Source organism: Dermacentor albipictus, chromosome 4 (genome assembly GCF_038994185.2).
Source record: "Dermacentor albipictus isolate Rhodes 1998 colony chromosome 4, USDA_Dalb.pri_finalv2, whole genome shotgun sequence".
NCBI classification, from domain to species: Eukaryota; Metazoa; Arthropoda; class Arachnida; order Ixodida; family Ixodidae; genus Dermacentor; species Dermacentor albipictus.
In genome coordinates, this window is record NC_091824.1 from 33,323,903 (window position 1) to 33,534,397 (window position 210,495).

At 47.0% G+C, this 210,495-nt stretch overlaps 2 protein-coding genes across 7 annotated transcripts; one reads left to right on the plus strand and one right to left on the minus strand.

Annotated features, from left to right (window-relative positions):
* The first annotated feature begins 9,980 nt into the window (after positions 1 to 9,980).
* LOC135900130 (sodium-dependent phosphate transport protein 2B-like) lies at positions 9,981 to 159,113 on the plus strand. 6 transcript variants are annotated; one of them, XM_065429566.1, is made up of 8 exons: positions 9,981 to 9,999; positions 98,900 to 99,142; positions 134,529 to 134,652; positions 150,895 to 151,167; positions 152,496 to 152,687; positions 154,701 to 154,819; positions 155,311 to 155,419; positions 156,132 to 159,113. In XM_065429566.1, the coding sequence occupies exons 2-8, from the start codon at positions 99,089 to 99,091 to the stop codon at positions 157,139 to 157,141; spliced, it is 1,881 nt and encodes a 626-aa protein (XP_065285638.1). In that variant the 5' UTR covers positions 9,981 to 9,999; positions 98,900 to 99,088; the 3' UTR covers positions 157,142 to 159,113. The 6 variants fall into 6 exon arrangements, with proteins under 6 accessions (XP_065285638.1, XP_065285637.1, XP_070392985.1 ...); XM_065429565.2 differs by lacking the exon at positions 9,981 to 9,999 and adding an exon at positions 51,106 to 51,292; XM_065429564.2 differs by lacking the exon at positions 9,981 to 9,999 and adding an exon at positions 77,111 to 77,404.
* Positions 56,170 to 77,041, minus strand: LOC139059053 (uncharacterized). Its single transcript, XM_070536885.1, has 3 exons — positions 76,266 to 77,041; positions 59,012 to 59,048; positions 56,170 to 56,205 (listed from the first exon to the last, which is right to left on the minus strand). The coding sequence occupies exons 1-3, from the start codon at positions 76,971 to 76,973 to the stop codon at positions 56,192 to 56,194; spliced, it is 759 nt and encodes a 252-aa protein (XP_070392986.1). The 5' UTR covers positions 76,974 to 77,041; the 3' UTR covers positions 56,170 to 56,191.
* Positions 159,114 to 210,495: the final 51,382 nt, after the last annotated feature.

Below are 210,495 nucleotides of genomic sequence, written 5' to 3' on the forward strand. Positions count from 1 at the left end.
TAGATGTTGAATCGTTCTAGATTCCAAGTGAGCAAGAATCATTCTTTCCATCACTTTGCCGACGCAGCTCGAAAGCGCAATCGGACGTAGATATCGTAATTGATTAGATTTCGTAATTGTAGAAGGCACCTCCTGTTCAATCATGCACAATTTTTATTATGGCTGTAAATCTCCGTGCCTCATTGTTTCTTGGTGTAAGGCTGGCGTGTGTGCGCGGCCAACGTTTTCGGCACCAGCAGCAACAGCGGGATGATGGCAAATTCTTGTCGCGGACATCTGATCGTGGGTGGGACGCGGCTGGGCAGCTTCGGTGACGAGTGCGGCAGTAACAATTTCTTTGGTCCAGTAATTCCTTCAGAAATCATATCGCCTCACTAGATGCACACGGTTAATAGAAAAACTGAAGGCTTAAATACAACGACGACATTCGTGCATTTATACTCGCAACTTGTGCGTGTTCTACACCTCTTGAGCAAAAGGAATTAGATTTTCGCTTGCACTTTACCATTCCACCCATCAAGGATTTCACTGGTAGGTGCGTTTATTCAACAGATAAGCTGAAGAAAATTGACCGCGATGTCAAAATTAGCAGTAACACGCTTCTTGAAATGAAGGCGACCAATAATGGTGATACTCATGTTCAAGCGTATTTCCCCCCATAAATTTCTCCGTAGATCATAATTATTTACTTATTCATTTATTTACTTTTTTATTTATTTATTTATTCAGTTATTTGGTTATATACCTCATTAATTATTAATGAACTATTTATTAGGGTTAGGCGAATATAATTTTTTTCGATTACGACTTGAATGCGAATACTAGGTATGGAATATCGTATAGTAAGATGCAGAGGCATATACTTACAGAATTGATAATTAGTTCTACATAATTTAGTACCAGGCCCGTACTGAGTAGTGCAAGAAAAGCTGGCAAATGTCAGATAAAAAGGATCAGCTTCAAGCACACGATCGATTATTTTCAATGAAACAACGGCGCAAATAGCCTCTCAACAACTTTAGATCCGAGTTGGAAACAAGCTTTTCAATGGCTGCTATGCGACTCGCGTTCCAACTTCCTCCCCCCTCCCCTCATCAATTAACTCTTTTGCCAAAATATAAGATAAAAGGTTGGGGGGGGGGGTGGGAGGGGGTAATGCTGCGGAAGCTAGGACATCTGCTGTACAGACACGTACAAGGACCCGATGCAATAAAAACATCACTGGTTAATTTTAGCGTAAAACGTAAAACTGTTACATAATTTCGAATAACATAGGCTTCTGGCCAGTCTTGCCAAATTCCCAACATCAGATTCCTTCACAGATGCCCTAAAAGAGTATTCATAGAACTGTATTGCCTCTGTTATTATTGTCGTCACCATTCTAACAACTTCTGCTGTCATTTGTTGTTCTCTCTTCTTTTCATGTTGTTCCGTTTAAATTTTTACAATTATTGTTCTTCTGTTCCCTTAATTATGCTCGCATTGTCATGCATTTAATATTCTTGATGACTTTTATGATGTCCTAATTTGACTTCCATTTCCTGCTTAGAGCCTAAAAGAGGCTAGCAGAAGTGTAGGAATAATTAGGATACACTTGACTGCCAAAAGCACTAAATTACAGACTACAAACAAACACGTTCTTGTGTAGGCTTCCCCTTCGAAACCGAATACAAAGCTTGAATTGCGCAATTTGTTGGTGCATCGCTTCGAAAGATTTTGTTGTCTCAATTGTGGTAATTTGCGAAACTTCGTTTATTAGACGAAAGAAAGAAAGGAGGCTTTAACAGTCGATTGTTGCGAAATATATGGTTCGTTGCGAATATTCAAAAATACTGAATAGTCCCTTTTCGAACCCGAATACGATTAGTTACTGCTTACTACTCAATTCTCATGCTAAACTTCAAATATTCGCCCAAGCTATAGTATTTATTTACTACTTCGTATAGTCTCAAGGACCGAAGTCATTGCAAGGAAGTCTGGTGGAGGGGTGAAAATGCATATTCACTGACCTTAACAAAAAGGCCGGTAAACAAGAGATTTGAAGTTGCTATAGTCTGTGATGAGAACGATGGAAGCAAGGAGGCGTTTCCGACCGATGCTTGACCTAGGAATGAAAGATTCATATGGCAAGCAAGCACTCCTCTCACAAAGTTGTGATCTGCATCAAGTTGCCTGCGGAGCCTTACTACTTTGTCTGTCGCACTCTCTATCATTCCTGTTTTATTCAGGTACAGTTCCGGCGTCTCAGGAGCAACGTTCTTTTACTAAACTGGAGATTGGATGGTTTTGCCACCATGGCTTCGATAGCGGCATTTCAATGGAAACGAGATGCAAACGTCCTCGTGAATGAGATCAAGATGATGAAGAACCCAGCTGGTCAAATTTATTCAAGAGTCCCTACCATTGCGTCCCTCACAGAGGAGGAGGAGGAAAGACATTTTTTTTGAAAGAAAAGAAAGGACAAGCAGGTGTCTTTCTGCTTGTGCGGGAGGCGCCCTTAGTCCAGGACTCCTGCGGCTCTGGCTGTCTCCCGGGCCCACCGCAATGGAGAAAACATCCAGATTCGAGACATTAATGCCCTTCGGCATTTCTTTCGTGGAATTCTCGCAATGACTGTATAAAGAAGGAATAACGTTATTTCATCCTTGTGTGAAGTCACCGCTGTCAAACTTAGTGAAATCGAAAAACCTAAACAAGAGGGATGACGTAAAGAACGACCGACATTGTGTTGAAATACACGGCGATGTAAATTAGAGAGCATATGCAAAGCTATGATTCACATTCTCTTGATCAGATTAGAGAACGGTGCTGTGCATGTTATATAAAGATTAGATTTGTAATCTGTGGTTACGATAACAGAATGGGTGCCAAGAGAAAGCAAATGCTGTTGACGTATCCATAAAATGCGCTACAAGTATGATATTAGGAAATTTGAGGATGTGCAATGCGTCCAGTGGAACCTCGGCAGCGTTGTTGGGAGAAGACTTCTGAAGCAAGCTTTGTTCCTTAGCAAGACCTAAATAAAGTTATAGCGTGGTGGTGATGATAATTACACTCACTCAGCGTAGCAGGCGAGTTGCTAATATTATGACGCTGCGTCTCTACAGCCTAGTGCTCGTCCAGCATGTCAGGGGCACGCGAAGTTGTGGCCTTACGGAGGTGTACAGGGCTAGCGGATCGTGGATAACTCACTAAAGCAACGCCCCAGGTGAGTCCTGTACGAGTACGAGGTGCTTGAGGAGCAGTGCGTCTCTGGCCCAAACCCTATCAGCCCGAAGCTCTCAACCCGAGAGCATGGCGGTACTGTTTTACAGGGATCAACTCTTAATGCTTCCTGGCCAGAATTTGGTGTTTGGAGTCGGAAAGCTTTAGTGTATGCACGTGAACAGGAAAGAACGAAGAAAAAAACTAAGGACCCAGTGCATACTGTGTTCAAGAAAGGCCCATGTTCTGCGCTACCTATTCTAAATAAATTGTCTAATCGGATATGCAGGAACTGCGATGTTTTACGCTATCTTTCGCGTGGGCTTTTCTGTCAGTCAGATAGGTGCCTTTAGTGAGGCGTTATGATTCCTGCAGGAATTATCTGACGCGAAAGTGCTACTGCCACGCCCTTCACCAAAGCTCCCCAGCCATGTCCCGTCCATGACCAGACGTCCGCGGCAAGAAATGGTCATCATCATGTCGCTACGACGACAAAAAATATTCCTGGAAAGACTGCAACCAGTATGGAACCTCGAGTCCACACCTCCAAACGCCGAATTTCTAGCCAAAAAAGAGAGAGATGTAGAGACAGAGAGAAATAGAAGTGCTCGACAATGGCACCACGCCATATCGAACGCTAAAAGTGCTCTAGCGGGGCATACGTTGCGAATTAACGCCAAACCTTAGAGAGTATAAAGTCAGCAGTGATATGGCAGAAAGTAAGCGAAATAATCGCACTGTAGCAGTCGATGGTCGCCTGTTCCAAGTTTAAAAAAAAGCGTCTTCTGGAAGTTTTGTTTCGTTATCATGGACTGAGTTCGTGTTTGCTTTGCCTAGGAGCCGATGTACTGGATTTCAGCCATAGGAACGTTTTCTGAACCATGTGCAATTACCTCTGCAAAACAAAGACATCGAGTAGGTTGTATCGGGCGCACAGCCGCAGTGGATTACGCGAAAAGTTCCTGTGCGTGCTGCAGAGGGTGTATGGACACTGTAGGGTAGAGAAATGACGTAACGAAATACACAACTTAACTATATTCACGCATTACAGCTTACGTATGCTTATGTTAAAATTAGTGCGGAGGGTGGGGGGCGGGGGCTCTTACTGTCTAAATTTGCAATCGTACGCGGCGCATATTCGTAGCGTGCCCGCTTGTTTTGCAGGGGGTGTTCGGGCGCAATTGGGTTCAGAAATGACACCCCTACGGATGGTGACCTAGACTGCACGGCGCCGCTATAGAGAGCGCCCCCGCACTCGTAGGTGATTGGGGCTCTTGTTGTTGCTTCAATCCCCTGCGCTTGCGCTCCCTGTGGTGAGCTAGACGTTTCGATGAAGTTCAGAGGCGTTGGATACCCCTCTTTCTTGCTGCTCGAGTCTCTTGATGTCGTCTCTGCAACTTAACGTGTCGAACGCAGGGGGCGCCATGGATGGCCGAGCAAGCGCGAAATTTCTGCGATACATCGCACACTTGTGGACATCATAAATCCCGATGAGCACAGGTTTGAGTTCGATGGTCCACCCACCGCGGTTGCTTAGTGTCTATGCTGTTGGGTTGCTAAGCACGTGGTCGCGGGATGGAATCCTGAACACGACGGTCGAATTTCGATGGGGACGAAATGCGAAAAGCACCCGTGCATTTATACTTAGGTGCACGTTAAAGAACCCCAGGTGGTCCAAATTTCCGGAGTCCCCCACCACGACGTGCGTAATAATCAAATAGTGGTTTTGGCACGTAAAACGTCGTAGGTCAAGTTAGTTACTTCGATGGATTATACGTACTACGACTGAGCGCACTGTTTCGAACGCTACCGCTCCCATCCACAAAACGCACTGCTGGCGCACGCTTCTGTGAACACCGTGCGTGACGGTAACTTCAGCTCCAATTGCATGGATGCGAGGCGCGCCAACGGCACCATACCAGTGCACGTGACACGTGCATCATCGAGGAATCGCTTCTTTCCTCAACTCAACGACCCCAAAGTAAGTCGCGTGGGCAGTACGGTTGCCAAAATTTGAACGATAGTATTATAACGCGTTTTCGTTAGCGTAGCGACCTCCTATGCTGACCGAAATGAAGGACGTTTAACGTCAAAAAACACACTCTCTCTCTCGCTCTCTCTCGCTCTCTCTTGTTTTTTTTCCGAAATAACGTAAACTTTGTTACTGAAAAGACGTGTGCCCTTCTCATTAACCACGGCCGCACACCTCCTTTACACTAAGCATTGAATTACACTCAGCATATCATTGAATTCCTGTACAAAGTGTGTGATATTCTGTGGTTTTTCACATTCGCTCTTTGATATTTTTCTCGGAATATTTTCTTTTTGTCTAACGGCGTCGACTACTCTTTTACATATTCTTTTTTCACTGCTGATTCATTCAATTCGTAATTCCATTTAGCTTCACTGTTCTTCAGCAGCTACCCGATGATAGGCCCACCCCGCCATATCAATACGCGATTTTTTTAATGTCATCACCGTCGTCATCATCATTCCTAAGTGATATGAACTTTAGGAAACTTGAATAACCGCGTCTCATGTTACGGGTACAGGATTGCGCTACTCCTGACCAGGCACAACCGAGGCGTGAATTTTTGCAGCAAGTTAAAGCAATTTAACTGAGTGAATATATATATATATATATATATATATATATATATATATATATATATATATATATATATATAAAGAAAGGGGTTAGGGATTGAACAGCTAAAGAAGAGAAGAAAGAAGGTGCAAAAAAGACCTAACAAAAAAAAAGAAAATGCAGTGACAAAACTGAGGATTGCACTTAACTATTTAATTCGATTACCTACATGCAAAACAACGGCACGAAGTTTCGTCATTCTATCGTATAAAGTCAATATTGGAGAAATACGCAAAGAAAGTTTAAAGCTTTATATTCCCTAGAAGGACAAGAAATGAAACCTAATGTCTGACAGTGTTTGTGGTGCCTGATAAACTTGGTCCATTCGACAAGGTATTGGTTACGATACGTTCTGTAGGGAAGGAATTAGATTGTGTTTAATGATAATCTGATATACCACTCTCTGTCCTAACACGGTGTATGCTATTGCGAATGACCTTAGAAAACAATGACACACGAGAAGAAAAATCCCTTTACGTTAACAATACTAACAAGGAAAGAGAGGAAAATATTTAAGAAAGAACCACAAACATGCACACTCATCAAAAATTCCGAGGACACCAAGGCACTTGAGTATTGGGAATGGGACAGCATTTATTTCCACTTGAACACCGTTGAACGGTCCTTCGAGTTCTGCGCTGCGAGTAATGTATAACAGTGGTACGTTCTGCCCAGCCAGCAAGTAGCGGCAGCCTGCCATGCCAACGCCGCATGCCGCCGACGTCCTGCGCGACCAGAGACCGAGGAAGCAGCAGCGACCACCAAGGCCGGCAGGCGCGAGCAGCAGCTAAACCCAGAGGGGGTGAGAGCGAGAGAGGGAGTGAGATAGGGAGGGACCGCGTGCTGGCTTCCGAGAGTGACACGGCGGCACCCGCGCACGCGCGTCACGTGACTGCCTCTCCGACGACAACCCGTCTCGCGCCGAGGCGTCGCGTCGTCGCATCTGCTCCCTCGAGGCCCGCTGGTGACGCGGCGTCGCAGCGATGCCCTCTACCCTCACGCAATACCGTTTCACCCGCTCTGCTCCATCGACGCACGCTCGTGACGTGTGTCGCTATTAAAATGCAGATACCCGAGCTATATAAGCTTTACAATACGTGGCTAAAGCCTGTGCCACGTAACAAAAATTTATAATAAAGTCAAAAGCACTTTTGTGACAAACAAAGCACCCCGCAACGCTGTCACAACAGTCTAAAATTACTTCTGTAGGTTGTTTCACTTTGACATCTGTAATTATGATTTCGGTGTAAACCTCTAAAAAGTGTACTCACTGCAATGAACAAATTCATTTTGTTAACATGACGTCTACTTTTTGGCGAAGTCATTTATGAGGATGATCCCTCCCAAACGATAAGAAATGCGACGAGAAATGTCGCACCAGAGGACTCCTGATTAATTTTGACCACCTGCGGTTGTTAAACACGCTCGCGTAGCTCTCTGAACTGACGTTTTCACTTTCCACCTCTTTCTGAACGCAGCCGCCACACCGGTAGTCAAACGTGCTGCATCTGTTTCCGTGGTCGGGCGCCATAGTCACTAAGCCATCACATTCTTTAGCTGCCATCTACGGCTATTAATCAACTGCAAGCAATTTCAGGACGACTAATGTGCTAAGGTACTGTTTAGATATGTATTTCTTACTTGTATCTGAAACAATAGAGATTATTGCGACTCGGGGTCCAAGGACGACAGACGGACTCTTGGAGCAGACGAAGAGGAGACGAAAAGCTTTATACCATATGTACATAGCAGGTAATAGCTTACAAGTAGCGGTGCCGAAAAGCGCACCAGAACGACGGGGCCCCGGCCCCGGCTCTCTTTCCTAAAAATGGACCGCTTCTGCCTTAAACCTCTTCGAGCGTCCAATCGTCGGCAGGAACGAGGCAGGTCCGGTGCTGACGTCAACCGCGTCGCCTTCCTCTTTCGTCGAGGGAGAAGGCCGAGCTGTATACCACCGATCTTTGCGGCAAGGGGTCAGCAGTTCTGGGGAATTTTGAAGGCTGTCAGTGGATTCGTTGTGATGTTCTCAGCCCCCAGACTTCTCAGTTCGACCCACAGAGGAGGTTCGGCAGTTTTCTGGACCTTTGGAGGTTGGCCGTCACGAGGGCAACCACTTGAGAAGAACAAGGGGGGGGGGGGGGGGGGGAGGCGGTTGCCTCGATGACAGGAACGCAGTTTGGCACAAGATGTAATCTTTCGTTCGCGTTCCATTGCTCTTGTCGTTTATTACCCTCTAACAAACGGAAGCGTAGGCAGGCGGTTATCCCAAGACAGCGCTAAGAAATTGACAGTACCCCTTTTTTATATATAACAAGCTATATAATACCAAAAACATAAACACATTCGGTACAAAAAAATTGAAGTATAAACAAAACAAAAGTAAAGCTCACCAGATGATGCGTCCCGTATGCACCCATGCAAGGTAACAGCAGATGAACTCACAATTTTTTTTTTTTGTTCGTAAGTTGGTCTGCGTCATTCGCAAGCGATTAATTCTTTAGTAATATTTCCAGCATCAGGACTGGCTGCCATCTGCTATGAACAGTGTTTCGCGTAAGCGATTTTTTCTGAATGCGGGCCCAGAAACTCACGTCCACTGTGCTGTGAAAACGTTATCATACATGCACACACAAATGTTATCGCTCGCGTAGACCTGAAAGCAGGCAGTCAATATAAGTAGGAGGTAGTTGTCGAGATTAACCATCTCCAGCAAAGCCTACATAAAAAAATTAAATTACGGAGTTTTACGTGCCGAAGCCACGATCTGGCTATCAGGCACGCTGTAATCGGGGACTCGGGAAATTTGGACCTCCTGGAGTTCTTTAACGTGTACCTAAATTTAAGTACACGGGTGTTTTTTGCATTTCGCCCACATCTATATGCAGCCGCCAGGACCGGAAAGCTTGTATTTCTCGCTATATTAGTACAGTTCTAAAAAATATACAATTAAAATAAAATAATTAGCTTGTCGTCTACTAAAAACTTGTCGTCGAGCTTTCAAAGCACACATCTGTTCACTTTCAGTTATCGCTTAGACTTTGTGCTTATTGAGTCCCTAACTTGCGTGCCGTTAAGTGCCTGGCACCGGTAAATTAATGTTCCTCAGTTTCAAAGCAACTTCGAAAGATGTGAGAGTTCCAGGAGTAAGTTCGCCGGCAGACGGCTTTTGCAATCACGTTTGACGCCACCGCTGGTGATGGATCACTTCTAGAAGCTTCAGTTAGACATTGCCTAATACACGGTACGAAAAGTAACCAAAACAGCAGTAGTTTCTGTTTCTCGGAGTTCTTTTTTTTTCTGCTTTTCAGTTCAGGGCTGCCTCCAGAAACATCTGCCCATGGCGCTGCGTGTGGGCTGAAAACCCTCCACTTGGTCGCTCGTTTCTCTTTGTGCATCTGTGGCTGAAGCCACAAAGCTTCTCGCTTACAAGTGCTTTCAGCCATCGGCTGACCGCGTTCGCAAATAATATGTGCAGCATCAGGACTGGCTTCACTTTTCTCTTACAAACAAACATCGCGTAATAGATTTTTTGGCAAACACGGGCCCTGAAGCCAAGTCGATGATTTCGCACCTGCTGCCTCCGCCAGAGCGAGCTGCTTTCCGTCGGTTTCGACCACGGAGCGCTATGCCAGCGCTCGTTCCCTAAGGCACTCCCGGATGAAGGCAACGCTTGGCCAAGTTCCACGAGCGTATTCAATAATCCAACGCGGCATCAAATCCTTCGTCTGCGGCACGCGAGTTGCCTGGAGAGACAGATGCCGCCGGAGTTTCTTTTTTTTTCTTTTTGCTCACACCGCGTCAGGTGTTAAAGGCAAAACAGTTGCCCGACGGCGGCGACGTAGAGGGAGAGGAGGACGAAGAAGGCAAGGAGGCCATTTTTTTTACGCGGATGAGGAGTTTGCCGCAAGGTCGCACGCGCTGGCACGTTCGTGAAGCATTCGCCCTACGGTGATTGCGGCACACTCTCGTTTTTTTTCTTGCGCGTTCTGTATGTGCAACGGCGACGTCTGTGTACAACAGCGAGGGCAAAGGGCCGAGTACAGAGGCGTTCGCAGTGACGAGCAAGCGCCACTGTCAGTCCACGCGGTGTTGCCCGCAGTTCGCGCACGGAGAGGTTCGGAGAGCTCCGGCAGCGGGTGACTCACCGAGTAAGTACATCTACGCGTCGTTCTTTGCGCTAATATAGGATTGACGTAGGGGTTTCGTCGCATTGCTTGCACCCGGGTATTCACGCGTGTGTACTGTCATGCGTGTTGTGCGGTCGTAGCCTACGGATATGTTCGAGGAAACGCCCGTCATAGCCTCGCGAGCCGCTGGCACCCCCTCGACACGCCGTTCATATATACACACATGTCTAATCGATAAAAGGGCTCAATCGGACTAGTGTTCCACAGGAAAAGAAGCTTGTCAGATTATAAATAACACATCAGCAATTATTGTCGCTTAAACGTGAATCCAGCGTTACATTCGCCACGACTGCGTACGCGGACGCTCGTAACAGTGTGGCGAGCTCTCGGAACGAAACAACTACTGAGCGTTCAAATCAAGATCGGCCCTTATTGAATCACGTAGCACAACGGTGCTAGATGCTACCATTTAAAGCAGCCTGGGTATAATTTAACACTTCAAAATCACATTAGGCACTTAGTGCCACTTTGTTGTCGGCGACATTTCGCGCATAAATATACATTTTTCTCCACAACATTTGATAAAACATATAGCGTCGTTGCTCTCGATTTGCCCAGAATAATTATGATAAGCCTGGGTCCCACCTTCTCATCAACTTGCTCCAGCAATGGCGATGGGTTTTTACATCGGTGGTTTTTCGTTTCTTCCGGAAGAATAAAAGAATCAATATTGACGCGCCTTTCAATGAGCAATGCGTACTAAAAGATGCAAGCCTGTAAAATAATTTGAGCAAAAACAAACCCCCAGTAACCGCTTTAAATGTGGCTACATTAGCAACGCAGGTCTTCGTGTTGTTAGGCACCATAAACAAACACGCTGTGATTAAACGTAAAATTTTAACTTTGTTCTCCGGCGAAGAATTAAATGAATGAAAATGAAATGAGCCACACTGTACATGAAACTGATCCGCTCTTGTAGTGGATATAGCGAAAGAAACGAGGACAGACACATATCACGATCTCTTCCAGTCAACTGGCGGTTTATTAGACGATCGGAAATATATCCAAAAAGAAAGGCGTGAGCCAGGAAGGTAGCCAACGGCAAAAGAACAACTGCTCCGCTTTCATTACTCCGCCCTTCGGGAGACAAGAGGCCAATTTTCTCGGTGTGTTAACACGTAAAGCATTGATGAATTGGCACGCCATCTACAACCAGCAGTCGCAAGTTTCTCTGACTGCGCTTGAGAATTGTGAAGACACCTATTCCCTGTTCTTTATTCAAGTGTTCTATGGCTCTCTTTTTATACAGGCTGTGCAAGCTAACATAGGCCGCACTGTTAAAGAAAGGGTTCAATATACTACGATTACAGGAGGAATATGAGGGGGGGGGGGGTATAGAGGGAGGGAGCTCTTCTTGTCTTCATTTGTCTTGTCAAGTTTCTACTTTTCGTTCACTCATTCTGAGTTGCGATAATTACAACTTAAGGCCAACTTGCCCAAACTGTCACCTTTGTTAATTTCGAATCACTTTACCGTGCCATAAGAACCAAGCACCCTTCCTTAGCACTCCTTGGCCAGTGCCCGCGCCGAGCAAACTGAAACTTGCTCGTCGCTTAGTTGCTCCTTATTACACACTGTCGCAGCGCATGCGAGAAGCGGTCGTGCTCATACAATCGCACATTTAAACGTAACTTTCGTACTTATTTCGTGGAAGTCGTTGCAATCCACAATTTAGGTTTCGGTGTTCAATGTTGAGAGAGACATTCGTATAACATAAAAGTTAGAACAAAGTCGTTTCAGAAAATGAACTTGTATTTAGGGCTGTCAGTACACTGAACTATTTCATAACAATCTTCAACGCATTAATTCGGAATGTCTTGAACGCAAAGCAGTGTGTGCTTATTTAGAAAAAAACATTAAATGTAACGTCGTCACTAAATATGAGCGAAAGCATTCACTGTTTAGCACGATGACGGGATCCATCGCCGGCTAGACGCATGGTATGCCTCCGTCGGAGCTTGAGCTTGCGTTGTTCCTGACAGCGATGTGGTGGTTTTGGTGGAAACAATGTTTGGAATAGATTTCCAAAACAAAATCGTTGGCGAACGCTGCAGCTGAACAAGAACTTCTTTGCAATGTTCCAATAGCCATCATTATCACAGTTTCGTTGTGCTCTATTGCATTCGTTGCGTTCATAAATTCAGCAAGTTTCCAGGCACTCCATTTACTGTCAAATTATTTGGGCCGGTTTCGGGCCACAACGGACAGCTAATAAAAAGGTCAAATCGCTCGGTCAAATTTATTCTCAAGTAGACACTACTACTGCTGAAATTGGCTTGCACTCTACTGCGCCTAGCAAATTTTTTCTTTAGCTTATAATTCTGCACGTCATCACAACACCTTATATTGATATTCAATACACTTTGCCATAAATAATACAGCGGTGTTGCACTTTCCAGTTAAAAATTCGCTCCATGCTCGAAAGTTTCGAACGACAGCGCAACGACGCCTCCAGAGAGGACCTAAGAGTACTCAGTTCTCCCTTCTGTCCCCTCTGGTATCCTTGCGCGCTTGATCAAAACTTTAAAACAAGTTTCGCTAATAAGCCCAATCTCACATCCTTCTTAATTTCATTCCTCACCATGAAATGTCGAAATGCGTTGAAGAACCCTAAGTGGTTAATATTAATTCGTAGCCCTCACTACGGCGTCCCCCAAACCGAAACTGTGACTTTGGAATGGGAAGAAGAATTAGTTCGTTTCCTTTATATTTGTCCTAGTTAGGTTTATGCATTTCTGTCCTTCCTTGCCATTCCTTTACGAATACCGCTTATGGTGTCATCATTCTCATCTTAGTATGTTTTCGTCTGCTAGCTCGCACGCCAATACTTGGCGTATCCCGCATGGTGAGTATGCGCCGTCAGCCTTGGAATAACAACAATTGCTAGGCTGGCTCAAGGCAACGGATGATAAATTGGTACGTGTCCAATAAACAGCCGCTATGAGAGTGTACATACTTCCTTATATTTATCTGGTTTTTCACATTCAAGGATTATGTGGGAATAAGGGAAGCTTCGTTACAGATTCCAACAAGACAATGTTTCTGAAAGACGTTCTGTAAAGCATCTTTCTTATTTAAAATTTGTTGCGCCATTTAATCGAATCTGAGGTGGAGAACAGCGATCAATTAACTCAACCACTTGGGAGATCGGTGGTATCCTTCGGAAGAACTAGTATTTACAGTTAGCTTCCAATCTCCCGACGTAGCCTCAGTGAGCGGCGTTATTTCGCAGTTATTTTCCGAGAGACATAAAGTGCTTGTTGGAATGAAAAAGTATGGAGTGGGATCTATCTGAACTGACAATGAACTGGCCGAGCTGCTTCGGCGTTCACCTACTAAGCACGACGTCGTTTGTTCGATTACCTGCCAAGGCGGTAACAGTCCGATAAGGGAAACAAGAGAAAGCTCCGTGCTTATAAACTTAAAGAGACATCCACTATAGCATATCTATCTGACTCACACACACATATACACAGTAGAGTGTAAACTCTAGTATGCATTATACTCATAGCACAGATGCTGCTTCCGGTCATTATGCCTCATAACCAATCCTAGTTACGATGAAGGGATATTGTTTGTTTAAAAACGCATTTATCGTGTTCTTCTAAAAAAAATGGAGGACGTGCGCTTAAGCTTCGCCTGTAAGAATGGAAAGTTGTAGCATTCAAATATCCCAGACTGCTTCTCACGCTTCCCTGCAACTGCAGCTTATCTAGACGTCATGTCTACCGGAAAACGCTGGCGCCGAACGCTATGCACGAAGGCTAGCTTTCTGGTAGAAACGCGGCCTCTTGCGTGGCCACGATGATGATGATGATTTGTAGACATCTATTTTGAAACGGTGTGGTGAAATATAGTCATCTAGCCTGCTTGATTTAATTAGGTGCGCTATACACATTTTATCTACCATTTCGGTGTGCATCTTTTTAATCTATTTATTTTTAAAGCTATCTTGTACCACTAGCCATGACTGTAAGAGATCCGGTTGTATCAATCACTTCCCTGCCTTTTTTTCCACCAGTACTCTCAACTTCTATTGCTTATACCGACTGCGGACCGGTTGATTCTTCCGTTCATTTCAAAGCCAGGTGTTCGTTACCTGCGATTCTGACTGGGTAAAGACCTTCGCATCCGATTAGGATGTGCTGAGTTGCCTCCCGATTTTCGCTGCAGCATACACATGCCTCATTTATTTCTGAATATTTGCTCCGGTATGTCTTTGTCTTTGAGAAACCGGCTCGATCCTCAAATAGCAAGGCACTGCCCTTTGTGTTATCGTACAGGCTTTCCCTTCTAATTTGTTTCTTCTCACTCTTTTAAATCGCCGTGGTCGTTTCTATTCCTGTTCTTTGCATCCAGATAACTGTCTCCAGTTGTCTCACTTTCTTTCTGATGACTCCTGGTTGTCTATTTACAGTTTCAGGTATATTGTACTTGGTTGCCAACTTCCTTCACCTTTTCCTTCATTCTGTGTCGACGATTTTCAAGTACAGATACTTCTGCACTTTAGCTGCCTATTTATTTTAATCCATGCCCCTGAATCTTTCTTCCAAAGTAATTTTGCTCTGTGCACTCTGACTTCAGAAGAGGCCCAACCACTGTCACCCCGCACCACCTCCTTTGTGCTTTTACCGTGGGTTCCCAAAACCAACGGGCCTACCGAGCTTCGGTTAACTTCCAACCCCGACAAGATATTCAATTTTAGGCATAAAATGGCAATTGAAAACGTTAACGCTGGCACCTTTACTGCTTTGAGAATTAAACGCACTACCTCACACTTACTGTGGCCCCAAGAGTGCTCTGTGTTTCCCTATTTCAGAATTCCACTTCCCCTTTGTTTTAATCTTTTTTTGGTGGGTGCTTGAGTAAGTCTATTCCCTCGGTTAAGTATACGCCGAGGTGTTTATATTGCTTGATTACGGGTATGACTTGCTGTTGAGTTGGCACCATCTCATTATTCGTCTCTTTAATAAAGTTGATAATTTCCGATTTCTCTGTGCTAAACAAGACGACTAGATTTCTCGCTGCATTGCCATGGATATTCGCAAGTGTCTGTAAATATCTTTTATTGTCCGCTAGTAGCACTACCTCGTGCGCATACGTGACTCCAGTGAGTTTCTGTTGTACCATTTGTCCATTACCCGTGTAAGATAAATCAAACCAAAACGTGCTGTTTTCCAGTCATCTTTTTATACCCTTAAAATAAAGCGCGAACAACAACGGCGACAGAAGACATCCTTGCTTCAGTGCTTGGTGAATTCCCACCCCTTCATTACCTTTTCGACCTTCCCATACAACTTGTGCTCGGTTGCCTCTGTTTATCTCCCTCAGCAGCTCCACGGAATTTTCCTCTGCGCCTTCGTGCTCATAAATATCCCATAACCATACCTTGTCCACGTTATCATAGGCTCCTTTACTATATGGAAATGCTATCAATAAAGGTCTATACGGAGCTACTGAAATTTATATACACTTAGTTAGTACAAAGCTATTATACTCTAAGCGTCTGCCTATCCTGAACCTATTCTGCAGTTCTACCAGACCATCATTTTTCTGCACTCATTTTGACAGTTCCAGTTTTGTGGCTTGCATTTCCAATGTATATATCACTAACGTTACTGTAACCGACATGTACGAGCTCGTCTTATCCTTATCACCTTTGCCCTTGTAGATGAGCTTCATCTTGATTTCACGCCATCCAACCAGAACCTTCATCGTTCTAATCACTTGCTCTAAGGCATTAATCAGCAGTGCCTTGCTCTTCGGACCCGGTTTTTGATTAGCTGCTTTGGAATTTGACCTGGTCCTGCTGCCAAAGTATTAGGGACATTTCCTTCAGCGTTTTCCCAATGAAAACCTTCTATCCTGAATTTTAATCTATCGGGCGTCTCTGTTGTTGCTGGATCTCTTTGAGTCTGAACTATGCTTTCTTTCATGCCGAACCTATCCCTAATAACGTCTGTGATGTACCGCAACGCATCCTCTCCTTTGTAGATGTTACCATCTACTTCCCTTATAGCCGTTTGAGAATATTTAGTTGGATCTGCGAGTGCTCTTCAAGTGTTTCAGAATCTTTTTGCAGCACCTTTGTCTCTTCTGCGAATGTTATGCACTCAACCTTCTCTTGCGCCTTTAATTTTATCTTGCACGAGCTCACTAGCCACCGTTTTCTTTTCTCGGTATTTTTTCCGTCTAAGGAGAGCCTCTTCTTTGTGTAATCACAACTTTTTGGCTTTTACATGATCCCTAGACGCCTGCTTACACTCTTCCATAGCTTTCTTTATTTCCTTGATCCACCACTTACGTGGTTTCCGCTTTCCAATGCAACACATTTCTTTCCTTGTCTGTCTTATCTCCTTCTGTATAACGTCTACCAGTTCCTTATATTCCCAGACTGTTGTAGGAGAGGTCTCGATTTTCTTCTCTGTTTCCTTTTTTTTCTTTTTGCGATCTCTGTCATTTGCTCGTCATTCATTTTTAGAAGTCCGCATGCTACTGGTTCGTGTTTTGCAGTAGTATCTCTCTCAAACGTTAACGCTAAACGTCTGTGATCGCTACCCAGGCTGTTTCCTTTATGTTCGTCTATTATCATTTGGTCTAGTTGTTCGTAGACCGTTTCTGAGACTAAGGCGTAGTATATGCATGACTGCCTGTTTCCACATTGCCACGTTACCTGTCCATTACACTTATTCTCCCTGCTAACGCCTATAATGTTCTGTTCATCACACGGATCCAGAACAAGAGAATCATTGTATATCTTCGTTCATATCTCCCACTATCATCACTGGCCCTATTTCTTGAAGTCATTGATATTGCTTCTAATGCAATCGATCAATTCCTTATTTTTATCTCTGCTACCACTACCCGTCCATAGGTAAGCTATTCCTAGCCACGTCTTTTTGCCTTGCCATGTGCCGCTAATCCGTAAATGCACCTGTCTCTTTTACCCTTTGCCACTTCAAACCTCGCCTAATTAGTTTGCCTACGCATCCGCCTTTAATTGACCCAGTCATTATGTTGCAACTTTCCCGTACAAAATTGTCAATAACAAGCGGTTCCTCCAAATCTTGAAGATGCGTTTCGGTCAACGCGTACACGCTAATCGCTTCGTCATTCAGCTGCGTTTGAATTTCCAGCCATTTTTCTTGCTTGTGATGTTTCTTGCTTGCATGTTTAATGTAAGAAATTTTACCCTCTCTATTCTTATTCTTTGTGCATATTTTCCTAACTCTTTGTGGTCTAATTCTTCCCTTTACTGGTGTATCGCTACATTGAATGCTTAACCTTCCTTCCTGAATGGAATGGAATGCCTGGGGTGCGCCCAGAAAAGCTACAGCCCGCGCCGCAAATCGACGTCCAACCGTTGTTGCAACACGTTCAGTAAAATGCATCCCGTCTCGCACAAAAGCGCCTTCGCGGCCTGCTCGGTGCACTTTTCGGTTGATGTCAATGACCGTAAAATTCATTGCCTTAGCTAGCGTCCAAAGTTCGGTTTACTGCAAGCACTACCTGCCTACCGCTGCCTTTCAACTTCTGGCACCGTGCAAACAGCGATTTGTAATTCCTTTGAAACATTGCGGATGTCGGTGACCCATTTGGCTATTTGCTTCGCGATCCCTGCCCTTCGTCCTCGCAGTACGTGAATCACTCCGCCCAATATCACGACTAGGTGCCCCTCCTCCATTGGGCTCCATATGCGTTCCTTGACTTTCGCTATCAGCTCCCTAATCGGTTTTCCCGGAAGCGCGCTAACCCGGACTCGTTCGCATATGCCTACCTTCTCTGTTATCGCCGGTGCTACTTTGCGCATGTTGGAATCCCCAACAGTGACAACTCGACGCTTTTCCTCTTCCTGGCCGCCGAAAGCTGCACCGGAGGCCGCGATGCCCTCCCTTCATGTTTTACCCTAGCCCTCTGTCTTGCTGGCTTCCTCCGCGGCCGGCACATTACTTTTAGCCCCCTTCGTTACCCTCACTGGCGTGTACGTCACTGCTTTCCAGCGCGGTGGTTTCGGCTCTCTTACCTGCTGCCCCTTCGTTGCCAGCCCCGTTCGCGGTGCCTGCATCGAAGCGTTCACCGTTTATTTGCGGAATGGTAGCCCTCAGCTTAATTTCGACGTCGGCTAGCTTTTCTTCTGCTTTCTTCCTCTGCTTCTTTTCGCTCTTAAGTTCCTTTTCTAGCTTTCCAGCTCGGTTCGCTAGCCTATCTTTCTCCAGCTCTAGGAGGTCTAGCTGCGACCCTAGCACACACATCCTACAGCTAAACGCTGCACCGTTCACTTCGCGTACTTACTCAAACCGCTTTTCTTCTAACGCGTAAGAGCACTTGCGCTAAGAAAAACGCGCGCTTGGGTTCCCCTTAGTACCAACCATCATCGCATACTAACAAGGCGCCCTACCATGTCACCCGACTTGTGGAAGAAATTACAGTTATTTGTTAGCTACTTAAATCTAACCAAAAAGTCTTAGAAACTGAAAAGCATGCAAAACAACGTAATTACTGCTCCCCTAATCCGATCCCTCCAAAGAAACAAATAAGCGAAACATTAAATAATAATCTTATCGCTTTGGCAGGCACGCTGCTCCTGCTGCGCTGAGAAGGCTCCTCCACTAGGCACGTCTGTATGCGGCGGAGGCGAGCTCCACCTGGAGGTGTGTCAAGAAACCGGGTGTGCCTCTTTACGGCTTTTCAGATTTGCGAATTACGTTTTCTTGTACATTCAAATTACATTCCAACGCTACCATGTCGGTAGGTTGCGCGTAAGTCGTACTTTACAATTTTTCTGATGTATTTTACTTTCAGAAATTCGACTACTTCAATAACTTCTTTGCGTTAAATGGAGGGCCTGCGTGGCTGGATACGCGTGGTTTGGAATAATTTTTGCCATAACGACGGTCGGCAATGTACGCGGGACGCCGTCGGCGGATTTCCTGCGACACGGGGCGCTTAATGCCATCGCGTTTACAACAACTTTTTCTTGAGCCCGCTTTCATTGTGGTTGAGGGTCTAGCTTTCGTCTCCGATATGGACCCTCGCACAACCCAGTTGCGAAGAGCGGTCTTCGCCGAACGCCAACATTGAGACGCCCGTGCTGCCGTGGGAAAACTGTGGGGCGTCTAACCCCCATATTCAGAAATGCGTCGGCAATAAATTTAGTCCGTAATATCCTTTTAAGGCTTACTCCATATGCAAAAACAAAAAAGGGGGGGGGAGGAAGCAGGACGTTGTCGGCAATGGCTTGCTAACATTAAATTTTTTTGTGATAGGGCAGTATTGCAGTGTCCGAGCGATGTCTAGAATGATGGGGCGAACTAATTATTTGCATTCGTGGGTTGAAAGGTTTTCTGCACCTGTTCAAATGTCATTTTCACATGCGATTAAGGAACACCAAAGATGAGAAGTAAGCCACAACCCATGTGTTCCTTTTTAAGAACTCCAACGAGGAAGCTTTGAATCCTGCTGAACTCGATAGTAGATCTGGCAGCGACCTTTTTCCTGTTGTTTCTTCTGTGAGGCTCTCAGCTCAAATTTCTTCGGAACATAAAACTCTTAAAAGAGCAACTATCGTTAACAAATAACTCGGGCATATCAATATAGAAATCCCAAAATTAGTATTTCTTGTATTCTCTTCAACTTCATTTTATAGGAAGAACAGCTGTCGAGTTCCTGTAACCAAGCATTTGTGGTTGCCTACATTTATTACTTTTATTTTTGTAGCTTCCGGAATAAGGCAGCAATGACATCAGAGCTTCAGTGTGACTTATTACATTAACTTTATCACTTTATCACTCAACACGTTAACTTTATCACTTATATACAGGATGAATAGCACGGTGTGTGCTGCAAACCGTTTTGGTATACTTCATATCTAATATCTTGCGTATTACTGTGGCCATGGTGTTTTGATAATTAGCGTAACCGGTCTGTCAGTATCCGCGGGAGGCTCTGGGTATGGGCAAATCAGGACAATTGCATTTTTTAGCTTATGAAGTTGAATTATAATGGTTAGGCACGCACGCACTTTAAGAAAATCACGATAATTATCCTAGGTAATTAACTTTGTTACGTTTCTAGCAATTGTATCCTTAAATCAAAGCGTCCTTGCAATACCTGACGGTTTCTCCTGGTCGAATTCGCAGCGTTTTTTTTTTTTAAGTCATGCATTTCTATGTAATCTCATAAGCGAGACGCTCTCTGTCATTGTCGAAGGAAGATGCCTAGGAAAGATTGGTCTATAAGAGAAATAAATAATGACAGTCTGTTTCGTTTTTGAGACCCCGAGATGCTAGTCATTTCTTTCATATCTTTTTCTTGTCAAGGCAATAGAAACCGGCATTCAATGCCGGACACGCGACACCTGCCCTGATGTGTCAAAAGCGGCTGCCTCAACTGACTCCAATTCGTTCGCAACGACGTCGCATAGCCCGATCACGCTTGTTTTCCTTGTGACCGTCAGCCACAGCATCCGACCTAGCTGCTTTCCCTTGCAACGTATACTTTCCGCTAAGGAAGCACGCGTGCTCCGGTTATTCAATACCAATAGGAGCCAGCGGGATCAGTTTGGACAGACTGAACAAAGCGAGGATATCCGAGAGGGGGCAAGCGTTGACTCTGCGAGCATGTGAGGCGTGTGTGGACCCGAATAAGGGCACGTGCACGCCATCTTAGCTAAGTTCATCACGTGCCTGCGCACGTGCGACGCAATTACGAGCTGAGGTGCGACAGACAAACAAGAAACAGAGATAAAGAGCCACGGAAAAATCGGGGCCAGCGCATGTTTACACCGGTTTTCCCCGAGACAATGAATGGTGACGAAGCGTGCCTTTGCGCAGACCATGTTTTTCCATCTTTTTGTTTTGCCCTATAATGCTGTCACGTGGACAAAGAGGCTTCGACAACATATCTGACGGGTCGTTTTCGATTAGCCTGGAGTGTTCTCACCAGGCGTTTTCTATTCGCTCGCGATCTCCTAACGGGGAACTGATAATACTTTGTTTGGCTATTTTTGAATTCTCGCTCCGGGTGTTATCGAGCGCTTTCATATAGCGTAAAGAAGCGGATCGCGGAACGGATGCGGTCAACTTCCGCTCACGAGCCTGCCTACACCATCTCATTATCTTTTTTTTTTCTTTTAGCACCTATCTCTTGTCTTTCACACCATGGCTTCACTTCACCGCAATCCGTGCCACTTTCTTTATTGAAATGAACATTCAAGAAGCAGATTTAGTTATCTTGTATTGGAGACAGCTACTTCCTTTGATGCAAGAACCATTCTAAGAAGAAACATATCGTAAGACCAATGTAAGCGTCACAGATTCGGGAAATATAGAGCGCAGTTAACCAAATAAAGATAGAACAATAATTAATTAATTATGGGGTTTTACGTGCCAAGACCACTTTCTGATTATGAGGCGCGTCGTAGTGGACCACTCGGGAAATTTCGACCCCCTGGGGTTCTTTAACGTGCACATAAGTCTAAGTACACGGGTGTTTTCGCATTTCGCCCCCATCGAAAGGCGGCCACCCTGGCCGGGATTCGATCCCGCGACCTCGTGCTCTGCATCCCAACACCATCGCTCCTGAGCAATCACGGTGGGGTAAAGATGAAATAATGTCCGCAAACAGTCCTATATATGCACTGGAGCACATCAAGACAAAAAGCGAACGCAAAAGGCGAACACCGAGTTCCAAACGAGCACGTGATCAGGAGCCTTCGAACGCACGAGGGGGCGTGCGAACGAGGGCTGCCTCGTACTCGACGTCGCGGTGTGGTCCCGCGGGCACAGATGAGAAAACTGCGCATATAAGATAACGCACGAACAGAGGCACAGCAATCAAACGCGGCCTTCATCACAGAAGGTGCGTACAATGATGTGTATGGCAAACACGCAAGACAGCAGGCGCACATAAGTATCAGTAATTCAGGCGGGTTGCGAAAATATACTTAGTGTGGCACCAAATACACGTTTGGCATGCGTGTGTCTTAAAAAAAATATGTTCAAGTCACACAACTTGCCCTAGGTGCCAGACATGTCCGAAAAAAAAAAGAACCCCTGTTTGAGCGCGTTCGCGTCGTTTGAGCGCATTCCGTAACGCAGCCAACCTTGGCAAGCCGACTCTCCGTGAAGCCATTCTCTCCAGTTTTCCTCGAAATGTCGGCCCAACGCATGGCCTCAGAGACTCGTTGTATTGGCCCAGTATGTTTAGGTTGTAGTAGTCTTTAATCGATGCGCGCTTGTTCGGCTGCCCTGCCAGAGCCTTCTGCCTCCAGTGGGGGGTGCGATAAAACCTACCGCATGTTGTGACGTGGCGAATCACGTGCTGGGCCGACTCGTTTGGCTTCAATCGTGTTGCGCGACGCTATGTGATATCCTCGCTTCCGTTGTTTCACTACCCGCTTTAGCCAGAGGCTGAAGCGGCAGCTTTCGTTGCTTTCTTGCGCCAGTGGCGCGAGCGGCGGCACAGATCGCGAGAGCCGCGGTCATCTCGTGCCGGCGCCCATCACTGCGGCGCCAACAAACGTGAGCAGCACTTGCTTCTCCTCTATAAAATGCACTTCAGAAGCACGCATCATTAAATATTTTTCGAATCGCAGCGGAAAACAACAAGGCACAAGACATATCTCGCAACAACCCCTTCCTGCTTCCCTCGTTTGTTTACTCCAAAACTGCGGAGGCGTTCCGCTTGAGTGAGGGTCTTTTCAAGCATTTCCGAGCCCGTCAGCAAGCCTAAAAGGGTTGAATGCCCGGAAGTGTCAACGCCGGGATATCAGGTTTCGAATAGCAATAACAACGTCGTCCAAAAAAGGATAAATGCGCTTAAATTTAGCACCTGCGCTCGCTATTTCAACAATACATCCTCACTATAAACAGCAGGACAAGTCTGTTTGAACTCTACGTTTCCATGTGCGGCGTACGAACTGTAAGCGTTCGCCAAACAAGCCTGCTATCGTATACTGCCGTCTCCTTATCGAGGCTTCCAAGAATGAATCTGAGTGAGTATGCGATCGACGATATTATCACGACATAGCTGAACACCTCCTCCCGATTACTGTTACTGGGCCATTACGGTGTTGCGTACGCCGGCAACAAGCGTCGGCTTAAGGGGTCGCCAAAGTCCCACCATTGTCTTGTAAGCACGTCCCGTAAAGGCCGTATGTTTCGTTTTGGCCTGATGTTGTTTTTACACATACAGCGATGGGCTTAGCGGTTATGTCGTGGCGCTGCTAAGCAAATAGACGCGGGTTCGATTCCCAGTTGCAGTGGCAGCATTCCGATTGTGATTAAATGCGAAAGAAAAAATCACTCGTGTACTTCCGTTTAGGTGGGCTTTATAGAACCACAGGGGGCCGAAATGAACCTGGAGTCCTTCTCTACCACATGTCTGATAACTGTATCGTAATTTTGCCACGTAATACTCCAGAATTTATTTTAAAATTATCCATCAAATATTTTTTTTTCATCCTCTTAAGCATGCAGCGTGTTTCATGCTTTTTTACTTGAACAAATTACGTGAAGGGCCGAACAGTAAATGCTTGACAAATCACGGCGTAGCATTATGTAAATTAACGAATTTTGACTAATTGACTTCATAATTCTTCACTAAAGGAGACATGTACCAGTTGTGAGGTGGAGACCGAATAGTATCTGGAAATACGTCCTCAGCACCGGTGGCGTAATGCATCGAAGTTTAAGTTCATGATTTCCCCATAGCCTGCGTCTAGAAATTCGCAACGACATCAACCGCTACGCAAATGAATTCTTTAGCTGGCTTGAGTTGGATATATTGAAATTGATGCTATAGTCACGGAATCTGTGCTTAGCGGGTACAGCTGCAACGTTAGACGGTTTTACTTCCGCAATCCTAGCACGTGTTCTTACAGTGGACAATTAAAAACTTAATCAGTTAACACTTTATTAGCTACCATAACATGGCCAACTTATCACGCAGGTGATTTTATTTATTTATTTATTTATTTTTATTTACATATACTGCCATCTTGCATACATATGTCAATCAGTTGAAGAATACATGTGAGTGGCAAAAAGAAAACAAACAATTGAAAAAATTCTTCCAAATACCTCTTGAAAACGCGTAACGGTCTTATCTTTTACAGGCACTCTTTAAACAATCAGTTTGAAATAAAGAAAAAAATAATGTCGCATTGTCCACCACTTCCTCTACACCTGCGACAATGCTATCAGCCAAAGTGTCATGCCATATTCGAAAAACAGCCGCGATTAGGTGGCGTGGCGTACTGCCACTATGTTTGTGTAGATACCAATGTCTTCTCCTTTGTGTGTGTGCATTTTTTATAGGACTTCATAAGTTTAATTTTACCGTTACGGAAACCTGTGCTTTTCACCTAAGGAACAAATGCTAACTTTAATTCATTTCCTTGTGTGCGTGTGTTCTTTTCTTTTTCAATTTCTTTCGCTGTATATCCTATTCGCAGCACAAATGGCGGGCTGGCAACTTCCTTAGCTTGTGTATTATGCTTGTCCGACATTAGACAACTTTTGAGTTATTTATTTATTGGATTATTTAATTTAACGTAATCAATTAGCACGATTGAATTATTGGTTAATTGACATCTTTAATTAGATTGGAAACGTCAGCAGTTGTCCACGCCGGCTTTATCACAAATCAGATTATCCTTTGAGCAGGTAGAAACGACATGAGACAGAGCAAAACAAAACACACTCCCACACGATAACAAGAATTGAGAACTATGAGAATCTATGAAAACTTTTGGGGAAACGTTAAGCCGCGCCCTCACTAAGATCTTCGCGCACGCGTATAGCCGAAGAAGCATAAGCAAATGAAGAAAACTGTGGGAAAAAAAGTTAATACAGGGGCGTTGAGGCGCTTGCAGGATGAAGAATAAAATCTAGGTTGCGCACACTTCAAAACGTAAACAAATCAGACTTCTTGCACTGCACGGTGGAATCCGTTCCCTTTCCTCGGGAACAGGCAATGTGTACCAACAACCAACGTGGTGGCTTACTGGCAATAGCGTTGCGATGCTAAGCACGATGCCATCGTTGTAAACCCCGGGTGCCAGCCGCATCTATATGGGGCCCAAACCACAAAAAAAAACACACCCGTGTATCGTGCATTAGTATAGTAGCGCGTTAAGGAATCTCAGGTGGTTCAAATAATTTGGACTCCCATACTACGGCGCGCCTCATGACCAGATTGTGGTTTTGGCACGTCAGACCCCACAGTATAATTTTGGACGTTTCACTGCGTACCCACTCGTCGAAAATGGCAGCCGCCCGTTGAGCAGCGCTATATGCACGTGTAACTTGGAGCAGCGCTGGTAGTGCTTTGCGTGCAACAACAAAGGCGCGCTTATCTTTTCTCAGAGAGCGTGGCACTGACAGCACCACTTTATTTACTTGCCATCGGGTGTGCTTGTGTGCGATGTGTGCTTACTATGAAAGAATGCGTCATTTCATGTTATGTTGTGGTGTTGTTATGATCATGTTGTCACGGCTTGTTATGTTGCTATGAAGCACGCCTTATCGTGCAAGAGCGCAACTGCTCAAGCTTATAAGGCTGGCTGTGTGAACGTGCGCGAACGTTTGTACAGACGAGGACGTGTGGCCAGTCCATCGTGTACGACTTGCGGTTGCTGCGAGCCACTTCAGCCCCTGACATTCGAGTGCCTTGCGCAGGGCATGTCGCTATTGAGGGGCTGTCATGCCCTTGGCCTGCGGTGTATTAAGCAACTTAGGTTAAGGTTTCTAGCCTAAACACTATTTCTTCTATTTAACATTCTGTAGTAGCGTGACCTTCATTGACCGGCCCTACCGTGTGTGGCCTGTACTGTGTGTTCACTTTATTCTTTAGAGATTTGTTATATTGCTCTTTCATTCCTCTTTCCTCATCTCCTTCCTACCTTCCGTTTCTATGTGTTTGTCCCCTCCTCTTTAAAGAGTAGGCAGGCATTGTGCCCTTTTCGGTGGCAGTTTCCAGCCTGCTCCTCGCTTTCCCTTTCCTGTCAAATGTATACACGTTTTTGGAAAAAATAATAATACTTATGTTGAGCTGCACGGTTGGCGTGTGGCAGAGCCAACATCTCTAGCATCCATCACAGAATGTACCTCTCTCTCTCATCAGAAAGGACAAAAACACTCGCGAATAGAGTGAAATGGTAGGCAATCGTGATGCTTCCGCAGAAGTAGTAGCCAACGACTCCGTATATTTCATAGGACATGAAGTCTTTGGCTGAAGCTTGTTTTGTATTTTCAAAAACCGTATTTTTTGCTTTAGCGAAAACAGCGGCTCCGTCGCCTGCGCGCCGTTCTGCACGTTCCTATACGTGCAAGCAAGGAGTAAACGAAGCAGTCAATTTAACGAACTAACGAAAGTTGTTGCTTTTTGATTGCTCACTGAAACACAATGGAAAGTGTAGACTTATCGCTGTGACTCACTAAATGCCCCAAACCTTAAGCGATACCTTACCACTAGTGCAGAGGAAAAGAACATCACTCCGCGTCTCCGCGGCCAGCTCAATAAATGAGCGAATGTTTGTCTCAACTGGCCCGATCCTGCCCATAATTTTCTATGGTTGACTATAAGGAAGCAATACAACGCACGCGTCAAATTCACTAAATTGGTACACTAGCTCGAGCAGTGGTCGTGTAACATTTTCAGAAGCCTTTATCATTCATTATAAACATTTGGCACCACTCGTTTCCATCGGTTTAAGTGACTAATAAAACCAGTGACTCTTGGTGCCAAGGAATTACCAAGCATTTCATTTTGTACGATCGCCTGTGACAGACTGATCTTTATGCATTCCGGTTTCTACGTGCCATACCGACGACTTTCCTTTCTGCGTGCACTCGTCTGACGGCCGCTTCGCATTTCCATGCAGTTGTGCACTTCGCTCTATGAAAAGCGAAACATTTGCTTTCGCAAAAGACCGCGCGCGCCCTGCCAGCGGGTGGGAGGCCGGAGTCACGGTGCCGTACCGTCGTTACTACATGATTACACCGAACAGCGGGAACTTGAGGAGTGGCGAGGAGCTGCATATGCCTAAAACCAGAAGGGGCGTAGCAGACGACGCGCCGTTTCGCTATACAACTGCGTCGAATACATACAGTGTGTTTTCGTAAACGCACATTAGACGAAGGAAAAGCGCAACAACTTTGCATATGCGTGCAATACTGCGGACATTCTTCTTTCCCATGAAAGCTACAAGGAAATGACAGAGTCAAATGCAATCACCACTCTAATCCGATTCAACAACAATATATCTGCGTTTGCGAGTTCTTTCAACACGTAGCCGCTGCTCCTGGCTGAGATCTTCATTTGCCGAAAGCCTGCCTCGGAGCCGCAAGACGGCAGTCGTGGTTCTGGTAAAGACTGGCTTTTCATGATTCATTACTCGCGCCGTCACACACCAGACGCGGTCATGCAGCGGCCGTGGCGTCCGGTATGTCGATATTTATATTTTTTTTTGCAATTACCTCAATTTGTCATTGATAATAAAAAGAAAAATGAGAGGTTAGTCACAAGAAGAAAGGGTAGCCCGATTCTGAAGGCACGTCTTTGGGAGCAATGATGCGGTTGCACTTGGTAAAAGGCCAATACGGTGAAGACAGTAATTACACTCTGTTTGATGATCTCGACACAGCAAGGGTCTCCGAGAAGGTTAATTCAACGTGCTGCTGGCCCAGCTCGTTCGTGCTTCTAGGTTTAACAAGCACCCAGTACAGACGGGACAAACGAAGGTAAACACAGGCGCATAAACTATAAACTATATAGGTGCAGCGGTGGCGTAGAGGTAGAACACCCGCCTCGCGTGCAAGAGGTCCGTGGTTCGAATCCCGGTGCCGGCAATTTTCCACCGGACTTAAAAAAAAAATCCGCGTGTTGATAAAATTGCATAAACAGGCCTGGAGTGTGGCCTGATCCCGGTGACCAGAACCGGTAACGCACTCCCTCACCAGGGCAGGATTGGCCACCCTGGTGCAGCACTTGGCCACAACCTCCTATATGAACAACACAATCAAACCCCGGCCCTCAGTCCCCAGCAGCTGCGAAGCAACTGACCACGGCGGCGGTCAGACCTGCGACGCTGCAGAGGGTGCTAAGAATCACTGGCTCCGGACAGGCCGCTATTGGAATATGAACCTGGCAACGTTTAATGCTAGAACGTTATCTAGTGAGGCGAGTCTAGCAGTGCTATTGGAGGAATTAGAGGGCAGTAAATGGGATATAATAGGGCTCAGTGAAGTTAGGAGGCCAAAAGAAGCATATACAGTCCTAAAAAGCGGGCACGTCCTGTGCTACCGGGGCTTAGCAGAGAGAAGGGAACTAGGCGTCGGATTCCTGATTAATAAGAATATAGCTGGTAACATACAGGAACTCTATAGCATTAACGAGAGGGTGGCAGGTCTTGTTGTCACACTTCATAAGAGGTACAAAATGAAGATTGTACAGGCCTACGCCCCTACATCCAGTCATGATGACCAGGAAGTCGAAAGCTTCTATGAAGACGTGGAATCGGCGATGGGTAGAGTGAAAACTAAATAGACTATACTAATGGGTGACTTTAATGCCAAGGTAGGCAAAAAGCAGGCTGGAGACAAGGCAGTGGGGGAATATGGCATAGGCACTAGGAATATCAGGGGGGAGTTATTAGTAGAGTTTGCGGAACGGAATAATATGAGGATAATGAATACCTTCTTCCGCAAGCGGGATAGCCGAATGTGGACGTGGAGGGGCCCGAACGGCGAGACTAGAAATGAAATAGACTTCATACTCTGCGCTAACCCTGGCATCATACAAGATGTGGACGTGCTCGGCAAGGTGCGCTGCAGTGACCACAGTATGGTAAGAAATCGAATTAGCCTAGACCTGAGAAGGGAACGGAAGAAACTGGTACATAAGAAGCCGATCAATGAGTTAGCAGTAAGAGGGAAAATAGAGGAATTCCAGATCAAGCTACAGAACAGGTATTCAGCTTTAACTCAGGAAGAGGACCTTAGTGTTGAAGCAATGAACGGCAATCTTGTGGACATCATTAAGGAGTGTGCAATGGAAGTCGGTGGTAACTCCGTTAGGCAGGATACCAGCAAACTATCGCAGGAGACGAAAGAGCTGATCAAGAAACGTCAATGTATGAAAGCCTCTAACCCTACAGCTAGAATAGAACTGGCAGAACTTTCGAAGTTAATCAACAAGCGCAAGACAGCTGACATAAGGAAGTATAATATGGATAGAATTGAACATGCTCTCAGGAACGGAGGAAGCCTAAAAACAGTGAAGAAGAAACTAGGAATTGGCAAGAATCAGCTGTATGCGTTAAGAGACAAAGCCAGCAATATCATTACTAATATGGATGAGATAGTACAAGTGGCTGAGGAGTTCTAGAGATATTTATACAGTACCAGTGCCACCCACGACGATAATGGAAGAGAAAATAGTCTAGAGGAATTCGAAATCCCAAACGTAACGCCGGAGGAAGTAAAGAAAGCCTTGGGAGATATGCAAAGGGGGAAGGCAGCTGGGGAGGATCAGGTAACAGCAGATTTATTGAAAGATGGTGGGCAGATTGCTCTAGAGAAACTGGCCACCCTGTATACGCAATGCCTCATAACGTCGAGCGTACCGGAATCTTGGAAAAACGCTCACATAATCCTAATCCATAAGAAAGGGGACGCCAAAGACTTGAAAAATTATAGACCGATCAGCTTACTGTCCGTTGCCTACAAAGTATTTACTAAGGTAATCGCAAATAGAATCAGCAACACCTTAGACTTCTGTCAAGCAAAGGACCAGGCAGGATTCCGTAAAGGCTACACAACAATAGATCATATTCACACTATTAATCAGGTGATAGAGAAATGTGCGGAATATAACCAGCCCTATATATAGCTTTCATTGATTACGAGAAAGCATTTGATTCTGTCGAAACCTCAGCAGTCATGGAGGCATTACGGAATCAGGGTGTAGACGAGCCATATGTAAAAATACTGAAAATATCTATAGCGGCTCCACAGCCACCATAGTCCTCCATAATGAAAGCAACAAAATCCCAATAAAGAAAGGCGTCAGGCAGGGAGATACGATCTCTCCAATGCTATTCACAGCGTGTTTACAGGAGGTATTCAGAGACCTGGATTGGGAAGAAATGGGGATAAAAGTTAATGGAGAATACCTTAGTAACTTGCGATTCGCTGATGAAATTGCCTTGCTTAGTAACTCAGGGGACCAACTGCAATGCATGCTCACTGACCTGGAGAAGCAAAGCAGAAGAGTGGGTCTAAAAATTAATCTGCAGAAAACTAAAGTAATGTTTAACAGTCTCGGAAGAGAACAGCAGTTTACAATAGGCCGCGAGGCACGGGAAGTCGTAAGGGAATACATCTACTTAGGGCAGGTAGTGACTGCGGATCCGGATCATGAGACAGAAATAATCAGAAGAATAAGAATGGGCTGGGGTGCGTTTGGCAGGCATTCTCAGATCATGAACAGCATGTTGCCATTATCCCTCAAGAGAAAAGTGTATAATAGCTGTGTCTTACCTGTACTCACCTACGGGGCAGAAACCTGGAGGCTTACGAAAAGGGTTCTACTCAAATTGAGGACGACGCAACGAGCTATGGAAAGAAGAATGATAGGTGTAACGTTAAGAGATAAGAAAAGAGCAGATTGGGTGAGGGAACAAACGCGAGTTAATGACATCTTAGTTGAAATCAAGAAAAAGAAATGGGCATGGGCAGGACATGTAATGAGGAGGGAAGATAACCGATGGTCATTAAGGGTTACGGACTGGATTCCAAGGGAAGGGAAGCGTAGCAGGGGACGGCAGAAAGTTAGGTGGGCGGATGAGATTAAGAAATTTGCAGGGACGGCATGGCCACAATTAGTACATGACCGGGGTTGTTGGAGAAATATGGGAGAGGCCTTTGCCCTGCAGTGGGCGTAACCAGGCTGATGATGATGATGATGATGATGATAAACTATAAAGCGCTTGTCAAACCTGCAAGTGACGAAGGTTTGCGTCGGCAAGCTGGGCACAACAGAACGACCAGCGCTTAGCGTCCTTACCTAACCTAACCTAGCGCGAACGCCCGCATATTCTCTAGAAGAAAAGAATATTGAGTTAATTGGTCTCACATTGTAAATGAGGAGAATTAGCGCAAGGAAGAGACAACTTATAACAGGAAGGGCCGCTCCTCTTTCGCTTTTCTTCCTGTTGTGCGTTGTCTTCTTGTTGCGCTAATATTCCTCCTCCTGCAAAGCCGGCGTGGACATAAATGCGCATTTACTAGAGTTATGTAAGGAGCGCTAAATTTTCGCGGACGTGGTCATCTAACAAGTCGGAACGTTGCGTATGGTATGATTGAATATTTATCCTTTCGTATAGCTGAAGAGTCTGCAACCGGAAGATGTAAGACAGGGCGAGGATATGCGACCATCGCTGGAAGCCATGCTCTGTCCACTTCGACAAGTGCAGGCATGCTAGATTTGGTAGTTCCAGCATGCTCCCTTCTGAGTGGCACGGACACACCAGCGGTGAAACTCTGCCGCGACGCTGAACGGGTTGCAAACAAGGCGCCTTGTGATTGATTGATTGATTGATTGATTGATTGATTGATTGATTGATTGATTGATTGATTGATTGATTGATTGATTGATTGATTGATTGATTGATTGACTTGAGTGTAACTTCTCAAAGCAACACGACGGCTTTAAGAGGAGACACCGTAGAGTAAAGGACGGTGTCGTAAGTTCGACCACCTGAAGGGTTCTTCGTCGTGCACCCAAAGGGCGGCACACAAAGTTTTTCACGGCGAATTACAGCAAAGCTGTTAGCTTCTCGGTGGTCGGCATTTTTCGTGTCCGTCCGAGAGCAAACATTATCATCATGAGCAATGGCTCATTCCCCCTCGTGATGCAGAGGCGATAGGCACTCAGCAAAGTGAAGCAGCGGCAATAAGGCACAATGAATTTTCGCGAACAGCCTAAGACCATTCACTCGTCGCCTTCGTCACGCCTTTCTGTTGAGGTGTGCCCACCAGATCTCGGAGGCTACGGTTCGCAGTCTTTAGTTTGTGGACCCCACAAGAGATGGGACTACCAGCTGCGCCGTATTCCTCCTGACCACCTGTGGGAACCAGTGCGTCGGAACACAGGCAGCGTATTATCGACGCAAGAATAACAGATTCACTGCTGACACGAACTGCATCAGGATGTCGCCTCTTTTCTGGGGTTCGAGAGCAAATGAAGGCACGCTCATACCGTTCTCGCGTTCTTTTAAGAATTCGGAGTGCTGCAAATAGTTGAGTCTCTATCTACACATTTATATTTCTGAACCGCAAGAATTGACAATCACTTAAGTATCCTTACGTGATTTGAATGCGAAAGCATTATGACTTCTTTAATTAATTGGTCACGTCCGTGATACCCGACGGCATACATTGTCACGTGTACTTAACAACTCCCCCTTAATCCACATTATTCTAAGTTGTACAAACCTTAATTCCACTTAATTAACTTTAATCCACCTTGCTCTAATTTGCACCAACCTTAACCCACCGTTATTCACCTTATTCCACGTTAATTCACCTTCATTTTCTTTACTTCACCTTAATTCACTTTGCTACACCTCAAGTCACCTTACTCTAAGTTTTTCGCTATTAATACTGACATCATACAAGACGCTGGTAACGTGACTGATGACGATTTTTGTTACCAGTCCTTGTGGACAACACCGGCTTTTCTACCTCATGGAACACACAATTCTTTCGCATTGGCATATGCTCTGAAAAATTTGTGTCCCCTGTCACCTTTTTTCTGTTATTATGTAGATGCCTGATGCGACGATGAGACGAAGTGTGCATGAAGGACATCGCGATATATACATGGCTTCCTCAAATTCACCGCGTGATTGCAGCGCAAAGCAGCGAAGTGCCAAAAGGCAAAGTTGAGGTTAGCAGAAAGAAGAACGAACGCAGGCGCTGAACGTAGGTGCCATGAAGTCATGCGAACTCGCGCAAACCACCATTCTAGTTCCTTGATTTCCAGCAGGCGGTGTAGTTGGTGTCATTCCGCAAATTCATATGAAATTGTGTTGTTTAACATTCCTAAACTTTCCAATGTGTTATGATGGACACAGTTTGGAGGTTCTCTAGGATAACTTTGTTAACGTGGCGTTTTTGAATTCAAGAAACCGCGAAATAGAAGACGCCCGACTTCCGATGGTTGCACGGGGGCAGTCTGGGGCAGTGGCAGTCACACAATAAATATTTCGTCTCAGTGTATGTTTCGGCCGTGCTCGCATTTATATAGATCTACATAAGATACGCTTACACTAACTCTAGGCGTTCGCAGGCATCGTTGTCTTTGGTGCATTTGAGCATTGAAGTGTCTCACTTTCAGCTGCGAGAGCAGTCGTGCTTGCAACGGGGATTTAGAAGCTATAGCTTCCTCTATATCTTTTCCATGAATTCTTCGGTGGTTTGCGTTATTGTGATAGCAGTTATAGGAATGCTCGAAGCGTCATCGCGCCGTCGGCGCCGCCACCGTCGTGCTGTCCAAGTATCGACGCCACACGAGCGGAACGCGCATGGAGCTCCAGATTCGCGCCCCGTGTTTAACTGCAAAAAACCACGAAGCCAAGCAAACGCACTCTTCTCTCAATTGGCTCTGCCGGAGCCAGTGCAGCCTTCCGCCGTCCGCTGCTCGCACGAACCTTGTGCTCGCACATATCAGCATGCCTGCCAAATACCTCACTTTGGGGCATGCAGTGGTCATGAACTAACGGACAATGGGCGAAGGTCAAGCTAAACCTAACTGAGGCTTTCCCTGGGCATTGATAACGTTTTCCCTTCGATATCGAGTCATGCACCGACGCGGGGCGACGTCTGTAGCGCCGCTTCCGGCGTTCATCATTGCGCCAGCGTTGCCGCAGGCCTGGTGTATATGTGGCCAAGCCGAGGTTTCTGCAGCGCAGCAGCAGCTGTCTCACGTGCTGAGACGCGGCCGTGTCACCTCCGTATACTGAGAGAACACCACGTGAGAAGCTGCAGTGAAACGCACGCTAAACCTTGCTATTAATTTCGAAACTTCACCTTTGGGCGAAACTGCCATTTCCTCGTAAGTCTTCTGATTGAATAGCAGTACGTGCTTCACAAGTCGCTTTATACGAGTAACTGTACCGCTCCTACACGTTTGCCTGTGTCTGGGGTCAGTTCTATAGAGAATGACAAAATTAAACAGAAAATTGCAGCGAAATATCCTCACTGCAAAAAATATACGCCTTTGAGAGCGTAACACCTTAATTAAGCCGAAGCTTTCTTTGCTTTTCCCCCCGGGGGTTTGCCGTTTCGATTCGGTGGGTTTCTCGCCGGTTAAAAGTGGGCCGATCCCGTAGACTGTGTAATGAAAAGTGGCCCGATCGCCGAGACGATGCAAACAAACCTGGCCCGATAGCCGACAGTGTAATCGGGTGTAGCGTTGATCACGTGGGTCGCCTGAAGGATAGGTCTCGGTGTTTTGTCGCCTTGCCGGGGAGGCGCGGATTCGCTATGGTGCAAAACGGTGCAGAACACGCGTGCGTTCTCGCGAAGCCAAACGACACAATCTTTCTACGAATGTAGGAGAACGGGGAACAGTTCTTCGAGGCGTAGTTGGAAATACAACATTATTGCAGGCATCGCGTGTCTCTTCGCATAACATTAATTTGAAACGTTTCGAGAAAGCTTCGCTGAACATCGATTCCAACTGGCGCTTTAGATGTGTCGTTTTTTCTTCCCATCCATTTCGTCACACTGCAGCATACACCGTGATGTCGTTGTCGTGTAGTCATTGTAAACGCGGTCTAGCCACTGTCGCCATTGTTGTGCCGTCCTTGCCATCTTTGATGGTGTCCTGTTGACGTCACTGTTGTCGCCCAGTTTTCTTCGCCGTATGAAATTGTCGATGCTTGCACTAAATCGTAAGTGTTTTTGCACAATATTGAACGTGTTTAGAGTAGTTGAGAAATAATTCACTGTCACAGTGAGTTCATAGCCCAAGGAATTGCTGTGTCCGTCACCAAACAAAACGTGACAACTTCAGTATGTCTCCAAATTTTCAAATCGAGCTTGTACTGTCAAGAAAAATTTACTGATGACGTCTAAATATGGTCTTAGAGTTTCGTCTAGAAAATGTGCTACATATGACGGTTTCCTGAAGCCATTTGCAAATTTATTTGCTCGTCTTCGTGTTTTGTTTTTAAGAGTGTTCCCTTTGGTCACAGGTTTTAACTAGCTGTGAACGTTCCGCGTCATTGCCCCTAAATGTCATCAGGGCCTTAACTTCTTTTTAACCATTGTATATCCGGCAGCCTTGTAAATCCGGATGTTGTGCAAGCAGCGGCTGACAGGAAAAAGTACACAATGATTCAACGGCCGTCAAAAATTCCGCTCTTGTCTGCTTCCTGCCTCTCTTTTTATGATGTTTGCACCCGTGTGGACAAAGGACCGTGAGCTAGGGAGTGGCTTTCAAATTCTTTCAACGTTACGTGTCCGGAAACCCGCGTTCCCTTCATTTCGTTTGTTTTATGGAAATCCTTGAGCACCCGTGTCCATACGTTGCGCAAGACAATAGCAATGCGGCACTTACAAAGCTGCGATGGATGTCTGGCAGGACTTGAACCAAACTCATAGTCGCCTTGAGTTGCTCGTGCTAGTCCCATACGTGCAATTTATTAGCTCGTTAGTACAAATTGTACAATATTATGAAATTGTTTGACCTCTTGGCGCGTCACCTCTATTGGAAACGTCCTGGAGAACATGACCAGAAACTCCTAATTAAGCTGTTTTCATGACGTTATTTTATCGACTGGCTTTTTTCTCCGGGCTCTGAATAAAGCTGCCCATATAAGAAAAAAGAAGCACAATTTTACCAAGAAATGACGGGCCAACATTGCACCTCTTAATTGAGGGAAAATAGTAAATACCACGAAATGAGCCCTAAGCTATTGTGGAACACCCCAGTAATGATTGCTCTATTCGGTTCTGCGAATATGATCAGATGAAATTACATATCCTCAATTTTCGTGCGACAAGAACAATGTCACTTAGCAGCTGTAGAAACACATTTCAAAGACTACTGAAGTCGAAATAAGCCGCCAAGTGACTTCAAGCAAACAATACGTTCTTTTTTTCCTACAAGGCGTCTTTTTTTAAAATAATCTTGGCTTTCTGTGTTCCACGTATTACATGGCATTCATCACTTGCACGAAAAACGAAAAGATGAGAGGCCAAGTGTCAAGGTCTCGGCCTTCGATATTTTCACTCCATTTTTCTAGCGCTTAAAGCATGAAAACAGAAAAACTAAAACAATAAAAACATCGATAATCATGTGATGGTTGGCAGATTGGTCTAAAAAAACTGGCCCCCCTGTATACTCACTGCCTCATTATCTCGAGCGTACCAGAATCTCGAATGAACGCTAACATAATTCTAATGCATAAGACAGGGGATGCCAAAGACTTGAAAAATTATACACCGATCAGCTTACTGTCCGTTGCCTACAAAGTATTTACTAAGGTAATCGCAAATAGAATAAGGAACACCTTAGACTTCTGTCAACCAAAGGACCAGGCAGGATTCCGTAAAGGCTACTCAGAATAGGCCATATTCACACTATCAATCAGGTGATAGAGAAATGTGCCCAATATAACCAACCCTTATATATAGCTTTCATTGATTACGAGAAAGCGTTCGATTCTCTCGAAACTTCAGCAGTCATGGAGGCATTACGGAATCAGGGTGTAGACGAGCCATATGTAAAAATACTGAAAGATATCTATAACGGCTCCACAGCCACCGTACTCCTCCGCAAAGAAAGCAACAAAATGCCAATAAAGAAAGGCGTCAGGCAGGGAGATACGATCTCTCCAATGCTATGCACAGCGTGTTTACAGTAGACATTCAGAGAACTTGATTGGGAAGAATTGGGTATAAGAGTTAATGGAGAATACCTTAGTAACTTGCGATTCGCTGATGACATTGCCTTGCTTAGTAACTCAGGGGACGAAGTGCAATGCATGCTCACTGACCTGGAGAGGCAAAGCAGAAGAGTGGGTCTAAAAATTAATCTGCAGAAAACTAAAGTAATGTTTAACAGTCTCGGAAGAGAACAGCAGTTTACAATAGGCAGCCAGGCACTGGAAGTCGTAAGGGAATACATCTACTTAGGACAGGTAGTGACTGCGGATCCGGATCATGAGACTGAAATAATCAGAATAGGAATGGGCTGGCGTGGGTTTGGCAGGCATTCTCATATCATGAACAGCAGCTTGCCATTATCCCCCAAGAGAAGTATATAACAGCTGTGTCTTACCAGTACTCACGTACGGCACAGAAACCTGGAGGCTTATGAAACGGGTTCTACTTAAATTGAGGACGACGCAACCATCTATGGAAAGAAGAGTGATGGGTGTAACGTTAAGGGATAAGAAAAGAGCAGAATGGCTGAGGGAACAAACGCGAGTTAATGACATCTTAGTTGAAATCAACCAAAAGAAATGGGCATGGGCAGGGCATGTAATGAGGAGGGAAGATAACCGATGGCCATTAAGGGTCACGGACTGGATTCCAAGGGAAGGGAAGCGTAGCAGAGGGCGGCAGAAAGTTAGGTGGGCGGATGAGATTAAGAAGTTTGCAGGGACAACATGGTCACAATTAGTACATGATTGGGGTAGTTGGAGAAGCATGGGAGAGACCTCTGCCATGCAGTGGGCGTAACCATGATGATGATGATGATGATGATGAATGTGAAACGAATGAAAGTACACACGAGAACTGTTATCAATCGGCGGTGAGTTGCAGTTCGCCAAATGCGAACCATGTTTATTTTTAACTGCTGGAAGGCAGCGCGGAGTGGCAGCAGTGAAACCAGATCAATTTCTTCAGCCAACAAAGGAAACATCTGTTCCCTATTCCTTTTAATGGCGGGTTATTTGCGCAGAATTACCGTGTAACCAGTCCAACGTAATACGCTTCCTGCTGCGCCTTCCTCAGGCTCTGCCCGCAATATGTCAAACGTAAAATTCACAGACTTATCGAGTGTTGAATGACAGTCTCGTGCCCTTAGCAGAAATTAAGAGCAAGAATCAGAGTTACACCACGTAATGTCAAGGGTAGAACGGATGGTGCTGCAGCCACGATACTGTAGCCACGGTACTCTAGCCATGGTACTGTAGCCACGGTACTGTAGCCACGGTACTGTAGCCACGATACCACAGCCATGGTACAGTAGCCATTGTTCTGTAACCACGGTACTGTAGCCGTGGTACTGTAGCCACGATACTGTAGCCACGATACTGTAGCTATTGCACTGTAGCCATAATATGTAGCCATGGTACTGTAGCCATGCTACTGTAGCAATAATGTGCCATAACGGAAGGGAAAATTATGTTGAGAACGTTAGAGGATACCTATATCTGGTTAGACACTTTGCAGAATAGTATGGTAAACACGCGCGCTATAGGGACCATTTGGGCAGGTGTTCGTCTTGCGGGTGACGTGCGCTGATGATGATAGCGTATTGATGACATCGAGCTAGAAACTGCCGCAGAATACTTTATGCATTGACATTTCTGCTCGTTATGTATTTATTTTAGCAAAATTAGCATATATACGTAATGAAGCTATTCCAGGCCTTAAGATGTTTGGCTGTCTGTGTATTACTTGGAAATATACACTAATGGTCGTTAGGATTCACATTGTGAGATAATGGTAGATTGACAACGTGACAATTCATGCTGGCTGCGCCAGGGTAAGCTGCCTCTCTTACGCCTAGAAGGCCCGTCTGAGAGTTAGTTAACGTATGGTTACTCAGGAGTTGGAACATGTTTCCTACGTATTGTTACGGGGTTAAATACAGTCAGACGTATATTTGCAGGATATTTACAATAATCGTAGCGGCTGACAAGATGGTAGGCAGCGCGCGTCCCACGTCACGTCCTGGATGTACGTGAGGTAGGATTCAGTGCACGTCTGGACACGCAAAACGAGGTCTTTTGGGGCGGTGCGCTGACGTCCAACAGGCTTGCCAAACAAATCTTTCAGGTTCTGTTTACAAATGTCGCAGTTGGTAAGTTCCTCTTCGTGGGTCTGAAACCATACGCGTGCCGTGCCCGCGAGGTAAAATATCACATTAGCGAGCATGATGGTCTGATCCCAGTGGTTGCTGGAGCTCACCCGCTCATATAGTTGAAGCCAGTCTTCAACATCAGCGTCGTTGGTGCCAGAAAAGGTTCCTGGGTCTCGAGGTAGTTCTAGAATGACGGTGGGCGTGGGTGCCGACGGGCCCGAAGCATCCTCGCCTTGTGCTGGCATTGTAGATGGAGCCAAGGAGCGCCCGCTGCCTAAATCCGTCTTGATAATGATCCCACACCTCCACCAAAAATGTTACGGGGTTAAAAACAGTCAGACGTATATTTACAGGATATTTACAATAATCGTAGTGGCTGACAAGATGGTTTGGTTTGGTGCCTGTAGTTATAGCACAGCCCACTACGGGGGATTGGCCATGAATCGGGCGGCAGTGGGTCGAAAAAGAATGGTAGACAGCGCGCGAAGTCCAGAGCGTCGTCTTCTTCCGACCAAGCTTGCAACTTCTTCGTCAGCGTGTCACAACATTATGTATCAGCTACATATCATCGGGTCTCCGGGTACATACTATGTACCCGGTGACTGTTTCTTTCATAGCCGATACTTCCAGGATGTTTCACCCCCGTGCAAAATTCATGAACTTTGATCGTGCCGAAAAAAGGTTCTCATTATTATATTTACTTTCTTCTTCTTCCCCGGAACTTGATGCAAAGTTCCGCGCGCAGATGGTGTTCAATAATGTCTTTTCTTTTTCGGAAAGAATAAATGCGTACGTGTACAACCACACATGCAGGAGGGAATGCGGGTATGCCTCTTTGACTTTCTATATTACATACATACATACATACATACATACATACATACATACATACATACATACATACATACATACATACATACATACATACATACATACATACATACATACATACATACATACATACATACATACATACATACATACATACATACATACATACATACATACATACATACATACATACATACATACATACATACATACATACATACATACATACATACATACATACATACATACATGAAATGATCATGCTTGCATGTACTAGCTGAAGAGGTTCACCCTGTATATATACAGAAACTTCAACCTTGAATTCCTTCAACCTTTAACCTTCCTGGAATGGAGTCTACCTCAGCCATCTGAATTCGTTCATGCACTTTCTTTCTTGTTAAAGTGACAAGTCACTTAGCATAAATATTAGGACATAAATGGTAAATATAGTACCTGCCCTGTCTAGAGCTGCCAAAGGTTTGCGCTCGGTCTTTCAAGGGCAGCGGGACCAAGAACAGCAGTTTTCTCGTTGATCCCTCCCCTACGTTCTCTCTGGCTCGCTCTCTCCACGAAAAAAAAAGCGCTAATGCTAAGAGAGGGAAACTTTCATTCTGGCAACAAGGAAAATAAAATGGCCCATTCTCGCGCACGCAGGTGAGCCATCGTCGGAGTACAAAGAGCAGTTTGCGCGGCATCCCCAATCCAGAAACAACGCGCCACTGCTGCCCCTCCCCCTCCCCCCCGAGCACAAGACCAGGTCGCCGCAGAATGCCGTGCCCACCGGGACGGTCCGCTTTCTAATTGACGCGCCGCACACGAGGCATGCATTCCGCGCTTTCCGCGGGCGTAGCCTTCTCCGCGAGGGCCGCCGCGGCTGTGCAAGCATCCCATTTTTTCGCGGCCGGTGTGTGCAGAGCGCTCTCTTCGTATACAGGGCGACCTAGAAACGGGGCGGCATTCCCGGCCGACCGAGAGGGGACACGTCGCGTAGACGAAGCGAAATCGGGGCCGACCGCCGATACGCGACGAAACCGGCGGCGACGGCGCGCGTGAGCGAGCGCTCGCGCCGACGACGCACACGATACGCCCGTCACCTGGGTGCAGCTCAGCTTTCTTGGCGCCTCGATCTCCGCGACGGAGCTCCACGACGCCGGACTCGCGTGGACCCCCGGGACGACCGAGTGAGTCCGGCGGCGCTCGTACTCGTTATCGGACGTTTCGGCGTTATCGATCTGCGACGACGGACGAAAAGATTCCGATCAGAGACCGCACGAGGGGTCTCGGTGCACGAATTAAGCGTGCTCCGTATTTGGGAAGCGCCCGAACGGAATACCCTCGGCGTAGTAATTTTTTTTTTTTCACGTGGCATCGCGGGTGCAGCTTCTCACCGTGGTAGCACTTCCCGAAAATAGGCGTCCACGTGATGATGTTAGTGCACCGTGTTATCGCGCCCGCATTGTTTTGCTTTTGTGACGGCGACTGCTATTCATCGGAATACCACTGCGATGGATTTGTCGCTCCGCGCCAGGCGTGCCTGTTCTGCTGTCCCGTTTCTTGTTTACGCAGCCTCTCGACGGGCTGATACACCGTGACGGTAGCCACAACGACTTCAAAGCAAGCAGTCTATAAGTAATTACGCGTGCTGGAACATGTCGGGATGCAGCAGCTTCAATGCCAGATTTGTTCTCTAGTCTTTATGCAGTATATTGGCTATGCCGCACCCTTTTTTTTGTCTCTTTCTTTTCCTAATCTCCTTCAGTTTAGGGCAGCCAACCTTGATTCAGTCGTAGTTAACTGCCCCTACCCCCTTTTGCTTTCTCTATCTCTTTCTGTTTCATTGCTGCGCGCAAATTCCAAGCACCAGTTAAGCATCACAGCTCCAAGGAAACAAAACACAAGTGGTGAAGATGTCAGCTTTATGTTTGATCAGCCTTGCAGGTATCAATAAAATCCACGTCCTGTTCCTTTTTGTTTTTCTCGAAATTTGTGGCTTTTAGTTCAATGCGAGCAGTAACCATACTCGTCTAAATTGGGTCGTTTCTACGCTTCTCCTAAAATACCGGTATTCTTGAGTATTGGCTGATCCTCATGTGATTGTGTGCGTCTGATTCGTGCGCTTTCGTGCGCCATATTCTCGTCACTGTGACTTTTTGCTAATAGTCCTTCTGTCAATTCATTTTATTTTATTTTCTTCTTCTGGTTTTCTTTGTTTTTGACATTTACAACGACGTATATAAAGATTCAATGTTATATTTTTTCATTCATATAGTAACTAAGAGTAATGAAGTAGCGGTCCCAAGCATGAGGCGACGTAGGCATCCTTACTTATATTCATCCCATCATAAAGACCTTAAGGAGGTGAAACTTACGCCCCTAATTAGTTATCCTCCATTCCGCATTCAACTGGGACGTCTATTACCCTCCAATGAACCCTACTATACGCACGGTCAACAGAAGTCAGCCCTACCTTCTGGCCTGCTGAACCTGTTTAATACGCAGAACCGGCTAAGCTACGAACCTGTAGGTGTTATTCCTAATATTTTGTCACGCAACGCGGATTGCTTCCTTTCCCGTTTACATCTACAAACGTTCGACATACTGCACTGTGTTTCCTTGCGGTCTTCTCTATTCGCAGTAGGTTCGTAGCGTTGAGATCTGTATATAACGTGAGCCTTGCGGCAAAACCCTTGTAACGCTCTTCACTCACTTTTCCTAGTGCCTGGGAGAAAAATAGCAATAGATAAAAATGCTTTTTAAACCGTCCCAAGTGAATACAAAGAACGCGAAGAAAATGTTCGTATTTGCATTTAACAGGAAGGAAAGCAGCTTGCTACAGCCACCGTATGTGCTTGCCCTTATGGAAAAAAACAAAGCAAAAGCAAACCTTTTTTGGGTCAACAGGTTCCCGAATACCTGTCGCGATTTCTTAAACATAGAGTGCAAAAATAAAAGTTGAATCGAATTGACTACCTGGTACGGTAGGCAAAAACACGTACCGAGCTGTATCTCGGGCGACGGCTTGTTTTGCATCGATTCAGAGCTTCGTGACCTCGCAGTGGGGCAGAGATGAAGCGAACGAAAAGCGTTGCTTCATTTTCTTTCCTGGTGCGTCTGTCTTACGTATGAGGTACGTTAACGTTTATGAATGGACGTTTTGATGAAGATCCAGTGGAACCGAAAGAGTGTGTCTCTAGCCTGATCAATGTGCGCCTTCCTGCGCGCATTGCTGCCATTGTAAACCACGATCATTTCAAGAATTCTTTTGCTGATTTTCTACAACGCAGCCACTTGTACTGTATGCCACTTGAACTATTCGTGTTTCTTTGTTATTTTGTGAATTATCTGTCTACGCATACGTATATACGTATTAGCTAACATTTTTATAATGATGATGGTGATTTTTGGGGTTTTACGTGCCAGAACCACGATTGTTATGCTGAGATAATTTTACTATACGTTGCTTTACTACTCCTTTGTTTGTTGTTTTTCTTTTTACTAGTTTAACCACATCCCTCTGTGATGAATCAGGCCCTGAGAGTATACTAAATAAATGAATAAATAAATAAACAAATAAATAAATAAATAAATAAATAAATAAATAAATAAATAAAAGCGATAATGTGAGATATAAATAGCAAGTCACGATGCAACAGTACAGTGAAGTGTACAGTACGGCGTCCATTCAACGTCATGTGCGCTATGCATGCACTACTTGCCGGAGTAATGCGTGTTCATTGACACGTAATTGTGATAACGGTATTCTCTCTGGACGCACGTATTTAGAAAAGCACAAAATAACGTACAAAATCACAAAGTATTTAGGAGTAATTCACGTTTACGGAAGAAAACACAGGAAATTTCCCAACGCCATGCGGTCATGCGACATTGGGTATATGAAACTGCGTTTTCTGCCGCCAAAATCACGTGGCTCACTTTTAATGTTTCTTTTGACAATACAGCGGCATGTTTTGACTACAGCGCACAGGGCATGTTCAAGCTTGAGCAGTGTGCGGACGAAGGCTTTATTCATTGTAAAAATGCGACGTATGGTAAAACCTCGCGTCTGTTGGATATTCCACAGCTATGTGAATTGGACCCTTAATTTCTCGTTCCTTTGATGCACTGTAGTTATGGGTGTGCGAATATTCGAAATTTTGAACACATACCGAATTGTCCGTGCTATTTGATTCGTATGAGATCCCATGATTCACCATTCGAGGTTGTCAAATAGTGATTTCTTTCACATACATGAGGGGATAGGAACACTTGATGGAGTCTCTAGGCACATAGAATGGTAGCAGCGAAGAATGTCCCGGATGACTCTGTTGCAAGGGAGCTGTGGTTGCTGCGCGCGTGCACCACCTCTCGAGCAACAGCACGTGGCCGATGACTTCTGCTCGATGGTTTCCAGATGTTCAATAGTAATTACGGCTCACTTTTAGGCAGATTACATAGGAATTTGTTGCCTCGATTTGTTATGCTGCCAGTCCTACCATGTACGCATTCCTTTAAAACGATCTGCTATGCTGCCTTATCACACTTCTCTACTTTAACGAGCACAATGCCTTTGTTCAGATACTCGCCATGCTGCCTTATCACACTTCTCTACTTTAACGAGCACAATGGCTTTGTTCAGATACTCGCCATAAAGGGATAAATAGACAGGTAAACGGGCAGCAGCCACCTGAACTAACGCTCCAATTCTACGAAGCCGGCAAAAGAAACAGCATTGCGAAGACAGCATCGAAGCCAAAAACTATGCAGGCTACTATGTTTTTCAAACAAATGGCAAATTAGCAGGAGGCTTCGAGCTTGGAAAGTCGACCGGGAAGTCGTCTGCTGACAGGAAAACGTAGTCGCGCTTCCTTGCGCCCTTACTGTAAGCGATGTTTTGCGTTTCATAGGCTCGCGCAAGAAAATGCTAAAATACGGCGACAGTATGTGCGTGTCTTACAGCTTTTCTTGTCGACACGAGGTGGCGTCACGTCGCGCAGACGTCTTCCAGACGATTCTAGACACGTTCAATCACTTGGGCTCGAAGCTGTCTTCTTAGTTGTCAACGTGTAGACTGTCTACGACGCTGTCCAGAATGAGAACACTCTCAGCATTCTACGTGCATCTATCCGGTAACTTGACGTCCATTTGCATCATTACTGACAGCGACGTAGAGCTTCCGATTACCAAAAGCAGTCGTTCGTTTCTCGTTTACAAAAGCTCCTAGATTGTCCGGACTATTGTCCAACTAAGGATACTATTACATACGTGTGTCAAATGTTGTTTACAAGGCTTACATTTCTTTGTTCAAAAGCATGCCACGCGAGCTTCGTATTTGACTTTGGTTACAAATGAGAAACTATTCGATATTCAATTCGATGTTCGTACGATGCTGTCCTCTAATATTTGTATTAAATTCTAATGGGAAATCTCCCAATTCGAATATTCCTAGCGGTAGTAGCTTTGCATGCTCAACTCTCGAAATAATAACTCGAAATTGGGCGAAAGACATAGAACAGTGGAAAACATACCACTCTGACAAACTTGCAAATGGAGGATCACCTCAATACTTCTTGATTTCCACACATGCCTTTTGTCCGCACGCTAGAACTGAGCTGGAGCAATCTGTTCTGCCGCTCTTTCGTTATCTTCTGTCTTCCCTGTTGAGTATCAGGGAATCGTTAGCTCAGTGATATATGCCAAAGCTCACACTCCTAATTTCACACGAACCGGTGCGGCAAGACAATACAATACTCACTACGTATGTCACCGTGCCTGCCACAGCGCAACGGGGCGACCTCAACTAGACCTATCTTTAAGCGCTTTCTACTTTGACCTCAAGCAACGTTTTATCGAAACACAGACGCAGAAACAGTGACAAAAAAAAATTTACGAAGTGTCAAACCTTTTATTTGTGCGTATCAAGAGTTAATAGTTACCTTTTGTGCTTCCTTCTTAGTCTAAAAAACAGTGTGTGCCCTTACACGCTGTCCCGGCCTCAAAATCCGATTTTCGGCCGCGAGCGTGACATTCCGTCACCACTGCCCTTTTGCGGGAAGGATAAGTCGCGTTTCTCGCAGCCGGGGTCCACACCCGCAAGCGTTTGAATCGTTAATAGGAGGGTGAGCGTTAATGTAAGGGTGAGGAGAGTATAAAATGCCACCACTGCCCGGAGGTACGATAGGCGGCAGGCTCTCTTAAGATTGCCATTCAGCCAGTGCTCTGTCCGTCCGGTATACGAATAGTCTCGGGTCATTCGAACGCAGTACGGAAGACTCCGGTCGTACACAAGGCACGAACCACCCGGCGCGCAAGGTTGTACACTGTAGATTCCTGTTGTTGCGTCAACTGGTTCTGACTGCGTGAAATGTACAGTTTGCAAAGTGGGTACAGCGGAGCACACGCACCGTGCATGTAATCCAGTGTGGTGGAGTGCCCTGTCTACGCACTCCACCGGCCCTGCATATCGTACCAGCAACGTTTTGCGGTTAGGCGCGAGGTAGCCCGCTTCAGACACTAATTAATTCTGCCCACTGAAAACTCAGTTTGACGACACTTCTCTCACCTCCGGAACGATGAAAGGTGTATGGCGTATGCAGTTATACAGAACGCACTCGTAATTTCCGACTGAACAATGAGTTTTTTTTTTTATCGAGTTTGCAGATTGCGGACTACACGCGAGGACAGTACGTGCAAGAATGTCAGATGCGAGAACATCAACTGTTTTTGTATATCTAGCGTATTTGAAAACACATCTATCCAGACACTTGGCGAAAAAGATGTGTCTGATTGTGAAAAAAGAAACAATTAAAACGAGGGAACCGAGAAGGGGAGAGTATAATGACAGCTTGTGAAAACAAGCAGCTGCCGATTTTGAGACTCATTGTTATTCAAACACATCGTGAATAATTATTCAACGTTGCAGCACCGCTCCAATCAGAAGTGTTTCACTATTAGGCGACACGTCTTAAATATCATTGCATTCATGAGTGCATTTCATGAAATATCTCGGCGTCTACCGTCGTGCATACCATGTAAAGGCGGGTAGGACTACATCTCCGACTTATTCGATGCACTCCACACCCTCATCTGTTGAAAGAATCCCTTTTTTCGTAAAGGTATACTAAAGACGAACATTTAATTGATTCATAATGCTAGAGTAATAATTCAGATCTCTCATTATTTCATTTATTGAGAGCGCGCGTGTGTGTGCGTGTGTGTGTGTTAGTGGGAGGTTCATGTACTTGTTCTAATGTTCTAATTTGATAATTAAACATACACACCATTATCTTTGACAGGTCTAATCAAGTTAAAACTTCACTCGAGGCGGTGCAGATGTACCTTCAAACAAGTACGTCACCACTCTAGTCGTCAGAGTCGACCGTACAGTTCTCATTCGGGCTCGTGCTAAGGTGGCAAAACCATCGTCGCTGTCCCCTTCGCTTCGTACGCTGTTCGACCGAGTCAGTGTTTGGTGAATTGCGGACCGTACAGACGCTTCAACTATTGGAACACCTCATTCTTCCTCTATGGCTGTATTACCTACTTTTTTTATTATGTAAATGAAGACCTAGTGAGCACCGTTGGTAATGTGGCTGGAACGAGCACCTCTGTTGCATCTACTTCTGTGGCACACGTGCCCCTTCAAGTATATTACCTTTCATGCTCTTCCTCCCACCTTTCGAAACAAATTTCCCCCACCCCCGTACATCGTTGCAAAACCGGACACTCGCATTTGGTTACCCTCCGTGCCCACCGTACACTCTTTCTCTCGCAAGTTACCGTCGTGCGCGTTCTTGCACGTGTCGTGCAATACGCCCTCCCCGCTGCCGCTTTGTGCAGCGCTAAGCGGATGACCATTCAAGCGGTTGACCAGGAAATTTGAAACAAATTGACCGCCTTTATTTTTGGCTATGCGAAGAAAGCTTGCACAAGAAAAACGGAATATTGTGTTATTAAAGTGTTATTCGGTGTAGGAAATAATTATTTAGTAATTGATTTGCTGAGTTATCTCAGCATATCTCAGCAAATAGACACTGCAACATCTCAAAAGATTTTGCAGTGTCGCCCCCCCCCCCCCCATCCGTCCATTTTCATTTTCGCAATCCATTCGACCTGGAACATTCTGCACGAAGATGATTTAAGGTATCCTAAAACACAGGTCTGGAAGTATTGTTCTTCTTTTTTTTTGGTAGTGTTAACGAGATTTTAAAAGATCACTCGTCGTATGTAAAACAATTGTACTTATTGAGCTGGATTACTCTCAGAGGTGAACAACATTTGCAGGAGCAATCAAAAGAACACGTTTGATAATATGAAGGTTGCTCTAATTTACTTTTTAAACTAATTACTTTATGGCACATATCGCAATTTAAGAATTGTAGCCGGTGACTTCGAAGGTACCATCCACTTGGAACCAATTCTGAGGATGAGACAAGCATACTGATATGCGTTTCCAAAGGTTACAGTAAAAAGCTTAGTGTATTAGTACTTTTTAGCTTCAACGCACAGTAAGGCATCTTGTTAGAAAGTGAGTAGAACAACAGTCTATTTTTACCGCAGGTTTGAGAAGACTTGTCTGAGAAACTGGTGTTAGTCTCAAAATTATTTCCAGGATGTTCCTTTTCAGATTATTGGCTTCAACTCGTATATTTCAATGTGTGCGCTAACGTAATTAGTTAAAAACCTACTCGTGCTTTTTATTTAATTGGCGAATTATGAAGTTTGATTTCTAGTGCTTGTAATGTCCAACTCCTTGAGTAATCAAGATCAATGAGTAGGTATCGGCTCTGGGCCACAGGCGAGTATTGAAAATGCGGTCAAGACTAAAAAAAGCAGCTAGCATAATGTTTGCAATTTATATTATAATTGCTTATTGCACTTCTACATTGTAATACTCAAACCGCATGTTGTAGAATGCGCATTTTGTCCACCACTTACATTACTGCCATTATCAGACGCCGACAACCATCTCAGTAATTCTTCTCTGTGACCAAGGTCCTGCTTGTTCAAGGCGTTTCGGGTAAACAGCACGACATCATGATCTTGCGCGAGGAGAAGCAAGACGAGCAGACAGTGAAAAATTGGACAAAAGGAGAGTATCGTATCAGTGACGCAGCAGACGTATGCAGCTTCCAAAAATGTTCGAGGGCTACACACCAAACTGAACCAGCTTTTTATTCAAATATTGTTTCCTCGGCTGAATGTGTAACAGTTTTAAGCGAAACCTGGTGTTTACCTGAAATAGCATCTGCTGTGTACTTTCCTGCGCACTGTAACGTATTTCGTAGAGGTCGACATCATTACTCGTGGATGCAGAAACGTGGTGGCCCCCTCGTCGTTGCTGATAGCTCGATATAGTGTGTCCGTCGCTTAGGTTTTGAGCGCCATCATGAAGCCGTTTGGATAGACGTCCGCTGTTAAGGTTCCGAACGGTTGTTGCTTGCTGCATTCTATGTAGCACCTGACGTAACTCCTGCGCGGTTTGGTTTTATCCTTGCGTAAATTGAAACCGTCATAATTTCTCGTAAGAAGCACAAAATATAAATTACTGGTAACATTAGTGTACTCGGAATTTCATGGATTAATAATACTGCCTGGCAGAATTTCTGTTTCGTTTCTTAGAAATGCAACTCCTTACTTGACTTTATCTCATTTAATTCCATGCCGCAACTAAGCTTCACTGAAAACTGCTGTGACAACCTTCTAGCTCTCTCTCGCTTGCAAACCTTACTACCGCTCACTTTTGACGCCGACTGTAGTTCGATCTGTTCCACCAGATGTTCGCGCGTCGCTCGTTGTCTGTGTCCGTGGCCACCGATTCGTCTTTCTTGTTATTCTCCCGTTGTCACCTCGTGTCACGGTGAAGAATGAGAGGGCGGCACAGCCGCGAGTCGCAAAACTAGCTCCTTATTGAGCGAACTCGTCCCCAGCTAATCACTAAGGATGGCGGCGAGCACACTCGTCGGTCGTCCAAATCTGATCTACGGGTCAAACGCGTCGACTACTGTTCGTGCATTCTGTTCTAGAAGTACAGTGTTCTAGAAGTGTTCTAGAAGGTACAGTACTGTTCCCTTCAAGCACACAGCTTGATTAGACATAGGCTCTTCGGGTGTAAAAATTTGCGACGGCGTTCGAGAAAGTTCCGATGGAAAAACGCCCGTCTTGTTCCAAGCGCAAAACTTGTAACCGCGGCTAGCCGGTGAAAAGCAGTCACCGGTAAAAACCAACAATTTGTATGCGTGTCGATGTGTTACAAAGTGTACATCCGCTAGGGATAGCGTTCTTCTCGATGATAGTCCGTGAACTTCAGGCTGGTTTCATATCGTATACGAGTGCGCGTACAAGCAGGGGACCGCAACGAGGGGCGCTACTTCCTTCAAGCAAGCATTCGCCGATATCGGTGCCACCAGTCCAGTCGCGCTTCCGATACAGAGCAGTAAGTGTTGATGAACGAGGAACTACATGTGTACATCGCAGGAGGAACTACGTGTGAGCGTCGAACGTGGAGCCATTGTGTCAGCTAACCGAAGAGAGAATACGTGACTGTCGTCACCCCGGGAGAAATTCTCGCGCGCTGGCCGAGTTGCGACTGTGTGTAGTGTAAGCCTCATTCACAGCGCGTCGTGACCAGCCGAAGCTGACGTAGACACCAGGCTTTCTCGGGAGTGCGTAGCAGCGCGCACTATAGGATCGAAAAGGGCGAGCGAACTGCGCACCCGGAAAGCGACACACCTACCGCGCGAAAGCGGAGGTGTGCGCAACAAAAAATAAAAATAACGACGATATCTTTGCCGGCGACCGAGCGGCCAATTCTGAGTCAACACACCACTCCAGCTCGGACCGAAAACAGCAAGTAGGCATCGCGAGCTCGTCTAAGAAGCAATAAATAAGCAAATAAAAACAACCGGTATACACGTGTTCGGCGTGCATAGGCTCGGTTCCATATTTCTTTTCCTTTACGGCGTAGCGCGAGAGTGGTTCGTCCGCGGGGAAAACCCATTCGGAGGGGTCGGGGGACCGCGTGTGTTGCGCGCACCGTTGCAAGGCCTGGGTAAAATGCCACCCCGCCCCCCCCAGAACGGCAACGGCCTTCGCCCCGTATAGTATAGTCGCAAACTGCGGGGGCGTGTGTACACCTCGCGGGAGAGGAGGCCGCGCTTCGACAACGCTGGCGCGTCCGCGTGTGCGTCAGGTGGTGTCCGATTGTAGCGAGTGGCCGACGTCGCGCGTCCTGCCTCCGTCGGATCACATCTGCGCTCCGCATCTCGAAAGCGCCGGCTGCGATCGTCGGACTCTCTGCATCGCCGCGACTGGAACCGTAAGTGTGAACGCGTTACGATTCCGCATAGAATCGACCGTGACAGGCCGCTCTGGCCAAAGTGTACCCTGCGGTGACGCGAACATATGCGCACAGTGGCATCGCGCTCTATTTTTTTTTTTTTCTGTGCAATTCGCGTTGCCTATTCGATGGTGAGAAATCACGGAGTCAGCTGCGATTCGTCTAGCTTGAGCCAAAAAGCCCTTGGGAGACCGATTCTTACGGTGCCTATGAGAAAGACGGTGCGCATATTGTTTGCTCAGGTTGTCTGAATGACGTTTTAAGAAGCGGTATCTACACTCGCGTGGAGACCGTTCAACTTGAAATGCGCTGCGGCAGTAGTAACTGTACCTTCTCCACTCTCGCCGACTACGGCAACCGTCAAAGCAAGCTCAGTTCGGTTTGGAAAAGGCGTGAAACGAGCATGGCGGATTCACGCTGCGTCAGGCGGGTAGCACAACGAGCGGGACACCTCATTCCTTTGCAATTCGTGGCAGCAGCATTACCTTTCTCTCTCAATTTTCATTTTCTTTTACAATATGCATTGCTGGCAGCCCCGTTACACTTTGACGCCCTCAATAACGTCTCGAAGCACGATACATTCCTAGCATTTGTCACCGATCGCTCAAAAAAGAAAAAGCGATATATTGCAAAGAACATAGCTGTGGAGAGGATGTATAAGCAGCCCTCGTTGTTCGAACGGCTTAGCGGAGGCGATTACCCCTACGGTAGAGGCTTCTCCGAGTGACGCCCGTTCTGCGAATGCTTCGCTTGAAACGACGCGTCCAAAGCTTTCGTGTGTACGCTGGCGGCGCGCGCTGCCTTTGTTCTGGTCTGCCGGGTTCAATGCACTCACCGCAAGCCGCCGAGATACAGCTTGCGGCTTCTCTGTCATTTTTTTTTTCCCCTTTGTTTTCTCTGCATCGTCGATGCGTCTCTCACCGTGAGCGCAGCACGCACAGATGTTCCCTGCGCTCTGTATAAGGCGTACACAAATGTCGGGAGCGCAAAGCACGCATAGCGCGCTGATCGCCGCGCGCAGAAAGTGCGACGGGAGCAGCCACTGCACAGCAACAACCGCCTGCTGTGCGTTCGATCGAAATCACGCCTTCGCTGGCGCGGTCGGACGTCCTGCAATAGATGTCCTGCAAAGTTGAATGCCTCGATCTACTCTGAAAATTTCGGCCAGACGGCTATGGGAGCCTGGACTGTACGTATGCCCTGTCATCTTCAAATGACGTGCCGGAGCCGATTTTCTTGCTAGTTCATTTATCTTGTTGAGACATAGCATGAGGCCGTGGGCGGTTTTAATTAGATTGACTTATGGGGTTTTGTGTGCTAAAACCACGATCTGATTATGGGGCACGCCGTAGTGGGGGACTCCGGAATAATTTGGACCATCTGCGTTTGTTTGACGTGCACCTCAGTCTAAGTACACGGGTGTTTTTGCGTTTCGCCCTCTTCGAAATGCGGCCGCCGTGGCCGGGATTCGGTCCCAACACCGCAGCCCAACACATTCGCAGCCCAACACCACAGCCACTCAGCAATCGTGGCGGGTGGAGTAAGCGGCTAATGGGAAACGAAGATAATACAAGTCACAATGGAATGTTTTCCATGAGCCGCTTGGATGGCAGTGGGTCGATTACAGCGGCAACTTCGGTGAGCGGGCCATTCTAGTCTTACGCTGTGTGCAGGAAAAATGACCGATGAAAAGTCACGGTATCTGCTTGTGGTTGATATACTGTGTTGAAATGACTGGTGCTGGCGATGCGGTGGGCTCTTTTTATGTACGGGTTATCAAAAGACAAAGAATGGAAAAAATGTATTTAAAAAAAAAAGGTCAACACGTCCTATTCTACGGCGCGATACTAGAGCGCGCGCAAGATTCTTTCAGATTTTAGTGTGGAGATGCTTGAATTGTACGAATAATTAGACAGAATAAATCGTGTCGCGCGGTTCTGAATCGACTCGAGGGCGTTAGTGAGTTTGTCAGAAATGTGTGCCTGGTTAAAGGAAAAATGAAAACAATCCTAGAGGCCTGCGCAGCTTCGAGCCACTAGGGTCCGCTGACAGTTGACAACTGCCAAGAAGCGGCAAGACTGACAACTTGGTGAAAGAAAATAGGGAAACGACAAAAAAAAAACGGAGACGTACAAAAGCAAAGTTCGCAATAGGGGATCAGAAAATTTGGTTGTGGGAGTTCCTAGGGCTTTTTTTTTCTTTTTTAACCTAGGTAGGACATTAGGCAGTGTAATAGCAAGAGCTTGGTGGTGCAACCCACCACCCCGTTCCAAAGGGGACGCTCATAACATCCCTCCATGCCAGTATTCCTTTGCTTCTTTCAGCTCGTCGCTGGTTTACCACTGCATCGTCCGACGTTGCGCTGCCAGTGAGACGCGCATGACTGCATCTTTTTTTCCGCTCTTTCTATTATTTTTACGCCCATTATGTTGGTAATAGGACGCCTCGGCTTCAACATCCTTCAGATTTTATTCCCTAAAATAGGCTACAATCTTGTATTGCAGCATGACACACCTTACCGTTACCATTAATTTGTCTAACTAATGGCTTTCACTCTTTTTATCTCTTGCGCATCTCGACACCCCTGTTTAAGTAGTTAGTTTGAAGACGAAAAGGGATCCTGCTGGCCAGCCTAAGCGTGACGCGGCTTGTTACTCGTAATGTTAACATTGAATAATTCTGCAGCTAACCTAAATTTCCAGAGCAACTTGCTTTTCGACTTGACATGGGCAAGAGATTGTGTAGCGGACATTCGTCCATATACAATCAGTGTTTTAGCCGTCGAGTAAACACACAGCATAGTTCTCCGTTCGTTTCTGTTACGATCATTGCTAAAGTCTGTCTTTTCTGAACGCTATAGGCACGCGTCAAGGTCCTCCGTTTTGTCGTCAGACAGTGCCACCAATTATTATTCAAGTATGACTGTATAGTAACAAGAGCTTTGTCGCGCAACCCACCACCCCGTTTCAAAGGGGACGCTCGTAGCATCTATCTATTCATCCATCCTGTGTCAGATTATCTGCACTAGCGGTGACTCTCGCCAAAACAGAGGGGGGGGAGGGGTTCAATGGTAACGGAGAGGAGGGAATAGCAACGGGGTGTCTGCTCATGACATACACTTGTCATATCATTTCAAGTGACTCACAAAGCACAAGTCGTCGCAGGCTGTGGTAAAGTGTGCAGTTCACAGAGTCACATTTGATTTCTGTTTGTCACGTGACCTCCCGTAACTTCCACAGAGGTGCCGTCTTGTCACCATCAAATTAGCGGATGCTTCCATTCAGAGGCTTATGGCGTTTCTTACTGACATTAATACGAGGAAGTATGGCTCTGCCGTCTTTCAGCCACTGTGGGAACCATGCGTCGCTCAGAGATATTTCCCAGGCAACCCACTCCTCATGTCCTTGGGATGTCCTGCTTAGGAAGTGTGAGATGCCCGTGGGATGCCCCATACAAATCCCCAATACTCTCAAGTGAGACAAAACCCGCATCCACAGGACGTCCAGTAAATATCCCCCACCCCCACCTGGAACATACTGGGCCCATATTTAGATGTTACATATTCCGCTGTTTCCATAAATTACCAGTGCATGCGGCATTTGAAGGCACATAGCCATGAATAGAATGAACTGCATTTTTCAAATTTGTGCATTTCTTCAAACGTTTGCGAACTTTAATCACCCCAACGTACGTATTCACTTGCCTTCCTGCTTTGTCCTGACTGCAGCCTCGCGGCCTTCAGTGCTTCTGTTGTTTTCCTCTATATACGTGTATTTACGAAGCCTTCTTAGCACCGCTTCCGGTGCTGTGAAGGCGGGAGCACACACACCTGCCTACACAGTACTGAGTGTGCGGCAGTTTCTAACATACGTAAAATGGGACAACAATGCATCTTGCTATTCGTGATTCAATTGCAAGCCTGGAACAAAAACTTGAAAATGCTTTCAGGACGGGAAACAGGTAAAGAAGCAGATGACAAAAGCACAAGTCATCCTGTAATATCATCATACCTTGCTGGTGAAGCAGCGCACTGACACGGACACAGTGAAGACAAACAGGAAAAGACGACAGTGTCTCCACTGTGTCCGTGTCAGTGCGCTGCTTCACCAGCAAGGTATGATGATCACTCACCAACTAGCCCAACTTTCCACTTTACTGATCATCCTGTAATAGTTTTATACCAGAAATGAGTAATAAAAAGAACAACGAGACAAGGGCAGTGCATATCAGGGACTTTTCTCAAGGTGCCGAATGTTGAAAGAAAGAATTGTTTTTTAAAGGATGCTTGGTGTTTTTCCATTTCTGAACGTAAGTGCAGGACACCAATTTCACGTTGAAGAATGCACTATAAATTAGAGAATAGTTCACAACAGCTAAACTTTCGAGATGTAATCTTTAATGCATGTACACTTCCCATAGACAATGAACACATTAAAATTAGGACACATTATTTTGACAGGTACTCTTAAAGCTACTTTAGAAAGCAGCATGCTGTATGTACAAGTACGAAAGCTAAATGATCATGACAAAATCATGAGCCATTGCACTCTGTCGAGGTGGATGGCCAGCGAAGCTGTGTAGCACACGACAAAAAGGTGACACAGAAGTTTGAACAAAGATGGGAAGACATTTACTGTCTCTACAAGTGGCCATCGTGGCGAAAGGTACGCACACACATTAGCTTTTTTATATCCCTGTTCATTCGTGTTTACATTCGTTACATACATTCGTGTTTTCATTCAGCAATACCCTGAGGCAAAGAATCCCTGTATATTCCACTTCCTCTTACCCCAGTGACAAGTAGCAGGCTAGAGACACGCTCTCCAGGCCGACCTCTCCTCCTTTCTCTTCATTAAAATCTCATCCTCCTCCTCCTTTTCAACACGTGCTGTCTGGAAATAAGCAATGATCCTATGACATAAAGTCAGCAGAAACACGCAAAATACAGTTCTAAACTATGATTCAGTGTATCTAAGTAATATCACTCTCCATGCATGATTTTCAGGTCACATGGTCGAGCTTACAGTTTGGTTTACACTGTTTCATGGGGTTTGTTGCATTTAAAACAAAAATTTAAAATCTACTGACTGTATAGGAAGCGGAATTCAATGCCATCCTTGCCGTAAGGGTTACACACCATACAAAACTTGGAACAGAGTCATACTCTACTAAAGAAGGGAACTAACTACCAGTGAATAGTAGGTGTATAGCCACACGTTCTTACAACGTTCTGCATCAAATATATTTTACCTTAGAAAATCTATCTAACTATGCAATAAAGGGTGCATCTGTCAAAGCAGCCTAGGTACAGTGAGTATAACACTGAAATTATTAATACTAGATTCAAAAAGAACTAAGTGATATTAAGCTTGCTACACTTCAACTCAGCAGACATTGGCTTGCACAAATGCAGCTTACATTTTTTCCCCCTCAGTACTGAACCACCTGAATTTGATTGTGCCATTCCAGCTCAGGAGGGACAGAAGTATTTATGTTGTTCGTTGTGTAGTTGAATCCCCTCCTTGGAGAACCACGCGATTGTTCTGTTAAAAAGAAACAAGGAAAAATATAGCTCTAAAGATAAATTAGGACCCAATTAGCATTCGAAGTTTCACGACCTGAACGAAGTCTTGGTAATAGAGAAGTGCGAATAGACTTGTAGTTTTATTCAAATCTATAATCTATAATTCTATAATCTATAATCTATAATTCTTTAATCAGTTAGTGTATGTAAAATTCTACAGCAAGTCATGAATCAAACTTCGGGCCACCAAAAAGTGCTAAAATTATCAAAAACTTATATTAGCACAAATTTCACAACACTATTACTATACAGGCAACTTCACACTAAGGCTAGGGAGTATAGCACTAATTAAAGCATGTTTGCAGTCATAAAATGTGCAAAATAAGAATAATCGATGGAGGAGCGCAATTTACATTTGATGTCCAGCTTCTTCGTCCGCATCAAGTTTCTTGTTCTAGTCCAGAACGTCTGTCCCATTAAATGAAGGCAAATCTAGAAGGTCACAAGGTTGCGAAGGAGCACTGTCTGCATTATTGAGCAGCTGGTTAAAGTATACTGTGAACGGGTCTGTTTAATACCAATCAGTACGTGCAAGATCATTTCCATAAATAGATTCTCTTGCAGCCTTAAGGCTGTACGAAAATTATCAAAATAAAGCATTACGTAAATTTTTTTACTTTAGCACTATTTGCAAGAAGGAAAACTACTTCATATAGCATCGTTTGAAAAAAAAATGGCTGTGGCTTAGGTAAGGTTAAGCCCAGGATGCGAAGCATACTAGCCTTTATTTTAGTTGTTGAACCACTGTTTAGCCTGGTGAACTGCTGTTGCTTGGCTATATTTGGTTCGGCTAGACGAAGAAACAACTCATGCATTACTTCTTCGCCTTCAAGAGTGGAACGCGACAGCGTTCCCGTCGACCCGCCAAGGGGTGTAAGACAATGGGCTACAGGGCAGCGACTACGCGCCCCGCATTGGACGCGGTGAGCGTCGAGCAAAGCAGCGTTCGGCGCGGCAACGAAATGTGCGCCTGAGCAAGAGACGCACGCCTTAGAAACAGCGCGTTTCTAAGGCAACACCGCATTCACTAGAGGCGCTTTTGTACCGCTTTGTAGCGTTGTACTCGTGGCTCAGTGGTAGCGTCTCCGTCCCACACTCCGGAGACCCTGGTTCGACTCCCACCCAGCCCGTCTTGCAAGAGTTGAGCCAAAGCCACTTCTCCTCTGTCGTGACGTCACGGTGTCACGTGATTTCATGGTCACCGCCGCGCCTGAGGAGCTGGGTTGAGCCCTCGTAATATGCTTCGCATAAAAAGAGTCCTAAGCATAACTAAACGCACTAACAGCCTTATAAAATTGAAACAAGAACGGAGCACGTGGCTTCTTTACACTTTTTCATAACCTAGCATTGGCCTCGTGATAACCGTGGGAAAAAGGATTCGTGATTCGTCCAACGCTACAGTCGCGCCACGTACCACAAATTGCGTGCGCGCTAGCGACCCTCGTTGCTCGATTGATGGAGAGCGCTCCTACATAAGGAAACAATAACCTGCGCCACTGACTCATGGAAGTGTCAGTCCGTCACGGTGACTTTGAGACAGGACAGCGCGCCGGCGGCAACTGCGAAAAAGCTTTCTCACACGCTGCACGGTCCCAATACGGGGGTCGGTATAGAATCCTCGCGCTCATGTCATTACAGTGTTATAGCTTAGCGAGCCAGCGTAGACGCCGCTGCGCATGTTGTACCGCGCATGTTGTACTGCGCCTGCGCACTGGCGTCTACGCAGGCCCGCTGAGCTATAAACTCTGTTATCGTGAAGGCAGAGCTAGGTGAGGCATTTGTGGAGAAGCCATGCACTCCGTTGCTTGCGTTTCAATTTATGCCGATACAGAGCACAAGTGAAAGGAAGGTGGCGTCAAATTGCCCAAGCTTAAGAGACGGAGCTTACTCCGAACTCGCTGCTTATCATTTGCACTATACAACATTCAACCAAGAACGTTGGAAATTATGGCTTCTAGCGCGTGTTCTCCTAATTTTTTTTTTTCCATCTCCCAACAGCCAGTAAATTGACTTGTAACATTGTCGTGACACTGAAAGTGCACCGCCCGACTGCACTTCAAGAATACGAGTAACTCTACAAACACCGAGGAATGAAAAAGGCAGAGATAACTTACGTTTGTATTCGCTTTCCATGGCGCACGCGCTTCCAACCTAGCGCAAACCACAAGGAAGATGAAAAACAGCGTCATCACACGTATGTGCACAGACCGGACTGGTTAGAAAGAATTATAGAAAATGACAACACTTCGATTCAAGCGCAGATCGGATACGCTAACGAACTTTGAAAACACTCGCCGAGGGAGCACGCAATACTATTGTGTACTAGAGTGAACTAGTAACACTACACGCAAAACCGTGCGACCATGGAGGACGACACGAAACCATGAAAACAGATACGACGGCATATGCGGTGGCAGTCACGGCTCCATGTCTGTACACAATGAACATATGGTAAAATCGATAGTAATAACGATGCTTTTGCTTTTTGTTGCTTTTTGTCTGCCTATTTAGAATTTGTCATGTGTTTAAAAATAGATGAGACTGAAATATAAACTGTTCATCGCTTCTTGGAGAACTTGGCATGTCGGTCTGCCACACGGACGGTTTCAATCCTCATAAATTTTCATTTAGAATGAACCTTTCGGGCGCGATTGAAGCGCTAAGTACGTTGAACCAGCACAATGCGCAAGATTGAGGTACCTGTACATAAGTGTGGGAAATGACCAACGTTAGCATATCGTGCGATTTTGTTACACGTATGGCGCAATTGCTAAAGCCCATACGCCAGAAGAATTAATATGCAAAATTATAGTTAATAATTGACATTCTGCGTTTTTTCTTCCGTAAGGCATGCAATTTGGGAGGGTTACACAGGTTTAACTTTAACGTGATTGAAGAAGGCGCGTATACCGGGATGGCTAATAAAATATTCGCTTTAAACAATGACGCTAGAAACTTTGCGTGATTTCATAAAGGAGAACTGAAATACGCATACATGCCTGTGTCTATTGCATGCAGGTACCCGTTCAAGTACTATTCTGGGATGTTTATTGGATATCCTTTCGCTAAAGTCAATGGGGTATCCCTGTGACTTCCTTTTTTGTATATGGGACTTCAGTACTTAATTGGTATGTCCTGAGGAAATATGGTGTTTTCTGGGTAGAGGAAGCGCTAGCTGAGATTCTTTTAGGTATTTGCGGTTAAACTGTGCAGATTTCTAGCCTCATAGCGCTCATTGTGATCAGTTAACTGTTTTGCATTCACAACCAGTCCTTTTCCTTATGTATTATCGGGGTGGAGACATGAAAATTTTCGTTCATGCGTTCGTTGATTCAAACGTTCCGTACTGCTTCAGGAAACACGATACACACCGCGGGACTCATATACACCCGATAAAACTAGATAATGTACTCTAATTAGAATTCACCGCATATAATTAAAAGTTTGATTCTCAATGACTATCTTTCCTTATAGTATCGAGGAAATCATGCAGCCAGCAAAATTATTCCTGACATGGCTCATTTTTGCCACATAGACATCTCACGCAGAGTCAGCTTCATGAACGTTAAAACAGGGGTACACACAATCGTTGGAAGTCCGTAAAGACGAGGCGTAGGCAACTCCATGTCGCGTCCTAATGCTTTCTGAACATGCCAACTCGCGGCACAGGTATACAGATTTTCATCGAGTATTCTTAAGGTGCAACTCTACACCCTTGCCTCCGAGTTCACCATCGCCTTCTCAAAGGTGCGCCGCAGCAATCTCGGAGGCGACGCTGTGTGCAGCCCGAGTTTGGTTCCTGTTGCCCGAAGCAGCGACGTTTCGCGCCGTTCGTCACTGCGCCTACATTACGCTTGCTCTGGTTCGCATTTTTCTTGCTGCGCATTGTGGTCATAATTTGTTGTGTTTCACTTGAAAGCGATTTATTAGAGCGTCTGGTAAAATTAAACTGACAGTTCACCACTTGTGGCAGCCCAAAAAATTGATAAATTAGCTGTTTGTCTGCGTCGGAATCTTGAAACATTTGTATACGCGATAATAGTGGGTCCTTAGATAGTGTCACCTTTCCCACGAGGAAAGAGCAGCTTATGGCCGAATTCAACACAGACGTAATAGGTACAGAGGGTGTCTGCGCCTCTTTCTGCGTCTAGTACTGATACACGTGCATAGGAGTAGATGCCTTAGAATGGCAAGTCGATATAAATATCGTACCATATCCGCAGTTCATGTGTAGTAATTATGTTTGCAATGCTATTTATTTATTTATTTATTTATTTATTTATTTATTTATTTATTTATTTATTTATTTATTTATTTATTTGTGATATACCCTCAAGGTACATAATTGTATATTGCAGAGGGGAGGGACGAGAATACATTCCAAGACTATTAATACAGGATTAGTTCTAGGAATTCACTGTGCAGGGAACAAAAGTGATATAAAAGAACTAGTAATGCATTCATAAAAACGAAAAGAGAGACTTACATAATATGAAAGTACAGAAAGAGTACACTTTGGCAAGTAGACAACGTGTTCACGAATAAGTACGTGATTGTGCCATTTGCCACCATACATTATTTTACGTTGATTAGTGCATTCTTAAAAAGCGTGGGGTCACTGATGCTTACTAATGATGTAGGTAGATTATTCCAGTCGACTGAAGTCCTAGGAAGGAATGATTGTGAGCACGCGATGGTGTTATGACGGGGTACGTTAACTTTATGTAAGTGGTTACGACGAGCCGAATAATAAGGCGCAGGTTGGATCCAAACAGGGCGAAGAGATGCGTTGGGGTGGTAGATTTTATGAAAAAAAGGAAATGCGTGATTCTTTTCTGCGAAGAGATAATAATGGAATTTGAAGGGTACTGTTCATTATTGTAACACTAGCAGTGCGATGGTAGTTAGCTAAGATGAAACGAACAGAGCGATTTTGCACTGATTCAATTTCGTTAATTAATGTTATCTGATGATGATCTGAAACGAATGAGGCATATTCTAATCGGGGGCGGACGTATGTTGTGTACAACAGCCGTTTTAATAAAACAGGCGCAAGCTAAACATTTCTCTTCAAGCATCCTAAGGAGCGGTTAACTTTGGATATTACATATTGTACGTGCTGCTTCCAAGAAAGATCCCTAGTTATTTGAATGCCAAGATAACGGTAGCATGTAACGGATTGAAGGGGGCAGTCATTGAGAGCGTAGGTAGTGTTATAACGAGAAATCCGCATAGATTTGCATTTATTAATGTTAAGTTCCATGCAGCATGTGAGGCACCAATTAGATATGTTATTTAAATCAGATTGAAGGGTAGTTATAGCACAGGCATTAATTATTTTTCGATATGTAACACAGTTGTCTGCGAATAAACAAATTTGTGAGGAAACGTTATCAGGTAAATCGTTAATATATATTAAAAATAAAAGAGGCTCAAGATAAGACCCTTGTGGAACGCCGGATTCAACTGGAGTCGCGGTAGATGTGGAGTCATTAGTTACTACAAATTGGGAACCACACGAAAGGAACGATTGGATCTAGCTAAGTACTCCCGGGTCAATGTTGAGTGCGCTTAGCTTGTGTAGTAGCAATAGATGTTCTTTCTAGGTACGCAATGGTGTAGGCGGGAAATTTTTAACACAGCAGGCCCCCGGCTTATGACGCGTCTCACATGCACTGAACTCTAGTCCAACAGCTAAATTAGCTAAATTACAGGTTTATCGCATTGTATCTGTTACGTTTTCAACAGTATGCAAAGGAAAGCGAACACGAGGGCGTGCAGGAAAGTGCTTTTATCTCTCGGCCACTTCACGCCGGCTCCTATTGCTTCTTTTGTCGCTGTAGTGTTTCCTTGGCAGACTTTCTCGCCGTCGGCGTTTTTTCCTTTCTTCCTACACTTGCCGTTATGCTCACGTTATGCGAATTACCGCGGTCGACGCTACAGGCAAGTGCCTGTCTGTTGACCTCGAGGGGAAAGATTCGATTTCCGGCTGCAGCCAGCCGTATTTAGATCGGGTGGTAAGAGAGAGAGAGAAAGAGAGAGAGAGGGAGAGCGATCTAAAGGCTAATTGAATAAAAATGCGCACAACGGAGGATGTTTGACGAGATTCTGCTCGCCTTGCGCCGCAGCGTCAATCTCTGGCGTATTTCCAGCTCATTCCCACGATGTTCCTAGATGGCAGCACCACAGTCGATGACCCTTTTCGCTGCCACCCATATAGCCTTTGTGCTCGTAGTCGGAGAAGAAGGCGCTGACAATTTCATTTGTTGTTGTTTATGATGATGATGCCTCAAAACATTCCATATTCGAATTGTGCGTGCCGCTGTAACGTCATCGTCGTCATTGTGGCATCAACGTTGTGGTTGATGGCTCTGTCGTCGTATTAGCATGGACAACTGTCGCCGTTTTGCTTTACACTCGTGCTTTACACGAATGATTATGCATGATTGCCTTGTCAGGCATTTCGTGCCTTCATCACACTTCCAGTTTTACTCTCTTCATTCCCTCAATTAATCTGTTCACCCTGTCCTGAGCCCTTTCGTTCTAAAAGAATTAAATTATGGGGTTTTACGTGCCAAAACCACTTTCTGATTACGAGGCACGCCGTAGGGGGGGACTCCGGAAATTTCGACCACCTGGCGTTCGTTAACGCGCACGTAAATCTAAGCACACGGGTGTTTTCGCATTTCGCCCCCAGCGAAATGCGGCCGCCGTGGCCGGAATTCGATCCCGCGACCTCGTGCTCAGCAGCCCAACACCATAGCCACTGAACAACCACGACAGGTGCCCTTTCGTTCTCACGCGGCAGATGGGGAAACCACTATTATTATTATTATTATTATTATTATTATTATTATTATTATTATTAACCTGTATTGTGCATTCCGAAGTTATACTGGATACATACAATTTTTCAGAGATCAGAAGCTTCCACTGTTCTAGATTTCTTATGGACTAAAAGTTGAACCAACACAAGCGTATGAGAGTCGAACCTTTTCAAGGAGCACATGTTGGAATAAACAAATGCCTCACTAGGCGACATTCTGAGCGGGCATTTGCGTTCGCACCGAAGCTCCACGAAAACCGCCTCCGAGATTGGCGATACCGATGCAGTTTCCTCCGCGCGGTCAATTTTTGGCGCGTCTCCAACGCTTCCTCGCGACGTTCCTAGATGGCAGCACGACAGTCGCATGTGCCCCTGCTTAAAAGCGGCGCCTTTTATTTCGCCGTCCTTAAAGGCGCGCATTTCAAATTTATCAAGCTGTTCTTTGCTGACGCAACCAAAATTTACGGATCGAACACAGCGTATGCACACAATCTGTTTTGTGCATTGTGTTTCTTTTTCTTGAACAACGCAGCTCATAGACGACTCAGACAAGAGCAAGAAAATAAAAAGAAAAAGAAGCAATGGGCCTTCTTTCGCTCATGCTAGTGTGATTTCCGGTGTGGCGTTGCGTTACTTACCACAACGCCACTCCAAGTTGCCCATGGGCGAGTACTATTAGAGTATATTTTATTTATTTTTGCCTTGATGAATCAGACGCGCGCGCGCTTACAGCCGTGGCAAACGCGGAGCGCCTCAGGCAAAGCAGCTGCTGCGGTGCGCCGAAGACGTCTGGCAGTGGAACGCTTCGCCAAACTCGGGCGTCAGGTCCAACGCGGAGTTCATCTCGGTCCACTCCACCGTCCTGAGCGCGCTGTGGTCCCGGTCGCACCACGATCTCTCCACCATGCGCATAAAGAAGAACTGTCCGTGCGAAAGCCTCCAACGGGCGTCCAGCGTTCTCGGCACGTACAGGCTCGTCTGGTCCAGGCTGTTCAGCAAGGACCTCAGCGCCAACACTACGCCGACGCTTCGGGGCGAGACGGTGGCGGGCCTCACGTGTGATCGGCGCAGACACTGGCGCATGTCGGCGAGATTGTTCGAGGTTGCCTTGGACCACGAAATCTCATCGACCAGGAGGTCCCACACGAAATTGGCGATGTTCGTTCCGAGCCACGGCAGGTTGTGCATCACCGATGACTCCGAAAGGTGGCCGAGGTCGTGGTAGAACGACGTGGGTACGAGGATTTTGTTCCCGGCGGACAGCGTCAGGTGGTGGACGCGAGACGCCGGCGACCCGAATACGCGCAACTTCGTCTTCTTCCGCATAAGCCGCTCTTCGTATTCGAGCATATTGAAGTGGTATTCCAGATAGACTTGAGTCATGTTTGGCGGATGGTTGTCCGCCACCGCGTACTCGTGAGGAAGCAGCAGCGTAAGGCTCCTGAGGAAGGCCTTGGCCGTCAGGTGGTCGCCGGCGGCGAAGAGGCTGCTGTTCATGACCATTTGGGAGATGGCCTTGATGACCGCGTCGAAGATCACGTGAATCTCCCAGCTTTTGCCAATATTGGAAGACATGTCGGATCGAAGCTGTTCCCAGGTGTGAGACAGCCCGTGGACACTGCGGTTGCAGAACGCCTCCTGATTGCCGCCGGCGTCGTGCGAAAGCTCGGTCTCGAAGTGGCTGAACGAGGACAAGACGCTGTACGCGACCATCAAGGCGACCGAGGTCGGTTGATTGGACGGACTCGAGAGTCTGCTCATGAAGCTCCGGAGCTGCGACTTGCCTTCCACGTCGACCCGGTCAATTTCGCGCAGGTCGACGTAGGCCGCCGACAGGGCGTTCTTCCACTCGACCAGAGACACAGATTCGAAGAGGTCGGCGAGTTCGCCGAAGTCTCCGGTTTCGTTCGCAGCGGGTCCGCTTTTCTCTGCCGCCACTTCGCTACCGAAGCGCAGAAGGTCAACCTCCGACAAGTTGCATCCGATCTTGCTGTTGAACTGCTTCAGTACGAAGGCGATGCAGTCGTTGCAGCGTGGGCACAGCTCCGTTATAGCGTACTCCGCTTTTGAGATGGCTATATGCGCCGACGCGTTGTTGAGGGCGTTGAGCGTGAACTTCTGCTCGATGTTGACTGCAGCAGGGAGCCGGTACTGGAGCGACATCTTGAGAAAGAAGTCGAGGATCTCCCTCACCGTCATCGCTGCGTGAACGTGACCTCTGTCGATAACGATTGACGTCAGGTTGCGCAGAATGCCTTCCTTCGACCAGGGCATCATCAGGCAGGACCTATAGAAAGCTGCCAGCGTCCTTGCCGCCGGGCTGGTCCAGCTGGTCGTGGCCGTGGCCCCGGTTCTCAGCATGTTCTCAAGGAGCCGTTGATGAAGATCCGTTACGGTGCTGTGATTTCGGCTGGCGTTGTAGCAGACGTAGCTCGTGAAGTTGACGCACGGGTCGATGCTGCTATTTATGAACTGCGTCAGTTGGCGGGCGCCCTCGACGCAGCAGAAGGACGTCATCTTGTGGCGTCCGCTGGAAACCAGCAACGCGCCGGACACGTACCAAATGACCAGGCCGAGCACGAGCGGCGTGAAGATGGCCAGGAAGATGCTGAGTGCCGGCGGCAGCTGTTTCACGCCGGGCTCGTCGATCGGCCGGAAGGATTCAGTAGGGACGTCGGTGTCCGACACGCTCGCAACTCCTAACCGCGGTGGAGCGGTGACTACGCGTATACCGGTGCCACTTAGGACGGCTGTCATCGCAGTGGTTGAGGTTGCGGAACCGGGGCGGGAGATTTTAGTCGGTAAGCGCTGTGGCACAGCACCGGAAGCCGGAACAGCCCAGGAATGGGTGCGCGAGAGTCTCGCGAATGATTACGATGTTCATAATGATGACCTCAACCCACAGCGCGTACCCACTGATGAGGGATTGGCAAAGAATTCAGTGCCACTCATGACATCTTTAATGGAGAGCGGGCTGCGCATTATGACGCGGTTGAAATACGTGGGCAGAATTGGTATGTGTATCGCATGTGGACGTTTAGTTTCACTGCACATTATCATCGTCATCCTCAGTCCCCTTCTCTCTCTTCTTGCTTCCCCTTCTCTCTTTCTTCTGCACAGAGTATCAGGCCAGAGACAAAGCTCATCCGGCGGACCTTTCCGCATGCCTCGCATTAAGATGGTCCCGCTCTGAGTGGCGCAGGGAAAAATATATTAACTGAACAGGCGGCTATAATTCATCGATCCTCTTTTTTTTTCTCTTTCTCATATAGTGCGGTGACGGCGAATGCGAAGAGGTTAATTGGGACCACTAGTAATGTTAATGGTAATTAAGATAATTGTACGAAAGAGGCGGCTATTATGAGACTGAACTGTAAGTGTGTGATTTCTTTTTTACCCAGCTCCTCACTCACACGCTACGGAGTGAGGCAAATTTGTCGTTACTGATCAAGAGGCCTTGGACGCTCTTGATCAATGAACGTGCCAGAGCGAGGTAAAACGTAACTATGTTGCCAGGCTAAGACCGACGCAGGAGACCCTGTAAAAAACTAAGAAGGTAATTGCATACACTATTCCGTTCTTGTCGCCTTCTGTCCTGGTATGTGTAGGTCATGTTTCAGGTTCAATAACAACAGCAACTACGCGCGAACTTTGAGTTCCTACATTTAGGCTGCTCGATTATCCGCCGCAGTAGGCGTGTACCAGCACTACCACGTAAACCAACAAAATGTCTTACGGTCAATCGTGTAATCAGAGAACGAGTGTTTCCGCAGTGTTCAGTAACGTTCAGCAGTTTCTCTGGTGTTAACGACTCAGCTGTGCTGACGGATTTCTGGCACGCAGAGGGCATAAAATAAAAGCAATGGAGCTTGAGTGATCATTCCGCCAAATGAAAGCACACTTGTACGTGATAATTGGTGGCTGCGTTGCGCACGGTTCACGATGACACTAATAGAAATGGGAGACTTCTTAGCTCATTTTCATTCAGTTACGTGCGTGTTCTAAAGCCGCTGAATGAGTGAAAAATCGAAGCTAATGATTCCGTTGGTAGCCGCAGGCACCAAGACCCGCTTATACTACATCGACTATCGAGTGCGTATAACTGCATTTATATTACTACGAAGATTAAAGAAAGGAAAGTGGTACGCTGGTTTGTCCGAGGCGTTGCAAACATGAAGTAATTATAACATCCAGATAATAATGAGGGATTTGCCTAGACTTGGAACTACTTTGTGGCTTTTGCAAACTGACCATTTTCAATAAACTATTTGCGTTATAAATGCAACCATTCGTAATGAATAGGCCTTTGCATACCCTTATCGTTTCACGCGTTAGGAAATATTATTTCTTAGAAATTATAAAGGTAAAGCGTCGCAAGTACAAGAAGAACGTCTCAGATAAAAAAAAGCATGGATGGATGGATGGATGGATGCCAAGGTCTTATGCGCTGCCAAGGTCTTATGTTGCCTAACGTCCTACCTATGTTAAAGAAAGAAAAAAAAGTTAAGGAGAAAAATCGCGAAGAATTCCCGTAACGAAACTTTATGAACCCCTAGTGGGAACTCTGGTTTCGTGCGCCTCCGTTGTTTGTCATTTCCCTCCTTTTCTTCCACCAATCTTCCAACCGCCTCTTGCTAATCTCTATTGCCAACATGTTTACTTTCCCCTGCTCTCGATCAACCCAAGGGCTTCAAGAAGGCCAGCGGTGCCTAAATCGACCACCGGGCAGATATCTTCACATTCTAATAAAACGTGCTCCATCGCTTCCCTAGCTTTACCGCTGCGAGTACATGCTTCTATATCGTAGCACTAGAGTGCTCTCTAGTATCGTTCGTAGGAAACGTTATTGCATTGCTGGATCGGCTCTCGCGTCGAAAGATGAGCTGCGCCCGAGGTGCCACCTCCTCTCCGTGACGGTAAAAACACGAGCTCAAGTCGGTGGCAGAGCTTCCAGGAATGGAGACAGCTGTCTCGCCTTTCTACCAGTGAATAGGATTGCGTCTTCCGGCCATGTCTGGACGATTGTCCCCGAGGGAGTAGGTGTATCGTGTTCTCCCTCTTTTTCTATGTTTTCTTTCTTTCTTTCTTTCTTTCTTTCTTTCTTTCTTTCTTTCTTTCTTTCTTTCTTTCTTTCTTCCTTTCTTTCTTTCTGAGCAGCGATACGTGCAGTGGTCTACCTCAGCCGCGCGGTTACATCGTATATTGGTAAGAATACATGTAAAGGATTACCCTTTCGGGCCAGTTGGTGAGGCGTATGTGACAACGATGAAGCCTTCAGACAAAGTCCCAAAGAAAGGCGAGACGGGCCGTACAAGTGCTTAGCTTCGAAGGAAATAGCCATACGCCCTCTGCTCCAGAGTGCTGCGGGAAGAGCCTGATGCATTCCACATTGAATGCTGAACAAGTAGTTACGCATAAAAGAGTTGAGCGAAAGAGACACTAACTTTAAAAGAGTATTTTTGGCTGGCCAGTTAGTGAAGCACATTTTACAACGATGGGACGCAACGCACTCGACCATGGGAAGGCGAGAGAGACGGGACAATTGCTTGCTCCGCCCGTCTCACACCTTTGTTCCCGCGTTTTGCTCTGAATAGTTGTCAAACACTCTTGTCAGTAGTAGTTTTTTCTTGCAGATTTTTTTCTTTTATTTCTTGCCATTGAACAAGAGGAAAGGACTCCAGACGAAAAGCTACTAATCAGTAACTTGAGTGTCTGAGGCCTCAAAAGCAAATCAAAGGAGGAGGAGGAGGAGGAGAAACATTTATTTAAGAAATAAAAGAAAGGACAAGCAGGTGTCTTTCTGCTTGTGCGGGAGGCGCCCTTAGTCCAGGGCTCCTGCGGCTCTTGCTGTCTCCCGGGCCCGCCGCACCAGTTGCTGCTGGTTACGAGGGTCCGAACTAGTCAGCACGGCCTCCCACTGCTCGGGTGTGGGGTTGGGTATTTGCGGGGCCGCCTTCACGTTGGGGCACGCCCATGTGGTGTGATATAGGGAGGCGTAATCATTACAAAAAGGACATTTGTATGAATATAGTGTAGGGTGGATTGCGTGTAGTCTGCTTAAATGTGGGTATGTATTGGTTTGTAGTTGTCTCCATGTTACGGCGTCTTCACGTGAGAGGGTCTTGTGTGGAGGTGGGTATTGTCGTCTGTTGAATCTGTGGTGTTGTAGTATGGCGTTGTATTGTAAAGGTACGGGCTCCATGGATGCGTCCGTATCCCTCTCTTGTGGCGCCCGGGTGGCATGAGCTCGGGCTACAGCGTGCGCACGCTGATTTCCACGGAGGGACTCGTGTCCTGGAGTCCACACTATTTCAACGTCCGGGAATGCGGAGGCCTGTTTGAGGAGTCGGTGGGCGATTGAAGATATTCGACCTCTCGCGTAGCTACGGCAAGCTGCCTGGGAGTCGGTAATAATTGTGATGTACTCGTTGGTCAGACTAGAGGTGATGGCCAAGGCGATGGCTGTCTCCTCCGCTACGAGGGCGCTGGCAGTGCGGACAGTCATCGAGACCACCTCTTGTAGGTTATAGTCGACAACGCTGGCCGTCATGGCTGCTTTTTCGGTGTACTGCGCGGCATCTGTGTATAGTGTGGTGGGGAGACTGCCATATCTTGTCTGTAGAGCTTTTGCGCGAGCTTGGCGACGATCGGCATGATGTTCCGGGTGCATGCTTCTGGGGATAGGGGCTACCTTAATGTGCTCTCGCAAGTTGGGGGCCAGATGGATTGCTTGTTCGTGGCCTTTGCTGTGTGTGGGGTAGCCTAGGCGCGCTAGGACTGGTCTTCCTGTTGGTGTGAGGGCTAGTCGTTCTCGTTGGCTTGTGAGGGGGGCGTCTATAATTTCTCTTATAGTATTATGCACTCCTAGGGCTTCAAGCTTGAGTGTCGCTGTTCCCGGGGGTAGGCCGAGCGCTTGCTTGTAGGCTTTCCGAAGAAGTACGTCTAATTGATCTATCTCCTTGGCAGTGAGGGGCAAGTACGGGGCAGCGTAGGCAATGCGGCTGATTATCAGGGCCTGGACGAGCTGTATTATGTCGTCTTCTTTCAGTCCGTATTGTTTGGTGGTGATACGGCTGACCATTCGCATGATCTGGAAGGTGGTCTGCTTGAGACGTTGGATGGTGTATGCGCCTCCGCCGTCCTGTTGTATGTGGAGTCCGAGAATGCGGACGCGGTTTACTGTGGGTATTTCTTTGTCGTCGAGGATGAGTGTGATGTTTGGTAGTTCATTGAGTTTTCTTCGGGATTTCTGTCGAACGACTAATAGTTCTGACTTCTCGGGGGAGCACCGGAGACCACTTGATTCTGCATATTGCTGGACGACGTCGGTCGCTTGTTGAAGGGCGTCTTGTTTCTCTCCTTCGGAACCAGCGGTGGTCCAGATAGTGATGTCATCGGCGTATATTGCATGCCTGATTCCTGGTATTGCGTTGAGTATGTCAGGTAATTTCATCATAGCAATATTGAAAAGGGTGGGTGATAGAACAGCACCTTGTGGGGTTCCTGTGTTGCGGGTAGGTAACGTCGGGGTTCTGAGTGAGCCAATGCCTATTGTGGCCGCGCGGTTGCTTAGAAAGGCGCGTATATAATTGTAAGTATTACGGCCACAGTTCGTGAGGCTTAGGTTTGTAAGGATGGTATGGTGAGCCACATTGTCGAAAGCGCCTTTGAGATCGAGTGCTAAAATCACTCCGGTGTTGTGCGGTGAGACGTGTTCAAGGACTTGTTCCTTCAGCTGAAGAAGTATGTCGTGGGTAGAAAGGTGGGGCCGGAATCCGAACATTGTTTCGGGAAAGAGGTCGCTGGATTCTAGGTAAGGTTGAAGGCGATTGAGAATGACATGTTCCAGAAGCTTGCCTAGGCATGAAGTCAGTGAAATTGGTCTCATATTTTCTAAGCTGGAGAGTTTGCCTGGCTTCGGAATGAGTATGATGTCCGCGTGCTTCCAGTCTGCTGGCAGTGTACCCGCTTCCCAGTGATGATTGAAGAGGTCAGTAAGAGATTGAATGGTGCCATCATCCAGATTGCGCAGGAGCTTGTTATTAATTTTATCCTTGCCTGGGGTGGTGTTTCGTGTGAGTGCATGGAGTGCTTGTTGTACCTCAGTGATAGTGATCGGCTTGTCGAGGTCGTAATTGTCGCTCCCGCTGTAGGTTGGAGGTAGTCCTTGTGCGGGTTCGAAATCGCCTATGTACCGCGCCCGCAACTCCTCCAGGATTTCGTCATCAGAACCCGGATGGTTGTGGAGGATACGTTGGATTGTTTGCTGGCTAATTGCCTTGTTTGTGTGGGGTCAAGAAGATGGCGTAGCAGCGACCATGTTTTGGCCGTGCTAAGATTACCCTGCAACTTGTTGCATAGTTGTCGCCAGTTGTGACGGGTGAGCTCCCCAGCATAAAATTCCGCGGTTGCCGTGAGTTTCGCTATACGTAGTTTCAATTTACGATTATGTTTTTGGCACTTATTTATTTATTTACTTACATACCTACAGCGCCCAATGTTGGGCATTAGAGTAGGGGGAAGGAGTATACAAATGATGGAAATACAGATGATTGATGTTACAAAAGGATAGATCTAATACACAATACAACAAAATATTGATATTGAAAACACAGTACTTAACACAACATTACACTAGAGGTTATGAAATACAATATAAATACACTTTAGTACATAATACGACGCAATGATAATATTAATAATAATTATAATTAGAATAATGTAATGAAAAAAAAGAACAGCGAGTAAGGCAAAAAGCCGCGGACAGGAAAGGTTAATCTCCTATTCTGTCCGAAGCGAAACACATTTTAGAACTAAAGATATAAATGTTTCGACAACAAAGTTACGAACACAGATGGCGTTGCTGTAACAATTTCGAGCGGCAGTTTATTCCAATCATGTACAGTTTTTGGAAAGAAGGAATGCTTATACAGGTTGATACGGCATTTGTACTCTTGCACCTTTAGCGAATGATCTGTTCTAGGCGATATGTAGCTTGGGTTCTTTATGTATGTGTCCCTGCACAAACCAGTCTTGCCTGTGTAAATATTGAAGAAAAGTTTAAGCCGCAAATATTTCCGTCGGTTCTCGAGAAGTGGCCATCCCAAGTTAACACGTATTTGTGATGAGCTCTGAGTGAAATCATAGTTGGCAGCAACGAACCGGGCGGCGCGTTTTTGTATTCGTTCCAGTTGGTTAATGGCTGTGTTTGTCTCTGGGTCCCAGGCAGAGCTGCCGTACTCTAACATCGGACGAACGTTTGTTAAATAAAGCGTTTCCTTTACCTTATGGGGGGCTCTCCAGAAATTACGTTTTAGAAAATGTAACATACGACTAGCCTTTAACGCCACGCTCTCTATATGGTCATTCCAAGAAAGATTATATTTAAAGACAACGCCTAAGTACTTGTAACTATTTACCTCGATCAATGGTTCACTGTTTAGAAAGTAATCTTTAGCAAGTGGTACCCTCTTGTTAGTGAAGCGAATGACATTGCACTTGGCAGAGTTTAATTTCATGCTCCAGCTGTCGCACCACGTGGACACTGTTAGAAGGTCATTTTGTAAGATACATGAATCGGCAGGGGACGTAATGGTGCGATATATGCAACAATCATCAGCATACAGGCGTATGTGACTGGAAAGATGCGTTCCTATGTCATTTATAAATATTAGAAATAACAGTGGGCCCAAGACGGACCCCTGTGGAACGCCCGATAAGACTTCAGTCTCTGATGAGGTCAGTCCTTCAAGCACAACACGCTGCTTTCTACCAGTAAGATACGCCTCAAGCCATTTCATCAGTGATGCTGGAATTTTGATGGCAGACAATTTTATGAGTAGAAGGTTATGTGCAACAGAATCAAAAGCTTTCTGAAAATCCAGAAATACGCAGTCGACCTGGTGTCCGTTATTTATTGATGATGCGATATCATGGGTGAACTCGATTAGCTGAGTGTCACATGAGAATCCCCGGCGAAACCCATGTTGCGTGGGGCAAAAGAATCCGTTGCTCTGTAAGTGACTCATTAAGTTGGTATAAATTATATGCTCTAGTAGCTTACATGAGACGCTAATTAGTGAAATAGGTCTGTAATTTTTTGTCTTTGTCTTGTCGCCGCCTTTGAATACAGGTACTACGTTACCACTTTTCCAATCTTTAGGCAGGGACCCCTCTTCGATAGATGCCTGAAAAAGAATTACTAAAAATGGGGTGACAGATGCAGCACAGTTCTTTAAGACATAGTTTGGAATGTGGTCAGGACCAGATGCGGAGCTAACTTTAACGTTCTTGAGCAGTGAAGCAACTCCCTGTTCTGTTATTTCTATGTTTTCCATTTGTTCGAAGTCGGTAGGAATTGGTAAGTCTTTCACAATAGCAGCAGTGCCGGAAAATATTGATTGGAAGTAGTGATTGAAGTGCTCAGTTTTGCTGGTTACGTCATCACCGTAATTTACGTCATCTATAGTATCAGGCACAGTTACTTTGTTGTTCCCTTTACTTTTGACATACTTCCAGAGATCTTTCGGATTAGATTTTATTTTATCACCTAATGTGCGCAGGTATGTAGCCTCAGCGTTCCTCATCTCTTTGTTGATAGTCTTGCTTAGGTCTTTCATCTTAAGATACGTGTCGGAATCCGGGCATGTGCAATATTTGCGATATAATCGGTGCCTCCTGTTAATAATTGATCGAAGGTTGCGGTTCATCCATGGCTTATCAGATTGCCGTCGGGACGATACAATGCGTGATGGGACGTAAACTTGAACTAATGACAATAGCTTAGCTTTAAACAAACACCAGGCAGAATTAACGTCGATGTTTGAGGTGTGTCGACGAAATTCAGGTAGAAAGCCGTCAAGTTCCAGAGATAGCGATGAGTAATCTGCTTTATTATAAAAGAACACCTTCCGTGGCGGTGGGCTTTTTCGGCGCATAGCAGTACACGTTAGTTTTGCAGTAACGACTTCGTGGTCGCTTATACCGGGAATTACGGTGACGCTGGATACAAGATCTCGATCGTTACAGAGGAACAGATCAATTATGCTTTCATTAGCTGATCCTAACCTTGTTGAGCGCTCAACAAACTGGAACAGAGAGTTGGCTTTTATCAGCTCGCAAAATGCTGTGGAAATAAGAGACGAGGAATTGTTTTGCGGTTGAAAGTTTTCCCATTTAATATGGGGAAAGTTAAAGTCGCCACCAAGAATAATATATGTCGTGTTTAACGAGAGCATGATGTGATTAATTTGAAACAAAGGCTTCGGTGACCTGCAGTTTGGGGGCCTGTAGAACGATCCGATTGCTACAGAGTGGCCGTTTGCGAGCATCACCCTACACCAGACCGTTTCGCAAAGGCAGCTTTCTATGTTGATGGGAGTGCTGCTGAGACTGCTGTGGATCAAAACAAAAACGCCACCACCGTGGCAGTTGCGGTCTTTTCTGTAAACAGTGTAGTCTGACGGAAATAGTTCGCTGTTGTAGACTGAACTATCTAGCCATGACTCTGTGCCAATGACTACATGTGGTTTTGTCGATTCCAAAAGAGATTCAAACTCATGTTTTTTGTTTTTTAGACTTCGACAATTCACGACAATGAAATTCAGGTTGTGAGCCGTCTTCTGAGATGTAGCGAACTGTGATGGCTATCCGTCTAACTCGATTACGTTATCGGAATCAGCATTGTACTTGTATGTCTTTTTACCTATTTTGAGCTTATTGAAGATAAGCTTGAAATCACTGCCACGTGATTTAGCAAACTGAAGCAACTTCTTGCGCTCAAAGCAAACCTTCTTAGAGTAGTCTTCACTAATGCCAAATCCTGTTCCCTTTAGTCTTGAGGCGGCCTCAAGGACGCGTTGTCTTTCTTTAAATGATATGAATTTTACTATTAATGGTCTTTTCTTGTGCTCAGAGTACCGCCCTATTCTATGTGCTCTCTCCATAGATTGTAGTTCAAGTGACACATTTAATTTCTCTGCACAAAAGGACGTAATCTTTTCTTCTGATTCAGCCCATGTTTCCTTCGCGGTGTCGGGAAGGCCGAAAAAAATCAAGTTATTCCGTCGAGACCTATTTTCTAGGTCGTCTTGGCTATCACGCATTGAGGCAAGTGCAGAAGTGGCCGAGTCAACACGACATGAAATCCTTTCTATCGTGGCATGCAGTGATGTGACGCGTGATGCGGTTTCCTCAGCGAGTTGAACTTTGACACTCAAATCGTTTATCTTTTGTTCCATTGCTTGCTGATTAGCTCGAAGGCAGCGGATCTCATCTAGTATCTCGGACTGCCCTTGCATCATCAATGGAATTTTCATAATAGCTTGAAACATTTGCTGTTCTTGTTCAGTAGAAAGGGGTCCTGGATTTTGTTCTACATCTCCAGAGAGCAGTAAGTAAATCTTAGACAGACAACCAGGGCTAAAAATGCAACTTAACCCAAAATAACACAGTTTGCTTGCAGCGAACAGTAAGCATGCAATGGGATCTGACGCCGATTTTTTAAATGGCTTGCCATTCACGAAACGGTAGGAGTAACTAACCTGCATAAACAGTAGGCGTAAGTTTCTGGTGGCCATGTCGGCGCCAGATCCCAGAGTGGCATAGCGAGGCAGCTGCTTATGTAGTTTTCTGTCCGGGGCTGACCCCTGTTGCCAGCAGACGAGTTGTTCAACCATAGGTGTCGCTGTGGTGTCCAGTGTGCCTTGTGGATCCGAGAAGCGAAGAGTCGGGCAGGTGCCGTCAAAGTCGAAAGGTGTCGTGATCAGCGCTCCGCGTCCATCCGGAAAGCGAAGGGCCGTACTGCTGTCGGTCAATCCGGCGCTCTCGGCGCTCAGGGGACACGTCAAGTTGGCGAACACATAAGCAGCGTACGTCATCTGCATAAACAGTAGGCGTAAGTTTCTGGTGGCCATGTCGGCGCCAGATCCCAGAGTGGCATAGCGAGGCAGCTGCTTATGTAGTTTTCTGTCCGGGGCTGACCCCTGTTGCCAGCAGACGAGTTGTTCAACCATAGGTGTCGCTGTGGTGTCCAGTGTGCCTTGTGGATCCGAGAAGCGAAGAGTCGGGCAGGTGCCGTCAAAGTCGAAAGGTGTCGTGATCAGCGCTCCGCGTCCATCCGGAAAGCGAAGGGCCGTACTGCTGTCGGTCAATCCGGCGCTCTCGGCGCTCAGGGGACACGTCAAGTTGGCGAACACGTAAGCAGCGTACGTCATCTGCATAAACAGTAGGCGTAAGTTTCTGGTGGCCATGTTGGCGCCAGATCCCAGAGTGGCATAGCGAGGCAGCTGCTTATGTAGTTTTCTGTCCGGGGCTGACCCCTGTTGCCAGCAGACGAGTTGTTCAACCATAGGTGTCGCTGTGGTGTCCAGTGTGCCTTGTGGATCCGAGAAGCGAAGAGTCGGGCAGGTGCCGTCAAAGTCGAAAGGTGTCGTGATCAGCGCTCCGCGTCCATCCGGAAAGCGAAGGGCCGTACTGCTGTCGGTCAATCCGGCGCTCTCGGCGCTCAGGGGACACGTCAAGTTGGCGAACACGTAAGCAGCGTACGTCATCTGCATAAACAGTAGGCGTAAGTTTCTGGTGGCCATGTCGGCGCCAGATCCCAGAGTTCCATCTCCTAACAAGGCCTCGACGTGCTTCCCAGAGGTGAAGAAGGTGTGGGTCTACGGCCGGTATGTCTGTGGTGAGTGTGATCTGTTTTGAATGTCTGGCTACGTCTTGATGGAGCTCTCGTACCCACTGCTCGAGATCCGTAATACCCGTTGAGGAGTCATCCGCTCGCTCTTTGCGAAAAGCTGTCCAATCTGTGAGTGTTGTCTTTTTTATCGGGTGGCGTGCATGCGTAACGTTTAATGTGGTGGCAAGTATGCAGTGGTCACTGCCCAGAGTTTCCTCCATGTTGTGCCAGGCTGCTTGCTGTATCCCTTTAGTGAGGGTGAGGTCAGGGCATGTATCTCGGGAGACGCTGTTTCCTAGACGTGTGGGGTATGCGGGGTCTGTGAGGATGGTGAGACGGTGCTGCTGTATCGTGCACTGGAGTGCAGTGCCCTTTGATGTGGCTGTCGTGTAGCCCCGTGCCTGGTGAGCAGCGTTGAAGTCGCCTACAATCAGCAGACTATTATTTTTGGCTAAGCCAATCACTTTAGTGATCAAGTAGTCGAACTTGGCCTGCTTCTGCTTGGGTGGGCTGTGTATATTCAGTATGAAAAGGCTCTTTCGGGCCCGTTGGAGCGGCAGGATCTCAATTAGGTTATGGTCGACGTCACTGCCGTCTATTGTGTGTTGTGTGGTTGTGAGCGTTTTAGCTGTAAGTGTGGCCACGCGGCTTTCAGGCGTGGTGGTATGTGTGTTGTAGCCAGCTTGAGTTGGGTGTGTGCCTGTTTCCTGTAGTGCGATTACGCTTGGTGTCGTTTTGGAGTTACTTATGTACTGTCTCAATGATCCTTGCTTGCGTTTGTAGCTGCGGCAATTCCATTGCCAGATTATGAGTGGATTTTCGTTCCTGTGGTTGGTTTTGCTATTCGTCCTGGCTGACGGGTGGATCGGCAGGGTGTCCCTGCTCTGCTTCCTGTTGTACTAGTGTTCTGACTTTCTTGCGTCGCTGATCTTTTGCGAGCCGCGTTTCTTCAATAACACTTGCCAATTGCTGGATGCTTTGTTGCATTGCTAGAAGCTGCCGTTGCAGTACATCAACTTTCTCCTCGACTTGTGCGATTTCTGTCGGTTTTGCTGATTCCGCGAGAATCATGGGTTCAGAATGCTCCGAAGATGATGGCATTGAGGGTGCGGTTATTGGTGTGGAATGCTGAGTGTCAGTACGAGTCGCGTATAGTTCTGCAATCTGCGTGCGAAGTTTGTTGTTTTCTTCATGAAGGCGTTTGTTTTCTTCTCTGATTGCCTTTAGTTCAGCTAGAATTTGCAGTTGAACATCAGTATTGTGTATGGATGAAGAATTATGTGGGGTGGGTGCTGTGTGTAGACGTGATGAGAGGGTGTTGTCTTGGTGGACTGTGTGAGAGGGGAAAAGCCGTGCTGACCAGCTCACCGCTTGTGATCCCGATACAGCAGGTCCGCTGAGGTTCCGGGTCGCTCCTTGTTGGTTCCGCGAGCAGGAGCGAGACCTGGAGTGGGAACGCTTCCGTTGCTGGTCTGTGCGTGACCGAGACTTCGACCGTGAGTAGTCCCAGCGGCTGGTCCTTTGGGATGCCGAAGATGCCTTCTTCAGTCGATCAGGGCAATCCTTGGAAGCCGTAGGATGAGGCCCCTGGCATAAGACGCACCGGGGGTGACAGGGGTGGTCCTGAGTGGGGTTCCGTGTACCACACTGGGGGCATAGGTTTGCTTCTGGAGTTGGGCATACATCGGTCCGGTGGCCGACTTGGTGGCAGATGCGGCAGAAATGCGTGGTTGTTCGGTATGGTTTGCATCGTACTTCACCGCTGTAGTATCGCACGTAGAAGGGTACAGCCTTGCCAGTGAATGTGATCACTGCCGCAGCGGTTTGTCCGAGCATGCGGGCATGTAAGATTTCTCGGCCAGGTGCATAGAGCCCGTTAAGGAGTACTTCTGTGGGAGTTCCTGGGGGAATGCCGTGAATGACCCCTTTGACGGAGCTGTCGGGTGCCGCCACGTATGCCGTGACTGCAAATTCTCGACCGCCCAGGTGAATTGTAGTGATGTGACGGATGCTCATAGCTAGCTCTTCGTTTGGTGTGCTAGCAATAGCGATGTTTTGTACTGGGTCAATTCTTGCAGTAAGGGTCCGTACGTGCTCAGTAGTGGGGTGCTGACATGCCAGCTTGATGCCTTCAGCGACCTGTGGCGTGGTCCAGGTGGCAAGGTTGAGTCCCTCTCGGGGACGGATGATTACCTTGAGGTCGTTTCGAGGCAGCGGTGGGAGTCGGGGTTGTCGGTGAAACGATGGGTGTCGGGGTTGGAGGGGTGGATTGGTGGGAGTCGATGTTTTCTTCCGACCGTACTTAACAGTGAGCCAGTCTCCGCCGGCAGGTTCATCAGGAAGTGGGATTTGCGCGTGCTCAAGATGCATCTCGGTGCCATCACTGGTGGCCATTGGTGCACCGAACTGGGTCAAGGTCTTCGGCTAGACCGTACCCGTCGTTAGGCTTAGCTGGGCGGGCGCCTCTTCCAATGTTCAGAGTCCGGTAATTCGTGGAGCAAGCGACTCACAGTATAGCCTTGGGTGTCCACGTGTTCCGCTCGACGTAAGGAGTCGATTAAGGCTGGTTGTGGCGGCGCTGACGTCAATTATCGAGGGTTTAGCGATGTAAAGGCGGAACCCATGTGCGGTGCAACCGTGCGCAACCACTTCTTCTTCTTCTTCTTCAAATCAAAAGGCTGAATTCTTATGTAGCATCAACACCACATAATTTTTTAATACGTAGGTGAAATATTACGCAGGTTCAGAAAAGCGTTTGCAACCAAATATAAGCGCATTACGTAGGTAAAAAAATTGCGTTGTACTCACTGCGCAAGCTCCGATGGTTATTAGGTTTCCATGGCTTATGGGCGCAATGATAAAGTACGCTATTTGGCGAATTTAACATTCGTAATGTTGACTCACGCTAAGAAATACCGTTGTCGAACGTGGTGGCACCCATGGCTCCGGCTTCAGCGTGAACTGTCGTGATGGCTACGCTATCACTCTCCTTGATCGCCAGTAACTATTTAAATGAAATTTCGCTTCTACTAAACTAACCTGAAACGTTATATACGAGCGCATAACATATCCAATTTCTGAGATTGTTTGGCGATGCCGGCGTCCGTAAGCCTAACCAGACACGTCTGCATAGCAACAGGATGATTGCTAATGGGTTGTCTTGTCTTAGATACGTTTGGCTTGAGGCGCCAGACGGCGTTCTGCTTTATACCATCTTCTTAACGTTTTCGTTCCCGTACGACAAAATAAAATTATTGAAGGGACGCGTACCGTAACGAACCGTCAAGGTGCTTGCGTTTAACGTGCGTAAGGCGACAAACGCTATTCTAAAATGTCTATTATCATGCTGTAGTGACGGAATGTCAAAACTGTGTTAGGAGTTTAACTCTTTATTGAGCGAACGTGTGCCCACCAAAACAAGTAACACGTAGAACAATGGCCGCGGCGAGCACACTCTTCGATCATCGAAAAATCTGACCTGCGGTTCAAGCGGCGTCGGCTGTTCCGATGTCTTGTTTCTGTATCTTCGTTAAACATAATTGGCACTTCACACAAGACAATGAAAGCTCCCATGTGAAAAGTTGCACTGCAGCTTCCATTCGTTTGATATAGAAAAGCAGACGCATCTTTTGCAGTTTGTATAGTGAGGCGTAGGAAGCATTCGTTTTTTTTTTTCTCTCAGAAAAATGAAGAAGGGAAAGGGGGTCAAGGTAAGGATTGACAGGTCTATACTCCGCCATCGTAGACCTCGTACTTGACGCATCTCTGGCAGCCCGAGAGTCTGGATATGGCACGACACCTATGTATATAATCGCAAGAAGTCGAAATTTTGAAGTTGGACCATCGCTCGCCAAGTTTGAAGATGCTCTTTAAATACGTTATTGATTTCCTTCAATCTTCAATAATTTTTTTTATTCCCCGTACTTATCTCTCAAAACAAATTCCTTGTTCCTTAGCTTTGAATACAAAAATGTGAATAGTTTTTAAACATGAAACATGAAGCCTGTGGTCTGGCTTGAACCTCTACTCGTACTATCGTCCGATGCAGCTTATCTTGCGCGCCTCTTTGCTCTTAAATCGAAGGAGAAAGTGATATAAGGAGAGCGAGGCCTGCGACTCGGGGGATAAAAGAGAAAGTGCTGCATATGCAATATTGCTCTGATAACGCCATATCAGGCGTTATCAGGCGTTCGCTTTCGACCATGAATTGTCCCATTGCAGCGAACTCCTCTACTGCTCGGTTTTATCACTGGTAGGTGCGCTTTCGCAACCGTACCCTTCGAGGAGGCTCTTGGCTCTTGCATTGCTCCCATTCCTAGCGACTTGCTTTTATCCTGTTTAGACCGTGAGATATCACTACAAGTGCAAGGCACTGCAGTTTTTAAGATATTTAGATACCTTGATGACTTTTTAATTTTCATTGACTGCTCCTCTGATGCCTTCATTCTGGAAACAAAGAAAGCGATAGAAACGTTTCAAAAGTGCTCATTTCCCATTCAAACCACTCGTGAGTTGCCGCTAGAGAGGTTTCTTCACTTTCTTGGTCTTCGCCTGAGCTTGCAGGACAGCCACACGTGTTGGTCGTGTGAGACGCGAGCCAACAAGCCACTTCTGACATATACGTTCCTACATTCTAAGCTTGTTGAGCGGGTCATTATCAGTTTGTGCTTCAAGAATGCCCTTAGCAAGTCTTGCTGCCATGTAGTGGACGTAAGTTTTGACAAGCAAACTCGACGTTTGTCCTTGGGTGGATATCCTTAGGAGTTGCAAGTGTCTGTCGCGGTACGCATTTTACGAGAAGCGCGATCCAGCTCGCAGAAGTCAGTTGCCGATGGCCCTCCAGGCAAACGCCCTAAAGTAAGTGTAGTACCTAGTACCTTACGTGAAGGGTAAGGGTTGGAGGCATATCCCATAACTTGAAAAAGACGGCCCAAAGGGCGAACGTAAGAGTTGTTTTTTCTGCTCCCAACAAGCTCGGCAAGCTTTGCAGGTTGACGGATCCAAATGCCATCCCGTCCGATAAGTGCAGAAAGCATCACCGCAAAAAGTTCGTCGAGTGTGTCCACCGGGTGGCTTACAACCTCCAGCTTTCATGTGGGAAGCAATATATCGGACAAACCGGGCGTTGCCTCAATGATCGGCTCCGCGAACACAGCAGCAATGTAAAAAATGGCACCGGTGGGTTCTTGGCAATTCATTGTCGCGATCATTGCTGCATACCTATCGAGGACGAATGCACGATTGTGTCACGTGGCAGCACACAGCCCATCCGTGAAATAACTGAAGCGCAGATGATTGCGAAATTGGGTAATAAGTGTGTTAGTGTCCCTCCAGTGGCTCACACAGAAAAAGAACTAAGTTTCTTGGAGGCGGCATCACATGACTCGTAACTATGTTAGACGAATGCGCAGGTAATTTTCATGCAAGCGCATGCGCAGTTTACCATGCGTCACATGTATAAAACCGATTCAGTGGTACTTAGTTGAAAGTCTGCGCTTGGGGCGTCTTCTTCTTTTACGTTCATGTCGTTTTTTTTTGTTGTTGCGCAATATTACTTGAGTAATGGATTACCTACTTGCCCCGAATGCTGCTCTCAGCAAGTGCGATAATGTTCCTTGAAAGAAGAGACTGGCTTATCATTCAACGAGGTTTCCTTTCGTACAAAGCAAGTCTTGTTACCACCCGCCGTGGTTTCTGAGTAGCTATGGTGTTGGGCTGCTGAGCACGAGGTCGCGCGATCGAATCCCGGCCACGGCGGCAACATTTCGAAGGGGGCGAAATGCGAAAACACCCGTGCACTTAGATTTAGGTGCACGTTAAAAAACCCCAGGTGGTCGAAATTTCCGGAGTCCTCCACTACGGCGTGCCTCATAATCAGAAAGTGGTTTTGGCACGTAAAACCCCATAATTTAAGTCTTCTTACTTTTGCGTGAAGCCTCCGAGCTGTTCGTAGAATGAGCTCTTCTCAAACTTTAGGTCAGTGTTAGCTAGAAAGCTGCCTGGCGAGGAATTAACATAAGGGAAAGGAAACACGTGCTTCCGAAACAAAAAAATTCGTTCCACAATTCACGTCTGGTGACTGTCTATGGCAATGCATTAATGCATTCTTGCGTTACTGCGCTTTCTGACGTGATTAATAAATCTTATTTTTAAATTTTTGCTACTGCATAAACTGCGCTTAGGGTGATTTTAGTGTTCTGTTTCGATGATTCACTACACCACAGGTTCTTGCGATGGGAATTTGAGCTAAGCTTCAGTTACCATAACGAAATAATGGATTTACGTTTTGTGACTGCACCTTTATGAGTCCCGAGAAACTATTTTGTAAACTGTGAGAATAATTTCAAGTAGTAACTTAGCCGCGAATAACAGCACGGAAACAAGAATGACGGACATGGACAGGCGCTAGACTCACAACTGTTTAATGGAAGGATTGGTAATATATATATATATATGCTCTTGTCACGCATGCGCCTATCAAGCAGAAGAGAAGCCGGTACATGCCCATGAAAGGCGGTTGCGCAAGAAGTTCAATTCGGCATCTAGTAATGTGATAGAAGGCTCACTTACACATCTATCTCTATCCTTCTTGATAAAGAAGGCCTCAAGAGCGAGCCTGGAAAAAGCGTTGCCGCTCCTGCCCCGAATAGTAGTCGCAGAATAAGGTTACTCGTCGCTGTGAGCGCTTATCACACTGGCACACAGTAAATTTGCCCATGGATGCACGGATGGAGTTGCCGGAAAGTTTATTGGCGAGTGTTGCCTTCAGGCAACATACAAGAAAAAAATATATTTTTTTTTGCTCAGTTTCGGTATTGCGCACGAAGTTTCTGTGTAAATGTCTTCGGCTAACGCTGAATGATGGGCAGCCAGAGTTATTTGCTGGTTTAGAGAAGGGACACTGGCCGATGGAGGATAGGTTTGGCACGCGACTCACTTTCTATTGAAAGCATGGTCAGAGGGGACAGACCGATGCTAGGTTTGCCTCTGCAGTCATGTCACACATGTGATCTAAAGCAAATGAAATGCAAACCTATTGTTCACATATGACGAGAGCTGTTGGCACAATTTCCATACGAAACCATAGGTGGCTTTAGGTGACGCCTACTTGCAGTTTTCTTCCTGGTGTCTCCCTCATATTGCTGGAAAAGTTTCCGCAAGTTATTTTTTCTTTCCCTTGATTACGCTTGTTCTGAAGACATTTTGCGGATTTGTATATAAATTAACCATTTTCTTTGCGGGCACTTATATGTGCTGTCGTTAAACTGTCAAGTCAACTGGAGATCTTGGAACGCAAGGCATGCTACATGTACTGCGCGGATGAAGGTGTCGTGTATTAGGCGTAAAGATGGCCACGTCAAAAGTGAGGTTGCAATGTAGAGGAATGGACGTTGCCATATGTCACCTTCGTAGAGGGCGTGGAGCTTGGTCTGGCTTAGTGAACGACGATCTAGCCACGTCTAGTTAGCATTTCAATCTAAAAAATGAGGCTAACTGTGTGACTCAGTCTTGTACACAATTAATAAACGAAAATGTCGTTGTCGGCCCTTACCTTTGCAAGACTGTCGTGCCTCCCTCAGAGATTCATCTAGTAATGTAATGGTTTGTTCCTCCTGTACTTCCAGCCAACATACGTACTCTTGACTGCGAAAGTCGCCAAATACAGTGCAGTATATTTCTTCTTTTTTTGTGTGTGATTGCATGACGTCAGAACCGTGGTAACGGTGAGTGCAACTTATGCTCGGAACAGGGCTCGCTATAAGTTTCTTTGTACCACCGGGTCTTGGCAGGCTTAAGTGATGACGACACCAGAAAGAGTGATGCTGATAATGACGGTAAAAGTAACAGGTTTCCTGGCATTATAAGGTCGATTTTTTTTTTCTATCTAGAGGTATTAAGGGACGACGTCGCGTCTATTAGATTCCACCACCGTATAAAAACAACCACCTTGTGTATGCTTATGCTACGCAGAATTTAAGATATATAGATTTATTTTCCAAGCTCATAAATTACAGGAAAAGCGCGAGCTTTCACACCTCGGTAACCTGAGCGCCAACGCACCTCGTCATAAACATTTTTTTTTCGTTGTAGGCCGGTTTGGGATGCTAATGAAAACAATAAAAAAAAGCGCGCGTTATGCTTTGCTTAGCTGACATAGCTGACCTCAGCGGCCCCCTTTCACTTACGTAAGCCTTGACTTCGAAGTGGCCATGATGAAGTATACAAGCAATTTGTCGAATGGACGCGCTCACAGCCAGCGTCGCCACGACATCCCGTTCGCTAACCGCCGTTCTTCATTCGTTGCGTCTGTTCTCGTTGACAGTAGCGGAACCGCGCACAGAGCTTATGATGAGGATGAGGTGGGCGAGCGGTGAGGGCGAAGCGAAAGCTTTGAGGAACGTGACGGAACGCAAAGAGGACGCAGTACACGTGCCCTTAGACAGGAAAACAGCGGTGGGGATTAGCGAGCAGACACTGATGGGCTCGTCGGTAATCGATGAGTCGGTTAAGCGGCGTGCCTGAAAAACAGACGTTCACACAAATCTGAATGATGGGAACGTAAACAGACGCCGACGCATGCCCTCATCATTAACGTATGTGGGAACGTGTGTTTTTATCATTATTATTTTAAAGTGCATTGCCTAACCAAATCAGAGATCAGAAAGCGAATGGGAGTAGCCGATAATAAGTTGATGTTAAAGCGAAGAAATGGAGTCGGGCAGACCATGCAATCCACTGAGATTATAATTAAATTAAACAGAAACGTCTTGGTTAGCATTCAATACAGCATCAGCATCTAACCAACGCGAGGACAAGAACAAGAAGTTGCTATGTGGCAGCTTAACAAAGGTTCTTGCCCTTATATCCTTGGTATCGGAACACATGCATACGGATAAATTGCATAAATTCATAATTATGTTGTGTATACATAGCACTTTGGGCGTATCTTATGCAAATAAGAGGAACAAAAACCATGGAGGAAAACAAAGAACGAAATGAAAAACTGGACAGATAGCATAGAAAATGCAGCTAATGAAATGCACCGACAACATTTATTAACTAATGAATATATATGTTTATTACATACAGCGTTACCTCCTATGGAGATATAAAACAATGGAATAATTATTGCACCCCCCCACCTACGCGCGCGCACACACACACACACACCCACACAAAAGAAAAAAAAGACGTCGTCGATGGGAGTAAAGAATGTGTTCTAAGGGCATTCGAGCAAAACGCTAGCTTCTGCGGTGAAATTGGAAAGTTTGCGGGCATATGCCGAGCAAGCCGGTGAAAAAACAGGGTGGTTGGCGATCGCTTTGAGAAGCCTTCGTGAAATAGGCTTACCTATAATGATGATCATCATCACGACGACGACGTCAATGGCGTGACCTTCGCTGACCACTTCATAATAATAAACAAGAAACGTTTGCTGGCCTCATCACGAAATAATTGAGGCACAGTTCACAATTGAGGAACGTGGTCTGTAATAAAAATAAAGGAAACGAAAAAAAGGGAACAAAAACTACACGGCCAGATTCTGTGAGGTACAACGGGCAAATGCAGCGATTCTTTATGCTACAGCGGGAAAAAGCAAGAAGGGAGCACAAAAGAAACACAAGCCACGGGCACTGTGTTCCTTTCTCAGTGGTCTGTACCCGTATTAATGTGACAGCGTTAAGGGTCCCGTGTCGCAGAGATTACGGCGCCTAAGTAGGCGTCCCGCGCCCGGCGTCGGACGTCACTTCGGCAAAATGAATTTCGCACCTGGCTTCGAACCACGCATACCCAACTACTCTTCTATCACTAATGGAGCTCCTACCTTGTCTTTCATTCTTTACAATGCTATTCCTCGGAATTTTAAGAACGGTAGCCCAAAAATAAACGTAATAGAAAAAAAAACGACAGCGCGTATCTTTTACGCCTGCTCTTCTCAGACTGAAATATTAAAAGTGCGAAACGATAACAGGAGAGCGACCCACGCGCGAGGCCGCGTTTCTACCGGAAAGCTTTCCTTCGTGAATAGCGTTCGCTGACAGGGGTTCCCGTTAAACGTTACGATTGCCTAAGCTGCAGTTGCCGGGAAGCATGAAAAGCAGTCAGGGGTCTTTGAATGCTAGCGCGTGGCGCTCTTAAAGGCCAGACTTAAGCTTCCTCCAATTTTATTATTTGTGCGCGTAGTTCGCGGTGCAGCTCGAAACATGTTGAAACATACTCTTTCACCAACTTGGGCCTAATGAATGGTGGTAGAAAACCAGCCAGTGTTGCTTTTCGCGCTATCATCCGCCGGCCCCCCCCCCTCCCCCCCTTTGTGTGTGCGTGTGCTTTCATTCCATGGCCTCAACGGGGTCTAAATATATAGCGGGCTTCAGAGTAACTTTCTGTGTGGCACACAATCCATAAAAGGTAGGTTAACCTTGGAGCTCCGATCTAAGCACACAGGAACTGAGGTATGGCTTCGCTAACCTCTCACTGCGTCGATGTTGATTAGGTTTGTGGCATTTGAAGGAAAAGAATTCGCATCGAAACCTATTCCAGGGATACTATATTGTCTTGGTGTCGTCCATTTCTTATAAAAGCTTGCTGAAAAAAAAAAGGGGAAATCGAGCGAAATGGTGAGGCATCGGGTTTCAATTTATCTCAGCAACATTAATTTTATCACGGTGTGTGAGTTGATCTTAGTATAGGACATCTAAAGCGGACAAAATTGATATAATATATATTACAGGAAGGTATTCTGAAAATTTGTCGATAGAACTCGTGCAGTGACGCGACAGGGATTTCACCTAAGCATTAAGCCATGTACACCAGTAATTGTGCTGTTTGTATGATAAAACAGATACAGATTACGAAATTCTGAAATTTGTCAAAGTTATCGCTTCGAACTTCGCAATTGTTTGTTTTATTTGGACTTGGCGCTTCTTGGCGACTGCAATATATATATATATATATATATATATATATATATATATATATATATATATATATATATATATATATATATATATATATATTACGCCTCAAATCGAGATTGTGCTTCCCAAAATCAGCAGAAATTAAATTAAACACACTGTCAGTATTTGTTATGGGAAAAACAATTCATTAATTTAACGAAGCAATTAACAGTCGCACGGAAATTTTCTGGTGAGCAATAAGCTCTTCAAGTTCCAAAAGCGCAAGGCACTCGAAGACAAAAGAATAAAGTTTAGGCAAGGCCGCTATTCACTATTCCTATCTTCGACGAGTTATCACGCTGGCCATACCTTTGTCGTGAACTTTATGAGAAGCCTCACGTAGAGATAAAATTTACCTCGCAGCTAGCTATGACGATCAAACCGGTCCTATGCGCAGCTGAATAATTTATACGGTAACCGTTGCGTTATCATGCATGTGTTATCGCCGATATGTCGTGCGCGCTGACGAAAGGTGTCGTGCACAAATGTACCTGCGAATCTGTGTGGCCAGATAAATACTGCTCAACCTGCAAAAAAACCTTTCAAAGCACCCCTTAGGAGTAGGCCCAGCTTGTCTAAAAAACACTTTTCTGCATTAAAGTGCGCCTAATAATATTAGGAATTACACTTTGCACACGACATTTTCTCGAATGAATGTGTGAGACCGGGCTAATTGGTAATCTATTCTAAAAACAGCACTTGTTCTCGCTCCTCATCTGCCTCGCTTTCTCACAAATGAACGAGGAGTGGTTGTGGTTGATTTTAGTTTCTGTTCTTTCTCGTTTTAGCTGTGTTAGCAACTTCGCAACGTTAAAGTTCGATTGCGATCGCGTGTTCGAGTATGCGTGTGTATGTGAGAGAGAGAGAGAGAAAGATAAATCTAGGTTGATCTCGGCGATTTCGATTGCGTCAGCGCCTGCAACGTATTGCACAACTTCACACAGCCCGCTAAACTGATCGTGTCGAACGAATCATGCAGTCGAATTTGCCATCTGCCTGCCACCTCTCCTACCCGCCTCCCCTCCTGCAAAATTTACAGGCGTTTGCTTTTAAGTAGCAGAGCAAGAATCACAAACATCAACAAACTACCGAAACATTTTACAAGCCACAAGGCGAAAGCAAGAAGCCCAATGACATGACAAGAAGCCTATGACATGAAAGTTCAGCCACCCCGGCTGAATTTAGCCGTAAAGTAAGCCTCAAAAATTAACAGCGCACCTTTCTCACTCACGTGGCAATTGAAAGTTATGGGTCCTGTGATAAAACGGAACAAATAGACATCGCTCAAGTGCAACTCGCGTTGGCCCCGCATTATGCGAAGCGTTGGGCCTCGCGTCTCATTGCTTTAGTACCCATGGCTGGAACGCTCTCTCGCTCCGCTCATGGCATCGTGAAATACCTGCAGGACGCTTGCTATTTTATTTCCACATCACTCTATTTCATCGATATTTCTTTCGACAGACAAAGCCTGAACACGTAACGCTGAAGGAGAAGCTGAAGGCTACATTATCCCGGCAGCGCCTTTTCCGCCTCGCGTCGGAGCCACGGGCCTAAACACTGGCGGGGCCGCAGCTTCTCTGCCTGTGGCGAAAGTAGCTCGCTGTAGCACGATTACAACGAAGGCGCCAAATAAAACAACGGACGAAGGAAGCAGACACGAGACAACCCCGTAGCAAGTATACCATCGCGTGGCAACAATAATTTGCTTGGGCTACGTACTCTAAACAAATTCTTGCTATACGATGTAATGCCCTCGCGAATCGCATCGAAGGGTTAGCCGGTGCTATAGAGTAATCGAAGGGTGCTGTTCACACTTGTTTCGCTAGCTATGCCTATACGTCGGTTACCTATTTGTCCAGGGCGTCGTGTTGCGGTTAATTTATATTTCGCGTTCACCCGAACCTCATTATGCACCAGCTCAATTGCACGCCACGCCCACTGGAACGTGGTTGTCCGGCGCCAGAGGAACACGAAACTATGCGACGGCGTGTGATCGACCCGCGCAAGCGTTTTTCCGACCTCTGTCAGATCTCATTACGGCTGCCGACGACGCCCGCTGAGCGCCGTGCGTGTGGTGATTACCTTCCGGGAAGCGTGTGCGCTGCTGGACCCTCGGCTGCTTTCTTAATAACCCCCAAAACAGCGCGCTCATTCTGACGTGCGCCACTATATTGGGCCACTGAGGGGCCGAGATTGGGCCGCGATTGCAAAGGGGGGCTCGAGAAAAGACACGCAAGCTGAATCTATTCCAGTAATATGGTGACACAAATGCGCGGAGGAAGGCGCTTTGTCACGCAGTTGGTGCGATTGAGTTCATGCAGCGCGAAACAGAGCACGCTTCTAGTATCAATACAACTAGTGTATAGCAAGCCCCTGCACGACGAGTCCTAGAGGGAATCGCGCGGCTTTCGGTAGTCCTTTAGATCACCCACTGATCGAATAGACTGCTTGAAGCCCGCGATCTCATCCCACCGGTGTCTTCTTCTGTGACCCATATTGCAGGCTTCCCAGTCACATGCGAGTTTTTTTTTTCCTTCTTTTTTTCTTTTTTTTTTCTTGTACATGTATGACTGGCTTTTTGCTGTCAAGGCATATGTGGCAGTTTCACAGGTCTCCCGGTGTTCAGTCTCCAGCTTTTTTTGTGTGTGTGTACATCGTGCTGGTGTTGCTGCTGGCGTCAAGCAGAATTTCAAGTCTGCACCTCGCAACGAATGCACGCCTAGGCAGGTCCTTTCTTTTCCATCGTTGAGTGAATGCGAAGTGTGATTCTAAGCGCTAAGCAACCAACGCGGTAAAGCACACCGAGTCCCACGGATACAAGTGACGCATAAGTACGGCGAAGTCACCATAATCAATCATGCTTACCTCATCAGCACCATCAAAATGAATTGATTGATTGATTGATTGATTGATTGATTGATTGATTGATTGATTGATTGATTGATTGATTGATTGATTGATTGATTGATTGATTGATTGATTGATTGATTGATTGATTGTGATAACAATAGCGCAAAAAGGACTGCTTTGTAGCACCGCCCTAACTGTTGTCACGACGAGGTTGAAGTGTGCCTGGCTTGTGAGGAGAATGCACTAGGCGCCCGACTGGACAGTCGCCATCTTAGCTGCTCCTCAGCCATTGACCATCATGTCCATGTCTACGTCCATACCTGCTCGCGCAATAGACCTGGCGGCTGATCGCCACTTGGCCGACACAGCTTAACAGTACATGTAGAGAGGTACCTCGACTCAAGTACGCTGCCTGGAGTACTGCCGTCGTAGCCTTTGGAGTCTAAGAACCACAGCTCACCATACCGTATTCCCAGGAGAACTGTATCAAACAACACTTAAGTTAAACTGAGCGAAAGCTATGCCAGTTATTGCGGCTCTGTCCTGCAGCCCCCTGGTAAACAAACTGGGCATAATGTGGCACGCAAACGAGTTATGCGGGAACCCGAAAGCTAGAGGAAGCTTCATAGAATGGGAAAATTGTGGTCCATCTTATAGTAGCACGTAGCTACGAAGCAATATCTGAAAGTCGTATCTCAGAAAACTGAGAAAAAATGAAATTCTGGGATTTTAAGTGCACAGGCACGATATGATAATGAGGTCCACGACGTGAGGCGGAGGCGGCGCGGGTTGGTCTCTGCAGCAATTTCGACCCCTTGTGGGTTCTTTAACGTGCACCCATTGCACGGTGCGCGAGCGTTTTGGCATTTCACCCCCCCCCCCCCCTTGAAATGCGTTCGCCGCAGCCGGTATCAAATTCGCGACCACAGGCAGCGCAACTCCACGGACGCTAAGCGGCCGAAGCGGGTCTCGCAAAACTTCACAGGGGAACAGATATTCTTCCGGTTCTGGGGATCGAACCAGAGACTAAAGTCTTTCCGGGGTAGTCACTCTACCAAATATCATTCAACTGTGAGTGGCACGAAGCTACGGAGTATCCGGCAAAGTACACTCATTGTACGTCCACATTTTTCTGCGCGAACCTTGACATGTGCGTAACGGTAATACGGTGGGCGAGTGCCAGCAACTTTCGCCCCATCCCCTTGATGGTGTAGTCTGCAAGGACACTTCAGTCACACGCCTGTGCTGGCTCATCCGTGTGCGAAAAGTAGCAGTACTTTCGCACATTGAGTTATGAGCTGGAGTATTAGCTACTGGTCTGTATCATAGGATACATGATTTTCTGATGGAGCAGACGAAATAGTACACGATAGTGTAAAAAAAAAACTAGGACGCCCAATGTGAACCAATAGGGAACAGAAAATAAGTAGATTTAGGTGCACGTTCAAATATCCGAGTTGGTCAAACTATTTCGGCGTGCCTTATAGTCCGACAGCGATCTTTGCACAAAGAGCTCTATAATTTATTTCACTCAATTAAGAAATTTTTAAATATCCATACAAATTTAGAAACTCACTACATTGGACAGTGGCTGCGCTAACAAATTATTTTGATGCGTGAAACTTTTCACAGAAAAAGTGAGTTACTCGCACTGATTAGAGTGCTGTTACGGTGTACAATATTATAAAACACGCTGAAGACGTTGGCCAAGAAAAGCAAAAGTAATCTAGACAGTTTTAAAGATGCGCTACCCTTACGCGTAAGTTCAGCCTCACGTTTAGATGGATTGCCAGTCTCTTTCGAGCTTTCACTTTCAACTTAAAGGGAATCTGAATATGTCGTACCCTGTGTTTCCGTAACCGATCGCACACGTTTAGACATCGCCCGGCTAGCAACGCTCACCGGCCTCCACACCCTGCCTCCTCTATCACATGCACACACGCACGACCGGCTGACATCCGCCACTGCTAGTGTATAGTATGGCGGAAGTTGTAGACGCTTCCGAGAAGAAGCGAGAACGCCGGAGGTTGCTCTCAAGTTGAGCAACTGTCTTTAGGCAGAACCGGCGTCCCGATGGAAACGTCACCGCGTCCGCGTATACTATGCATCGCGCCTTTTCTGCACGACCTGCCTTTCGGTCTCGAGTTTTCGCGTCCGAAAGGAACTTAGCCCCGCCTGTCAGTCGGGAGCTTGAAAAACATTATTCACCGAGAAATGTTCCACGAATTCATGGTTTATTTTTGTAAATGAATGACGCTACCCTTCCCGTTAAGGAACGCGTGCAGCCGTTTTGCAAGTGAGGTGATCGGCGGTCTTCTTATTGTGCGCCAGCGCATTGTGTGCGCGTGACTGAGCGAGCTGTGTATGTCTTCGCGCCTGTTCTTGCGTGTGTGTGCGTCGATGTGTGTCGATAAACACGCCTCAGCGCAAAGCTGGGGCATATCAGGACACGCGCGTGATATTGCTCTTGAAGTGCAGCATACATCTTCATACATCAGCTATGATCTTCATAACTCAACTAGAAGCGGCAAGCGAAAAAACAAGAAGTGCACGCCCTTGCAAATTTTTTAATAATACCACGCAAGCATCGGCCGCACGGCTTGTCAGCATCCTTGTAACGGCGAGAGGCAGCGGTGAAGAAGAAAGAAAACACTTATTGTAAAGCGAACAGGGAAGCAAAGCATATATTATAACTGGATTGCGCGCCCGCGTATACTGTCGCCGATCCACGCCACCTCGCCGCTACAAGGCCACTGACATGTGCCGTCAACGATCGCGCTGTATTATTCAAGAAACGTAAGGCTTGCAATGGCTTGTTTAGCTTGATCCCCCATGTTCTTGAGGCCGCTGCGGTCGCTTCGTGCGAGGCCGCTGTTCCATTACCGTCGAAAAAGAAACGCCCCTGTGGTATACATTTCAAATCACATCAAGTCCAGCTGCAGTCCACGAAGAATGGACGCAATAAACCACTGCACAATTCCGTACCATTTTTATAACGTCGAAGTAAAGAAAAGGACAGATTGGTGCCTAATTATCCCCTGACAAACGGTCGGCTTGTGCTCGTACGTGGCTATGCTAAACTCCGCTAATACACGAGAGAGAGAGAGAGAGAGAGAGATAAACAAGCTTTAATGGTATGCTGTAGGTGTTAGCCTGGCTGTTCGCCTGACATGCTACTACATGTGCTGAGTGATGATTATGATATATGCAGTGGTAAAACCTTTACAACACGCACACACGCACGCACGAGAATGTGCTGTAATGCCAAGCTCGAGTCCCGTTGAAGGTGTAGTGCCGCCTTCAGAGAGCCTCTCTCTGACGCGTATAGCGGCAACAGTGTCACAGAACATGTCGCAGGTCTTCGGGGAGGTTACATTCGGAGCACATTGGCGAGTCCGTGAGTTGAACCTTACGCCTGAAGTCGCGCTTTTCTTAAGACGAAGCGTTAACTCGGGAGCTCCTGTCCAGGGGAAGGGAGAAATAATTTTTCTCGGCAGCCACTGCAGCGAATTTGATTCGCTTCTAATTTTCCCCACATGGGAGCGGCCCGCGGTATCGCCCTGAGGGTCGGCGCTTCTCAGCATCCTTTTAATAAAGTTATTCGTGTCCGTATTAAATCCAGTTACTCCTACAAGCACATTTCTTATTAAGGTTCGTCATTTCTTTTATGGGGAACTTGCTGAATGCTGAACTATTTGAAAAATAAAATTTCAAGTACCAGGTTTTCGACTCTTTAACGCAGTAATAAATGTTGATAATGCAATTCTGTAAATTGCACCTATTAGAAGATCTAGATTTGACAAAGCTTGTGCATGATAAGCCTCACTCATACATATCGCTACATAGTGTGTAGGACGTTTGCGAAACCTTCACAAGCATTGCGACAAATTCAAGTTCTTTTGTGAACCTTGTCCACTTCAGACACTACAAGAGGTGCACTTTACAGAACCGCGATATTTGTTTTGGCATGCAGTGACGAATTTGTAAAGTTCTTTTTCTTTTTATCATAGCAATATTCGACAGTTTTGGTAAAATGCACGGTGTTCTAAATCACAATTCTGCCGTATGCAGGTAGTGGAATTTTACGTTCTCTCTCTAGTGCAGCAGATTTCACTCAGATCGGCCCAGCGAGGTATTTATTTATTTATTTATTTATTTATTTATTTATTTATTTATTTATTTATTTACTTTATTTATTTGAGTACCCTAAGGGCCCGTTAGGGCATTACATAGGGGGGGGGGGGGGGGGGGGAGGACGAAAAAGTTCAAGCATGAGTGAAATGTGTACAATGCAAATATATGAAGGCATTAGTAACTACAACAAATGATCTAAACATCTAGCAGAAGCAAACAAAAAATAAGAAAAGAAAGCAAGAAAAGGAAAACGGAGTTTATACAATGTTTAGTAGCGTGAAGGACGCATAAGGACCTAAAATGCGATGCAAACAATCAGTACCCATCAGAACACGAGTTTAAGGATACAATCGAAAGATGATTTAGGTAAGGAGCCTGCACAGATACATATCAGATGAAACGGAATGAATTTTACGCAATGCCAAGCACTTGAAAACACTGTTTAAGTAAATATTCAAGGAAATGTGGGTTCGGGCAGGTTGATACAATCTAAAAAGGTTAGCAGTGCTGCATGAAATGATGATGATTCCGTAAGCGAGACAATGTTTGCAGGTAGCGAGTTCCACTCGTCACTAGATAAAACTACAGGCGAATATTGATAAGCGTTAGTCCTGGCAAATATAGGTTTTACTTTATGAACATGGTCGGTGCGGGTCGAGATGTGGGGAGCGGGAAGAATATGGGCTCGGGCGAATACAATGTTGCTGGCTGTGGTAAAGGCTATGGAAGAAGGACAACCGTGATAATTCCTTGCGCATGTCAAGTGAAGGGTGATTAAGTAATTTATTTAAGGCGGACACACTATGAGAGCATTCCCGCTTCTCACATATTTTGAATAGGGAAATAGGCGGCACGGCCTAGCCAGGCAAATGTTTACCGTTAGCCGTGTACCCTAAGACAGTTTCAATATTGTCTTAAATAAATCAATAAAGAAAGAAAGGAAGGAAGGAAGGAAGGAAGCAAGGAACGAACGAAATGGGAGTTGGCCGCGAGATAAAGCTTCTTCTTCAGCTAGCTTTTATTAAGACTGTTAAGGCCATACCAATATTGTGAGTTTGACGAGATGGCTTACCTTCACCGTTGAAACACAGTGAGAAACATGTAAAATTTAAACAGCCCGAGTGGACGCGCGTTGGCTGTCGATTGGAAGTCTGCAGAAGCAGCGCGAACATAGAGCCAAATTAAACTTTAGGCGCGCGCACCTGCCTCCAACCAACCACAGGAACGTCACGCAAATTTATTATGATCGATAAAAATTACTTCATAGTCAAGCTGACACATAGATGTCAGACTTAAGCGAAGTATATCCTGCCGCGGTTTCCCTGTTTATTTTATCAGCCTACCAACGTTAAGAAACCATGCAGTCCACCCAAGCATGGCTTGCAGCGGCAATTATTTAAATTCTTGTACTTTACGTGCGAAAACCGCGATCTGATTATTAGGCACGCCGTGTAGTGGTCGATTCTGGATTAGTTTGATCCCTCGAGGTTCCTTAACGTGCATCAAATGTAAGTGTATATACACGAAGGTTTTCGCATTTCGCCGCCGTCAAAATCCAGCCGCCACGGCAATGGGATCATGCCCGCAACCTCTATAGTTCGGCCTTGCAACGCAATACCCGCTGGAATATCGCATCGAGAAAAACCCGGAGCTCTGACAGTGTATAGGTGTACGTGAGCAGAGTGTACAGTCGGGATCGCTTGAATGATAACGTAAGCTTACGTTTAGACGATCACAAAATTGTCGAAGCTATCCCAACACGCACGAGAAAGTGGTCTCCCGTAAACCAGACCTCTTCGACGCTGCAGTAAACGTTGTTTATGCATCACGAGAAGCTTTCGACAACCACCTGCTGTCTTTCGGGGCTTTTTCCCGCCCATGCACAGGCGCTGACAACCTCGTTCTGGAAGGAAACGTGCTCGTTCATAGGAAATATACTACGTTCCTACTTTTCTGAGCAGACGTGAAATATAGCGGCAAAGTTCACGAAAAGGCTGACGTATTTCTGCTCACTCGTCCTGTCCTGTGAGGTCATGGTATTCAGCTCAGATTTTTTTTAGATATGAAAATGCTACGGTTTCCAGCTTCTAGAGCTTCCACAATTATGTTCCCGGACGTTCAAATATCATTAAGGAGGACATCGCTGTCAGTTGTCTTCGTTGCTCTGTCACGTGGGCACATTTCGGTAATAAGGTTGGTCGAGCGTGAGCGAGCTATGCTTTCTCATTATTATTCTGCCAGCGACTCTGGAACTACTGAAGAAACCAACAATGGTCCTTTCTATTTAGCTCTACTAGTGTAACTACAGATAAAAATAAAAATACGTGTCACAGCGGTTATTCCTAATTTCCTGCATCGCATCTCACGCCAGTTCACGCACTCACTCCGCAAGCGTGTCAAGACCAGCTTTTCAAACACGAGGTCGACGGTTCAGTTCCGAGCAGCGGTAACCACGTTTTAATGGCAGCGAGGTGCGCAAATGCTCGTATTTTTTTACTGAGACGCATATCAACGAACTGCACGTTGTCAGAGCTAATCCGGAGCGCTTCACTGTACGGCTCGTGGCATAGCCCCAAGCAGCGCTGCTCCAATCAAGCAATGGCCGGTTCTTCGCCGGATCTGCGCTGTACTTTACCCCGAGTGCATTCAGACCCGGGTGATGCGGATAATGCTCAAACGCTTTATCGTTATTATCAGTTTGCGCAGGGAACGAACCAGCAATGATAGAGGGAAATGGGTTGTGACGTATTGTTGCGATGTATTGCATAATGTTTATCAGTCGTCACCTCAAGAAGGCTGACACATGTGATAAACGGGGAGCACCAGCGTTCGAGCCAATGAAAAAGTGGGGGGAAAGAACGAAACATGAGATATGATTTCATTACAGAGTACATATGTGCCACTGATACCACCCAAGCCGCCCTATTCGGCCTTAGTAAAATATGAACGAGGGAGAAATTCAAGTCCAAGTTCTAGATATGATCCTACGGTCGTCATTTTCTCTCTCTCCTCTTTTTCTTTTGTCCCACACCGGCGCGATTCGTTTCTCTGAGTGCTGAATTTCGCTCCTTGAGCACACGAGACGACCGGCAACGCAGCAGTTCCCGCCCTGACGCAGTCAACCATAAAATATTGTTCTATCCTGCTTCCTTTTAGTTATTTCTTTACCTCTTCTTTCTTTTTCTTCCGTCTGTCCTCCAGACCTGGTGCCACACCTGGACCGAGCCCGGTACACGCTCAAGAACGCCTTACACCGGGTCCGTCACTTTATCGCGCTCTCACCGCGAGCGATATGACGTTCATCGCACGCTCTTGCGTGGTACGCGTATATGCGCATTCTTTCGGCGAAGAAACGCCGCCTCCGCAACCCTCTCTCTCGCCTCAGTATTTCTCTCTTCTTCCTGCGAAACTGAGCTGTCTGTTTCTTCTTTCTTTTTTCCCACCCTTTCTTCGTAGATTTGTCGTCTGCTTTATTTCTTGCTGTTTGTGTTTTTTTCCCTACGCCGTTACCTCATTCTCTATTCTTTTCCTTTCGTTCATTTTCCCTGCCGTTTTTTAGGCGCTGCTCGTTCACCGCGGCGGCTGTCACTTCGCGGCCCACGCGACTGCTTCGACGCTGCCCATTCTGAGGTGCAAAGGCTCGCTCCCCTGCAGAGGCTGGTGACACCGGTTTACCGGCGAACGACGACTGTACGGGTTCTGCAGACGCCTCGGGTCCGGTGGTGCCGGAAAGGCTCGGGTGGCAACCATGACGGCGACTCTGGACGCCTCTAAGCTCGAGCTCGATCAGCAGGCGAAGCAGGTACGCTTTCACTCGCAAGCACGAGGCCTTCATTTCTTCTTCTTCTTTTTTTTTTTTGGCGCCACGTTGTATCGAATTCCGCGAGAACCCGCGGCATTAGTTTTTTGGGAAAATCATGAGAACAGAAACAAAACGATTCTTAGCAGAAAACGAGGATTGGGACGCCGGGACGGGAAGCCAGAGGATACGCAGCTCACTGCAGCAACCGGATGTTTATTAATCGTTTCTACATGCGGCATGGCAGAACATGGAACAGTGCAAAATGAATTCGGGGACAGTCGTTCACACTGATCAGTTCCTTTCTTGGCGCACTTGCCCGGAGTACGTGAAGTTTTCCTGTTAGCAGAACGAATATACATGAATTTCGTTACCGTCTAGATGAGCACTGCCTCTAACATTGCTTTTACACGACATTGCGTTTTAAGCTTCACTATACGCCACAGTTGTATTGGATCCCTAAAATTAGAAATTAGTTACTTCACTCGAGCCTTGGCGAAGTAACTCCGCTGACTTTCAATTCGGGCCAGCATTGACATTTCTTCTTGTGCTGAAACTTCGTAACTTATCCCGTTTCAGCCTTAGTCGTAAATTACGCGATGCCTTAAAGTTGTGTGGCCCATTAGCAACGGCGCTGGTGAAGCGCAAGATCCCAATCTGGGAAAAGCTACGAGTAGCCCACGTGCATAATCTTAGAAGCGTTAACCATCTCATTCTTAAAATCCACGTGTCAGCCTGTGAGCGATCAGGTAATGGAATAGTTACCCGGCCACAGTTGCTTTGTCAAGAATGGAATTGATCGGCGTGACAAGCAGAAAGGCCAGTGATAATATTTTTGTTTCTTGTTTCATGCACCCTAGGTTATGTATGGGGGCAATTAATAGACGTTCGGGTGCTAGTCAGCACAGTATATCGTATGTCTTCATACGATACTGTTGAAGTGTGACCGCAGTTGGTTCTGGCAGCGCAATCAAGGCACGCCGAGGCTCTATAGTCTTCTGCTGGATACCAAAAAAGCTCTACCAACCCTATAGTGCTCGGGCAATGCGGTTCATACCAAATGAATAGCGATCAGATTCCCAGACTGGGTTTAAGGTACACGCCCAGAGACAATGTGTGTTGCGCGGACACGTGACCATTGTTTCGGCAACCCGGAAGCTACGCTCGAATACCACTTTCATTATTCAGTAGCACGTCGTTCTAGCTCTTTGTAGGGAACACGCCTTTCGCATACAGCATGGCTGATGACTCAGTTAATTATTATGAAAGCGACGCCTCATTAAATTGCGGCCAGTAGACATTGTGGCGCAACTAAATTGGCGCACTGATGATTCACCAGGCGTAGCAAGATTAAGTCGTTACGTACGGGTGATTAAAGAACGAACAGCGTGTCGTTTTTACTGGCGTGATAGTCGTGCACTGTGCTTCGTGCCCAACCGCTACGCGAAGTGTCTTATCTGCCCTCGTTGATTTTGGCTCGGCAAGTGTCAGACAGGTGATCGGATGCCCCCTGATGACGTCAGCAAGGAACGTATATGCACCTCTGCTCAGGGTGGCTGTAAAACGTGCTCTTTGAACGACGATTGGCTTCAAATCTCGATAACGAAGTGGGTTTGGCAAGGCCGTGAACCTTAGCTGTTCGTAACTGTAACTTGTTTTACACTGTTTTGTCCTACGAAATGAGCGGATTTTTATTTTTAACTGGTATTGGCAAAATAAATCTTAGTCAGCTGCACTGCTTTTTATGACATTAGCGTCAAGTCTATGTTCATACAACGTCAAGTTAAAACAGGCAGGCGCACGTGGCTTGCAACTTGTCACTGCAGTGTACTGTATACTATTACCAATAAAAAAACCAAACTAAAAAATATTAAATAACCTGACAACGAGTCATACTTTCCCACTGTGTCAGACCATGCTGTAATATAGTATAAGCCACCTTCAGAAATGTGCGTGTGCCTTGATCAGTATTTTGTGATTTATTGCGCGCCTAAGTTAAGCATAAGCTCACCAAGTGCCTGACGGCGTTTCTGCGCAACTGTCTCAGAATAAACTGAGAAGAGCAGGGTTCATTTTCGAGGCCGGACAGAAGTTAAAGGGAAGTGCTGGCAATTTAAGACGCATTTTGGGACCATCTAGGGGACCACGGAAGCACGTGAACCCCAGCACAGGCCACGAGTTCCCAAGCCTTCACGTTCGAAGTGCACTACATATAATTGTTCTTTTTTTGGTGGTTGGATAGTCCGGGAAGATCGTACAAGATAATCTGGAAAGTATGAATATTTTAAGTTTTATTGAACGATAGTATGCAGACAATATGGCCCTTGAATGCAAAAGAGTGTGAACTCGTTGTTTTTGGTATATACGTGTTGAAGTTACAGTGATAACACCTGGGACAAAACGAAAGATGTCCGTCTTTCTTTTCCTTGCTAGTGTCACGGGCGCCTGTTACTCCATTTAACTTATTGAAAGCTGTGTGGGAAGTTGTTTTATGTATTGCACAAGTGGGTACTTCTCAGGCAACTTAGCGCTCCTGTAATGCGTTGCCTATACCTGTGTATGTATGTGTGTGTGTCTGTGTGTGCTTTGAGCTCCTGGAAACGCCTCTTCTGATTTTTTTTTATTTTGGGGTTATTGCCGCAATGCATATAACCATGCAAAAGTGAACAAAATGGCATCAAATACACGCATGCAGCCCTGTGTGATGCAGGTACTGCAGTAGTGAGCTGGCGCATTTGTTGTCCGTTATCCAAGCCAGTTCAGATTTTACTGAAGCATGTGTGGAAGTTACGTTGACTTTGTTGACTGTTTTTACTGAAGCATGTGCGCACCTTATCTTGACTTTGTTGAGTGTTATTATTGAAGCATGTGCGCAAGTTATGTTGACCTTGCTGACTGTGTTTATTTAAGTATGTGCGGAACTTATGTTGACTTTGTTGACTAGGTTTTTATTGAAGCGTGTGTGAAAGGTTTGTTATGTTTCTGTGGCGGTAGCTGTTCTTAAAGCAAGAAAATACCGCTAGTTCCACGTGCAATTGGCAGCACATTTGTCATGATGCCAGACACTGGAAAAAAAGATTCATCCTTCTTGCCGATAATTTTCTTTTCTTTGCCGAAGTGAATTAGCAGAAGAACGTGCGCTCTCTCAAGCAGTAAAAGTTTGCACGTGGCAATGACGCGAACTAATTATGCCATAGGAGACACGAAACAACGTGACAAGTTGAAAAGCACGCAGCAATTGAGATACGAAGATAGCATATGGTTGCAATGTGGTTCGAGAAGTTGCGTGTCGATATGAGAAATATTCTGCCAGTCTTTAGTCCGACGCTAACCGTGCTAGGCAAACTCTGCGTATGGTGAGAGAAAACAAAAATAAGTCTTCACAAAAGCCTGCTTTCATGCGAGTTACCGCCTACGTTGCTTATACGTTATTCCTCTTGGCGCAACGTAAGGAAATATAAAACCGATGGAGCATGCATGTAATCTTGATGTATTTTTTAATTCCTCGCCTTTCGCCAGACATAATGCATGGAGGAGCTTATTCACCTCTCTTCGTGTTCTTTATTTTTTAATTTCCGTGGGCGCCCCGTGTAAAGTAATGCATGAGAGATGAACTTGCAAGAAATAGTCAGAATTCCAACAATTCGATGCCTGCTTGTTTTACTTCTTCTACCGCGCCAAAAAAAAAGTTTTAAGAAACAGAACTAAGCGCTTGTCGCATCGAATTGTAGTGTGTAAGGCCCAGGTTGCACACTTTAAGTTGAATGGTGCTGGTGGGGAGGTTAAGAGAGGTATAGGGAGGTAATATTCGGCATAAAGCACCGAAGAACTGAACATGGAGATATGAAACTTTTTAATGTCGCGGGTAATTAGCATAGCAGTAATAGCAGCATGGCAGGTGAAGCGTTCTTTTTTTTCGCACCTCGCTTTAGCTCTTCGCTGCTTTGTGTGCCCAGTGAACAAAGCCTAATTTTTTTGTGTCGTTGATTTCGAGATCGTCGTTGTCGATACGTCGTCACCAACTCGTCATATCACAGCCGTCACTGCCATTACGTTGCCTCGTGTAATATAAGAATATGAAGAGCCTTAGGTGGTCGCATTAAATCCGCAGTTCCCCAATACAATACCTTATAAAGCTCCACCGATGCTCCGGTACGTGACAGCAATCAATCAATCAATCAATCAATCAATCAATCAATCAATCAATATAAGAATGCCTCAAGATGCCAAGCGCGTGTTTTTTTAAGGGAAAGCTTTGCAGCTTCCGATGAAACACGAGCACCGATTGTGAGTGACTTATATCGTGGGAAACGTCAAAATAAGATCACACACCTGAGGTTACAGCTAGACACGCATAAATAACACCGTATTTGAACATTTTAGCATTTCACCACTATTTTTTCAGCACCGTGATAGAGTATGAGTGTCGCGGCCAATGCTATCTTTAAGGCTCAATTTATTCTCCGCGGTTGTCGATAGTGTGGTTATTTCCGCGATATCTTGACTTATTACATGTATCTTCCCGTGGATCTAGTAGCCCATAAATTTAAAAGAAACCGGCGGACTCAGTCACGTTCGCTAAATACAGCTATGAAAATGAGCAAACAACGCTTGCTCGCTGGTATCTATCTCTTCAAGGGAAAGCGATGTGGGCTGGCTGTAATCTCTCCCAGTGGCATTCGCCAGCCGTCCCGTGAACTTGGATGGGCACTAAAACGATACGTCAAGATATGTTATACGAGCAGATTACGCAGCTAAAGTTGCAAATGCATGCTTTTTCTTTCTTTGGGTAAGCTTGCTTTGCAGGCAAACAGATAAAAGCGGGAGACTTAAGCATAGTGAAGGCAATTTCGAGTTTCTACGTCGGCTATCTGTGACGTCACAATGTTAACGGCGTCCCTCGAGGGCCCATTAATATTTTATGATTAAGAAAAGATTACACTGCATTCAAAACGTTAAAACAAAACCTGCGAAGTTTCGTTGGCTTTTCCTGCGTGAAAAGCAGTCAAATTCGCGGATCTAGCAAATCACCGCCCTAACGTGACGTCACTTTTGAGGGCCCATGCTTATGCCGCAAAATGTAAGTCATGAACGTTGCGATCCATTTCGCGCTCCTGATAATATTTTCCTGCTTCGAAATTCTGGAGCACTTTTGAAAAAGAGTTCTATCGGTCAGTACGGATTTATATTTAGGTAAAATAAGAGGAACGCTGACTTAGTGTCGAAGCGATATCTCGCTTCACCTATTTCATTTCTTATGTGGAACAAAAGCCGATAGTATTGCGTCTCCGGCACCGTTCTACCAAAGATAACTCTTTGCCCGTCATCATGGCTTTTGCAATCGGCACTTTAGTACAAAGTACCTGCTCCGGCTAAGTTTGCCGTTTGAGTACCTTCGCAAGAACACTTGATCTTACATGCATTCTGAAGTGAAGCCGCGATAACTGCTGCATTCATTCGTTGGAAAGTAGCCGCTGCAACGGCTAGAAGCCACTTCACCAGCACGGGCTATCAGATAAGCGAAGGCCTCGATGGGGCAAGCCGGCTTCACTGTAGCCTGCTGACGCAGCACGCTGATTTTAAATGGGAAACTTTCCTTCGGGAAAACATTTACTTCGCAGTCCCCACCTGTATGCATGAGAAAGGAAACATGGTATCGCTTGGCATCGGCTGCACCATATTTGATTCGGTTTTCGAGCACGAGGGCGCGGGATCGAATCCCGGCCACGGCGGCCGCATTTCGATGGGGGCGAAATGCGAAAACACCCGTGTACTTAGATTTAGGTGCACGTTAAAGAACCCCAGGTGGTCAAAATTTCCGGAGTCCTCCACTACGGCGTGCCTCATAATCAGAAAGTGGTTTTGGCACGTAAAACCCCATAATTTAAATTTTTTGATTCGGTTTTCTTATCTTTAAGATAAAGGTCTAACATCTCTCAGCTTTAGGCGGTACATATTTTTGTTTAAGTCGCCTTCCTTCTCGTGCAAATGTTTCTTTGACTTATAAGATATTAAATTGAACCCTAATATCTGGGGATATAACCTCAACGGGGATCGAACCAGTGACCTCGATCTGAAAAGCACGACGCCATTGGTCACTGGGTGCGTTCTATCAGCAAATGCTTTTTTCGCTTCTTGGAATGTGCGTAGCCTATAAGTAAATATTACGCGTCTTTTAGTGTCAACGGTGATTCAGCTCTTTTTATTCAAAAGCGCGACATGACTTTCTGTTCGATAATTGTAGATTCAGTTACCCTTAAGAAAATGCCGAAAGCGTCCGCCGTCTTGAATTTCCTTCAGAGTGATATACAGCGCTTTGAGGACTATTGCGTGAACGTGGCGCAGTTATCAACAGCGCGTCGTGGTTTGTGACCGAAGGGGCTAGCTTAGACTGCACTCGTTAACTGTCAAACACGTTTCACACCAGAAACACCATGAGTTTCCAAATACTCCAACCGCTTCAGAACGTTGTTTGGCGTCATTAATCTATACTGTCAAACAGAAGGTAGGAAGACAACCCATAACCTGAATACGCAATTTACACCACGAACAATAGCCCAGGCTTCAACGTTCCAACTCTTTCATCCGGCCCGCTTTGAGTATGCAATTAAACCAACTATTTCGTGGTATTGGTCTAATCTTGACCAATATCTTGACATAGATGACCTACAACCTAAAAATTTTCACTGCGAGTCCTGCCTTCAGAGGCGAGCGCAATTATGCGTACAGCGCGGCTGCTCGAGGGGCGTTGTTCGTGTCGTCCTTGGGATACCTGCAATCTTCCGGGTTACACGCAACCCTTTCAATTGTTACGCTTCCCGGTTACGCGTCTTTGTGTGCGGCTGAAAAGCGCTGCATTTCCTCTCTTTCTCTCTCCCTCCCTCCCGCCCGCCGTTTCTCGCAAATACATCAATGAAGACTCGCTTTGTTCTCCGTTCCGTGTCGATATGACTTCGCACGTGGGGCAGCCGTTTGACGTCGTGACGGCTTGCACGTTGGCGGCGAACGCTGAAACGCCGAATTTGTGTTTTCTTTCTCTCTCTTCCCCTTTGAAAAGGGAGGGGGGATGACGGCATCGGCTCTTTGCTTGTTTTCTATATATATTTGTAAGCCGTGGCCCGTTGGGCTCCGAGCTCTGCCATTCGTTCGTCATTTCCGACGAGCTCCGTAAGGGGTCGGCCCGGTGCATGCTAAATATAGTCTCAAGGCTTCCGTGATTTCGGGGTCGGGCCGCCCGGTCGTGAGCCAGCTGCGGAGTGGTTGCCCGCTCTCCCACAGAAAGGTCGGGGACGCGTCGGCGATGTAGCAAGAGCGCAGCTAGAGTGCACAGCTGTCAGAGGATAGAGAAGTTTACAAGAGGTGACCGATACTGCATGTCTGCGTTCCTATAGCGTCAAAGTTCGTTTCACTTTGGTTTGACGTCTTCGTCCGCGCCCACTGAATCTTAACAGGGGGATCATCTGTACTATGGGGAACAAAAACTGGCCTGTCGAACGCCATTACCGATATAAGACTATCAACTCTAGCTTAATGTCATGCTGCGTAACCACTATCGCAGAGCAGTTTGGGTTATTGGGCATTTTCACACTCTCGTCTAATGGCGCCGAATGGGTTCGTATTCGAATAGACAAGTGGAACAATGAGCAAGAAGTGAAGACGTAAGCAAAAGAAGCAGCTGAGTGAGGATAAAGAATTGAACAAGCTGATACTTGAGCATCCATTGAGCGAGGAGCGAAACAAAAATGGAGAAGTTGGCCACAGTAAATGCACGAAGTTGACTGCAAAGTACCTAAGCCTACGTTTCAACCGCGTCTTACTGAACAAACATTTCGGTCATTAGCGTTTGCGTTCCAGAACGTATGAAGAAAAGCAAGATTAATGAGAACCAGATGATTGTGCTGTCACCCCCCCCCCTTTTTCTTTCCAGTCATTAAATTAGTGACAGTTGACGAAGTTTCCTAGCGCAGAGATTGTGGAATCCCCGTCAAATGCGCCGTCATACCGTTCCACCCGGTGAAAACTGTGTGTTATCCACCGATAGTTCGATCTTGAATCCCCGACGTACTTTTGCGCCTTCCTCTTCTCGTCGGTCATCGCAGTCGCCATCGTGCCGTCTTTGCTGTCGTCATTGCTGTGTCCTTGTAGCTCAAGTGTAATTGCCATATTGCCGTCGCCGTTGTCATGACATGTCATCGAGTTCAGTGGCGCAACGCCATTGGCTAACCCCGGCGGGTAACTCAGGGGCTCCGAAAGTCTTGGTAATGGATGGTCGTGGTTCTGACAGCCATCGGTTTTACAGCATGCGCCTAAAACTCTGTACAAGAGTTCGTGGTTGCCACAGCCGGGGATCAAAGACGAGGCCTCGTAGTAGGCAACATAGAGTGGTCTGCGTACAGTGGTACACTGCGCATTATGAAATGATCAAAATCGATGCTGCAAGCACCACCGCTCCCCGTCCGATGTCTCCGATCTATTTTAATGCAATGAATGGCGAACAGCGAGAAGCACAGCTACGAAAAAAGAACAGCATGGTAACTGTACAAGCCGCCCGGAAACAAGAACCACGAACTTCGTCCTCGTGGTCTACCACTCGAAGAACGTGGTCATATACATTACCACTAAGTACCACTTCATTGAACTGCATACAAAAGACCCCTGTAGCTTTCCCCCGGTTACGTCACAACTGAATCGGAAACATTCTTGAGAGCCTGGCATTTGGAATCGCACCAGCAGAGGTGTCTGTCGATACGCTTTCTCCCGTTAAAGCAGAGAGCTGTAGCAGTAAAAACCCGCAACCTTTGCCAAGGGGGATGTAAACAGGACACCGCGATATGCTGTCAGCCTGCTGGGAAAGCTCTCCCTTTACGATGTGCCAAGTGCACATGGGCGGCTAGAATATCTGTGCCGTGACGAACATCAGCAGCAGTACGCATTTCTAGAGGACACTCCAGAGGTGGGAGTGTCTTGTACGCTGCTTCCGGAGCCAAGAGTTGACGCCTGAGGGGGGAATACCGCCGGCGCCGGTTGCTGGGACAATGTGGCGGCCGCGACAGTGGAGATAAGCCGAAACTGGGGGGCTCGCCGCCTGATACGGGACCGATTGCGCTCGACGAGGAAGCGCAATGCGCCGCATCGCGAGAATAGGCACCGCGTGCTCGTCATCGCCGCTTGCTTGTAGCGAGAGCGTACAGTAGCGTGCAGTGAGGTGCACAGAGGGGAAACGCCAGTCCCATATGTTCTTCTGGAGACATGTTCGGCCAGCGTCGCGCTACGCAATGAGTACAGAAAATTAAGAGGAAAGAGGAAAAGCGCACGCCTCCCTGTTTAACGTATACCGGTAGCGGAAACACCAACTGGACCCGTAGAATAGCACGTGTATATATATATATATATATATATATATATATATATATATATATATATTTTTTCTCGAGGATCCGTATCTCTCGTCCTTCCAATTCTGGTGATACTAAATTGGCGGAGTGAACTTCTCGAAACTGCAAAGCGGGTGATGATCGATACCGTAGTATAGGGCGTGACAATAATTCTGGCCGCTGTCGGTCATTTCTTTCTTTCTATTTTTTTTTTTTCTTTAGCATGCACCCAAAGGTCGCCCGGTGCGCGAGGGTTTTCGCACATTCCGCCCTCTCTTCAAATCCTCCTCCGCGACCGGGAATCAAAACGCTCGACCTCCTGTCGCGGTATGGTAGGACGACGCGTAGCCAGTAAACCGCAGTAATGGGTCCAAACTCTGGCACATGCAGGGCCCTGTGTCTGGTTTAGTCGCTCGATTCGGCGGCTGCCTAATGTGTCACCAGAGTGAACTTCTGCACGGTCCCTTTTTTTTTTTTTTCGAAAGACCACGCACTTTGAAAGCATTGAGACGTATCAGTGTATAAGTGCTTTTAAAAAGCGCCATTCGCAGCCATAATGGCACCAGAGCCTGGATAAGTCTGTCAGAACAAATTATCGCTGAACCAGAATTAGATAATTGTAAAGAATTTCTAACACGTTCTTCAGCTTCTAACACGTTCTATTATGGGCCCTGCGATTCCCCTTTCATGTATCGTCGTCCATTTTTCATTATTATGCTCTATAAAGTGTTTCAATTTGTACCTGCCACTCTCTATGCATTATTTAGAGGTGCTTTACTCATTATGCGATTGTATTTTCTAATACATTTTTTCCGGAGCTTTCTTTTTTTTTTACTCCTTTGTCAATCTATTGTTATCTTTTTTTTGTATGTACCTTTCCCCTCCTGCCTGGGCCTTCTAAGGCCTGCAGTATTCCTAAATAAATAAATAAATAAATAAATAAATAGACTGCTGAAGCGCTTCCTCTATTCAATACTACATCTGTTGGCCTTTAATGCAGACAGAAATAATCTAATAACCGATTGCGGTCCCGACGAAGAAGGTCTCGATGAACCCAATAACGAATCTCGCTATCCGGTTAACAACCCTCGCGCCACTCTTTCTAATCACCGTTTGAACAAACCAGAACAACCCAGAACAACGTAGGATAGCCTTGGCTATACCCCCTCCCCCCCCCCCCCCCCCCGAATAGGAGAATGCTGAGGTCGGAAGCGATAGCGTTCTCCCCTCCAACACGCGTGATGATACCTCGCCAAGAGTGCCGGTTCATTCCACTTCGCTCACGGCACAGCAAGAGTGACGCGCGGCCGCTCTCCCTCTGCAGCTGTAGCCAGCGCTGCACCGTACTACATTGTGTAGTGGCAAGGGTATTTGACTGGCATTGCAACGGCGTGCTTTCCACGTGGGTAGCACGTGGGTCGCTTGCCACTCGCATGCCGTCTGCCGAGAGTGACGTCGCCGGCGCCCTTGTTACGTCTCCCGATTTCGCGGCAAATGTCAGTGCTATTCGCCGACTGTTCTAACAAAGAAACTGCGTATCTCAAGCCACTTCCGCGTCAGCTTTCAACATTCTACGGTTCAATAAAGGTCTCCTTCTGGGCGGGCGACAGTTTTTTGTCTAGACGAGGTAGATATGTTCTCGGTTTGTCGTAAAACTCGTCGCACAGAAGTGGAAGGGGCATTTTGACTTAGTCGTCACTTTAGAACTAATGACGTCGAGAGGCAAGCGATCAGGAAGATATGGATCAGAACTGCTCCGAAGTAAAGGGAAATGCTGTGCAATATGGGATGCGCTCTTTTTTTTTCTTTTTTGAAAATGGTAGCATACCTGTTTCTTTTGGCAGATAGCGCGATTGTGCCAAATCATTTGCATTAGTTGTTGAGGCGGGCGTTACTTCCACGAAAGGTCGCAGTACGCGTATTACTCGGCTATTGGGTTGGATCCCAGTACTCCACGTCAAAATCGGTTCGGGTGACTTAGAACGGCCGCGATAGAGTGGAATGGAACGCTATATCTACGCCCTTCATTATGGCTCGTCGATGTTTCCTGTTACAAGCATACTACACGTTCAAGTACCACAGTCAGGTCGAGCAGAATGCACTGTCCGAGACCATCCTCAGCGCAGAAGGCTTTGAAAGCGCCGTTGCGCTTCCTGCGGAGAACTGGTCTTAGAGAAAGGTTTTAAGCAGTGCCATATTGTCCTTTCCTTCCCCACATTTTATTTTTGCTCATCTTTCCTTTTTTTTGTAACGTCTCTTCTCTATTATCTTTTACTCCCCTTGCCCCCTCTCCCCTGCACAGGGTAGCCAGCTGGTCTGAGAACGGGCTAACCTCCCTGTCTGCCTGTCTATTCCTGCTTCCTTCTCCTTATACAGCATGTGTAAAGTACGCCCCCACTACATGTGTCACTCATAAAAGGTTGTAGTCGCTAATGAGTAAGAGTCACTAAATCATTATGAGGACAGCAAAAAGAGATACATTTGTGCCTACGCTTGACAAATTCGTTTGCAGACGACTGGGTATACATGGTGAACTACTCGGATGAACATGTTTGTGCAGGATCTCATGCCCCGTGCTCGATCTCATTTATTCTCTGGCAAGCCTTCTTGAAATGCAAAAACGGCCGCGTTACCGTGCATTGGGTGTTCGTTAAAGTCCTGCAGATCGTGAGTCTTCACGAAGCGGGCCGCTCCCACGTGGGAACCGGAAGGCCGAGCCCAGAGTTGGTCAGCCAGAAGAGGGCTGCGGAGAACCGCCTCCCATCTGGCCGAGCGTGACCAGGCACACCGCCAGAGCATGTGGTATAACGTGGCGATTTCTCCACAATCGCGGCAGGTAGCCCTGGTGTATTTATCCAGATAGATTTTATGTAAGGGCGACGGATTGGGATGACCAAAATGAATCTGGTGTCCCTCACTACGGCGTGCCTCATAAGCAAATTCTGGTTTTGGCACATAAAACCCGGGAATTGAATTTTTTTTTCCTCATAATATATCGTTTTCAGACCAGCATTGCACGATTGCCGCTTAGATCATGGATTAAAGCTTGGATAAGAAACACAAGCAGAAGACTGGTCTTTTATACAGATCCTATAGAGCGTGACTGGTTAGTGAATGTGGGATAGCGAAAAACTCACAATGCGTATAGAGAGAGAGAGAAGGAAGGAAGACAGGGAGGTGAACCAGGCTTTTGACCATTTTGCTACCCTACGCGCACAACGCGTAAACGCGGCCCATGCCAGTTGTACGTGGTGTCGCGTTTCGCAATAATGGGATTTATCACTTTGCGAAACTGGCCTCTCTGATTACAGCTCTCGGTTGGCCCACTACATCTTGCGCTAATCTCGGCGCAGACGAAACCGCCCGATGCCGGCGATAATCGTTCGCGTGAGCATCGCACGCCATACAAAGCTCGCTGCTTAGATCTTTCTTTCTTTCTTTACAGCGCGGCGCGCATCACCGACCCTATACTATACATTCGAGGATGGTGGGCAAGGCTTTGTTCGACGAAAAACACCTCTACGGCGTCGAAAAAACTTAGACGGTCACTGATCAACCGCGGAAACAAGCCAATAAACGCTAGTTTATCGCACGCTTAGTAAACGCAGCTGTCGAGGTGGCCATGCACGGCGCTTTGGCCCCCTTACGCGACTATTTGATCCGCACCGATGGCACCGGCTGTTGGAATCTCAGCGCTGCCACCAGCTGTCGGAACCTCAGTGCTGACACCCGTTGTTGCAACCGGACCGTTGGCGCCCGTTGTTGCAAATGGGTCGCAAGCCCCAAGGGTAGCGTTGGCCTGGCGGCCTGGGGCACACTGGAAGCATCCGAAGGTCCCAGCAAAGCATGAGGCGACTGCTAACAGAACAACTTGTTTATTCTAGCATCGCAAAGAGCGGGCGGTCAGGTCGACCGAAGTAGAGAGACGGGAGAGCACGTTACTCAACAGAAGAAATCGGAGCCTCTTTCCTGGCGTCCGGGGGCAGCTGCTCTTATACTCTTGGCGTCGCGGGCAAGAAGGAAGGTCACGGGACGACACCACGTGACAGCGGCGACGGACGGACTGATAGACACGTCGGGACAAGGAGGTGACGCATCAGCCGGGCCGGCGCCGGTCAGACCTCCTCGCTTCACACTGGGGGAGCTCCTCTCCCCGGCTGCCGCGCTTTGACAAGCGTGGGCACACACACACACACGCACACACAAAGACACGTGGCACTGAACATGCCGGGACGCGCTCGGCGGGGATGCGTCGCGGCCGCTCCGAACGGGCCAAAATGTCCGCCGCTTTGAATGAAGCCCCGGCGTCCGCTGCATCCGCGCAGGTTACACCGCGCGTCGCAGGCGAAACGTAACAGGACGCTCGGTCAAGCGTTGTCGAGGCGCGGAGCCTTCCGACCGGGAAATCTCGCGTGACCTTTGACGCAAGTGGTGGAGCGGTCAACTCTGTGCAGCGACGGTTCAATATACAAATAGGACTCCCACTGATACAAGGACCACTGCGAAACTGCGCCGTCGCACGACGTTATGTGCGCCTATTCCCGTCGGCATCGCGTGCCAGATTGAACAGAAATCGATGAGGCAGTCTGACGAAATGAGCGCCGCCGTTTGCGCTGCCATTGTGCGTTCGGAGTCGCTGTGGCCTCGAGATTACTGGCGCAACCCGATGTAGTGGTTCAGCCGCTACGATACTGTGCTGACGAACACGAGGTCGGTGGTTCGACTCTGCCGCGCGGCACTTAAACGGCACGCTTTGGGCTATTGGGAACACGAGCGTTCAAAGTTAATTCCGACTCTGCCGCTAACCACGTCTGTCATAACCACTCGGATTACTCGGTTCGCGCTACCGATCCAAGTCGTCGGCGCCGCAATTTGAAGAGGTGGTTCGCTACGTGCGTCGCTTATATGAGATGTCAATAGAATGGTTTGGTGGGCTAGTTGGTATTACGATTGTGGGAAACCAGAGCGCAGGGGCGACAATGCACGAATCTCTGTCTTCGTGTCTCGGCGTGCCTGTGCTGTATTCTCGCAGGCTATATGGTTTCTTTTTTTCTTTCTCTTTGTCGCAACGACCAGGCTACACAACTTTCCTCTATAAGGAGTGAAAGAAACAAGGAAGTCCGATGGCTCCATCTTTTGTTATATACAACCATATGCAGGAAACAGAAAATGAAGTCACATAATTGCATGTGCGACAAATATTTGTTTAAAGCGAAGCGTCTTTTTTTTTCGCGAACCGGTTTTAACGACAGTGGGTGTTGCGGCCTGTCTGTTCGCTTACCGAATAGGCCAACCAATCACAGCGGAGCACGCGCGCCGCCGGTTTCCTTGCACTAACACCAGATGGCGCTCGCCTCCGCGCATCCGCGGCCGCTGCATTGAATTAGCCTCTGTGCAAGGCCTGAACAAAGCCTTCACTGCAACTTCGTGCGAACATTCAATAAACACAAACTCCTGTCTCAGCTCTCTCCGCACTCGCGCAAAGCTTCGCTGTATATAGATTACAGCTCGCTGGATCTGCTGCATATTTCTTTAATTGAAAAAAAAACAAGAAAGGACAACTCAAGGTGCCAAAGACGACTCGATCGCCGAAAGTTTCCATTGAAGCGGTTTAGAGCAAGACTGTGCGACGAGACCGAAGTTTTATTTTACTCCTAATTAACACTTGACGCTTAATCCTTAAGCACTTCTCCACACTAACCAACAAAGCGAACTTCGCCGTTAATGAGGACGTTGGCGACGCGTTGAAAGTTTTAGCCACGCTGTCAGTGTTACTATGGCCATCTGCTGCTGAGCGCCAGGTTCGGTTACGAGCCACAGAGGCGGCGCGAACGATACGGCATTCCCGTGCCGAGCTTTTGGTGCACCTTAGTAGACTTCCAAGCAAACGAAATTGTTTCACGTGCCTCCAGAACGGGGCTTCCGAACGGCGTGTCGCTTTGGTACATCAGACCTCACCAGACAATCGATGGGTGTTGAAGACCCAGAGGAGCAATATAGTAGAGATACAGCAATGCAATAAACGCGCGAAGACGACGCTTGTTTTAGAGTATTTCGCGAATTCGTCTTTTTTTTTTTCACTAAGAATCAAATTGGATCGCACCTGTTGCGCTCGTTCGTTTCCACTGCGGGAACCTTGATTTACGCGTCTCTCGTTTAGCCGGAACTTTCGCTCGGTGCCGAGCAGGAGCCCGATGTCTCCCGCGAAGCTGCGTACGATCAGAGCGTTCGTGCCGACGAACGAAAGTTTCGCGCTCCCGAAACGAGCGTCGGGACCCAATGGCACCCTAGAGACAGCAAAGGGTCGCCTCGTGTGTCGAAAATCCTCGACCCTGCGACCAGTCCGCGCGTCGCGCAGGGTGACAGCCGAGCCGGTCTGCGCGGCCCTATCGTCGCAATCGGGCTTGTCGACAGACGAGGCGTTACCCTCACGCGGGCTTCCTTGACGACACCCCCCTCCTCCACTCCCCCCCCCTCCCCCAACTTTGACCTCCGGCTCGCGTCGTCGTGCGTTACTACGGCTTCCTTCCTTCCTTCCTTCCTTTCGTTTCCTTCATTCGTGCCCTCTTTCTCTCTCTCTCTCTCTCTCTCCATATATATATATATATATACATATAACCACTTTCTATCTTGCCGTTTCCCACCACGCTGTTTCGCGAGACACCGACGCGCCCGTAGCTGGACCTCTCGTTGCTGCCGCACGTCGTCGTGCAGAAGCCAAGCGGCGCGATTATCAGCCGCCACACTCTGTACCTCCATTCATTCGTTGATCCTTTCGCTCTGCCTTTGCGGAGTATTCGATGTTGCGTCGCGCCAGTATCTCGGCGCGTCTCGCGTTTCGTTCGCCCGTGCGCGTCCGCCAGATAGCTTTCGACGCGCCGTTGGCTGATCGCGAGACGGAGATTACGCGGCACAAGCGGCTGTCGCGGCGTGGAATGGCCTCTCCTCCCCCCGCTTAACTCGTTCTGTAAGGCGGTAGCCGGCGGACCCGCGTTCGCGGCCCACCTCCCCTCCGCAGGCTATGGCTGGCCAAGACGACGCCTCAAAGCACTGATGAATGAAGCACTGAACACGTAATCTTGGTGCGTAGGCGTCCTACTCTTAATACGTTGCGTCCGCTGCTGGCCTGCGTTGTGCCTTTATGTGCTTCGCTTTATTCTAAATCGTGTGTGCGAATAGTGATCTTTTGAGAACGAATCGAATACGAATCGAATAGCGCCAGAAGCGAATCGAATCGAACAGTTTTCGAAAAATGAATAGCCGTTATCCCCATTCGCATATAACGGTGTTCACATCCCAGTATTCCTAAAGGTTGGGAAGCTTCTGTCATTACGTAGTATGCTATGAGGCTTTTGTTATTAAAAGCACAACGGGAGCATTAGAAGCAAACAAGTCGTTTCTTTGCATGCACAGGACTATACAGAGAGTGCGAGTGATCGCTGTGCAGCCTGTAAAGTGTGGCACTTGAGTGACGTAGCCTGCTCCACTACGCAAGTTTTCATGTTTTATGTCCATGCTATGCCCACGGGGTTGAAAATTCACCGTGCTTTTAGTCCAATTTTATGATTATTCCGGCTCACGTAGCGTTCTGGAATATTCGAAAAGTATTCGAAAAAAATCGCATTTACTGAATAATCGGTTCGAAAACCGAATCGAACAAGACCACTATTCGATTCTTTATTCGAAACTTTCGAATATTCGCACAGCCCTACCTTTTTTTCTAAATGGGTTTTATTCATTTCCTGTGGGGCCTCTTATTAAATTTCCTTCTATGGCACAGAATGTCCCGCTAATATACTCCGATTTTCATCGTGTTGCCGACTGTGGTCATGTGCTGTAAGCACCCACTGCCTTGTCAAGCTGCTCTTGTATCGTTTTACGTCGGCCCTTCACAAGTAGTAAACTGAAATGAAGTTAGTTTAAACCAACATAATGATGATAAAAGCGAACCACGTACATCTTACATATTGCGTTGAGCCTGCGCATACGAAATATATTAACATGCAGCAAGTGTGTCACAAAAAATAATATTGGTTGCCAACGCGCACCTTAGAATCTACGTGAAGCAAAGCTGTAGTGAATCGCGTAAATAAATTATATACAAGCGGTGGTGTATGCTATTGTCTGCTTTCGTTCTATACAACCTGTAATATCACGCAATGCGCATGTTTGCCCTCCCCCCTCCCCCCCCCCCCCAACGAGTGTCACAACAATTTTATCATGAATATTTTTATGCTTACGCGTTAGACGACTAGCTAAGCCGTCACGCCAACACAAATTCAGGCACATGCACTGTGCAAGACGCGTCCACGCAGCGGTGTCACGATGAAGAAGGCGATGCACGATGTCTGTCAAAGGGAAGTGTGTGGTGATGGCATGTGTATGGGCACAGACAAAAACACGTAACGTATCTAGCTACGTTTAAGAATTCTGTACTTGTGTAAAAGTGTGACATACTCATTCTGAAGGATTGGCCATAAATGGGCACACCCTTGGTCCGTTCTTCAATGAACATCTCCGACACCAACATCGGTCTCTGGGTGTCACAACTACATCACGCGACAAGAAGCCCCAGATTCCGCATTAGTTAACAACAGGTCGCAAAAGCATTACCCGTTTGCTGCAGAACAGTTATACGATTGGCAAGCACCATTCACTACAAGAAAACAAGCATGCTTCGCATTATGTAGATGTCAACTTAAGTTGAGTCTGCTAGTTTCGAGACACACACAGAAAAAAAAGGTGTGAGGTTATCCCACTAACTTGCGACACTGTATAACAACGACAGCCTTTATTGTACGCATAATTTGTCCACGCCTGTCGCAGTGTTCACTAAACTGCGTGAACATATTACGCGAAACTGCGCTTCAATGTAAGTAGCAATTCCCTGCTCGCATCGGTCTTGTGGCCTCTGCTGCTCGTGGTCTCGTTGGAGAGGGCAATTATTATTTTTCAAAAATGAACAAGGAGAAATGAAACTTGCGCCCAATAATATAGCCATGGGTACTCGAAGCCAAAGTCCAGCAAACGGACGTTTCGTGTATTGCAGCGTCATCGGAATCTTGTCGGCCATCAAACCCGAGGCATAGCGCGTACCAGAAGAACACCGTATAGGGCCCCCAGCTACCGCGGACAGTGTCTCTTGACGTTGGACTGTGGCCTCGTCTCGAGACCGCCACGTGAACGACAATCGTCGTCTTCGTCATATCGTCGTCACATCGTTGTCGCTCTTTCGTCTTCGTGCGTGGCATGGATGGATGTCATGAGCGTCGCCTTTGAAACGGGGCGCTAACTTGCGCCACCCGGCCTAGTCCACGAGTTTCCCGGGGGAAAATGTGTTAAACTTGGTCGTGTTCTCTCTGCTTGCCAATGTTCACTAAGCGATCGCAGCGCTCTTCGCGAGTACACCAACAAAAGCTTCCCTTCAACTGATTCGCGTAACCCGTTGGAATCCGCAATTTAGCCTTATTTCGTGATGTTTATTACGATGAGAAAAAAAACGGCGTCTTTAGAGGAACTAGTTACATTAATGCGAGCGCCAGATGCTCGTCATCAATGACGGGAAAGCCTGCGGTGCATATAAAGCGAACTATCATGTCGCAATGTAACACACTTCGTGGCACTAAAAACTGGAATTAAAAGGCCTAACACTAAATTAGAAGTCGTCAGCACTCCAGCTGACAATCGTCTAAATCAAGAGAGAGAGAGAGATAGAGAAAGAGAGAGAGATGAAGAGGAAAGGCAGGGAGTTTAACCGGGATATTACTCTCCGGTTTGTTACCCTACACTGGGATCGGCAGATAGTGGTTAGAAAGAGGACAGAGAGGAAAGGGTAAAAAAAATTAACACAGAGACGCACACACACACGAGGGTCGTTCCAATTAGAGACGTTCACGAATGATGGTAGACCGCAAGAAGCGCAGTAGTGCTAAAGCACAGCATTCTTCTGTGACGTTAGGTCCTGTCGATGGTATAGAATTCCTTCTTCCGATGGTGGTCTCTCGCGCAACTGGTCAAGTTCGTGGCGAATGAATTCCCTCTGTGGACTGTACTGCGGGCAGTCGCCGCATATGGCCAGTGGATTCTTCATCGCCGCAGTGGTCACATGTTGCGGTGGCGGCCATCCTTATCGTCTAGATCAAAATTTTCTTCGGGCGTGGAGTCATCTGAGTGAAGTGTACTTATCTGAGTGAAGTGCACTTCTGCGGAAACTTCCGTCTGCCGTGCGAGTTTTCCAAAATCTATGCTGTGCTCCTCCCTGAAAACATATGCCGGAGGTTCTTTTTTTATTTTTCAACACTTTCAAAGATCGCCTGTGTCAGATAGCATCATTCTTGTCATTGAACTGGTTTACTGAAAGCGGCAGACATTACTTGCATGAGAAATAGAAATGCATAATCGATTAATTGAGATCTCACGAATTAGTTTTCTAATCAATCGCTTTATGCTTCATAATGAGAAATGCGAATAGGGGCCGGTCAGTTCGCCTCAAACTAATCTTCAGGATGGCACCAGTTTCGAGATACTAATTGTCGAAGTTGGCGACAAATTACATTGGCGTCCCAGTTAGTTTTTGCTTCAATGCATAAAACATTTTCTGAAAAAAAAAAGTAAGTGCTATAGCTGCGCACTTTTCTGAAACCGGTGCCATCCTCAGTATTCGCTCCAAGTGACATGCTTGCAAACTCGCCGGCTACATACAGCTCGCATATAAATTGCAGTATGTGCCGTAAGGTAATTAGTACAAAATCATTTAGTAATTTTTATTAATTTGGAAGAATTTGCATCTAAATTTCGCGCGACTAATGTCCGCCGTTCCGAGCAATCCAGCTAAAAGACTACACTTACGCTACAGGCCCGAGGCAACTAAACAAGAAAAAAAAATCTGTACGGTTAACAAAAAAGCAACCATCCTGTGTTTAGTACGCATTAAAAATATCCAAGAATTTTCACATTGATCCGAAAATCCGCGCTACGACTTTCATGATATCTGCCATGTTGCCACGGAGCGAAAAAAAAAATTGAAAAAAACGCTAGTCTTTGTAACCGGATCTTTAAGTGTACTATCGAAGCTGTTCAGCAAGACTTCAAGTTTTTGTTGTACACAGCGCTGAGCGCTTTTTACATCAAAAGGGCGTATGCGCTGCGCACTTCTTCCGTAAACGTGCCCCTTGCATTTCTTCAACCGTGTCTCATCGGTTTTCAGGTTATCGATGCGTCTGCATACATAGCGCTTGCCTGGTCGACAAACAGTGGCCCGACCCATATCGAAAGGCTATGTCAAGGAGGGAAAATAAACATTCAATATGGAAAGGGCAGCCCACTGCAGTAGAATGCGAATACACAAATAGACGCAAGGCTTTCAAAAAGTTGAAATTTCGACGAATAAAGCCCAGTGATCAGATGTAAAACTTCGAAGTTGCTCTCGTTTTGCTGTATAAATGCGTACGATTTATGTCATGTTTGATAATTTTACAATTGCGTGACTTTTAGCAAACCATAAAACTGTGCGGAGAATGCATTTCTTGGCGTATGTGCGCTTCTCATCGCTGTCAGTGTGTGGTATTACACATGTATAGATATATTGGTCCTTTGAAGAGGAACGCAAGTTCCTCTTCACGTTGATCAAAAGAGTTGATATGCAGAGCCACATGTCGTACTACCGCTTTACGAGACTGCAGAGCATTGCCAAAGAATAAACCTATCTTTTAAAACGAAGCTTTCTTTGCCTACCTTAACCTTTACGTGCCAAGCCTTCGTCATCGGACTGTTTACATAGATACATCACTGAAACTATGAATTTTGACCGATCAAATCGTGCCACTTAGCCCAACTCAATTCCGCCCAATAAAACAGCCCCCACATGTGCAACCTGCACATACTATAATGTCGACTCGTAAGTATGCTTCTAAATGACGACACAGACCTCTTGATGTAACACACAGCGATAGTCAATGTTTACTTTGATTTGTTTAACTTTTCTTACATATGAACTATGCCAATCTTGGACTATTGGTCACGTGCCCCTGCGTACGGGCCACTAGGCGCGTCCTGCCTGTTCTTAGCCAATCCTCCAGAATGGCTGTGTGCCACGATGGCACACGCGGTCAATGATGTTTAAATGTTGCCTGATACGCGTCGTACCTATATGCTCACAGCCCGGACGTCGCCATACTTCCCACTAGCATCGCACATTACCCTTTTCTTTTCTTTCCTTTTTTGTTTTTGCCGTCACGTAGTTATTTTCGATGAGGTACAATGTATCTTCATCTTGTTATAATCTTCCCCCTTCGCAATGTCCCACGCCATGCCTTTAGGGTAACTGAGTAAATAAAGAAATAACTAAATAAATAAACTGAATCGCCTCCATCCTATAGTGACATCATTGCCTAGGCGCCCCACACATCGTGCGTCCACCTTATTCTGCGTTTGAATTTCTGGGCAGCTTGCGGAATGGTGCAGTACATAATATTAATTTAAAAAAAATATCGCGTGCGATTATGCGTCGCGGGACGTGGCATTAAACGCAAATGTAAGCATTCAGTTGCGTGTCATTTAATTCGCCCTTTTTTACAAAAATTCCAACGTGTGCGTCAGATATGCGCAATCTCTCTCTCTCTCTCTCTCTTTCTCTCCTTTTTTCTGTAAAGAGCGCAGCATCGTGAAAAACCGTGAGGGCAACCGTTGAACAGAACGGCTTCCAGTGCGGTCACATATATGGGCGACGTCGCGAGCACTTCACCTGTAAAGGCAAAGGGATCTATCTGTCTATGTAGTTGCACGTCACCAGTCGAGCTCGTTCGGTATGCAGGTGGCGTTGTGGCTAGACATAGCGCACAACAGGCCGTGCCTCACGCCGGTCAAGGCTCCGGGTGTGTCTGTGCGAGCCCGCGATACTGAAAGCACGCTGCTCTGAAGTACGCAGCTGTTGGGTGGAAGTTCCGCAGAGCGATTCTGTACAGCTGCGCGGAATAGCTGGAAGGCAGTTGCGATAACTTACTCCCGCCTACTCGAACGCTGCCTCCCGCTGGACTCGGATGTGGTGATAATAATTTTTTCAGTTGCATCCCCTTCGAATAGGGGTGGCGCCAAATATTCACCCAGCCTTCTTGACTTAATTGTCTGTTACCGCAACGCAATCTGTAGCATTCTGCCTATCCGTTCGTTGCCCGTTAAAGGTGTCGATGATTGTTGCACTCAGGCCTCTATCCCTTCCCTTCTTTTTTTTCTTCCCTCATTAATAATCGCCTCTCTGAAATTTCTGAAACCACAATTCTGAAAGATGCAAATCTCTCACGATTCTGCATTGCCTGGATAGCTTGGCGTTCTACTGCCATCTGCTGAGTCGTCACCGGAGAAGGCACATGACTCATCCTGTCGCGAACATTTGCTTCCGCATATTTTTGCCTTCGGGCAGACAGCTCGGGGCACGAAAAGCAAGGCACTGTCTTTTCTGTTATCGTATAAAATTTATGCGCAGATTTTCTGAACGTCGCAGTTGCAAATCTACATGGTCTCTTTTTTTTTTGGGTCTTAGTACGCGGCTTACCGTCAATGTTATTGTTCTTCGTGACGCACAAAAGTAGATGACAGCGCCTCCCGTCGACAGAAGTAGTCATTGCTCCGCGACGAATTCTTAGCGATAATTTTGTGACTCTGCTCCATTTCACGAGTACCTGGCAGCAGTGCCAAAGGTGCGCGGCGTGCACAGGCAATATCTTTCCGCAGCGGCACGTAGTTCAAGGCGTAACTGGCTGTTTATTGGCTGCGCTAGAGAGTTTGATTTTTGCTCGCTTCATGATACGACACAGTGATACGTAACATGTTATGGCCTTTGCGCGTGTACGTCGTATACCGAACATTACTGCGGCAGTTACCGCCGATAACCGTAATAGCCACCCTAACCGTGATCACTTATAGAAACATGGCACCACTCATACTGGGCAAACCACTAGCTTCCATCCGTATTCGCGAACTTTACTTGCTCTGCGCACTGTCAACAAGAAACCAGGGGCAAAATTCGCCATCGCAATGTCTCGTCTCAAACTCAGGTCAAATCATTGGATATGTTTCGTCGTAATTATTGAGATTGGCTGCTTGTTTTCACGCTGCGGGGACTACAGACGCGGCACCGAGCCGTGAAACTAGTTTTCTTTTCTTGTTAGTAGATGGCACCACACGCTTACACTGGTGATGCGTTGACGACGCGTAACCATATAAAGGCCTAATTGTTTACTACCTCATTAATTTACTGCCCCAGCCTAGCAAGCAACGTGATGACGGTACCGAGCAAGTAGACGCCTAACAGACACAGTGCCATAGGTGAACATATACAAAGGCGTTCACCCTAACTACATGCTAAGGAGGCTGCAAGGTGACTGCAGTGAGCGCGTACAGGTGAAGCGAAGCCCTGCTGTCACATGCATGTAAACAAAGCTCAAATTATGGCATCAAAACTTTTTTTTTACGTCAATCCACCGACTATGGAGAATGTACCGATAGGATACCAAGCAGACGCTGAGCAGACGACGCGGCGCGAATGAGCACATCTGGGAGGGGCTTCAGGCCTTTCCATTGGTTAAGAATTCGTGTAGCTTCCGTAGTGTTGCAAGGAACTACTGAGATAGGGTATAGGCGCTCTCGCCTACTATACGGACCCACTAGACTCAAGGTGTGTTTTTCAAGCCACTCCTCGACGTAGGAATGGTGAAGTGTCCTTAAAGCACCGTGTGTTTTTCAAACAATGCGGCTCTCAAACAGGGTAGCTCACAGGCTGTGACGTACCGGTGCGCATGAAATCGCGGGTTCAATCCTACCCCAGGCGACCACATTGCAATCGGGACGGAATGCAAAAACACTCGGGCTGCACGCATTAGACCAACGCTAAAAAATAAAATAAAATACGGGGTGTTAAAATTAATCCGAGCTCTCCCTAGCTACGGCGTCGTTCCAGCTATTCTTTTGTTATTCGGAACTATGGGGAGGCGTGTGAAATACGAATGTTTCTGCCTGCTTTATGTTTTCTTTTGATTCCTGCGCGAGGTGTTATACTAGTTGGTCGCTGTGGCATTCTCACTATGACTGGAGGTACACTACGCTATGAAGCCTCCCGCGTGACATAAACAGGTGCACGTTCTTCAATTGCTTTAATTTGCATCCTAATATGCTAGTAACTGATGGGCGATCGAGCTCTTCTCTCAAGCAGCGTTCTTGTTCACATTTCACTTAAATTTCACTTGGGACCACTTGTATTAGGCGCCTCCCTCGCTGTCTAAACGTTGTTATATTTGAGTTCAAATGTATATCCTCGAAGATGGAAGTCCCGTATGGAACTTTCGTTTGGGTTTGAGTCTTTATTGAAGACGTGCATTTGCGTGTACATGGTTGTGGAGAAAGAGAGCTTAATTGAATGTTATACTTTTCATGGGCGACTCAACAGCCCTGTCATGCATTTCACGCAGTGCCCTTACATTGTGTGCACGTTAAAGAACCGCAGGTGGTCAAAAATTATTCCGGAGTCCTCCACTACGGCGCACCTCATAATAATATCGTGGTTTTGGCACTATAAGCTGCAGATTTTAGTTTAATATAATTTTAAACATGTGAATCCGATCAGCGGTAAAGCGCGACGCAAGTGCACAAGCAAGTCTCCTTGAACCAAGTCCTTGCGTAACGCTTGATTAGCGAAGCGTTTGGTTAGCACAACGTCAAGAGACGTCAAGGTGTTGACTGGAGCGTATTCGAATTTGAGTTCGTAAGTGGAGGTGGCCTGGTTACGTAATGCGTGAAACAGGTAGGCGGCGCAGTTTACCGTAGAGACCAAATTCGGCGCGAAAGGATAGTCGGGTCGAAGTCAGTCCACGTAAAAAGCGACTGTTCGGAGACTGCCGGGAAAGGCCTTCGTCCTGCAATGGACGCATGATTGACGATGGTGGTGGTGTGCTAGTAGAGAAACGACAATCAATACTTTCTTGTCGTTTGTGGAATGGCTGAATGGCTCACGATAGGCAAAATAAGGGCAGACATGTATATGGGCTCTCAGCGCAGTGTGCCTGTTATTTTATAGGATTGCACCTTGGCCTTTCTGGCACGTTAAGCTACCTCAAAGCATACGCGCACGCACGCATAGCGCCACTTTCAACAACGTGAGCATTTTGCGTGATGAAAGCTATAGATATACATATCGCTAGGCGTGTCACTCAACATAGGCTCAAATGGACTCCGTGGACCATAAAAGACGGCAATAATACTGAAGGCCCGTCATTTACACGGCGATTTGCATCGATAGCATGCGCGAAAATTCGAAACGTCTAGTTGGTGCTGAAATGGGTATGGCTTGCAGATTGATCTGCCATGCCACCTGGATATATGTGCTGCATTTAAATTATTGGCATCGTTAACTGGTACATAATTTTACCCAGAATCGCTACACTACTTATGCAACCGTGTTTTCCACTCCGCGTAAACACGGGCATCACTTCGAAATCTCGGTTAGTTGGCGGTCTAGCGTAAGCGAGAGGTTTGCGTTTGGCTTCATTCAAATTTCCCTTTCTACATTGCTGAGTGCATTAGCCTCAGGTTGAGTTAAGCGCATTGTTCTTGTTTTCTATTTCTTGAGATATCTAAAATTGGCCTGTGAATCCCCCACCCCCGCCGACAAACATCGAAAACTTGTATTGTTATCTAAAGGCTCTTTCATTCAAGTAACTCTCGTGGAATTCCCCACCAAAGCTGCCCTTCGAGTTACTCGAGTCAAAGCAAACTCTGTCGATAAGAATCCCGCACTGTTGTCGGTGTCCATGTACCTCGCCCGTCAAACGCTAGCGATTGCGCAAGTGTGTGTGACGTCTCAAACGTTGGGCATCAATGAGGGAAAACCGTAAGGAATCGGCTCCACGATTGCATAAACAGAAGAAAGAAGTGTCACACGGCGCCGAACGTTTTCTTCTCCTCTGTTATCGCCGACTTTGTTTGCACCAGCGAGCGCCAAGTGGGCGGATATCGGAGGCCTTTCAGATTGCCGAGCTATAGTACTCGAGCACTGGGCAACGAAGGTCAAGTGCCGTATTTGTAAACACGCAGAATCACGTGCGTTTCGAGATCCGTGATTGGGCGACCATTGCGTGACGGTCGGTTCATACCTTGGCGTCCGTGTCCGTGCAAGCGACCAGTCCAAGCCCTTACGCTAAGAGAACTATACCGTCGCCGCGCTTTGGACCAGCCGAGGCCGGCTCGCAAGCACTCTATCGGAAGAGCGATGAGAAATCGCGAAGTCGGCAACTGAACTTTGTTCGAATGGCGTGCGTTTAAACTTAAACGCGCGCCGTTTCGCATCTAATGCGTTTGTGTCGCTCCAGCATTGTCCTCGTGCTACTTGGGCGTTCTCGTCATCGCATATTCTGCTGGTCGTATACTCGCAGAATTCCTAATTCGTGTACATCGGTGATATCGCAAACGTTAGCCATAGTATGGATCAGTAATCGAATCGACTCAAGCTCTACTTCACACGGAAGCTACACACACCAGGGGTGCCGTGTAGCATCACTGGCTTCAATTCGTGCAATGCTTTATGTGCGCTTAATTAGTAGTTCAGAAGCTGAGTAGTGAAAGTTTGTTAATTAGTGAATTATACATTTTTATTTCAATGTAAATATTGTCGTCTCCTCCATCAACCTAGCTGAAAAGGCAGATTTGTGCTATGTGCTCCAGAAGATTTTCATGTTAACGTTGAAATACAACACCCGGTATATAGCAGCAATTGCAGACGTAGTAAATACGCAAATGAAATAATGTAATCGTAGAAACGTTTGCTAGCATACATTTTAGGAAGAAAACAAACTCTACTGATAACAGCGAGAGTGCTAACTTGCTTCCACGTTGTATGACAATGGTACAGCAAATAATATCAGCAGGTAAATAGTTTCAGCAACATTTTATCTTCAGAATATGGGGTGCCCCTGCTAAAACTTTGGCCAAGCTCTTCAACAGCAATAAAAACAATAAAAACTCTAAAAACACGGTGAAAAATAGGATTTTAAGACCCATGGTGTTCGCTTATTATTATTATTCCAGTCTCTACACCTTGACGCAGCCTGTAATTCTTAGCTGCAATAAAATATTCAGGTGAGCTTGTTGGTTCAGATCCGCGTCAACAGCGCAGATGAGACGATACACGGAGAGACCCTCTTTCGGTGTACCATCTCATCTGCGCCGTACACGTGCTTCTTAGCATGTTGGTTTAGGATAGGTTAGGCTAGGCTAGGCTAGGCTGGATTAGGTTAGATCAGATCGGGCTAGAATAGGTTATGATTGTATAAAACAATTGCTGAGGCGATTTGAAAAAAATTTGCTGCGTAAATGTGGTCAACTAGCCTTGCCGGCATGAGGACTAACTAATGCAAACAGTGCAAAAATTTGAAAAGTAAATATTTAGTGACTGTAGGAATCAAAATTTTTATTTAGGTCCTGAACTTTTTACAAAAAAATTGCCGAGGAAATGGGTTTAGCAATAGAGAAAGAACGGTGTTTACGAACCCGTCACACCGCAGCAAAAATAAATATCAGAGTTCTGTAAACTGCACTCTTTAGGGTATATAAAGCTGACAGTTATGGCATATGACTTACAGTGGATGTGAAAATTTTGCAATGTTTAGGGATGTTCGTGAAGTGCAACTCCCAAAATAGTGACGTGGTTCACTTTCGCTAATTACATAAGTTTCCTCCACATTACATGCATCATTATGGGTAATTTACAGAATTGTTATGTTTTTCTTTTATTGTTGAGTTAGTAATGTAAATTTGACAGCTGACCGTTCTGAAAAATTTCAGTTTTCCAACATTTCTTCTGAACAGCTGGCAGCCTAAATTAAGAATATGCTGCTGCGGTAGGTTACATTTTAGCATGTTCTTTTAAATGCAAGAAACTTCATCAAAATCGGGGCCATGGTTTCTGAGAAAAGTGAATACTTCGTTCCCATGTATTTAGAGAGGAGCTGTCCAACCAAAGTTTCCCTACGTAGACGTAACGCAGTGCAAAGGCAACGGCGCACGATGATAGACGCAAACACCGAACCGTGTGACGTATGTATGTGTTTTTGATCCTGTCATCGTGCAGCATTTGAGTACCTTATGCTTCGCATACACTTCTCACCATTCTGCCATCGAAAAAAAAAAAAGAAAGAACGTCAGACGCTGCCTTTTTCCCCATGACATTAACCCAGTAGCGTCGATGCCTCATAGTGCGCGTCTGTCTGCATTTTGTGTTTACATTCATGCATGGCTTTTGAACAATGCACTGCATCAACACAAACATTGAATAAGATGAAAGCTTGTGACCTTGCATGAGGTCACATACTTCACAGGATGACTGCGCGACTCGCGGTAAGCTGTACAGCATTAAATGAACCGCCTGTCATCTGCAGCTTCGCTCCCTTTAGCTTCAAACTTGTGCGTCAAGTCTGCGTAATTTTTTTTCTGTGCGCAAGCTCTGTGTTTTGCCGGCGTTGAATCGCAATCTCGTTTTCCCACCCCCGAGGCAGTCCACGCCCATCTGATCCGAAGGATCACGACCTCACAGCGTAACCCTCCCCTCCGCGGGGTGGTCGACTTCGCTCCGAAATTTACGGGCAGCCAGCAGCTTCGCGTTGGCAACCACGCACCACGTGGTCTCGCTCCATTGACCGCCTGTTCTGGATCTGTCGTCTGCGCCCGCCGCCAGTCTGGGGGAGAGAGAGAGTAAAGCAGCCGTCACGGTCGAGGAGGAAAGGCAGAGAGCATGGTGTTCCTGTGTATGCACTCTAGAAGGACAGCACTGCGCACCCGGGTGCCGAGGCGGCGCCAACGGACCAACCGGTCTTGTTGTTTAAAGGAACAGCAAAGAGAAAAATAATACCGCCTGTCCTTCTCGTTGTTGCCCTCGAAATCACGAGCAACGAACAAACGCTTGTCCTCTGCATGGTGACACGGCCCACTTCATGTCAGAGCGCTCCGCAAGTGTACCTGTAGATATGGACCACACCATAAAGCTTGTATTCTAATGTAGCCACAGGCTGAGCTTGGCAACTTTCGAGAACGATTACTGTGCCACAATGGTCGAAAAAAAAAAAAACAACTTTGCAGTCTGTGACGTCGCACTGACGCACCGCGACTGTGATTCCGGTGCAAAGTTACAAAAATAAAAGTCGGCCTTTATTGTCTCTTCTCATAACCAACAGATTAAGGCAATATTAACCGAACTATAGTTTTGAAAGAATGCTTTATCAATCTAATTAGATTTAGTGTGATCATTCGGTTCCATTTAATAGGTGTTGTGTCAAATCTACGCCCCAGTGGTGGCGTACCCGATGGATTAAAAATCAGCGTCTCAAAGGCCATGCTTTTGCTCGCTGCATGCGACTCAATCTATTCCGGGGGCCGAAAACACGTCAGAGACGTCGGGTTTGGGACACTACCTATTAACGCAGGGAATAGAAGACGTAGAGAAGGTCATAGAAAGTAGAGAGAGGAGAAAAGGGGATGGATAAAGAATCGCAACGAAGGGCGTGGAGAAACTGAAAGACGCTATACATAACTGACACAAAAGCTGGGTTAAAAATTAGTGGAAAAAACAAAGAAACACATACATGCATATAAATGGTACCAACGAAAGCATTAAACGTAAGAGGAGGCCATCCGTCACTGGCCGTCACTTGACCGGGACCAGTTGGGTTTCATTTTGGTTGCTGGGTTTCATTTTCCAGTTGGGACTCGCAAGATGATTTGTACCTAACGTCATTTAAGTGCGCAGTAGCTACGTGCGAAAACTGTACGTGTCGTCGATCAATCGCGGAGACGTGTTGACAAACCCGCTCGCGCGTCATCGGCGTCGATAGGCGTTAATTTCTCGGTTGGGTTTCGTGCGTCGTGGCTGGTTGGCCGGCCGGCAACGTACAGCGCGCATTTGATTCTGACCTCCGGGTCTCCATTATGGACACAATCACATTCCGCCGCAGTGCGACGTTTTCCATCTTGTGAGCTCAGATTGGTTCAAGGCGCCACTACGAGCTCTCCGATTGGCTACAGAACTCCAACACGGCGGAATTCAGTGGCACCGTTCAGACTGCGCCCCCCCCCCCTTCAACCGGCTTATAGCGAGCGCCACATCTGCTGGTTTCAAGCATGCTGGCGCCGTCTTTTTTTCTTTCGTTCATTTTGTGAGACACGAGCGCTTACTTTTACGAACGGCGTGCCGACTAAGTGTGAAAGAGTTGGCGAAGGCTGTCGGGGCGGCAAGAGTTATAAGAGCTCAGCGTCTGCTGCCGGAAAGGAGACCCGCGTCCCACGGGAAAGGCGCCGCGCAACGCGAGACTCAATCCTGCGGGCTCGGTACCGCTAAACAAAACGAAATTAATAGATAAAGAACACATGTGGCGCTGTGCAGTCGAATTCAGCTGTGCGTGTTGTGACGCTGCGCTCCACCGGCCCCATACGCTGCCTGTCTGAACGGCGCCGTCTAACTTCTCTCGGTTTGATCAAACAGCCTCGAATTGCGCCGAGCCAACGTGGCGAGGCGAGTGATTTGACGCGCCCATACTGTGTGCGGCCTCGGATCGAGCGATGTCTGCCGTGCCCTTTGCTTGTTATTCCGCGAGACACGTGCCTCGAAAAGTGCAGCGGTGACGCGGGTGCCGCTGAACGCGTAGTTGCAGCTACGAAGTTTCCTATGCTTAAAGGACTGAAGGGGCGAGCTCCTGGCGCTCCGATCGTCCATATGCCATGGGAACGATGGTTAGTTGATGGATTTACCAATGGAGCAAGGGTACAAAATGTAGGAGGCATAGCACTACGTCACCCAAGCCATCCTTGGCAAAAAAAAAAGAATCTCCGCGAACCTTTTTCCCTCGAAGTATCGTATCAACACGTGAGCTCTGAGGCTTGGTGCCGGCACTGAGAATGTTTGGTACCCGGTATGTGTTTTTTTGTTCCCTGCCGTAGCTCCGCTTGCTGAGTGGGAGAACTGAAACCTACCGCACGATCTGACACGAAGATCACGTGTTAGACCGGTGCGCTTGGCTTCGATGGTGCCGCGAAATGCATCCTCCTAGCGCTCGACAATTTCCAGAACAGCACCCCTGGGTGAAATCCCATGGGTGCTGTTCAGGAAATTGTCGAACGCCGCCGTATTGTCAAGTTTGGTAATGAGGGCGATTCCGCCAATCAGAGATACCGTATACATGCTCTCTCTGGGCTCGCTGTGGGCCGTCAAAGCTGACAAGTAGGCGAAGTTGACGATATGTCGGAATTAGTCGGTGTTCTGAATAGCATCCCTGCATGGACCTGCTTGAGTGTCGTGTTTCGCTGCATCTCGTGGCTACATTTCCTATGTCGATTCTCCAATTATGGACCTAAATTTTGAAGCAATCCTGCTTTTCTAAACGCTGTTCAAAGCAATAAATCTCTGCACGCATGCCTGACGACTGCATGCTGTTGCGTTTATAACGCAATACATTGTTCAGAATGAACTGTGTGCAAGGTCCAATGTTGTATAAAGCCAATTTAGGCAAATCCATGAACTAACCATCACTTTCATGCTGTATGCTGGCTCATACGCTATGCGTGCAGCTCCCGTTAGACACTATAGCGCCGTTGTTCCATCTGGTAATATTGTAGGAAACTTATAGTGGCAACAGATTGACAGAATCCGTAGTTACGACAAGCTTTGTCTTGATGGCACAGTCAAGCAGCACGGAATATGTTCGTGGTATACGTGAAGGCGGCCGTACAAACACAGGCACAAGTTAGAAGGAAATAGGATAGTCGGCATTGAAGTTTCCGGCAAGCATTATGTGAGGAACTCTGGTGGCAGTGTCTACGGGTGATGTAAGCATAGTGGTCCAATCTGGCTGGCAATGGTGTTCTTTTTATGCGAATTTGCCTAAACTTCGGTCTTCCGGCTTCGAATGGCTTTGTGACTTCGCGAACTGGTCATGTCCAAACGTAATAATTGCGTTATGCGTGGCACAATTCGCAGCGAATATGCACGTTCGTAGAGTGTTATTGCTTTGCGCTTTCAGAAAAATGAAGACAGAAAAGACCACCCATGAAATTTAGTCCACAAAAGGGCTGATAAGGAGTATACTAAACAAAGGCGCGAGAACCTTCTTGAGCCATAGGTACGAACGCCAGAGAAACTCATGTGCTATCAGTTCGATGGCCACTCAGCAGTTGCAGCGCCAAAGAACTCCTAGTAAATTTGGTAGAAAAATCTGACAGTCGGCGTTTGGCGTTGTCCTTGCTGAGTATGCCTTTTTTTTTTCTACTTGCGTCTGCGCTTCCGAGCCTGTCTTTCGTGAATAAGTGCATGTAGCTGGAGCAGCGCTGCCCCACTGTGTCTCTGAGCTGTGCTCGTCTGTTTAGCTGTGTCCCGACTTTTCAATTAATCTCTTAGTAAACCTTCCCTTGCCCTAAAGTTGTGGTGAATCATTTCAAGGCAGCATTCAACGCGAGATTCTATAAACAGAATCTACCCCCCTTCACAACATTCATATGCACCATATCCAATGACTTGACACGATCCTGTGGGAATATGTTAGCTATGCAGTTTATTTATCCCGTGTTTTGTTTGGCATTGGGCTAAGGAGGGGGGAAGGGACGCGATTTCATTAGTATAGCATGATTATCGGTTATATAGAGCACATATATTTTGCCTTAATCAGCTTCTCTCCCCTTTTTCATGTAGCTTTAGTATTCAGTGCACGTCATGGTTGGTATATCAATGCTACACTTGTACACTAACGAAAAAAAAAAAAACAGACACCCACGCGCACACGAAGCTCGATCACTAGAAGAGGTTTCATGCGTACAATAAATAAAAAAAAAACATGGAGGCATGGTCCCAAAACATGGAGGCAATGACGTGTTTCTGGCTTTTTCAGTACATAAATGAACCTCGTCCGAGATAGGCTTTTCGTTACTGAAAGATGGTACCACGTAACACGTAAACACGCTCTTCATGCTGACTCAAATAAAATATAATAGGGCATCTTAACTCACTTGTAAGAGCTTGCGATGAAGTGCAGCGTTAAGGTTCATGAGGGGCAGCCAGCTTACGGGGAACAGGGTATCGAAAACGGAGGATGAGTTATACAGGATGTGATCGCAGGAATAAATCTGAAATTAAACGAATAGTTACGAGATTGTATCAGCGTTCGAAGAGGCTCAGGTCCAAGGTATATAACACTTCTTGACCAGCCTTTGCTTCTCGTCGATAGCGATCGCGAAAAGAATTTGTGCCATTTTGTGTTTCCGCAACCATTATACTAATACGTATGTTAAAGAATGAAGGCAATGTCCGCGTTGCCGGCGAGCTTCTCGTTCGGCGCGGTAAATGCGAAAATACCGGCGCCTCGCTGGATACGTGATTGACGGCGCCGTTGTCGTCAAAACAATGCCGTTTTGTTTTTTTTTCTTCAGTGCAATGCGTCTTTCCTTGAAATGCGAGCGTGGCAGACTGGGCGCTGTTCTCAGAAGACGTCGCGAGTCATTTCTGACGCGCCGAAGGCGGAGGAGTGTTCCAAGCGGAAGCCGCGTGTTTCAGCGCCATTCAAATTTAGCAGCAGTTCTACGCGCGACCCGACCCTCTTAGGACGCCACCGGGTTTGTCATTCGTGCGGCAAGAACACGCGCCGAAAGTACGGCGAAAGTACACAGGGTGGAATGTCCCACGCTTATCCGTCCAGCGTTGCTACCACTTAACGTAACGCCGCGTAGTGGCAACCGCTAGCTTGGCGCCTCCCCAGCGCAGGAAGGGGTCATGCTATTGCTTCCGCTATTCTACCGTCCAGTATTCACCGCTTGTTTGTTGCCTGTCTACGTGTGCAATTCGATTTTAGTTGCTTTTCTGTTTACTTCCCTCTTTTATTGCACGTTTCTTTCCCGCCTGCGAAAAACGAGAAGCGTAGAGAGCGCGCCAAAATAACGATCCGCTTCCACGTGAACAGGGCCCGGAGGCCACGAGACGATCACATGCGCGGCGCGTGACGTCGGCTCTCGCTCCGACCAATGAGCGTCGCCCGCGCGGGCGGCGCGGAGACGAGCCCCTCTCCCGCCCTCCACTCGGCGCCGCGCAGAGCAGACGACGCGCAGGCGGCTCTTGCGCGCTGAGGACAAAAAAAGCTAGCCTCGGTCACAGGCCCGCGTGGACGCTGCCGCCTCGCAGCTTTCTAGCCCGGCACCCGGGTCGCACTATTTTGAACCGGACAGAGGCCACCGTCAACGAACCTCAAACGCAACAGGAGAGAACCGCTGCGACGCGGTTCAACTTAAAAAAAAAAAATCAAGTCGCAGCAGGAAAGCGAATGAAGGCGCGCCGATAATTCGAATGCGACAGTAGAGCGCAGGCGAGCCGAGGGGCAGAAAATGAATGACTACGAGGTCAAGTGCGCAGTTAGAGCGCTCATCGCGCTTCGTCAACGTATAAACAGAACGCCAGTGCAGCGCGAAAAACAGGGCATAGGCTTTCGCGAGGGCAATGCCTGCACCGGGCAATGTAGGCTGTTGCGCTCGCGGAAAACGAGCAGTGCGCACGGTCCCGGCGCATGCAGTGCCCGGATGCGCGTTGCAGACTACGCAGCAGCAGACGACGCCGATACCTACGTTCGTACGCCGGACGTAGCGCTGCGCACGCGCGGAGGGGCGGCTGACGTCACGGGACCTATAAATAGGACGAGCCGCGCCTCCAGCGGATAACGTGTGCACTCTCCAAGATGCCGGCATCAAAGAACGCAGCCAAGTACACGTTCCTCCGGAGCGCGATGGTCGTCGCCCGGCCGGACAATGTGGAGGTAAGTAGGCGGTAGTGTTTCTTTTTCTTCGGGTGTCTTGGTGGATCGGTCGACGGGACGGGGGGTGTTGTGGTTTGGACTCGAGGGGGGACTTGCAGGCGTTTCCAGGAGCGGTTCGGCGAGCGAGAGAGCGTGTGTGCGAGTGGAGACGGTTCATGCGCCGCGGGCATTGATGCGTCTGCTCCGATGGCGCAGGTCAAGATCAAAATGGGCGCCGACACACCGCAAAAGGCGGACATAAACGCCAACGCGACGCCCCAGGACGCTTCTGATCCCTGGGCACTACCTGTCCTCGAGGACCAGGGGGTCAAGTGGTCAGGTAAACCCCACGCCGGTGTGGCTCTTGGTACCTACCACTTCAGCGAAAAAAAAAAAGTGCGCCACTTGTGTCCCCCCTGTTTTGTGTAACGACGCGTCCGGTGTCTAGCCGATCAAGCTCCGAAGTTTTGCCACTTGCACCACGAGTCAGCGTCGTACACGTCGTCAGCAAGTGTCCGCGCTGGAGCTTCGACCGACATGGCGCCGCCCGGCGGATGGCCCATTCATTCGGCGGCGGCAGCGGCAGCGGCGGCGGCGTCTTCTGCGCAGCGGACTTCGGTGCACGGCGCCTGCGTTGTGTGGTGCAGACGACACTCTCGCCCCTTCCTCCGACATTTTGCCGGCGGCCGTATTTCTTCCGTTTCTCCGTTCGTCTTTCCTATTTTCTCTTTCTCTTTTTGTGTTCCTTCGCTTGCGGGTCCGCTTTCTTTTACTGTTAGCACGCTCCTCCCGACGCCTTCTTTGGCGATCGAGGAGCGGGTTTTTTCAGCACCATGTGAAGAATGCAGACGAAAAGCAGCGCCAGACGTCGGTGACGGGAGAAAAAAAAAAAAAATGGCGCCATACATGTGAAGAGGCCTTACAACAGCTTGCCGGCCAACAATCGGAAATTACGGCCTTCTACGCGCACGATCGTTTGTGTTATTTCCAGTTCACCGATTCGCTGCCCCCTCGAGGATGTTTTATGGCCGCCTCTTCTTTTTTTTTTTTTTTTTTCGTGCCTCGCACACTTGCATCAGCGTATGGTGGCCTCTGTACTACAGACGCTCGGCAAACGTTTTCGTTGTTTCTGTGCCTTTCCGTCAGTTTCAACTATTGTAGCAAATTTGTGTGCTGCCATCGATGCTAGCGGATTTTACACGTGGCCACACGTGTCTCTACCGCTGGGTAACGCCAGCGTCTCTAGACGTTACTATAGAACCTGCACATTGGCGTTACTAGACACCTATCTCGCTACTAATTAGTATTAGTTGCAAACGTTTAGTTAAGGTATAGATCTTAGGTGTATTCTGTCAGATGCCGTGGGCGTAGTCTTATCATTCACCTCGGGCCGTTGTCATCTGTTGATCACATGTCAATTCTTAACGTGAAAATTCAACTTCGCTGAACCATATCGAGCACTACATTTTGCTGCCTTTTCCCCCCTTCGTGTTATATTCATCTGTGCTATCTGCGGTGCTTTAAGAATACTTTATCACTTGGGCTGAAACTTAACCCGTTCCGTTTTCTTGCCTTCTTTTTTTTTTTTATCTGGCAGCTAAGATCGCGTTAGGTGTCTGCCTGTTCTAAATGCGGTCTTCTTTTCTATCAGGGCTCCTCGCGCCTAGCCCTGGTGCCAACGGTCCCGATGGCCTGTTTGATCCGCCCTGTTTTTCGGAAGCTTTCGTCATCGTCTTGAAATTCCCAGAAGCGTCCCTAGTTTTGTTTATATAGCGTAGTCCTCGCCGGTTCGCTGCCCCCCTCCTTCGGTTCCCATTCATTGCCCAAACTTTTCAGGCCCATCGCTCCAACCGCTTGCGATGCTATTTCGAGATACCGTGGGCATGTAGTATACATCGTGATTCACCATGCCCCTATCCACGGAGAGAGCGTTTTATTGCTTATTTTTTGTTTTGTTTTGTCTGGACCCTTGGTTACAATTGCGCATCCCTCTACGCAACTAGGTTTTCAGTGCCTTCTCGCACGCTAGAGGCTAGGGCTTGGTTGCGACAAATTTACTCTAGAAACGCGTGCATCCCACCGCTTGCGCGGAATGCGCCCGAGTTCAATGACTGCCGTTCAACTAAATTTTGAACTGTGATGTTCTCTGCGGAAATTCGCCAAGCGGGATACCATTTGGGATGATCTGCTCTGGGGACCGAGAGATTTCTCCGGTGTTACTATCAGAACACTAAATGACCTAGAGTGCACCAAACTATGGTACCAATAGTCTTTATCGTCGGGCTTTTTTTTTTTTTCGCGTCCACTTGCTTTTTTACTGAACTTTGATTTCGTGAAATATTTTCGCACTAATCTTTTTTGGCACATTCGTAACCGAAGAAAATAGGCTTTCGTGGTTGCACGTTTGGGAAAACACGAGGACAGCTTTAAAGCAGCAGTGACATGAACTTATAGAGTACTTAGTCATTCAATTTTCTTTTTTGTGATAAATGAATGCCAATGACTTAGAAACGCTGGCAAACGTCATAGCGCCCTGAATTCGCGTTTAATGCTTATTCTTTTACGAACCAATTATGCTTTCGGCGCCTGTGAGATTGGCGCGTCATGACTTTGTTATCCCCTGGATCGCCCCGTTTCTGAGAACGCGTGCTGAACTTAGTTTGTGTGCCACTTTTATGGGCAAAATCGCGATGCCTAGTCTTACTACTACTAGTTAGCAAAATTTCTATCCTGTAGTTGCGATAGTGTCGATGACGCTAGCTGCAGCATTTCGAGGCGAGCCTTTTGCGTGTAAAATGAAGATACGCTGCAAGTGTTTCCCGTATTCCCAACCTGTAGGCTCGCTTAGCGTCAGCCTTTTAATGCCTAGGAACGCGGTTGCGATCCTACGGGAGTCGAGACATTGGAACTAGTTGGTTTGATATATTTACTTTGAGCATAGCGCTTCAGTGACGGAGACGGGAAGTACGTTTTGCAGAATTTGAACTGATTTTCTATTTTCTTTTTGCAAAGTGACACATTTACGCCTGTAGTGCAACACCAAATAGCAACCCACGGAAACACAGGGGAAACCACCGCAGGTATACAATCTCGCAGACTCCTTGTCGTTGTCACATGGCCGCGTCCGTCGAGCGCCATGGTCACAGTAATGCGTTTTTACAACTTCGACAATTGGGGGTGTCCAAAAAAAAAAAATATAGCGTCTGTGACGTGTTCCCAGTTCCTCTATTGCTTCCGGCGCATACAACTTCCAAGAATCATCGCCTTCGAGATCTTTTATAAAACTCCGGGGAAGTGGTCGACTGGACACTGAATTTGGCACTTAGAAATGGGAGCGTCAGTAACACTAATTACGCAAGTTGGAAGAACCGTACGCTGCCCGCAACGCCTTGATTTGTCGGTGATTCGCGCGAAAAGCCTTCGACCCGTTGACAGAAACTGCACTGGGTATTTTTCTTTAATATTTACTTCCTTATTAGTTAAGTTTCTGTTCAGTGATAGTTTGGGCCAGAAAGGGCTAAGACAACGGTTAATGAATGGGTTAAGGCTCATTAAAAATTTTATTTCGCAGCTTTGCAGCATGTGAGGTGCATGTATTGCGATAACAAAATTTATTCACCCGTTGGCACGCGTACAAGTGTGGTATTAACATTGAGTTCAATATAACATCGCATACTGCACATACATCGCACTTGAAATAAAAAAAACGAGTAAACAGTAGATAGTGTCTGCTTGGCACTGGCTTTGTCACTTCCACTTCGAAATGTGTTACGGTGTACATGCAAAAAAAAAAAAAGTCAGCCTCGAATTCATGAATGACACCCGGGATGCACTCAAGTGCAGTTTCTACTAAGGTAAACAGAATTTGGACATCGTTCTGGCTGTAGGGAAAACTTTGCCTGGAGAGACGGTTAGGGCTACAGAAATCCAATTAACACATGATTATGTAAATCACGCAAAGAGAATTTTTGTCGTTACCCCAGTCTATATTCCACAATGCACGTTGTTGGTCAGGGTACTTATACGGGTTCTGTCTATATAGTATTTTAGATGCTGAAATGCGCTACATGCGTCTACAACGATGACGAACCATTTCATCCTTGACGTGGGTCTTCTTTAACATAATTTTGCAATCCCGAGACATCGCAAAGCAGCCGAATTGCCTTTAATCGCCGTATCCTCGCACGATTCATTTTAATGTCGAACGTTAAGTTTGTGGTTATGAGTCGCAGATTATGACCGTAGCCAGCGGGATTAAATGGCAATTTCCCAGGCTGCCATTCATCTCGGGTTTTCATAAAGCAAGCCATTCAGTGTGCAACGGTACCTTGTAGTATGTAAGCAATATGTACAGTGCGCAATGTTGTGGCTTGCGTTGCAGTTGTTTAGGCCAGAGGTGTTGGCGGATGACGCAATAAGCAAGGCTTGCCACTTTCTGCTCTGCCTTTGGGGCCGCTTGCACGAGACCTCTTGCCGCAGAGCTCATTTAATTATTCGTCATTTCCTTACTTGTACTGCATGTCGCAATCATTTTGAACAATATGCTAGTTTCGCAGAAAGAAAACCTGGCAACACTGACTTTATTTGCTACATCTTGCTAAGCGACCTGTTTATGCAAAGAGTAGTTGTTGCACCGCCTTAATCTGACGCCGTTTAAGTTTCCGAGCTTGGACATTTGCTCCACATCACCACTCTTTCTCTCGCACTAAATGTCGCGAAAGCCAATCTTGTGTTCCTGCACATGATGGACAATACGAACGCCGTGTGATTCGTGTTGCCGAGTGTTGTCCCGCTAATGAGCTAGTACCGCTAATGCATTTCGTGAATATTTCGTGTGATGTGCGCGTGCTCGTGAGATCATCGCGCGTGCCGCGAGCAGCAGTCAAGCAGGGAAGCAGATGGTAATAAGTCAGGGGACACTTAATTACCCGCTTTAGGAAAACTCCATTCCAAAACATATATTTTGACCGATAGCCTAATTGGCTAGTGACCGGTAGAAAACAGTCACTGGCATTGCTGTACAATCTGTTACTATATAGCAATAAGTACAAGCATTTGCTGTACATAGTGTAGGAGTTGTCGATCTCGCCGCTGCTACCAGTTGAAGGGGTTGTAGGTCCTAGAGAGGAACTTGGGAGGAACTAGGCGTACATTATTTATTTACAGTATTTACATTTTAAACAAGAGGGACATTCGACAGTCTAGCGTGACTCCCACATGGAGCACGCAAGACGAAGCATACAGCATACGAGCACGAAGCTCCAAACACACTGACGAGCACGCAGCTCACGATCACAGAGCACGATGACGAGCACCCACTGGCAGCGACAAACAGCTGCTTATAAACACTCCGTATTCCCTAGATCCCTAGTTGAGGGAAAAACGGCAGTTCACCGCCGATTCGCAGTCGACCCGCCTTTTTAGAGGAGGAGGGCTCACACACACACGTACGCACAGCTTTCACTGGCCCCACCGAGGCCAGACGGGCTTCGCAGAACTCGGGGCTTACTTCTTGACCAAAGGAGGCGCCTCTTGTTCCCCAAGCTGACCCCGCCGCGTGGCCATCGGTTCTTCATTGTTTTGCGTCTTGAAAGGCGCGTGCGACATTGCCGCCAGATGTATTCCTTCGGGAACTCCCTTGCTCACAGCTGCAGCTGGCTGAGAAAACGTTGAATGTCGGCATCTCTGCAGGCCGTTCCTAACAATACGTACCGATTAGTACGCAGTTATGTGTGCAACAGTTAGGGACATGTGCAGTGTTTCTAATCGGTCCAGTCCCGCCCTCTTTATTTTATTTTAGATAAACAACTAATTACGATTAGTCGGGACTTCGGAAGTGTTGACGCTCGCCGAGTTTTCTTTAGCTGTTGGGATGACATGCGCGTAGCTTTCCGAAGCCTTTGGCTAGCGCAGCCGGTATACAGCCGGAAATCCCACCGTTGTAAACGTTCAGAACTTAACGAGTGGTCGTGTTATGAGCAAGGTTGTTCACTTGGGCAGTTCGATCATGTTTCCTAAACTGAGAACGACAAACACGCACGAGCGAGCACACGACGCAAGCGCTCGTGTCGTCTGCTCACCCATCCCCGTCTTAACGTGCTGTTTTCTGTATGACATGGGCCAGCGCTCTTTCATCACGTGCACCATTTCCGACACTGCTGCAAAACTCGGGCCAAGCTCCGGGCATCAATCTGCGGCGGGTAATTGGCGCTTATGCGCCAGTAACGATTGACAAAATAAAATCTCCCAGTGACACATCCGGATACAAAAACTTGGTGGCTGCAAATTCTTGACACGTCCTTTTCTGTTCTCCTTCTTTCTCTTGCATTACTGGGAAAGTGGTGGTTTGGAGTTTAGGTGTCCGCAGGTTGCGCGTCACTCAGACGGCCCCTCACGCTTAGCACGTGATAACTGTGTCCACGTGCGGCCTTAATTATGCGCACTTTCGCAACAGTGCGATTGTACACCAAAATTTAATCCTGCGGTTTTACCGTCGCCAAACTCCACCGTAGGGTATGGGGGACGTTGTGTGTGTGTGCGTGGGCGGGGGGGGGGTGTTAAATTTTAACACGATACCTAAGGACCCGTGTGGCAGACAATACGGTGTCCCGCGTCGGACGTCGCCTTGGGAAAAAGTATTTCTAACCAAATCCCGAACCACGCATACCCATCCACTTCTCTACCACCAAAGTTGCTCATGCCTTGTGTTTCATTCTTTACCAAGCTATTCCTCGGAATTTTGAGAACAGCAGCCCACAAACAAACGTAATCAAAATAAAAAAAAAGACACCGACAGCACATGTCCTTTATGTTAGCTCTTATTAGTCTAAAAGTGCAAAACAATAACAGGAGATCGACCGCGTTTCTACCAGAAAGCTCGCCTTTGTGCATAGCGTTCGCAACCAGCGTTTCCCGGTACACGTTGCGATTACACAAGCTGCAGTTGAAGGGTAGCATGAGAAGCATCGAGGGTCTTAGAACGCTATCGCGTCCCACTCTTAAAGGCGAAGCGTCCTCCAATTTTTGACTGCCCGGGAGGTCGGTTAACGTGATCCCAATGCCCGACACGCGATGCGTCCTCAAGCGTTCCGCCCTGATCGATGTGCGGCTGCCGCGGCCGGTACGCGTACCCCAGACCTCGTGGTCGACGCCGCGCATTGTCATAGCCACCGTGCCGGGTACGATCGAGGCGCACTGCCCGAGAGCTGTACACAATTTCGCGTCCCTTAGGAAGCCGTACGGCGCGGTTCCGCGACCCTGTCACGGGCGGGAGCGGTTGCGTATATACGCCGATGCCTGTACGCGCCTGTCGCGGGCGACGTCCGTCCACCGACGTCGCTTTGGTTTCCTGTGCCGGCGCGCCTTCCTCCCCACTACGCCGCGCGCTCGCCGTACGCTTACAGGTGCACGAGGTGAACACGTGGAGCGACCGGCGCGGTCTGCCCGGCCAGCTGGCTCCGGGGCTTGGCTTCCACTGTCGTCTGCCCTGTCGGCGCGCACGGTCGGTGTAACCAACTCGGCGCTGCAAGGTGTACGCGTGCATCGCGGTCCTCTGGCGGCGAGTAGCGATGCCAACGAAGCACAGCGTTGCGGGCTCGCTCTCGCCACGCGTTCGTGGCGTTCCCCTATACGGCTTTTCCTCTACGGACGCCCCGAGCGGGCCTCGAAAGTTATCGGTTTTATAAGCGCTTTATTTGCCGAAGCGCGTTGGTCTGGTAACAGGTGCGGAGCGGTTGTGGCGTAAGGTTGAAACTTAAAGCGATTGAGACCCCATGTTAGCCGTGCTCTTTTATTACGTCAGTCGTGCACCGGTGAGCTGCGCGGGCGGCGGGAGACGCCGAATCTTTGAGCGTCCCTAACGTTGCTCGGTTGCAATTTTCCAATCTGACATTGTGGGTTTAATTAAATCTGTTCTGACGTCTGGCTGCCGTCGCCTCGTGCGAAGAGGCGACGGCAGCCAGACGTCGTCGGTTATCCCATCTTTCTTTGTGACATGCGACGTTTGCGGGTGTACGTGGAGCAGGTCTATGTAACTTATGCCCAACTTCAGAGATGCTCGCAGATATTGTAGGGTCGCTGACTCTCGCATACTCGTAGGGCTTGTCGTGATCACTCTTGCAGCAGCTAGAAATGTGGCCAATCCGAATGCTGCTTACGCCTGAGACGGACTGTCGGGATTTTTTTTCTTTTAAATAGTATACGCTGACGATATTTATGACCAAAATTTATTTATATACCTTACATTTATTAATTTATACACACGTAGAATGTGAAAACAGTCGTTTATTGTCCTTCGGCACTTTGTGTAGGCTTGTGGCTACATCGCTCGAAGGTGTTCAGGTTCAGGGGCCTCGCCGGCAACCCTTGACATCTCTACTTGACATCTCACTTAGTTGTCACATAGACGAACTTGCCCATGCTTCGTCCACAGGATCGCACCGGTAGCAGCATCTGTATCATGATAGAAAAAAAAGTGCGCAGATACACGTACGAAGAAGGAAAACAGACAACACAGCGTTAAACTCGCGCCTCAACTTTTATTGAAGACCTAGCGATGCACATGCCTCACAATTACAGAAGTAAACAAGCAAAGCGTAATAAGTAGTGCATTCTTTTACTATTGCCATGTTGGTGTCTACTCGATAATATTTTACGTGCAAAGCGTGATATATATATATATATATATATATATATATATATATATATATATATATATATATATATATATATATATATATATATATATATATATATATTATTGGTAGGTCTTCAAGAAAAATTTAAATGCGAGTTGAGCGCTACTGTGTTTATGTTCTTTCTTCGTATGTACAAAGTTCCGTACTTTTTCCGCCACGCATCTGCACCGACAAGCACTCAAATGTCTGCTCTGGGGAGCGTACCGTCCAGTATACGCGAGCTAGCCGTGAGCTGCCGCATGCATTACAGGAGCTCGGTGTACCGCGACAGACGTCTTTCGCCGGTTCGAACTACGGGTGGCCATGCAAGACTGCGAGCTGCCCTACTCCACAGCAGGACTTCACGCGTCTAGCTGTCATATTAGCGCGGGCGCTAAATGATCTCGCGGAGTCGCAAATGCCCGGACTTCCAGTAGAGAAACAGCTCAGTCAGCATGCTCCTCGGGAAATACCGAACGGGGAGAGTCGGTCTTGTCAACCTGTTGCTCGTACCTTCGTCCTCTCCCTCAAGGTCGCGAATTCACGACACCATCGGAGTCACGCGTTTCGCGAGCACTGGGGGGAATAGAACGACTGTGCAAAGGATCGCCTCTCGGTGCCAAAATCTACTTGGCCCCTCACCCGCGCGTCTCTTAACAGGTCGCCGCCGTTGCGTATCCAGCGCCCTTAGTAGCGCAACGGCCCTAGACGGAAAGCTCTTTCTCTCTCTCTCTGTCGAGTTCAACGCATGTGCTTCTGCTTTCTTGAGGATCGACTCACTTCTCGTGGCGCCGGCAGCTGGTGCGGTGCCAGGTGTCTGCGCGGTCGCGCACACCGTTGCGCGTCCTGCTGAAATATCGCCCTCGCCCTGACAGCTGCGTTCGAAGAGGAAGGCAGTAAAGCAAAGCAGGACAAATGCGTCTGCGTCCCTGGCCTGGCGCGGTTTTGAATCTGCGCAGGGGAGGGAATGCTCTCATGCGCACCTGACATCACTGGCGGTGACGAGCTCACTTTTTTTTTTGCGCAGCGCCGCCAGAGAGGCTCCTGAGGCTCGAAATTGTAGCCTAGGTTTCGGCGCCGAGCGCTTATTTAACCCGAAATTCGCAGCTAGAGAAGCTTCGCCGCCTTCCTCCCTTCATCGAAGTTTTCGTACCGGCAGGTCTGTGTCAATATTCGCGGCAGTCGGCAGAAACGCATCTGACGCTCCAGTTGGCAGAGGGGCCACTAGTGGTTCAACTATTTACTGGACAACGAAACCGATCTCTCCGTTCCGTCTTGTTCTGGTGGATCAACTAACAGAGTAGGTCCGTCGCTGTCTATGGGTTCAGGAATAGACGTATTCTGTAACATAACGCTGCCGAGCAGTCCTCGGCTCATTGAAATGCAACCGAAACATGAAAACGCGAAGCCTTAAAATTTCGTTCATGGACTCAACGTAGCGTCGGACTATAGGGCGTGAGTTTTGCGCAATTACGTATCGCGTATCGAAGTTCTAATCAGGCCCTCTACTAATGTCCCCCCCCCCCCCCCCCAACATTTAGCACAGCTTTACGGATTTTTGAACTTTCCGGTTTCACGTGCCGTGAGGCGTACGTGTCGCATGTAGCTTCCAAGAATGAGACTCGTGGACGTAGAATATGATTGGTCGAGGTCGCGCTGTCACGATTCCATTCCACTTTCCCATCTCGGGCTTCATCGGTGATCCGGCCGGCGTTCCGGCAGCGTTATCACCCCTATTAGCCGATCGTGAGCGGCTGATGATAAAGAACGCAATCGGGCGGCACGAGTCCTTGCATACTATATCTGCCCGATGTTCGCGTAATCAGGCTTCCCTGACAATGCGCATACGCAGATCGATCGCATATCCTGCGATGGAGATTTTTCATGGCGCGTCGCGCGCATTTCTGTCGGTATTACGCCCCGAGCACGTGCCAAGGGTGCGATTCGTTTGGTCGCCTTCCTATTCCGGTCGTCGGGGGCGAAAAGGTGATGAGGCGTCGCTTATCTGTCGTCCAGACACTGGCTCAGCGGTCCCTCTCTGTGTACTTACTGACGCTTTGGCTTTTTTTTTTCTTGCTGTTTTCTACCGCGCTAAGTTTGTCTCGGTATGCCCACGCTGCCCGATGGCGATTGCCGGCGTTCGCTAACTTGTACAGTTATCTTCTGCGCACCGTTTATGGACTCATCTTTTTTAATGTTTTGTTTCCTACTGCGACCGTTAGACTACGGACGGCATGAGCGCTTTAGTATGTGCGAGTTTGGTGGATAGCGTTACCTGCCCGCTATGATGCAGTCGCTACGGAAAAAAAGAAAACCTCCCCCTCAGTTTTCTTTGTCTCATCGTTCTCTGTGATTATCTGCCGCCCTCCGCAGCGTTTCTTTTTGCCTAGGCATGCCGGTGAAATATTTGTCATCTATTCCACGCAACACGTGACGTGACCAGGATACCCATACTCGTGGTCTGGATACTCTAGACGTATCCTAATACCTTGCCTTCATGAAATGATGCTGCTATAATTTCCGACAGTGCTTGTGCATCGTAAAGCCAAAAAGATACGCTATGCTGCACGACTAGCACCTAGCCCGTGAAATTGAATATTTATCTTCGTGTTCGAGAAATAAGCAAACGTTCCGTTATCCTAACGCGGCATATCCTTTATTGTCTTCATGCCTCTTATTTTTTAGATTGCTTTGTTTATTTCGCCCTTGGAGCGAGGGATCAATTGCCCTAGGTTTGTGGGCAATAACTGTGGGCAAAAGTTAGGCGGTAAACATATCAGACTGCAACTACTTTCGCGTCGTTCTGCGCGTAACACACTGCGTAAAGGAGGCCTACGAAAGCCAGCTAATTAAGCCGCTGCATGCATACCTCCGCGGCTGCGCCAAAAATTTTTTTCTCCCCTTTTAATCTGGTTTCAAGATGCACGCACTTGAGGGGAACGACGGCATACCCACCATGGTATGCACGTGTTGGAATGAAGACGGCGGCGGTTCCGCTTTTACGCGTCCTCAAATTCCGGCGACCCCGCAGAAAACGCCGCGGGCGGATGCATCCCAGCCGACTGGTTCTTGTTGTACCCGTCCTAGCTCCCAGCACATGTCTGGGTGGCCACGTAGCCGAACACGCGACGAACTTGTACCGTATGTAGGATCTGGGCAACTTCTTTAGATGGGTGTTTGGGGCTAAAAGCACGCTTCGAGTACGACTCCTGCTGTCGGGTGCTACAATGCATTAACTTGAAAGAATCGGCTAATATGGGTTAGCCATATTCAACCGAAGCAGGTGCCAACGACACGGGCAAAGGTGAAGCCACACAGAAAACGGCACCTTGCGCTGACGGACGACGGATTTATTATTGCGACAGACAAAACATTTAAATACGCTGGAACGCGTGATCAAAGGCACAGACACGAGAAAAACGTAAAGAGAACCAGGGGTCGGTCGCACGCGAACAATGGAGCATGCACGTGGTAGATATACACAGCTGCATTCACTACTGGACCTCGACCCTTGGATAAATGGAGGGATATGGTGAGCACCCCCTTTGAATTAAGGTGGTGGCTTATACCTCTGAGCTCGTTATCGACACCTTACATCCGTGCTTAATATATACACTAATCATGTATCATGACTATTAATGACGTGAGCGTGGATATCGCACACATGTACACACGGAATGTAATCAAGCTCTCGGATGTCCCCTGAAAGAAGCTTTTGGTTGGATTCGATTGGATTGGTGATGCATTAGTTGAAATACAGTAAAAAGAAAACAGGAAGACAAAGGACAACACGTTACATCATAGTACGAGTACTACTGGACTCAATACATGCTATACTTTGTAGGAAGAGCGTGCGCCGAGCCATTCGTGCCTGGCTTACGGACACTACAGTAAAATGCTAAATTTTTAGCAGATGTCGGTCTGCACTGCTGAGCAAGTTCTGCACAAAGCTATTCCGTATTTATTGTGAACCACGGTACTCGACTGTGTAGTGCAATACCCATGATTCATGCTGGCAAACCATCTAACCCGACGAAGATCTCAGATTTGACTTTTCCGTGATGTTTATTATATGCCACGAGGTCGTTAGACGAGACCCTCCCGCATTCGAGTAGCCCAGAGTGTCGATTCCATTTCGTTCCTTCGGAGGGGCAGCACGTATGGCTTCTGCTTGGCTATAATATTCTCACTTACGGCCGTTTTAGACGGGTTTTTGGTAACAACTAAGACTTCTGTGGCTACGTTAACGAGTTTAAGGCCGGCAGACCCTGTCCCGCGTTCGCCCCTCGAATTCCAGCAGTTATGGGGATAGTTAGGTGCCCTTTTGATTCGTTTGCGCTGCGTTTCAGCTGACGTAGGAGTCGGCGTTCGTCCTCCACTCAGCGCGGTCGTGTGTGCGTTCGCGCGTGTTTATGGCCCGGCGGCCGCTCGCTGCGTCTAGGGAGCTGCAGCCGGGCCGTCATCGTTTTGGCGGAGAGCCCCGGATCGATACCAGTGGCTCGCCATGGAACGACCTTGGGCGCAGACGAGTCTCGAAAGCGCTGGCGCGCGCCTCCCAAAAGTCGACCGTGGGGTGCGGCTCGCATCGCTGGTTCCCGCCCGATCTGCTGCAGCAGCGAGAGCAGCGAAAAAAGTCTCCGTGTTGTCTTCGCAGAGCAAAAGAAGAAAAGGCCGAGGGCTCGCGTGCCGTTTCGTTTTTCTTTTCTTTTTGTTCGAGATGCTTTTCACTGGGGCTGATTGCGTCTCGGCCGATCAGCAATCACTGCGTGCCGGGGCGTGGGGCGTAGGAAGCCACGGAAATTATATCAGATGCTCCTTATTATCACAATCGTTAAAGCAGACGCAGAGGCTGGTAACACGGTATCTTAAGAGCGCGATTCAACTCGCGAGAATAGCTTTTGTATTTCCGCTTCCTGTCGTAATGGATTACTTGTCCAGTGGCGTTTGTACGAAAAAAGAGATTAAGAAGAGAAACGTTCTCCGTAGACATGTTCGACTTGTTTGCAAGGCGGCTCTTGCAATCTGTGCCGCAGCAAATAACGCCTTGTCGAGTTACGCCGTGTCTGTTCGTAACTTATTCGGGCCTCTTGGAGCGACCGAGCCATGGCCACCGCCGTGGCTCGGTGGCTCTGGCGTTCAGCTGTTGAGCACGTGGTCCACGGTTCGATTCCCCCGGCTACGGCGGTTGCATTCTGGTAGGGCGGAGCGCGTGCATGTCAGCTTACCAGCTAGTGTAAGCAACACCAACTGGTTATAGTTAACTCGGATCACCGGCCTCACCCACACTCTACGGCATTCCGCATAGCCAAGGCGTAGTTTTTGGCACCTAAAGTCCTATAAATTATTACACTAATGGCACACGGTCTCTCCGAAGTAATCATTAGTTGCTCGCACAGCTGGCGTTTGGGTGCATTAGGTGGTACGGCTCGGATTATTTCCCGTAAATGGGGGTTATCAATTTCACGTTTAGATGGGGATGTTCAGAAGTCTAAAATAAAGCATCGCGTAGCGCCTGCATGGTATCACTTATTTATTTCACAATACTGGAACAGTTCGCAACTTACGTTGCCGTAATATTTTACATAGAAAGGACACGAAGAAATGGTAAAATGTGAAAGAAAAAGTCTGCCGATAACGAGAACCTTAGAGACGACGCGTTTCAGTTGTTGCAAAATATAGCGGGGGCGTTGGGGTGCTCGCTGTAAAATTTACGCTCTCAAGAGCGTAAGCACTCCTTCCGACAGTGCAGTGACAAATTGGCCCTCAAGTCAGCTACGTGTAGTACCGCGTACTTCGTGGCTAATGACGCGAAAAAGTTGGTAATCCATGTCTGCATGGGGCAGAGATAAGGCAAGAATCTGAAAATAGTGGATTTTAGCGCATTGCATTCGTCCGCCTGTTTTCCATAGCGGACAGCACGACTCTAAAGGTTCCTGTAAAGGTCGTGATATCGCAACCTACTCCGTAGAACTGCCACTGCGACCTGACTGGAAATATTTCACTGATCAGCACCTTGATTCGTTATTTTGCGCAACTTGCCAGGCCGCGACACCTGGAGCGTGGTATAAAAAATAAAAATAAGAAGGTACGTATGAACGCACCATACGTTACGGCTGGCGTAAACCTGTCCCCAATGACAGGCGTGACGTTTAATGCTGGCAGTGTGCTATCTGTCCTATTGTCATTGTTTTTTTTTTCTTGCGTGTGCTGTTGGCCGGGGGCCAATTACGCAAGACAGACGTCTTCGCGGCCGACGATTAGCCCTTGCGCAATGTCCTTAAAGGTTATTTGCGCTTTGCTTCGATTTCGCCCGCTCTGAAGGGTCGCTGGAAGGTGAAGACTATTCACCTCATCAACTAGTTCAGTGAGCCCACTCGAATGAATGTAAACAGTCGTGTCTTTTTTTTTTGTAGTAGTAGTTGTTGTTGTTGCAGTTGTTATTCTCCGCTGTACGGTTTAACGTACTCTCGCGTATGAAAGGCACACAAGCAGCGCTGAATGATCAGTTGTGAAAGTATGCGCCAGTGCGCTCGCGGGCCAATGCACTATTATGAGTCGTTCTTGGAACTTCACCGAGTCAGACGTCATTGCCGACGCTGTGTCAGTGTTAGACCTTTATGTGTCAGTGTTAGTCGTTGGCAGGTTTGACAATTCTGCGCGTTATGACGAAGCTACATTGTAACGCTCGTCGAAAGAAATGACTGATGTGGCTCGGATGTTTGTTTTATGCTTCTCCACTGAATAGTGGAGCACAAACTGGTAGCCATCTGTACAAGCGTAATTGGCCTGCATGAATCTCAGTGACATCTTGCTTGTCGTCGCGATGCGAATATCCCACTCAACTAATGAGGAAAGGTCACACCATTTGTCTTTCTGTGGCACGTCTTTCGTATACGTGCTTTCTCTATACAATGTGTATATTGTGATTTCCTGACAATGCATTCTCGCTGTTCTACTAGGGTACAATAGTGCCGTGGATGAGCCAGTTAATTCTGTAACATGAGGGCCACGGAATGAATAATCTGTCCGTATATTGCAGTTTGACAAGTCTATTAAGAACCAGGCCTTTCTGCAGCAGCGAGAACTCCAGCATATGTTAACAAGCTTTCTCATGCCGAAAATATTAACGTTAGTATTGGAGGCGACGTTCCAAAAATGTAAATAAATGTCGGCGCTTGCTGAATTGTCTCGCCTCGCAGGTGGTTCCTCAAAAGCGTGCTCTGGACATACATGGTGAACACTGTAGATGTACTTTTCCCGTGAGGGGGCAAAAGTGAACCTGCAGCGTAGTAAAAAGCTTAATGCATAAGCCTATGTACAATAAGCATGTTTATCGGTTTTCAAGTTTAATCACGTGCTCCCTTGCAGAAGCACGTAAGAATTGTATACAGGTGCATCAGTTTGGTTTGTAAGGTTGTCGTAAAGTTGCATTAGCATTTTGTTTGTTCACATTTTCGGCGATCGCGTACAGTTTATCTGTTAATTGCACATATTTCTGCCTATAACCAGATCTCTTTGGGGCAACTTGTGCTTTCGTGTACCAAATCCTGAGGTAAGGATACAGTGCTCGTAGTAAGCATTTAAGGTATTTCCGTGCCAATAGCAAGCAAGTTTCCTTGTATGCTACTCTTTTCCATGTCTTTATTTCGTTTGATCGCCTGTGTATTCATATGTGTAGTAAGACTATGAAAGCAGAGCTGTACAGTGTCGCCCAATGCTACAAAGTACGTCTATGAAACAAGCCAGCTGTTTTTTTGTTGTGCTGTCTGGTTCTTTGATGAAACGGTTACGTGTTGACAACTACTCGCATCAATATCAGCAGGCAGTGCTGTTGGTCCTTTCATCGTAACCGGGGCAGCCTCTTAGCAACTGTCGCTCTTCCCGTTCTGTCTTTGTTTCGTGTGCAGAGCTCAGCCCTGGCGGCAAGATCCAGCGGGTGGCGCTGGGCCTGTGCAAGGGCCTGTGCCTGGTCGCGCTGCTCTACATGTTCATCTGCTCGCTGGACTTCCTCAGCTCGGCGTTCCGCCTGGTCGGCGGCAAGACGGCCGGCAAGGTGATGCAGCAGAACGAGGTCCTCAAGAACCCCGTCGTCGGCCTCATGATCGGCGTGCTCTCCACCGTCCTCGTGCAGAGCTCCTCGACCTCGTCCTCCATCATCATCACCATGGTCGGCGCGAACCGTGAGTGTTGGGCTCGAGCCTTGTCGTGGAATTGTTGTGTGCCTGCTCGTGCGTAAGTGCCCGTTAAAGGGAATTAGAGAAAAACGAAAACCCTTTGGGAAAATTGGGAAAGCGTGCAAGGGGGAAAGAAAATGGTCATCCACCAGCGCTCAGCACTAAGCAACAGAGCTTCGCGGTGATAGAATTAGTTCTGCTCCGGGGATCGCACCCAGCGCCTTTCCGGAGATGGTTGCTCTGCCATCAGAGCTAACCATGATCCAGGCTAACAGGTCGCAGGGCGAGGTCGAGTTGGCGAGCAAGTCGAAGTGCAGGGGGACATTGAATATGGAAAGTCAGTTCGACAGAAAACCAGTGTGGTTTAATTTGTTGTTCATCAGATCGATAAGAATTTTTTTTTCGTTTCATGAAAATATTTGCTCCACCTTGCGGATTTCTGCAGAACTGATTGGCCAGTGTAAAAGCGGTCTGCGCTCTTCAACCTGCCGTACCCTCTTCGGGCGCAGTTTCTTGCCCAAAAGCAATTGTTCTCGTACTTGCGAGCATAGTTTCTTCTCTAGTCTGGTTGGTGCCTGGTTCGTAGCCAACCGATACAATGATTCTTGCATACGGTGCATGCGCTTGCCAATTATATTGCATGCAAGACAGTAATATCGCATAACGTAAGCTTGCGGTGGTCCTTTGTATATCATGAAATATTTTGTCAATATAGGGAGACGCGATTATGTATTTGTACACGAATATGTTGTGCAGCACATATCGACATCGTTTGCTGTGCAGAAATTATTTTCCCTAATCTCGAACTTCTGATTATGCCAAACATTTAGTCGCCATATGTCTGATATGCGATGGTAGTCGCATCGTTACATACGGTCTATTTCTGTGACCAGTTGGCACGCAAGTGGATGTTTCTGTATTTACCGACCGTTATTGGCAACATACCGTTACTGCGGTATCGTTAAAGTAAGCAAATGCTAGGCACGCCTGCAGAAATTGGAGTATCGGTGATTGACGCAGACATCAGCTGTGTACCGGTACTAACGGCATCTCATGCTGCTAGCCACCCTTTGTCAAACAGCATGGGGGCGGCGATGGTGAAAGTGCAGACGAGGTATCCAGAGGCCGAGGCGGCCCGTCAAATTGACGACCAACACGAAATTTTAGATGCCGCTGTTAACGTGTTTGTCGCCAAGACGCCATTTTTTTCAAGGCTGCTGTCTCCAGAGCCGTCCGAGTCCCAAGAGTGTGTTTCTCCGCGTTGCAGTCGTTCTGAAGCGATGGCGCGCGCTGACTGTTGGGTTCGCTTTTCTTTTCCTCCCTCGCTTTCTCAGTGATCCAGGTTCGCGACGCCATACCCATCATCATGGGCGCCAACATCGGCACGTCGGTGACCAACACCATCGTGTCGCTGATGCAGAGCGGCGAGCGAAACGAGTTCCGCAGGGCCTTCGCCGCTGCCACCGTGCACGACATGTTCAACTGGCTCACGGTCATCGTCCTGCTGCCCTTGGAGGTCGCCTTCGGTGAGCTCTCTTGTCACGTCACTGCCGTGCGGCCGCATGCGCGTTGCACACACCTGTCGCGTTCCCCCTCCCTGCCTGTAAATCTTCCGGCGCCCACTCGACGTGTTCGTGTGCCTGGCTTGCTTGCTTTGGTGTCCGTTCGCGAGTGCTGGTTTTATCTTCTCGCTTTCTTTTTTTCACATTCGTCGTGTATTACACGTGGAGTGGCATGCCAGGCATGTAGCCAGGATATAACCCTTTCAGTCAACATTGTCTTTCTTGTTTGTTCTGACCCACAGCGCCAAGGTGAGCCAATGCGCGTGGAATGTGCGTACCATTCTGCGGTGCGTAGAAGCACAGAAGGCGGGCGAGTTGGTATGATTGCGTCGTCAATAACCAGCGCACAAACCAAGGGTGTTAGCGAACGTAATCCTAACCACTTGACCAACGAAGATTAATCGTTAGAAGAAACCTCTACGAAGGAGGAACGGAAACATCCGCGAATAAGCTTTCGGAAAAAGAGGGCGTACGAGATTGTTTTGCGAGAGTGTTCGGGAACATCACTCGTGGTCAACTCACCGGCAATGGCAGCGGAGTTGCCTCGAATACTTGTCCCTCCGGATGCCAACGTTAAAACTTCTCTCTCGCTGTCTACCACTTGCTGAGTTGTTTTCCGTAATCCACTTCATTTGCTGGGCAAGTTTGTTCGTCGAGCAGGGTGTGAGAAACTAGCAAAAACTTTATTGAGAGCTCCCGAGTAGTAGGCAAGCAATAGAGCTCCACTTTGCCATGCCTTGGTCGCACCTAGCTTAACCTTTGGCTGCGCCTAATATAGCATTTGACAACTCTATTTCATCACCTCTCCTGTTTTTCTCGAAATTTCCATACCTGTCAGACTTTCTCACCCTCTTTTACATCGACGCCGCTAACTAGGACCTGCGGTTGGACTGGAAACGTAGCGAAAAAAAAAAAAACAGATTCAAAGGAACAGAGGACTAACACTTCTGTTCTCTGTGCCCAAATTCTTGGCGCTGATTTGTTCAGTCAGCGTGATACACCAACTAGCTCAGAAGTCAGTCCTTCTGTAGATCCTGCGGGCGTATTTAATTTGCGTGAGCTATCAGAAAAAAATGTGATTAACGACGAAAGACAACGCATATCAGTATTTTCTTCATAGGAACTCGTACTTTGGCGTCCGGGATTGTTGCGAGGTATGTTGCTGCAGGATCTGGCTTGCGAGAATGACGGCCCAGGGTCATATGTCGGATACCGTTGACGCGCAAGGACGCGCTGTAGTTATTTTTGTACTCGCTTGCGCTTCAAATTTGTGGTGCTTGTTACATATGCCGACGAATGATGGGTTAAATGCGCTAGCGTGTCACCTTCGTTACACGCTTCGCCGTCGTGCATAGCACGTGTTCTTATCATTAGGCATGTCGTTCTCTTTTTAGAATAGTACCGACAGAAAACATGGTGGTTGTCACGCATGCCCGTGCAACTGTCCCTTTAAATTCCTCGGCGTAAAGGTTCCGGAATGCCGTGACCTAGAGCGTACTGTAGTTCCAAGGCCTCCAGAGGCACGTGTTAGGTTTGTCCATTGCGGAATCGATGTGGTTACATGCGAACGCATGTAACCACATCGATTAGTTTGCCATAACGTTCTTTACGTCATACGAGCACGTCACTGCACATAGGTAGCACGTAATCCGAGCGACTTCACCGCATTTTTTTTTTTTTTACAGCAGCAGCAATGGCTGTGGCTGTGCTTTTCTTGCTGCTGAGCGTGAGGTCGCGGGCTCGAATCCCGGCTACCGCGGCCGCACTTTTATAGAGGCGACAAGTAAACATGCTCGTGTAATTCAATTTGGGTGCGCGGCAAGCACGCTGAGCGTTCGTAATTTGGAGCCCTCTGCTACGGCGTCACTCAGAATTGCTGTACGACGTTAGACCTCGTGACACAACGTTTCTTTTTTTTCGCTACAGCAACACGTATTGATGTGTAATTTGTTTTTTTTTGTTTGTTCGTAACCGCAGGTGTACTCTACCACTTGACCAGCGCCATCATGAACTCCACCAACTGGACGACTAACAAAAATGCTAACAGGGACTTCTTGCAAGTCTTGACGAAGCCGTTTACCAGCCTTATTATTCAGGTATGGTGGCGTGTCTCAATTATGATTGCAGAACGCGTTACTAACCTTCCAATAAATCTTACGTGCATTAAAAAAATTTCATCACTGCACCGGCTCAGTGTGCGGCGTTTTTGTGGAGAATGCATTGCAGGCAGCTTGCTATGTGCATATTTATTAGCTGAATAAAAATACTCATTGATAAAGAAACAAATATTCGGTTTTTTGATGCAGTTTCACTTTCACAGTGTAATTGTACACTTTGTGGTGTTGTGCTAGAGACTGCGATATTGGCCTTGGGACCTTCAAATTACGCTTTTCGAGTCAAATGGCGCAGCCAGTCATTACGCTGACACCTTTGTAATTCGCTCCACTCTACTCCTTTCACTTAATGATTTGACTGTTTACGACTGCACTGACGTTTTGTAATCTGGCGTCCGTAAACTGTGCTGCCATTACTTGGCGGCTCATTGCGTCTTGGAAATGCTTATTGGTGATTTTGTTTCTTTCTTTAGTTGGACAAAAAGGTAATCGAGAAAGTTGCTATCGGGGACGAGACATACTACAACCAATCTTTGATCAAACGGTGTTGCAACGCGACCAGCGATGGATGTGTCACACATTGTAAGTACAATAATTCGCTGTCACATTTTGTTCTCTAAGCGTAGGCTTGATCTCTAGAACATATCGGTTAAAGCGTGGTATACGTCGGTGCAACAATTCTTGCTGCCAGTTTGGAATTAGAGCGGGAATACAATTTTTGACACTCGGGTGTTAAACAATCTTAAGGCTAAAATTGAGCATATTGCCATCCTCAGCCTCACGAACGCATGCAGTTTGACAGTAATACAATGCGGAATAGTAGGAATGTATGAGCACGCTATTATAAGATTGATCCGGCACCTCCCGAACACAAGCGATGGGAAGAGCGAAACGTGTTGGTAAGCAGTCACTGCAACTTCAAAAATTTTACTGTTGGTCATGCACAATATTGTGCTGTTTTGTCAGTGGTCTGTCAACCTTTGCACCCCATAACTTGTGGATGTGGCCACGCTGCAAACCAATGCCAAAGTGGGAATGAGCCAACCACTGTGGTAGGTGACCGTTATCTTCGATACCAATCAGTTCGATACCAAAGAGTTCGAAAAGCCCCTCGCCCCTCGTACGTAGCATGGTAGTGACGGTAATACGTGTGACGTACGATGTGACATCGAGGGCGCGTGTTGCTTCGCATCGCGAGTGCTGCTAACTCGGCTACAATACTTGCAACGCGAAGTGAAGCTTGCTTCGGTGTTCGGGAAGACACGCGGCCAACATGTACCGCCCTTGCTTGCAGGCAAATTCGCCCTGGCCTCCCTGGACTGGCAAGACAGCTTCGTTGGCCTCTTGCTGCTGGGCATTTCCCTGCTGACGCTCTGCGTCTGCCTCATCCTCATGGTCAAGCTGCTGCACACGATGCTTCGCGGTCGCATCGCGGTCATCATTAAGACGACAGTGAACGCCGAGTACAGGTTCCCGTACTCCGTGCTGGTCGGTTACGTCGCCATCCTGCTCGGCTGCGTCATGACCATCCTCGTGCAGAGCTCTTCCATCTTCACCTCGGCGCTGACGCCGCTGGCGGGCATCGGCGTCATCAGCCTGGAGCGCATCTACCCGCTGACCCTGGGCTCCAACATCGGCACCACGACCACGGGCATTCTGGCGGCGCTCGCCGCGGACTCGAGCCGCATCAAGTACACGTTGCAGATCTCCTTCTGCCACCTCTTCTTCAACGTGCTGGGCATCTTGATGTTCTACCCGCTGCCCTTCACTCGCTTCCCCATCCAGCTGGCCAAGATCCTGGGCAACACGACCGCCAAGTACCGCTGGTTCTCGGTTCTCTACCTGCTGTGCATGTTCCTCTTCTTTCCGGCGGCCGTGTTCGGGCTGTCCATGGCCGGCATGGTCGTGTTCATGGTGGTCCTCATTCCCATCCTGGTCATCCTCGCTGCGGTGATCGCCGTCAACCTTCTTCAGCGGAAGGCGCCCCACGTGCTGCCCGAGAAGCTGCGCAGCTGGCTGTGGCTGCCGGAGTGGATGCGTTCGCTGGACCCGCTCGACCGCGTCATCGGAGCCGTCGTTGGCCGGTGCGGCTGCTGCCAGCGGCTGTGCCCGCCCCAGACGGCGCACGACGCCTCGGCCATGCCCACGATGCGGGAGGTGTCGTCCCAGATGAACTTCATCGAGTCTCGCCGGTCGTCCTGCCCGTCGGACTCGCAGTCTGACCTACAGGCCTTCGAGAACTCTGCTTTCAACTGGACTAAAGACAAGCAGAATGGTGGCGCCACGTTTATAACCCAGCTATAGCGCCCCCGCAGGTCATGTGCTGTGATGTAAATACGCGCATCTTTATATATATGTGTATTATATATACGCGAACTCCTGCCTTGTATATAAGACTTCATGTGTGTGCATGTGTGCGCGAGCGATATGTGAGTGCGTTCGAGTGGCTCCAGCGAACGTGGTTGGCGTGGTTTTTTTCGCGGGTGTGTCTGACAACATAGAAGCCTTACTTGTAGCCTAGAACTTGCATTAGAGCACTAGCCGCGAACGTTACTTTCTCGCTGTGTGTTACCAGTCGTCGTTAGGTTTTCCACATCTATCTCGTAGTACATATAGCGAACAATACTACTATAGATGTCCACGCGGTATTCCTGTAGAAGTGGCAGAGATCGCCAGACTATTGTGATAAGTCTTTCTTGGGCACCTATGAAACATCGTTGGCGAAAGTAGTCAGTGGCGTAGTACAGTTAACCACGTAGGTCGACGACTAAGCGAGCTGTAAGCTTCTTTCGTGCTTTTGATCTCACATCAGTATCGTTAAAGTACTAGATATCGATGTCTAGGCACCTGTCGGATTTCGCTAGCGAAGTTGTCCACCAAATGCTGTAGTACATCGCTGTAATATCGGAGAGAAAAAAAAAAGTGCCATTCAGAAAGCTTACTTTACTGCTTTCTGGCGCAGGTATCGCTTTCAGTACTTCGTAGTCATAGTTACGGCAGCATGTAGGTTTTTAATCTGTTCACCATTTTATCGCGCACTTCGAAGCGACGTTGAAAGGTGCTGCAGTCTTGGAACGCAGAACGACCTTGGAATGCGCTTTGTGGCTGCATTCGTGTAGAGGTCGTCTTGCCCCGCAAATCAATAGGAGCGCAACCTTTGTCGTAAAGTGCCACCACGCAGCGCTTTAGTGTTTTATCTTTTTTTTATTACACGTGACCTAATGTTAGATAATATTAGGCCATCTCATCGTCAACATTTTTTTTCTCGTCCGACAGTGTCGCAATCTATTCCTTTTTGCCACCCGGACCCTCGAGCATCCCTTTCCCCCCACTCCTTGTAAATGTGAGAACGTGACCCGACTGGCTTTCCGTTCTTCGCATTCTAGCTTGTCCGCCGCAGGGTCTACCTTAGAAACATACATTCCAAGGCATCGGACGTGCACACTTAGGTCGTCTCGTGTGCGGTACTTAGAACATTACTCGAGGTAAAAAAAAAAAAGTCCATCTGAATTTTCGAGACCCTGTATGTGTACCTCGTTGTCGTCGCATCATGCACATCTCTTGGTGTCGCGATCGTGTTTCGCATTACACGTAGCCAAGTGCTTTCTGGTTCGTCCACCCAATGGCATGTGCACCTCACGCTATGTCGTCGGCGGCAGTTCGGCGCGCGCATGCTGCAAGTCATCGGTGCACAGTACGCTACTACGGAGTGCCTGCAAAAGTGTCATGTCCCTGTCTTCCCTGTACAGTCTGTCCTGTGCTTAGCTTCTGTTACTGAATCGGCGGATGACTTAGCCGCATCTTTACCGAGCAAAAGGTTGGCCACTCTCCTTTCGGCTCATTTTTTTAGCTTCGGGAAAAGAGTTCAAAGTTCGCGCGTACGAGGCCGTGGGTGCCTGCTCCGTTTGATCCCACGGAGATTCTTTGGACTGTTCTGGGCAGCGTGCTGGTGACGCGTTTACAACAGTTTGCCGGGACCCACCGATGGTGCGACGTGTACAGAATGCAATTTGCGCTTTCGGCTAGCGCCGGAGTCTCTGCATTTCCGAAGGAGCGGAATACTGGAGTGGTTACGTGTGCGTATTCCGTTATCTTGCGATATGATCATCTTTTGCATTGTTTTACTCTTTGAAAGGAAAAAAAGAAGCCCGTTTCATTATTTATTATGTTCAGTGTCAACCTCTCGAAGAGCGAAAGAAAAAGTCGCATTCAATCAGTACAATCAAGGTTGAGCAAACTGAAGCAGAAATAAAATGTTTTTAATTCCTTTTTCTAACTTGGTGTATTCACTCTTTGTAGTAGTGTAATCCATGTGTGAGACATGTGAAACGATCGGCTAACGTATCAATCTCTTTAAGCGCCTGCGCCGATTGAGGTACACGAAGCCTTCGTGGTCTGAACCATGACGTCACCTAAGTGAACGAGCCCACATAAATCAGTGACATATGAACGACGGCGTTTATCCTGGTCTTTTCGTTACTGTTCAATGGAAGCTTGTCCTAATCATAGATAATGCGGACCCAAGCACTTGGACATTCTTGCTTGAAACCGTTTAACAGCTTTGCTTTCTTCATGTCAGAATTTCTGGTTTATTAAAATTGCACGGACGCTCCTAAGATCAGAAGGGTTGTCCTACCTGCAGCAACCTGAAGAAAGCCACTGAGGTAAGCGGTAGCAAAAGTTCCTGGTGGCTTTTTACGCCACACAACTGGAGACATGCGAGAAAGCTGGCTTACTGTTCATAGAGGCCTATTTCATGAGATGCTGCATTGCTCAGGGTTCGAAACGTCGTGCATGGCCACGTGTACGAGACGAAGTGGTGCATACAAAGAAAAGGAATACGCGGTGCTACACGACATATTTACGGCAAGGATTTTACTTTTACTTCCGTTTGTGCAACGTTGGACCTTGGTCACGTGGGTGTGTGCGTAATTAACGCAGAACACCGTTCTATTCTTTCCTGCAGCAGGTGGCGCCATCTCTGCACAATCGAATACAAAAGGTACGAGGTGCTACGAGGTATGTGGAAAGGTGTAATTGTTCCAGGACTTACACTTGGAAATGCGGTTGTTTGCTTTAAATCAGGCGCACAATCGGGGCTCGATGGGAACCAGAGGTCAGTAGGACACCTCGCATTGGGCGCTCACGAGAAGACTACAAATGAAGCTGTGGAGGGTGATGTGGGCTGGACTAGTTTTGAAGTGAGGGAAGCTCACAGTAAAATTGATTAGTAAGAACGACTGAGGAATGTGGAAGAAAGTAAATGGGCTGGGAGAGTATTTAGGTATCTGTACAGAAAAAACATTGATTCACGGTGGAAGAAAAGAACTAGGAAGTTTACCAGCAAGTATGCGGCCTGTAGGGTGGGCAACACAGCAACAAAGAACGTCAAGCGGAAAGTCAGAGAGGCTGAAATAATCTCATGGGTGGTGGCAACGGAAAAGAAACCTGCCATGAGTAACTACTTGAGAGGAAAAAACGAAATCAGGAAAGAAGGACTTTATGATAGCTCAAAAGGAAGCTTATTACTATTCGAAGCGAGATCAGGATGCCTTAGAACACGCACCTATAAAGCGACATATAAGAAGGAAGAAGTATGTGCTTGCTGCGGTAAAGCGAGGGAAGCGATGGAGCATGTTTTATTAGAATGTGAAGACATCTGCCCAGTGGTTGATTTGTACACCACTGGCCTCCTTGAAGCCCTTGGGTTCAGCGAGAACAGTGGAAAAGTAAACACGCCCGCAATAGGGATTAGTAAGAGGTGATTGGAGGATTGGCGGAAGAAAAGTAGGGAAACGACAAAAAACGGAGGCGTACAAAAGCACAGTTCGAAATAGGGGATCAGAGTTGGTTGTGAGAGTTCACAGTGCTTTTTTGTATTGTTTAACGTAGGTAGGACATTAGGCAGTATAATAGCAAGAGCTTGGTGGCGCGCCCACCGCCGCCTTCTAAAGGGTATGCTCATAACATCCATCCATCCATGTTGTAGCTGGGTGTTTACCGTCTAGGAACGACAAGTTGAGACGTGCTCGAACTCAGCCGAGTGCGATACCCGTTGCGAACCATTTGCATAGCATTCGCCAGGAAAATAAACTATAGTGTAACGTAACTGGTTTAACAGCCTTACTACGTACCTGGAGAATGAGAAAAAACGTGCTGCTACAAAAAGGGCACGAAGCGTCAAGCAATCAAACTCGGAAGGGAGCATATCGTTTAATCGGGATTTACGTTAAAGCGAAGTATCCACGCAATCAATTCTCACATTGGTGAGTTGGCCACCAAGGAAGCCTGGCTGTTACTTTCGGTAGCTCATTAAAAAGCACAGAGTGTTTTCTGCTCTCTTGGTGTTCGTTTACGAGCAGTTTGCACACGGCAAGATATTCCATATAAATGGACATAGTGGTAGAGCCCGTCGTCCCTAATATTGACTTCAATGCTTCTTTATTTCGGTATTGATGAATGTCCATTTACACGGAATATAAATAAGGGAGTTAGAGGAATTAGCCGCACAGACGCGGCTTGAGTTACCCTCGGCCCCCTTTCAATACTGTATCTACGTGGCCTCAGACACGTTACACATTAAACAAAAACGCGGAAGCAGAAGAGCTAACGGTAACAGTGGAATCCATAAAAGAACAAAAAAAAACTGTTTTGATTAAGCAATGAAAGGATACAGGTAAAAATAAAGACCAATGTAAATTTGATGTTCACAACATACGCTGACATAATAAGAGCGTAAGAGGGGAGAGCAATATATAAATGCATTCTGAAAGTGTTGGACTGCGCACATTGCCACCAAATCTTTTGTACAAATTCAGGAAAATTGGCATGCTGTTGCTCAACATTTTACGCTCATAATTAGTTCTAATACACCGAACCCTCCATACTTCTGGTTTACGGGTGTTACTGAGGCACAACCTTCTCGTTAAGTGCGTGAGTTTTTCGAGAAGTGTGGTGTTATGTTTCACGCAAAACTACTTTTCACGTAAAAGTCAGCGTTCGCGTACAATATCGGCTTTAGGCACATAATATTTCTTAATAAGGCTTTCAGTATGGGTCCCACAGGATTTACTAGCAACTATGCGTGTTTATTTTTCTTTGGACTTTCGGTAATATGTCCAAGTTACACTGAATCGTGGTAACCCATGCAAGACGCCCACAGCTCAAGTGGGGTGCAAAATAAAGTATTTAGATTAATAACTTCACAGAAGTAGGCACGGTGTTATTTATTTCCAAGTGTATATAGAGCGTGCCCCAAATAACGTTACGATTGGGGCGAAATGCAAAAATGCCCGTGTCCCGCGCATTGGGGACACATTAAAGGTCCCCTGGTTGTCAAAATTAATCCGGAGTCCCTCACTACGTCGTGCCTCAGGATCAAGTCGTGGTCTGGCATGTAAAACCCCAGAATTAATTCAGCTAACGACAGCCAAGCTGCTTAACGAAAAAAAAATTAAAAAGCCACGGGCCTCTAAAATTTCTTGAAGTGAAAATGCGAAATGTCTGGATAAAAAGTATGCAGATCCCACGTACTGTAGGGAATCGATGCAAGCGAACCTTTTCTGTGCTGTTTGCGCTCACGGGCGACATTTGGCGGTAATATTGGTGACCTACGACCGTTCTAATATGATTTAAAATGCTACCTTGCCTGCACCACTCGCGTTTGTCTGTACATTGTGCACAGAACACAGAGCAAGACATGTTTGCTCGAGGCGTTGTGCGCCATTGTTCGTATACCCTGAGAGAAAGTTGGCACTGTCATTAACTCACACGGGCGCATCGCATCTTGGCTGAAGTGTTGATTTTGCTGGACAGCCGCCTGGCGTGTTGCTGTCTTTACGCTGTGGTTCTTTAGTGTGGCTTTGCGTCTGCATGCACTGCGTCAATTATCCACATGTACAAACTTGCACGGTGTTTCTCCTTCAGAAATAGCAGGAACGTGCCGTACCGCACATTGAATTAGATTTATTTTTTACCGTTTGTTTATAACTGTGGCCATATCTAAAAGGTGTGCTTCTTTTACTGAAGAGAAACCGAACGAAGCATGATTTCTGACGGGGCCTTTCCTTTTATCCGCGATCGCGTAATGTGTTACAGTGCTGGTCCGGCCAGTTTAGAATTTGGAGCAACTTTCGGAGCAGGGAAAGAATGTCGTTCTGGAGCAGTTTATCTGGAGTAGCCACACCAGTAATTGAAGCAATTTGGGAGCAGAAAAAAAATTGTCTTTTTTGGAACACTTGTAGTAGTAAAGCAGTAATCTGTAGCCATTTGACGAAGTTTATTATTACTGTGCAATCAGGAAATGCTGCTCAACCGTGAAGCGAGACACATACCCAACAGCGACTAATTAAGCTTGCCTTCGTACGGACGGCATATCGTGCACGGTACGTTGCACACATCTTCATTTGAGTAGGTAAGGAACCTAATTTTGTAAATAATTAAATTAAATGTTGCAGGTTGGCGAGAACAAAGATACGCGCATTGGGACAAGACACACATAAAATTACAAATTAGCTGGAACAATTGGCGCCGTCAGGCACAAGAGAAAAAGTGATGGAAAATGTATTATGTGCAATCCAAATGACAGATGTGCTTTGAAAAAATTTGCCGCGGCAGACAAAATGTGTGTTACGCGTAATAACAATGCTAGAAGATCGACAAGAGACTATGCGTCTGTGAATGGCGCCAAGATGAGGTGCCTCCGTACGGTGTGTCGCAATGATGGCGATGGAGAACAACGTTTGTACCATCACGTATACACGTTTTCGTTGTGAGGCGATTTGTCCGCTTCCGTGAGTCACGTGGTCTGTGCGAATAGAATTGATTCGGCGTAAAACCGTAACTTTTTGTCACCGATACCCCAACGACATTTCGAAGCACTACCTTTCCTACCCCCAAGGGCTCAAATCGCCACAGGCACGTCCGAAATAGCTTTGAATGCCTGCCAGTACAATTATTAGGCGTATCGGTGCGCACACTGTCACAGAATACGGCGGGTGCACGCGTGTGTAATTAAGGATGACATGCTGTGTCCTGTGACAATTGCCTCTTACCACTCTCCATATGCTTCACCGCAATATTTTTCGTATGCCTCACCGCATAACACCCCTTTACTGAGACGAAGCTAACTTTCGGAAACCGGCAATGCGCAACGCGTCGTGCTTTCCGAGCTTCGAAGCTATTGGCGAGCATTACAAAAGCGGAGTCGGCGCGACTGCTAGAAGCGGTGAATTGTTTTAATAAAAAACACGGTACTGATCAACAAAAAAGCTTGATAGCGAACGTCGAAGTTGCTAGGCCTACTCATGCCACAGTGGTGGCTACGGCTGCCAGCAGATCTACGTGCGAAAACGCTTGTTCGAGGCGGCGGTGGCTTCTTCGATCAAAGCTGTTTCGGACCTACGGCCATGGCAGAAAGTCTGGAAAATCGGACGGCGAAGAGTTTTTGCGTCCGAAGTTTCAGGCGTTCTTATACATTGACTCTATTAGCCCCGAGAATTAGGAGTGGCGCCCTCTCGCGAGTGACGTCACGGCCAGGACGCCGCTCGCTCCGGCTCGCTCGGCTGCCGCGCGCGCTCGTTCCCTTCGTGTATGCTTGGGGTATGGGTGGCTCGAGCCGTACGTATTGAAGAATACGTCGGCTTCTTTCAGCTGCCATACCTTAACCACAGTTTCTTCTTCAAAAGCGTGTGAGTCGAGAAACTTTGCGGCTTGGATATCGCAAGCTAAGTAGCGTTAAAGGGGTCTACTAGGTTTTGCAATGCATATATGTGCCGTGTCTATCGGTAAATTTTGACTAAAGAAAGAATATCTGCAAATTCAACGCGCGAAGTTGTGTATGATGCTTCGCTAAACATTTAACATTCCTTTAGTATTTAGCTACGAGAGGCATTGCATTTTACGTGGAAGAAAAGTTTGGTAATTGGCGTCAACATGTTATCTGATTTTAGAAAGACACTGCCCAGCGAAGCTCTCATAATGATTCCTATTACTCTGGTGTGTTGTTCTATTCAAATATGGCCATTCATTAATGCGTAAAAAAATAGTTAGGCGCGCATTTCTTATGAAAAAGTTTGCTGCTACTTTCATCCACCTCTGAAACAGGCCTCCAAAAAAACGAATTGCTCATGGCTGCTAACACGACGGCGCGTCATGTAGAGTATTTACACAGTTAATTCACAAACACCATAGTAGCAATCACCTGAGAGAAAAGTTTCGTTGTTAAGATCGAGAGCCACTCAATTGAAAGTGATGAAATGTTTCATAGTGGCCCTCAGTAGCCTTTATCGACAATATGGCACACCCCTGATCACGTAGCGGTAGCAATCGACTGTCCATACGGCGAGGCACGCTATGTTCGCGAAACCCATCTGTTCACTACAACTTCGAATTAAAACCATAAAGCATGTTTTTTACAGTGCCAACTGGAATGGCTAAAGTATTCTCGAGCTACTACACCACAGCTTAGATTTCCTGTATACAAAAGGAAAATTCAAGCACCTTCTGTCTCACCATGTCTCGATCCAGCGTTATTCAAATATACAAACGGATAACTATTCGCTTCGTCGGTACATAAAAGAGAACCTTGCAGGCAAATTAAGTTTGCTCCAATCCAATCGCAAACATTCATAAAGAAAGCACCACAAGCCTTGCATATACTTTCACTTGATTTCTGACCCTCCACCGGGGGAATTTCGATATCTTCAATATGTCCCATACTACTAATTATTGACGCTTCGACTTCTTTCTGGCTGCAGCGATGCGGTCTAGCAGGCGTACTTCACTAAAAAAATTGGGCCGAGCAGCCTGTGTCAGTTCGCCAAACAGATTCATCATGTATATTCCTCAAGCAGCAAGCACTAGTAAATTTCTCAAGTGAGTTTGATTTGATTTAATAATTTCCATTTACACACACACATGTACAGAGTAGTGGTAAGTGGAGGTGGATGAGGGAAAAAAGTCGCACAGACGCGGCTTGAGGTAACCTCACCCCCTTAGGTACAATATGGCTGAACACATCAAGCGCCATATAAATTACATTTATATAGTGGCCATAAAACATTGCAGTTATACAATATATGAAAGAACAGTGAAATATTTCCGCAATAACAATGCAAAACACACTGCGGCAATGAAATAAATAAATGATATACACTAGGTAACATAGACAAAAAAAGAGGAACATATCACACATTATTAATCATTAACAAACGCGCTCTAAAGAGGTGAGTTGAACGTGTAGCACGGAAAAGGGAATATATATTGGTACATTCCTATTTGTACTCTGTAAATAGCTGTAAGCCTTCATTAACCTTACTTCAAGTTTCCGCCGCTAAAAAAAATGAACACATGAAGAACCGCCTAATGTTGACAAGCAGTTAAAGAAGCAAGTGAGGCGTGTAGAATCTAAGCTCCAGTATTAGTTAAGTCCCCGTGCTACTGCCGAGCGTTTCTGTGAGGAAATGCAAAAATTCGATATTATACCATGAACTACTCGTCGTGAGCAAACCTGTTTTAGCGGAATAAAATCAACGTAACTGCTGTAGAAGTCATATATAGCCAGCTTTGTGACATACTTGTTGCACCGCGGCAGGTATGGTATCATAACTGGATTCCTATAGGCTATGCTCTTGCGATTGTCTATCCGCGTATGAAAAACCCGCAATGGGCTGGTCTGCGTCTCTTCGGCTGGCACTGTAGCGTTGCCTTCGAGAGCTGCATTGTTGTCTAAGAAATTAGCTCTTTGAATAAATGTTCGCAAAGGAAGACGTCGTAAAAATATATTTGAGACGACCACCATAAGTATACAAGCAGAGAGAACGAGGACGAACAAACGAAAACACCGCAGAAAGCGCCCGGACAACGCCCGAACTGTAGCAGACGACAGGCGCGAGTCCGTGCCCTGACGTCACGCGAGCGGCGCTCGCAGCGCCGCTCATGTTCGTTCTCGGGGCTAATGGGGTACCGTGGTGGCGCCACGAAGGCGTCCGAATTATCAGGTGCGTCCGAAAAATCGGGCGTCCGGAAAATCGGTCGTCGTGTACAGATGACGAACCCTTCTGAAAACATTTCATTGCCATGGAAACGCGAAAATACCGCACTTTTGCGCAGTTGGCGCTAATGGAACTTCAATGGGTGCAGCCAGGAGCAGGCAAGTCGAATAGTAGCAAAATGGCGCAAATGCCGAAAACAGGTAATGTTTGCTTGTAAACATTTGTTTGTAAACATATATAGGAGCATTGACGAAAAATTGTAACAGTTATATGGGATAATATAGACACAATCTAATAGAAGTGTAAGCTAATTAAGCGCAGTCATAATGGCACACAGACCTATAGTGCAACGACACGTACAGTCGCGATCAATTTGAAGGTGATCGCTCGAGCGGCGACCAAAACTAGGAGCAGCGCCACGTTACGTCATCACCGTCGGACGAGAGGCAAACATCAGATAGCTCCCATCTCTCTCTTTTGGTGTTCCCTGAAAAGCTGTCACTCCCGTCACCGCTCACGGCATAACCTGCGAATTCATTTCGATTGCGTTATGAGCCTTTGCACGGAGGCGTCACTGTTAGCCAAGACATGCATGAGGAAGCGACGCACACAGATCATTGCCATGAAAGGGAAACAAATGCAAAAATGTGGCGAGTTGATCTTGGGGGCGACGGTTGCAGCCTGGAAGAGCATAACAGGGGAAGCAGACAGCGCAATTTTTATCTTCGCAGTTCCGAAATCGGCCGCTATGCTGCTTGGAAGGCCCGCCGGTCGATGCTCGCGCGATCACCTTCAATTTGATCGCGACTGTACAAGGTAGCATAAGGCGTGTGGAAACTCGCACTTGGAAACGCGGACGTGTATTAAATTCATAGTGAAATTGGAACTGATGATTAATCATCGCACAAAATAAGCATTAATGCCCCAAGAAAAGCAAGAGAATTGAAGCAGTACAGAAAGTTAAAGCGGCGAATCCTTTAAAGGGGCATGACACCCAATTTTCGATCATAATTTTCACGGTGTGAGGTATTCCTTGCGTGTTCAAGAACACGTTGGCAAAATTTTTGCGCATTCGAGCCAGCACGTAATTTATAACTGATTTTTTTTGATATCACACTCGAACGGCATAACAGTCGAGCAACACGCTCACACGCTCGGGAGCCGTGACGTCACAAGCTGCATGCTTGCCGAGCGAGCATGTATGCTCCGGCGAAGAATCCTTGTTTCATCTGCGCGCGCATGCGGGAAACGTCTGTTTGTTTAGTTTGCCAATGGAATTTTTCAACACGCAGCGGCTGAAACAATGCCGCCGCGGCGCTTGTGTAGCGCTGCGGGGTGCCAGAGCGAACGGAGCTTGGCTGACGCTGCGGCCAAACACGATGCTGACCGTGTTCGTGCACCGATCCATCCGGCAGGCAGTACCCCGGCCGAACGTCAGCCTTGCTTTTTCTTTTTTTTAGCGATATTGGGTGCAAAAAAGTAAGTTCAAGTAAAGCTTCAGCCAAAGTGTATATCGCGCGAATTCCTTGCGTAGCGCACACATGTGCATGGCCGTTTGTTTACATATGCCACACGCAACTACAGAGGAAAAAAAAAAAAAGAAACGGTAGCTTTGTTGAGTGCGGATACGAGAGGCATGCATGCATGGAATGCAAGCGAGCAGACAATCTACCAGCGTAACAACTTGCATTGGGCGAAGTAGCACCAGAATTTGTCTTCCGTACCTGCCGTGGTTGCTCAGTGTCAATGGTGTTCGGCTGCTGAGCACGAGGTCGCGGGATCGAATGCCGGCCATGGCGGCCGCATTTCGATGGGGGCGAAAACACCCGTTTACTTATATTTAGGTGCACGTTAAAGATCCCCCGGTGGTCGAAATTTCCGGAGTCCTCCACTACGGCGAGCCTTATAATCAGAAAGTGGTTTTGGCACGCAAAACCCCATAATTTAATTTTTTTTGTCTTCCGTGAACGGCTGGCTAAGCAGCGCTGCACGCATGTGTGAATAGCAATGCGAAAAAGCACCAGCAGCATTTCGCGCCAGACTGATATTGCCATCTTGTGTTGACCACGTTTACTACGCTGTCTTTGTTCATTGCTTCCAAGATGTGCGCGCCGGCTTTGTCCATGGCTGGTATAAACACATCTCTGAGGCCATGTTTTGTCACTGAGCTCGTGGCGATGAGCTCGAAGTCAAAATAGATAAGCGACTAGCGTAAGTACATTTGCAAGAGAAATGACTCGCAGTGAAGAAGAATAGCCAGAAAATATTTTGGCAATTATTATGCAGATTTCACCGATAGAGCGGCAGGGAAGAAAGTGTTAAAATCATGCTGAAACCAGAGGCCCCACCCCACGGAGGAAGGAAACTAAGGAGAGGCCCTACCCCCTCCGCGCGCTAGGAGAAAACTGTGGCAGAAATGACGTAGTAGGTTCTCATTTTTTTAGCTGCTTTCTTTTTGCTGTATTTCCACGCCTTTTGGGCCACAATGGCGGTGTTGTTATGGTTTTTAGCGCTCACACGTGTTGCTCTGGTAGGTTTCGTGCCGTGGCAAAGGCGCTGTGTGGGCGGGTTTGCTCGGTGTTGCGCTGTGTTGCACCGTGTCTTGTTGCGCTGTGTTACCTGCACCGTGCTCTGCCGGATGTTGCACGAGCGCGCGCGACGCGCAGCGCGGCGTGGTTTCGCGAAAGATGTAAACAAGAGAGGAGGGTGGCACAAAAGGCGGAGCATCGCCATGAGCAACGCCAACTTTCGGCTTCACTTTTGCTTCACAAAGGGTGACGTCAGGGCCTCTCCTTAGTTTCTTTCCTCCGTGCCCCACCCCTTTCGCACGCTAGGAGGAAAGTGTGGAGGAAATGACGTATAGATTCTCCTCTTTTTTGCTGCTTTTTTATTTCTTTGCTGTAGCCGCCACGCCCTTCGGGCCACAATGGCGGCTTTGTTATTGTTCTGTGCGCTCACACGTGTTGCTCCGTGGGTTTCGTATCGTGACAAAGGTGCCGTGCGGGCAGGTTTGCGTTGGTCTTCGTGTTTTGTTGCGCTGCGTTCGTTATCTGGACCGTGCTCTACCGGATGTTGCTGTGGGCAGGTGGGTCAGGAGGAACTAAAGTTCGTGAAATGAACACGCATGCAACGCTGTACGCAATGTACAGCTCCACGGCAATGGCTACGGACGAAGGAATATCCGCGGGAAATTTTGCACTCTTTGACGGAATCATGCTAACGTGCTAACGATTGCTTAGTATTGCTGCGGAGCACGCGGGTCCGAGCAGCACGGTTGCGCGCAGCGCGGCGTGGTTTCGCGCGATATGTAAACAAGAGAGGAGAGCTGGCCCGATAGGCGGAGCAACGCCATGAGCAGCGCCAACTTCCGGCTTCACTTTAGCTTCACAAAGAGTGACGTCAGGGCCTCTCCATAGTTTCCTTCCTCCGTGTGCTGAAAAAAATTACCCAATAGGTACAATTTGAAGGACACCAACCTTTCAACTGTGTTGAACAAAGAATTTACCCAGAAAGGAAAGATTTTTGCAAATTAAAGCGCATTGCCCTTATGTACGAAGAAAGATTGCCCTGTTTAACGATGGCCAGACATCCCAGTAGCCATAGCAAGTTGATCTCACTGGTATATATACTGTGAGAGAATGAATGAAGCTAGGTATCTTACAATGAGAGGCTATAGGAACACTTGGAGCGTAACTGAGAAAAGGAATGCAAGACTGGTGCAGAGCATGCAGACGCCATTCCCATGGCAGCACATGCAAACTATCTGACGGCAGTGAGAAGAGCGTAACAGTAGTGTTACCCTACTGTTGTGCAACATACGCGCTTTGTAGTCATGTGCCACACACTGGTATACCAGTCATTTTTAAGTTGTTCTTGCAGTCAAGGTATTCGTATAATGTATGCATCCGACTCCTGGACATTACACGTTCTTGTCTTGCAATTGCATACTTATTGAAAAAGAAAAGTGAACTAGAAACATTTGCTATACGTATATTTAAATGTGCTAGCAACCATTGCGAGCAAATATGTGGGACAGTCTAGGCTTGTCTGTTCACAAGTTACCCGAATAGCACTACAGTTCTGCGATTCAATTAACAGCACCAAAGCCCTGCTCTATTGTATGGTAATTCCTGTCGGTGACTCCTTAAACCTCAGAGCACAACAGGTAGAGTATTGCAACAAGCTTGACCAGAGAGATAAAACTTTATTATGTCCTTGATGAGGTTCACGGGTGGCGGGGGTCGGGAGACTAACCCCCAATCCACCCCTTCCTCAGACGACGGCCAGTCCTTGCTTTCTGGCGGCGTCTTCGGCCATCGGAACGGCCCAGAGCTGTCCTCTGGGTCCAAGCTGAACAGCAATGTCTCCCACTGCTCGGCCGTAGTTATGATGCGTGTGTTAGTGCGGGAGTGTGTTGGTGGGTGAGGCTTTGGGGCATTGCCAGATAATATGATCGAGGTCAGCGCGGGCCTCGTGCGCTTTGCAGAGTGGGGAGTATGCATCGGGGTAAATGCGGTTGTAAAGCACGGGGTCCGGAAGAGTTCGTGTCTGAAGGAGTCGCCAAGTGGTGGATTGAGATTTATTCAGTGTTTTGCGTTCTGGGGGGTAGCGTAACCACTATCTGCGGTAGTGCAGGAGAATTTCTCTGAACGTGACCATTCGGTTCCACGCGTGACAGCGATGCAGAACAGAGGGCTGGTTGGGATCGGAAGACGCAGGAGAAGGATGATGCGCCCGGTGTGCGGTAGCTCGGGCGGCATCGTGCGCGGCTTCGTTTCCAGCCACACCCGAGTGACCAGGGGCCCAGATGATCTGGACGCGGTGTTGCCTTGAGGGAGGAGTGCGAGAGGGAATCTTCTGCGCTTGGGATCAGTCCTCTTGTGTAGTTACGAATGGCCGTTTTTGAATCGCTGATGCAGTGTGCATTGGTAGCCGCGTAGGCCAAAGCGATGGCCGTTTCTTCTCCTACTTCGAGTTGCGTGGTGAATATTGATGCGACCGCGGCAAGGCGGTACTGCGACCCCGCGACTGCGACGACCGCCATGGTGTTTTGGTTGGGGTATTCTGCTGCGTCCACGTAAGTTACGTCAGCGGCTTGGTCGTAGCGCTTTTGTAGTAGTTTACCTCTTTCTGCACGTCGCTCCGGATTGTGTTCAGGGCGCATATTGCGAGGTATGGATGGGATAACTAGCTGAGCACGAATGTTTGGAGGGGTGAGCACTTTTGGTCCGAACTGGGTGGTGTAGGTTATGCCTAGGGTGCCTAGAATGTGCCTGCCCGTGGTGGAATTGGCGAGTCGTTCGTATTGGCTAATACGCTGCGCTTCAATAAGCTCGTCTATGGTGTTGTGAATGCCGAGGGCGTCCAGTTTCTCGTTAAAGTTGGAGATGGGAAGATGTAGGGCTTGTTTATAGGCCCTCTTGATCATGGTATTGAGTGACCAGGTATGAATAATGCTCTAAACCTGCCACCTTCTAGACTACAGTCATGGATTTTCTTAGAGAGCTTCACACTGGCAGAACAAACCATTGCGAAAATTTTAGAAGCAACAGCTTCATAAGGAAACACGGAAATTATTCGTGTAAAAGGCTTCCAAATGTCATGGGCCCATTCCCAAAGCGCTCCTTTCTATTGCTATGTAGCAAATACTTCTGATATCGCCTATCGGGTAGTCCTTTCTTGACAACAAGCCAATCTCTTCGTTAGTCGATGATAACAAATTGTGTCGTTTGCTTTCGTGCTCGAACAGTTCATGCAGCCAAGATGAGGCAGCTACCATTTACACGGGTCACATAATACATCATAAATCATTGCAGAACCTGGAGCTAGGTTATCAGTTAAGTGTTTTGCACAAGTTGCATGGTTGATTTATTCTGTCAATGCATGTTTAACTCCCTGCTAAAATACATTGCTAAAAATCTTTCGGACTACTCCAGGCTTGATGAGAATCACGTCCTGGCCAATTGGAACAGATCCCTGATTTACAGTGAAAAAGAAAGCATGCTCGAGTCGTCCCTGCTATTTCCCGGTTTGCGTATTTTTGCATTGTAAATCGTGGATCAGCCTTGATGGTAGAAAAGCTGTTGCGGAGTTTGATTCCTTGTCTAAGGTGTTTGGTAAGAACAACCCTTCGGAACATACTGTTCTCAGAAGTGATACCGTTTTATGTAAGCATCGTTATTTCTCGCACTTATCCGTGCATATAGGGATATATGGGTCTACATCAAGTCGTATGTACGGTGGACTTGATGTAGTTTCTTCAGTATGTCTTGAGAACTTGACAGACAATATTAAATTGCTTCTGTGTCTACACACACTTTCCTCCTAGACTAGTCGAGTGGTGTCGGAGATATGCGACTAAGCGTAGAACTGTATGCAAACCATTCAAACATTCGCCGAACCATAAGGACTTGCTGCTGCCACTCGCGGGGCTTCGCATTCGCATGAGGAACAAGATGGTTGCTATTGTTAAAGGAAAAGCACGTGGCCAACATGTAATTGCCTGGCGCCTTATTAGAATAAATGTAGACGAAGCAGGAAACTCTACTAAAACACAGAGCTTGCTGTGGTTTAAGTCCTAAACGTTCTTGTTCTTTGCTGTCATTCTTAAAATATATCTGTGGTATGCGGTGAAGCATACAGTGTACTGCAGTGAGGCGATGTGAGAATTTGTGCGTACGAAGTTTAGGCAACATACTATTATCATTATCTCAAATACTCATTTGAGACCTCCGTGGTGAAGCATACAGGGTATTGGGCTGCGAAGCATGACACGTAAAGGTTCCTGCAAAGAGGAGGGGAGTGACACGGTGCGCAGCGCGAGTTGTGACGGGGGGTGGGGGGGTGGGTGGGGGGGGGGTATGTAGATGCCGCTTCAGTGGTTGCAGACCAAAGAATGTTGACACATCCTTTCATTCAGTAGTTTAATAACACACTGATTTATCGTAAATTTCCACTTGGCGGTTGCACTGAAGTTTATGTTCATGCTCAGGTAGTGCTGACTGAATGTTTAGCCGACATAAACCCGTTGAAAACAGGTGATCTATTTATGGGTCTCTTTTTTTATCATGGAACAAATTAGAATGCATGTATGCTGTTTGTGGACACATGAATAAACCAATTCAATTCAATAGATGTATCAAAATGTTGCTGGCGCTGAATTTCTTACTGCCAATGCCGGTTGGAAACAAGTGGAAAACGGACAGGTACCGAATCGACTAATAGTTGCTGAGCGTTGAACTAGTGCAAGCAGTTCAAAATAAGTGTGACACAAAGGGACACACATTCACGCGACACCTTCTGAATTTCCACATACAAGACCAGTAGAAAGATGTGGTGCACTGACCGGCACATAATAACGCGAGTAGCGATCAATTTTCAACTCGCAATCCAGTCGGAAGCAGCTGAGACGCGCACGAAAAATAAATACGCAACTGTGGCAGCATTTAACCACTTGGTTATATTACGGTTAAATAAAGATTAACGCCAGTCTCATCCTTAAGATCTTTCTGTATCCCGTCTGCGCAGGATTGTCGTTGCTGTTAATGAAGAGCGAACTCACTGAAAAAGATGGATTCCTAAAGTGAAGGTTTCCCAGGCAAAATCCCTGTTGTCTGTCGTGGCTGGCTGGGCGCAAGGGTAAAAACGTTTCCATGTTGGCGCGTCGGGTTTATGCGCCAAGAAGATGTCAGTATGCGCTTAACGCATGCGGTTGCTAAAAAAAAAAGAAAAGAATTGCACACATCACACATTATCGCACAAGTTACGCATATTTTGGAATATGGGAGAAGCGAAGTTTTTTTCGGGCAAATAAATGCTACGAAAGTGCCGCTTTTCTGCACTGCGTTCTGCAGCGAAGCGGTTGCGCGCCTGCAAGGCAAGACGAAGCGACCTTCACTGCACGAGCCGTGCACGTGACCGTGCACTAGACCGTCTCCGCGATCGGCCCGCTTCACTTGGCTTGGAACCGACCGAGAACCGGTGGCAAACACTGGGAAAGAAAGCACAAGAAGCTGCGCATCAATAATGGAATGAAGTGCTTGAAGGCCTGCTTTTGTTACGGTGAAGACGTTGAGGTATTGTTTGTTCCTCCATTGCGAATTCCATGCAGAACAGAGCCTCATTCATTGGAACATCTAAAGGCAAAACACGAACACAGGCAAACGCATACTGCTATATGTAAAAATTCATTCGTTATATTGCGGCTGTCATGCGCGTCCGGTATCTAGAAAAAAAATATGCAGGCAATCCCCCGTCGCCAGTCACGATGCAGCCGACCTTGTTCACTGAATGCACGTGTTGAGATACAGCACGATACCACTGCGCAAGCGCTCAGTCACGTGGCTTTTTTTCATGTTTCGCGGGCTTTCTTTGCAACGTGTAGAAACGACTACGTGAGACGTATCGTACAGGAAAAAACTCGATCGGTGGTTTCCGAATGTGCTCTACAAACCTGCCTATCATACTTGGGGTCCTGTAAGTCCGGTACTTGAACTTAAATAATGATCGAGTTATGTGGCAAAAAAAAAAATTGCCTTAGTTACTATAGGCCAGTGCGAATAGTATGCGCTAAGTTAATTTCTCTTACGACGCGCCTTTCATTCTTAAATTATTGGGTCAAGGACACACACACACACACACACACACGCACGCTCACACGCACACACGCGCACACGCACACACACACACATTTGCTGCGTCTGTCTTTCGGCTAAGCGCAGTGCTTTATATATATATATATATATATATATATATATATATATATATATATATATATATATATATATATATATATATATATATATATATATATATATATATATAGGTGTTTACGGTTGTTAGACGGCAAATTGTTGTTAATCTTCTTCAGCTTTGATTGACGAACTGCCATAATTGGACTATATATTGAAGTACTCCCGTTCAGTGACACCTCCTTAGTCTGTTCATTGTAGGCGAAATCAGTGTGGACTTTCCCTAATCAGCGGATACAATTTCTGTACTTTAGCAGCAGTTCGCCGCCCTATTACAATTCGGGTAGTATAGCGGTTCCATTTTAATAGCTGATAAGCTGCTGCACTGCCTAATCAGTGTTCCGGCTGCTATCTGATTATTTGCCGTCCTTGATTGGACGTTCTTCTTCTAGACCACCCAAAGAATTGTAATAGTTATTCATTGGATGCGTATAATTTGATGTTTTCTCCTTAAGCCCCAACCACTGGCACGCGCCGAAAGCTTCGGCGCGCGCTGGCAAGCGAACGCGTCGCTTCGCTTCGGCTGGAGGGAAAGGGCGCGCAACCACTAGAGACGCGCGCCGAAGCTCGCTCCTCGGCTGCGGCGCACTGTTGCTGGACTATTCCGTCTTCATCCGTCAAAGTTCGGCCTAAAACAGCCTGCTGTAAACTAAGCTTGAAACAATAAGTTAGTGATCTGTATGTGCTTTTAGATATAAAAAACACGTTTGAATAATGAATATACACCTGCCGAAAGTTTGTTTTTATTTTTGAAGTAACAATAGTGTACAAAATATCGACATCAGCGCACGCGCGTCGTCTGTCTGCAAGATCGCTTTGCAAACACCTGCACGACGATGCCATATATCAAAAACTGTTGTACCATTTCATGTGTTGGTAGCTTATTGCACAGCCAACTATGCAAGAATTAGGCGTGCAATGTATCACTGAAAAAAATCTGTGTTGGCAATATTGCCACGTAGTAGTGACGGTAAATAAATAGTGCCGGCTCAATCGCAACGATAGCGGCGAGCAATGTCGGCAATCGTAGAAAATCTCATCTGCGGGTCAAGCGCGTCGGTTTGCATACGTCAGTCGTCGAAAGTTACAGCCTATTCGGTGGTGCCCGCGCGCCTTCCAGAAACTACAACACAATTCGTGTCGCGTATGCAATCAGATTAGCAATGTTCGTCGACAACAGACAGAACCGTCGATAGCATTCGCGAAACTTGCGATACGTTCAGGCGCATCCTGCACCGAGCGATAACGTTTAACATTTTTTAGCCGGTGAAATACGGTAACCGGATACAGATAAAGCATCCGTGTCAATATAATTATGCTTGTTGGTGCACGAGAGAAACGTGTAAAAGTGGGTTCTGAGAAAATCAGCAAAGCGAAATTGAAACACCTGTAGCACTCACAAAAAAAAAGAAAAACTAGAATAGCTAAAATGTATGTAATTCGTATCTTGTCTCCCCCCAATTCTTGATTCTGCCAAATCTAGCCCATGGAGCACCTCCATTATTCTAGGTTGTTTTGATGCATCAACACCGCATCCGGAGGCCTTCACGTTGAGTGTATTGCTACAAAACATTTTCACAGTGCAAGGGCCATGTTATATTGTAACTGGTTTCCATATATCAAGTTTGCCTTTCTTTACATTAATGAAATGACATACCGTCAGATTATACAAGCTTGAGAATTAGAGGGTTTTGATAGGAGTCTTTCGTTGCCCTTTGCCAAGTCATACTATTGAAGCACTTATTCGAATGTATGGCAGCAGCTCATTTGCATAGTATCAGAAATATATAAACAGGTTATTTTCACAATTTACACACTTCGTCACCACAAAAAGAAAAATTGCAGTTTATTGTTTTCAGCCTGCCATGATGTTTTGACTGAGAAATACATATTCAATTTGTTCTGCAAGGCACGCAATAATTGCTGTGGCATTTTATTGCGCAGCACTACATACAGTAGCCAGCCATTATTAAAACTCAGAAGAAATTAATAGCACAATGCATATGATCAGGCACATAGCATATTATTGCACTTTCTTAATTCATGCCAGAACGACGACCACAGGCGTCCTTCTCCAACAAGGTCAGCATCCATCGTGCCTCCTTACCATCGGGCTTCACACCCTCAGCATGTTCAACCTCAGCTTTGTGGTGTTTGAAACAACCTCAAGTGCGTCTTACGGTTCCAGGGATAAGAAAGAAGACCGTCCTGCCTACCTTGGCCTTGAAGCAAGCAGCTCTGGATTGTTTGTACACTTTCTACTTTGATCGAGTCCACATATATACGGATGGCTCTTCTACTCAGACCAGCTCCACCAGCGCAGTGGTTATACCATCACGATCACTAAGCATCCAATACAAGATTTCTTACTTGACAACATCGACCGGTTCGGAGCTTGTTGCCCTCCGAGGTGCCGTTGATTATATTAATAACCAACCGGCTAGTCGGTGGGCAATATTCTGCGATTCAAAGGCGGCCTTACAATGTCTTCTGTCATCTCTTCGTCGCGGGTCATGTGAACAACTCGTGTCGAAGATACGAGAAATGCACCATCACATGATCATGAAAGGACAAGACGTCAAGTTTCAGTGGCTGCCTGGTCATTGCGGTATCTCCGGCAATGACCTCGCTGACGAAGCTGCTAGGAAAGCCCACGAAGGAGCAACCCTTATTTCTATCCCTTTATCGTGGACCGACGCAGCCCAACACTTAGGCAAGCTAGCGCACTCTTTTGACATTGGAAAAGTGGCACACACCTGAATTCACTCAACATCGATTGCATTCTCCCGATCCCTCTATGCAACTGCGGCTGTTACCAGGTCTTCCGCAAAATGAGGAAACAGTGCTGTGCCGCTTACGCTTGGGCGTCGCATTCACCAATGCATATGCATTTTTGATTGGAATGGCTGATAGCGCCGAGTGCAATACCTGCGGTGTCGAGGAAACCATAGAACACCTACTGTGCTACTGCCCATCTTTTGAAGCTGAAAGGCAAGACCTCTGCACAGCTCTCAATCAGCTAGATGGACAGCTGTTCACCTTGAACTAGATCTTGGCACCATGCCCTCGCATGTCGCAGCTACAAAAGGCCACAAAAGCGCTGCTGCGATATTTGCAAGATATCGGATTGAGTCAGCGTCTGTGATCCAAACTGAGTGACCGACTGATATCCCCAGTGGACTTTCTTTTCTTTTAATCTTTCCGTCCTCCTTTCCCTTTCCCCAGTGTAGGGTAGCCAAATGGGCTCAGTCCTGGTTAACCTCCCTACGTTTCATTTATCATTTTCTATCTCTCTTCTTAATTCATGCCCTTTTTTTAATTGCACAAAAGCTACTGCACTGAAATAGTATACTAGTACATACTTAAACAGCACAATTTTATACTACGATAATAATCAATCATTCAAATTTTTATTGTAGTGCCCAGGAACAGCTAGAGAGCCTTTGTACAGGTGCACTTAACGAGCACTATGTGAGACAAAATGTACAGAAAACATGAATGTAGTAGACAAAAAAATGGAAGATAGAGAAACAAATAGGAAAAAAAGGAAACGCGGAAAAGTAAAAGGGAGTTAATCCTACATGATTATCTACAGATACACAAAACACAGGAAATGAACTCTGAAGTATGTTTTGGAGTCGAGTCTTATTAGCACAATCTTGTAACAAGCCCAGGCAACGAATGTGGAATGCTACCTGGTATACTATTGCGGCACAAACAAATGCATATGATCAAGAAGCTTTAAGGAATGTATAATGTCATGGACCACCTTATACAGGAACAAAAGGTGTGATTTATTAAGACTTGAATCTAGAGGTGCGAGTTGAAGTATACTTGAGAAGGCTCAACTGTGGTCGCCAGAATGGCAAAAGTGGTGCTTTAAGCTAGATATCAATTTATTCTGGATGCGTTCAATGAGGTCAGAGTTAGATTTGCTCATTGCACCCCCCTCCTACAGAAGCATACTCTAGTAGTTGGAGGCACACAGCAGAATTTCAGAAACACAACAGGTGAGTGGAAATCATGATATTCCAAGAGCGTGAAGGGCATCTTGTGTAATTATCTATGTGAAGAGAAGCTTAGCATTCTGTCGTAGTACACACCAAGATCTTTCATTTCATCGACCCTAAGAAGTGGAGCATCACGTAGGGTGTATCAAAATTTCACATGGTGCGTTTTGTGCATATAACTTAATGCCATAGTGTTGGAAGCATTTAAGAGTACTTATTGCTTCTGCACCAGTTTGAGAGTGAAAAAATGTCTTTTTGGAAGTCGATGCAGTGGTGAACACTGTTGACAGTCTGAAATGTCGGCACACAAAGTCATGCTGTTCATTTATTAAAATGCTCTTAGCACTAACAGAAAGCGAGGAATCCCATATAGATTCAAACACCTGACGCACCGAAGAGGATAGATGTAGGTCGGCAGTTAGTAACTGCACATCTAGCACCTGATTTTTGCATGGGCAATGTTCATGCTACCTTTCGAGTGCTAGAAAAGGTACTAGACTTTAGGGAACTATTGAAGATGCTTGTGAGAACGAGGAACAAGTATGCTTCCATACGTCTTAACCCTTTCAGACACCACTTTATCCCATTGATTTAAAAGTTGCTTTCACCACATCTCTTGCATCCTCAGAATCGTAGAAAGTGTACAGCTGCAGCAAATGTTAAGAATTTTCAATTGTTTAGCGAGTTTTGTCAAGTTTACAAAATTTGGACTCCATGCGAAAACTCACTACAGGAACACAAAATATGAAAACATGTACTATTTCGTGTTTTGCAAAGCTTGAAAAGCACTTATCCAGCCACTTGACAATTATGCCTGGTGCACGACATTGTAAAAAACAATGAAAGAAGTGAACCCGCTACATACAACATACTGACACGGAGTAACAACAACCAACCTTCCCACTCATTTTGTTAAAACATTCTGCACATTATTCAAAATTGCAGTACAGTTCCAATAATAAGTGTTTCAAATGTATGAAACACATTTTAAATACCATTACTTTCATCAGTGCTTTTGCTATTGATGCACGCTCCTGCTGTGCCCAGTTGTGTAGACGGTGTCTCAAAGGGTTAAGCTCTGTGAAGGAAATACCATCAACACCACAAGAAAGGGAAAGTTTAAGGCAAAGTTTAAGGCACTTCATATACTTGGAAACGAGGTTTTCATTGACTGTTAGCATACACTGCGCCAGACTGAAAAGGAAGGTTACTTGAAGCATATTTCACACCATATAGCAAACAGAAATGTTCTGCAAAGGCATCAGCAGTGTTCGAGACAACACCACTATTTTCATGAAGAAGACGTACTGTTAAGAATGGCGAGCCGCTAAGCAAGATTGCCACCTTGCCACCCGATTACGACAAGGGGTGCAAGACGCGCATTCCGCACCCTCTCCGTCACTGCAGCTAGGAGGCGTTCGAAGAAGCGGCCTTTGTGCTGAAAACCCGCTTCCTTCCTCCAGCCCCATCGACATTGTGACGGGACGAGTTCGGTGTGTGAACAATGGTTTCGGAGTTCCCCAACGTGGACCTGATTTGACACGCATGGACAAGCTGCCGTGGGGAAGCCGTATTTTGGTGCTTCTCATGCTCGTCCAGGCGCAAAACAACAAGCGACCCTCGATCGGCACCGATACTTCCCGGAACGGCACCCCTTCAACGCCGTCGTTTGGGCTTCGGAATGTGTGTGTCTTTGTGTCTGTAAACTGATCTGCAGAGCAGCGGCGAGTTGGTGATGAGTAAACGAACAGTCGCCGCCTCGTATGGCCGGCGGATAGAGTGTATAAAAACTGTGGTTGTGCGAATGCTGAACACACTTCTCTTGAGCAGTCATGTTAGACTGATTCACTTCTCTCATGCAGTCATGTTGGACTGATACTCTTTTTCTCAAGCAGTCATGTTAGACTGATTTAATTTCTGTAAATAAACCCTTTTTCCTCGTTCTCGATGAGAAACAGTTCTTCACTTCATCAATGATCTCAGCGTAAATAAGTTGGACGACGGCATGGGCCAGCTACCTCCGAATTCATGCCGTACTCCAATCTTGGCAAAGGACCACGGACGATGGGATTGAGCCCCCAATCTTGACAACTGGCTGACAGCGGTGAGATGGACTTTGCGACATGGTGCTGTATCTGCGGTGAGTGCTTGGTTTTTGCTTTGACTCTCTAGGCTTCATTTTGTGGTTGTTCTGTTTAGAACAGTAGGGAAGCTAGATTGTTGTGTGTTAGCTAGGTTGTGTTTTCCTAGCTAGATTTAGAGAGCAGAATCAAGGCAGTAAAGCAGCAGTCATGGAGTTAAAGACACTGCTGAGAGACGAGTTGGTGATTGTTGGTGAGGAACTGGGCCTAGATGTACGCAAGGAAATGCTCAAATCGGAATTATTGGAGCTAATTTCCGAAAAGGCCAGTGAGGAAGAAATTGAAATGGGGTTTGAACTTCTGAAAAAGAGAGAAGAACGAGAGAGAAAAGAACAAGAGAGAGAGGAACGCGATAAAGATCGCGAGTTAAGAAAAATGCAACTGGAACTTGAAAGCAAACGTTTGGAGTTGTCTCAAGGAAGTGAAGGCGCTCTGGGACGATCAAGTGAGGCAGAATCGTACCGCATGGACAGGCTATTAAAGCCATTTGAGGTCGGGACCGACATAGGCTTGTTCCTAAGCAATTTTGAAAGGACTTGCGAGAAGATGAACTTCGGTCCGAGTACATGGCCACAGCGGTTGCTGTCTATGTTGCCGTGTGAGGCGGCGGAAGTAATCGCCAGATTGAGTGCGCAGGATGCATATGATTATGCAAAAGTTAAGGCTAGTCTCCTGAAGAAATACCGCCTTTCAGCCGAAGCTTTTCGGCAAAGGTTTAGGAGCACAGGCAAGAAAGATAGCGAGGGCTATCCGGAGTTTGCATATAGCTTAAAGGCCAACCTAGTCGAGTGGCTTAAAAGCGCGGAAGCGTACGACAGCAGAGACATGATCATTGAATGCATGTGTCTAGAGCAGTTTTACAAAACCATCCCCCAAGCTGTGAAACTGTGGGTGCAAGACAGAGGTAATATAAACACTGTGGAAAAGGCGGCTGAATTAGCCGAAGAGTACGCAACCCGTAGAAAGTTGAACGCCGAGGAGGGAAACTGGGACGGTCGAAATGGACCGCGGAAACCATTTCCGTTCAAAAAGGGTGCGCTAACCAGACGGTCAGAGCCTGTAGACATGGCGGAAAAGCCCGCAGAAAAGAGCGAGGAGAAACTTAACGGAGAAACCGCACAAAAAGAACAGAAAAGAAAATTCGAATCTGTTAGACCAATTCGCTGTTACAAATGCCACAAACTGGGACATATAGCTGTAAACTGCGATAAGTCTAGCGTAGTTTTTTCCTACGTGGAGGAAAAAGATGAGAATATGGAACTTTTAAGTCCATCTCTTCACGACCTGCAAGTTAATGGAAAACCATGCCGAGTGCTAAGAGACAGTGCCGCCACGCTGGACATTGTCCATCCGTCCTACGTGATGGTAGATGACTTCACCGGAGAAGTAGCATGGATAAAACAGGTTGTAGAAGAACACAGCGTGTGTCTGCCCATGGCCAAAGTCAAAATCAGTGGAACATTCGGGGAGCTAGAGACTGAGGCTGCAGTTTCCAAATTTTTGTCACTGCAGTATCCCTACATCCTTTCGAATCGTTCGAATCAGTTACTGCGTGACAGAGGGCTCAAACTGGGAGAGGGCATAGTACAGGCATTGACCCGAGGCCAAGCTCGTAAGATCGCGGCGCTTTCGGCTGAAAATGCTCAAGCTCCTCCAGCGGAAGCAGAAAAGGGGATAACTTCAATACCCGAATCCGAGCTAGGCCCGAGGGACAAAAGAGCAGTTGAGGAGAGCCTGCCAGCTGACCAGCTCAATGAGAGCGTAGCACTAGAGTGTCAGAGTTCTAGCCTGCAGGAAGAGCAAGCAGACGCGCTCACAAGTGAGACAGGGTCGTTATTATCACCGGCCTCAAAGAACTTTGATCAACTCTTACGCGTGGATAGGGAGTCACTGGCAGCTGAGCAAAAGAATGATGAGAGCTTAGCTAAATTACGTGACACAGCTAAAGAAGGCATTGCTAGGCGCAACGTAACGATACATGAGAGAGGAGGATTGTTGTATCGGCATTACAGAGATCGAAAGGGTAGGATTTTAGATCAGTTAGTCATACCTACTAAGTATAGGGAGGACCTTTTGAGTCTTTGTCATGGAAATGGGTGGTCCGGCCACCTAGGCATAAACAAATCAAAGGAAAGATTGCTTATGGAATACTACTGGCCTGGCTGTTTCAAAGATGTAGAAAACTTTGTAAGATCATGCGACGCCTGCCAGCGTTCTGGTAAACCAGGAGAGACTTGGAAAGCTCCACTGAAGGTAGTGCCCTTAATAACAGAGCCTTTCAGACGACTTGTAATAGACACGGTAGGGCCTCTTCCAAAAACAAAATCCGGCTACAAGTACTTGTTTACCATGCTGTGTCCGGCTACCAAGTTTCCAGAAGCAATCCCTTTGAAAGAGCTCAGCTCCACCGAAGTAGTAGACGCGCTTTTGACAGTGTTTGCACGAGTTGGGTTTCCAGCCGAAATTCAGGCAGATCAAGGGTCAGTATTCACGAGCGCACTGACTTCCACATTCTTGCAAAAGTGCGGGGTAAAGTTAATACACAGTTCTGTCTATCACCCTCAGTCAAACAGTGTAGAGAGGTGGCATTCGGTGCTTAAGCGAGTTTTGCGTGCGCTCTGTTACGATCACAAGGAGGACTGGGAGAACTGTCTGCCGGCAACTTTGTTTGCTTTGCGAACGGTTCCACATGAGGCGACAGGGTTCTCACCAGCAGAACTAGTGTATGGGAGGACACTCCGGTCTCCACTGAGAATGTTAAGAGAGATGTGGGAGGAAAGAGGGGAGAGTCCAACAGTGGTTGAATACTTGCCAAATTTACTGGAACGGCTAAGCGCAACCCAAGAACTAGTCGGAAAGAACATAGCAATAGCTCAAAAGAACGCCAAAGTCTATTACGACAAGAATGCGAGGCTTCGTACGTTTAAAGTCGACTTAACGATGAAAGCAGAAAAGTGTAGGTTTGGTTGTTCGCAGGTTACTTATCTGGGCCATGTTGTCGGTCAGGACATGAGATGGCCGGCTGAGCTGAAAATAGCTACGATTGGAGAATTTTCTCAGCCGCGCCCGAAAACGGACCTTCGTTCATTTTTGGGACTTGTGGTGTACTATCAACGGTACATTCCGAATTACTCGCAATTGGCAAGTCCATTAACAGACGCCCTCCGAAAGGGAGCACCGAGTAACGTACACTGGGATAAGGACAAAGAGAACGCTTTCCAAAGTTTTAAAACGCTATTGGTTTCTCGCCCTGTGCTTCGCGCGCCAGACTACACAAAGGAATTCATAGTTCAATGCGACGCAAGCGACAGAGGTATGGGCGTGGTACTTAGTCAGGTCGGCGACGATAACGAGGAGCATCCTATCCTCTATGCCAGCCGTAAACTAAATGTAAGGGAGGAAGCCTACAGCGCTTCAGAGAAGGAACGCGCTTGTTTGGTTTGGGCCGCCCAGAAGTTGTCGTGTTACTTGTACGGAGCGAAGTTCATCTTCGAGACCGACCACTGTCCTCTGACGTGGCTCAATCAAATGTCACACAAAAACGGCCGCTTGCTCCGATGGAGCCTCACTCTCCAAGAGTACAACTTCTCCGTTAGATATAAGAAGGGAAAGTTGCATAGCAATGCGGATGGTTTGAGCAGGCTAATTTGAATTCTGCGTTTGGGGGTCCCGCCTAAATTTTAGGGTTACTAGTGTTAACTTTTCTTTAAGCGAAGAAGATCCCCTTTCATTTAGCAGGATTGCCTCCATGATTGCTGAATTTGTCAGCAGGAATTTTCTTCAGAAATTGGCATAGCGAAATGTAGCATTTTTTTGTTTCTGCACTTATGTTGTTGCTGTTGTTTTGTTTTGTTTTTTTGACCCCTAGCGAGTCTAAAGTGAGAACCAATGCGCGTCATCTCGGCGCAGAGCCGTGTTGCGGGGTTCATTTTGCAGTTGCCTGTCCTTGTTGGATGTTTTGGGTCGGTGACATCAATGCACAAGTGGTCGCTGCGAGCCAAGACATCAATCCCCCCCCTGACCAGCAGCCGTTCTCTTCCTGCCTAGCGGTTGTCAGCGCTAGACAGTCGAGATTTTTCGGGCCATGGAGGCGCTGTTAAGAATGGCGAGACGCTAAGCAAGATTGCCACCTTGCCACCCGATTACGACAAGGGGTGCAAGACGCGCATTCCGCACCCTCTCCGTCACTGCAGCTAGGAGGCGTTCGAAGAAGCGGCCTTTGTGCTGAAAACCCGCTTCCTTCCTCCAGCCCCATCGACATTGTGACGGGACGAGTTCGGTGTGTGTACAATGGTTTCGGAGTTCCCCAACGTGGACCTGATTTGACACGCATGGACAAGCTGCCGTGGGGAAGCCGTATTTTGGTGCTTCTCATGCTCGTCCAGGCGCAAAACAACGAGCGACCCTCGATCGGCACCGATACTTCCCGGAACGGCACCCCTTCAACACCGTCGTTTGGGCTTCGGAATGTGTGTGTCTTTGTGTCTGTAAACTGATCTGCAGAGTAGCGGCGAGTTGGTGATGAGTAAACGAACAGTCGCCGCCTCGTATGGCCGGTGGATCGAGTGTATAAAAACTGTGGTTGTGCGAATGCTGAACACACTTCTCTTGAGCAGTCATGTTAGACTGATTCACTTCTCTCATGCAGTCATGTTGGACTGATACTCTTTTTCTCAAGCAGTCATGTTAGACTGATTTAATTTCTGTAAATAAACCCTTTTTCCTCGTTCTCGATGAGAAACAGTTCTTCACTTCATCAACGATCTCAGCGTAAATAAGTTGGACGACGGCATGGGCCAGCTACCTCCGAATTCATGCCGTACTCCAATCTTGGCAAAGGACCACGGACGATGGGATTGAGCCCCCAATCTTGACAGTACATCTTTGGCACTCCTTTTAGAAGAGAGAGCCCACAATGCCCCAGAAATATTTTGAATTATGTGTCACGCTGGCTTCAACACAATCAATCTGGTCAAAGTGATGATTCTAATAATAATAATAATAATAATAATAATAATAATAATAATAATAATAATAATAATAATAATAATAATAATAATAATAATAATAATCTTAGTGGTAACTTGGCACACTAGACTAAAAAGAAGGCTGATGCCTGTATGTTAGAGCATCTGATAACCAGCCATCTAAAGCAGGAATTTGCAGGATGCAGAAGAGACTTCCTTCCCATCCATGTGCACACACACTTGCTCAATAACACAGCACGGCACACACGCACACTTTTGACAGGTGCACAACACACAGGAGTGTTAATGAAGTCTGGTTCCAAGGAAGGAGAATCCAAATCACCAGGGGGGTGGAGAGAAGGCTCTGCATGCCAGATATAATCATGGAGTTGTGGTGTCGGGCCATAGACGCGTGATGAGGGCTCGGGCTGTGCTGACCACTTGTTCAGACGAACTGAAGAAAGATTAGTGCTGTCCAGAGAGACATCAAACACCCTGCAGTATAGACTAGTGCAATGTTGCGTTGGTATTGCAGGGTGTGCTACTTGAGGGGTTTGAGGCAATCCTCGAAGGCTGGCATGAGCTTGTGACAACCGAAAAGACGGGAGTAAAGGGTGCCTATTGTCCGGCGCTGAACAAGCTTAAGTTTCTTAGCGTCGCGAGTTTGGTACGGGAACTATACTGATGAGCAGTACTCAAGTCGTGACAGAATGAGAGAAGTGTAGAGTGCTCGGAAAACCTTAGGTCATCAGGGAAGGGAGACACGGGACACAAACCCAAGAAAGGGCCGGTGCTTACATACAGTGCTGGTGACATATGCGGAAAAGTTGAGAGAACAGCTGAATGCTACACCCAGAATGGGTAGGGCCCGAACCGTCTTTATAGAAGTGCCTCCAAGGAAGAAGGTTGGACGTGCAGCAGTTTCGTTGTGGCTGATATGCATGGCAGCACTTTTTACGGTGCTACTACAAAGTTTGATATTGTAGGCCCAGTCGTTCACCTTTACGGAATGTATTTATTGTAAGCACACATGCTGTGCATCGGCATATTGTTGTTGTGGAAGCGTTAACTTGTTAATCAAACACATTCTGCGCAGATGCATTAGTAACTTGGTTTTGAGTAGATCTTTGTCCTGACTACAATCTATAGTATCGCAGCAAGAAACATTTTAGTAGAGGCTGAAGGGATTCGAGCAGTTTAAGCATACTGACTGCACAAAACACTGATGACACCTTTTCACCTTCCCCACAATGCACTCACACCATCTACACTTTCCATAAGCAAAAAGTGAGATAAAAAATCAATTACAGTTTCATTGACTCAGTAATTGCTGATTCTGAAGCGGGCATCGAAGCAATCGTGATATACGCTGCTACATGCATAGGTCTTGCATGATGCAGGTCCTGCTATGCACTGCACACAGGGCACATGTTGCAAACAGATAATTTCTTTTTGCAGTGCTCAACTATAACGACGGGGGGCGTTTCCAGCGCTCGTTCCGCACGGACGTGTTTTTCCGTAGCTCCGGATTTTCGCCCCGTTTGCTGGTTTCTTTTCCCCGCTACTGGAACTCTGTTGTTTATGGACCGCTTTGGCGGTTCGTAATTACTACTGGCGCCTATCTACAAGGTACGTCGTCATCTACACCCTCCTGCTGCGCCGTCGAGCTCGAGTTCTTGTGCGGCTTCGCGAGTGCGAGTGCGCCCGGGGCACTCGCCGCGCCGGCGCGAAGCATCCAAGCTGCTGTCCGCTGCGTCGAGGGAGCGGAACATTACCGATGCAACTGCCATCCAAGCCAGGAACGTCTCCTCCGTGGGGACAAGTGCAACGGGTGAAGGCGGCACCCTGAACATGGATACCACCAACATGGAGCAGAACAGCCCTGCTGTCGTGGCGCACACCTCAGCCAAGAGGACGAAGGAAGCTACTCGCCTTCCATCGGATGAAAATGTAGCTCCAGCAGCCCCGAAAAGACCTCGCTCATCACAAGGCCTGCCTGCACGACCGACACGCACGTCTCCGGAGTCGCCAACTACATCGTGGTACAAAGTGGTTATCAAGCCTCGTGCTAGATATGACATGTCCACTCTGCACAACCGTATCATTCAAGCGGCCCTGGACGCCTGCCTCGAGACTTCCCGATTTCAAGGTTTTGCTCTACACAAACCCACTAATACGGTCTCAGTATGGGTGTCTGCTATGGCACTAGTTTATAAACTCGAAGAACTGCAACAAATACAAGTCTCAGAATAGTGTGTCCTTCCAGTCCAGGCGTACCTCGCCAGTGGTACAGATTTAAGACGCTACGTGGTTAATGGCGTTGACCTTGACGAAGAACCCGAGAGGCTCCTGCAGGAACTATCGTGTCCCACACACAAGGTCGTGGCTGCTCGCTACCTAGGCAGCGGTCGTACGTGCCTAATCACGCTTCAAGGTCCTAATTCCCCACCTGAACGTATCCTGTATTACGGCTGCGTACTGAGCCCGCGTCCGTTCAAGCCTTCCGTTGTGTACTGCTACTCCTGCTTTAGACAGGGACACATGAAATCATCCTGCCCCTACCCACCTAAGGACGACACCATGGAGCCTGAACCGTCGGCATCGTTTAGATGCGGCCTATGCCAAACAAACGATCATGACATCACTTCCACGACGTGTCCTACGAAGTTGAAGGCCACTAAGAAGGCTCGACAACGCCATTCTCGACAGCCAGCAAGGACCCCTCGAGATTCATCAATGAAACAAGTCCCTGTGTACAACCGTTACGCCGTTCTGGCCTCGCTGGAAGAGGACGCTAGCCAGGTGACAGAAGCATGTACAGAGACAAGTGATGCTGCCACTCGTACCTATAGCGCAGCTGTTAGGTCGTCCACTTCACGGCCGCAACGGGCATCTCAATCGATAGAAGACACGCCGCTTCCTTTGGCAGACGAAGAGTTCGAGATCGACGCTCGCCTCGCCAACCTTGAAAGGGAGATCCAACGTCTCAAGGACCGCCGTACAGTGCTCCGGCGTCGTCATGACGGAGCGCGGCCGTCGCATTCGCCGTCGCCGTCCAGTCCTGCTCATATGGCTAACCCGGCATCTGTGTCGAAGCCTCTTTCACCCCAAGAACTCCTGCGCTTCGTTGCGCAACAGCTCCAGCATCTCACCTCGGTTCTACTGGCCAATCTTAATCTATGATGGCTGCTACGTCTTCAAGAGTGCCAGAAGGCATCTTAGAGTGGAACTGTCGCGGCATCGCGGGGAAGGTCGGAGAGCTGCGTCAGCGTCTCAGATATGGGAAGCTGCGTGCTTGGGCTCAACTGCTTCAAGAATCCAACGGCCTGCCACCCATTCCAGGATTTGTGGCATACTCATCGCCTTCAATGTTGGATCGTAGGAGTGCTACGCCCGATGTCCCTCCAGGAAAGGTTGCAGCGTATGTAAGATGCACTCTTCATCAGACTCGTGTTGATCTTTCACGGTGGTGTACTCTATGGCAAGAAGTCGTGGCCGTATTGGTTCGTCTTCAATGCACGGACGTTATCGTCGTTTCATACTATGCCCGCCCTTACAGTGGTCGTGCGGCTCGGTTGTGTCTCGGCTGGCTGGCGCACCTAGGACAAAAACATCCTGGTTGCCCCATTATGGTCGCAGGAGATTTTAACGCGCCCCACACCACATGGGGATACGCTATTTCCAGTGCGCGTGGTACATGTGTGCTGGACACATTTATGGACGCCCAATTCACTCTCCTTAATAATGTGTCAGTGCCTACTCGTCGGCGAGACCACCCTTGCGCGCCGCCACACTCACCGGACTTATCTTGGTGGCTAGGAAGGACGACCGTCTCGTGGTCATGTGAACCCGACTGCTGGGGTAGCGACCATCATCCGATTCACCTTGGCTTATCTTCGGGCGGAACAAGCCGCCTCCGCCGCCTATGTCGAGTGGTGGACTGGGATCGATACAGGGTGGTATCAGAAAGCAATGTATCCAACTTCATGGTGGACCCGTCCCATTGTCTTAAGGCGGCATTGATTGAGGCGACACGTACGTCGTGGGTTGATGAATCGCGAACCGCTCCTGATTTGCAACTTCTGCGTCTCTGGGCGTCGCGCCGCCAAGCAGAACTTGCATCAGAACGTGACCCTGCGTCAAATACCCTTCGCTTAGAGGCCCAACGCCTTACTGCAGTAGCTCGGCGCCATGAACACCGCTTAGAACGTGGCCGCTGGATGGAGTGGTGCTCTTCTCTCGGACCTTCGTCGTCCAATGCCTCCATTTGGCGCACCTTCCGAGTAATGGAACGTGGTCGGCGCCCTCCAGACCCCGCAGCCTGCGCCCTGTTAGCATCGGGCCAGACACCAGCAGTATTCGCAGAAACTGTCGCCCACACCTTTTTTCCTGCTTTGGACACAGCACCGCCTCCCTTCGTTGTTCAAAACTGCCTTCCCGCGGACGCAGGCACGCCACCTACGCTCTCTGACATCGAGGGTATACAAGCTCCTTTCACTATGGTGGAATTTTTAGCGGCAATCGACCTGTCGAAGCCACGCAAGGCACCAGGACCGGATGGCATACCGTATGAACTTTATAAAAACACGGAAGGCAAGGTTCTCGAAGTGCTGTTGGGGGCCATAAACGAAGCGTGGGCTACAGGAGTCATTCCCAATTCTTGGCGGCATGCAGAAATGGTCCCTATTCCCAAACCCGGAAAACCCCAAGATAATATCGCTCATATGCGCCCAATAGCACTAACCTCAACGTTAGGCAAGCTGATGGAGCGTATGCTCGCGACACGTATTACATGGTGGCTCGAGCGGTACTCATGGTATCATCATGGCCAAATCGGGTTCCGTGCTCATCTAGGCGCAGAGGATGGCCTTGCGTACCTATCTTCTATGGTTCTCATCGGAGGGCGCTCCCGAAGAATTCGCACCATTCTGGCAATGGATATTCGTAAAGCATACGACCATGTGAGTCACGAAGCAATTGTCGGAATTCTCCATTGGCTTCAATTCCCTAGCCGTGTCTGCACATTCGTCGAAGCCTTCCTGTGCGCTCGCACCTTCTCCATTCGCCTGGCTGGCCAAGCAGTAGGTCAGTTCGTCGCACATCGGGGTGTCCCACAAGGATCTGTGCTCGCACCAGTCCTTTTTAATATTGCTCTCCTTCCACTAGCCTGGAAGCTAGCCACGATACATAACGCACAGTACATAATGTACGCAGATGACATCACTGTCTGGTCAGTTGATACTGAAATCTGCCACCAAGAACACGCGCTCCAAGAGGCCCTGAACATGACGCACAACTGGTGTGCTCAGATAGGCCTTGACATTTCCAAGGACAAGACGACGTACATGTCAGTAGCGAACAAGTATGGGCGCCGTCTACTGGCACTCCGGCCTCTTCAGTTAACTCTGGATCAGCAACCATTACACGAGGCTTCAACTCTCCGTGTACTCGGCCTTGAAATGGATTCCTCCGGATCTGCGGGACCGTGGGTCAAGAATGCAAAGCAACAGGCCGCAGAAACGATACAGTTGATACGTCGGATTGCGAAGAAATCTGGCGGAGCGAGCACCAACATGGCTCGCCTTCTGGTCCGTTCTGTATTGCAACCACGACTCGTCTACAGAGCCCAGTTTCATCATCTCACGAAGGCACAATGGGCTCGCCTTGAGGCCATTACTAATGAAGCTATGCGGGCCATAACGGGACTACCACGTCTCACTCCGTTGCCAACTCTACAGGCTGAGTCCCAACTCAACACTATTGACGAACTCGTACACCAACGTCGATGCGCGCGCGCCCTAAAGCCATCATATTTCGGCTCGGCTGCTTCACTGGCCCGGTACATGGGACACGAAATAGACAATCCAGCATCTACGAGACCCGATGTAGCTCCGTGGGAAAGGGTACAATTAAGTGACAATAAGCCTCTTGGTCGTCTGTATAGCCCGGTTCCTCGTCAGGCGAATGCCCATGTTTCCCGTCTTCATCGCGCCGATGAAGACGAAGACGATACGACTCTTGTAGCATACACTGATGCCATTGTTAATGGCACCATGATTCACACAGCTCTCGTGTGTCCATTGATACCAGAGGCAGGCCAAACGTGCTCGTATGTTGCCGATCCTGCACCACCGGCCTACCTTGCCGAGCTTGCTGCCATACGAGACGGCTTGGCCGCGTTGCTACCTACTGTTCAAGATGCTCGATACTCTCAACTCATCATTCGCACAGACTCGACTCAAGCCATCCACGACATACGTAGGGTATCTCGGTCCACCCTATTGTCAGATAGCATTCACCATCTTGCTGCCACTACGAATATCCTCATACGCGTCCAGTGGGTGCCTCGAGCAGCCCTGCCGGGTCTCCTTGAAGCAGATATGGCAACCCACCCACAGATTACAACATACCCACTTCCACATTTTCCTGAAGACGCCTGTGGACGACTGATCCGGGAAAAGGAAAACCTCCGACGTACCACACGAGCTCTCATACCTCCGTGTGGGTCAGACCTCCCTGGCGGGTTAACCCGCCGAGAGGAGGTTACGTTAAGGAGGCTACGTGTCGGGGTCGCGCTCACCCCTTCTGTGACCGCTCTCTGGCCACAACAATACCATGGTCCTTACGGCTCATCGTGCCCATTTTGCGACACAGGAATCCAAAATGTGACAGTGACACACCTATTATGGACGTGCCCAGGGCTTCATCTAAGCCGTCTCCGCCATCTCCGGGCAACAGGCCTTCGGCCTGGCCGCCCACCCGACCTTGAACGTTGGATTCATGGACCCCATCATCGTTCACCCCTAGATTTTTTGCACGAGTCGAATCTGTTCGTGTATTTCTAACATCTCTTGTATTATGCCTAAGGGCATGCTTTCGAATTAAAAAAAAAACTATAACGACACACTGACTCAAACATGACTGTGTTGTCACGTATGCTTCAGTGCGTCAGTGTTCTTGATTGCTACACGAGCGATTTATGCCCAACTAGCCCAAAAGACGGACGCACTAGAAAGAAGTTAGTGAATGAGTACAGTGAACTTGTACTGAACTGGATTCACATGCCGAATAGAAGAGCGCAGTGTCAGCTGAAACAGGCGGCACGGCTGATATGTAAGTACTTCCAATAGTTCGGCGGAAGTTATCTTTACCACTGGAAACAGCGCAGAGCTTGCCCGTTAAACTTGAGTCAACCGACACCACACGAAACACGCCGCGGTTGACCAACCCAACTTCCACACGGTTCATTCACCACATCACAGGTCACACGAAATCAAGAGTGCCATATTTTAAATCACTGCAGCACCAAACGGACCTGAAAATTCATTTCCTTCGACAGAGTTTCTCAGGTGAGTTCGTTCACTCGCCAGTTACGAACTCGATGGACCCGCTAGGCCTACGCGTAACGTAAACAACATCGGCGATAGGCGAGTGCTGATTATCCAGACTTCGGAACTCGTAAACATGTTCACATTCGTTTTGAGTACAACAAAATGCACACACAACAAGCACGGACCTTGCGGTAATCGTGATTCGGTTGGCTGTTTTAGCAGACGATCGCACTGAGCCCGGCGGAACCCAGTGGACAGGTTGGATTAGTCGGCGTCGTTCGAAGTCGCTTCGGATCCACGTCGCACTGCCACAACCCACGGTCGTCGGTCGTGTCGTCGTCGGCATACTATTACAACACTGTTTTTCAGGAACTCTGTCGCGCGCGTCGTACGCCCAAGGAACTCGGACGATCATTGGTGCCGTCGCCTTCGTACGGGCAGGTACGGGCGGCCATGTCAGGCCTAGTAGCGGAGTCTCCGCAGCCTCCGATTGGTTGACGCCTGCGACTCGTCGCAGCCTCTCATTGGTGCACGCCGGCGCAGCTTCGCCGCGCGTCGGAACTTCAAGCATCGGCAGAAGGCATAATCGCTGCGCGACGTTCCGCTTCAGCGCGTTTGCGACCGACGCGTTGACGCATTTGACCCTTCGGCGCGCGCCGAAGCTTTCCAGCGCGTGCCAGTGGTTGGGGCATTAGTCTCGTCGCGTGATGTCGTGGCTTCTCTCAAAGCCATGTCGCACGTGGCCCCATCCTACGTCAGAACCACGGTTCCTCGATATCCCAGCATAGAGTGATGAGACCCGGTCTGAAGTCGCTGGCTTGTGCGATATTCATACGAATAATGTTGAGAAAACACAGCTTTGGAAAAAAAATACACAATCCCCGGCTTGCACCAATGACCGCAAAATTTCAGTGTTTATTCATTTCATGCCCAACTGTTCCATTCTCTTTGAAGACTGAGATGTATCGGTATTCTACTCATATGACAAAGGAACTGCGGCCACAGGTTAACTTTCCCGGCGTAGGATCATATTCGGTGGGCACAAATGTCGATCTTCGCTAGAGCGTACTCCAGCCGCTCCAGCACGTGTGACGAATGACAAAGAATTTATGGCAGCTTCAGATCTAGTTGGCGAGACAATTCTTGATTGCGGTTGAGTACTCACTATGAATATATATTGATTGACCGGCAGATGGATTGACACTTTCGATACAGTTTTGGAAGAAATTAAAAAAGATAACGCGTTATCACTGAAATGATCAAGACATGAGATAGAGACGCAATGCTTGAAATACGTAGCGCTTGAGTAGAAATACTTTGTGTGCACAACAACAAAATGATCTGAATATTACGCCATGAATCACAAAGTGCAAACGGAGTGTAGTAAGTAATCTTGGCTTAGTGGTTAGGAAAGCACGAAACAACAACAAATATAATGAAAATAAACACAGAAAGGATATATAAGTAAAGAATTTGCCGACCGTCTAGGTTCGGCGTAGGCGTGAAGGAGACAATATGTGTGAAGAAAGAACGCCAAAGCTATTAGCAATGATTATACGATAGGGAGCATGCTGCACAGTACTAATACTGATGATAGCCTTCGATAGAAGGTTTTACTGGAACCACGAAAATCACTGCAAAAAAGAAAAAATAAACACCGGAAAAACGCGGACAAATTAGCTAGAAAGGTGCTGGACAAAAAACTCACGTTATATTGTTTGAAAATAAAATTTTGCTTAAACTACAAGAAACACAATAAAAACAAAATAGAGTGCATATAACAATTCTTCTAGAAGTGCGCTGAAATTTTGAATTACACTAGTTAAATAATTTGAAAGAATTTCCCCCTACGCGAGCAAACTTGGCCGACATCACTCTGGGCTACGCAGGGAAACTCTAATTATGATCTATCACATGCACTTTCAACCGATATTGGAATTTGGGTGCGAGCTATTCTCTGGTGGGCCAGCATACAAGAATAACCCCCTGGTTATTTCAGAGTGGGAGGCTCTTCGGAATTGTCTTGGTTTGCTAAAATTCGTTGCTAACAATGTTTTACATCAGAAAGCACAGACGCCTACTCTTCCTTGCCGAATGCGCATTCTAACAGTAAAAATGTATTTCAACATTTACGAATCTTCTCTGAGACGATCGCACTTCGTATTTATCAGTGAAATGAGGGCATATTTTGACGAGCATCGGTCCCGCTTATATAGACCCCAGATTTTGCTTGTGCAAGCTGAGCTAGATACAGTAAACGTTAATGTCTGATACGTTGGCGATAGAGTGGGCATAGATTTCGTCATAGGGCAGCACTCCTCAGTTAAATTTTGTCACTAGTGCTCAACTACTCATTGCAAAAACATCCTTGTATTATAAGATGAAATAAAATGCTGATTGTCCAGTTTTATTGCATATTTAGAAAAAAAGAGCTCATTGAAATTATTGTTGATAACCGCGCGGTTGGTCGAAATGTTTCGTTTTCGCTCGACCCTGCGCCACCCACGCTTTCGCGTTTCACTACTTTGCTGATCGCGTAGTGCTGCGCTGGTTCTGCTGGCTCGCCAAACTCGCACAAACTGCAAGCAGCAGAGAATATGTAGCAGAGAAAATAGCTTGAATGTCCCGGGGGAGTCTCTGATCATGTCCTGCATTTACCTCAATTTCTCGATTAGTAAGGCTCTGTTCATGATAATATTGACACCTTAGAGATTCTCGAGCCCTAATCTAGAACTTCAGCTTGACTTAGCATTTGTCTTTAGTGTTCCTTTAATACGCCAATAGCAATTTTTGTAGCCAACGGCTCCACATGTCTTCAATCCATCGCTGGATGTTTTTGCTGCATGAATGAAGCACAGTGCGTTAGCGACGAACCAGTTGCATTTCCGACAGCTGATCGCACAGAAGCAGGGCAGGAGAAAGAATGGCTTCGTATTCGTGCACTTTAGCTGAAGCAAGGTGCAGAGCGCGCGGCGCGTAAAGCCCCTTTAGCGGCGCGTAAAGCCCCTCAATTTTCCAAAAGTAGCGCCATTCTTAGATCTTTCCGCCACCCCGCTCACCCAGGCGCTTCCTCCTCCACCCCTCCTGTCGCCCCAGCCTCCTCCGCTCCCCCATTGGCCAACCTGTGTCACGTGAAAGCATGCCCCGCGCTTTTGTATATTTTTTTCTTTCCGGCGCAGAGCAGGCGCCGCGCTTTTGTATATCTTTTCTTTCCAGCGCGCTGCGACCCCCAATCTTGGGCCTGCGACCCCCATTCTTGGGCCTGCGCGACGAAGTACGGCAGGCGGTTTGAAGGAGCGCGGTAGTTTTATGCAATGTGTTAGGGCCGAGTGCTTAATTGCGATGCCGTGCTGCTGCGCCTACGGTTGCCACACCAGACCCAGTGACGACAAAAAGCTTTTTGTTTTACCCGTCGCCGGGCGCAACGCAAAACGAAGAAAAGTGTGGATTCACAAGATCGGGCGGGCTGACTTCGAGCAAGTGGCAAAGAACGCGCGGCTTTGTGAAGTGACACGACTCCTCCAACCTCTTCTTTTGACGCCCGTGTCAAAACGGGCCCGTGTCCAGTGCATTGGGGGTGCGTTAAAGAACCCCAGCTGCAAAAAAAATTAATCCAGAGCCCCCATTATGGCGTGCCTTATGAGATCGTGGTGTTGGGATGTAAAACCCAAGAATCAACTTTTCTTCTGTCTTGTGTGCCTTGACTGTTCCAGTAAGGGAACAGGGTAGGCAAATTTTCCGAAAAAAATCTATTTTTTGTTTTTGGGTAATTTAAGATCTCTATTCTTTCCTTAACATGGCCCAGCGTTTCATTTGCGCATACGCGAAATATTTACCTCAAAATCAACATTTTTCGAAACCTAGGCAGCATCCAGCCACGCCCCCTTTGACACATGCTCGGGATCTTTGCCTCTCCTAAACTGAAAAAAAAAAGTTTTTTTCACCGCCTGTTTTTTGTCACGTTTAGCGGAATGGCTGTCACTCATCTGGCAACAGTGAAAAGCTAGCTAACATATTTCACTTAGCCAAACGAATCCTAAGACGCAGCTGGATTACTCGCAACGCGGTGCGTTTTGCTCGTGCTTTGGCGTGTTTTCGCGGACAATCGAATTTATTTATACTTTGGTGCTGGTTATTTAGCGGTAATGCAATGACGAAGCCAAAGAAGTGCTTTAAAAAACGTCTCTTCCACGGAAACCGGCATAAGTCGATCTCCAATGACGCCAATTGTCTGCAACACAATCCAGGAGTGGGCGCCACTGCCACCACGTGCGCGTCTGCATCGAAGCTTTCGCGCTCGGCGGAACGCTCCAAGCAGAACGCCGGTGTTTCAGCAGCTCTCAAAGCCTGAGCTTCTCCAGAAATGTCTCCATGGAAAAACTCAGAACGCGAATGAGGCGTTCAACAAGGTTGCATGGGAGCGCGCTTTCAGCGTCTTGGCCTCAAGACGCTGAAAATAGTGGCAATGGATGCTGTGCTAACTTTTAATGACCACAGCATTGCTCGAGCCGACATTTTGAGGTCATTCGGAGTTTCTCCAGGACGGTTCACAGTCCAATGGTTGCGCGAAGTTGACCGGCAGCGACTGTACTTTACAGAGAGGGCTACACGACTGGTAACTAAGGAGGCCCGGAAAACTAGGCAGCTAGCACAGAAAAGAAGTGTTGACGATGGAGAGAACTACCAGGCTGGTGGCTATTGAAAAAATGCGCCAGAATTGGTTTCTATAGTCCTATATTCCAATAAAAGTCTTTCTTCCACTTCAAAGCCAATTATCTCAAAACATCAAATTTTGCTGCATTTGACCCTTTTTTTTAGAAACTACAAGCACTAGGGCGACAACATTTTCCAGATATTGAGCAAACATTACAGAAAGTATACTGAACCAGGATTTTAAATATTCTTGTAGGGGATTTTTGTTTACAGGCTATTTACTGTAGATTTTGGCGCTAAAATTTGGTGGGTCCAGTAAAAAAATGAAAACAAAAAATCTAATCTCTAAAAAGAAATAATCCTGGTTCAGTAACACTACCTAACATTGCTGATTACAGTGCCACCAAGATTATTGTTCTAACCCCAGCAGATCACGAGAAAAAGGGTCACGAACATAGCCTTAAATGCATGGCTAGAATAGGACCTACCCTGTCCCCTGCTTCCTTGTGAAAACTTACAACGCAAAAGAATACAGACGCACGTAGTATACAGAGATAAAATTAGCACTTCAACAAAAGTGTTGCTGGTGCCAATGAGGGAGGGGGATAATTATTTTCTGAACGTCTTTCCAATTGTCCCATCAAGTTCCTTCTTTCTTTTCTATCAAATTCTAACCGTTTGCACTGTAATAAATAAATAACGATTTCATATGCTGGTACGTTGTTAAAATTATCTATACCGCCTATGTGTGAAAACGTTGCTCATGGCCACCACAACCTCTGCATGAGCTACGTACATCTGTAAAAGGCGCGGAACAGAAACGGCCCTGCTGCCAGGCATTGCTGACCGCAGACAGTCGGAATCTCTCACGCGCCGGCCGAACAAAAGCATCCTGCAGGTACGTAAATTAACCTGCGAAACCACGTGCACATACTTTCGCGCTGTCAAAACCTGAAACTCTGGTAATTACTCGCGTGTCTGAGCACACCGCGTGCTTGTGTCGTGTTTCAGCAACACGAACTTTCAACGTGCGCGCGCTTTACGCCTTAAATACGCCTTGAATAATGGTGCTTTTCTCTATTTCTTCCGCAAATCCGACAAGACATTCTTAAGGCCAGTTACCGACTGACAAAGCAAGATCTAGATTGAAAAAACTGCTCCGCAGGACTCGAACGAACTTTTCCGCGGATTTCCTCCCGTAGCGTGTTAGCCGTCGTCTGCTACGGCAGGCCCACCACCGGTGGCGCCACCGTCGAGGCCGCGCCGAGCGGAGGAGGAGGGAAGTGAATGGCGCTACTTTGGGAGATTGAGGGGTTTTAGCGGCGCGCTGCCAAAAGCGCCATCTCGTTTCTCTAGAGCAAACTTCTAAGCGAAAAGTCAGCTACGCGATGTAGATACCGCGGTCGCCGCGGGGTGCCGCTACCAGTCCCACGAGCTAAGCGCACTGGGCCTCAAAGTCGTGGCGTCTACGGTAACACCCAAAATGAAATTTGAACTGCGCGCCACGGTGATATTTAGAAGGCGGAGCGTTGTGGGCAAGCCCTACTCCGCTGTGGCCTTGCAGTGCAAGGCATTGAAGAAGGTACGGGAGTGCACCCGAGGCCGTGTTTGATTGCCAACAACTCCGCTTCTGCTGAACGCATTGAAGTACTCTTTGCGGCAAAAGTTTTTTTGAAACCCTTCAAGCAAATTCCAAGAAAAGAGTATTTGCACTTGTTCGAAAAAAAAAAGACGATTTGTGAACACCGGTGGCTCCTGCAGAAACCAGCGTTTTACAATTTAAGAGACGTACGGGAACTAAAGCACATGTCCGAAGGTCTTAATCTTTAAATAGTGCCTATCTGGGGATCAAAATCAACTTCACCATCATTTTGATATTGCAGGAAAGTGCATTTAGTATGCAGCAGCATGCTTTGAAAAGCAAAGAAAGACACCATAGCTACAGCTTCATGCGAATGTTTTTGGGTTCTGTCCACTTCATGCTCTTCGAGTACAGCCATCATAGTATTCGAAGAGGGCATTGACTCATATGGCATTGTAAAATTCCAGAATGAATGCGGAACCACGTCGAACAAGTTTATTGACCTCCTGCGCATCTATTTAGGGTCCCTGTTTCTGTCCGAGAATAGAAAGGTCCGAGAATATAACCCTGCGGTACACATAGGTTAGTAACCTTAGCTTCGGAAAAGCCATTCGAAATTTTAACTATGTTATGTCTCTCCGGCAGATAGGTTGGTAGTAACATTAGTGCTGGCCCAGTTTATATTTGTATAAATATAATTGACTTTATAGAATCTCTCTAAAGAACACAAACCCATTATTAAAAGACTGCATAAAATTCAACTGTTACATTAACTATTTCTGGCACAGAACTTTATTTTGAGAGTAAAAGTGAATTTTATTCAAAACATGCTAAACGGCTGTTAAAAAAATCACTTTCTGAAAAGGACAATTATTTTTTTTCACAATTTACTCACACAGAGTTAGGCGGTCACTTGTGGTGACCACCGTGCCTGAATCGCCTAACGTCACTTTAGATGGAGGCCAATGAAACAGGCACAAAGGGACATTGACTGTCTCGCACATACATGTCGTCCTCGAACCTTGGAGTTTTATAGAGCAGAGAGCACACTTCTGTAGGATGCACCTTTTCAGCTCGTGTTTGCAGTGAAATACACGTATCTTAGTGTCGACATAAGGCTTTGATTTCATTATTTATTTCATCTCTATGTTAAGAGATGAAGGAAAGGGCACGTTACACTAACGTAGTTCGTCTAGACAATTTGCACCGCTGCTTAGCACATGCATTTGTATGGAATTATTTGTTCTGATTGGCAAATGACACTCCAATGGGTGATAAATGGTTTATCGTTGGTGAATTTTGTAGGATGGACTCCACATAGTCACCTTCGCAGTCATGAGAGGAACGTAATCTTCATCGGCTGCTGTATCAGGAGTCGCACACAGTGCGAAGAGCTTTTCTCATGCTGGCTTTTTTTTTGTGCGTTCTAGTAAACTGTGTCATGAGAGGAAAAGCGAGAATTGCTGTCATTTCATTGGTCAACCCCTAAAAAGCTATCAGGGTGCCTTTGTGTTTCCAAAATATTAGAATAATAAACACCAAGCCATAAAAATAAAAACCAGCCCTCTAAGATCCCTCAAACATGGTGGTCACTGCAGGTGGCTGCCGCTTTCAGTGACATGGAAAACCGTTATAATAGAGGCTAGCAGTTCATTCCTTGCACGTCATGCACATTGCGTGCATATATAATATGTTATTAGTCGCTTACGTCCCAGTAAGGACAGAACTTAAGAGGAAGCTTTAGCTCGGGGTACTCCTATCTAAATGCACAAGGAGAATTCGTTTTTTTCGGCAACCACTGCACCAAATATGGCGAGATTTGTTGGATTTAAAAGGAAACTGAGACTCTATTGACCGTTAGTTTCAAATGTTTGCTTTAAGTCGTTCTTTTATTAAAAATTCGCAAAATCGGAAATTTTCAGAAAACGAAACTATGAAACTGTGCAACTCTGTCACTCAGCAATGAAGAATAATATCAAAATTCTGCGAATTGCATCTAATAGTACACCTAAAGCCGACAAAATTCATATGTTACACATGGTTCTAGAAAATTTAGTAATACGAAAATGCAGTTTTTGCAGAACCCTTGTACACAACGTAACAAATTCACGTAAGATATAATATGACGTATACAAGTTGTCCGCTTTGAATGATCTAATGGGTGCCGTTTACAAAACCGCGATATCTGTTCTAGATGCAGAACAATTTGTAATCTTCGTGCTTCTAGTTTTTTTAAACATTCGAAGTTCTGCAAATGTTTTTAGCAAAATTCAGGCCCTAAATATAAATGAACCTTTCAGCAGTTACTAGGATTTAACTCTCTCTCAAATGCAACAAATTTCATTAAAGTCTGTCCAGGCTTTATCTCAGAAAAACATTTTTGCGTTTTACATGTATTTGAATGCGCCGGAGTTGAGACCCAGCTGAAGCTTGCTCTAAGGGCCCCTGATCAGGCCCCATAGCAAATTTCGGTCATGCACTGGAAGTTGTTACCTGTCCTCTAGGGAGGGTTCTGTGGCAAAAATTTTTCAACTCGGCTTATTAATAGCTAAGATAAAAACATTTGAGTGCCGCGAACCCATGATTTTAGCAGGCAAACTCCACAGCCATGCAGACTCTTTCCACTCACCCCGTCTAGCCTCCGCAAGCGAAATTCCTTCCCTGCGTTCTCTCATACCGGACCTCGAGTCTCGCGTGACGGATACGTCACGCGCCCACCCCGCCTTCATATTTTTTCTTTTCTTGCTTTTCTTCTTATTATTATTAGTTTTTTTTTTGCGGTGCTGCCCATTTTCGTTGACGGCGTCGCGCGCGAATAGTTGTGGTTGTCCCGCTTCGCGCAGCGCACGCTTTTGCGCGCTGTGCACAAGGACACATGACTAGCGGTATAATTCAGTGTTACATGAATACTGAGGCCGACACAATCGGATCGCAAAGTATGATCGCGCGCTGGAACACGGTAGGAAATGGCATAGTTTTGGTACCTGCGCACGTGACTGCACGACCGTGGGAACAAGCAGGTGACGTGAAAGTATGTCTCGCTCGCTTCGGTGCGACGTGAAACAAAAAACACGCAGACATTCCGTTCGTGTGTTTTAGTATTTCTCTAAACTTCAACTCGTAAATTCAAGCAACATATCAGAGAAATAACAGATGTTACCTTGAATGATTCTCCAAGTCACATGTCTCGATGATTGACGTCACACTTCAGACACGAGTACGTAGTCGCAGGGACACGAGTATGTCACCGTCCGGCTTGGAGCGAAAGGGAAAACGGCGTTCGGATTGAAATTTCACAACTTTCCACGGCGCGTATAGCGATGTAATATTTTGCAAACTCGATCGTTAGCTCACATTGTATGCTCTGCGCTTGTCAGCTCAAAATGGCCATACCTGGTGAGAGACCCTTTAAGCTTCGTTTTTGGGTTCCGCCTGTATCACGTGATGGAGGTGCTCGTGTTCAATAAAGAATGTTGTCACAAATGACGTTGGAGTCCAAAGGCAGTGCTCTACCACTCTAGAAATGGCGAAAGCTTCAAAGAGCCCGCCGTTTCAAAGTCAACACCTGGGAATTCACACTCTTGAATAGAAAAAAAAAAAAACTATGGGTGTATACAAGCAATTCTTATTACGTGTAAATACGAAAGCATCACTTGTCGCTGGGTTCTGTCGCCGAGTTCAGCTTTGCGGAGAAGTGTTGCTGAGTTTAGTGCTTATGCGTTATGTTTTCGAGTGTAATGCTGCTGCTTGTGAGGTCGCAACAAAGCAGGACGACAAACCGGAAATATCGCGACCTGTCAGCCGAGTTTTATGTGCGGAGTTCTCTATAACGTAGTGTTCCAGGCACATTGCGTTGAGTGTTCTTTCTTAATGACATCATTTTTCAGCACGATGACATGCTTTTGCCCAACCGTGACTACTTTTCCGAGCGGCACCATGGTGTTGGCACTGCTTTTCTTCATCGGGTTCGTAGGCGAACTCCACCTCATACTGAAGGGGGGAGTGTCGTGTAGTGGCCATCCTACGGGTACCTGAAGCGCGTTGCGTCTCATTCGTATAGTCGTCGGTCATAGGCTCCGGCGACGGCCTCTGCAGGTCCCCGACAACGCGACAGGTAAAGCGTGCGGCTACAGCTCGCAGGGCTGAACTCTGCAGCCCTGTTTTAGGGTGCAAGCCCTGTTTTAGGGTGGTGACAGCCTTAGCAAGGGTACTTGCCGCCGCCAGCTAAAGTGGCGGGTTAAACTCCTTCAAATTTCAAGATGTGAGCCACAAAATGACGACACACCAGTCGAGAAACGACGTTGCCTGCAGCCCTTGGTTACGTGAAAATAATTAACTTTTCAAAATAAACTTTGGCCTCAGTAGCCCGAGACGTATACATATAGCGTGTCTCAGCGCAGTACCGGGCACGTTTACGTTTTAGTTAAACAGGCTAGTAAGCACAGTCTTTATTACTGTGAAGCTCGGAAAACACCCTTTATATGTCACATACAAATGGAAGGCAACGACAACAATAAATGCCGTTCACATGCTTGGCGTAATACTGCCACGAGCACGCCTCCATACTTTTCGACTTGTTGCTGTATTCATAGTGCAGCGGTGGCGTAGAGGTAGAACACCCGCCTCGCATGCAAGAGGTCCGTGGTTAGAATCCCGGTGCCGGCAATTTTTCACCGGCTTAAAAAAAAGAAAAAAAAGAGGAAATCCAGGTGTTGATAAAACTGCATAAACAGGCCTGGAGTGTGGCCTGATCTCGGTGACCAGAACCGGTAACGCACTCCCTCACCAGAGCAGGATTGGCCACCCTGGTGCAGTACTTTGCCACAACCTCCTATATGAACACAACAATCAAACCCTGGCCCTCAGTCCCCAGCAGCTGCGAAGCAACTGACCACGGCGGCGGCCAGACCTGCGAGGCAGCAGAGGGCGCTAAGAATCACTGGCTCCGGACAGGCAGCCATTGGAATATGAACCTGGCAACGTTTAACGCTAGAACGTTATCTAGTGAGGCGAGTCTAGCAGTGTTATTGGAGGAATTAGAGGGCAGTAAATGGGATATAATAGGGCTCAGTGAAGTTAGGAGGCGAAAAGAAGCATATGGTGCTAAAAAGCGGGCACGTCCTACGCTACCGGGGCTTAGCGGAGAGAAGAGAACTAGGAGTCGGATTCCTGAATAACAAGAATATAGCTGGTAACATACAGGAATTCTATAGCATTAACGAGAGGGTGGCAGGTCTTGTAGTGAAACTTAATAATAGGTACAAAATGAAGGTTGTACAGGTCTACGCCCCTACATCCAGCCATGATGACCAGGAAGTCGAAAGCTTCTATGAAGACGTGGAATCGGCGATGGGTAAAGTCAAAACAAAATACACTATACTAATGAGCGACTTTAATGCCAAGGCAGGCAAGAAGCAGGCTGGAGACAAGGCAGTGGGGGAATATGGCATAGGCACTAGGAATAGCAGGAGAGAGTTATTGGTAGAGTTTGCGGAATAGAATAATATGCGGATAATAAATATCTTCTTCCGCAAGCGGGACAGCCGAAACTGGACGTGGAGGGGCCCGAACGGTGAGACTAGAAATGAAATAGACCGCATAATCTGCGCTAACCCTGGCATCATACAAGATGTGGACGTGCTCTGCAAGGTGCACTGCAGTGACCACAGGATGGTAAGAACTTGAATTAGCCTAGACCTGAGGAGGGAACGGAAGAAACTGGTACATAAGAAGCCGATCAATTAGTTAGCGATAAGAGGGAAAATAGAGGAATTGCAGATCAAGCTACAGAACAGGTATTCGGCTTTAACTCAGGAAGAGGACTTTAGTGTTGAAGCAATGAACGACAATCTTGTGGGCATCATTAAAGAGTGTGCAATGGAAGTCGGTGGTAACTCCCTTAGGCAGGATACCAGTAAACTATCGCAGGAGACGAAAGACCTGATCAAGAAACGCCAATGTATGAAAGCCTCTAACCATACAGCTAGAATAGAACTGGCAGAACTTTCGAAGTTAATCAACAAGCGTAAGATAGCTGACATAAGGAAGTATAATATGCATAGAATAGAAGATGCTCTCAGGAACGGAGGAAGCCTAAAAACAGTGAAGAAGAACCTAGGAATCGGCAAGAATCAGATGTATGCGTTAAGAGAGAAAGCTGGCAATATCATTACTAATATGGATGAGATAGTTCAAGTGGCTGAGGAGTTCTACAGAGATTTATATAGTACCAGTGGCACCCACGATGATCGGGGAAGAGAGAATAGCCTAGAGGAATTCGAAATCCCACAGGTAACGCCAGAAGAAGTAAAGAAAGCCTTAGGAGCTATGCAAAGGGGGAAGGCAGCTGGGGAGGATCAGGTAACAGCACATTTGTTGAAGGATGGTGGGCAGATTGTTCGAGAGAAACTGGCCACCCTGTATACGCAATGCCTCATGACCTTGAGCGTACCGGAATCTTGGAAGAACCCTTACATAATCCTAATCCATAAGAAAGGGGACGCCAAAGACTTGAAAAATTATAGACCGATCAGCTTACTGTCCGTTGCCTACAAAGTATTTACTAAGGTAATCGCAAATAGAATCAGGAACACCTTAGACTTCTGTCAAGCAAAGGACCAGGCAGGATTCCGTAAAGGCTACTCAACCACAAACCATATTCACACTATCAATCAGGTGATAGAGAAATGTGCGGAATATAGCCAACCCTTATATATAGCTTTCATTGATTACGAGAAAGCGTTTGATTTCTGTCGAAACCTCAGCAGTCAAGGAGGCATTGCGGAATCAGGGTGTAGACGAGCCGTAGGCAAAAATACTGAAAGATATCTATAGCGGCTCCTCAGCCACCATAGTCCTCGAAAAAGAAAGCAACAAAATCTCAATAAAGAAAGGCGTCAGACAGGGAGATACGATCTCTCCAATGCTATTCACAGCCTATTTACAGGAGGTATTCAGAGACCTGGATTGGGACGAATTGGGGATAAAAGTTAATGGAGAATACCTTAGTAACTTGCGATTCGCTGATGATGTTGCTTTGCTTAGTAACTCAGGAGACCAACTGCAATGCATGCTCACTGACCTGGAGAGGCAAAGCAGAAGAGTGGGTCTAAAAATTAATCTGCAGAAAGCTAAAGTAATGTTTAACAGTCTCGGAAGAGAACAGCAATTTACAGTAGGTAGCGAGGCACTGGAAGTGGTAAGGGAATACATCTACTTAAGGCAGGTAGTGACGGCGGATCCGGATCATGAGACGGAAATAATCAGAAGGATAAGAATGTGCTGGGGCGAGTTTGGCAGGCATTCTCAGATCATGAACAGCAGGTTGCCATTATCCCTCAATAGAAAACTGCATAATAGTTGTGTCTTACCAGTACTCACCTACGGGGCAGAAACCTGGAGGCTTACGAAAAGGGTGCTACTCAAATTGAGGACGACGCAACGAGCTATGGAAAGAAGAATGATAGGTGTAACGTTAAGGGATAAGAAAAGAGCAGATTGGGTGAGGGAACAAACGCGAGTTAATGACATCTTAGTTGAAATCAAGAAAAAGTAATGGGCATGGGCAGGACATGTAATGAGGAGGGAAGATAACCGATGGTCATTAAGGGTTACAGAATGGATTCCAAGGGAAGGGAAGCGTAGCAGGGGGCGGCCGAAAGTTAGGTGGGCGGATGAGATTAAGAAGTTTGCAGGGACGGCATGGCCACAATTAGTACATGACCGGGGTTGTTGGAGAAGTATGGGAGAGGCCTTTGCCCTGCAGGGGACGTAACCAGGCTGATGATGATGATGATGATGCATGTCGAACGACATACAATTGAAAAAAAAATTTGGGTTGCTAAAATTAAAGGAAAAGACCACCTATCTATTAAAGATGTATGCAGGTTTCGTGTGCGCATCGGTGTAAAACCAAATTAAAGGAATGTAATGGATCGCGTGCGAACACGGGAACACCAGAGCGTGACAAAAAAAAAAGAAAGTATGGATTGCGCAGCGACTGCTAGCGATATTGCGGACCAAAATGGCTACTCGCCAAATATTGCGGTAAATGGCGGTCAAAATTTTGATGTCGTCACCACCCAAAAACAGCGTTTGCATGTAGGCTCTCTAATCCGCAGCTGCTCGCTCTGCCGTCTGGTCAATCGTCCGCCAGGCAGAGCCCAACCCCGCGCACAGGCTTGAACATATACACCACTGTTGCTTGTTGCAACGGTGGCTCAATGCAACGGTGGCGCAGCTATTGGCAGAGGATCGAATGCTCAGCGTGGCTATTTATTTCTTTATTTGGATGAAGATAACGTAACGTGCCCGCCGTCTTTCTGCCACGGCTTTCTATTACGACTTTCTGATGACGGCTGGGTTGCAAAATGAGCCAAATAATGCTCTCGCATTAAGAGGAAGCTTTAGCTCGGGTGCTCCTATCTAAATACATGTAAAAGGAGAATCTGTTTTTCTGGGCAACCACTGCACCAAATTTGACGAAGTTTGTTGCAATTAAAAGAAAAGCTTAAAGTCTGGAGACTGTTGGTTTCGATTTTTTGAGTTAGGTCGTCAATGTTTATAAATAATTGGCAAAAATCGAAAACTTTCAAAAAACGAAACTATGGAGTTTAGGTCTCCGTAACTCAACAACAAAAAAATAATACGAATATGTTAATTGCATCTAATCGTACATCTAAAGCGGACAAAATTCAGATGTTACACAAGAATTTCAAAAAATTCAGTAATGTGGAAATATAGGTTTTGAAGAACCCTCGGGACCTACATAAGAAATTCACTTAAGATGTAAAATGACATACCGAATTTGCCCGCTTTGAATGATCTGATGAATGCCGTTTACAGAACTGCGATATCTGTTCTTGATGCGGAGCTACGAGTTTGTAAACTTCATGCTTCTATTTTTGTCACACTGTCGAATGTTTAAAAAAATCTTTTTAGCAAAACTCAAGCCCTAAATCGAAATTCCGCTCCCAGCAGTCACTAGAATTTAACTTTCTCTCTCAACTGGAACAACTTTCATTAAAATCGGTGCAGGAGTTTTCTCAGGAGAACGTTTTTGCGTTTTACATGTATTTGAATAGGCCGCGTCGGAGTTGGGCCCGAGCTAAAGCTTCCTGTTGAAACTATTCCGAAGATACTCACCTCAGGCGACCACCATACCGGGAAGAGTTAAATAGGTGCCACACATGAGGTATTGAAGCATCATGGTTGCAACAAACCGCAGCCGTTGCACGCTCGCAGAGATGGTCCACCTGAGGGGTTATAGAGCGACCAGTAGTCGCACAGGGGGAAGGGTTCCGGACCCCTTCTATGGCGATAAACGTTTAAGGGTGGTATCGGACTACGTGTCGAGTGTCAATCACTTCACTTCTTCGACTATGAAAGAAATTTGTGCTGCAAAAATAAAAAAAGATGCACCGATAACCCGACAAACCTTTTCGCCGAGGGTCGCTTTCAACCTCCGCCCAATAAACTTCCTGAATAAAACTGCAGGTGCGACATTGATCCTGGCCCGGCCTCTTTCTCCTGGTCTCCTCGCCGCGAGCACTGACCCTCCTGGAAGTTTGTTATTTCGCTCCGTGGTGCACGCATTTTCCACGGAACTCGCGTATGCCAAGTTGGTGGGACTTACACTGTTAACACACTTTCCATTTGCAGTTACGTCATGTATTCGGCATTCATTGTGTAAATAGCTCTTGGCGCATCATCGTGGGCATTTTGAGCTTGGTGAAAGTTGCAAGAACTATTCCACTTTCTGTAGTAAAAGGACCGCGTTGATCGTTGAAGCTGACGAGGAAAAAGATGTAGTGTTTCGATCTAAGCAATAATACGCGCCCGTGACATCGGCTGCTATTGCAGGAAGCAATTGCTAGCTCTAGCTTGGTTACCCGTTTGAGCACGCCTAATGTTAAGGTGCGCTGACGGAGTACTTAGAACGCGATCACACTGTTCCAAAATTTGGCACTATAGTCAAATTAACTGTTTGGCCCCACTTGGTGGTTAGAATTTTGTTACTTTCTGCTGTAGTTTTACGCCAAGCAAGAGCCGGACACGACAAAAATATTTGCTAGCGTCCATGCCTGGGGGAAGGGGGAGCAACCTATGTATTTAATGTTTTTTTCTTCCCGATATTCCGATTCCAATTGACGTCAGGAGAGAGAAATGGAGCTTGGCAGGCCGTGTAATGCGTTGGGCAGATAACCGGGGGACCATTAGAGTTAAAGAATGG

Coding starts and splice junctions, on each gene's coding strand:
- LOC139059053 (XM_070536885.1), bottom strand. CDS start 76,973: ATGGCCACCAGAAACTTACGCCTACTGTTTATGCAGATGACGTACGCT. Junction 59,049..76,265: donor TACGCCTACTGTTTATGCAG/GTTAGTTACTCC, acceptor GGTTTGCGCTAG/GTTGGAAGCGCGTGCGCCAT.
- LOC135900130 (XM_065429563.1), top strand. CDS start 134,256: ATGCCGGCATCAAAGAACGCAGCCAAGTACACGTTCCTCCGGAGCGCG. Junction 134,334..134,528: donor CCCGGCCGGACAATGTGGAG/GTAAGTAGGCGG, acceptor CCGATGGCGCAG/GTCAAGATCAAAATGGGCGC. Junction 155,420..156,131: donor CGATGGATGTGTCACACATT/GTAAGTACAATA, acceptor CCTTGCTTGCAG/GCAAATTCGCCCTGGCCTCC.